The following is a 241,165-nucleotide window of genomic DNA, read 5'->3' on the forward strand; positions in this document are numbered from 1 at the left end:
TATTCATGATAAAAAGAAAAGGATTTAGGCCACCTAAATGGCCTAAAAGACTGATGATTAATATTCCTAGAAGTTAGTCAAGCTTGCCAACTTTATATTACCTCCTTTAAAAGTTTCTCCAGGGGAGTTTTCTTTAATGAGCTGTAGAGTTTGTCCACTATACTGTTGATTTTAAATGTGTAAACTGAGCAAATGGCTGAAGAAAAAAACCCATCAGTGCTTTGGAAAATGTCATAGCCCTAGGCCAGAAGGTCAGCAATGTATATGTTAGCCAGAAATGAGTATCATTAGGCAAAAATAAAACTGATGTCAACCTGTGATTGAAGACTTCCCAATAAAGAAAAATCAAGGTATTACTGTGCTTTTCTTGACATATAAATATTGTCACCTTTTAAGGAACTGGGTTACAAAGAAAATCAATATGTGTTTAGATTTTTGCTCACAGAGGCTGTGAATTTGTCCCTTATCCTGCTGTTGTATGAAAAATATATGTGTAGAGTCAGATGTTTCCTTTAACTTTGGTATATCCTAACACATAGAGAATAGCCCAGTTTCCACACTAGGCTCTATAAATGTTTCAAAGTTTACACAAAAAGTTGCTTATTTTATGGAAGTTAGCTATTATAAGGTGAATCTTAGGTTGCCAAGCTGCTCTCCAGAGGAACCAAACAGAGCTGGCAAGTGACCTGACCTGAGTAGCATCAAATAGCTCCTTTTTCACTATTAGAAGTGTCTGCTGCTCATCTCCTCTAGTAGCAAAAAGTTGTCTCTATCTTTTCTGCCACAAAGGGTAGAAACAAGTCAAGTACAACAGTTCTTTCAGTAGTGTCAGGACCATTGCCTGGCAGTACTTTGTGCGTAATGTTCCTAAGCCAGCAGGAGTTTAGCTTCCAGTTTCACTGTTCCCTCTACTTAAGGAAAAGATGAACTGCTTGCACCAGGAGTCAGCCCACACACAGAGCCCGTCCCAGGAACATGCCTGGCCTCGGCACAAGCTGCACAGAAGACTGACACCATCTCACTAATGCCCCCCCTCTCATTTTCCCTCTCTCTTTGCCTGTAGTTATTTTTAGATTTCACGGTTAAAGCTTGTCCCTTCTGGACACTTACACACACAGGACAGCACACACACACGCCATGGATACAACTCAGATACAGGAGTGAGCCAACTGATCATCTTGTCCCACATCAAGCAACAAATTCCAATTTCTGATGACAAAATATTGTCCTTTAGGAGGATGCAAAACCACATGGAATTTTCTGGCTTGCAAATTTGACTAGAAGGCTTTCAACAGACAGAGAAGACGGTTTGCACAGCGACTTCCTCTTTTCTGAAATTTCCTTCCAGTTTGCAAGATCCTGCTGTCTTTCAGCATTTGCTGTCAGCCTGACTCCCATGCCGACCGCCATAAATGCAGTGGTGGCTCAGCAAACAGCTGCTGGGTCAGTCCCCAGCAGCACTGCTGGCACTACGGAGGGGGCAGGAGGGGGCACAGGGGGAATTTATTCTGCCATTATAAGTCGCAATCAGCCCATTATCCACGTAAAGGAGAAGACATATGAAGAGCTTCACAAGAAGTGCCTCGAGAAAAACATTCTCTATGAAGATCCTGATTTCCCCCCAAATGAGTCATCCCTTTTCTACAGCCAGAAAAGCCCTGTCAAGTTTGAATGGAAAAGACCACGTGTAAGTAACATGTTTGCTGATTGCCTTTTTCTGTAAATTGAAGTATATACCCTGAGCTTACTTTTTGGCAGAAATTGTGTGTTGGAGAGGCAGGTGGAATAAACTGGAAATATATTTCCTTAGAGCTCTCCTGGGCTCTAAGGATAACTAGCTAGGGCTGTGAAAGCTTAGACAATGTCTATACAATGACTAAAATACAATAGAACAGCAGCAACAAAGGAGATGGAATGAAATGTTTAGAAGGAGATATGGGGAATTTCATTTTCTTCTTGCATGGTTTGCCTGGGATTTTCTTGTCTGAAAGTACAAAAGAAAAATTCTCCTCCTTCTGCAACAAGTTACTGGGTTTGCTGAGACTTAATTTTTTTAACACTACTTTGTTTCACTTAAACTTCTATTTTGGTATTCCGCCATTTTTCTCATGTGTGACAATAAAAGGACAGGTTATGTTATCAAACGGGCTCTTAGTTGTTCCCTGCATTGCTTGGCCCACTTACCATTAATGTGGGTATTCTAAGCACTATGGAGACCCACTCTTGGCTACTAATCCCATTCATTTTCCTATTTTGTGGCTATTCCCCAGCCAGCCTACCTATTCTTTTTAATCTTTTTTTCCCCTATCTCTCTCACTGGCAGAGGACTAACACCACAGTTCCCAGTTGATTCTCCCTCCTACTTCAGGAGGAGTCACACATTTTCCCTGTCATATCTGCTGGGCAGTTGCTCCCCTGCAGCAAGGCAGCCCCTGGGACAGTGCCTTGGCCCTTGCCATCCCTGGTCTGATAGTGAGAGCCTTGTTCTCAGGAGCCTCCACAGCTCCATTTCTTTGGCAGGTTTTGGACACCTCTTTTATATTTGCCATACTTCCCCTGTGCCCAAATCTGTGCTTCAGTGGGAAAGTCAGTGGTGATAGATAAAACTGACCTCAGGAGTGTAACTGAATAGCAAAAGATCACGAGGTCTTGTGGGTGGCTCTTACAGAGATGGAGGAAGGCCATGTGCTTCTGTCACAACAACTTGAGCAATGTGGAGGGATCGAAACAAGTCCCCCATCTGCTGTGCCCTGTGCACTTGTCACTTGTGCCCTGTCACTCCTTCATCATCACCATGGCTGCATCAGCCTCTAGAAATGTGTGTGAATGACTTAAATGCAGCCCCAAGTCAGCCGTGTAAAGGGATAGGATTTCCCTTTCGTCTGTTTCCCTGCAGAGGGAAGCAGTACAGCAGTACAGGGGATGAGTGCCAGCATCCTGAAGCAGACAGACTGCAAGTGTCATATTAGAAAGCATCAAAACAAAAGAAATGTACAATGTAACCTCAGACTTGTATGTAACTGTGCAGGCACAGACCAAACCTTTGTTACTGGAAAGGTTCAGACCAGGGTCTTAGTTCCAAAGACATTTCTTTAAGTCACTCATGAAAATGTAACTTTGGACTTACTATTCATGTAGCAGCCACAGGCTGGGGACCATGTAAGACTTAAAATACAAACTTCAAACCCAAAGCTATCTGGGTTTTTTATTTACACAAACAGGAGTAATACTGGGCTAAAGAGTATTTTACTAAGAGGTTAAAGCAATCATTGGAGCACCACATATAGTCCATTGCACAGGCTGTGTTTTGTGATAGTCTGTAAAGGTATGGACAATTTATGTTCCTATTAAATTGCAATCGTTTTCCCACCCCACTCCCACCCAAAGAAAGAAAATACTTTCGCTTATAAAATTTACTCTTAACTTATAAAGTTGTAATATTAATCACTTTGAAATTCAGGTCAATAGTTGAATGAAACTTGATAATGTAGTCTAAAAGAAAAAAAATACCTCACAGTTCAGAATTCCTGAGAGAATGTCCTAATGTGACCAGTCTAGATCATTTCCCTGTGCCATTTTATGTGCCACATACCTCCAGACACAGCAAATAAACAAGTGATCTGTGTGCTCTATGATCCCACTTAAAACAGAGGGCTGGGAAATACACAACGTATTCCTGACTCTCTGGCTTCCTGAATCACCTTAGGCACGTCACCTCATCCATTTGTATCAAAGCCCCTCTACCCAGAGGCCAGGTCCTCCTCTGCCACCTCCCAAAATGCTTGTCCTCTGTGTCAGCGAGGGCAGCAAATGCACGAGGACTGGCCTTGTCCCTTACCCAGGGAAGGACAGGTGCTGTGCAGGGCAGCTGGCAGCCCTAGCATGGGGGCAGAAAAAAGGTATTTGTAATTCTACCCAGCTACTGACTGCCACGCCACGACATGAATGCACAGAGAAGATCTCCTAATACTCAATTCAGACAAAAGCCAAGTGAGAGCCCTGAAAGTTCCCCTGAGAAAGGTCTGCAGGACCCAAGGATCCATTCCTCCAGCGTCTCTGTTCAGAGTATGCAGACCATGGTTTAGATACATAGAGAGAAAATTAAATCCCCCTCAGTTAACGCAAAATATTAAACTATTCGCTCACCCACAGCAGGTAAGAGAAGCCCAGAGAGCTGCTTACACCTACAACAGGTCACATCCAGCTCATTGACTGGCTGTGCCTCTCACAACTATGCTGCCAGTGGGAATTTCTCACAGCTGAGAGCAGGATGAGGCTACTGATCTTTGAGAGCTGAGAAAGTCTGTGTTATAGCATAGCACAGAATATTGAGAGGTCCTGCTGCAGTCCTGTATGGATCTAATGACACCAGGGTATTGATAGGAAGGCTCTACTGTGACACTGTGCTTTCAAATGCACCATTGTATTCTCCTCACTCACAGCCAAGTCACAACATAACGACCACATTCAATGACTTCCCTATGATGATCCTCTCCATAGCCAGAAAATCACCAGGAGGAGCTTTTTTTCATAATGAATACAAATAAAATCAAGTCAACAAACTACTGGATTTTGCTTGGAATGAAAATTAATCAGTCAGATCATCTAGTGCACACATGTGAATCTGTTTGAATTTAGTCATCACAAAATGTCTGCCTGTGCAGGTCATGCCACAAAGCAAAGATGGAAGTTAGTGCCACCAAGGCAGAACTTTCAGAAGAAGATAATCCAACTCAGAAGCTCTAAAAGCAGCTTGGTGTCTGACATTGAGCTGTGCCTTGAAGTGCACAGCACAGACATTTAAAAGCATGGTCTAGACTACAAGAGACCAAGAGACAATGACGCTACAAATTGTCTTAGGCTGAAAAAGATCCTTCCTCTGTTTGATAGGATCAGTTTAGGGAATTTACTTAGAATGTCATAGTTTATTAATGGCAGTTTTTAAAGGAATTAATGCCTTTTGCTGCAGCAGTATAAGCTGGCTGGCAGATTTCTTCCTGATACAGAAGAAAAGCCAATGAAAATGTAACAAAGGTCAAATGCCATTTTTAGTTGCATGCTGCCTCTGCATTTTCCAGGGCTCCCTTCCAACTGACTTGTAAGTAATCTCTTCCCAGAATGCAGCATGCACCACTACAAGGTTTTCCTGGGATTCTTTCTTTTCTTTGCAATGAAGTTACAGTCTGAACTGGATCAACCCAGTGCAACACAAAGCTCCTTTGGGTAGTACCGAGGCAGTCTGAGGCACTTAGATCAGAGGAGACTCTTTTAAAAGATGAATCATTGCTTCAGTGAAGTGCAGCCTGTTGGGATTCTCTGTGATAATTCGACCTAAGAGATGAAGAGCAATCTCTTGCTCAGCCAGGAAGACTGGAAGGACAGACCTGCCACCAGGATCTTGACACCTGGTCATCTCGCTCTGCTGACTGAGTACTTCAGCCTTGGTAAACCTTAATACCCTTTCTCTGTAACTTCAGCTGTACTCAGCAAACTAGTGTAGCTGGAGATGAACTAAGGAAACACAAATTAAAATCATATCCACAGTGTGCTATACATACCTGGACCGCATAAAGAAAGACAAGAAAAGCATTTCTGTCACAGCTAAACCATGCCACATGACAATTGCATGATTCTTTCCTTTGCATTCCTTTACCAAGCATCCTACAAAACAAATGACCCCAAGATGCAATAAATCCCTCTGAGTAACACATCGCTGTACATTTAATATTTGGAAACAACTAGGTGGCACCTGACTACTTTCAACTGAAGCACAGCATGTTGGATTTCAAAGCTAGTTACAATAAGAGCAAGATAGAGTCAAAATACAATAATAGAGTTGGAAAAAACACAAACCAAAAACCTTGCATGTAAGACCTGTTTTCAGCAGACCACCACAGCAATATAAGGAAGAATATGTTCAAAAAGACAAGTGAGTGGAGAAAAGCATGAAGGCATCTCAAACATCTGTTTTGACAGAACTGGACCTCAACAGCTGACCAAGGCCCAAAATAACAGGACAATCCCACCATTCCTTCCCTCAAGGAAAGTAAAGTGCATGCAGGGATTGGTGGTAGAGTGGGTGGCAGAAGCTGATCTCTCTGTCTGGCTATATGACTAATCCAAATGCTTACATCAAAGCAACTCTTCTGGTAACTGTGAAGGAGAAAAGAAGCAAGTTTGAGCCAAGCAAACTGATGATATTAATAAGAAGCTTTTGACTATAGAGGTAGCATCAGCTGCCTGTGTATGCTGCCACACAAGCAATTGTCAATTGTTTGTTCTGTCTCCTTCCCACTCTTGTCCTAACATTTTTCAATAAATTGGGCTCTTGGACTATACTTTGTCTTCTTCCGAATTTGCAGCTGCTCAGGACGGTGCTCCTCAGGTTGCAATATCTTTCTTTCCTTACCCTCATAAGACATGTGTCCAGAAGTTGTTTCTTCTTATTCTTCTCCATACCAAGTATTTGAGTATGACAAATGGGATAAAGCAGGGACATTTTTCACTCTGTAGGACAGGTTATAGCCACTACTTTCCTTGGTTTTCCTCTGTCTGGTTTTCCACAGTCTTTGTTCATTATAGAAAAGGGCTATGTAAGCCTGCAATTGTCCCACCTCACTTGCTGCATTTTGTCTTCCCTCCCTGCAGAAATGTCTTTATCATTTATACATGTATAGCATCTTGTACCCACTCTGTTGTAGTATACATACAGACAAACCCAATACATTGTGCAATGCGCAGAATGAAAGGAGACCTTCCTGTCCTTGGAGACAGAATATATCCAAACACATTTTTGAATGCAGCATTGTCAATTAAATACTAAAACGTGAGGGAAAGAACAAAATCTCTTAACCAGCAACTGATTATTTCTTGTAATTAAACATCTGATCCTCTAATTTTAAGAAGGAGTAATGCTGGGGTTCATTCCCAATGAAACACATTCTTCAACCCTTTCAATGCCCCAACATGCCAGTTACTACAAATTGGACATAAGATAATTTTAAAATAATTTAGTCTGGTCACCTGATGGTTTTTTCATCTACTTTTTCTCCTGCTCCCTCCAATGTTTTGTTTTTTCATAATTGTGCAGAAAAAAATATTTTCCCCAATTCTTCTCCTTTCAGTGTGTTTACACATTTCAGTATAGAGGGAGCACCCCAGGCTCAATATTAGACCCTGTAGGTGCATGGAGAAAGCTCTGACTGGAGTCTGGAACATCCAGAGTCAAAACATTTTCATAGTGAAACTCTGCAGATGACAACTGTGAGAGAGGTTTTGATACCACAAGCTATCCTATAGGAAAATGTTCTAAAACTGACTTTACTTCTGTGCTAAACAGGCGTCATTATGGACACTTTTTGCTCATCCATCTGTTTCTGTTTTGCAGGAAATCTGTGAGAATCCACGGTTTATTATTGGTGGAGCCAACAGAACAGATATCTGCCAAGGAGAATTAGGTATGAAATTCGTACTTCAATTGCACTTTTTAAAGTCTACATCATGGTACAGCTCTCCATTAATTTTCTTTCATTTCTAAGGTGATATCTGAAATTCTCTGTCTCACTGATTCCTTTGCTCTGTAGCAAATTGTTGACATCTGCTTAGTAGCAATCTAGGCAAGAACTTTTAGTGAAAGTTTCACATGCCACAGGGAATTCTTAATGCAGGTATCAGTGTTTATCAGATTTTAAGCTTTTTCCAAAGTACATGGAATATCGTCTATTTAGCCTGTGTGTACCCAGTCATGAACAATGCCCATGAGCATTTCTAGAGCACAAAAAGATAAAGTGCTAAAGTACTGCAAAACACAGACAATCATACTCCACTGAGAATTAACGTCATTTGCAATATCTCAGGTTTTCCTTTTCTAGTTGCTCTCTCACTTCATTTTGTCTGCTGCTTCTGCTCATTCACAGGTAACTGCTGGTTTCTGGCTGCCATTGCTTGCCTGACACTGAATAAAAAACTACTCTGTAGAGTCATTCCTCATGACCAGTCCTTTATACAAAACTATGCTGGAATCTTTCACTTCCAGGTGAGTCGCTCCGTCTAGTGGTGAGCATATGCATTTACCCAAAGCTCAGCTCTTAGCACGCTCTTCTCTCTTTCCCCACCCTTTGGAATCATGAGTGACAGAAGGGAGGAAAAAGGATTGAATTGCCTCACCCCAAACTGTTCCATCAGGGCAGTCACAGCAGGGCCAGCCAATAAAAGCGATTAGGGAGCATTAGCCCAGCAAGGAAGCATTTGCAGATTGCAGTGTCCTGGGTGTAAGGAGTAGCAACAGGAGCCTGCTCCTGCCTCACTGCTCAGATGCAGCGCTGCAGCTAGACGGACACACGGGCACTTGGCAAGAGCAGCTGCTTTTAGGCACACCAGTTCTCGAACAACTTCTTATTCAGAAAAGATTGACTGCTTTCCGCATTTCCTTTGGTTCTCTTAAGGAGCTTTATGCCCAGAGGAATTCAATACAGCTGCCTCCTTCACAGTAGCCGTCAGTTTTGGCCACATTATGAAGTGTATTTCCATATTTCTCCTCTCTCAGCCTGACTTTTCAGCCAAGCTTCCTCTCCCTGCACCAAGTCGATCCAGTTGTTGTTTTTTTCTGTTTGCCTTTGAGCAGTTCTGGCGCTATGGAGACTGGGTGGATGTCGTCATCGATGACTGCTTACCCACCTACAACAACCAGCTGGTCTTTACCAAGTCCTCCCAGCGCAACGAGTTCTGGAGCGCCCTCCTGGAAAAGGCCTATGCAAAGTAAAGCGAGCGGCGGGGCTGTGCCGGGCTCCCCAGCGCCGCTCCCTCTGCTGGGGCGGTGCTTGCGCCACTGCGTACACAGAGAATACACCTGGATATACCAATGCCTTTTCCCGTGCCTTGGAGCTGGAGATGGGTTAAAGTGTATTTTCTAAGAAGTTTTGCTACTCATTCAGAAATCTACATTTGATTTTCAGCATATCTTTCTTTTCTTTTTCCCCTGTGTGTGCAGGTGGCATGTTTTAGAAGTTCTAAATTGTGAGTTACCAGACAGATGGGTTGTGGGGTTTTAGTATGTGTGTTTGCAGAGCTGTAGTTATACACACAAGTTGGATATAAATACATAGGTAGGTATCTATCCCTGTGTAAAATATCTCTTTTTATCTCTTTTCAAGACTCCATGGGTCATATGAAGCTTTGAAGGGAGGCAACACCACTGAAGCCATGGAGGATTTCACTGGAGGAGTCACAGAGTTCTACGAGATAAAGGATGCCCCTAAAGATATCTATAAAATCATGAAACATGCCATTGACAGAGGATCCCTCATGGCCAGTTCCATTGATGTGAGTCCATATGAACTTTGCAGATAAGAAATGACAGAGGAGAGAGACCTCTCCATTCGTAACCAAATATATACCACCTTTGGAACTGCTTGGTTTAGGCCACATAGAAAACATCCATTTCTAGGAGATGGAGTAATCCCCCCTAGAGATCCATTATCAAACAGTGAGTACCAAAAGGGAAATAAACAGAAGTAGAACATGGAGGTGGAAAGAACAGGTACAATCAGCAAAATCAGTACCCCTTCCCCCTCAAGACCCTAAGTCAATGAAATAGGTTAGTATGAGGATGCTGCAACTCTGTTAAGACACAAATCTTCATGTCAAAGATCTTAAGTGTGCCGATTAACATTTTATTGTCCACATGGCTTCAGACTGTCTTCACTTATTGTGGTGAAAAAATTTTAGAAAAAAGAAATTTATAAGTTAAAAAACTAGTACTTTATGGAGTACCATATTTCAGTAAAGGTGGGAGAACCGTGCTATTGATCACTGTAGATAAGTATGGACATAATGAGGGAAAAGAGAAGTAATCTGGGCTATCTTTTACCATTCATCTTCCTCCATGATACTTTTCTCCCATTCTCTGTGCCAGGATGACCTAGGCTTTTCTTATGGATCAGCTCCTCGGAGCAATATTGGGGAACTGATTGCTCGAATGGTGAAGAATCAAGAAAATGCACAGATGACTCAGTCCACTGCAGACTACCAGGGCATCGAGGAGAGGCCAGCCTGGGTATGTCTTCTAAACAGTTGATTTCAGAATGCTTTTATCTACAAACTGTTAGAAAAACATATCACCTATGTTTTTCAATCCTTCTTTGGTTTCACAGAATAACACTAATGAAATGTTCTTATGGATGCTGTTTGATGTGCGTGTTGAAAGACTTGAGTGCTTTCCAGCACAGTGACTGATACCAGGGGGCTTCACGGATACTGAGGCATTAAAGGGCTGTTGGCTTGTGACACAGGCTTATAATTTGCAGAACAAGAAATTTATTAGTGGATTTTATCAAGTCTCTTGCTTGAATAGGGTGGAGAGTATGAAAAAACTAAAATACTAGAATAGAATAAGATCCTTGAGTGTGCATGGAATGTCACAGAAAGAAAAAGCAAGCTCTGCATAGCTCTCGCTCAAGGCAAAAAAATCTCTTGGTGAACTTATTTTGAGACAGAGTCCTCTACCCATTAATAGAGGAGAACCTGCTCTAGGGACACTTTTTTTTTTAATTACTGCAAACAAAGTCCTCATTAAAAATGCCCAAAAACAAGGAAAAGAAAAAGTATTTGGAGTTTTATATGTGTGATGAAATACAAAGTAACTCCAGCATATCCACATAAGTATCTAGCAAAATAGAGGGTTGTTAAAACCCCCTAAGAAAAAATATCCCATACTGGACAACTTAGAAGCTTTCAAATCTGTAGAGGGACACTGCTGCCTTTTCTGTGTCAGGCAGCTGTCATACCTTGCCCTTTAAGGAGCTGCATTTCCATGACAATGAAATTACATCTCTTGTTTTACAGGGGTGTAGGGAAGGGTGGAGAAAAACAAAACAAAACCAAAGAAAAATCGTCCACAATTACATCACTCAAAACTTTTGGTTGTGCAAACTTTCTTCTGCATTTGCAGCTGAAATAGCTGATTTTTTTCTCTTCTGGCATCCATATTTAGCTCTTCCTAAAAGACTGAAATGGTGTCATTCTTTGGGAAAGACCAGTATGACTATCTTGTTTTGCAAGCATGGCTGCCCAAACCTCCCATGACTGGGGGGAGAATTTCCTCCTCAGTGACTGTCTGCTAAAAGAAGATTGCAAAACTCTTTCTACACTTGTTGCTCCAGCAGCTGTTGTGCTGCTGATTATTACATATTCCTGAACCATCACCAGGGAAAAAAATCAGGGCTCTCAATGGAAAGAGGCAGATGAAACACTTCCAAAACCTGGACTTTGAGAAGTTGTCCAGGTCAGCAGAAGTTAATGTTCTTAAATAGAAAGAAGAGAAAAGGGTTCTGACAAGTGATGATGGCAACAACTAGAGAAGAAATTAAGAAAAAAGGAAATAGGTGTGAGGTTATAGTATGAAAACAGAATCAAGGGAAAAGAAACCAAATAGATGCTGAAGTGAAATAATGGAAAACAATTGCAACATCCAGGAAATATTTGGATGAGATCCTCCCTGTGCAAGCTGAGAACATTTCAGGGTCCAGCCCTGCCTTTTTCATGCCATTAGATGTGTCAAGAAGGGGTGGCAGAGTTACTGACAGGACTTTGCAGGCATCTCTCAGCAACAGACATAAAGAAGGAGGAGAAGTTTTGCTCTTGGTCCACGTGCACGTGGCAGGGTCTACCCCTCTTACCAATACTGGAGATCTCTCATATAAGCACAGCAGGCTGTGTGCATCTGCCATCCTGCTGCCAATTCCAGAGCTCACAGATACACAAGTAAAAATCCATCAGACACACTAAAAGCTGATGACTAAGACAGCAAATATATTTACACCTGAGCAACACAGCTATGCCCTTCCTGAAATTTAGATGCAATAAGATAGTATCAGTTAGCCGGCACAGTGTATTAAACACATTGTTTAAATGTCATTGTGATAAGATAGCAGCCATGTGGAAAGATGAAAGTATTCTAGGTGTTGATTTGCTCTGATTTTTAACCAGTTCATGTGTAGTAACCTTACAGAGCCATACAAGAACATACCATCCTAGAAAAGGCTGAACAGTCCTTCTAATACAAAAAACTAATTATTTGATTAAGCATGCTATATCCTGCCATGTTCCAAGTGCAAAAAGCAATAGTCTACACAAAAGGGAAAAAGACACCAGAAAATGTCCTTTCAAATTTATATTACCGACTTTTTCCATTTTTAGTTCATACTTCACTCCTTTCTAACTATCAACATGAATTCTATGGGCGCTTAGCTTGACTGCTTTGACAAACACAAAGAGGAGAACAAGGCAAAAAATCCAGTCAGCCGAACGGTGTTTCCCTCCCTGTGAAAGCCCTGGGTGGCAGCACCTGCCCTCGAGCAAGCAGCTGAGCTTTTTGTGAGTCGCACGGGTGTTTCTCTCTGTCCGACAGACCATAATGCCGATGCAGTACGAGACTCGGATGTCCTGCGGGCTCGTCAAGGGGCACGCCTACTCCGTGACGGCCGTGGAAGAGGTACGTGCCCCGCTCCCCCCTCCAGCTGTGCGCAGCTGCAGCCGCTGCTGGCCTGGCCCTACGCACGGCAGCAAAGCCATGAGAGGCATGAAAAGCGAAACGAATTATGAGCCAAGGAAACAAAACTATATTCAAATAAGTTAAAGTCTTGTGGACAAAGAAACCTGTCCAAGTTTTGGCTCACTTGGGCAACACCCAGTTGGGCAAAGGTGGCCACAGGCAGCCACCTCCTGGTCTTACAGCCTTCCCACAGCCACCCCAAGAAGATCAGGCTGGGGTGTGGCCCAGAAAAGCACCATCACTGAAAGGTGTGGTGACAGGCTGAACATTTCCTTTTGAACCAACTCTCAGTCTATTCTTGTTGCCTTCTTTTTTCAATTAGACAGTATTTAAAGGGGAAAAAATACGTCTGGTAAGGCTGAGAAACCCCTGGGGCCAGGTGGAATGGAATGGAGCCTGGAGTGACAAGTGAGTAAAACAGAGCTTAGCTTCGCATGATTTGAAAAAGAAGTTGCAGCTTTATTTGTGTTTATGCAGCTTTTGCATAATCCTAATATTCAGTGATGAGGTATCTCAATTGTCTTTGAATTTTGAAGTTCATTGAGTGCTTAGCTGAAGCTGTAAATAAGAAAAGAACACCTAATAAGATGTTAAGAGAGGCTTTAATAAATGGAAATTAGGTTATGAAAGAACTGAATGAAGCAAGATGTCAGTGTTTTCCTTAAAGGAATTTCAATAGGTACGCCAGCATTGATAATCTGCAAACACCTTTTTCTTCAAGCTAAGTAAAATTAACACAGTTCAGCAGATGTTTGAGAGCTAATAAGAGGAATTCTAAGAGGAAGGCTGAGAGAAGTAGAACAATTGCTTCTTTTGTTGGGCATATAGAGAAGAGAACAGCATTGAGAACAAGTTGTTACAAGGCTTACAAATTATGTGGAGGTAGCAAGATGACTCTTGATTTTTCACTCTATGAGCCGAAAGTGTAGAAACTATAATGAAAACTGTATTGCAAAGCCTAAGCTAACTTGCTTACTCCTTTGAAGGTCAGAGGTGTGGGACTCTGTTAACGAAGAAGAGAAAATCCGCCTGCAGCACAAGGTTGTGGAGGATGGGGAGTTCTGGTGAGAGCATCAGTTTCTCTAGGAAATATGCAATCATAGCAAAAATGAATGCCACTGCACTACTACCAATCTACTAAAACCATTGCAGTGATCTCTGCTCCCCTTCATATTCCCAATAAGCCCTGCTCTGTGATCCTCTCATTTTCCCACCAGAGATTATTCAGTGCCATCAGCACAGTCTTTGTAATTATGCTACACTTCCACAAGCTCTCCATCACCCTTCCTACTTAGCATCCTGTCAGCTCAGTATCCCTGAGTTTGGAGCTGTACCTGTGGTAACTCACCAACCAGCAGACCAAGAGCATTTGGAAAACATGGCACTCCCATTGCAAACTTGTCCCAGTACTGACAGTGCTATTGGGCACCGTCTTCCACCTCCCCAGGGTCTTTCAGACAACCGCCAACCATGTAAATGCATTTGGGTTCAATTTCCCCTCAATTCCTCCAGGATATCATTTCAAGATTTCATGAGGCACTTCACCAAGCTTGAGATCTGTAACCTCACACCTGATGCTCTGGAAGTGGATAAATTCCAGACCTGGACCGTGTCAGTTAATGAAGGACGCTGGGTGAGAGGCTGCTCAGCTGGAGGCTGCCGCAATTATCCAGGTGAGCAAAGGGTCTTCAGGGATACAGACTCTTGATGGGGACTAGGTTAGGCTAAGTCATACCACAACCTAGTTAGTGCTCAGCCACAGGAAAAGCCTTGCTTTCTCAGTGGACAAGGCATGCAATTGGTTGCTGGTCATCTACTGTCACTATGCTGTAACAGAACATGGTAAGACCAAAAGGCAGCCCTGGCAAAGATAAATCATTGTTCAAGTACTTCACAGTGCCCCAAGTAAAAGGGATGAATTTCACCCTAAAGTTAGATTTCACTTGGGAAATTCACTTTTGTGGATTAGGGATAGCTTTAGGGACTTAGGAGGTTTATCAGATGACAGTTCTCCATATATCCTCTTTTGCAATGCAATTGTTAGAATTAAGTAACAGCCAAAATATGTAAAAAAAACCATGTGTGTCTCAGCCCAATTGCAACCTTTCCCTCAGGAGCCATAGGCAGGGAACTTAAAAGTTCCCTTTGATCATGAGCATCATTAGAAGACTGAAGCTTTACATGTTTTCTTTGGGTTGCTGATGGAATTTCACAGATACGTTTTGGACCAATCCCCAGTATCGCTTGAAGCTTCTGGAGGAAGATGATGATCCTGAGGATGAAGAGGTTATCTGCAGTTTCCTTGTCGCACTCATGCAGAAAAACAGGAGGAAAGAGCGCAAGCTGGGAGCCAACCTGTACACCATTGGCTTTGCCATCTATGAGGTAACAGCTCTAGATTTTGCTCTTTGCACTGTGGTCACAAATCCTGACAGTATGTATTTACCAAGAGAGTCACTGAATCATTCAAGCTGATTACATCAATTGCAATTTTTGCTTTGCAAGGGAGTCAGAAAATCTGAAAGAGAGGAAGGAAATTAAACTCTTCCTAACTCCTCGTACAACAGCAATGTCAGGGTTTACCCATCTATTAAGTAAGATACTTTTTAGGTTTTTATAGTGACCTAATGCCACATTTTAGTATATTCTTTCACATATATTTTTCAATCTCCCTTTTGTCCTTTCTGAAACTAAGCATTTCATTGGCAGAAGACTGTGAAAAAGGAAACAGACATCCAAGGCTCACAAATAGCAATTAACCTCTGTCCCTGCTATTGACTTGATGAAAAAGTCAATTTACTCAGTCCCTTGCACAACATATTTGGTTCGGATTTTAGCTGATTTCATGTAGAAGTCAAGAAACTTAGAAAGGAAGAGGGAAAGTGCTTATCTGACTAAGGGCATTTTAATTACTGTGTGCTCAGATCTTTAGTTGAATACCCTTCTGTGTGACCTATAAACATGCAGTCTCCCTTTGCAGTTCTGACTGTTTCTTCTCTCTGTTTCTCCCTAAGGTGCCCAAAGAGGTATGCGCAGAACGGAGCCAGAGTGACATCTTGGTGTATACCCACAGCTAGTGTTACTGTAGTGCCCGGCAGTAAGTCAGCAGGAGACTGTCCAGTCAAGTTTGTTTTCAGGGATGTAACAGCAGTAGAACTGCTAACCTTTTCGCTTTGAGTGTTTATTAGTAATATTTTGTGAGTAATTTTTAGTTCCTTCTCACTCGCACCCCATTTTCAATTGGACCCTTTCATCAATGCTTCTTTTCTCTTCTGTGGTGGCCTGGCCATCACTTGCACAGTTGGTCAGAGATCCGGGAAGCAGTGCCTGTGAGGGCTTAGCCTCTGCACTCCATGCAGAACCACCCTAAGCCACTTGCATTTCCTCCTAAACGTAATACAAATGGCCTACATTCTGCAGTCACAGAGTTTTCTCTGTAGTCTTTGAATGGTTTAGAAAATTATGGTATTTTCAGACATTGAAGAAAGCTTATCAAAAGTACACAGATTACATTTTTTCTGAGCCTGACAGTAGCTGAATCATCGGCACCAGAAGTTTTTGCTAACAAGCTCATCTGAAGGCTGTTACCTGGAAAACATAAAGATGACAGTCTGAATGTTGTCTTTGCCAACTATCTTACAGGTGGTTATTTCTGCAAAAAATAGCCCGCAAGTGTATTTAGTCCACAATTCTTGGCTTAATTTTCATATTTGAACTAATGCAATGTTTGATTATCACATTTGTTCAGCAGATACAGAACTCATGTTTTGTCTAGACAAGGACATGTTTATGCTGAAAGCACCTTCACTTTACCACTCTGCATGTAGGAGTTTGCTTACACTATTCCTGGCCATGCACCCTCCAAGGAAAGTGGCTGAGCTTTGGTTACACACAACCCAGCATCTAGAAAAAGAGTCAGATGCAAGTGCCTACACAGCAGAAGTCAGCCACACAATCTGCAGGTGGGCACTGGAGCAGCCCTCAGAAGCCAACTAGACACAGTCAGTGGCAACTCAAAGGTGACAGACTCTGTACCTGCCACCAGCTACCACCAGTCCTCAGCTCCCTGCTTGCTAAGCTGCTGCTTCCTATGTTTTCTGTCCCAGCCATGCACCACCCGCATGGCAACCCACCCGGGCAATGGGCAAGACTTCCTTGAAGACAAATGGACTCATTTGTTCTGCAGATGCATGGGACTAAGCACCACTTGCAGAAGGATTTTTTCCTCTACAATGCCTCCAAAGCTAGAAGTAAGACCTACATAAACATGCGAGAAATCTCTGAGCGCTTCCGGTTACCTCCCAGTGAGTATGTCATCATCCCATCGACATATGACCCCCACCAGGAGGGAGAATTCATCCTCAGGGTCTTCTCAGAGAAAAGAAGTCTTTCAGAGTAAGTTGCAGAGCCATTTATTTGGCCATATAGGTGGAGTGACCTCACTAGTCAGCTACAGTCATGTTATCAGTTTGCTACACCCTGCTTTTTATTTTGTTAACCTCATTAGAAACTCCAGGCTGCAAACTAATTTCCACAAGCTTACTTTATAAATTAACAAGAACCTGCTTTGAATTGTCTTTGGAGAAACTTACTGCTTGCAGGATATCCTCTGCAAACTAACCATTAGGCATTTACTAAGGCCAAAGAACTTCTGTTTTACTTCCAGTTCACTGTTATAAAGGCTCTTTACAGGAGTAAGCTAGGTGGCAGCTGTCCTGGAAAAGGTACTTGGAATGTTCAGCTCAAACTGGGAAAAAACTGCTCCTAAAGCCTGCAGCTGTAATGCTGGAAGCCAGCCCACACCACTGGCTGCTTGAAAAGTTTGAGTGGCTGCTTAAAAACCACCTAAAGAAACAAGCAACTTTGGGAACAGTCACTTTCCTGATTTTTTTTATTTTCTGCTTCCTACTTAGGGAGGTTGAAAACATGATTGAGGCAGAACGTCCATTGGTAAGTACTGTCCTGGTCCTCTTTTGTGTATAGGAGTAGAGAGGAGAGGAACATGATACCTAGGGAAACCGACAGCAGGAAATCATTTGCAGCTACATGACAGAACCTTTACCAAATTCTTATCTTTTTTCTCATTAAGATACATCTGTTGACACTTGATTTATATATGCTACTTTCCGAACTTGATTCACACCAAAACGCTTTTGCAAATTTGAAATCTGGTCTTGGCATAGAGAAGCTGGATGCTAAGCATTGTTTTTGTCTCCATCAATGGAGATTATCCATTTACCAAGGGAGGCCTAGCTCCGTGCCCTGACATACTTTCTTTGTGAAATTGGTGTCTCATCTAATAAAGAAAAAACTACCTTATTTTGAAGTACCTGCTTTCTGAAAAGGGATCCTAAGAGCACTCTGATTCAAAATAGCATCCAAGGCAAATTCTAACTCTTCCCTCTGGAGATTTTTACACATCTTTGTGGGAATATACTAGAGCAAACAATACAATAAGTCTTGAAAAAAAAAATCAACGGAAATGCTGTTGCACAGAATTGAGCGCCATCAAAATTTGCTCAGAAATGTTCCCCTTCTGTTTGCTGTCATAGTGAAAAACAACTGTCCAGATGTGAGGGAATTAAATTGTCCCTTCAGATATCGTTGATCTATGGGCATAGAAGTTCAATCTCCCCGACACTAGCAGGTTGGGAAAAAGAAAAGGAATACTCAGAACTAAAGAGATTTTATTCAAGCAGACAAAGCCCCAGATGAGATGAGACACAGTTTTATTATGGTTTCTGCAATGTGTTTCCTTCAGTATGCCATTTCTTGGTGGGTGCATGTTCCCTCATTTTTAGTGATTTGAAAGCTCTATAAATATAGGAAATGGGAAAATTTGTATGAGTATAGGAACTGGAAAAATAAACATGAGAAAGGGGGGAAAAAAAGTTTGCCTTCAGCGCTGCATAATCTGATCAAGCACTTTTTAATTTTGTCTCTTCACACAGAAGAAAAAGGGCAAGGTAGGTACCTGTGCAATGTGCTAAGTGCCAGCAAGGCAAAAAGCATGTGCAATGCATGAGCAGGGACAGAGTTCCCTGCTATTATAATTTTCTCTGTCTGGAAATTGACCTAGTTAATGAAGGGTGCTGGATACGAGGCCATCTGCATGCAACAAAGATTTTGTCTTCCTACTTGAGATTCTAATGAAATAGCATTAGCATCATATACCCCTCTCACTCAAAGGGGTGGTGAAAGGGTAACAAACTATTCAGCTCAGTCCTCTGGGTTGCTCGAACTGTTCCTCCTCCCTGCCCCTCCAGAGGCAACCTGACACCCCTTGCTAGTGAAAAGCACCCCTTCTCCAGACATGTGCCCTCACACTTGCTCTCCACCAGCTAGTGCAGCGGCCACTCCTCTTTCCTGAAGTTTCTGCTCACCAAAGTCTTGTGTTCTGTTTTTGATTTGGCACAACACATTTTGGACCTTGAAAATGTAAGTAGATATTTTAATCCCAAGAGAGGCTGATTGTAATTAATACTCTAGAGTAATACATTCACATCATGTAGCAGTTTTTTCCTTCTTTTAAATGCACCAAAGCAGAACAATTGCAAATGGCTGCTTACTGCTGAGCGCTTCAAGAGTCAGTACAGATAAAGAACATATGCTTCACATAACTAACAAGCTCCTACACAAATAACTCCTTTTCTGGGTACTATGTACATTTGGTTTGTTTTCAGTGCTACTGTCCTTGAGGAGCAAGTTCATCAGTTTGTGTGATGAGAATCTGGGAGGCTTATTTTGCTTACAAACAAGGGGAAGAACCACACACAAAAAAAACCAAAAACAAACAAACAAAAAAACAAAAAACAAAAAACAAAAAAAAAAACCCAAAAAAACAGAAAACAAAACCAAACCCAAAAACCAACTAAAACACCAAAACCAAAACAAAACCACACAAAGAAACACCAAAAAAAACAACAAACCAAACAGATTCAATGACTGTCTTTCAAGAGCAGGAGTTGTTGCTGCATGTATTTCCACAGAATGCTTGTAACCAAATATTTTCCTTTCCACTATTTCTCCTGTAATTTCCACTTCTCTTTTGCTCTCTTCTTCTAGCCTATCATCTTCGTTTCTGACAGAGCAAACAGCAATAAGGAGCTGACAGCAGATGAAAATGCTGGCAAAGATGGTGAAAAAACCCAAGCAGATAAGAAAAAGGTTTCTGCAGCAAGTGGCAGAGGGGGAAATAGGGCTTGGTCTGGCTAGCATGAAAGAGTGGCTGAGGAGAGCACAGGAATGGGGCAAAGAGGTGCCCTGAGATACTAAACAGCTTCTCATCAAATCTTTACATGACTCTCATCTGGTTTGTGTGGATCTAATGAGCACAAGCACAGAGAGACTGTCCCTTCAGGTATTTAACAGCTCTACAGGAGGATTTAGTTGCTTGAAAAATCTCCTGGTTGCTCTCTCACACAAGAATCCTGGTTGTGAGAGATTCCTTTCCCACATTTAGCTCACCCCTGCTCAGCCCCCTGAGGTGGTACCGCTTTAGAAGGGCACATGCACAAACTGCACCCAAGGGGCTGCAGAAGCTCCTGGCAATGACCACAGCCTCTTCTGCTACAAACACACACCTCTGTCCTAGTCCTTGTTGGCCAGAGGATGAAGGACAGGTAAACCCAGGAGCTCCAGCTCCCCTCTCTTCTCCCTCGCTACCAGGGAGGAGGAAAACAGAGTAGCAAATTCAGAATTTATTCCTGCAGGTGGGTGAGACACAACACGTCTAACAGCCAGATCCCACATCCAGGCTTGTGGCATCTGGGGGCATGGCTGGATCATCTGCTTACAGGGAGGGTGCTGCATGACTGCTAGAGCATGCAGGGGGTGAAGTGAAAACCAATCTAAACTTTCCTCTGCATTTAGACAAAGGAAAACAAGAAATAAGCCAAGAAATCCACTTTGTTACCTATAACTTTCATTTCTCTTTTCAGTATCAGCTTCAGAGTTCAGGGTTGCATTTTCCATGTGTCTGAGAAAGCCTCATGTTCCTTGTTTTCCTCTGTCTCATATGCTATTTGTCTTCAGCAAGGGCCCCTCCCCCTCATCGTAAAGAGCTCTCACATGGTCATTTATTGCCTATAGAGCAGCTGTCAGGCAGATGCTGTGTCCTTGCCCGTGGCAGGGGGGCTTGAACAAGATAATCTTTAAGGTCTCTTTCAACCAAAACCATTCTTTGAATCTCTGATAAGCCCCTTCTGCTCCAAACTTCTCTTTGGCAATATTTTGGAACAAAAATTTAGAAGATAACTACCAGTGTTATTTAGGCACCTTCAAATAGAAGAGAAAACAATGGGATGAAGTTAAATACGTGGCAGTTTTAAGGAAGAGAATTAACAAAACCATAGGGAAAGAAGTGGGAGGACAACCCATTCCTCCAAAGGCCTCCAGATTCACTAAGATGATCCCTCACACAAGGGTAAATGAGCCATCCAGGCCCTTTTTCTTTTCCACTGGGCTCAGGATGTATCTCTTCTTTGCTTGTCTTTTTTCAGCGTTCTTCAACAAAAGCTCATGAGGAGAGTGAAGAGCAAAAACAGTTCAGGAATATTTTCCGACAGATTGCAGGGGATGTAAGTATGCAATCAATCCCTGTCTCTGCCCTCAAAGCAGCCTGGCCACAACAGCCCCTAAATCAACTATTCCATAGATTCAAAACATTGAATATCAAAATTTCCTTTGAATTTCCTCCCATCAAATTCTCTTTGTGATTTTGAGATAAGTAAAATCAAATAAAACCCCCATTAAGTACACAGCTATCCTCATATGTATGTATAAACTATTCTCACCGTGTCTGAGGGAGTCTTACTTAAATTCAGCTTTTTTTCTCCTATCTCCTACAAGATGCTGTTTTGCACAGCAAGTATAAACAAGTTAGAAATGAATGCCCTCTGGTATATGCTTAACAAGGGAAGTTAAAGATAAAAACAGATCAAAGAACTGCATAAATCAAGTGGCTGCATATGGGATACAGGAATTTTCTGATTTTACTATTTTACTTATAGACTGGCTTGAAATTACCAGTCATTCTTCTAGTTGTAGTTTAATGAGCACTGTATGGTAACTTCAGGTCTACCTTGTACCTAAGCCTCAGGAAAGGGCTGGACTAATGTTCACATGAAGTAGAATGCCCTCTGGTTTGAAACATGTATATGTCTAATTGGAAAGTGACCAAAGTCTTATAGCATATTCAGCCATAAAATTGTTTTTCATAAAGAATTCTTTAACTAATGATATTCTCACCACATTTCCAACAGGACATGGAGATCAATGCTGAGGAACTTAGGAATGTTCTCAATAATGTCGTAAAAAAACGTGAGTTTGAGCATGTTTTTTACTAACCCTGGACAAAGAAATCTGTGACAGAGCATAACTCCCCTCCCCAAATTTCTAAAAATTATTGATGTTTTCAAACTCAGAAATTTCCTAGTTACATTTCCATGGACAATGCATCTGAGACTTTCACAAGCTGAACTTTTCACAGAGATTATCTCTACAGGTTGTTAGTACTGATAATGTAGAAATGAGCAGATGCATTCATTGGAATTACCACTGGGACAATAATGCAATTCTCACAGTCTGCAAATGCCCTTTAAAAATTTCTAGTGGAGAGGCAAACATTTCTCCCTGTTTAGCAAACTTTAACCAACAGACCCTGGACTTCCTTAGTAATTTAGGAATTAGTTTAGAGTTTTTCAGAGTTTTTTATTGTATGTAACAAATCAAGAAAAGTAAATCTAATTCACAGGCAGTAACATTACTGAGTCTTTTCAGATTTCTCTACCACTCATTTCTTACAGGACAAAGGAAGTAGATTTGGCTTTTACTTTGATTAGAGTTACACTTGAGAGGAAAATCATTTGCTGATTTGCATTATTTGTGTTCACCTGGCATCATTTGTTTCAGATAAGGACCTAAGGTCAGAAGGGTTTGAATTGGAATCCTGCCGCAGCATGATTGCTTTAATGGATGTATCCTTTCCTGGTGAAAAGGGACTGCTTGAAACCACTCGAGTTCACCACTTCTCACCACCATGCCATTTAGTAAGCCAGGGAAACAAAACAGCAAATTGTATTCCGTGGTGAAATAAAAAAGCACTCCTGGTTTGGCACATCTTAATTCCAGCCATCTCAATGTTAATATAATTGGCAGAGAAAGATGTCCCCAAAAAGAAAACTACAGAATAAATCAGTCAGTGTGACATTCTTCTTTAGGTATCAGACACTGGCCACATTAGGTACTAAAGCATGATTTTTTCATTATTATATATTTCAAATAAAGTCAACATAACTATAGATCTTGCCAATAAATTTGCTATATTTATCTCTTTAAGTTTGTAATGTATCACATATTCTACAGTGCTCAGCTTGCAATGCAGGCAGAACTTGTCTGGAACAAGTGCAATAAAACACACTATAAGATGCCATGTGGTTACCTCCGCTACAACCACCCTAGGCTTTCCAGTTTGAGATAACACAATTTTCAGAGAATGTAAGTGCATTCAAATATAACAGAACAAAAGTGTAACTACAACCCACAGCCATAATGGTTGGAGCCTAAACACATTTTTGAAAAGAGCTTTAGTCAACATTTTGCTTATTTCTTAATTCATTTTAAGCAAGGCAGAAAGAGATCCATGCCAGAGTAAAGCTCAGTTGTCTTAAAAAGCATTAGGCGAGCTTCACATTTGGAGGTATTTCAGAGGATCCCACTAAAGCATCCTACTCGTGCACTTTTAGAATAATTCCAGAGGCAAAGCTGTGTCCTGTACCAGAAGTTTGCTTCTACACAAAGTAGAAGTAGTACTTCACACTCCTGAAACACTATGCTATACACAATAACCAAAACGTTTACAAATGTTTTACTGCAAAGGTGAATCAACTCTTTATGCTGAGGAGATCTCCAACCCAGTTTTACATTCATCATTTTACCAGTAATTGCAGACTTAATTAATTTTATCCTAAAAGTATTGTGGGTTTTTTACCTGAATGTTTGCGTCACAGACAGATGGCTCAGGGAAGATAAACTTTGATGAATTTCGACATCTCTGGGACAAGATTAAAAGCTGGCAGGTATTGCTGGTATCTTCACAGCTCCTCTTCATAGCTTCTGCAGTGCAAGTGTTCTACAGAAAAACTAGAACTCTCCACATATGTTCCATCAAGAAGAAAAGCTAAAAAATAATTGTGAATTAGCTTCAAAAATGAAAAGTAATGTCTCTCCTCATCCTACTTCACAGGCTAAGCAAATAGCCTGAATATCCCATGTACAGCCTTCCCCCATGAGAGTAGCACAGAGGCATACAAATTAAAGGAGGAGAATGATGGGAACTAGAATCAGGCCTCAATAATAGCTTAATTAGGGCAATCAAGAGGGAGGATTACCAGCATAAACTCAAGTCAAACAAGGAGAGTCTCAAGGGGAGAGTTTTTTTGGCTTTCCAGAAATTGGATCTAAATTATTTTACTTTGCAACTGAGAGGAAACAGTTATTATATATATTGCTAGCAATGGCAATATAAGGCACATGGCAAAGCCTCCAAGTGCCTGAGGCACATGCCCCACATCCACTCAGTGAGTGCATTCAAGAGCAGTAAAAGTTTTTATTACTGTTTTCTGTGGTTTTTTTCTTTTTCCAGAAAATTTTCAAGCGCTATGACACAGATCATTCAGGAACCATTAACAGCTATGAGATGCGCAACGCAGTCAACGATGCAGGTACTGTCCCTTGTGCAGTGCCCACAGCTGAAGAAACTTGGTTTTGTTTTGGTGCATCACAGGGTGAGATCACTGAACACTGTGCTGCCTTTTAAAGACAGATCGTAGAGAAATGAGAAAATATTTTTTCCCCCAGCAGAGCTTCTCAAATATCCAAATGGCAAGACTTGTATATCTTGCCAGCCAAAAAGATCTCTTCAGCTCCTCTTTAATGCAACGAGTGATGCTTTGCTGCCTTAAGGATGTCCTACTCAGGGTCCTGCTATTCAGGGAGACCAGGGAGTGCTGAAGGCATTTATTCTCATTTAAGCTCTGGATTCTATACATTTGTCTAAGTAAAAACAAAGAACAGTGGAAAACCTTCAACCTAAGTGTACAGGCCCTGAAACTGGGATGGAGCAGGTCTATGTCCAAGTGTGCATTACGGGCAATTGGGTGGGCATTTCTTAAGTCATGTTAATGTTTCTTCCATACTGAGCCACTGTGGGATCAGTCTCTTCTATCTGCACAATGATAAGAAAGTATTTTTGCAAAACTTGCAGTTAATGAAATTCATTCTGATAAGAGGGACTTTGGACTTTTCCTGCTTGTCTCAGACACACCAGTATGCTTCTTCCCCTGGGGAGCAGGCCTCTCCCCACAAAAGGTCTCTAAGGGAGTGAGACAACCACTTTGATCAGAAAATCTGTAGTATCACTATTCAACTAGTTGGGATGATTTCAGTGACACCTTTTTTTCAGTAGTATTTTGGCAGGTCAAGGAACAGAAACAAATGGCTACCTTGTACTTTACAAAACCTCAGTGATTCTGGAGTCCTTTGCTGAAGACAAAATTACACCTGGATTTGGACTCCTGCTGTGGTAGAAATATGGGTCATTTTTATTTTTCAGGTTTCTGTTCTCACCAGGGAAGTTGTCATTGTAAAAAGAGAAAATACTTAAATACCTCCTGCCCTGACTTTAGAACTGAGAACATTTCAGAGCCTTACAGCACATAAGCTGTGCATGACCTTGCATTTAGCCAATAAACAGCTGTACCCAAACCATGACAGACCTTTTCAAGGCACAGCACAGGCTGCAGCATTCAGTGCCAAAGTTCAGTCCTACCACACCAAGAAGTTGCCTCCTTGTCTATTTTCTGACCACTGCTTAATTGTGTTTTTATAGCAACTTCCTCTTGCATTTCTGTCACCAGCTTTAGCTGATTTGCTTTCAGCAGGCCCAGCTGAGTCATCAGGCCTTCTGGGGCTACAGCTCTCCTCTTCACACTTACAGCCTGAGGTAACTCACGTGCTAAGAGCCCTCTCACAGCATTGCTCCTGGCTTGGGAAGGCAGCTGGACACACTGAAGCTCCTTTCAGCTTCACTTGATTTTGTTTAGCAGTTGCAGCAGGACGCTCCAGCCTGGGCCTCAGCTGGGCCAGGGGAGCGCCTGTAGCCCACCCCTCATGGAGCAGTGCCTTCCCCACCCGAGGCCCAGCTGTGCCCGTTTTTGCTTCACTGCAGGGTTTCGGCTGAACAACCAGCTCTACGACATCATCACCATGCGCTACGCCGACAAGAACATGAACATTGATTTTGACAGCTTCATCTGCTGCTTCGTGCGCCTGGACGCCATGTTCCGTGAGTGGCTACTCCGGTCCCAGGGCACTGCCTCCCCTCCTGCCCCCAAACACAGCCCTGGATCCATGGAACGGACTGGGTTGAAAAGGATCTCAAGGATGATCTGGTTCCAACTCCCCTGCTGTGAGCAGGGACACCTTGCACTGGACCAGATTGCTCAGAGCCCCATCATACAGCAAAGTTTGTTCACAGCACTACTGCCTTTATGTAGTGTGTTAATTATTACAGACATGTTCTTAGGGAATCTAAGATGACAAGTTGTCTCACACAAACACAGAAGAAACCACTGTGTTTCTCCTTGAATTGACTAAGGAAAAACACAGGAGAAAGTGACCCCACAAGTGAAGACCTGTACAAGTTGGCATTTCACAATGGGAGCGCTGTTTGATTTCCTGTCTGGGAATCATCTTTACTCACACAGTAACCTAATATACCCCCCATATTTTTGTTTCCTTACTTTAGGGGCATTCCACGCCTTTGACAAAGATGGAGATGGCATCATTAAGCTCAATGTCCTGGAGGTAAACTGCTTTATGAGAGTATGTCTAACACAATGTCACAATACTAAATTTTAATTGTATTAATCATTGCACATGTTTTCAAGGGAGAATTCTATGAATAGAGAATTGCCACCCAATTGGCAAGAAACCCCAAAACCTCCTAAAATTTTGCTACCAATTTTGCATGGAAAACATCCATGATCTGCCAACAACAGTTGCTCTGTAAGACTCCAGTTGGTGCTGAAGGGCATGGCTGCAGTCTCTTCATATCATCTTTAAAGTCCATAAAAAATTTTTGAGATTTTTTTTATGAGGCAATTAAGATCAAACACAGTGATATGGTATTAAATGATAATGGGCTTAGCATAGTTCTTTACCTTTAAAAAAATCTTGTTAAGAAGAATTAGAAAGTTTCAACTTCACGTCCTCTGTTAGGGAGGACATTAAAAACACCCATCACTTTTTGCAATGGAAGGAGAAATAGGAGTAGGAGCAAGAGACTCAAGAAAATTCCCTACTGCCACTCCATGCTAAGTGACAGCAAGCAGCTGCCTTCCAGCTAGAGATGGTGGTGTCTTCACACAATTTGTGGGAGGACACCAACAACTCATCCATCCTTTAACTCTTCTTTCAGTGGCTGCAGCTCACACTGTATGCGTAACACCAGAGCCAGTGGCCACCTCTCAAGATCACACTGAAGATTTCAAGGACTAGCACCATTCATCCCAAGGGCAATTCCTAATAATGTCATTCACTCCTCAAGATGAACAGCACATGGGAAGAAGCCCTTGGAAAAAGAGACAACCACACTGTAGTGGACAGCACAGTACGCATATTTCCTAACTACTTTTATAGCATCCTGACATTTTTCCTTTGGGCAACAAAGATTAATTTATTAATGACTGAATTAAGCTTTGTCTGCATGGTGAAGACATGGAGAATACAAAATTGTTCTGCTTGTGCTGACAACTGGAAAGATCTTCCCTCAAGTGAGGTGAAACTGGGACTGTATCTAACTATGAAAGTCAAAGGTGTTTACTACTACCTTGTAATTGGTCATTAACTCTTTGTCCTGCTCTTGGTATTATCCTTTCATCTCTTTGTAATGTTTACTGAATAATTCACATGAGATTGTGCTAATTGCATTAATATTATGCAACCCAATGACTCAGTTACAGATTTGGCTGTGCAGGTTGGATCTCTGCTATGTAGAAATGGGAGAGTAGGGCACAGCAGACTGCAATACCAGAGTACAGCTTGATGTAATGCCTCAGCAGAAGTACCAGAACTGAGCAATTGGCTCTCATTATTAGTACTTATCCTGATTACAGATGTGGACATTGTAAATGTTTTTCATTGTAACTGCATTCCCCATAATATTGAGAAACTTATTTGCCATTTGAGGCAGACAACCTCTTATACATACAAATTTATATATCTACACACATGTATTTCCCCTACTGCAGGTCCTATTTCCCAACACTAGCATGCATGTCTTTATTGCAAGAGGTGACTTGTAGGAGAATCTATGTCAGCATGACCACTTTGGGAATATTATTCCAATTGGCAAGTACAATTAGTTTAATGGAATCAAAAATAAAACCAACTGGATTTTGGCCTAGGCTTTTTGGTCTTATTCTGAAAGAACAGATGAAGATGAAATATTGAGCACTCTTCCATCATTTTCCTGAATATAGAGCAGCTTTTGGAGTTTATGGCAAGTGTGAAATTAGCTTAATATCTCAAATATTTGCCTGTTTATTCCTTGAATACATTAAAAAAGGAAAAAAAAAAGGCACTTGAGAGGTTCCCTTGCTACCAGCTTAAAGGATAACATGTACAATATAAAAAATGGAAGGGCAAACAAAACATGCAAGGAAGACCAGACTTTGCCAGGAGAACCTTTTACTTAGTTGTCTACTGGCAAAAAGTAGCAAAGCAATCCACTAATGTAAAGTAAAAATTAAAAAACAAATTCTAGCATGCACTGAAAGTTATTCCAGTGAGTAGTACATTTAACTGAAAGGTCACTAAGTAGCAGAAAACCTTTTGACTATAAAGTTCTTAGTGTTGTCTTGCACTGTAACTTACTCTGAGAGAGGAAGAAAATCCTATAATTTATCTAAAGAAAAGTTATTCTCCTTCTTAATTCGACTGGTTTTTAACCCAAATAAATTTTAGAATGACTGGAACACCTGGAGCCCTGGCTTCCAGCCATGCCTTACCTCCACAAAGCTATTATTTTCCACACAAGTAGTGCAGAGATGCTCTTGGCTGGGATCTTCAGAGACAAAACAAAATCTATCAGTCAAAAGACCAAAATCAGGATTTTTAATTGGCAACTCAAAACTGGTCCTTATAGTACTGATGACTGAACTACCAACAAGCTCTAGAGAACTTCCCTTGCAATGGGCCATGAAGCAAGACAGGCAGTGCATCAGCTTGGAGGCATCAGTTGGATGGACAGGTTCATTTCTTTGCCAAACAACTGGGTCTGAGGTTTTCTGCACACTTGTAACATTCCTGCCAGTGCTGGAGCTTCAAAGTGGCCTGTCTGACTTTATCCAGCACTCACAGAACAGGAATAAATCCAGAACTAAGTCAAGTTCTACCAAATCGTATGAAAATCATTCTATTTAAAACAAAGGAGAAACAGACAAACTGTAACAATATAAAGAAGTTTATTTTTTTTTATTTCTTCTTTTGTCATGTAAAGATTTCATTATTACACTCACAGCTTTGTATCAAACTGAGAGAAGAAAACAATGATCAGTCTGTGCACATGTTCTACACAGCTTAAATTACTAAATATTCAATCAAGTTATTTTATTCCACTTCCATTCTTTCAAAAGACTGTTTAACATTACAGCAAAATGAAATCTGAGAAGCTGGCAGGCACATAGAATATATACCTACACAGTTTGCTCCTTGATGATTAATAATTTTACAAACACTAGCTGAAACAATTTCCTTATCCTTCCTCACATATTCTGCAACTCTGGACAACTTAGACTGCTTGAATTATAGTACCATACAAACCTGAAAACAAAGATTCACCTGTACCTGTGTTTTAATTCAGCTGAAGGGAAAAATATTTTTCCAACAACAACATTTCCCCTGCCATTTATTGCAGCCTGCAGTTATCATTTACCTTGATCCAGCTGATTGTACTGTTTGAAAATGTGCATTAAGAACTGCACTACTTCAAACACTCCACACAGCCAAGCTCCGGCTATTTTGCAGAAGCCAGCTTATGTGGTGATAATATGTTTAAAGTCTGTAATTTCCATATAAGTGACACAATGTAAGCAGAAGCCTGGATATTTAATGCATCTTTGTACCCAGAGATGCAGAAGTTTTCCCTCCATCCCCTTCCACATACAGAAGCAGCAGCAGCAGCATTAGGCCAGAGTGTTTAGCACTGCCAGATATCTGTTATTTTTCTCTGAAATTTGAAGGAGAAAGGAGAAACTAAGCTAGACCAATCCCAAAAGGGCTGCCATATGTAATTAGCCATACAGCAAGTGCAGAACTTGTTTTTAAACACCTGACTAATAAAAAAATCCACAGCTAACCACAAAATAAATCCTCACTCTACTCACTCTTCCACTCACAACTTTTTACTTGCATAAAAAACCAAACCAAAATCAAAAATAAATAGTCTTGAAAGTGGCTTCAGATGTGCAGTACTGCTTTTCATGCAAATATTACTGTGTTAAATGTAACAAACAGCCCACCTTCCCAAAGCTACTACATTCTTCAACTAGAAGTATATCAGGAGTCAAAACCTAATTGCAAGACCATAGAGGATCTTTAATGAATACCAACAAACAAACATTAGTTTGGCATCTGCAATTGCCTCCAGAAGAAGTAAATGGCCAGTTGTGAAATCTGCACCAAATTCCAGCTGAACAAATAGGAGACCTCTCCACAGAACTCCAGAGAAGCTGGGGGATTTCCATAACTGCACAACTTTATAGCAATTCCTTTTAAGATATCCTCGTGACAAAATAGTACAGCATTTTTCTCTGAACCTCTGAGGATTTAAAAAAAATGTTTCTGATTTATGAAGCAAAATTTTTCACTCATGCAGCTCTATTTTCCCACCTCTTTCCCATTTTAGGATTCTTACATTGTATCTGAAATGACCAACAAAGTAGCAAAAGAAACCACTGCCAAAGCTGGACTTCAGAAGCCCAGACTTTTCAGGAGGACTGTTTTCAAGACAGTTAAGGAAATATCATGGACCACATACAAAAAAAAAAAAAAAGACTGCTTCCACCAACTAGAAAAGATAAACCCAACAAGCAAATGGGAATGCAAATAAAGTGTAATAACTCTGTTGCACCATCTAGGGAAAAAGATATTTATATGTTCCTGAAAACAGCTGAAAGAATCACAAGAGAGAAGTAACAAAATCTATTCTCACACACATTTTTCAGAATGCCACTATTGCCCCACGGGCTTGTCCTCCAGACACTGCTCCACACCTTCACTTGCAGCACAGCCCATGAAGGATACACCTTAGGACACCCACCCTGTTTATGCCACACTTACATGCTCCCTCATTGTGGTTCAAAATACTCCCAGAAGAACTCCTGAATATCAACATCTTTGGAAATGGTTTAAGTATTATGCAGTCTTCTGCTTTTAGGTCATGAAAAAACCCAAACAAATGCTCTCAGACTTCAGAGCAGTACACTGTCCCTCATAAAACATCTACACCACTTAAAGACTTCCCCAAACTTGATTCTCTATTGAATTGCTTCATCCACAGCCCATAGAAAGAAAGATTAAAAGAGCCCAACACCAAAACCACAAACACACATCCCCCAAAAACTAAAACAACACCATCCTCAGAACAGCCTGAGGTCTGGGCCACATATTGGGGCTTTTTGCTATGCACAAACAGCTTAATAAAAAGTAAACAAAAAAAAATCAATCACCACAAAAGCACTGGGATCTCAGAGATTCCCATGTCTTTGACGGAAGATGCTATTGCATCTCATTCATATTTTACTCCTGTCTCACAAAAAATATTCATCAGTGTAAGAGCAATTCTGCTTGTCTGGTAAGCTAATACAAAACAGTGTGCTCCAGAGAAGGCCTTGAAGTTCCTTGATTTGATGGCAGTCAAACATCCATGGGATTTCCTGAATCATTCACTTTCTTGGCCTAAAAAGGCTTCTTTACAGTCAAAGAATGAGGCTATAAAATTTACTTGGTCTGTGGTTGACAAGTCTCAAAGTAGTTGTGAAAAAGATACCCACTAAAATTCTACTCAAGTTTTTTGAAAAACTGGCACTGGATTCGTGTATAAGCAACTCAGTTTCACCTTCACTTACAGCTTAGGAAAATCTCTGCTTATTTTATCCTGAGCAGCAAGCTAGGCAAAAGTGAACGCAAAGATCCTTGCTAGATTAGTCTCAATGTTAAGAGGGTCCTTTGCTAAATTAGTGTCATTAAGGGAGAGAGGATGGCTAGTGCCAGAAGGGCATTGCACTGGACTTCACAAGGTGAAGCCATCCCACTTGAGGGAACACTTGCAGGGGAACCCTGACAAGCTGAAACAGTCTTCCCTTCTGCACTGGCCTCTCTGTGGTACTTTCTGTGCATTAGGAGAAATAAGACTTTTACATGTGATATGCATTTCATATCCTCAGCTTCTGCTTTAGAAATTTAGGCTTTAAAATCCTGCTCCATTCTTTCCAGTTGAGTTTTTGTGAACTTTTTATAGCCCAAGCCAATTAAGGCAGTTCACAACAGAAACAAAACACTACCAAAGTGGACACACTCAGACACACAGTGGCTTTGCATTTCTCTTGCTTTGCTATGCCTAGAGAGTATGGGACTGCAAAGCTCAGTCACTAAGATTACATAAAATCAGCAATCCAATTATGGTGTTTTATCAAGACAGCAGTAGTGGTTACGCTGCTCTTTAACTTAAAGAAAAACAGATACCACTTACTTCTTTCCCATACATTAGGATCTATACTGAAAAAGACTAAGATTGCAAAGCCTGTGAGTAGAGCCACTGTTCTGGCTGTTTTGCTGCTACTGGCATCTCTCTCAAGAAATAATCACTTTCCTCAAAATAAACAAAATATCTCAAGAGGCATGGTATATCTATCACTGTATATATTGTGCCAGTTATAGCAACTTTTACACAAGGAATAAAAAATAAGTTACAATTAACATTAAAAAATTAGTTTATTCCAGTCCCCATAAAATAACTTTTCTTTATATGAAGAAAGTAAAAATGTACACTGGATATTCAGGTTACATTGTTAGAATTTGTGATATTCTGGTTTGCAGAATTTTATTAAAATCAGCTATAAAACTGGATACAACAAAACCAGACATGTCTTAGACACATAACAGGATTCCAGCTGAGTTTGCAAACAGCAGCACCTATTGTAATCTAAGTTTTCAACACCCCTTTAGGCTTCCCAAAGACTATGCTTCTTAAAAAAACAAATAAAACCACCTGAAAAAAGACAAACGACAAAGAAACAAGGCAGACAAGAGGAAGGAATATTCTTGTCCACCAATTAATTAAAAACTTGCAAGAACTTGGGCTAAGTCTTAATTACCAGCCTTATTTCTGCAGACTGCAACACAACCTGTAGTCTCCACAGCAATGAATTTCAGCCCCACTCAGTTTTTGCATTCCAAGTGGGAAAAGAAAAAGGAAAGACTGGAGTAAGAAACTGATGTTATTTGGAATAATTCTGACATACAAAATTACTTCCCAATGTGGGAGGTGAAAAGCTTCATGAGTCAATCCTGCTGTCATCCTCAGCATGTCTTTCAATGTGTCCTACAGCATCCTAGAAAAGAACCAGAGAAGTCAATTTAAAAAAAATCATTATGATCATCACAAAAAAAAAGCACTAAAACCTGCAAAATATTCCAGAAGTGTCAGTGAAAGTGACATTCTAGATAACATACATTTGTTTGGCTTAAAGCTTCTAAATATTATCATTGTCAAGCTATTAAATCACATATATAAAGTGTTTCACATAGCACAGCATTAAAGGCAAATAAAAAACAGTTTTCTTTTTGATTAGAAGAGCAAATTACACAAACATATCATATCCAAAGCAGCACTTAAGGAGAAATAAAGGATTCTACTGTTCATTAATTCTTGAAGAAACCTCCATCCTTCCCATATGTTGGAAAGCATTCAAAGGAAGGCAGTTTATATTGCCAAGGGCTAAAATGTAGATTTTACCAGTCAGTCTATAGGTAACTGCCCTCCTTACACCCATCCCCCAATCCTTTCCACATTACTTCATCCAATGCCTTCTTCATTTTTTCCCCTTTCTGTGGTAACTTTTATCCAGAAGTTTATGCACTACTTATTTAAAGATTGTTTGTAAAACCAATTTCATGTGAAAAATAAACAGTGAAAGAGATAGCAATGGATAAAAATTAAAAGGATAAAAACCTGTTTCCAAGGCAGATGTTTGTTCATCTTATAAATACATTTTTCCTTCAAAAATGTCCCAATATCTTGAGTAGAATTTCTTTAATATTTTAAGAATTGTACCATTTCCATGTGATAGTTTAGGATCAAACTGTTTTAAATTGACCATATGTCAATTTACCATAGCTGCACTGTTCATCTGCCACAGGCTGAACTGAACCCTGTTAGCCTTGGATGACTGTAACCACATGCAGTTAAGCCTGCCAAGGCCAGAAAAATTTAACCCTTTTTAAGAGAAATAGGATCAAGTCCCACCATTGTGGTGATATAAAGTACTTTATATTACCAAATACAATCATGTTATTTCAACCACATACCTGCTTGGAACCTTTCCTGGAGGTAAAGAAAGCATCACAGTTCTTCCAACGACATTTCAGGGTCTGAAAATTTGGATTTGTGTGGTCAGTTAACAGGTGTTGTTTCAGATGGTCCACAACTCCAAAGATCAGTGAACATCCATGCCACTGGGAGAAAAAACAAAATACCAGAATAAGCCAGGAAAATACAATTTTTGCTAATGCTTTTCTTCGTACAATTTCACAATATTCTGCCTAGACTGTAAACACGCCTGTCAACTCCTGTAAGTTTTTTGTCTTATTACATTTCCATTTTCCATGGTCTCTATTCTTTTAATTACAGCTTTACAGAAATTTTTCCTGCCATTAGCCAAGCCTAGACCATCACCAGGGATGGCCGGAGGAAGAGAGGAAATAAGCCTTTACAAGATTTAAGCTTACCTGTGACAAAGTCATTTGGAATTTAATTAAACTTATTTAGTACAGTAAATCAGCTTTTCTATGTCACTCATCCAAAGTTTTAGGTGTTAAACAGTTACACATCTAAAAACAGCCAGAAAGAACAGCAATTCACACTAATGACTTGCCCCAAAGCACATATACACATACATACATATATACATACATAGATACATATATATACACACACACATACACACAGCAAAGACAATTAAAAAATGAAACTAGTGATCAATACCTAAGTGATATATATTTTAATACACATACATACATATTTAAAAAAAAATACACATTTTTTTAAAAAAATCATGAATAATCTAAGTCAACCTACCCAAGACTAAGTGACTAGAGACCACCCCCAGAAAATTCAATAATGAAGGCTAAATACAATTTGCTAGTTACCCAGCATCGATAATTTTGCATCAGATTAAGCCTCACAGCTCTGACACTGCCATCATAGCATCCGGTGTAGATCTGTAAAAAAACATTTATGGATAAACAAGCTGGGAATAAAAGAAAAAAAAATGTAAAATTTTGAAAGAGACTTCAGTGTAGGTAAAAGCAATGAAATATCAGCATGCAAGGCTTCTATATCTAAAAATAGGTATAACCAAACTCTTTTAGTATTTGCATTCATAGTTCACAAAAACCTACACATGAATAAGAAATGCTTCCATAACCCCTATTGTTGATAGTGTCATGTGTGTAACAGTTCAGAAATGTTTAAATTACAGTGCTATCCACTAAAGTTAAAAAATATGTAGGTGTAAATGTCAAGTTGAAATTATTTCCAGGACCTAACCAGTTCTATGTATATCAAAAAAGGATGGAGAGGAAGTGTGTGAAAAAACATGAGAATTTCAGAAAGACTAATGCAAATCCTTTCACTCATCACTAAACTTCTCATCTAAACCCTTTGATTTGAGAATGTCCACGACAGACACTGCTGGGGCACAGCTCAAGCCTCAGGCTGGACTCACATGAGATGTGATGCTTGGGCAGAAAGTATTCCAATTAGTAGGAAATCTGTTCCTTTGGATTTAACTTTTCTGTTATTACAGATCACTACAATACCTTTCATTTTACAGTCTCAAAGTAACTTTGCAAACAAATTCCTAGACATGCAGACAAATAAGTGCTTTTAAAGACTATTTTAAGAAATATTTATCCAGAGCTGCTTCTGAAACTTATCTTGCAGGGCAGATGCATGAAGAAACCTGTACATCTGAATCAACTGCACAGCTTTGTTTATGTTCTGTCAAAGGTTACTAGAGGTTTGGCTGTGGGTGAAGTTTTTCTCCAGTGAGATTCCCTTCAGTAAAAGTCAAACAGGACTGACATTTGAAAATGCAGAAGTATTTTACTATTTCTAGTGTCTTCACAGTCATCATAACTGCAAAAAGAACTATTGTTTTAAGACTGCAGTAAGCTGAACAGTGATTTTTCCCCAGATAGTAATATTACATAAAGCTGTTATAGCCACTTGATTTTTTGACTGAGAACAACTTGGAAATGCAGCCAAGCAGCAGGCTGATTTCTTAATCTGAAGAAATTTAACTGTCTTGTATGCACCTGTGGCAATTACAACCTTCTCTTTAAGAACAGTGAAAAGAAGGGAGTTACCATGCTCTTATGGATGGTCATACACATGATCATATCTGAGTGGCCTCCATAGACTTGCAAGCGGTCATGTGACTTGAAAGAAATAGAAACAGACATTTGTTAGCACAACATTTTTTAAGAGCCATTTTCCATAGACACGTAAATGATAATACTTTCAAGAGAAGTTTCCTTGGTACCAACTCAACTGATATGGTGGATTCCAAACTTTATAGCCACCTTGAAAAGCTCACTTTTGCTTACATTGCTTCTGGGAGTCTTTTTGCCCAACTAAACTCTTGTTCTTTCAGCAGACAAAACTAACATTTCCCCACTTTTCTGAGCTGTCATTGTCTTGGAATAACCCAGGTTCTAAAAAATGTTTCAGGTTATATTCTTTAAAACCCATGTATTTTGACTGGTGAGACAACTACATATTCAGAGTGATGGGAAAAAGAGAGATGGGCTAGAGACCAGAAAGGACAAAGATGACTTCTATTTGACTTCAAAATCACTAATTAACACATATTAGATAAATGTCATTAGTAACCACCTATTTTCTTACCTGTAGTTCATAAACACGAACAAATTTATCCAGACATGCTGTCACCATGACTTTCCCAAGAATGTTCACAACCGTTACTGCATGGTTATGGCCCTTATAGATCCGTACCAGCTCTCCGGTCTGCATCAAGAAGAAGCAATGGTAAAAAAGGTGTTGGGTTTGTTTTTTCTTAAATAAAAGTACAAGATGGTTTTACCTAACCTGTATAGGGTAGCTAGCTTCAATGCTCACTACTCAAAAACAGAAACACCTGTTATTAGAATTCCATTCCCTGTGAAGGCACTTCCAGATTATGATCAAATACTACTTATCCTTTTGTTTGCCCATACTAACACAAAGCCATCTCAGTACAATAGAAATGCATGGGTCTGTGTAAAGTTCTCTTTCTTCTCTTCTGTTTCTGAACATGAGCCACCAGTGTGCCCAGGTGGCCAAAAAGCCAATGGTATCCTGGCCTGTCCCAGGAATAGCGTGGCCAGCAAGACCAGAGAAGTGATTCCTTCCCTGCACTCAGTACTGGTGAGGCCACATCTCGAGTGCCGTGTGCAGTTTTGGGCCCCTCAGTTCAGGAAGGCCATTGAGGTGCTGGAGTGAGTCCAAAGAAGGGAAAGAAGCTGGTGAAGGGTGCTGGAGCACAAGTGTAATGAGAAGCAGCTGAAGGAGCTGGGTTTGTTTAACCTGGAGAGGAGGAGGCTCAGGGGGACCTTATCACTCTCTACAACTCCCTGAAAGGAGAATGTGGTCAGAGAGGAGTCAGCTCCTTCTCCAATGCAACCAGAAACAGGACAAGAGGAAATGGCCTCAAGCTGCACCAGGAAGGTTGGACACTAGGAAGAAACTTTTTACAATTGAATTTTGAATGGGCTGCCCTGGGAGGTGTTGGAGTCACTGCCCTAGAAGCCTTTAGGGAAAGATTGGATGCTGAAAATTCCATGGTATAGCTGATATGGTGGTGTTTGGTCACAGGCTGTTCTCTATGATCTCAGAGGTCTTTTCAAACCTAATTGATTCTGTTTCCATCATTAGTTACATATTCCCACCCATCCTGAAACTAGTACCATGCTATTAGTATTAGTAGTATTTATGCAACCACAGGGATCAGTTAGCAAAACACACAGAAATATACTAAATATATATACAGCTAAACATACAGAAATAAACTCTTTTTGTATCAACTAAAATTTCCCTTTGATAAGTTTCTTAATCTAACTTATTGCATAGCTGCATGAATACTTCTGCTAGGACTAAGGGAAGATGGTGTAAAAGAGGGAGAGACAAAGCATTCATGATGCTTTTGAACAATCTAGCTTGGAGCACAGTGTTCCTCAAGTTCTTCCACTAATAAAGAAACTTTTTCTCCACCAGACTATCTCACATGGCTTTTCTTTGAACCCTTTCCATATGATCAGCATGTTTGTAGTTATATTTGCAAAAGCAAGATGTCCAGATAAAAAGGCATTGCGTATCATGTGACAAGAATCAGCAGGTTTATGTAGCCTCTTCATGCCTCCAGAGTTACCTATAGTGCATAGTCATATTCACAAAATCATGAGACTTCCTTTGCTGGAAGCAATCAGTCCTACCAGTCAGTCAAGTATTCTGGAAATGCTGACTTTATAGCATAGGAATTCAGTGTCTTGGTAGCAAAAAGTCATTCCATCATTTTATATGAGACTTACATGAATGTTGTGGGCATGGACAGACTGATCACTGGATCCACTGAATACCAGATCATTCACAACCTTACAAAAAAAAAAGTTTTATATTTTGTAACAGATATGGAAATGAGCAAGCAAAATATTAAGCCACTATTCAGTTTAAAATTATACTCTAATATTTCCTAAATTTGAGAGCCTTAAAACCAATCAAGAGTATGAAAGAAAAGGCAAGCACATGCACAGTAAAGCCCAATGTCTCTTGGAAATTTTGGACATGCTGCATATTTATATGCTGCTTATGTAAGAAAAATTATGCTCCTGACCCCTAAAAAGTGACAAGACAAGAGGAAACAGCCTCAACTTGCACCAGGGGAAGTTTAGAATGGGTATTAGGAAAAGTTTCTTCACTGAAAGGATGATCAGGCATTTGAAAAGGCTGCCTAAGGAAGTGATGGAATCACAAATTCTGAAATGTTCAAAACACAGACATACATGTGGCAGCTGGGGACATGAGATACGGCAGGCAAACAGAGAATTTCCCTACCAAATTACTCAGTTTTTATAATTTAAAATAGAGAAATCCTCCATTTCCTATCACAATCTGCTCATCATTTTAAGCATTCTTTGTCCAAAATGTATTTTCAGAGACACTTGCCTTCATGCAGAGAATAGTCTTGCTGTGACCTTCCAGGGTTCTGAGGAGCAGCCCATTCCGCGCGTCTCGCACGCTGATGGTGCAGTCATAGGAGCCCACTACCAACAACTTGCGTGCTCCCTCCTGAGCTGTGGCTAAACAGCTCACTGCTCTAGGGCCATGGCATTCAAAGGTATCAACCTGTTTATTATTCTGGTGGGGGAAGAAAGAAATGGAAAGAATTAAAATTTTGCTATGACACTGATTAGACCACTGAGTCCTTTTTGTGTTATGCTTGTTATGGCATCTGATTTCAGCTTAGTAACACACAAAACAGCAGTCATAAGAATTGCATCTTAAAAATTAAGTTTCCAAATCAAAGAGAAAGCTCCTTATGTTATGTAGACCAGGAGGCACCTTAAGGAAAAATGCAACAATACAGCACCTAAAAGAAAGGTAAACAAAGAGACAGGCAGATAGGACAGCTTCATGCATGGACAAAATAAACATCCAAAAGGGGTCAACAGCGACCATTTATACCCAAATATGTTTATTACAAATACATTTACTACTGTAGATAAAGAATAGAAAGAAACACAGAGGAAAAAACCAGAATCACAACAGGCATTCAGGTGCCAATAGTTAAACTTACCTTTATGCTGAAAGTAACCACTGTGCCATTTGCAAGACCTGCATAAAGGATCCGCCATCTACTGTGTAAACAGAGCACTCGATCTTCCAATTTAAACTGTTCCATGCACTCTTTGGTCTAGCAATGGAAAAAAGTACTTAAAGATTTTTATTAACTGAAAACCATTCAAGAAAAAAAATCTGAAATGAATGATGATTTTCACTTTTTAAACCAACAGAACTGGAGAAAAACATCTGAGAGTCTGGTGTCACATGGCAGTTTGAGCCTCATTTTAATCAGGACCATCTGTAAGGCTTGACTGTAGTTCAGCAACCAGTTATAACCCTAAAGACTTTGTTCTAGTCACAGCCTTTAATGTGTATAGAAATTTAGACTACTGACTATATATATATACACACACACATATGAAAAGAATCTGTTACATGGTCGACAATTCCCTATTAAGTTTCCCATAGGGAACTTAAGGGTTTAAAATCTCTGGCAGTTTGCTTTCTGAAGCAGATATTTGCTTTCTAGTCCTTCAAGTAACAGGTTGGGTAAGTCTTTTTACCATTTAGTCTCAAGTATCCAGCTTCAGGAAGCCTTAGGTCTGCTCTTTCACGTACCCTCAGCATAACAGATACCTGCTCTCTCTAAAGATACAGCAGAGAGCAGTGCCTTCCATAAACAATGAAGTTAAAAATACAGGAAGAAAAGTAAGATTCATGTCCAAACAGCTATCCTGCACTTTGGTGTTCCCAACATTTGGGACTATGCCACGCTGTTCCAGCAAAAACTCTACTGACAAGCTAGTCAAAAGATTAGGGTAGTAAATCCATTAATGGTTTGCTGTTTTATTTGTGAGGGTTTTTTTCCTGCTCTGCTCTAAAGAGGTATGAACTGCTGCTTGTGTCCAGATCATATAGGTTTAAAAGGCTTTTAAAATATATATTTGTAAAGAAACACTTGTATAAAATGCAGCATATGTAAATAAATCAACACAGAGTTTGAGTACCTTGATATTGTAACAGTTGATAGTGTGGTCGCTTGAGCCAGTGTAGAGGGCAGCATTCTTGCCATTTGTCTGAGTGACCAGAAGGCAGTTCACTTTAGAAGTATGTCCTTCAAAGATGGCCACACACTTCCTGCTCTAAAAAGGAAAGCACAGAGTCTGTCAGCATAAAGGCCTATAATACCTCTTGGAATAGGCACCTAACAGAACAGGGTAGGACTGTTAAAAAAATCAGGATACATGCAGCAATCTATCTCCCCTTGTCTCTCTCACAGGAAGAAGGGGTTGGAGAGGTGGAGAAGAGAGGTTTGAAGAAAAGAATAGTATAAAAAAAATTAGGGGCTTGAAAAAGCAGCTGCTTCCTTTACTACATAGCAAGGCATTACAAAAGACAACCTTGTGATTGCAATTAATGTATCACTACTCCCACAACCTTACTTACAACGAGATTGTAGGCACAAACTGTTTTGTCTGCTGAGCAGGTGTACAACAAATTCCCAAAAATCTGAATAGCATTCACTGCAGCCAAGTGTCCCTCAAAAGTTCCCTCAGTAGGTTCTTCATCCTCACCTGGCTCCGAAGACACTTCTGTAGGACAGAGACACACTTTTGACTATGGGAACACAGTCAAGAAAACACACTGCTGTGGTTTGTACTGCCAATCAGCAGAACTATTTCATGGGTTCAGCACCTTTAAATCAAATTTCATTGTGGATTCCAGCAGGACTGTGAATGTGACAGAGGGCAATATAAAGTGCTAAAAAGACCTTCATATGACTAAGTTCAGAACTATCTTTAGAATTAAAAAGAGAGTGTATTATTGTTTGTCCTAGAGCTCTACAGAGACTGTGGAACAATAGCATTCATGTGGGAGGGGAAGGAGGATGTGGAGGAGTCAAGACACAAAGCATTCATTGCAAGACGATGTGAGTATGTGTCACTTCCCACTTTAGTTGTGAGTGCAAGCTTTTATCTTCAGGGTAAAGCTCTCCTATGGAAGCAGGTGGATCAAGAATTAACTCAAAGTCCTGCAAGACACTACATACAAAGCATTGGAAAGAAAGCTTAAAAGATATACCTGAGGAGTTCTTTGATCCTCTTAGGAATGATATGGAAGTCTGTGTCTCAGCCACACTGCAAGACAAAAATAAACAGTAGTGAAATTGGACTTGGCAAGTTCATTTTCAGACAAAATACTGAGGTAAGTAATATTCCAAAACACAAGATTCTGGACTTAGAAAATATGCTGTGACAGGTAAGCTTAAAACCAAACAGGGCAGCCCAGTTCTATGAAGTGAAATTAGTAGGTAACAAGACACATTCACTTGTTGACCAAAAAAGACAAGTCCGTTTTTATTTTCCCTTTTATTTCACTCCTGAAGTCACTAATGCAAGACTTTGTGAATTAAAAAAAAAAAAAGGAAAAGGAAAAAAGGAGAGGTCTCTTATGAATACTATGTAATATTAATAATTTTACTTGACAGAGGTCTACAATAATCTCACCTTTTTTTCCCATCATTCCTATGATTTGTGTCAATCTCACTGGTGGAGCTCACTTCATCATACGCAGAACAAGATGCGTCTAGCACTGCTTGATCCACAGAGTTGCATGACTCCCTCTTTGATGGACTGTCTAGTTTCTCATCTCCTGACGCTGATGAACCAACATCAACCACCTCACACTGAGGTGCTGGAACTTCCACTAGTTCCAGAGAAGCATCGCTGTCATTCTCATCTTTGTTTCTTGCTGCTTCAGCAGTAACTCCACCCTCCTCTCTTGGAGGAGTAACTTTTTCTCCTTTAGGAATCTTTCCGCCCTTAACTTTCCGGACAGGTTTGAAGTCAATCATATCCTGCTCCGTATCGCTGTTGTCTGGCACATGGGCTGCCCTCAGCGTTTTCTTCTTCCTTAACTTTCGCCTCCTTCTATTCCCTTTCTCTGCTGGGACTGCAGCCATTGTCAAGTGTTGCTCAGATGGTTCTGCTGACAATTTGGGAGTTTTATCCATTGGCACTTCGAGAAGGACCGAATGCTTTGAAAGAGAAGTGCTACACTGATCCACTAAAAGTCTTTCAGCAGCTGGATCATTTGCTTCTCTCTTGCTGAAAACAGACACTGAAGGAGGAGAAGAGTTCTCAGGAAGTCCAGACTGTCCCTCGTCTGCAGCAGGCTCGTGGACATCTTGATCAGTGTGTTGGAAACAAGCTGCCAGCCCTGCTAGAGATATGGTTGCAGTGATAACTGGATACACTGAAGTTTTCTGGTTGGTCTCTTCTAAAGAAAACAGCATAGTGTTATATTCAATCTGTACAGCAGTAGTTATTTATGCAAAGTGTCCCTCCCTGTATTTTCTGTTTACACTTAATTGTGCATGCAAAGTACATATTCCTACATGTTGAAAACCATGTGCACATGTACATCTGCTATTCAGTCAGCTATTCACAGCCTTTAAAAAACATAACTGAGGAATAAAATGTTCATCCATGCACATCGAAATAAAGGAATGGGGCAATCATTCAAGCTGCTGGCAGGCTATTTGCTATATGCTTTTAAAGTTCTGACAATCTTTGGTGAATCCTACATTGTTGACTTCAGATGCTACCATCCCTCTCTGCACACTCCCTTACCAGCTGTCATGATTTCTGTAGAAATTATATTAATCAATGCATGCCAAGTATGACTCAGCTGTTCAGTGACAGTTTGAAAATCGTGTGTTCAACCCATCTGAATTATTACACCTGATATATAGAGTTATTTCTACCAAGTTACTTGGACCTAATTCAAGGTAGACAGTTATGCACAACCCACTCTGCAGCACTGTACCCTTATCCTGGGAACAGCAGCACTGTAAGCTATGAGGGTAGGCTTTATTTAGTTACTTTAGTTTAGTTAGCTCATCTGTGGTGGACTACGCAATGGGGTCAACACACTCTCCCTATCATTTGTGACTAATTAATATGAACAAAATGATCCAACCTCTCAGCTGAGACAGACCAAGGGCAGCATCTCACAGCTGTTTCCCACACTCTAAAATTGCCTAGTTACACTTGCAATAACTGCAATCCAGAACAGGATATTTCAAGCTCACTGCATTTCTGGGGCAGGATCATGCAACGCAAATGGGAAGTTGGCAGTATCTGAAACACTCCCCTCTTCCAGCCTCTCAGAAGCCAGCAACTTAAACCTACACTAATGCTTGGCCAAAAGTACATTACACATCACAGGACAAATTTGATGCTTTGGAATTACACATCCAACTAGAAACAGCTAAAATGAGAACATCTCTCACCCACACCTTCCTCAGATGGGGAATTCCAAGATAAAACTAGAATTTGCTGACAGCATAGGATATGTTGCATTTAAAGTAAATCAATGGAGATAGGTTTTTCCCTGGACATGTAACTGCCATGCACAACTGCAAAACCTGACAGAAAAACCTCTGTATAGAAAAAATTAATAATTAGATGAAGTTTGAATGAGTTACTGTGTTCAATTATACAGGGAAGAAGGCACACAAAACTTTAAATTCTGAATACGCCTCTAATATCATGTGTCACTCATTTCTCACTGGAAAGGGGAAGGAAGTAACTTGGTCTCTTTATAACAGGAAAACAATAGCAACCAGCCACTTAAACTGAAACTTCTAAATCCAAAAGTCTTTAATTCTCAGCATTTGGAGTGCTGTGGGTATTAGAAAAAGAAGTAAGAAACCACCATGGCAATGAAAGAAAACTGAATCACTCAGTACCATAGGTGGGACACACTGCTGGCATTTGGGGGAAAACAAATGCAATCAGCTCCCTCAAAGCAAGGCTGAGCTAACCTCAATGGGCAGCTGACAAGCTAAACATCCAATCCCAAAAAGTAAACAGTCTGTCCCAGAGTGAATTCTTCTTCCTCAAATTACAGAATTTACCTCAAGACAAATGATTATTTCCCCCCAAATTACAAAACTGATCTGAAGGCAAACTCGTTTTAAATGTAGCACATACAGAAGTTCATCAATACCAAAACTACGGTAACTTGACAAATGAACATAAAAAGAAGATTCTTGCTTTTAATACACCAAAATTAAATTTGTAGGAAATGGAAAAATAATGTGATTGAGAGTTTCTGAAGTAATTAGTCAAGTAACAAACGTATACACTGAAGGTTCATCTTCATAAGAAAAAAATAAAAAACCTCTTTCAACTTCTCTGTTGTGAAGTTTCAAGATTCTGCAAGCAAGACACTTCATGCCACTGCAGCTAGTGATCACTAAATCTTTCCTTAGAGTTGGAAAACTGAGAATAAAATTAGCACTGATACAAAAACATCATTGATTTTTAAGCATAACAGTATGGCACATGCCAATAAAAACAGGAAAGCAAAGGTAGTGGCTTCCTAAAAGTTGAGTCTTAACAATGAAAACAAACAAAAAAGCTGATTCTTCCCCTTCCCCAAGTTTACTTTAGTGAATACCTCCAGAGCTTCACATCCCTTGTCAAATCCTCCAAAGAGAGATGAAGCAAAACTCAAAATACTGCATTAATGTATTTCAACAGAATGTAATACTGGAAATGCAATAGTGACTAAAAAAACCCACCACTTATATAAAATTCTACAGCTGAAGCAAACTAAAAATAGTAAAAAAAAACAATTTTTTTTTTATTAAAGAGGTGTAAACTTCAATTCAGCCAACATTCATCTTGTGCTTGAGGGAAAAAAAAATGCTTAGAAAGGTGGAACATGAGGGGAAAAAAATTGTATTGGCTATCTTGAACTAGGATCAATCTTATGAATGTTTTTCTCAAATTACCTAGGTTCAAGGTCTGAGTAAGTGACATTAGAGTCACCCTGCTTCACTTCACAGACTCTTAAGAAAGTATGGGATGAGCTTTTAATCTTCAGTTTTTACCTTCAGTCACAGTAGCAAATTGCAGAGTAAACTACCAATAGTATCAAAGCCTTTGACCACAGTGCACAAGTTTGATGGGGTTTTAACTGTCTAAATAAAGAGCTGGCTATTTCAGCTGTAGTCATTAACATCTCACTTTGCTGAGGCAAGAGCTCTCCCATTAGCAGTTCAATTAATTCAGCAGTTTCTCCTCCAGATAAAAGTAAACCCCTATCTTCGTTGCTCCCATGCCCCTCACATGAATGAATAGTGCCTAACGGCCAATTAGTAGAAGATGGACTGTTACTTCCAATATTACAAATTATACATTTTGTGCTTATCTAGCAGAACCCAAGAAGAACACAAAATAATCTCAATGTAGCTGTTCATAACTTTTTACAAAATGTTTTCAGGCACATTTTTTTCCTTTGTAGGCAGACTTTCTGCTACCAGTGCTCATTAAATGATACAGAGTAGAAGACAAAAATTACAGAGGAGGTTCTCAGGTTTGTTGGGTTGTGTCCGTTTTAGATTTTGTTAGTTAACTAAATTATTATAAGAGGATGTAACCTTCAAATTCATGCTTCTTCTATTTTCAAAGCAGAACTAGAAAGTCCTACACAAGTTAATGAGAGTTCACCCCTGCCTGACAGACTGCAGGTTGAGGCACGATTTAAATTCTTTTGGGGAAAAAAATAATTTCCTTATTTTCTTCAAGCTAATTATCTCAAAGCAAAACTACAATTACCATCATTCTGTTGCACCTCTTCTGTTTGTGGAGAACATGGAGAGCTCTGGAGTACAGAATTCACATTTAGTTCTGTGCCTTTTGGAGACACAGGTTCTCGTTTAACTTGCACTGAGGAGTCAGGAGTATTGGAAGGTGTACTGCCAGAAGACTGGAATGGTGATGGCACGGTTATGGGAACAGCAGCTCCTCGAGGGGGTACAGAGGAAGACAAAGTGTCCAAAACAGGCAGGAGAGAGCTTGAAGGAATTGAGTCAGCTGCCATCTGAGATTTGCTGTTTCGTCTCTCAGTTAGGGCACTGCAGGAAAGTTGCTCTGAGAGTTCAGGAGGTTCATATGTTTCTAATGGCAAAAGAAGTGATACATTAAAGAAACAAACAAACAAATAAATAACAGAACAAAAATATTTCTATTTTACAATAAAATTTAGTGGTGCCAGGAGCTCATTTCTTGTAGACACAGAGTCAAGGAAAAGAAAAATTTGAAAAAAAAAGACACTAGAGGGAACTAACAAAACTGACAGTTCACACTTGACGATAAAGGCCTCATTTTGAAAGTCTACAATTTTTCGTAGCTTCAATGAGCAGATTCAAGTTAAACACAGTTTTAAAAAGATTCTGAGTTCAAAGAATATAAGAGTAAGCATTGCACTGTTGTAGCTCTATGGTATCCTGTACCTTGTAGCCCCTGCAAGATCTGGATTCTCTGACTTCTCAGTGTACTCATTTCCATGGTTATCTGCAAAACAGTTGTGGCTTATATCAGTCCCACTGATTTAACAGGCAGTTCTTCATGCTGCTAAGCTCAAGCTCAGAGAGTTTCCAAAGCCCACTGTTACCTGTTGCTTTAACACAAGGAACCGTTGAACCTCAACATAGGCAGCCCTCAGGGCAGCCCTTGCCTGCAAGAGGCTGCTGTCCACATTCTGCAGAGACCTGCTTAACTCTTCTTCCCTCAGAGAAATAGCCAACAACTGGTCTACCTGAGAACGTTCTGAAAAAGAAATAAAATGTGGAGTCTAATAGCACTGAACCATACATTAAGATACCTTACTTGTGATATCACAACAAATAGCACCGCCTCAGAATGCAAAAATCTCATAAATTAGGTCAAGCATTCAAGCATGGATAATTATACAAACTAAAAAGGAGTATTTATGGACAGGACTAGCCACATCCACGTGGATAAACTGCAAAGTCAAGTATTCTTCTTTAAGGAATCTCAACCTTGACTCTAGTAATTAATTCCATCACAGCTTTGCCAGCACTGATTTAGTTAAATAAATGAAGTAATTATCTTCCACAAAGACCTTTTCTTGAAGAACATGTGTGCAAGACGTCCAAATACACACCTGCCACTAATGTAATCAAAAAGGAAAAGGCAAATTTAAGCTAAACAAGATTTAAATTATTCCGTGAATGCAAAAGCCAAGGAAAAGCTGTTTAGGAGAAAAGGAACCCAATGATTGAAAAAGAGTTGACTACTCAAGATGATTTTGGGCCATGAGACTGGTGTTTGCCATCTCTTGAGAAAGAGTTTCTGACCACTGTACTCAGTAAAAGATCCCCCTTTACTCCCAGAGACTTCTGGCATTACAGAGATTGTCCAAACAAACTTCCATCTGGGCACTGCTTAACTGCGCTCAGGTTATAGTTTCCTTCAGCAAATTTACTACAATAACAATCACATTAAAACAAAGCAATGGGAAAGAAATTTTACAAAGTAGAATGCATTATTAGTCTCTATAACAGACACTGGTCATTGGAGAAAGAGGCTGATTAAACCCCCACCTTTTCAAGTAGTCAAATATTCATTGCCACAGAAGAGTCATATTATTGCCCTATATTATAAACAACTGTTAATATAAATAAATAATGGGGGAAAAAAAAGTGATACAAAAGCCATCTTCAGAGCTCAAAGCTCCAGGCAACGGTTTAGTTATCAAAGAAAATATTCTGCCTAAAACACGATGGTTGGATGATTCATTTTGAGACATGGTGATGAGGATGTTTTAGGCATGTTTGAGAAATATCTGTCTAATGCCAGAATAAGAGTTTTCTTTGGTCAGGAGCATGAAGGAGAGAGGCATTTCACACTCATTTCCACTAAGGACATTAAAAAAGTAAAAAGCATTGTCAGAGATATCAAAAACAGAACAGAGACCAAATTAAACAGAGTACAATTTTTCTGGTGAGACCACCCAGAAATAGAAAGGGAAAGCTGCATGGCAAATTTGAAGGAAATTAAGTGTTGACCTCTCCCTTAAGAACTTCCATCCAAAGAGGCAACAAACCTCACCACCCTGTAGAGGGGGAAAGCAAAAGTCCCATCTGTAGAATCAGGAATATGAACTGCAGGCAGAAAGGCTGCACATACCCTTCTCTTAGAAATAACTTATGACAAATTAAGATATAGGTGTTCAGAGAAGAATGTGTTGCACATTAGTAGTTCGTAGTCCACACTACAAACTTCAGTAAAAGCCCAAGAAGCAGCCTAGTAACATTAAGGAACTACTACCTCAGCCAAGTCAAAATACTATTGGATCTTTATAGCCTCTACACCACATGCACACATGTATGATATTCACCCACCTTTTTTACCTTTGATTTTTCTTCTTTTATTCTTTCTTTCTAGACTAGGGATTTCAGGAGAAGATCCCTCCTGCAAGTAAAATCATCTATTAAAAAGTAACAAGAATAATTTTGCCCAAATCAAGAAGTTGAGCATCCTTCATCTTTTCAATCATTATTGTAGGCACAGAGAAGAATCCATCATTTGCTTGCACATCCTTGCATAACTCATCATTTGCTCAGCTCTCAAAAGAGGGAGGACAACAGAGTGCCATGTTTTCATCTCAGCTGAGAAGAAATATTAAATATGACAACAGCCTGCTTCCTGCTCAGATGTTTAAGATTGCACTTGAATTACAGTTTCTGCTCTACAGTTTTAGTTGAAGGTGTAGAGGATGAAACAGTGAGGAATTAGAATTATTGCTTTCTGCAAAACCATTCTGTGAAACTGATCAACAAGATTTTTTTGAACCTTTGGATAAGCCTAAAACCAGACTCTGAAACAAATTCAGATTTAAGAATATAATTTTAGGTGCGTAATTTTTTCAAAATGTTTTTATTTCCTTGCTTTACCATAAAACCAGAAACATCTAAGGGAAACAAATTTCTGCTACAGGCTACCTTCCAATTAAATTGTGCTGTGAAGCACCAAGATTCTTGCTAAAACCCTAGTACTTCCACAGAAATTTTTAACAGCTCTTGTTTATCAACAGAGTATGCCAGGTATCAAATCAAAAAAAGAGCATTTGTCATTCCTACTAGTTACAAAAAACTATCAAAAGTCCTACACTATGAAAGCAGAAATTTAAAGAAAATCAAGTCAAACAAAAAATGAACTTGATATTATCAATGTACAAGACTATCAGATGGGGAAAGTCCTGCCAGCATAGATCATTCCAAAGCTGAATAACCACTGACAGAGAAAGAACCTTTTCAGCAGATCAAAGCTGGACAGAAATGCACACTTACTCCAGTTGCTCTTCGCTTCTTTCCAATTCCTTGGCTGTCATTCTGTTCAGTTCCAGATGTGCAGCTACTGTCTGTAGCTGCATCTATGTTATTAGACATTGCAAAAAGTGAAGCACTATTTGAAGTTGGACAATTTTCTTCCGAGACCTCTAATTCATTTTGTTTTTCAAGAAGAGATGTTCTCTTCTCTGAGCTCTCCTGGTCTTGTTCTGTGTGGCCTGGGATCTCAGAGGTGGCCTGTAGGCTGTAACTTCTGCTGGCCTCAGTTCTTTCAGACATAAAGGGTGACAAAGCAAGGGATGGTGTCCCCTCTTTCTGATCAGCCTCAATGTCAGTGCTTGCCTCATATCCAGATGTTATATGATGTGGGTGGCTGGCTGCAATTACTTGCCTTTGCCCACTTTCTTTAATTTTGGCTTGTTCACTGAAAAAGCTATAAGCAGAAGGATTTCTGTCTGCTATGACACTGCTTTCAGAAAAGCTACGTTTTCTGGCTGAGCCAGACACTAAGGAAATCCCTTCCCACTGGAATCCTTCTAGAGCAGTTGGATCAGATTCTTCACTGAGTTCTAGACCTTCTTGCTCATTTTGAACAAGAGGCACCATTTCTATGCCAAACCTTTAACAAGATAAAAAGAAAAATAAACAAACCAGTTATAAGCCTGCTGCACATAGAGAAAAGCCTCCTCCTTCCCCAAATGTAGATTACTGCTTTAAGCAGTAAGTTTAATCCCATTACAGTGGTATTCTGTGCTCATCTGACAATGAAACATCTCCTGTGTATCACATAACCAGACTTAGTGGCTAAGAACTGGCAGCATGATTTTCAAGTCAGAAATCATGTTATTATAAATTATTCCCAAGCAAGGTTGGAATAATCAAATGTGACATTTGTTCAAGACATTTCAAATTATTCAGGTTTAAAGCAAGTTTCAAAAATGCAGTATTATAGAATTGCTTCCTTAAATGCAAAGGCAAACTGTGCACCAGAATAAAAGATTAACAAATGAAGAGTGAGCATTTACACTGCTTGCAGCACTACAAGCATTTCTTGTAGTCCTAAAAAAATGAGGAAATAGGGAACTGTCATAGCATTGTTCCCATCCTGATTGCATTTTTACATTCTTCCATTACTAGAACTGCAAAAGAAAAGACAGAAACTACATTGTTACCATCCACATTCAGATATTAAAGCAACCATTATGAATGGATCAGAATATTTTCTGAGCAGATTACTTTTACTTATCTATGGACAGAAATTCATTCATAGCATCAATCAATAAAAACTCTGTATTATTTGCAAAAAAATTGCATTTTCAAAAAACTCTGCCAAAGATCGTGGCATAGCAAGCTTCATTATAAGCTCTTACTTTAGGGATTCTGGAATTCATTTCACATATGGGAAAAAATAACCCTCCTCCCTCAGCATGCCCTGAGAGACATGGTTAGATCTGAAAGGTACCAACCTTGGTAAACCTTTGCCAAGTTCCTGTTTCTTCTTGGTTACCTGCTGGATGACCTGATCCCAGTTAACATTTCGCCGGGAAGCACTAAGAATCTGCCTGAGGGTAGGTTTAAGCCCCGACTCCTTCTCTGTCTCACTTCTCCGAAGGCAATTCACATTCCGAATGCGACGTGCATTATTGAGATTGGGCTCTGGGAGATGTGTCCCGACTTTGCTCTTCAGACTGATATGCCGTGTCAGATCTCTTTGCAGAGAAGCAGGCAGGCCAAGTTTGCTTAAATCTGGAAGAAGGAGGCCTCCTGACTGGCTTCCTCCTTTTTGAAGCTCATTATCTGAAGGATTTTCAAAACTTTCAATTTCAAATTGATCACGTGACTTGACACACTCTTCATTCCCTTCCTTGTCCTGTGAGCTTTTCAAATCCACATGCAAATGGTCCTGACTGCTTGACGAAGAAACTTTGGGTTCTATACGAAATGTAAAATTTTTTAGCTCAGCAGAAGCAATACTTGAAGCAGATGGCTTTTTATCATCTTCCCTTTCAGAGGTGGTAGTTTTAGCTTCAGGGGTGTCACAGGGTAAAGAAGAATCCAACTTTTCAACTTTTGCTTCTGACTTCTCACTTCCCATTAAATCATCACCACTTACATCTAATGAATCTAGTCTGAACTCCTTCTCTGGCAATGCCTTCCCAGTTTCTTCCCTATTCTGGTCACTTGTATCTTTGCAAGAGCTTAAGGGAGCATTTTGCAAGGAATGGTTGCACTGGATACCTTTGGGATTTTGTTCTGCTTCACTTAAGTTATTAATACGCTCTCTGAGATTACCAGCAAGCACATCTTTGTTGTCTTGTAAGTTACCAACACAAGCAGCATGCAGTTTTGATGAATAAGAGGAGAAACTGTTTGTTTCCAAGTTCACCGCATTCAAATGATTCTGCTCTTCACCACTAGCTGAGGATAACAGAAGCCTGACATTTTTTAAGAGACTGTTCGTGTCTTGCTTTATCAAGGATAATTTCATATCTGTGATATTGAGAAGGGGGGATTTTAGTGATGGCATCCTACTACTTCTGCCATCATCTCTGTCAGGCTTTTCGCCACTGGAAGGGTCTTCCATAACCTTGCAAGAATCAAGGTGATCAGAGGTTCCATTAGAAGGGGAAGATGCTTCATCGTTTTTAAGTTTTGAAAGTTTAACATTGGCTTCACAAGTTTCTCCTTTCATTGATGAATCACTAAGAGGTGTAAGTACAGAACCCATTTTCTCTGAAGGTTTTGAAACATTATCTTCAGAGCGTGGTTGCTGCTCTGCAGTTTTCTGGGATGGGTAGGGACTCCAGCGATATGTTTTATCTCTGGAAGGACTGACACTTTTTCCACTGGCTCTTGAAGTTTTGCTTTCTGGTTGTTTCAATGTACTAAATTCTAACACTCCCTCAGCAGCAAGCTCATCACTAGTAAAATCCAGACGGTCACCCCTATTTCTTCGATTTCTATGTGGCAGAACATTGCCTTTCTCTGGCCACTGCCATGCAGACCTTTCTTGATTGTATATATTTGGCTCTGATGAATACGAATCTCCTGAGCTTCCAAAATTCCAGCCATTTGCACCATGAGGACTTGGCTTCCAGTTTCCTCCATAACTCTTGGAATTCCAGCTAGAAAAATGACCCGTTTCTTCTGAGTGCCAAGTAGAATTTCTTTCCCTGGCACCATGATGCCAATTTGACGCTCCTCCTCTCCGCCCACTCAGATGCCAAGCGTTTCCAGAATTCCCATAATTATGTCGATTCAAAGGGTTTCCTGAAACATTCTGGTGCCACGCAGAGCGCCCCTTTGCACTACCTGAATGTCTGTTTATATTAAGATTCCTCTGAGAGTGTGAAAATTTGCCTTGTCTAGGACTAACATAATCATCCTTTTCCCATTTCCAGTCCCTTTGTGATGCATTATGATGATGCCACGACAACTGATCATAAGCTTCTCTTTCTTTGTAAGCAGCTCTTTCTTCTCGCCTTCTCTGTGATCTCCTATCATCACATTCTAATTCTTGGCTTGCACAACTTGGTTCAGTTGGCCTACAAAAGAATTGAGAAAAACCTAAATTCTGATGCTATTATACTAAAATCCAACAGTCCACAAGCTTCATGAATTTTATTTGCACTGAGAAGAAAATTTTTAAAAAATTCTTTATTGTAGAAAGAAACAGATACTTTTTAGCAGCTTTGCTTTTCAAGCTTCACTAATGTTTGACTTTCAAACATTGTACCTTTACTTACACGTGATAATTTCAAAATTTCTCTCACATGAACAAAAGATTTGGCATAGGGACAGGTTAATAGACTGATTCTCAAATACTTTTCTCTAACTTGAAAGACAATATTCCTTTATATTTACTATTGGACTAATAAGAAACTAATAAAGTTTCTTAATGTTATAGAATCTTTGTAATTTGATCTATCTTAGTAGACAGAAAACTCAATAGTGAGATTATTTTTTCTGAAGACTATTCTGCTGGTGGAACTAGAGTGAACTGATAGAAAACAGAGGAAAGTTAGGCTGAAAACTCCATTATTATCCTTACTGGAGGGAACAAATGACATGACAGCTCCATTTATAAAGGTTAAGTTAAAACACAGATGTAAAATATCCACAGAAGATGCACCTCAGATACGAAAGTAATTTGTCTTCTTTTAATCAAGAGACTGGAACAGTCCACAGCATGCAATCCTGAGTCTGTATGAGCCTCCCAACAGCACTATCGACTGCACTTTGGATAGCAGTTGTGCTTGGCAACTTATCACAGACACGTGGCAAACTATCACATGTACATTTAAAGATAAATGCTCCCTTAACAGCTACAGCTATTCCCAGGGTCAGCAATCTATCCCACCAAATGAGGAGTTTTCATTAAAAGTTTTTTCCAGGAACTGATCACAGAAATACATCCATTCTAAATCCCTGGACAAGAAAGACAGTAAATTTTCACACTACTACTCAAAAACAATTGATTTGAGTAAACCGAACATTCATATTGTATCACCCTTTACGTTTTTGATACATTCCAGTTCTGCTAAAAGATTCGCTAATAGCTACTCTCTAATGGAAAACAGTCTACTGTGCAAAATAATCTGAGCTCTAAAATGAGAATTCAAAACAACAATATCTAAGTGATACAGCAATTTCTAAGAGCTGATTGTGATCAACTAGATCGTGATCTAATGGAAATAATTTTGCTGAATTAGTAACTTAAACCTTCTGGTTTTCTGCCTCTCCAAACCAGCACCCAGCAGACAGAGATTTTCTACAGTTTTAGTTGCCTCAGAACAACACTGCACTGATAGTATTACTCCTTTTCCATAAAACAAAAAGGAAAAGTAACAATTTTGCTACCTACATTAACCAGTATGAAAACATTACCATTGTGCAGTGCAGAGACACACTAGTACAACAGAGTGATGCCAAAACCTACCTAACAGTCGTCACATATTTTAACATCTGGAAACACTAATTTAAATTTCTAGCCACAGAACACAAGAGCTTCTTTTAAAAATTATATGCCCCTTTAGTACCATCACCATGCCATAAATCTATTCAAATAATATACTCCCAACTGGAACATCACACAAGCAATGCACATGTGCAGATTTTCACGTAAAATAAAAGGCAATATTTGTTACCTTCTGCAGCCCTCTATTTCATAGTGAGCCACTGGAACTATGTTTAGCTAATGGTAAGCAGCAAGATACAACAGGTAAGAAATTTCATTCAAGGACTAGGGGATTTCACTTGACATTTACAGAATAATCCAATTGGTTTTATAAAAAAAACATGTTCAGCAGCAGTTTCTTAAAGGCCAGGTTCCTACAGACAACCTCCACCATAAACAGTATTAGCACTACTGTCCATTTATTAAGCCTTCAGTTAAAAAGGTATCAAATATTAAAATAAAAACATTAGGGTTCTCAAAACTCAAGAGTGTTTTTACCCATAATAGAGAATGATTGTATTTCCACACTAGTAGTAGAGGAACAGGACAAAAACATTCAGCAAAGTCACATTTACATGTTGAAACTATGATATCCACACAGGTCTCTTGGATTGCTCTCACAAGTATGCTGGCTACAGGAAATTTACATTTTGTGAGCACCTAAGTCTCAGGAGTGCATGCTAATTGTGTTAAAAGCAATTCTATGATCTAAGCGGAGAAAGGAAAACTCACCGGTTCCGTTCCTTCTTTTGCTTGATTAGTTGAGTGAGTTCTTTGTCAAGGTCGTCCTCTTCTGCCACTTCTTTCTCTTCCTCTTTTCTGTCATGGGCATTAACGTTGTCTTTGTGCAGCTGACTGGAGATGTGCTTGGCATATGCTGACAAACCCACCAGCGTCACCCTGCACACCCGGCATTCATGGCTGCTATCCCTAGGAAGAGAGGCAGAGGGTGGGCTTTCAACTCTGCCAACTGGCATGGCAGGTAGTTCTGGTCTTACTTTGTTTCCTCTGAATGTGCCTGAGTTCAAGGCAACTGGGCTTTGCTCAGTATACTTATTTGAATTCTCTGGCTTTTTCTTTCAAGGTTTTGTTTTTTGATGGTGATTTTTGATCACAAGATTTTTTTCCAACAATCAAGAGGTAAAAGACTTGGTAATAAAGCTACATTAAGTGGGAGGAGGAATTCTTCTTGAATTGTTGTACTCAAAATCTATTCAGAGGAAACATAGTGAGCGAGGAGGCAGAATGAAAGGCTTCCAGAGCTAGCCGGAGCTCTGAAACCCATCCATGCTGCCAACTGCACTGGGGAAGCCTGGTGACAGCTTCTACATTTAATCCTTGCCTTGAGCCTTCCCCCAGTGAAATTTAGAAAAGGGAGGAGGCAGTACATGGATACAGCCAATCCTGATACAACATAACCTAAACTGGGACAGCTGAGACTGCTGCCTGGAATCCAAAGACTCCACAGCACAGTGAGTGATGGGAGGGTGTCTTCAGTTTCCTGTACTTTATTTGGTTCAAGTGTGCATGAGGTCTGCTTTCTACTTTAGAGGACTTGTCTCAAAAAACATAGAAATAATTTCAGCCGGAGAAAGTTGACAGCTGTATCAGACAAATGGCTTTACTCATATTACTGGATTAAGACTGCAAAACTTGAACTTTTTTTTTTTTCTTTTTAAGAAATTCAGATTTTTAAAACCACAACATTTGTTCTTCCGACAATGCCTTCCAATAATTCAGAGTTAAAGAAGTACATTATTAACTTCCTAAAAAGGAAAATATGTTCACCAGATTAAAAATAAAACCACACAGATAAAAATTATTTAAAGCATAGTCCAGTGCAAATAACACAGCAGGACCAAGACAGGATTCACTGACTGCCTCCACAGTGCTTCTTTCATTTCTGCCAGTTAATTCATAAAAGCAGATATGTATGTCCCCATGGAGCACCTGACACAAAGGTCTTAGAACAGAAGCATCATAATACAACACACAGTTCATTACTAGTGTCAAGAAAATGGGATCCATAAAAGAAAAAGACAAACACGAATCCTCATTTTTAGTGAACGGTTAAAAAAAAAGAGAAAAATCAAAAGATGTGCATTCACTCAAGGTATTAAGGCAATGTCCTCATCAGAGTGGTTAATCAAGTGTCAGCAGCTATGTTTTATTTATCCTGGATATCCGTGGTTTTCCCTACTAACATACTTCAGATATTTTATCACTGTAGTCATTCAGACACACCTAGAGACAGCTTTATTTTAAACAGCCTAAGTATTGAAAATGAGAATTTTTTTTTGTTTAATTATTCTGTATGTTGCAGCCTAATTAATTTCAGATTAAACATTAAGATAAATTTCATTTATTATGTCAGTAGCTTCCAAATTTACCCTGTGTTTTCGAGAACTAAGTGTACTTAATTTCATAAATTTCACATTGGCTAATAAATATTCAAAGCCCATATCCTATATATTTTGCACTTCAGGCTATCTTAATGCAATAAAGATAACTAAACCAGTGGATTTTACTAATGTCGTTGGGAAAATCCTGTTCACACAAATAAATGGCACAGCTGTGCATAGCTAATAAGACTTATTTTTAACTTAGGTCATCACACAAGGCAAGCTGCAAATAGAAAGTTGGCTTCTCACTGTAAAAGATGTTCTTTTTACATAACGTTCCACTTCACCCATACGGACTCTCAATGAGAAGCACACTCCAGTGGTTCTAATGTGGTAGTAATAAGGTTTTAAAGAACAATCCACATCCTTCATAAGACCCATGTTTCAATTATTGCATAAAACTTTTACCATCCTCATTTATAGACTGATTAACTAAATGCAAAGTTTTATTTATTTTGAACAAAGCCAGTGAGTTAACAGCTGGACTGAGGACAAAGAACTTGTTTCTATCACTTCTAACTTGCAAGTTACTAATTACAAAGCTGTGGTTCTTGTACCAACTGACAGGCTGAAAAGGCAAGACTTCTTTGACCTGCTGTTAATCTATATGAGCCTAAAGAAAAACACAACACTTTTTTTTCTTTATGAACAACTGCTTTAATTGAAGATAAACCGGCTAGGAGTTCCGATAGCTACCCTTAGGGGAATTTATATTTCCTTCAGTTCTATACTTTTCTTACACCCATTAAAGCTATCCAGAACTAGCACATTCTGTGGCACACACTGATCATGTCTACACATTCCCCTGCCATACAGGAATACCACACAATCTTAGCTGTTAAACAAGGCGGCCAAAAGAAGTTTGAGGTAAACACAACAAAAGTACTCTCAGTATGAAAGCACTCAAGAGCTTTATTTACTGCGTGTATACTTCAGACTGTAGTCTCAATGTCCCATGTAACAAGAGCACCATTTCACTTTCAACTAAAAACAAGCAAAACCCAAATATGCTACAGCTTTGTACTTGGCATCCAATTCTCCTTATACATCACACGGAATAAGACTTCAAGGAAAGGAGAAGAGTCTTAAGACATTCCAGAAAATTATTCTAGCCCTTGAGAAAACTAAGCTAACTTTAAATGGAAAAAAAAAAGGATGAATCAATGTGTGCATTTCCTTTACCTCTTGCATACAGAAAGTCTGAAAAGTGACTTCTAGTCAGATACTAAGTTTCAAGGTAGTAAGATGTTGATACTCCACATACTTTAATGGTACTATCATCTGTTACACAATTCAGCCACACTCATGAGGCTGCTGCTTGTGCTTCACATTTTCTTCTTGAAGTACATGGCTGTAAAAGACTCCTAAAAACCTTCTAATTAAATTAAAATGGAAGAAGGGGCACAAGATAGAGAACAAGGCTGCTGTTGCACAGTGAAAAATTAAGTTCATTATTTTGAGAACAAGCATCTTCCGTGCATTCTTCTAAAAGAGTAATGAAGACAGATAGTTACATTAGTAATAAAAAGTGTAATGATGATGAAAGAAATTTAACTTAATGTCAGTCCTATGAAGTGGAAAACCAAAAATTGTCCAATCATTTGCAAGCCACTGCAGACACAATATATAACTTCTAGAAATTAGTGTTTCAGAGCCATAACTAAACTAAAAAAAAACCAAAAAAAAAGTAGAAGGCCCAAAATAAGATGTCAAAATAAGTGAAATTTCAGAATCACTGTCAGAAGACAACAGTCCAGAACAGAAGTGCTCAGCAAGTTAGCTGACCAGAAGCCAAAAGCCAGTTTCTAGGGCAGAGAGCATTCTGGTTTTTTTCCTTGGGTATGAGACAGATGTCTACACAAAATGAATCCCCCACACCTCAAAGAGTGGAAAGACGGTTACTTTTAGTTCTTTAAGAGGTGTTGAAAACAGATTTATATTTTTTTACAGTTTTTGCTGCAAGATAATTAAAAATTAATTTGTACATTAAATATTCAAGTGTTTGACAGTATGTGATCTCTGTGGCTACCTCAAAATCCATACACCTGAAATCACTTTAAAGTGTAGTCTGGTTGGAACCTAACTCCCTATTATTAGGATCACGTTTGAATACCCTTAACTCCCCCCTTCTACTTTCCAAATGTTTCAAATAAAACAAGGAAACCTTAAAGGAAACAACAGCCAGCATGGTTAGATCTCCTAATCAAGCGATTGTGCTTTAAAAGATCAACAATTGTTTTTACATTATTGAAAACTTACAAAAACCCCCAAAAAACTTTAAAATAAAAACACCACTGTTCATAATTCTAATTTCTGATTATTCTGTAAAAGGCAGAAATCTAGTGCTTGAAAAATACCCCCCACAAACATGAAACTGCCAAGAATGAAGTAACTTTATTTCACTGCAGTCAAAGCAATGCAGGTGAGCTTTCTTCCACATCATTGTTTGCCTCCTGGGTTTCTGACATCATGAAAATATGTTCATTGCCAGCTGTGTATAACAAGGCACGCTACTAATGTGAAGCGTAAAAATAAATTGTGCAATTCAGCTTGTATGGGAAATAGGTCAGGAGTCCTTCCAAAAAGTGACATACAAAATGGCACAGGGAGGAATGATGGAAGATTGGTCTCATACCTTCCCTTCAGGTTTTCCAGTTCTCTGTGGTGAAGCATGCTTCTCTTGTGTTCTTCCATCTCCTTCAACATGTAGAAAAAAAAAATTGGTCAAAACAAAACAAAATGCTGTATCATATCTGAAAAGCTCATTTTTGTGAATTCTCCTGCCTTGCACAAGGGTGTACTCTACTTCTGCAGGGCTGTAGTAGTTGCCATTCCTGTTTCTGTGACTATGAAAGCACAAGTAGGCACACCTGCAGGAAGTTATGTTACCTTTCCCAAGAAGAACACACGAGTCATTAAAATTCAACACAATGGAAGAAGAATTTCAGAAGAAAATCAAATAACAGTCTATGTAGCAAAGTTTATTAGACTGATTTTTGACAAAACACTGTTGAGAATCATGTTAATTAAAAGTCTCATTAATACCATTCTTCAGAATCACAGTACTTAAAACAGTTTCCCTGTGCAATCTGAGCAGTTTCTCTGCAATTCTATTGTAAGACAGCTGTAAATTCACTATCATATACTATCTTACTTGGCTAGACACTTCAGAAACTGAGATGTCCATGTCAGTTTGTTGTTTACAGCAACCCTGATCTATGAACTACAGTACTGTTATAATTATTTACTTTTGAAAGGGAGCTGCCAGAAGAGAAAAAACATTCATCACTCAGCAAAAGGAAGCAGTCCAGATGATTTAACTTTCCTTTGGTGTTTGAGCCAAAGTGTTCAGAAATCTTCAAAGACCAGATACTAATCACAATCCTCTCTAGCCCTTGAAATCCTATCTGCAAAGGGAAGGGAACATCTTCCACCTTGAAGAGTTGTGTGAATTAAAACATATGGCACATCTCCACATGCCAGGTAGCTAAAAAGTACATGAAGGTCCATTAAGAAACTCCCAGATTGAATGCAGATTTTGCATAAATACACAGCACACAGAAGATGGACACCAACCTGACACACTAATGAAAACACATGCTGTGTTATGTGGAAAACACAATTCCATTTGGTTCTTCCATATGGAAGCACAGACCTTCCAAAAGGAATCTATAAAATCGTGTATTACAGTATTCTTCCCATATCACAATTTAAGTCAAATATGTGAGTGCTTTTCACTTTAGTACCTTTATAAAATAATATAAAAAACCTCAAAGACCTCACTATTTTTAACATTCAGAATCAGGCATACTGCACAGCTCACTTCAAGAAAGATACTCCAAAGCACACAGAAATATATTCTTTGATTTGAGATAGACTTAGGGCAATATATTCCTGGTAAAGGGAAATTGCACTTGGCACAATTTTAAAATTAAAGCCTTTCTCATTCACATTTCATATTAATATCTACTGATGCATGTCAAGCAATAATTATTTACCTTTTTTGAGTTGTACACAATGTGACATAATGCACATTTTCGTTGCTGAACCATGCTTATTACTCTGGAAATATCTTATCCCATACCTGCAAATAAAAAAAAATTTTAAAATAACCAACATTCAGGATTACTTGTTTCATTAATCTATCTTACTAAATAAAGTAAGCAAAGTTACTGTTCATGAAAACTATTGTGCTGAGCTTAAGAGAATACATGCCTCTCATGAATAGTCAATACTCTTAAAAAAAAAACATAAGGTAGTTTGAACAGTCATCTAAAACATCTATCATAAAAAGTAGCTTTACCTTTCTTTCATTTTGGTCCTGGTCATCCAAGACATGGTACTCATTCAACAGTCAGAGATCTGTACAAATCCTCTTAGCTACTCAAATCAGATTAACAAAACACTTTTCAACTAGGATGATGACAGGGAGATAAGGAATTAGGAAAACCAAGCAGGGCAAACTCAGATCTTTATTTTAGTGCACAGGGCCACTCAAGGAACATATTTAAGGCCCTAGGAAAATGAAACAGAGGCCATTTATGATATCAAAGACCACTAGTCTTCAAGTTTTATTGATCCATTTACTCACCATAAAATAAAACCTGAAGTAATTTAAATTCAGTATTTGTCTCATTAGCCTTTGCAAGAAATGCACATATCCATATACTTAAATACTCAATTTAGACAGCATTTTAACACTAATCTACTGAAGACTTGCATATATGCAAAAAAAGCAGCAGCAGGTCATAAGATGTCATATGTATTTTACCATAATGTTTAACTCATAAGGAGTGCACTGAAATGAGAGTCTAGGTTATAATGCAAAAACAGATATGTCTGTTTAAATAACAGGGTACAATCTTTGCACTTTTCTTTCTCTTAAAATACACTAAAATGCACAATGATTGAGCATTACTGTAATTTTTTATTGATTTGGCAGAGGCAGTTCCTCGCCCTAAATTTAAAACAAATGTATTTTTTCAATACTCAGCATTTTTATATCTGCACAGAAAAATACAAATCCTTTCAAGTTTTGCTATCTTACATTAGGCAACTTCAGAGCTAACTTGGCTAATAGCATCAAAATTAACCTGCAAGAACCTTCTCCAAGAACTCTACTTCACAACTGACCCTATAAAGTTAATTCTAGTTATTCAACATCAACCTTACCAGCGGCATCAAAATCTCTAAATCTGGTACTGACTAGGAGCTGTGAACAAAGGGCAGGAACAGGATTTTTACCAAATCCAGATTACCTAGAGTTAAAGCAGCTCTGATATTCAGTGGTTCTGTCCAACTGAAAACAAAAATGAGCAAGCAAAAGCACGATCCCTTAAAGTCCAAAACGTAGTTCTTTGACAAGTAACTCTTTCCCTACAGATTTCCACATCCATTTACACACAAGGTACCAGCATCTGTCGGGGTTAAAGGGGAGGAAACTGAGAGCTGCAGTAGCACTTCCACCATTAGACAAGAGAGAAACAGTTTTGCAACTAAAAAAATCCACATCATCATACTAAAACAAACACATTTAAAACACAACAGGAGATTCAGTCATCTTGTGTTCCCTAACCACCATTCTTGATCTCCCTGAGATACCTGATAGTGTTTAAATATGCATTTTCTAGCTTGATCACATGGGCACCTAATATATTTGAACCATTAGTAGCAGCTGTTTATTTTGACACATAAGCCCCAACAGAGGTTTAAGATTATCCAAAACTTTGCACCAGCCTGCATATAAATTCATATGGTATCAGCAATGTCCATGCAAAAGTACCTGCCTTCATGGAAGGTCAGGATTCAGAAACACTATCTTTCACAACAAATTATTTTGAAAGCATTTATAAAGATCATAACTTGTTTTAAAACCTATTTCAACTGAGACAGCAGTTAAGGAAAGTTTAAGCTAATACAAGTAGAGACAGAAAATGAGATATGCAGACTCCTGATTCTCTAGTGAGTTATTAGGTGAGTGCAGTAGCACATCATCAATCTACTGTTTATACACAGATCTGTGCAGCTACAACAGATCTAAAGGAATTATTAATGATCATACACAAGTGACAAATGTTTAGATGCCTATCCAACATAGTACAGCTGGTTTAATGCAATTAATATGGAAGTACTCATGGAAAGCGAGGCTGCTAATCCTTGCACCAATTTCAGACACTTCCTTTTGCATTAAAATATTCTGTACACCCCCAACATTCTTTGTTGGCACTACTTTGTAGTTCAGCGGACTAATACCCTACATGTGCTCAAGATCACCCAAGTATTTACAGAATTCGTTCTGCACTGGGCTTAAAGCAGCACAGGACTTAAATCAGGAGAAGCAGGCCAGTTAGCACGGAACATTAAAAAGCTTTCACCAGCAGAGCTAACATTACACCTGTTTTGGCTAATTAAAACATATAGTAACTATACACGATTACAGGAAGAGTTTTCGGCAAACTGCCCAATCAGCTGGGCATTACTTATGACAGAGTACTAAAAATACTGATAGAATTCAAATACTATTGGATGTCACTACGAAAAGGGAAACTTTCTCAGTGGCATGGACTCAGAAATAAAGAGACTCAGTAGATGTTACAGGGACTGGGAGAACACAGACACACATTCTATTTCCAGATCACCTCTTGACTTACTGTCTTACATAGATATAAACCACTTCCCATCATCCTTAGCTTTCTCCCAAATGCTGCTAAACCCATAAACACTGGGGTTCATTTTAATTAAGTACTTCAATTTTACTGTAAAAGAACTGCTATGAAGTATTTTGAGTAACATAATAAATCAAAGGCATTTCCTCAGTCACTATGTAAAATCAGCAAGAATCAGACAGCTTTTGAGCCATGTAGACACTGCATTTCATCTCATCATATACTGGTCTGTTCAATCTCAAAACTTCCATTCTTCATGAAGAAACTTCAGAAACAGAGCCCTCTCTAGATAAATGCAGGCACATTTGAATTCTTGAAAAAAAATCCACATACTTTAAACTTCAACAACCTTCAAGCTTTTATCAGCTTTAACACCTTGTGCTTTTGAAATCCTCAGCTTGCTGTATAACATAGAAAATTACTTTTTGTGGGACTTGAGCAGGAAGATGAGCTACTCTGAAAAATGAGCGAACTGCAAGCAAAGATAAGGTTTTGCCAAAAAAAACCCACCATCATATAAAAAGAACGTTACATGTTACAGAAGAAGACGTTAAGAGCAGAATGCAAAGCCTTTGAAACAAAGGAGAAATTACAACAACTTTCTATTTTGAGGGCATGTAACTGTTCAATGGGTCATTTATTATTTGTTTGTTTTGCTTTACAACTCGGTGATGTAAACACAACTTGCCAATAGTCTGCACCTGTATAGAGCTTAGAAATACCACAGAGCTTTAATTAAATTAAGAAAGCCTGCTACTGAGACTTTAGAGAGCCCTTCTCACAAATAAAAATAGTCTACAAAGAAAATTAGGCATTAGACTACTTCCTGGTACAACACCCATTTGTCCACAGTTATTCAACCTTACCGGATAACATACATTAAAAATGTACATCAAGATTAAATCTGCTACAGATTAGTGGCTGAACACTCTGACTATATAAAGCCACAAGTGCCATGGAGTGGGGTGTGCAGCCCGGCATTCCAGCTGCCTAGAAATCCTCAGGAGGCTTCAAGAGATCAGCAGCGCTGGCCTGCCTAAAGGCCTGCCTAAGTGCTGCATGTCCCTACAGAGAGCAATGGAAACTCAACACTTGAGAAGAACAGGAGGCTACAAATTCACTGTGCAGAATGTTCTGCAGCAACATGCTCAGCACATGCTCAGCTCCTTGCAGAGATGTCATTCCTAGTGCCTCAGTGACTTCTGTCCTGCAGCAACCAGCTGCACACACACCAGCTGAACTGTAGAATAGTAATAATAATACTGAGCCCTGTGCTCCAATTTCATCACCTCCAGCAGAATTTACATGGAATAAAGCACTATCGTTCACAGACTGTCTTCTCTTCCAAGATTCATTGCCCCTCAAGCATCTGAATTTACCACACATCCCCGCTAGACAATAACTTCTATTAATTACCTTAACTCTCCTTCTGGGCACACATGTGAGGCACAAACTTTCCTTCTGAGATGTTGATCTGTGCATCCTAACACAGGCAACAAACAAAAACTTAAGGACTTACTAAAGTTAAGTCATGACTAACAGCATGATTCTCCCCCAGCACACTGTCAGCTGCTAACTACTTTGTAGTTGGTTTCTTATTTTTACAGGGCAAAGGAGAAAACTATATTACACTCCAGAAGTTCAAATGCTTATAACAGAAGTAAAGCTTTTAAGGTAAATTTCTCCCTGCTTTCCAGATTTAATTTTATCCATGTGACAATCTAAGGGGTAGTGTGGACCCCTGAGCACTGAAGCAGCACCACTAGATAGCAAATGGTATAATTGGGCAGACAAGTGCTTAACTGTTTTGACATTAAGCCAGGAAAGAAAAGTTATTTCACAGATCAAAGTTCTTTAAGCTCCTGTTTAAAGCAATAAAATTTACTTCACTATCTGGCCTAGAAAACATCTAGCAGAAACAGAGTGCTATCTCATAAGTATGACTGGGATTTTTACAACATACAGGGAAAGTCTGCTGGAGATAACGACACCACAGAGAAATATCTTAAACAGACCGGCACAGAACACCTGGCAGGAACACAGAGTTTTCACTGACTTCTGTTTTTATTTCATGTAAGTCTAAGAACAGGGCACAGACCAGAAGACCATATACACTTTAACCCGCAACCAAATTGCATCTTTCCAACTCCTATACATAAGCAATGGTAATAATCTCTTAATAGACAAAGTAAGTTTTCCTTGCTGTAAATCAAGGTGATCATTTCTCTCTAGTGAAACTAAATGCCTTATTTCTTTCTTATTCATGAGAGCTTTTCACACACCTGAAGATTCAGGAATATATTCTTTCCAAACTGGAATGAAGAACTGTTCAGCATTATTACTGTATGCTGTCACTTAGAACACCTAAAATCCACATACCTGGAAATTCCACAAGCTGGAAAGCTTCTGTTTTCTCCCATACTCCCTACTTGGTTTAAGGTATATGCAAGTTTTGTTTTCTTCAGATGTTTTCCTCAAACATCACATTTCCTGGGCTTATTAAAATAGCCATTTCCCTTTCCAAGCTGCCCAAAGCACTCTAAAAGGATTGTTCAAAACCGGATGCAGTACTTTGGCTAACACCCCTATTAGCACCCTTAGGAGAAGGGAGTTGTCTGTGTATCCCTACTACTGTTACAGCCTCAAACACAATTGATAATGACCTAGACAAAGTCTTACTAAAATGCAACATAGCGATCCACAAGATGTGGGCAAAACAACTCAATTAAATTTTAGGTTTAAATATCTAAAAATTTAAATATTACTGTGACTCTCAAAAGAATTCACATCAGCTTATTCTGGTGACCTTGAGTCACTTTATAAAGGGTCTTCACTTTACAGACCCTTATAAGAATGATAGAAATATCCAACACTTAATTTTACACTTATTTCTGTAACATTAAGTTGTATCTTTTTTTCCCCCTTCCTAGGCTATTTAATCTCATTGTATCCTTCCCAGGTATTCATATGCCATCTCTTTCACTGATAAGTTAAGGACAAGGACTCAAAAGCCACACCAAAACAGATTACTCTATACATCCTATCTATTGCAGTTCCACAGAAACAGGTATCTGACCTTGTCAAAATAACTCAGACTCCCTAAGAAAGATCTGTATAGACACAAGAGAACAAACAGGGAGAGCATTCAGCAAGTAATTGGGCTTCTTCTATTTATAGTGTCATTACAGAGTATGAAGAATCACTGGAGGGTGATTTGAAGCATTCAAACCAAGATACTCAAGTCACTATTCAATATAAAGAGCTTTCATACCAAGAAAAAAATCAAGTTAAGGATCGCAAACATTAAGATAGTAGTAATTAATGACCAGGTAATAGAAATACAGAGCTCTGCCTAAATTGTCATATCTCTGTAGTTTGTCCCAGGGCTGAACACAAGCCGCTCTACCACAATAGGATCCAAATGTAAAATAGTCTAGGACTTGATGAAAGAAACTCAAAACCCTTACATTACAAATATAAAACACAGTTTTATAAAAACAAAACAAGCTATTTGTAAGATATAGTATCCACTTACTTTGCTATCAGGTTGAGTCAGATAACACCTCAAATCTTATGACACCATCTGGTGGCAGAGTTCACAAAAGATGATTACCAGATGTTAAAAGGAGTTTTAACAATTTAAATTTTATTCTGAAAAATTTTAAACTTTATTCTGGATATCTTACAATTTTTTTCTTTACAAGATAAGGTAAAAAGAATATGGATAGAAAAATACTTTCATTTTACCTAGATACTTCAAGTTGTATCTCTGTACACAATTTAGGTACGCATGTAGAGGATAGTGACTGCTGTTGCCCTGTACTGGATTCACAATCCTGCAGGAATTAAGGTCTTTAGTTCAAATATGTGACATTTTTGAACCTAGGGAATAGAAGCTACATGAAGTTTGGTCACAGTGACCAAACAGACTTAGGTAAAATGCAGACATACTTTGGGTAAAATCAACTGAAAATGCCAGAGTGTAGCACCTCTTTAGCTAACTTTGCATACAAAAATCAGTCATTAGTGGAACACACAAAGTAGTGCAAGTGCAGCTGCCTTTTACTGCCAGTTCAGCTGAAGTCAAGCAAGGACTTAAAAAAAAAAAAAAAAACAACATAATTCAGTTGCTTTTAATAGGAGAGACTTCAGGATAGAAATCTATTTTCCAATGTAAAAAGTTACAGAGATACATTTCGTTGGTCCTTAGAGCCTGCAGTTGTAATCCCAAACACTGCAGTACTAATGGGAATAAGCTTCTAAACTTCTGCAAAGCTGTTAATCAAATTTTTGGAAGGCTTAATTGTTTGGGGTTTTTTTTTAGACTAGGATCTGTCAGTTCAGCAAAACAGCCAATTTGCTAAATACAGTAATTGAGGTTTAACTGAAAGAAGTAGCAAATACCTGAAGAACAGCAATAAGCAACAGAGATATACGACATGCAAGCTTGGAAACTCATGTTGAAAACAAAGTCCACAAATTCTCAATTATCTTCTCTCTCAGGACACACCACCTCAAAACCTATCTGTTCTTTAAAGCTGCACTTCCTCAGGTGCAGAAGGGAAGGTGAAAAGGTTTATACTTGCATGAGAAGACTGTTACCAAACCTCCATCAACAAAGTATACTGAAGCAGGAACTTTAATGCTTCATCAGTGCTACTTGTATCCAATGTTTCATAAACTTTTACGAATTGACATTCACATGCACCCCCGAGCAGTTCTTAAGATAAGTTTGGATTTCAACTACCCTGCGTGCAATGATGAATGATTGCTTTCAAATACCTCATATTTCATCATACTATTATGACTTGTTTCACGCTGTCAGTCCCACTCCTTTTAAGTTAGCAGATATTTATCACTAAACTCATGCATGCTTTCACTACAACACATTTTTAGATATTGACTTATGAGGAAGGCAACTAAGCAACTCTGCACTCAGTTACACTTCATCCCCGGAAACACTCCTGGCAAGCACGAAGAGGCAGCAGGGCAGCTGTACACCTGGGACAGAGAGTCCTCCACCCTAAGCTGTCCTCCAGCAGGGCATCAAAGTGCAGGGATCCCTACAGCAATCGGGGATGCTCACAAGACAAAGCAAAGCGCATGCCCGCCCCAAGGCGAGGAGCCCGCAGCCGCAGCCCCCCTCGGCCGGGCTCGCCCTGCTGCCCTCCACAGGCCGCCCACTCCGCCAGAGCCGGAGCAGCCCCCATCGCCCCCGGCCGCCACCGCTCTCCCAAAGCCCTCTGCTCCGTAGAGCCCCGGTACTCACGGATCGCACCCCTGCCCAGGCCAGCGGCCCGGCAGCCCATTCCCCTGTGGGACCGAGGAGGCCCGGCCAGCACCGCCCCGGGTCCGGCCGCCCGCACGGCGCCCGCACCGGGCCCACCCCGCAAGAGCGCGCGCGGTTTGGCGGGGGCACAGCGCAGCCCACCAATGGGCCGGCGGGAGGGCGGCCGCGCTGCACGCTGGACGGCACGCCTGCGTGCCTGCGGGGGCTGCTGGGAAATGCAGTCCTGGCGGCGGCGGGACGATCGTGGACAGCCGACCGGCGAACGAACTTCATGGCGAGGGCACCAGCACCGGCCAGCTGGGGGCATTTACCAACAGATAATGATAATGGACGTTATTGTAGTTAAATGTAAACACAGCGCTTTAAACACGCATAGTGCTACGTGTTACCCTTCTACAAATCAGAAGCTCCAGACGGCGGGTACCTCAGCAGCGAGATGCCGTGGACATCACGCCTGCCAGGGTGGCCGTGACTGGGAAATTGCTCCAGGGGCGATTTTTAAGGCAGGAGGAGAAGGGCGCGGGTTGTGCAGTGTGCAATAAGCCTTACTGACCGGGACCTTTCACGAGGACAAAGTCCACAGGGACTTGGAGCATCCCGAGATGCTGAGAGGCGGGGGAAACCAAGACCCAGCTCTGAGATCGCAGCAGCAGTTCCACTGGACGAGGGGCTTTAGATGTAGGACCTGATGCTGTGAAAGCTACCGGCTGTGCTTTCAGTGCTTACAGCCCGACAGCAGCCTCAGGGAAGAACTTATCCACACCCGAGAAGGAATATACCTCAGGAAAGGCTGCGCGGTCCAGCTGCAAAGGATAAGGTCAGTAATAGCGAGGAGCAGCTTTCCCTTTCTGCCCTCCTCTCCGCCGGTGGCAGAAGGGCGCTGACACTCATCGTCCTCGTAGAGAGTAAACTGGAGAAAAACCCCACCGATACAAATAGGGCCACTTCTGTACTGCGTTGTTTGCTGCCGCAGCTCCGGTAAGCACGGCGGGACCGCGGGCGACCACATGCACACCCACACCCGGCACTGAGACCCTCACACTTCAAGGGGGAGGGAAGGAGGCGCAGCACCCTCGCGGGGCGCCATGCCGGCTGTACACAGGCCGGTGTTCCGGCCGGATCGAGGGCGCCGGGGGCGGTTCCTTCCCGCCGCCACATTGGGAGTGGCGGAGGAGCGGGGCGGGCACGCCCCCGCTTCCGGGGGCGGCGGTGACGCGCGAGGGCCGGGGCTCGGCAGTGGGGACGGGCGGGACATGGGAGCCTAAAGGGACGGCCCGGCGTAAGGGAGCGGCGGCGGCTGTGGCGGTGCCGGTAGGTGTGTGACAGGCTGGGCTTTGGCAGCTCGCAGCGGCCCCGGTGAGGCGGCAGGCTGTCTGATCCGGTCCGCGTCCTCCTCCGTGCCGCGTAGCGCCCTGTGCGGGGCGGGCTGTGGCTGCCGGGGGCCTCAGTGGGGCCAGGCGGGCCTGGCCCGCCGCGGTTGCCGTCCTGTGTCGGCTGCGCGGGGCACTGGGCCCGGGTCCTCCGCGCCCCCGCCGCAGCCCTGGGCTGCGCCCGCCCCCGTGTGCTCGCCCCTAGCGGGGGCGGCAATGCCATGTCCAGGTGGTTTTTATTTGCTTGGTGAGAGCCCGTGAATTGCGCTGTTAGTAGGGCCCAGGAGAAAACCCGCCTCTTGTTGCTTCTTATTAAGCTTATGTATTGTGTCCTGCTGCCTTTAGACTAATCTGTAAAATGCTGTAGTATTTATGTAGTGAACAATAAGAATCGAAGTGCTTCTTGTGCTTCTTTCACTTGTACATTTCGATGCCCTTGGTGCTTCTGGGAAGCTACTAATGAGTCACCTTTATTTTTCGCTTTTTTCACTTTTTTCTCTTTCTGTTTCACTTAATGTGAAGTCAGCACATGACACTCTAAGTAAACGATCTAAGGGAACTTGGGAAATTTTTTTATGCAACCTCTCTAACTATTTGCCTTACTTTTTGTTTTATTCTCTGAAAAAGGTTACTAGATGCTCAGTCTTTAGAACTAAGGGTGTTATTTTACTTCCCCTTCATAAACAAACGTGATTCTGTACTGTAGAGGGAACAGCTATGTAGGAAGGTGTTTAGGGACAAAGGCAAAGCCACTTGTGATATCAACTGCTTGATGCAATTGAGCATTTTATTGCTTACTGGCAGTCTAGTAGCCAGTCTATATGCCTGACCTCCTCTGCTCCGCAGTTTTTGAAGTAGGGGCACAATTATATAGCACAGTTTGTGTCTTTAGGAGAAATGGAGTCTGTACCTCAGTAAATGATCAAAGTTGGACTGTGAATTTGTATGGGCCAGTATGTGATTTGGAGGAGGTTTCATGAGGCTTTTTCAGGGGCAAAAATGAATTGCTGAGGTGAGAGTAGAACTGAGCGCAGTGCACAGAGGAGGTGGCATTGGTAGCGCCTATTCTTTGAGCTATCGCCTCTGTGCAGTGTGTTCAGGAAGCTGATAAGGGAAAGCAGGAAGCAGGCAGAGTAGTGTCTTGGTCCTGGGCCCTGGCCTCTTCCTCCAGGGCCACAGATGCTTTATTCATTTATCTTGTAGACATAATAATTTCTGGAGGAGTGCATTCTGGTGCTGATGCCTTGTACCACCCTGTACTAGCTGGGCTGAATTTCAGCTAACTAGCAAGTAGGATAGCTGTTTGTGTTAAGGAAGGGTTTTAAAAACCCAACTTTTCTGTATTAGTGATATGAAGAATTTGAGAGAACAAAAAAACCTCCATCACTAAACACAAAGGTGTCTAATTTTGAGCTTTGTGAGTATGCACAGGAAATTCATACTTAACATTCACATATCTAAGAATATTGTTTCATTAATTTTTCCATCTTTTGGGGAAGGCAACAGCTCCCTTAATAAGAGAAGGAACTGAGAGCATCTGCAATCACCTGAGGCTGCACTAATTCACTGACAGCTAAAAATACATCTCATGAGATACTGGCTTCCAGTCAGTTGCTGCAACAGCTGGGTTGTATCAGCAGCTAGTTCCTATCTTTGTGGTAAGAAGGCATAAGCTGTATTTCTCAATTATACTTGTAGATGCACCGGATAGGCTATTTCCTTCTCCCCCCCAGTTTACAAGTTATCAGTGAAAGAGGAAGGCAAGTTTGTGATATTGATTAAAAGCATAACTTCACAGGAAAAGGGGTATGTGCAAATAGAGGACCTTCAGATACTGAGTAAGGAAGTAGTTTGATATGTAGCAAATGTAATGGATATATCCATTTCTGAATTGCATTCAAAATTCTGAAAGGAATTCAGCCTATCAGAGGTACAAAACTGCTTCTTGCCAGCCAGAGATGCAGAACAAAAATCTTATTCAGGGTGGGTTTGTAAAAGTGCCCGCAATCAAACAATATTGATCTGGTGCAAGTAGAGCTGTCTGGCTGCAGGAAACTTGTCGCTTTTGTCAGCCTCTCCCTGTCCAGATGTGGACAGTGTAATTGGAGTTGAACAAGCACTTTATCAGCATTGCGGCACCCTGCAATTAATTTAAATTCATAAAGATCAGTAAGGGTTTTGAGTATTTTGGACAGCACAGCCTTAATGTGTTGTGGTGGTCATAAAGCAAGGAATTAAGTTTTCGTTTTTCCTAGAGACAATGACAATAAGCATTAGAATTGCTTCTCAGCTAAGTGCTGAAGAAGAGCATATTTAAATAATGTAACTTGCCTACTATAGCTTTCATTACTATGGAAGTGTCTTATAAATCCCAGAAGATTATTGGTATTGAAAAAAAAAAACCTTAAAAATGCTGTGCAAAGTCACTGTTGTAATGGCTTCTGAAACTTGTCTGCATTGGAAGCTGAGTGTTTTGGTATAAAGAACTGACTTCCAGTTGGCAAGTAATTCTGAATGAAAATGAAAATACTTGCAAGGAAAACCCTTAGTGGTGCAGTGGTGTATTTTAGGCCCATGAGAGAGACAACAAAAAAAAATTTATGTTAATTTTTTACCGTGTGCTCAGGGAAGGTGGGTGGCAGAGGTGATTATGTTGTTGCTGGCTGCATACAGCAATGCTTTAAGTCTTGAGGGTCTTTCCATTCAAATGCTTTATTACCTCCCCACCAAAGTTTTTAATGTGCCTATTGTCAGGAAAGCAGCCAGTGAACTGCTGTTGGATGAAGTGATGCTTCCGTAGCTTTCTGATCGCAAGCGGGTACTTAAACCTGGGGACGTGGTCAGACAGGTCACCAAGGGGGTTCCTAACACTGAATTTGCTCCTCTCACACTATGGAAGTTCTGCCTTGGCAGATGTTAGCTCCCAGTTCAGTAGCTGGGGACAGAACCCAGTGCTTGGGACTGATCCACCGCAAATGGGGCAGTGCCAGCAGTGCTTTTCCCAAAGAAAAATTTGCACTGTGGTCTCCCGGGATCACCCTCCTGCTAATAGAGACCAAGCCATAGCTCACATCAGTTTGTCACCTTCCAGCTTTCTCAAGTTAGACAAAGAACCCACTAAAGTGCTTCCACTGCTCTATGAGTGTTGATTAACAAAATTAAGATCTCTAAACCAGTGATGCTTTGAATGGACAATGATAAAATCACCCCAAAAGTGCTTCTTGTGTCCCTCATTATTTTGCAATAACTTTGTTTTGTCTTTCAGTCCTCTCCAACCTAAGAACTTCACATAGGAGAGTGAATTGAAAGTTTTTCAGGGTTTTCGGAGCCATGACTAAATGGATAGTGAGTGGAAAAAAGGCTGTGCAGACATAAGTTTGTTTCCTCTTGTCCAGGAGATAGAAGTAACTTAAGCTTAATCCATCCTCAACTGGCTTGGGCAGCAATGTTGTAGTTATGATATGTATTATAGTGGTGAACTTACAGGATGGCTTAGCCCAACATGAGTAGTCTTGTGAAGAGATCTAAAGCTTTAGGTTGGAATTGGAATTTCAAAGAACTCTTTCTATCTTGTGCAATCTCCCAAATAAAGCATAGCTGTAAAAATTTGATGGCCATGTGTTTATTTCCTTGCTGCTCTGGTTTCTCAATCTTCCTTTTTATAAGGCTGTCATAGTTAAGGTAATGAATGTGTTGTAATTTGTTTCCTAGTAGAAACATTTAATGAGCCCAGTTATCTTAAGAAAATACATTTTTGTAGCAAGTTTAGTTTTGCATACTCTGCAAGGACCAGGCCTTACTCTGAAAGGGGCAGAAGGGGAGTTGTACTGAAATGTGTTTAACTGAGCAAATACTGCAGAAAACTGATAAAAGAAAGTAAACAAAGCTGACATCACATCCTTCCTTAAAGGAGTACTGCTTTGTCTTAAGGTACTTTAGATTCTTGTTTAAAGTTTGCCCATCTAGAAAGAAAATTAAAAAGAGCAGAATATTGATATAATTATGAAAAATCTTTGTAGGCTCCTGTCTTTTTTTTACTTTGCTTATTTTGTGGCTAGGATTTTGTAAATGTTAGGGGAAGGAAGGTGAAGAAAATAGACATTGAGTATCAGTGTTAAAATAAATGCTTGCCTTAGCAAATATTATCATAACAAATGTTATCTTAACCATATCAAGTTTTTTCTCTCTGTATATTTTGTCTTTATTGAGTAATCTTAATGCCTTATAAATTTTGTCCTATACCATTAACATTGGAGTAAGATACCTCCAAGGATGTTTTTTGATTCCTAGGCAGAAAGATGGGTAAATGAGTGTCCTTTCTGTATGTATGTATATTGTGTTCTGTTGGAACAGCTGAGTTACTTCAATGCAAATGGCCTCATCTTGGCTGTTAAAATTTCTTTTGAGAGGTATCTTGCATGAAGGGCACCTGCTTTGTTCAGCTATTCCACTTAGGCCTGTAGCTATTGAGTCTGTATTCACGTCTTTGGAAACAGCCTATTTTGGAAATGTTTTGTTTGTTTTAAATTAGTGTTGTGTGCTTTTTAAAATATTTTTAACTGCTATGTTGTGAGAAGTTTTATTGCCTAGAGAATGTGTTTTTCTGTTCTGCCTTATGGCACTAATTGCCTCTGCAGAGCTACCATGTAGGTTGTGCCTGTGCTTGCAAAAGCAATGCTGCAAACTAACAGGAATAAAACTATGGGTTTTTGGAGTCTAATGCATTTGGCTTGGATATTCAACTTTAAACAGACATTATAATCATACTAATTCAAAGAGCATGCTTTCTTATACCTGTCTTAGCAAGGAAATCTTAATATGTCTTGTTTTGTATACTCTAATGGTAATGTCTGAAAAGTGAAGGCAGATAAGCTTGCCAGGAAGTTGAAAGAAAAAAATGTTCTGTTACTTCAGTGACATAAGACCTCAAGAAATTATCAGAAAAGTTCAGCAAATAGCTGGACCTTTTATCTATGATAAAGGTTGTCAGAACATTTCTCTTAACCAAGTCTTCTGAATGGTTTTACTTAGCTTACTCACACAGGTCATACCCTCACGATTATATGAGCCATCACTTTAAATTATGGTTTCATGTCACAAGAGGCAAAGCACTGCAGGTGTCTGAATATGAGCATCAGAAGATAAGCACATGCATAACTCAGCTTTGAAAAATCCTGGAAGTAACTTTTTTTCCCCTCTGTGTCTGCTGTGTTGGAAGGGTTTTTTCTCCACATCTTGAAGCTGGATTTCTTGATTGTTTGGTCAATTTATAAACAGTGTCAAGACTAAATACTATTAATTTAGGGCAAAAGTGAGTGGAATGCTGTGCATTTCTATAGAACTTCTTGCTGGCTGCCACTGGAGCTACTCATAAAGATGTGAGCAAGCTAGGTGAACACAAAGCCTGTCTGTCAGCTGTTAGAACTGGTTTGCTGATGACGCAAAGCTGGGAGGAGTGGCTGATACCCCAGAGGGCTGTGCAGCCCTTGAGAAGGACCTCAGCAGGCTGGAGAGATGGGCAGGGAAGAACTGTCAGAAATCCAACAAAGGCAAGTGCAGGGTCCTGCACCTGGGAAGAATAACCCCAGGCACCAGCACAGGCTGGGGCTGACCTGCTGGAGAGTAGCTCTGCCAGGAGGAACCTGGGGGTTCAGGTGGACAACAACTGAGCCAGCAGTGCCTTTGTGGCCAGGAAGGCCAGTGGGAACCTGGAGTTCATTAGGAAGATCACTGCCAGCAGGTCAGAGGTGATCCTGCCCCTCTGCTCAGCCCTGGTGAGGGCATATCTGGAGTGCTGTGTCCAGTTCTGGGCTCCTCAGTACAAGAGAGACATGGAGCTCCTGGAGTGGGTTCAGCAAAGGGCTAGGAGGATAATTAAGAGACTGGAGCATCTCTCCTACCAGGAAAGGCTGAGGAAGCTGGGCCTGCTCAGCCTTGAGAAGAAACAATGGAGAGGGGACCTCATCAATGTCTATCAGTGTCTCAAGGGAGGGTGCCCGAGGATGGAGCCAGGCTCTGCAGTGGTGTCAAGCAACAGGACAAGAGGCAAAGGGAAGAAACTGATGCACAGGAAGTTCCACCTGAATATGAGGAAAAGTTTTTTCATGGTGCAGATGACTGAGCACTGGAACAGGTTGCTCAGAGATGTTGCTTAATCTTATTCAGTGAAAATAGGTACTTTCCTCCCTGTCTCAGGTTTACTGGTCCTTAGGTGTGCAAATCAGCTTGAAGAGTGTTCTCAAATTCAAGGCTGGGACTGCCTCAGATAAACCTTATGAAAGGAGCTTAAGCCTGTGAATGAAAAGATAATTTACTGATTATACACTGAAATTGGACTACTGAAAACAGAGTTAGAGGCCTTGTATGAGAATATCTTGATTTTTTTTTTTTATTTAATGATAGCAAAAACTAACATACACTGACATCTACTTTACAGAAATCTCCTAGAGCCATAGTCTCAGGCTATGCTTGGTGCTGAAGACCAAACCTGCTGAAATGTTCTTTAAATCTTTTAAGTACTTCAACTGTAAGGGATTTAGGTGTCTTGATTTCAGTTTACCATCAGAGTAATGCACACTTCTTCTGAGGAGCTGTGGGGTAACAGCTGGGCAAATCTGCATAAATTTAACTTCCTAGGAGCAATTACTTTTGTTAGATATTCTAAAATACTGATCTTGTAGGAGAAAATTAGTCAAGTCAAGCAGGATGTTTGGAATTATATCCATGAGTACCATGAACTTATTTGCAACCTACTCATGTGAAAGATCAAGGAGTAATTTAAAATTAAGGGGGAAAATTTGGGGGGGAAATATCCTCTTATTTCTCTGCTTATGTGCTATCTCATTAAATTCTTGTATAGCTTGTGAGCTCTGTTTTCCCATTGCTAGGAGTGATGGTTTTATTACCATTCCTCCAACAAAAATGCAGATTCTTAACTCTGAAAAACCTGTCTCTGATAGGAATACACTTATTGATGGGATTGCTAATTCATCTTGTCTTTTAGGCAAAATATATATCTTCTGTTTTTAGCAAAAGGTAGATCATGGTGTCTTGGGACCTCAGTTATGACCCTGTGCTTATTATGAGAAAGATAGATCAGAAAACCTTTGCTACAGTTTCAGACATACCAGTTAAAACCTTTGTGGATCCTTTTGCATTTGAGGAATTCACCATACAATAACAACAACCATTTCTAGAGTCTTACTTGGGATCATTTTAGGTGGTGTTTCATCTGTGAAAATGTTTCTCCTTTTTCGGATATTTAAATTCTTCAATGGAAATGGAAAGACCTTATTCCTGTTTTTTACCTTACTAACCATAGTATTTTTTCAAAAATGTTTAGGAAGCCAAATCTTGGAAAAAAACGTTCTTCATATACTGATTGTTCCCATATTTCTTTTAGCTCCTCAGTTAGGTCGTATCAGCTGTATAATTATTTTAGTGTCTTCTAGTCCTAATGGTATGTTTTACTATGCAGAATGAAATGTATAGGCTCTCGTTCTTTGAACTATCTTCTACTTTCAACTCAAAATACTGATGAAATGATAATTCTAATGCTTACTTGGTATCTGTTGTTACAGGGGGGAGGTTCTCTTTAACGTGATTCCTTACAAGTAGTATTTCCTCATCATGGATGAGCTATCACCTGAAGAAATTCAGCTGAGGGCCAACCAGGTCACTGATGAGGTAAATATTATAGGAAGACATCTGGGATTACAGTATTTGCCTAACAAGATCAGAATATCTTTTAAAAACAAATACGATATGGACCAGGATAATGATTCTGCAAGGTTATAGCTGAATGTTTTAAGTTTTCTCCTTAGTTGGTGAATACTGGAGTGAAGACTACTAAAAATAAGAATGAGTTATAACTGCTGAATTTTGAAGTCACTTGCTTTACTGAGTACTGATCAACCAGTTGTGATTACTGATATGATAGAATTTGGTCACCTACAGCATTGTTAATTGTATTGATACTTCATGGCTTTCTTATTTAACTAAAATTCATTTGAATATGTAATCTTTTTTAAGACTTTCCAATGGGATAAGAAAAATAATAGCAAGGACTAAAAACAAAGAAAAACTAATGTGCTGCCAATATGTTGTAGCATGTATTAAATATAGACAAGGTGATGAACTATTGGTGTACAAGGTGTATACTATTGCCTTACTACAATGAACTGACAGAGAAGAATTTCAGATACTAATGTGTGTATAAGTAATTAATGCACTCATTTTAAAATTCTCTTTCTAGTCTTTGGAAAGCACAAGGAGGATTCTTGGCTTGGCAATTGAGGTAAGAAAAAGCTTTTGAATTCTCTGGATTTATGAAGTATAAAAAGTATCATGGTAACTGTAATTTTAAACAGTTTTTTGTCTTTCTCAAGACACACACACTTCATCATTAGAAGTTGCTGCCTTAATTGAGTAGTAGCATTAGAATGACATGACCTGCATGATTTTCACATTCTGTTAGATTACAGAAGAATCAATATCCTTTTTACCTGTTTTAAGCAAAAGGATCTGATCTCCAAATGTTACAGATTAGTTGTAAAAAGTCTTCTGATGGTCAGTTATGTCTTTGGCTGCTGCAAAATTTGCTTTTCATAACATCTTTCGTCTGTATTTTAGTTCACTTTGTCTGTGAACAGTTTAGAAATGTTTCACTACTGAGGACAGTAGGGGTCAGCTGGGGGGGGGTGGTAGAGTATGACTGCTCTTGGTTCAAACGAGTAATTCTACATACATCTTACAATCTGTTCATCAGTTTTAACTGATAAAGAAACTCTTAACGCCCTTTTACATTATTTGAAACAAATCTGTATTTGGGTTTATCAAAGTGAAGTTGTATGAGGAATCTACTTTGCACAGTTCTGGTTGCTGAAGATGCAGCTGTTAGCAGTAAGGCATTTGATCACTGTAGCCTGATAAATCCTTCACACACAAGCATTAAGTAAATGTCATGAGCCAACATAATTTCTCTTGGCATCGTAGTTTCCTGATTCATTCTATGCTGCCAGTTTACAGTAAAGCATGGGTGCAACTTGCATGCTAGATCCAGGACACTGAGCCAGCAAAGAGCTCTGCTGTAGTATATTCCTCACTGCTAAATTCTTAGAAATTATTTTGCAGGCTTTGTTTTGCTTGCTTTCATTCTGGCTCCTAGCACTAAAGACCTTGTAAGCCCTTTGGAAGGATGTAGAGATGAATGAACCAAATGCTGGCTCTCAAAATGAAGCACAGCTAGGTTTGCTTTTCTAGCCAGATGATGTCACAGTTCTGAGTATTACAATAAATTTTATCCTCTTTTGTAATGTAAGAAAAACCTCACAAAAATACCATAAAAGCCCCACTAATTGAGATAGGCTGATAAGCACCTTACCTGTTACACTAACATAGCTGGTAATTTGAGACTTCTAATAGCTTTACTACAGAAATTATTTTAAGTACTGTGTTGTATTATAATCTTGGATGGATGATCAAATTTACTATCCAGACCTTCTGATTTTGCATTGCAGTCTCATTTTATATGTGCAACTAAATTTCTTTCTGCAGTCCCAGGATGTTGGCATCAAAACTATTACCATGCTGGATGAGCAAGGAGGTAAGTTCTTCCCTAACACTAAAAATCAACATTAGAATGTAACAAATGTAAGAAAAGAACTATCGTAGAAGAGTTGTTGCTGAAACTAAAGGCTTATTATTAAAGACTATTTAGGTGAAAATGAGATTTCCTAGTTGATTATTCCTAGGTATTTGTAGTATTTAAAATATGTTTTAAAGTAGTTGAGAGGTAATGATAGTTACAGTGTAACACAGCTCTGCTACAGAAGCTGCTTTCTTTCACTATGGCATGAATGTAACTAGCTGCATTTATTCTAAAAGTAGCAATAGAAATGCTGCTCTAAGGATGGGGAAGATATTTGCAAAGTAGTAACCAAAACCTCTCATTGAATATCTTTCTTAAAAATTAAAAAAAAAATCCTAAAAGGCAGGAAAGAAAAAAGTCAATAGTCTTCATATAAAGATAGAACTGAAACTTCTTCCTGCTATAAAGAAATGTTAATTTTGCCCACTTCTCCCAGTCCATGTTTAGTCAGGTTACTTGTTTCTCTTCTAGAGCAACTAAATCGTATAGAAGAAGGCATGGACCAGATAAACAAGGACATGAGAGAAGCTGAGAAGACACTGACAGAGCTCAACAAATGCTGTGGGCTCTGTGTCTGTCCTTGCAACAGGTCAGTTATACTGGTACTTGCGCCTGGAGTTCCAGGATATTCCCAATATTAACTAATTAAAGAGCTAATTAAAAATGCTGAATCTCAAAAATGGATTGTTTTGATAAGTAGAGCTGCATCCTTTTAAAATTGTATGAGAGTAACTAAAGCTAACTTGTATCTAACCAAATATTGTGCCCCTTTTACTGTAAATATAGCTGCTATATAGCATCCTGCACAGTTCTGGCCTAATCTATTTAAGGCTTCTATTTAGCAGAAGATAATTAATATCCATGCAGATGAGGCCAAATTGAACTGCAAATTGTATAAAGCTATATGTAAGTGCCTGTCTCTTAGAAATTTGCTTCCAAAAATAATTTTTTCACAAAATACTTTTGTACTAATTTAAAAGCAAGATAACTTATTCATGCTTTAGGGAGAGTGAGACTAGGAGAACAGAGCAGACACTGCTTTAATCTTTTCACTAGTGACTATGTAAATTCTTGCAGACCTGCTTCACATTGCTTTTATAACATCAGTGTTATGGCTGCCATATCTACATCAGTTGAGTAATCTAATCTTTAGTATGACACTTGATTTGTACTTTTAAACAAGTAAACAGCCTGAGCAATGTCAGAATTATTTTTGATGGTGTCCTAGCTTCAAGTAGTAAAGTACTAAACTGTTTGTGTTAATTGGATGTGATCATAACCCTTCCAAATGAAGGAGGCATAAATTGAGTGACTGAAGTGAATAGTGTGTGCATTTGTTGGTTTTTGCTCTTTAGCATGAGCAAAATCAATTATCATTCAATGGAGAAGTAGCAGAAGTTTAGGTAAATATTCCTTGGAGTAGCTAAGTCTGTTTAACCAAGAGAATAGCACTTAGATGGTCATTTAGGATAGATGTGAATGTGACTTCTAAGGCTGAAAATCTAAGTGCTTTAGTCCCTTGAAAATGCAGATGTCCTGACTTCTGGATAGATGTGCTTACAGCTATATATTAGCTGGCTCATGCTGGTGGACTTTGAGCATTTTGACACACTCAGTCTTTGTTTTCTGTAGTTGATAGTCTTATTTCACTGAAGCTAAGCAGCTTATTGGCACTAAACAAGCTCAGAATTTGTGAACTCTTGTGGCATTCCAAGTACACAGATAACAAGAACAGAAGTGTTGTGTACCAAACTGGACAGTAATGTATAGGAAAAAAATGGGTAAGTAGAGGGCAGCAAAGAGTGAGTGTCTTTCATATATCTACTGGTACACCAACCCTTTCTCAATGTTAGATTTATTTGTCAGTTACCTCCACAGCTTTTCATATTTTTCATAAAAGCATAAAGCTATATAAGCTAAATCAGAACACTTGCTGAGTTACTGTTTTTTTTTAATTTCTCCTAGGTTTAGATTATTTAGAAAAGCTTTGTGAAAACAAAAAATACTGTTATACAATCTATGTACTATTAACAATTTATATTTTTGTTGATCTGTACTACTTTCTTCTCCATTCTTTCCTAACACTGATGCTTGCTTTCTAAAAATGAAGACTAGGATAAGAAGCTGTATTCACTTAAACTGGTGAAAGTCGATTTTAGGACAAGGTCAGTGTTAGTAGTGCAGATGCATATTTAACCAGCTGTCTGAAGTGATGTTCTATTGCATTTGTGCTTGCATGTGCATGATGTCTGTCCGCATGTGGTTCTCCTTGTGATTGTGATATTTTGTAATACTGACATGAATAGAGAATGTCCATTATTACAGAGGGTATTATTAGCTGTGGAAATGGTGAGCAGCTGCTTGAGCCATTGCTGGTTTGACAGGTTGTGTAAATTGCCTTAGTTTTGCAAAAATGAAACTTGAGAAATGTGAATGTGTAGTAATTTGAAAAACAGCTCTTAAAATCAGGTGATGAGAAGTTTTCTTCTTAACTGTGCTTATTTTGAACAGTAATTCTTTTTCTGGCTGTCTACTTCACAGGTGCAACTAGTCCTCAGGTCACTTATTTTTTGTTAATGAAGTCCTCACATTTGCCTCTGGCATCTAAGACTTTGCTCCTCCAGAAGCAAATCATACAAAGATCTCTTCCATTTATGGCTTTAGTATAAATGAGATTAAAATACAATGCTCAATCTAGTTGCAGTAAACTTAGACATCTTTAGGCCTGTGTATGTACAAGGAGCTAGAATTGACTGGTTTAGGTTTCTTCAGGGTTTTGTTGGGTGCAATATTTCCACTATTAACAGCGAAATTATTCTATTTTTTCCCCTCAATATGTTCATTTTAGATTACTTCTTGTAGGATCTGACCTATTTCCCATATTGAATACATAAACACCCATAGATAAGTTTATTTTGCTAGGTTTTCTTCTCCTCATGCTTTTGTGGTTCTGTGATTCTTGAGACTGCTTTGTGTCAGTGTGCTTTCTTTATTTTTTTTCCACCTATGATTTACATAGAAAAAGTATAATGCCAAGTTGGCTTATTGATTTAATGGAGTTAGTACAATTGAATTGCAGAATGAGAGAACTACTTAAACATGATTACTGTTAGTTCATAATCAAAGTTAACATGAAAAACATTAACTTCTTCTGTTGCCAAGTAATTTTTTAATGTTTGATTTAAAAAAATTATAGCAATTAATGGTTTTCTTGCATAATATAGGTATTTATTTGAGTGAGTTTTTGCATTCATTCTTATTTCTTCCTGAAAGGTAACTAATCTTGTCTCTAGATTAATTCCAGTTATAAGTGCAATTCTATTTTATGACAGGGTAAGCTTTCTTGTGACTGTCATAAGCTTCTGTCCTCTGTTAAAATATTGCTTTAAGCAAATTACTGTTCTTTTATTAAAGCTTAAGACCAAAGTAATCACTGTCCTTAGAGTAACTCAGTTGTGTTTGTACTATCAAGATACAAGAACTTGTATTATATAGACAAAGTTTTATCTCTACAAAATTTCATCTCTTTTGGGCACAAGACAAATGTTTATGAAAATTCTAGATTAATACTGAATTTCAGTCAGGAAGCTATATTTCTGATGTAGTGGTTCAGATTTTTTATTTTTATGGAGTAGGACAAAGAACTTTGAGGCCAGCAAAGCATACAGAGCAACCTGGGGAGATGGAACAGAGAACTCAGCAGACCATGTGATATCCATGCAACCAAGAAGTATAAATCAGCGGCAGCCTCAGACTTCTGGAGGACCAAGTGGCGGATATATTACAAGGTTTGCTAGCTCATATTCCTCAATCTCAAATGCACAAATCCTGTTACTAGTTGTCAGCTTCTTTCACAGATGCATTTTAGGTCAGGTTGCTAAATCGAAAATTTTAGTATTGTTTGGAGGAATTGTTGTGTCTTGGAGAGGTGATGGCAGACACCTACACCTTCAGTATTGTAGTGCTCATCCTGCACTTTTTTTTTTACATAGTGGTGGTATGGTCAGTCTGTTTCTGGATGTGAGAACTGTAAGGCTTAGTACTCAGTTATTGAGGGGACTGTTAAAAATATCAAGGTCTATTACTGTCATAAAGTATATTTGAGAGAAACTCACGTCTTAAACTTCAGGTAATTATTTTAATTTTTAAAGCTATTTTTGTAGTAGTGGCTAGCTCAGCACTCTTTTTTTTGGTGAATGCTTGCTTGAAGTACAGGGAGTTTTAAAAGGGGGAAAAACATACCTTGGTTTGAATGCATAATGCAACAAACAGTCAAGTTTTACTAGACTAAATCTATGCTAGACAAAAGCAAGTTCTTTATTCTTGAAACATTGTCTTAATTATTTGAACAGGATAACCAATGATGCCAGAGAAGATGAAATGGATGAAAATCTTGCTCAAGTTGGAAACATTCTTGGGAATTTGAAAAACATGGCTTTGGATATGGGCAATGAGATTGATGCCCAGAATAAGCAAATAGACCGGATAAATATAAAGGTAAATGTCAAAGGTGTTCTCTGCTCTCAATTCAGAGGTTGTAACTCAGAGGTTATTAGGAATGTGCTCACTGTATTTGCAGCAAATGCGTGATAAGTTTATGGTATCCTCGAGGTTGCAGTGATTTGAACAAGAGATACACCTTGATACATACAGGGTATATAGCTTAAATTTCAAATGCTTGAGTGCCAGGAAACCTAAATATACAGCACAGATGACTACTTACTCTGAAAACTAATAAACTTCATGGAATCAAAAGTACAAACATTTACTGGAGGTATACATGGTGGATTGTTACTTGCAGGAATTTTTTTTTTCTTGTGATAGGGAATAGGTATTTTTAACAATACCAAGGCCCTTCAAAATTCCTAGGAAGTCACTATAATGAATGTAAAGTAAAACACAAGTTATTCATTGCCCTAATTCTTGTGGATGAATTAATATTGGACCTGGGGAGACTGTGGAATAATGGAGTTTGTAGGTGCATGGGGGAATGGTCTGCACATTAAGTTAATTATAGTAACTTTCTTTTATATATATATAATTTAGTTATTTAAGTGTTAGCTTCTCCAAACAGATTAACCGTATATGAATATATTTTGGGAGGTTTCTTTCAAATGGAAGCTTAATGAGAATGCTAAGTCTATTTTAGAAATGTCTGTATTCTGAAATGAGTAGAAGTTGTTTTATAGGCATCCTGGTTGAGAAAGGAAGAAAAACCTTTAATGAATAGTGTGTATTAGGGACTTCAAAAAGTAGAAGCAAACACTGATTACTGTGAAATTATAGTATTAAGACAAAATGGGATTTAAAAAATCTCACTGAAATGTTGCAGTAGACTTAAAGAAAGAAAGAGGAATGGAATTCCTCTGATGTGACAAAAATGCCAGTTGCATGTGTGTCAACAGTTCAGTTTTGTCTAGTAATTTAGTATTGATAAGTCAAATCAACATGATTATATGGAGGATGCATTAACTGTTCCCTGAAACTGCACATCTGATTACCGTGTTAAAAAAGTCAGACACTTGGAAGTACACTAGAAAATTTCTTTGAATTTAAAATGAGGTGTGAAATTCTTATAACTTATAAAGCAGACTGAAAACTGCCTGGTCAAATAAACTGCTAGTGGGAATTACTGTTTTTAGTTATAGTGTTTTAGTAGATTCAAGCATCTCTTTTTGGCCTGATGCTCCTTTGGTTTAGTGATTTGAATAAATCTTGCTGATCAAGTCTTACTAATAATTAAAATGGGATGTATACAAGTTAGAATTGCTTTGCAGACCAGAATAAAAATGAAAGTGCAATTCCTGGCTTTGAGACTGGCAACTTGTCTCAGGATATTTAAATTAATCCTATGTTGATAACTTCTTAAATGTAGTGAACAGCATGGAAACCAAACCAAATGTTGTCTGTAAATTTCCAAACAACAGTATCATGTAAAGAAACAGAATTTAACTTCAGAATATAATTGATACTTCTGTTTTTTAAAGAATTCTGATTCACCTTGGAAATAGGCTTGACTGGGTGACTTTGGGTAGTATTATGCAAGTCTCGTGGTCTGAAGAAACCCATAATGAAACTTACATTACTGGATTTTTCTTAGAAGAAGATCTAGTAACTAGATTAGTATTTCCAAAGTGTTGTTAACAGATTAGAGTCTCCCTTTTCCATAGTAGGTTTTTGTCCCTCCCCTTGCCTTGACCCAAAAGGCAGGAAGGAGGGAATGGGAGGGAGGGACTTGAACTGCAAGTGTGCTCTGCCCAGCCCATTTCAAGACAAAGGTGTGAAATGGCTAATACTTGGCACATAAACCTGTGCTAATACTTGGCACAGGTTGAGCTTCTTAGGGCTTTCACTCATGGTGAGGGCAGAGGCTGATTTTGTGCGTATTACACTTCCTGCACATTCCCCACAAGACACTGCATAATTGGGGAATTACTTACAAACTCCTTATCATACCTTTCAGTAAAACTGTATTTTCACACTTGTTCAACCGAGATACTGTGACCTGACTTTTGATGCTTTAAAAAATAATAAAATCTAAAGCTTGTTCTTAAAATACCATATTGTTACAGCACTAGTACATTGGAGGGGATGTGAATGAAAATTATGGATTTGCACTAAACAAAATAAATCTGACTTCATGCCCATAGGCTCAGTTTTCACTATTACTTCTAGTTCAGAGCAACCTTTTTTCTCTGTAGAGGTTCATAAGATGTCTAAACACTGGGAGAGAATTTTTATTCCCTTGTTTTGTTAACATGCTTCCTTACCAGCTGAGGAAAGCTGATGTGTTTTGAAAGTCAGCTAAAGAGTAAAACCTTTTTCTCTTTGTTGTTTCTACCAAAATTGACACCATATGCTCTCTAGGGAAAAAAAAATTACTTCCAGCATACAGAAGTTGCTCCCCTTCTCTGTACCACAATGATGATACCTTGCAATTCAGAAGTTCATGTCAGTTTGAATTTTTAAATTGTTTTGCATTGAGTCTGCAAATGACCTATGAATTTCTCTTTTTCAGGCCGATACAAACAGGGAACGCATTGAGCAAGCAAACATCAGAGCCAAGAAACTAATTGAAAATTAAAGCCTGCTGTCATTGTTCAATGACAGCCTCTCCAGCTGCAAGCCACCATATTCATGAATCTGTGAAACTTCTATTCTGAAATAAGAGAGGCTGGGACAAATGAAGCAGTACCCCTTCTGTAGGGATTAGTTATCTTTTATTGCTTCATGTAAACATGGTCTTGACTCCAAGAAAGCAGCCAACTTCCTTCTACTCATCTGCCTTCACTTTCTTTAAACTGCTCAGGGCTAAAAGTGTTAGGGCTTTGAGAATCTTCTTGCATGTTTGATTCCTCTTCCCAGTTTCTTTTTTTTTTTTTTTCCCTGCACCTGAAATTCAGTCCTTTATTTAAGTTGAACAAGCAGGGTAACCTGAATTCACAGCTGTGGAAAGTTGGAGAGGGCACTTTGCACTGTTTGAAATACCTCATAAGTTGAGTGTCTTCACTAAAACAGGGACTAGGTGAATGTTGTCTGATTTGTATCTCTAGCATCTAACCATAGTTTTACAATCCAAACCACAAGATTGGTTTGGAGTTGAATTTGTGGATCACAGAATTGAAGAGGCCCATTACTTACAACTTGTGGGTTGAGGGCTTTAAAACACTTCCTAACCACATGAACTTTAAGGTAATGGTAGCCAGAGGGATATACAGGTTTCCATTTCTTTACTGTAAATTGACATCAGTTTGGAGGCCATGACTAATCATGCTGCACTGTTCTGATAATATTTGTTGTGTGTATATACATATCTGATCTAAGCCCCATGCACACAAGTAGAAGAAGATAAAACTATCTCCCTAAGGTATTTATTTGATGGAAAATTTTACACCTCTCATCTAAAAGCTAACTTTGAAGTGTTTGAATGAGGCATCTGAACTGGAAGAAACTGAGTAGAAAAGCATGCAGCTTGCTTGCATCCCATATCTTACTCTCTTTTAGCCACTTTTCACTGGAGTTCAGTTTATGCCTTTCTCCAGTGCAAAATAATGATTGAGATCTGGTGCAGAGTTTGCTCTCAGCAGTGACTTTGGGGGTGCTTCTAAAACCTACCAAAACCAGAGAAGCTTATTGTGAAACTTCTTTGTCACAAGTCTGGAGGAAGCAGTAGCTACTTATGAACTGTATGCTAGTTCTAAATAAACTAGTTCTAAATAGATTCCTGACTGGTTTATTATTGAAGACATTGGGACTGGCAATTGGAAATATTACATGTCCAAGTTGCTTGCAAATAAAATGCTCTTACAGGTGAGGTAAACCACTCTCCTGTGAAGAAAAATAGTCTGGTTTTACTGTAATATAAAAAGATTTTCTTGAAATCTTAATAATAATTAAATTCTAAGTGACTTAGATTATTTTAACTCCACCCAGCAGTATATTATCCTGTTTTAAAGTTGAAAATTTTGTTTTGGACTAACCTGTGATACTCAGTGTTGGATGGCAAAAATCTTCAAACCAAATTGATCGAACAAATAATTAAAACTTAATAGCATTATGGGGTGCTTTTTTGAAGGACAGTCCACAAATGCCCTGTGGCTACTAATATTGAATCCCAGAGTCAGAGATGACACTAATCCACCAAAATGCAGGACAGTGTTTAAGTGTTCTATTTTCTTTTTAGTAGAAATAACAGTCAGTGTTACCAGTATATTTTCAGTTGGGTCCCAGTACAACTTGATATTTAAAGAAAAAAGAACCAAAACCAACAACCACACGCACAAAACCCACAACCCCCCACCAAACAAAAACCCAACCAAACAAAAAAACCCCAAACAACTGACCAAAGGATGGGGCAGCTGCATGTAAAAATAGGCCAGTGGTCGTTTGCCTTATGTGAATAAGGTAAAGTCATTTTTAGGGGAATAGATACTTGAGTAGTGTGGGTTGGCTCCTCTCTAGCTTCCGGTAATTGTTGGAATGCTACCGAATTTCAAAATCTCACTAGCTACCCACTCAGTAAATTAAGATAATGTGCTTAAAAATGCAAGTAGCAAAGAAGTACTTTTAAGAACATTGCATAATAAACTTCGAACAGCCACCTGCATAGAGACTTTGTATGTCTTTTTTTCCTTCTTAAAAACTTCAGAGTATCTTAATGAATATTTGCTGCTAGTTGTGAAAGCAAAAGTATACGTTATTTAATTATGATTGTCTCCTGCAACAGAAGACTGAAGTGGTTACCTTATTCTGCTTACACAGTGCAAGCCTGCTCTTTAGCATTTGGACATTCCAAACATCGGAATGTTTTTCTCCCTTACCATTGTTCTTGTCCTTGACTTGCCTAATCTCTACCAATAAATGAGCATGCTGGCTGATAAAATGCTGTGATTGGTATATCAAAACTGTAATATTGTAGTGAATACCACACAAAATAATTTCTGAGACTCTTGAGTATTATCTGAGTATCAATACTATTTTCTGACGCAGCAAGAGCCAAATCTGTGAGGGAGTTGGTGCCTTTATATTAGTCAAAAACAGTCTGCTTCTTGGATGTCTTACTGTTGTCTATAGACTAGATGCTTAATTTACATATCTATGGTATGAAATCAACACTTGTACGTCTTTGTATGTCTAAATGCTATTAAGAATGAAGGTTTACAGTTTCTGCTTTTGATTGTTACACTATATATTGTGCACAAAAATACATACTTTTATAACTGAATGTGTTTTAAAACTATTTTCTCTAGAAATGTCTTTGTTTAGTTTCCTGTCCTTGAAAAACTTGGCAGAACTAGTTGCTATTATGCAACTAGGAAGTTCTCATCTATTTTTATTTCACAGAAATCCCGGTGTTAAAAAAAGAATAGGTGTGGTTGGGAGGAGAGGAATATTGTGGTCTTTAACACTCTGGTTTTGATTCCTGCATAATCATCTCCTAAATGCAGACTATGAACTGTGTCCATCTCTTCTTTGAAAGACTGTGACATACATGGGAGTGTACTTGAAGATGATAAAGGAACAAAGTAAAATAACTTAAAACTTTCTAGTTAAGTATTGCTAACAGATACATAGTAAATAACTAGTCCAGTAGATTAAATGAAGAGATTTAGCCTACTGCAAAAGCAATTTTATTTGTGAGACAATTTAAATTGTATTTTCTCTAGTACCACAGCCTCAGATTCCCAAAACACTCTTAACAGGGAGGAGCTATGGGGGGAAGTAGAGACTTTTGTGACTTGCAACAGTTCCTGACCTGCAAGACAGACTAGCATACCTGGAAAGAGCTTGAAAGAGGTACTTCTAAAATACTATCTAATATCTACCAGTAACCAGGAAAATAAAGAAGGGACAGCCTGCTTACATAACTATTATGAGGAGGCAGCACATGTCCCATGGGTGTCAGGTTGGTTTTTTTTTCCCTGCAATTTCAATTCTTCTCTTTCTCTTCTGTGTCTTTGTTTCCCTTTCATTCCTGATTTTAGGGATTTCAAAGGGAATAATTTTCACTACTTTTGGTCTATTTCCCTATACCCAATTTCATCTTGGTACAATTGGTTGTAGTCACTCCATTTAAAATTTTCTGGATTTTTCGATTTCAGTTTCAATTGACCATATCCCCTTTCTGGAGTGTTTGTTCAGCTCTGTCCTCTGATTTCAAAATTTCATTCCGTTTCCACACTTTAAAGACAATAATTGGTAAATTCAAGCTAGTCTACTCCTTGATGAAAGACAGCTTTTTAGCAGAGCAGTAACTGTATTATGACCTGCAGGACATGCTGCTTGTGCAGCTACTTGCAGAACTAACGTCTGTGAATGCTCTATGGTGAAACAACTTGCTGTTCACCCCATACAATGACCTGCAGTTGCTAATTCATCTTTGCTGCGTTCAAAGCAATGCAGTGTCTAAATGCTGGTGGAATAGATGGATGAAATGTGTGTCTTACTGCAGTAGAAAATGAGAGAGCAAGGGATGTAGGTCTGAAACAAAATACACAAATTGTTTATATTGTTAACTAGGGTAATGTTCTACCTCAGTAATTCCAAAATTAAAAAGCTGCAAGCGAAATTGTGCACAGAAATAAAATTGGTTTATAGCTTCGTTTGTTGCAGGGTGGGGGTGATGAGAAGGGAAAACACAAAGTCCCAATATAAAACTACTAATAGGTTAGAGTGCTGAAATGCCTAAAACAGCATTCTACTATGTGACTCAGTCACAGTACATTGCTGCGAGTTAAAACAGGCAAGGCATCAGCCAGTTAATTTTTCCTTGTAACAGAAATATGTCTTCTTCTGTTCTGGAACAAGTTTAGTTAATTAGGACTAACTTGGTTCCAATCAGTATTTTATGTGGCGCTTTCTCCATTTTGCTCTAAAAAAGCTTTGATAGCTGTCACAACTCCAAGGCAGCAAAGGAGACTAACAATGAGCAATTGAAAGGTTTCTAAATGTACTAGTGATCACAAAAAAGAAATAATGATTTAGTGAAATTCTTCCCACAATTGTAAGATTTTTTTTTATAGCAATCCTAACTCCGTAATTTTCAATGGTTCTGTTCTAGCATCTCTTCTTGCACATTGTTGCTGAATAGAAAAGAAGACCCCTGATAAACACATGTTAAATGAGAGAAGCAGCATCTCTGAGCACAGATGCTTTCAGTTAAAAAATTGTTAAACCAAAATGCCACTGCAGCACAGTGCTGCCAAGTTTGTACATACTGATGGTAGACCACTTCTTTGGTGAATGCAAAGGGGGAATCTGCTAACTGCTAATTTGTTCTGTTGATGTCTCAGCAAAACTCTAGAAAGAAAAAACCTAAATGGGATTTAGGTATCAAGTAGAAGGAGCTAAAATTTAGAACGTGTGTGAAGGCTTTATTCACTATTCAATTTTCATGTCCTAATCTGTGGAATCTTAGTATGAAGTTGAATAGATTTCTAACTATACAGGATCTTGCATCATGGTAAGACATAAGTGTTCTTAAAGCACTTCCCTAGTTATGCCTCCCAAAACAAAGTAGTCTCATAAGCATGGTCAGCTGTCAGCTACTTCTGTCAAGAAGCTAGTAGGTTTTTTTTACTATGGAATAGCTGGAATGGGGAATCTTAGTACAGCTGGTTCCCTGTTAAATGATGAATCATATCCATCCTTTGAATAAGGAGCTGATGTCCCCTAAAACACTCTTCTTCTACACTACATATTGCTATGTAAGAACTGAAATAAAATGGCAACAGGGTCAGGGAAATAAATGCTTCTCTGTGCATCTCACACAAGAAACACTTATTGCTAATCATAATTATGGGTGTAATGTTGAAGTGTAGCTGTTACCAACAACTGACAGACTCAAGTAGCTAAGTGAGGGCTTTCAGTGACATCTTAGTACTACCAAATAAAATGACAACAGTTACAGCAAAAAAATTTGAACTGATTTTTTGAAAATAATTTACTAAAATATACAAGTACATTTTCCTTTTCAGTATAAGTTACATAATTGCATACATTTTTAGCTCTTCCTAGGTGCTTTTGGTAATAAGGCAGCAGCAGTGGGCTGATGACTAAAACCTTCAGCATTGCTCTGTACACAAGGAGTCAGTGCAAGGATATATTTTCTAGCAATATACATATTTACTGAATACACTGAAGATGAACCTAATTTTTATTTGATACAGCTCAAGCAAAAGTGGACTGTAGTGCAATTCTTGCTTATGGGAAAAGAAAGCCTGTATAGTAAAATATAAATTAAGGATGCTCAAACCACAATTTGTTTACTGGAAGCTGTTAATGAAACATTTAACTTAACCACAACTATTTGTGCTTCATTAAAAAAAAACAAACAAGTTATAAACTAAAACCTTATTTGTAAAAGTTCTCTGCAGAACAGTGCTTACTGCAAGACATACAGTGCTTTGGTGGTAGAGCTTCCATGTGCTATCATGGAAAAATGTTTCTAGAAGAAATAATTCTCTTACAAATCAACAGCTTCCTGACAAAAGGGAACTGGCAACTTTGAAATGCTTGTTCCCTTTCTCTGTGAAAGAACAAGCCCTGACAAAGGAAAACATGTACTGTGTTAAAAGCTATTGTGGCACAAAAGTCAAAACTGGCCCCTGGGCAGGTTCATCAGTTCAATACCTATATTGTCTAGTTCAAGTTTATTCAATGTGGTCTTAACAGGCTGTTTCAGATTACTAGAAGAGGAGTACTCTGATCATTTCCTTCATCGGTCTTGGTTCAAGTCAGTGAAGCAGATGCTTCTAGCCTAAGTCTTCTTATTAGTAGTAAAAGGATCAGAATAATGATCATGCAAACTTCTTCTTTGTAGCAGTAAACCGTTCCATGTACTACAAACAAAAAAAAAATCTATTATTTTTTTCAGAAATTAATAGAGGATTCAAACTACTAAAAGCAGCTGAGCTTCTGCTCTCAGACTCAAAAACAGTCTGCATTAAAGCACGTTATTAGAGCTTTAATTTCAAACAAAGACACCCCCAAAACATTTCTGGCATTTGCTGCAATTCAGATTAATGGTCAGATCTCCAGTGTTAAGGATGAACTAATATTAAATACTTAATGAATGCTGTATAATTCAAAGCATCCTTTATTTTTAGTCACATCTAAGTGAAGATACGCTTGTCATTATTAGCTACCCTTCAAAAGATGCTGATGAAAGAACACTGACCCTGAATCCTACAAGGAAATTACCTTTGAAGAACTCCTGGAGACGTTTTCAGAGGTTAGTTATGAATCCAGTAGCAGTGACACCACCAACAGACTATTTGGTGCTTTTATTCACCAGCATAAATGCTTAGTATTCTGAGTAAGGACTTCACCAGAAGTTTCTTAAAAGAAGACAAAATAACCCAAAACAAAACAAAACACAAACCTTGTCATAACCTTCCAGTTCTCTGAGTTTCTTGATTTCAAAAAGGTTGCCTTCTACTGCAAGCAGTGAGATCTGGGAATCACTGAGGATACTCTGAGGCAGCATGCTGAGTTCTAGACAATTTTCTTCTAAACGCAAGACTTTGAGGCGTGGACAGTGGGAGATCTGCATCGAGATCTGGGAAATCTTGTGAAATAAAAAGAAAAGAGAAACGGGATTAAAATGGTAGTGATCAATAATTATTAAGTGATCTGTTTCCCACTTACACAGAACAACTACCATATTGTAAATATAAGGTACATTAACAGCAAGTACTTAAAAGCAATGCATAAGTAACAAATTATCAAAAATCAAAATAACTTTTTTTATTCCATGATGACAAGCAACCTACACATATCTTTATCACATTCCTACTCAAGAACTGTTCAAATCTTTTTCTGCGTGACTAAATTCAGGATTTTTTTGTTCATCAAATCAGGCAGTTGATATATTGGTACAGAAAATCTAGTTATGATTCCTCATTTCAGTTGTGTCCAGGAGATGTCTTTTAACTGTAAAGTTTTGATGGTCTCATCTTATGTTCCATGGCTGTACTAAGTCCTAAATCTACATTCCCACAACATCTCAGTTACCAGACCTGATTCTGATTCAAATTGAGTTCAATAGCCTGCAGTTCTCCCACAGTGTCAGGGACATTTTGGATCTGGTTTTTTGAAAGATCTACCACATCCAAATGGCGAAGACCAGAGAGTTGTGTGGGCACAGTCCGAAGCTGGTTTCCAGAAAGGCTCAGGGTTTTGAGAGCTGAAAGTTGTCCAAATGCAGCCGGTAGCTGCCTCAAGTGATTGCCATTCAAGTGTAGTGTTTCCAGTTTTTTCAGTTTACACAGCTCCTCAGGTAAAGCAGCTAGAGAAAAATGACAGAAAAACGTATCACCTCAAGAGCAGTAAACATTCATACCCATTTAATTCAAATGAGCTTCTGCAGGGAGAACAGTGCTGTATTAAGCAATTTCTCACTACTGAATTCCTCCCCAATTTCCAGTAAAGGCACAGATCCCTGCATAGAAACTTAAGCCCACAGACAACATGTGCTTTTTAAACCATCATCCATAAATGTATCAAAAATAATCTGCAGACAAGGCAGACCTTCAAATCACAGTGTGAAATCACTTCAGTTCTGAATATTTTAGCCTGTCAGTTACAGCCTTAACTAACTTAAGGACTAAAGTTAGTCCTTACTTCTGTCAATGCATTCTATGACACTTGAAATACCACAAAATTTACACATTTGCCCTTTAAAGGTATTACTCAACTTATAGAAGTAAGTTAGGAGATTATTCATACTGTGTCATACCAAACACCACCAGGTAAGGTCTGCTGGCATCCATTCATCTCTCTTTACACCTACACATGTGCATAACCTCTAACACTCCTGAGCTGCACTATAGAGTCAATCAGGTTTGTAAATTATCTTTGTTCTTTCAAAAAGCCAGATAATACATAATTAATGCATAAAACCCCTAGTTTCCTCATTGTGGTTTTTCCATAATGATGGATGCTTGTTTAACAGAAACAGTAATAACAGCTGAATGGCCAGCAACAGTGTCTACACGTCATCTTCATTACCTGTTCTCTAGGCAAGTACTAAACCATCTGGCACTGTTAAATCCTCAAGTCAGATTAAGTCACAGCACAAAACCTCTATGGGTTTAAGTACTCATGTGTCATTGTAAAATTGATAATACACTAAGCAGCAATATTCTAGTTTTGTAGAATTTAAGATTGAGAGTTTTTCATCCTGTACAAAAATTCCAAAGATTTCAGTTCAGGTGACTAAACTCCCCATTTACATCTTGTGAGAGTTAAATAATTAAATTTAGTTTTGGATAGAGAAAATAAGTTATTATTTTAAAAATCAGTGGAGATATTAATTAGCAGGCATACTCAGTTTGTTGTTGTTTAGAGCAAGGCTCTTCAAAAAGGAAAATTTTCCAATGAGAGGTGGCAAGAGCTCTATTTTGTTGTTTGACAAGTCTATTGTCCTTAAGTTGCTTGTTAGCTTCTGCAGATCTTCAGGAAACTATTGGGGGGAAAAAGATACAGCATTTAAAGAGTTAATACAAATTTGAATGTTCAAGTCATACAGATAAAATTTTAATTGTCTCACTGTTGCATACTGTCATATGTATCACAATGTCCAAGCACCACAGTGTGATTAGCAAATTTGTTTATCACATATTTTTTAAAATATTTTTTCATCTGGAGAGGGGAAAGGGAAAAGAAAACACTAACATCTAGAAGAGCAGTTTTTCATCCAAATAAGTAAAATTTAAAACATTACATTTTCATCCTCTTATGTGTTTCTTTAAACATGCCTATCCTTTAAAATACTCTATAGCCAGTTAATAACTCTATATTTTAGCAGAGTAGATATGAGAATTTTTCTCCTGCTTTCCTTTTTAAATAACTATGTATACCATTTCCCTTATTCTTATTTACATCCTGTACCATTTTGGTACTGAGTCTTGGCCCTCAGGTGAATAAAGAAAACCTGACAATCACCATCAAGGAGTCCTGGTGAATAAGCCAGTGGTTTTGATCCTCCTTTGGCTTGACAGAGAAAAAAAAAGTGAGGAGGTAGGACAGTGGAAGAAGATATATTAGAAAAGGCTTGGAAAGTTACTGTAATATAGAGTTATTTTTGGCTATCCTGTGAATTGTTGCTTGACTTATGTTTCCACGACATTCTGGCTTTTTCTGCAGTTGTGTCTAAGTTAAGATAATTTCCAATATAATAAACTTTCAGGATGCTTGCTGCCAGCCCAATGAACAGCCTGTACAGACTATTCATATAGCTATAACTAAATATAGCATAAGCACCTAAATGTGACAAATTGTGGAGTATCTTTCTAAGTTATAAAATGGTTATAAAATTCATATTTTCCCCCTCGAGTTTACAGCCATTTTCTAAAAGCACAACATCATAGCTAGTATCTTTTGAGCATATGTGCACTGTAAAGCATACGCTGATACAAGTGCCCTGACAGATAAATCCTCAATCAGAAGACAAGGCAAGCAAAAATGGGAAAAGCAAAAACAAACTTGAAATATTTTTCATGACTGCTTATAGGAAATACATGTATGCAAGTGCATTACAACCACAGGTGTGAATTTCTCTCTGAAAGTGTCAATCATACACACAAACAGCCATGTTTCCCCTCCCAGTACATTACCTCAGTAAGTCCCTTTCCCGTTAGCTGAAATACACCAGTTTTCTGTGCTGTCTCCAGGTGGGCTTTTAGTGCACTATTTCCCATCCTAACAGTTCTCTGTCAAGCACACGGAGTTCAAGTGATGGTGTCAGCCAGTTTTACTCTGTGCTAGAGAACTGCAATCCAAAGTCTCTGTGATAAAGCAAATTAAAAAGTCATTTTTTGTAGTGCACTGTCCCCAGCACTACAAGCATTCTGACACAATGAAGCATTTTTTCACTGCTTTGTTTTCATCTCCCTCATAACTAAAACCTGGAAGTATAAAGGTTTACCTAGGTTTACCTAGATTAAGGTGTATTCCTTACAGCAGTTTGATTACTGAAACTATGCAATAAGCACAGTCAAAACTAAGAGAAAACTGCACATTTCTGTATTTTCCCTCTTTCGAGGCCCCGCGCCTAAGGAGATTCTCCACGGAGACGGGTTGTGATTTCTTTGGCATCTACCAGCGCTGGCCTGCCGACACAGCTATTGTTTTATTTGGGCTTTTTTGAGACCTTTACCCTATTTAGAGAGCGGACTCCTCTGCCGTGCATATCAGCAGAGACACGACGCCCACCTCCGTAACCCCAGCGGGGTTTAATCCCAGGGCGCACGGGTCACAGGCCCGGGATTAGTGCCGGGTTCGCACCGGGCGGTGGGCAATGAAACCTGGGGGACAGCACGGAAGCAGCGGCGATCGGAGACGCGGGCCCCCCGGCAAGCGGCGAGGCCAGCCCTGGCCCGCAGCAGGCCGCGCTCCCCCCGCCCCAACCCCGCCCGGCTGCTCCGGCCCCGATCCCCGCAGGGCCGGGAGCCGCCGGGCCCGGCCCGGCCAGGCCCAACGCACCTGTCCGGGCGCCGCTGGCAGACGCTCCGCGGCGGCGGAGCCCCGGCCCGTCCCCAGCGCTCCGCCCTTCCAGAACCGCCGCTCCCGCAGCGCCCGCCCGGAACCGGACGCGTGTCAGCACCGTTCCTGCCACGCCCGCCATGGCGGCCTTCAAGCCCCCTATGCTCCTGCGGGTCGCCGGGCGTTCGTCCGTGGCCGCCGCCAGGCTCAGGCACAGCCTCCGCCCCCTGCCCTGCGGGGCGGGCAAGCCCGAGCTCAGCTCCGATTCCGAGCTGGATGGCGATGGCGATGCCGAGCTGGAACTGGAGCTGGAGTGTCTCAGCGAGGAGAGCGATGAGGAGCAGGGCGCCGGCGCGCCCCGGCCCTCGCAGCGCTCGGCGGTGGCCGCGCTGCTGGAGCGGTGCGTGGCGGCGGGCGCCGTGAGCCAGGTACCGCCGGCACAGCGCCGCGGGTAGCGCTGCTCTCCTGAGCTGGGCCGTATTGCCGAGCGCGGCGGAGAAACAGCTTTAAACTACTACAAGTCACTCTGGAGCATTTGCCCGGTGCGTTCGTGCTGCTGATTGCATTCTTCCTGTTGTCTTACTTTCAAAGGAAACCTTGGATTTAACTTGCAGAAGAATGCCATGCTTTGCAAAATTCGCGGAGATGGAAGAAATGGTAAACATGGAAGCTGAAATTAATGAGGTACAGCCTTTACTATTGTCAGTGTACACTCAACACTTCAATACCTGGAGGTAATAGAGGGCCCTGATGAAATATCAGACTGCCACATGGCATGTTGTTTCATGTTATGAGGGATTTGTTAACAGTTCAGCTGTTTAACAGTTGGCATTTTTTCTTCCCAGTGGACTGAGTTGTCATAAAGAAAATAAAACTATGAAACAAAATTTTAGGTTGTAAGTAGAAGGATTCAGTAGGCTGCACCTTTGACTAAGGTGTTACCTGAATTTTTTTCAAGAAACTGAACAATAAAGGATAATTTGTAGTTTACTTCACTACTCAAAAATGTGTCTCTTTGTAGGCAATTTTGTTGGTTAGCAGACAGTAACCTCAGACATTTCGTACTGCTTTAAGCGAGGCTGATTTTAGGCTGTTGCCTTGTACTTTGTAATGTTAGTTTAGACACTACATAGACTATGAAACTGCTTTGTAAGAGATATAAGTAGGAGAGACATGTGTTCGAAGGGTAGACTATTCAGTGATTAAGGAATTGGCAGGAGAAGAGCACTGGGCACAGCAGAAGGATGGGATGCCATCCAGAGGGACTGGGCAAGCTTGAGAAATAGGCTCCAAAAACCTCATGAGGCTCAACAAGACTAAATGTGGGATCCTGCCCCTGGGTCAGGGCAATCCCAGACATGAGTACAGGCTGGGAGATGAGCTCATTGGGAGCAGCACTGTGCAGAAAGGAGTTGGGGTTTCTTGTGGATGAAAAGTAGGATCTGACCTGGCAATGTGCCCTCACAGCCCAGAAAGCCAACCACATCCTAGGCTGCATCAAAAGCAGTGTGGCCAACAGGGCCAGGGAGAGGATTCTCCTCTTCTGCCCTTGTGAGACCCCACTTGAAGTGCTGTGTCCAGGTCTGGGATCCTCAGAGCAGGAGAGAAGTGAACCTGTTGGAGCAGTTCCAGAGGAGAGCCATAAAGATTATGCAAGGGCTGGAACACCTCTCCTACAAAAACAGATTCAGAGAGCAGGGATTCTTCATCAGCCATCTGATACTTAAAGGGGGCTTAAGAAAAGCGGGAGAGTGACTTTTTCCACAAGCAGAAAATGCTAGGACAGGGAGCAATGGGTTTAAACTAAAATAAAAGAAATTAGATTAGATTAGATTTTAGGAAAAAAATCTTTACTGTGATGGTGGTGATACGCTGGGACGGGTTGCCTAGAGAAGCTGTGGATTCCCCATCCCTGAAAGTGTTCAAGGCCAGGTTAGAGGGGTCTGAGCAACTTAGTCTGGTGGGTGATATCCCTACCCATTGGCAGGGGCTTGAAACTAGATGATTTTTAGGGCCCTTTCAATCCAAGCCATTCTATCATAAGTTCTGCAGTTTAGGAATGAGTTAAAGGATCTGTCTTTTCCACCACACATCTCCAAATTATTTAGGTTTGTCTTTTTAAACAGCCTTTTTTTTTATTGACCAAAAATGTCCCACCCAGCAGTAGAAATTCTCCAGAGAGCAGGGCAACATGTTCCTGTGCTGATGCTCACCCTCTTTCACACACATGCTCTCCCTATGCTGCCGCTTTCTCCTCCACCCCAGGAGAGTCAACAGTGTCTGGATAAGTATGTTAAAAATGCGTTTTCATTTGATGTTATTGCTGTTGTAGATAAAACTGAAAACTGAAATGCTGCAGTTGGAGAATGAGACAGCAGACATTACTCACCATTTTTACTTAGGTAAGTGCAGTTGTACCTTAGAAAAACCAAGAGTCTTAAATTAGCAGCAGAATAATGTTTTATCTGACTACATGACACTTCCAGAAGTTATTGCAGCAGTCATCTCTGAATAACTTGTTAGAGTTGGTAGGTGTTTTATTAAGACCTAAAGCATGTTTCCATACTAGTTGAGCTTGCACTCTGCTGTCTCATAGAAGGTCCATGTGTAACTCATTCTCCAAAAAGGTGTGGGAGGTGTGGTCAGCTCCCCAGGGTCAGTGCATCATCAGTTCTGAGATCATCAGTAACCATTGACCTGCATGTGCTACTCTGCTTCTTTTCCAGAAACTCAGTGTATGGCTGTTGCATCTCTATCCTCCCAAACTTGCTACATTTTTAATTTAGCAATTGGGGAGCACGTGCATTGATTTCTCTGTTATTGCACATTTTGTCCACTACAATTTTATGTGTACTTAAAAATATTCCAGCTTGCTACTGTTGTGCTAGACTAATGAAATCTGTCATGATACTTCACAGTGCTATGGTATAGTTGACTTTATCTCACAGAGAATTTACTTAGAGCTATAGATAATGTAAAGCAATTATATCAATCTCTAAAAAGTAGGTATTGTGACTTTGAGTCACAAATGCTGGTACTAAAATCATACATGCTCCAAGAAAAGCCATTCTGATTAATGTCCCTTGAACGTCCACTGCAATAGGTCAGTATTTTCCTTTCTGTCTTCAGGAGAAATCTTTCTCTTGTTTTAGCAGGACAATAGGTTCAACTTTGCAATTTTATTTTATAGGGAAAAAGTGCGAGATTTTGCAAGATATGAACAGACACCTGGAAGCCGTACTGAAAGAGAAGAGGGATCTCAGAAAGAGGTTGCTCAAACACAGATGTCAAGAAAGCCTGCCTATTGAGGCTACTTATCGCAGGTAGGTACACAGAAAATCCTTTTTCTTGTTTGCAGGAGGCCCAGTTAATTTGAACTAACAGACAGTAAAAATCATATGTTTTCAATAATTTTCCACTGGTAGACTTTAAAAATGGTAGCAAAACCTCATCTAAAAGTGGGTAGTTTACTCATTGGTAAATTCACAGAAAGGAAGTGATACATATTTTATGAATATTTACTGAGGTTATTGGTCTTGTCTTTAGAAGTCTACAGAACAAGTTGTGATGTATTGTTTTAAACAAATGTGCTACATGCTGGGTTTGTTATGCTTCTCCCAAGCAGGAGTTGTTACTTTAGCATTGGGTGTCTTTGTTCCACTGTTGCTTGCTTGGAACTAAACATGACTAATTCCCAGACATGCATAGTGCATGTTATAAAAGTATAGTCCTTATTCTTACAGTCTAAAAATCTAGCCCAGGTACTGAAGGAGTTTACTTCTGTAATTCTTGCCCTGCTTGTTGCTAAGAGTCATACAAGAAGTGTGATTGCAGAAAAGTTAATTAGATGTTTAGGTACTTGCATAAAGCTGTAAAAGGGGATTAAGAAAAGCAGGGCAATGAAAAAGAACTTTTAAGTATTAAATTTTTGTTGTTTAGCACAACTTTTGAGCTCATTTTTGGTTACAGGTCTGTAGTAGAGTTGTTGAATGAGGCTGTGACTTTCATTGAGAAGCTTGAAAGCCATTTGCAGTCTGTGAGAAGCATCCCTCAGGTACCACATATGATGAACAACATGGTGAGTAGTAAAAGAATTGAGCTAGCTGTCTTCTCCAGCATGAAAAATGCAGTGCTGTTTGGTTGTTTAGGTTACTTCTATGTGCTGACAAGATGTATAGAGACTAAATCCACCTCTTTTCTGTTTCAGGACACCACTTTGTCAAAAACAGAGGTGCTCATGATAGAATTGAGGGAGCTGACAGAGCAAATACTGAAATGGGAAGAACTGCAGAAAGAAGTGTATTCTAACAATGTATGCAATACTGCTGACTTGGACTTTGGCTTATCTTTAATCTAACGAATCCTTTTCCTCAACTTGGATGACTACTCAAAGAACTACATTCTTAGACTCTTCTGTGAAAACTGAAACATAAGTCTCTTTTAATCCAACAGAGTCTTTGTAGGTAGTTATATTTCTGTTATTAAGTAACAGTTCTCCAACTATTTACTAAAAAAAAGGGCAATGCTCATAGGAAGATAGGCTAATGAGAAACCTGTTAAAGAGTTCCTTTCTGGAATAGTTTGATAGGGGTCCCTTGGAGCCTATATCTTCAATGGAAAATTGTTTCAGTTTTTTTTTGCACTTGCTATAGTATCTCAATTCATTTTTGTAAGCATCTTGATAAAACACTGTATTTTGTATGTTGCCATAAAACTTTAATAAAAGTGCTAGATTTCAAAAGGTCAGTTTCTTCAGCTTTTAATTTTGTTACAAAATCCTATAATTAAAATTACGGAGCAAAGTCTTAGGTCCAAGCTTATGCTTCTATAGGAGTTCCAATCAAGAAATTAAATAAGTTTTAAATTACAGTTTATTATGACTGATGTGGTTTTGTGGGAAAGCAGGAAATGGACTTGCTAATATATGACAGATCTACTGATTTGGAAACCATGCTTCAATGGTAACGATAAATATATTCTTCAGATTCTCTTTTTCTGTTGTTTGCCCGATTTTCAGTGTCCCACTTGGAATAAAACTCTTGTTCCATGAGTACGATTGACAGTTTATCAAAACCATTGATTGTCCCAATTTGTAGCCCTCATGAAGAGATGGGTTGGTACACTGTCACCGGCAGGACATCTATAATCCAGCATAGCTGGTTGTCTTTGGAGGGTGCCCGGTTTTGTATTCAGGATGTGAAATAGACACAGAAGTGGTGCAGATGTATTCCTTTCTATTGTTGTATCATTTGTTATGTGAACATCTACCTGTTGATTCCTGCTGCTGAAATAAGAACATTTTGCTTTCTCAAAGTAACCACTGGGTGGCTCAGTAGCACAAAGTTCACAAGTTTATCTGATTATTGCATATAAACTTAAAGTAGAATTAATGAAGAACTCTTTGGCTCTTTGTTGAGCACACTCTATTAAAACTTACTTGTATTTGGTCTATTTTATATTTAAACTTTTCTGAGAATCTCATTTTAATCTTCGCAACCATTCTGCAGAGTGTGAATGCAAGTTAACAATTTAACAATTCTCTAGCATACTGTGTAAGCTATACAGTACAGCTGTTGAGGAACATCAGCTGGTGCTCCTCTGCTGCTGCTGAGAAAAGTTAAGAGGATAGAAACAATTTGAATTAGGTTTAAGCAGAATGTCACTAGATAGAATCTAAGAATATAAACTGGTGTTTGAGTCCCACAAGCATTAATGGGATCTTTGTGTCAACACTTGCTATACATTGTTACAGGATTTGAGTCCAAAGTCCCATGTCACTGTTTTTTTCAGATGTGGAAATCAAGGTGTTCTTCCACACAACTGCAGAGAACCTGACATTTTTAATAAAAATGCCTTGCACATTCTGTGACATGGGAGAAAACAGAACAATAGATGATCATAGGTTGGACTCAATGAGCTGAGTCTTTTCCAAACTAGTTGATTCTGTGATGTTTGTCAATCAATGTCCTCTATACATATTCTAGGCTTAGACTCTCACTCTCCGTGTCTTACAGTGATGATTTAGATCAGGCACATTAAAGCTGTTGAAATTTAATAATTTTAAAGCACAATTTAATAATTTTAGAACACAAAGAGTTACAATGAACAAACTGACTACAAAACATTGTAGTCAGTTTGTTCATTGTAACTCTTTGCCATTTCCCAAAGAGTTGAGCATATTTTCTTCTTTTACTGTATCTACTTTTGAAGAGTTGACTGGAGTTGGTAGAGTTTGCTAATTTAGCTAATTGCCATTTGCCAGTGATGTGTCAATTAATTCTTTAGTGCGATTTAAAGGGACAAATCGAAGTATACAGTGATTCACAGCTTGTAGGTATTCATTTTAGCATCTCTGTGGTGAATGGAGTATTGGGACCCAAGGATTTATGGCATTCTTCACTTGGGAAAACTTCTGAAATGTGGTACCTTTTTCCTTTAGATATAACATTTCTGGACTTTAAGACAAACTGTTTCATGAAAATAACTATACATAAAGTACAAAAAAGTAGTTAAAACAGAAGCTGTTTAAATATAAAAACAACATAGGACTCTAAAACTCTCATATATGATATTCAGATATGGCACAGTTTATCATATTTTGAAATGCAAAACCAGAAGTCCATTTAAAAATTTGCATTGGCAAATGGAATTGTCAAAATCAAACAGGACTTGCCTATTGAGCCTGACATCTTCTTTATGCCAATGCTATTTGCTCTTGCATCTTCCTGTAACATCAGTAGCTGACAGAGACAGTATTCTAAAATAAATTTTTTTAAAACTTTCCGTGACTTTTATATTACTCCAAGTACAAAACTTCAATCAATGCAACAACTATATCTTGATTGCAATTAAAATTCTTTGGAAGTTTCAAAATTTTCTTTTAGATCCTAAGTACGACCTACATGAAGATTGGATGTTTCCAAAGGAATCTAAAACACTTGAGACCTTTCCTTTAGCACTAATAAGGAAGGGATATTTGCCTTCCCTAAATTCCTGTCTAATTAATGTGGAGGGCTTACAGTGCTCGTCCCTAGTGATGCTTTAAGGGCATCACCCTTAATCGGGCTGGTTTTGCCCATTAACTCTTGGGTGAAACCCGCGCTGTTTTGCTGCTGCAAAGAGAATTTGAGGAGGAGCGCGGAACCGCCGTCTCTTTCTCCGGGGGTGCCGCTGTCCCGGGCAGACCTGTCCCAGGCGGAAAAGCGCGGTTTGGATGCTGGAGAGGCTGCGCACGGCTGCTCCGGGCAGGCTTTCCCCGAAACGCCTGCTCTCTGTCCGGGAAAGTGTCTGTGCATTCCCTCCGCGGGCGCTGCCTGGGCCGGGCTCTCTCCTGCCCTGCCCTCCCCGGCGGGGCGGGACGGGCCGGGACGGACGGACGGACGGGCGGCTCCGCTCCGCTCCTCCCGCTCCTCCCCGCTCCGCCCGGGATGCGGGGCCGGGGCGCGGGCGGCCGCAGCCGCTGGGCGTGAGCCGAGCCATGGCCAACGTCAAGGTAGCCGTGCGGGTCCGGCCTCTGAGCAAAAGGTGCGGAGCGACGCGGAGGGGCACGGGAGGCTCGGGGGCCGCGGCAGCGGGGGTGAGCGGGCGCCGCGGGTCCTGTCCGGGCGCCGCGGGTCCTGTCCGGGTGTCGCCGGTCCTGTCAGCCGGGACGGGATCAGCCGCGGCTGAGGGAGGCACGGCAGGAGGGGCGGCAGCCTCTCGCCGCCTCGCTAAGTAGCTTGGAAAATTTGCTTCGAAAAATCACCAGTGGAGCTGTTAGGCTGACTTCCCTCTTCCTGAGCTCCCCGAAACAGGCCAATTGTTATACAGGGTCCAGGAGTCTTCCCTTCCCCTTCTGTTGTTGCTGTTTTTTCCACGGGAGGCAGAGCCGGATATTCCCATTGTCGCTCAGCTCCGCTCCCTCCCCGGTTTACTTGGCTCCAATGGAAATCCCAAAAGTTACATGTTACAGCTGGAAGACAACTCCCACAAACAAGAAGATGCCATAGCACAATGCTCTGGTGTTATTTGTAAATAATACGTGCTTAAAACCTTCCAGACTTGGAAATTCGGAGCAGAAAAGAAAGAGAAAAAGCCAGCAGCCCAAATGTCAGCGGCTGGTGATTTACTCCTCCTGTTAAAGCAATCCTATAGCACTCCAAACAGGAATGGTTTGAAAAGTGGTACAAGCTCTGAGGGCCAGTCTTTGATTTGATGCTGCCTTTCTTTTTGGTACGAGTTCCTCATGTTGTCTTCTGACTGCACAGACTTTTGTGATAAATAACTCTTTCATGCGGTAGAGAAAATGATTCTTGAAGAGTTGCCCAGCCAGAAAACTAGCCTAGTCATTTAGCCAGCAGTACACTAGCGTATTTTGGAGTCTTTTGTTCTTATTTGGCTATGGATTTTTATTTTATTTTCAAGAAAAGACACCAGAGAGTTTTGAATAAAATTTAAAATCCCACCCAAAACAAGCCTGCAAGTATTAATAGAAAAGAGAAATGTGCAAACTAATTTGCATGTTTTCAATACACTTTGCCTTTAAGTCAAAGCTAACTGACTGTAAAAATACTCTGTCCATAATTTTAGTTAAAATCATGCTTGGGTTGTATAGCTCTGATTTGTTGTTCAGTGGTGAACAGAACAGATTTTAATAGATACTGGTCTATTTTGAGAAGAGCTGCAGCATTGAAGTAAGCTAAGTTTAACCTTTTATTGCTTGGTGTTGCTTTAGCCATGGATATATTAGTTGATTTTTATCATGACCTTCCCTCTCACTAGATCCTCCTTGGTGAGGAATGTTGTAGCACATCTGTCTTCATGTTTTTCTGGGATGGGTTTAAATAGCACATAATATTGAATATGTCATTATAGCAACAAACAGCACCTGTAACTGTCAGATAAGGTGAGATAAACAGGAAAACCTTTGGTGTAGTCAGTGTGGGCCAGCTGTTTGGAGAGGAGGGCAGGATCAGAGAGGTGGGCAGCTTTCTGCACATGGGAGGAATTAATCTGAGGCTGAAACAGAAATGTTTGTATGAAGGTGAGAGCGGAAACTCAGGGGGTAATGGAGAGAGAAGCTGTTAAGTAATTCCATATATTCATCTCGTGGGGGTGTAACAGATGGGATGGAAAGGGAGGCAGAGAACAGTCTCACGGTGTTTGACCCCAAAGGCAATAGGCCAGTTGATCCTTCTACTGTGCTGCCTCAGATGAGGTCAGCAAAGGCATTTTAAGATGGATTTTTATATTTTATAAATGGGAAAAGGAAGTGGTTGTATATCCTCTGTGAATAGGAGAATTTGCTTTCTAGCTTTGAACAACAGGGTTCAAATGTAATGACTTAGAGACAAATACCAAATATATGAATGCTTTGAGTAACCTTGATAGACATGGAAAAAAAATTCTCAGCGGGCTTAAAAGTCTGCTCTCTTCCATCTTATACTGTTTCCATACTGTCCTCACACAAACCTCCTGCTACCTTTGTACACACCCTCTGCAATTGCCCTAACAGGGTACCCATATTGCCACAGCTTCTATGACCTTTTAGGTGTTTTAAAAAAGGAGATTTCCCACAGTAAAAATTTCAGTTCAACTGGATTGAAGTACTGTACTCTATCTGTTTGTACGTTTTCTGTTACAGCCAAAAAATACTAAACCTGGCTTTTAAGAGTATCAGAAATTAGAAAGCTTCAGGCAAAGTCTAGAACTCATGGGTCCGTTGGTTTTTTCAAGACTACCACGCAGACTTCCTCATTGCTGCTCTTTGTTTAATTTACAATGGCAGATGAACGTTGGTTTTGCATCTGAAAAATTACTTCAAATTCAGACATTAAAAAAAAATTAATGCAGGAGCTGTCAAAATTTTTGTTATTTAGCACAAGGCAAAGAGTGGTCTTTTTGCTCTGCATCTGTATGGCACTCTATCACAGTCCATTCTTGGACGGACAACTCCTATGGCCAAATAATCCATCACAGATATAAAACAAACATGGTTACACAAAATGCAGGTTTTTCATTGCCTGAAGTTAAAACAGCCCATAGCCAGTGTTCTTCATAATGCTATCAGTCATTCTGTAACAGACTAAATGAGTTTTTTATCACCAAAATATAGTGTTGGGTGTAAATTCAGTCAAATAATTTCCCCAGAGTAACATTTTAAAATCTTTATTACACATTTACTATTCTACATACTAAAAAAGATTTGTTACTTTGTGGTTACATGGATACTTGCTCTGTGTAAATATGTTTCCCCATTGGAATGAAATATGGAAGCTTTAATGGGTACATTAAGTTGTCTATAGCCATAGGTAACAATCAGGTATTAAATAGGAGCTGGGAACTGATGAAATCTCTTTATGGTTTATTTCTGGACATCCTAATGCTTGATCTATTGGATATCAGACTTTTGTAAGGAAAGTGTAATGTTATTTTGGCTGTCAGTCAGAAGCTGTGGATGGAAACACTCTGAATGCTAGCTTGTAACTAGGTGAAAGTGGAATGTTGTTCCTCTTTCTGTTTTGATTGCTCTGTGGAGGATGCCAACACTGCAATCTGCAGTGTGGTGCTGTGATAGGACACCTTACCCTCCAGACTTGGAAACAATGTGACTTGCTGAGAAAGTATTCAAGTATTTCAGTACTGTGTCCAGGGCTCTCCTTGTGCTTGAGTAGCTCACTTAATACGTGTTGGGTGTTTGTATGCTACAGAAACCCCTGCAGTATTCAGCAATAGTACCCTGAAGTTTGGGAGTTACTTGTGCAGGACCAAGCAAAACATAAAACATATTCTGCTGTTGAAAATATCATCTCCACTTTTCAGCTGCTTCTCTGGCCCAAAAAGGAGAGAGCTCTCATTTGAGAGAGTCTTTTCTGGTGTCTTTACTGACTCACAAATGAACTTTCCCATCCACTATGACCCTCAGAGGCATGTCACCTGAAAGAGTTGCTAAACATCGATCCAAAAGCTGCCCTTTGTCTTTTTTCTGCTTTGTGTTGCTTCTGAGATGTAACTTGAAGCCTCCTGGCCAGTTATGTATTCCCTAGTCCTCTCAGGAGTTCTTGGCCTTGTCCTCCACACTCTGGCAAATGAAAGCATCAAAGAAATGTCTGGGCAGTCCCAGGTAGCAAAGCTGAACCACACTTCCAGCTGTGCAGGTGTTTACTGTCACAGTCTGAGCTGCAACAGTTGTTTTCCTTGTTACTGCTGCTCTGCACGACATATTCCTCTAATTGCCTTCCTGGAATGCAGCAGTTAATGAGGCTTGAGGAGAGGTTGGGATGGAGGAGTTAAGTTTGAGGCCCTAGGAGCTCAGGTGAGCTAGCCCATGCCTGGGAGGGAATTTTAGGGAAGGTTTCTCACTCAGAATTTCCAGAAAATGGCTTGGTGTGGGAGGCTGACATTGCTGACCATAGCTTCACTAAATAGCAGAGAAAGGAGCTCAATTCATGGGTGCATCATGATGTGAGTATTTTAAATCCATTTATATTTAAAAGGAAACATATGTGGAAAATTAAGATTAATTTCAGGTTATTTTTGAAATGATACAAAGTAAATCACTTGGTTTTTACTTTATTAGCTAGTCTCTGCTGTGTTCTATCTCCTTTGTTCTTTATAATTCTATTATAGTAAACAAAGAAAGCATTATTTTGCAAGGAAGACTTATGGCTGTTTTATAGACTGTGTTATCAGCTGTTTTTCATGTTCATGTGTAACCACAAGAACTTGGTGGCAATGTGGTTTACTGCTGACAAGAGTGATAACTTGTAAATTTTGAAGAAAACATTCCTTGAATCTTATGCATAACAGATGTTAAATGTTTTATCAAAATAAAATTAAAGCAATAGCAGATTGCAGCTTGTTGTTCTCCTTCTTATATATTTTCATATATATATTCCTTGTGACTTTGGTGCTGTTGCCCTCTCACACATAGAGAAATGGCAGACTTTTATCTACTTTTATATGTTGTGGTAGTTGAGTAAGTGTTGTTCCTCTCTCTCCCTCTGTTAAACATGAGTTTTGGAATTGGTACCTGATGGTGGGAGAGAGTTGTCTCCGGCCTCCAAGACTCTTTTGCTGTTTGAAAATCTCTATGAACTGCATTAGTTATGCATTGCTAAGGATTTCAAGTTTCTTTTCCACAGTAGAGCTAGGACTTTAAAAGAAAAGTTGAGATTTTAATTTTGGTTTTATAAAGGAAATCCCTCTCCAAACAAGTGTATTTAACATTTGCATATCCTGTTAAGGTTATATTGACATACTTTCCTCCCTCTCTTAAATTATTTTCTTTACTTAGTCCATTATTAAAATTTTCATGTAAGCTATCATTGAGGTGGCTGCCCTTTTCTCTTAGCATCTGTACTTGGCATTAGCAGGTGGTTTCCATAAGCCACATCTGTTACTTAATAAAGGGTACAGCGTCAGCAACTTTTCCCAGATGTATTTTTCTTGAAGTTGCATGAACCAGGTTTTCAGAGTTTGATAAAGGGCAGACTTTCTAGCTTCCTAAAAGAGCAGAACTCTGCATGACCCTGAGATGAGATCAGCTGGTCAGAGCATGGTGCTGATAGCACTGGGCTTGTAGGTTTGATCCCTATACGGGCCATTCACTTAATAGTTGGTTTCAAGAAATGAAAACTGACTTCTGCATCCACATTCTGGTTTGCATGGAAAACATGGCATTTTACAGGATTCCTTTGATGCAAAAGTCTGAATTATGCTATGTCATTTTCAGTAAACAGCTGTGAAATCAAGGGTAGATGAAATTGCACTGACTGGAATGTAGCCTTGTTTTACATCCTCCTTATTTCATGCTTTTTTTAATGCTGGTGGTATGACAGATGAAAAAGACTTTTTCCCCTTCCCTCCTCCTGTCCATGTCTCTGCATGAAAAGAAAACATCACTATTCCACAATTCAAAGCACTGCTGTATCAGCAGGAGTACTTCTGACTTGGATTTATCCGGGAAGATGCCTCGTGTTTATATCTGCACAAAATGTTCATAATTTTTTTTTTGCTATATAGTATTTGCAAAGGAGAATGAGGAAAAGCACACAAGAATAACACTAATCACTAAGACTGGTGATTTTTGACTTTCAGATTTGTTAGGCATTATGAGAGGCAATGAAAGCTCCATGCTGCTGGGAGGAGCCTCAAAAAATTACTAGAGCAGCCTGTCTCATATAGCAGCGTACTGTCTTGGTGAACTCTGTGTACTTGGCTTCAGTAGAGAGTTTGGAATTATTTATAAACATCTGTTCTGAATTTGGTAGGAGGATTGCTGACCAGCTGTGCACTCCCATTTGCAAGACGCAGTGAAACAGTTTTGACTTTAAAGAGAAATATCCAAAATGGTATTGGGTAATGAGAATAATGAGAAACACTGAAAATGAGTCTTAGATTATTGATACTTATTTTAAAAAATCCTGCATTGATCAAAGTGAGGATGTTCATACTATTAACACTTCAACTTTGATGGGTTACAGCAGCAGGTATAAAGGATACACATTAGCTGAATGCTGTGTTTGGGAAGTTGTGGCTGGAGGTACCTTGACTTGTCAGTAGAGTACAGAAGCTCTAATGGCTGAAAACTTTGACATTTTTTATCATTTTTGATGGAGCAGCATGGAGTCTCAACAGGTATATCCTCAACCCATTTTCCTGTGATAGTGTTCTCTGGAGACTAACAAAGATGATAATAAGCCATGCATAGTTCCTCTGGTATTTTTGTTGGTCAATCACTCCAGAAGTGCGAAGATGGCAGCTTCTCAAAGATACTTCTGCCAAGGCTGCCAATAAACAAGAGTGAGGGACAGTGTACAACATACTGTTAATGGAAGGAAAAGAGAAATCTGACTAACTAAAGTTTTCCCCATAAAATCTTTAGATTTCATGACCAAGGCAAGAGTTGGGCTTGACTTCTTTCAGGATTATACACAAGCTGCAGGCATGGTGCTTGCATAGGTGTGCCATTAGATGGCACAAAGTGTCCCCAGGTGCAAGTGGTAAATGTCCATCATACTTGTAGGCTGTCATAGATGTGGGTGATGTCCTGGGAAGTGACAGTCCAAGAGCCATCAGGAGTAACTGCTGGTACACATCCTGCCACAGAAGGCTACTTTTTTTTCTGGAAGAGCCTCTGCAAGAGGGGAGGGATTGATATTCCTGACATTACTTTTGAGGGACTGTTTCAGTACAGATTGAGATTTGGTTTGGAATTAGCTTGAGTGGTGGGAACTGGCAGGAAAGCATTATGTACTTGCAGTGATTACCTTGCAGAGTTATTTTTGAAGCTTCTTTAAAAAACCATTTAAGACTGTTCTTGTACTTGAGTTATATATATTGGCTTTGGTATATTTGATTACTTTGGTGAGTACTTTGCTGGTCTGTATTGTAGAAGCTGTTTTGTTGCATGACATGTCTACTCCTAATGACTACAGTATTTTTGCCTTATCACATGTACATGTTCCTAAAACAAACAGGCAACTTTTAAAAAGTCAGCTTCCTTTGTTCTCCAAGTGCCTGTTATTTGAGAGGGCGGAGGAGAAGTGTGGCAAATTTTAGGATGTATAAAAAAACCAACTTCCCTCTTTCTTTCCACCCACTGCTTCCTCCAGCTCTGCATACCTCCTTGCACTTCTGTGTCTGAACTCATCTCACTGAGATTCAGCAAGCTGTGGAAGTGTCCCTCTAGAGGGTCTTGATCCTTCCATCATTCTTTCCCACCACTCATTCTTGCAGTGTCTTTGTCCCTGGGGGTTGCATTAGCTTTACATCCTGTCGGCAAAAGTGATTTTTTCATAGCAACAGCAAACGATATGAGATTCCCTTTGGGCTGCCTGTATTTTCTGGACTGTTGTAGCAGCTTTTTTTCTGCCAGGTCTCCCTTGTAGCTCCCCATTACAGCCCTGCCACTCTATTCTGTATTTATGTCAATGTTCTGTTGCTGGGTCTGCAATTCTGTAAAGCTTTGTATGACTGAGAAGATGCAGGTCTTTCCTGGGTCAAGCACCATTAAATGGTGTTTCTACAGATTTATCTTGGTACAGCTAATTTGTTTTAGTGGAAAATAATTTAGGAGAGGTATTTCCCAAACACAGCATGCATTTTTCAAGAAGTGGGGGAGAGGAAAAGATGGGGAAAATAAATGTTAGGGCCATAGTGACTTCTGAGCAGCAGAAGTGAAATGTGTCACTAGAGAAGTGTAGTTTGAAGTTGATTTTATTGGTACAAAAAGTACAGTTTTCATACCTGTGGAGCAGAGCATCCATTCCTAAGGATGATGGGTTGCTTTATCATTCAAATGCAAGCTGTTGCACTTGTGTGTAAAACTGTACCAACAAACACAGGTTTTGCTGAGAGAGCTTTTGTACTGTTTGCAATTTGGAGTTAAGGTCAAAATATCTAGAACAGCTATGAGTCTGTTTTTCCTCCTGGGCTTTGTTTCCCCAAGTTCTCTGTTTTGTACCTAAATGGAGCATGATATAAATGTGTGTTTACAGAGAGCTCAAATGCAGAGTCCGTAGGGTTGGTAGCTACCCCAGGCAAGGCTGCTTGCTTTGTGCCCCTGGGTCTCTGGCTGTGAGCTGCAGCAGAGGGGAAGGGTCTCCATTCCCACCACCACCTGTTCCTGCCCTGTCTCTTGCTTTGGCTCAGCAGGTTGTGTGACTGCTGGGTTCAGTGCTCTGAAGGGCTTGAGAGGCCTGTGACACATTGATTATTTATTTTGGTGTGAGGGTTGTTTTCCTGATCACAGCTGATCTGAGTCATTGCATGGGTGTGTGATTGCTAGAAAGTAGAAACACATGTGGGAGGCTGGAGCAGCAAAGAGGAATTGCATCTTTTAGCAACAGTCTGGAGTTAAGATAAAAGTCTGGATGCTGTAAATATGCAGAGCTAGGGGAGGTTTTAGTTCTGTCCCTGTTTTCTGGTGGCTGTCTTGTTTTGTGAGACTCAAACAAGGGTACTTGATTGCTGCATCAAGCTTTATGGCTGCATAGTGTGGAAGCTTTGATACTATCTGGTGAAAGGCAGCAATTTCATTTTATGTTATTTATATTTTACTGGTTTATGTTTATTTTAATATAAGTATATATGTAAATATGAGTATAATTTTTTTAAAATCCATTTTATTTGTATCTCAAAGATTTTATGTTTGGAATTTCTTCTTTAATCTTTAGTGATGACTGTAGCCTGTGAAAGCATCAGTCTATAAGGACTCACAGAGTAAAGTCACTTTTCCATAGGGTTATGTGTAACTCATGTGGACTGAGGGGAATGAGTTTCATGTAATTATTACAGCTTGAGTTGAAACCACTGTTGTTGAGGTTGCCTTACTTCTCCAACTAGAGTATCCTGGCATTTAAAATGATTAAAATCTTTTCCAGATTTCACCCCTTTGAGCACAAATGCTCTATTCATTAATGCCTGTTTCAGACTTAAGGTTGCTTAAGATTATTTTTAAGCTTCACCCAGAACAGTTCAGCTGCTGCAGGAGATAAGGCTATGGGGGAATTTTGTTCTAAAACATATAAAAGCTACATAAGGGGACCTTTTATTTGAATTCCCCAATTTATTTTAAAATTTGAAATCTGATGTGATTCCCATCTCAATCCACCCATTTCTGCCCAAGTTCTAAATAATTAAAACTCTTTACTATGCTCAGTGAAGACTTGTAATAGTGTAGCAGGTAAAAATTTTAAGGGATCTGCTTTCTCTCAGCTGGAATTCTTCAGTGTTGACCAAATAATGCTTGCATCATCCCCTAAAGTAAAAATAACACATTGTTTGAGCATTATTTCAATAAGTTGAGCTCAGTGTTGTACAAGTCGCAATTGAAGCCCAGAAATGGGACCTGAGAACAAGATCTTCTCTCTGATTTATTCTCAGTAATCTGTTTGCTGACCTCAGCACGTGTCCAGGAAGAAACACTGGTTTACTTGTGGAGTATAAAAGTAAACTTGGGTTAGACACTGGAAGAACTGACAAGAAGAGCAGGATTATGAATCTTTGGAGCAGGGACATCAGCCTCTATGACTAGCTACAATGCAGCAGGAGAAGGGACACAAGACATGCAGAGCAGTTGAAGACTGCCCTGGCCAAGATGGACATGATGTCACTGAGAACACATAGAGCACACCTGTAGGGAATGATGTGTGTGTGTAGGAGGAGAAGGATAGGAACTCAGTGAACTATTTAGGCTGGTAAGAATGGAGCATTAAGGACTGAAAATTAGGGATGCTTATGGGATTGGGAAGCAGGATAGGGCCAATGTCATGCTTGGGCAGTGAAGGAAAGGGTATATGTAACCAAAGCAAGCTCTCTTCTAAACAATCACTCTGGTTTTCTCTGTCTGCTGCTGCTGCTCTTAAGAAATTGTGAAATTCTGTTAAAATGTCCCATTGCCTCTTAAATCAGATCTGCTGTATAGGGTAAATGCCACCTTTGTCCATTAGCTCACCTGGCAGAGATTTGTGCATGGATATCAAGTCCCCTAAATAACTTACAGTGGAAAGAATTTGCTTGTCAAAACATTTATAAAGTTACACATGTCCAGGATGCCAAATGCATCAGTTGCCCGTTTCTAGCTTAGGTACTCCCTGCCTGTATCCTTAGGCACTGTTCCTTGTTCATTTGTTCTTTAGGGAGCCTTATGAGACCTTGGTTCTGTGCTCAGCTGTACATAATGCAGCATTTGGTACCCAGCTGTACATAAGGCGTTTCCCTTTCTCTTGGGGTCTGACTGGGGCTCTGGTGACTGATGTGTTGAACAGCTGAGCACTCATAGTTTAACCAAAATCTCTGGGAGCTGTCCTTGTATTGTCTATGTGAGGAGTCACGTGTACATTTGTGCTACAGGAAATACCAAGTTCAGTCTGTCTCAAGGAGGGTACCTCAAAAGTCTCTTGTGAAGCAAGAGACTTCAGGGTAAAGCACTATTTCTGTCTGCAAAATGGGAACAGCTATGCTCAGAAATGTGCTTAAAACCTCTTTATGCTTGGTAAGCTCAAATGCCACAGTGATTGTCTTCATGGAAGCCTTAAGTGTCCTAAGGCAGTGTTTTGAATCTTGTTTTGAATCAGAAAGCATGGGGTAAAAACTGAGAAGGGGAGAGACCCAAAGGCAGGGGATGATGTGCTTTTGGCCACCTGAAGTCAGAGCCCACAGTGCAGGCAGATTTTAATTGATGGGGGACTAAATACTTCTGCACACATAGAAGGGAATCTGTTAAAAGTCTGGGGCCAGGAGTGAGCAGCTGTCAGCTGGGCTTCAATTTTCTAATTCTTGTTTCATCTGACCTCATGATACTGATCCAGGTGATTATCAGGAGATGTATATACATCTAACCCCAAATGACAGTGTGTCTTCATCTTGATTTTAATAAAATTTGACAAAAGTGCACTAAGGAAAAAATTGTTTTTATTTCTAAACCAATTTCTTATACCTTTACAATGATATTAGGCTTCAACAAAACCTCATCAGAAAGTGTACCACAAATATAAAAATATAGAGGAAATATAAATCATCTTTGTCTTGCTCTTAGTTTCTTAAAGTTTGAGAAATAGGACATTGACCTCTTCTTCCTCTGTTCTATCCTACTATTTATTAAAAAATCCATTATAATTATTGAGAGGGATAAGTAAGAGATAAGAGCATCCTTATCTTCAGGTAGCTATCCTGCTGTCAGCCCAGAAATAAAATGAATTTGGTTTGGGGGGGGTTTTTGTTTGGTTGGTTTGGTTTTTTTGTTTTGGGATGTTTGTTTGTTTGGTTAGTTTTGTTTTGCTTTTTCCACATCCTTTTCTCATTCTTTTCTAAAGTGACCCATTTGGATGTGGAAGTTTTCTGTAGTAGTCAGTCACAGCTGATTCCAGTGACAGATTTAGACAGTTTATATGAGTGCATGGTCCTTTGCACTTGAGGAACAGTCCTGTTCATTTTTATTTCATGACAGTTCTTTGGTTTTATTGCTTGTTTGGCACTTTTTTCCCCTAAAGAGTACTTTTTGAGGACTACAACAAACACTTGGGATTAAGTGGGGAAAAATGTGGCATCTCTTGTGGCTCACAAGTCTGTGGCAGGGATCCCTACCCCACCAAGCACAGCCACTCTGCCAGTGCTCCACTCTACCTTTTTGTAAAAGCAACAACTCTTAAATAGAAATAAAATCCCAACAATGTATTTAGGAAAAACACTTCAAAGCTCTTTAATCCCCACCTTATTGGGGTTTTTTTTAGCCCCCTGTTTTTGGGATACCTGAATGCAGACCTGCAAATGTTATTTTATGTCACAGCGTCTCATCTACGTATATCTGAAGTTTCTGTTTCATAGCTCTGATTTGCAATTTACTAAAGTAAACATAAGTTTATGAAGTTTAGAAATTTGAAATTCACCTTTCTGTTTCTTTGTATTTTAAATGGATTTTAAAATGTGTTCTGTTTCCAGAGAGAGAGCAGAAGGAGGAAGAGTGATTGTAGAAGTTGATGACAAAGTGGCAAAAGTCAGAAATATAAAGGTATGCTTTTTGTTGTCTCCTCTTTCCCATACAAGAATCCTGATATCCTGATAATTTTCTCTGTTTGCTTGCCTATTGGATCATTCTAACAGAAATATTAAGGGAGAAATTTAAACTGGCACAGCCCTAGAATTATTGCAGCGAAAGTGTGGGGAAGGATTGTTTTGGTTTGGGGTTAGTTTGTGTGTTTTGGGGGAAGAAATTGAGAAGGGACATAACAGGCAGCTATCTTGTCTGTATGTTATATTTATCAAAGCCTCTGCAATGCTGTTGCATGCCATCATTCAAAGCTGTTGGTAAATTGTTTAGGAATTTTTGCATATCTTGCTGTTACTAACATCTGGATAATTTCTTTCCCTGTATCTCCTCCTTTCATATTTCCCCTCAGCGTGCAACTGATTTACATGAAATAGAGCAAGTTGTGTAAAGCTGCACTTCAGGCCTTGGTAAAAGACCAAGAGCTACAAGAATAAACTGAGTGTAACCATCATCTTCCTTGAGAGCTCTGGAGCCTGCATGCTTTTTTTCTGCTGAAGTTAGTGTGGATCTTGAGGTTCTAACAAAGTTATGAATTAGATCAAGACTACATGTATATGGTGTTAATTTTGTATCATGTTTTGACTCGTTACTCTCCTCCTTTGAGTGTTCATAAGCTTATCTGTTTTATTACCAATCACTTGGGCAAAATTATATGGAAAGATTTATACAATTCCTTTAATTTCAATAATTGTTGACTGCTGTGCTAGAAAGGCTTCTCTGTCATTGTTAGCAGCTCATAAAGGTTGAGTTTGGATTGTGCAGTCCCAGTGACAGAAGCATTAGCTTGCAACCGTGACAAAGCAAAGGGGGAAACTGGGGAAGAGATCTGCATATTTAACTATGCAGTGGTAAAATTGTTTTCTTCTTATCACTTGGGGCCTCATTTCTCTCATGTGGTTCTCTGTGAAACAGAAGAATTTCAGAGAAATATCAAAGGGTTTATAAAGCTTTCCTGCTAATACACAGAATTTATGAAGAATTTATTTAGCTGAATTATGCCTATTGTATGTGTCTTGGGGAACCTTAGCTGTAGTAAATGAACCCTTCAGTAAAAATGCTCTAGCAGGTTTGTCATGGGTTTATCCACCTCACTCTAAGCACCAAAGAAAATTAATTGAATAAAGAGGTTTAACTCTATGCCATTCCTTTTCCACAAGATGGATCCTAGATAAACTTCCCATTAAGTTGGAAAATGTATTTTTGGGCTCAGCTTCAGAGTGACTTGGTCTTTCTGTGTTTTTTCTTTCATTGTCAGGTTGACAGTAGACTTGATAGCAGTTGGGACTCTAGAGAAAAAACTGTGGCCTTCAGCTTTGACTACTGCTACTGGTCAGTTGATCCTGAGGATCCAAAGTATGCGTCTCAGGAAATGGTGAGCGATGCTTCATGTCCACATTCCCATCCCATTTTGTCCTTCATAACCATGTCTTCGGGAAGATACTGAGAATAGATAACATGAGAGATCTCCTTTTCTTCTCTGCCCCCATCTTTTTCTAATTTTGTTTGCAATACCACAGTGTTCAGGCCTCTGTGTGAGCAGGTGCAGTAGGAATGCAATACCCTTGTTTGTCAGCCAATGCACACTTTCCTTAGATATGTTACGTTTGGCAGTGATCATTAATGGTGATGATCTGAGGACTCTAGCTTGGAAATGAGATTTTTTTCAGGAGCAGGTGTCATGATCTAGTGGGAGAAAGCTCTGAAAGAAAGTAAGAGTGATTCTCTGAGAATCAACAGTGAAGTAATCACATCTTTAATGGTAGAAAACTTTACTTACACCATATTGTTCAGAGATATTTTCCTTGATAAACCCTCAGAAATCTCTTGTAACTAATGGAGAGTCCTTCTGTCTTCAGAACCAAGCTTTGGTTAATTAATAAAAAAAGAAGATTTAAGGATTTGGAATTGAAATATGATGTTATTACAACTCTGTTAATAAACAGGAAATTATTAAATCTACAAATAAATACAGCGCACAGCAAAGCTATCCAAATATGTCATTATATAAGCAAACATATTTTGGCATTAAAATCAGGTTTTACTGCTGTTTCGTCTCCCAAATTATGCAAATTTCATTTCTGTCTGTTGTGAGTACGGCTGTCCCTGAAATTTTGACCTGTATAATTGTGTTGTTTTTCACAGAAATTATGATTTAAGACTGACTTAGTCCTGTAAAATTTGTATTTCTGGTAGTGATGAGCACAGGACTGTTTTTACTTTTGGGAGTCAATTTTTGAAAAACTATCACATTTGGAAATTACCATAACTGTAGGTGAAGTTCTTGACTGTGCTTCATTTTCTTCCTGCTACAGTAGTGTGGAAGATGCTTTGTGAGCTTGGGAAGTATTTTAGTGTTTAAAAAATAAAATGGTCTTTCTGAAGTACTTGGCACTAGATAAACTTCTATTTTAGGGATTGCAAAAACCAAACATTTAAATGTTGATCTATTTGGGTTCCCCCAGCCCCTTTTATATTTTCTTGTTTGTTTTGATTTTGTGTTCATTATGAGTTTGTCACATAATACAAGTAGAAGCTTGCTTCTTAAAACTGTTAACAATATGGTGGCTTTCTAGCTGGAATGGTTTAGCAAATGAAATGCTGATAAGTCCTGCTTGCCAAGTCAGTTTTAGCCCTACTCTGTGAGAGAAATTATCAGAACTGCCAAATGGAAAATACAAATATTGGCTACAAATGTAGGTTTTTGTTCTTGTTGTTATTAAATACAAGTGTGACTGAAGAGGAATGCAAAATGCAATATAAACAGTGCAGCTTCCTTGCTGGGTTTGAGTAGCTGTTTCAGACGCTGTGGAAAACTCTGTATTATCATGCAGTACAGTTTTATCTGACAAAAACAGTGTGGGGGAAGGAACCATGAACTCCTGGGCCATAGAAAATTGAGAAATGGGCAGTAGTTTCTTTACTTGTGCCTGATGCTGACTGAAAGGACATCCAAGGCTGCTGTGTGGAACTGCTGGGTTGCTGAGACAGATGCCTTGTGTGAGATAAGGAAAGTCAAAAGATGGACCGGTGTTTTGAAAGGCCTGGAGCCATGAGGGAATTACTTGGGCTTTTTGCCTGTCTTTGTGATTGTGGAACCAGTAAAATGTACTTCAAATGTCCTTGAGAAGAGGCTGCTGGGATACTGCAATCTTACCATGCTTTTGGGCATTTTCTGCCCTCTTACACTGCATGAAGGAATTTATTGTACCAATGCCGTGTTTGGAATCGTTGCTTCAGTGCTGAGCTGACAACAATGATGTTATCAGCAGCCAAAGGAGGTTCAATACCACTGTCATCCTGTAAAAGCTTTCTTTCACAAGCTGACCTTGGATTACTTTTCTCTTGAAGATGTCCTGCCAATTGTTATCATATGTGATTGGTGTATTGGTTGAGGATGAAAAGTAGATAAAAGTATCTGTCTTCAGATTTGTTTTTGTAGAATGCTGTCTTTTAGTAAACTATTATTTTTTTCCTCTTGTAGATGGATGTATAAAAATCAATCCTAACAGTCCCTTCAGTTAAGGACTCTGTGACAGTGTAACAATAGTGTGAGGACTGCAAACCCTTGTGCTTTAAGTAGGATTTTAAAGATACAACTCTGCTTCTCTGAATACTTCTTACAGTTTCTTCCAGATATTAACATTGTACACTTCAGGTTCCTGTATCCTGCATTTCAGAGATGTGTGCACACAATGCATTTTATTCCCTATATACTTTGATCAAATACTTCAAAGGCACTTGTAAGAGTCTTAAGCCACATGTGTGTAAGTACTTTCAAATGTTTGGAAAATGAGTTTGGTTTCATTCTTCTGTTTATAAAGACTGTTCTTTCCCTGCCTCCTGTACTTTATTTGTATTTTCCAAAAGGGGACTACATGTTGCCCATCTTGTATGTTTTTCCCAATGTTAGTATTTTTTTGAAGTAGGGAAAGTGTTTTTTCATTTTAATTTGGGAAAGGCAGACTTTGCAATACAGTAAACTGAGGAGGAACTGGACCAATGTAGTAAAATCTATAATGTTCATGTGACAGATTACATGCCTTTACTTTTATTTTTTTAATAGCACTGAAAGAAGTCCTATTAAACAGAACAAACAAAAACAACAACAAAAAACCCTACAAAAAAGTGTAATCATTCTTGAGACAGAGTGTAGATTTCCTCTGTCACAGGTTGATACAGAATTAGTTCAGTCTCACAGGGGAAAATGCTGATTGTCTGCATCTGGGCTTTACCACTTGCAAACAATGAAGTAGTTTCATCGTGTCTCCCCATATCCTTGTACTAAGGGTTTTTTGGGAAGTGATTTTGATTTGGTACAAAATCTTCTTTAGTAGAGGGGGGCATTTTGTGTGATTATTGCTTCCTTCCCACTCCCTTCCTCCCCAGATGTCTTCAGATACCTGTGTGTAGCTCAGGATTGTTTTCCAAAGACAATGTTGGAAATCCATCACTCTTTGGCCATTATATAATTATGGGACTATTCTTTCCTAGAGATTCATGACATATTTTCATTTTGCAGTAAAAATACTGTGTGATAATGTTATTTTAGTGCTATTTAGGGTTATAATTTTTATTCTTACAGGTGGAATCAGCAAGCCTGAGTCTTTCTGCTGGTTGAATGTGATAGTTATTATATAAGTGCTGTGAGATATTTATAGCTGTCTCAGAAACAAACAGCTAAGTTTAGACTTAGTAAAATTTTTGTCTGGCATAGAACAGTGTGTTTCAATCTTTTGAGCTTCCCTTGTAAAACCTAATATAGCTCTTAGTGAATGTTTCCCCAAATCTGTTGTAGCTCCACTAAACAGAGGAGAAGATTTTAAAATGTTGTGAAACTTACATAACTGCTCATTTAAATCCTACTGATTAAAAAATGTATTTCAGCTTGGGGAAAAAAATATGTTTCAGCAAGCACAATTAAGCAAAATCATAAGGGCAATTTGCAGAAGAGCAAGAAACACAGGAGCACACGCAAGCATTAAGTATTCCTGCAGCTTCAGCCCCCAGCTTCCCTGCAGGCCCGCGTCCCATCCGGGCACGGTGTGCGCTCAGTGCCCACGGCGGGCAGAGCCACACAGGCTGTGCCAGCAGGTGTGTGCACACAGAGCTGGTGGGGGGCAACCTGCTCCTTTTGAGAACAGCACTATGTTCCATGACTAACAGGCTTTGAATGGTAGGTGTAATGAAATCCAGAGAAGTTGAAGTTCCCAGCCAGCACTGACTTCAGTGGGATCCAAAACTCTGACTGGGTTTATTGAAGTGCTTTCTTCAGCTTAGTTTTTTGTACCTTAGCGCAGCAGTTTGATGGAGATGATAGTGTTTATAAGGGAAATAATAATTTAGACTTTAGAATTTTTTCCTCAGGCTTCCTAAAGAATTAAACAAATTATATTCATATTGGCCAAAGAATTTTACACTTCTGGGCTTGACCTGATAAGTGTATTATTTTGGTTTGACACAGTATATTTGGTTTATGCTGGTGTGAATATTCCTTCAGTGTTCTTCTGAATGTTATCGTTCTCAGTAATACTGTGACTCTCAATGGCCCTTCTAAGATATATCCATAAAAGCCCTTGACCAAAAAGGCTGTGACCAAACAGAGAGATAACTGTCTTTGAGGTAAATCTAAGAAACATAAGAGTGCACAGAGGCTAAATAGCTGAGTGATTACAAGAGTGATACTCTTGCATATTTTTCCCTGAAGGAATGCGTTGTCTTGTTCGAAGAGAAGCATCTGCCTATCAAAGAAAAAAAATCAAAACTATTGTTTTCAAGATTTTGTTATAGATTTCCCTGTATGTAGGGATTCCATGTGAAGAGTATTACCTTAAAAAATCAGGATGGTTTATAGTAAGAAAGCAGTAAGAGTATGAAAACAAATCTTATTGCAAATCTAGTAACTGCTCATAACTTCTTGACCTTCTCACCCTACACCTTCCTATTCTTCAGCAGTTGTTTACTAATGTAAGTGAAAGAATAACTTTGATCCTTTTTTTGGGTGCACTTCCACTGTGCATTTGAACCACTGAGAATTTTACAAGATTGTTCAAAAGACAGACCTGTTCAATTAAAGGCTGTTTATTTCTAAACTTTATATAGCAAGTAATACAGGCTCTGTGCCTGTCTGTCCATTCCACATTTGTAGCTAAGAAGAGCTCCTTTATCTTCAAATATGTTATGTAATTATTCCTGTCTTTATAAGTACTTTAATTACTTATAAATTACTCTTTGCTCTGAAGGCAGAAATGGGGATTACTGATGGCTCATGTGATAGAATGAGTCCTGTGAAGAGTTTTTCATTTCTTGTTTGTTTAAAAAGTATCCTAAGTGCTTTCCATCATGTCTGCCTTCGCAGCATAACTGGGTTTTATACCATTTCCAGGTACAAAAAGTAGCTGGGGAAAGGGGCTGACAGGCCCTTTTTCTTAATTGCTTGTCAAAGCGTAGCTGGAAAGTGAATAAAGAAACAGATGTTTAGGATGCAAGGTTTCCAATATGGCACTAGGCTTTTGGCTTTTTTTCCCCCCCAAGGGATTTGTTTACTTGTTTTGCATGTTCAACTGCAAAAGCTTAGAAAAGTTACACAACAGTATTGTTCAGAAGGAAAATATTGCAACATACTTTCCAACTCTTCATCAAACTAAGTCACTGTATTCCTTCCTTTTTTTCCTAAAGTGCAAACAAAGTCATGTGCTGAACAACTTTACCTGAGAGACCATTCCTCACTAAGCTGAGTTTGTGACACCTCCGTGCCTCTGTGCATTCCCTGCAAGATTAAAATTTTAAATTATCTTGTAAATGATCAGGACAAAATCAAAATCTGTTATCTGTCATATGAGACTAATTATAAAAAATACAATACAATTAACTTTTAATTTAGATACCTTGAAAAATTATTCCAGTTTTTTCTCTCTCTGTCCTGTTCCCTTCCTTGTCTTGTAAAAGAAGGGAGAAAGAGAAGGCAGCAGCAGCTGTGGGTGTAAAATGGCATTTTTGCACGAAATATTTGAAAAGCAGTGAGCATTCCATCCACAAGATTTTTTTTTTCTTCAATCCAGAGTGAGAGAGAAGTGAAAAGGAGAATGTGCTATAAGAAAAAGGCTTTTTGTGCAATAATTGGATCCGTACATAGCAGATTATGATGGAGGCAGGGAAGCGCCATGAGTGCTTGTTATAGATCTTCTGCCAGCAGCACAGCTGCTGTGTTCAGTTTGTGATCAAATAAGGTCATTCTTTCTGACTATACCAAGACTTCTTTGCTGAAAAGTTCTCTGGGAACTATTGGGAATAATTGCAAACTTCAAAGCGTGCTTTGTTGGAAGACAAAAAGAATGAAGTTGATTTTCAATTTATTGAGGCATTGAATTAATTGATAGAAATAGTTGTATAGCTGTATACATTCACAGGCAACTGTGGCCTAATGCAGATACAGTTCAAATATGAAGCCAAAACAAGAGTACACAAGAAAGGATTAAGCTGAGGGAAAACAGTAAACTATTTAACAAACAATGAAATGAGACATTTCTAATGCTCATGCTCAGTGATTGTTTCCCTGTTAGGCACTGACCATTGCTTACTAGATACACAGAGCACATTCTTTACAGTAGGCACTCAGTATAGCTCACAAAATACTATTGAAAGGATCTGTGCCTTCAACAACTTAAAAGAAAAAAAGAATCAAGTTCTTTGGGAGGTCAGGTGTTGTGCATGTTTGCAGTGAGCCTGCACATGAGCAGTCTGAATTACTTCTACAAATCTTGTGATTCTTGCGTGTTTAGAAGTAAAACCAAGAACTTGTATAATGATTTGCAAACTTTCTGAAGTCACCAGTAAAGTATGCTTATTTAGATGGATGATATTTTTTATCTTTTTAAATTAAGTGGTTAAGATGTGAGATACAGATATTTTTAAGAAAAAAATCTTCTATATAGATAAGCTGTATGTGGATGTTGATTGTTCTTACTTGCAGATGGGCATTCACAGTTTAAATTCCTCTATGTAATCAGACCACAGTTTGTCTTCCATGTTCATAAAATAGTGGCTTTTTTTCCTCCTTATTTTAATCTAAGGACTATTCTATACTCTTTCTGTTTTGCAAGGAGGTTCCCTTGTTCGTATGTAAGAATTTCCACACCATGGCTACTCACAGAAGGGAAGGTCATATTCATGGTACTTCCAAGGCTGCAGATTGATCCTAGATTAGTCTTTAACTTGGAGTGGTTTTTCTCCAGTCTTATCAATGCTCTGTGAATAACTTTGGTTAGACTTGTTTTTTGGGAGCTGAAATTACTGAAAAATTAGTCTGAACTTCAGCTAACTCTCCAAGATCATGTAGGTCTGTGAGTTCTGTAGTCAGTGGATAGAAGGATGTTGATAGACTTTTGCAGGGAGACTGGTCCAGGTTTGGAGATTTTTATTCTCTGGGTGTGAGGTTTTATTTTCTTTTAGTGAGCAGCCGCCTTCTGAAAGATTTTGTTGGACAGAACTGTGCTAGCATTGGATAGTGAGATATATTATTGCAACACCTGTGATTGAGTTCCACACAGCCTATTTGTTTATCTCTGAAAATGAGCCATGTTTCTGACATGTTGGAGGCATGAGACTGGACTTGCATGCATAAGTAGCTGAAGTCTGATAAACCTAAACAATATGCATGTGTCCAGTGTCACTGTTTATTAAAGTGTCTGGTATGATCAGCAGTAGTTTCTTTATATTATAGCAAAAAGCATCTCTTCCCTTTTGTGTAAATTTGTGCTCACTTTATCTAGCTTCAATTGTAGCTGACTTTTACATTTTTCTATTAACTAAGATGATATGCATCAGGGAGATATGTGTGTGTGGCCTTGAACACAAACTGAATGAATCATCATTTTGGCTGTATCTGAGCACCTGCATGTTGACTCCCTATTCAGCTTCATTTTTAATTTTTAATCACCAAAAAAGCATGCCCTTGAGAACTTCTATGTGAAAAGCAAAATTAACAGCTCCATTCACTTGTGGCTTTTCTGACAAATTTCTTACTTTGTGAATGGCAGTTCCTTTATGTTGTGTAAGACAGAGTGAAGATGAATAAAATGAATTCAGTCTAGAAATGCTTACCAGTAGCCCCAGCACATCAAACTCGAAATTCTGAGTGTCAGTTTGGGTTTCCTCATCCTCAGATGTACACACCAGTATGGGTAAGTTCTCACTCTTTATAACTTCAGTGTTACAATGTTAGGACATTCTCATCTGAAGGAGGGGAGATGATGTTCTATATTTTAGAGTCGCAATTGTATTTTGAGGGATGTCTACCAAATTACATCACTGTCACATTAAATAGTTGATTAATAAGTTTTGGAGTGGACCATTTCAATCAGTTCTTGCTGGATAGGTCTTATTCCTGAGATGCTGAATGGTAACAAATATTTTCCTCAATTGATTGGTGGTTTCTTTATGCGTACCCATAAGGATTGATTGCTTTCAAAATTACACCTAATAATGTTAAAATAGATCTCAGCTTCTGTTCTACTGTTATGGCAAGTGTTTTCCATTTTCAGCCATCCCCTTCGTGCACACACACATGTGCCTAAGAGTGTGTACATGGATTGTACCATCAGTAGTTAGTGCTTTTATGGTGTTGCTGGCAGGTTTTCTAGTGAAGAGTCAAGTCTCTCTAAAGAGTATGCACCTCATCCCACCCCATGTAACAGACCAACAAATAAAACACCAGGTCTGAACAATTAATCTAACAAAGTGTGAGGATCCAGACCAGAATTAATTAACAAGGTCAATATTTTTGTATTTATGGATTTTTATTTTTTTAGGATTTCATAGATAAAGGTGGATAAGGGAAGCCTTCTCTAGTTAGCATTGGAGAACTGGAAAGAGAAAATGGTAGGGAATTTTTTTATTTGATGTAAAGTAGGCATATTTCAGGGAAGTTTATATTTGTCAGTTTCACATGTAATTTTGAAGAGCTGTCTGCATCTCTGGACTTTGTTTCATTTGGAATATGACTAGGTGGGAGAGCCCAAATGACCAAATTTCTTATAGCTGTTTTGAAGTAGGAGAAAAGATTGAATCATGTTAAAGATCTAGAGACAGAGTTGATAAGAATTTATCATTGAAGTAATGGTGGTTTTTTTCTATTCTATCACATTCAAATTCCAATCAAATGAAAGGGTTTGTGGAGCCAGTTATAATTTTGAAGTCTAAATTAATCTAATTTCTGTAATGATTGCGAAATGCTTTAGTCCACAACTTGAGGCTGTCACTTGTTATTGTTTGGGGGTTTTTTGACAGCTAACACTGCTGTATCTCTTTGTTATTTTTAATGTGTCTCATAGCTCTAAACTTGGAAATTGAAACTGAATTTCCAATTCATATTCAGAAAATTAGCAACTGTTTTGATTTTTGAGTGGAAAATAAGATAATTTAAAGCCCGGGCTCAGGTAGCTTTTATATTTTTAACTTAAACTCAAATTCAGCAGAAACTCCAAAGAACTGTTAATGTCTTGAAGATACATTTAGTCCAAAAACAAAAATTTTGGAGGATTGAAGAAACTTGCTTTCAGCTATTCATGTTTTTCTTTACATCATTTCTGTGTGTTTGACTGTGCTCAGTACACCACAATGCTTTTATTGTCTCGCTTCCTACTGCTTGTCATTTGCATAAATTTGTTGCTTATTACAATATATGGAATGTAATCTTTTTCTATTCCATTTATTATGAATGCAAGAGGCTTTTTGCAACTGAATTTCATTGGCATGTTGAGTTGAAAGAGGAACCAAAAGAGATAAGAAGTTCATTTGATTAGAAGGTCATCTTTTGCCCCTGATTTTATCATCTAAGGGTTGATTTTAGTTTTTTTTCCTTATAGCAAACTGCAGCTGTGTGTGTACAGGCCCTCCTTGAGGCCAGGGAATATTCCATGAGCACTGCAGCTGGGTCACCCATGGCGCTAAACTGTGAGCGTGGCTCCTGGCGCTGCTTGCCCTGGGACAGCTGCTACTGCTTGCAATGGTTTGGAGGCACAGCCCAGGAACTGGCAGGGACCAGAGGTTTTCCTGTGGCCACCCTGCCTTGCAGGCTGAGAGCTCTTGATAGCCTGAGCATGGGCTGTCCTGTGCCACATGGGCTGGGCATGTTTAAATTGCTGCTGATGGGAGCTGGCTGCAGAGTTGTGAGTTGTGAGTTAGGGGTGGAGGGTTAACTATGGGGGCTGAAGTTTGCTGCATGCAGTTTGGCACCTTTTTTGCATAGCTATGCTTCATAGTGAGTATCAAGAATTTTATTTTCTTTTTTAAATATGTGGTCCACAAGATAACTAGCAGCATGTACTTTGTAATGTTTTTCTGGGGCTGATACAGTTGGGAAAGAATCTCAGAGCCTGCCTTTCTTGCAGTCAGACTCTGGTTAACAGATTAATTTCTAAAAATGAGAAAAAGGACTTGGGGAGAGAAATTATTTGATAACAGAAATAGAAGAAACAATCTTACACATAGAATAATATTATAAAAGTATGCTTTTCAAGTCAGGGTTTGACTTTTTCAAAGTGATTGAGGGACTAATAAAAAAGGGAATGTTAGAAGTGAAATGTTTTAAATTGCTGTACTGTGTGCTATTTTGACCTGTTTGGGCAGCTTTGATCAAAGCAGGCAGCCATTTTTAAAGAATTTGCAGATGCTGTGTCCTTCTTTTGCTGTGAGAGCAGAGCATACAGATCCTGAATGTAAGAAATACCCAATGCTTCTGCTGAAGTCATTACACTGAAAAGAGAGAGTCTGCACCCAATTCCCAGGGAGATGCATGGTCATCTTAAACAGCACAGCTGTTTGGAAATCACCTATTGACTTCAACACAGAGTCATTGTATTCTATAGTCTTTTGAAACAGTAACAATATTCTCTAGTATCTGAATCTCTAGCTGAATCAATGATGTGACTGTTCTCTACCTAAAAGAGAAAGTAGTGCAAGTAGAAATATAGATTAATAGGTTGGCATATTTGAGACCATCCTGAGGTTTTATGTGAATCTTTTTCTGAATCGTTTATTGTAATAAGACACTTGTATTAAAAAGGAGTTGAGACATGTAATTAAAATTTATTGATTTAACATATACTCAATACAATAAATTGTATGTTGGGGTAGAACTGACAATCAAGTTGCAACCAAAAGTGACAAAATTTATACCTCATTACAGAATATTGTATCAATAAGCTGAAAAGAATATGAAGAAGAAATCTTCAGCTAGCTAAATCCTGCAAATGCATTAATTTCCCACATTTCATTCCTTTGTAAATATGTTTTCTGAACATCCATCTGGCTCTGCTTATTGCTTGTTCATTTCTTACCCATTTAAGTGTGCTGCATAGCATAAAATCCTAATCTGTAAAGGAACAATAATGCATCTTCAAGAGCTTTCAATGCTGATGAATTTCTTCATTCTGTGTCATTTTTCTGTATCACAACTTTTCATGTATTTTATTAGTTATGGAGAAAAAATTCTGGTTTTCTTATACAATCAGATATGTTCCTCTATTTTAAAAGTTTGGGGTATTTTTTTACCCCAGAAAACATCATGTCTGAGAGGGAAAAACCAGTATTTTCTTCACAGGCAGTGCCTTGCCGTTATACTATGAATTGTTTTCTTTTTGACAGCTTGCCAAAGGGTCTTTGTTTATCTTGGTAATACCAATGATTTGGTTATTACTAGGCTTGTAATGACACACAAATATGTGACCTTAATTGAGACATGGAGATTCCCTGGTTCTGATGCCTGGGGTTTTTACTGATTTTTTTAGAAGGTCTGCATCTTTTAATTTTTGAAAATATACAGTGTTAACTTTTGCCCTGGGGGAGTATTGGGATAGTTGGGTTCTTCTAAATTTTACAAACGCTTTTTAGAAGTTTTACAGATGATATGAACCATCTTGCTTTTTTGCATTATGATAGCTAAACAAAGTATAGTATGAACTACTGAACCATCTTCATAGTGTGCCTTGCCCAGTTTTGAGGCTGGTGTGGAATGAAGTGAGCAGGGAAGAGAATGACAGTATGAAACAGAAGCTCTGTCCAACCTGAGTAATTTCCGCCCCTAGGAGAGCTGAAATAAAAGAAACTGATACTCTGCACCTTTTTTTTAGTGTAACATTTCTAGTTAGGTGAGCTGTGGCTGCTCATGGCAGCTTTGGCAGTTAATATGCAGTCCTTGTAAATTGGAAGTGAACGGAGCTCCAATGACCTTGAAAAAGAGCAGAAATAACCATTTACTGAACCACTAGCCCTGTCAAACTTCATTCTTAAGATGTTGTTGAGAATAGGATGCCAAAACCTCTCTGTGAATTCATGAATCACCTTAAATTACCTCCATTATTTGGATTCTCCTGGAAACTGCTAAAAACCATACAAATTTAGAAAGGACTTTTTTTCCATAGGATTTTGTACAGCTCCAAACCATTTTTTATTTTATTTCTTTTTCAAGTTGTGGAACATACTATGGAAAATATTCTCTTTTTTTTTTTTTTTTTTTTGCACTAGAAGAAACCAAACATAAGTCTTTAATATTGTAAGAATATTTGAAGAGCTGAATCACAGTCAAGAAATTTGTTTTTGGGGATTTTACTGGTGATTCTTGATCTTCTCAATATACATTGAAGTCATATCTGAATTCATAAAATGTGTAGATTTTTCCTTCCCACCCTTTTTGTGGACACCAGCTGCACTTTTAGTTCAGACCTGTCAGGCAGGTGTTTCAAGAGACAAGCATAAAATTAGTCGATTTCCCGTGAGCTTCCTTTTCTCCAGGCTAAACAACTTCAGCTTCCCCAGCCACTGATAACAAGGCACAAACTCCAGACCCTTCTCCAGCTCCTTTGCCCTTCTCTGGACCCACTCCAGCACCTCAATATCCGTATTGTAGTGAGGTGCCCAAAACCAGGCACAGGGTTTGAGGTGTGGCCTCACCAGGGCCGAGTGCAGGGGAACAATCTGCCCTGCTCCTGCTGGCCATGCTATTGCTGACACAGGCCAGGATGCCTTTGGTCTTTTTGGCCACCTGGGCACACACACTGGCTCATGTTCAGCCAGCGCCATTCAGCACCCCCAGGTCCTTTCCTGATGAGCAGCTTTCCAGCCACTCTTCCCAAGCCTGCAGTGCTGGCTGGGTTGGTTGTACAGGATCTGGAAATTCACTCTGTTGAACCTCGTATGATTGGCCCAGTCTATTGATCCAGCGTGTCCAGATCCCTGTGCAGAGCCTTCCTGCCCTCCAGCAGACCAACACTCCCACCCAAATCAGCATCATCTGTGAACTGGCTGAGTGTGCACTCAGTCCCCTCATCCAGGTCATTGAAGATATTAAAGAGGACTGGCCCCAGTACTGAGCCCTGGAAAACCCTGCTGGATGTAACTCCATTGACCACCACTCTCTTGGGCTAGCCATCCTGCCAGTTTTCTACCCAATTTATAGTGCACCTGTGTTGTCATTACATTGCAAAGGTTTCACTGTTGTCTCCTTAGTGCAAGAGTTTCATGCCTCCCTGATGTTTCTCATAGGCAGCTCCTCTAAGCACTGACTCTTCCTTCTTCTCACAACAGCCAGCTGACTCCAGTTCCCCCCAACCAACAAATCCACTCTTTTATAACACTCTTCTTCTTATTGGCTACAGCTGTGGCCTGCTCCCAATCTTTAATAATTACCCCAGCTGCAACTCCTTAGCAGGTAAGATTACTGTCTATACTATCTTTATTTACTTATATTCTATCCCCCTACACACCTGTAAGCCTGGCAAATATTCTAAGAACTGTCCATTTTATGTCTTTATTTTAAGTAAGCAAGCAACAGAAATAAAAATGTCTCTAGTGATTAAAACAGATGTAGTCCTAAGTCTGTTGCCTGAAACTAGGAGGGTTTTTTTTCTTCCTGTGAAATAGAAGTAGAGACAACTGCTGTGTTTTGTAACAAGCATCCTTCTCATCTCCCTAGTTATGGAGGCATGATTTCTTTTAAACAAGAAACTGTTGCAGTAAAGTGCCAATGCTTCTAGTTTGTGCAGTAACAGCATAATTTTTTTAATAGATAATTAGCATTGCTTTATTAACAAAATATACTGCTACATCTTGTTTAACAACACAATTTACAAATGTCTATGTTGTAGTGTAGATTCAGCTTATAGGTTTGTTCCAACAGTCTCATCATTGCAATTGTGAAAAACTGAAACCTGAGGTGAAGTTAAGAACAAGCACCAGTGAGTTCCATGAGCACTTGCAAGGTTACCCCAGATTAAATAATGCCAAATGCAGAAAATTTAGTTCTAGAAGCATGATGTGAAGCATATTGGGTTTGAGTACCGTTGAAATGCATCCATTGCTGATAGTTTTATAAACAGAATATGCCTTGTAGAATTTCTGCTGGCATTTTAAAAGAATTATTGGTAAAAATAACTATTTCCAATGTCTTGTCATCTCTTTTGTATAATTTTTACTTTCTTTTGGTCTCTTGCATGAAAGTTAAAAATAGAGATGATGACTAGGAAAGTACATTTTATAGGCTTGGAAAGTGCATTTTATAGGCTTAAGAATTGTTTTCCAGTACTGTAATTTTAAGAGTTAGTGATCTAATAGCAAAAATATCAAATTGAGTTAGATGACATATGAAAAGAGAGTACCCATTCCCAGCTGAAGGGAAAAAAAAGCAGAAATCTGTCTTGATAGTGTCATTGTGCTGTTGTCTAAGTATTTCAAACAGTTGTTAGCCCTTACTGAATTACTGAAAAAATTAAATCACTACCTTTTCCTTCTACCTCCTGGTAATAAAGTCAAGGAACAATATTTTTTCCATCTGCATCCTCAGTCTTCTCACAAAATTAAGGGGCAGTTATTTTTAGAGACACAGATGGGTATTTATCTCTGCTGTCTTGTACAAAAAAAATTGGTAATTTCATGTTGTTTTTCTTTACTTTCCTTTCACATGGAATCACAGACATCCACTAATGACCTGGGATCTTAGCCAAGAGCTAGAGGCAGTGGGAGAAAATGCAGGATATTTATAACTTCATTATAATCCATCATTTATTCCTTGCTGTCTTCATTGTAAGAGGGGTATCATTCAGTATAAAAAAACCACTTAACTCTCACAGTATTTATTTTGCTTATTTTAAGAGTATCAATAAAATTAACTGCTCAATTTTTTTTTAATCCTTATTTCTTTTCAGTGGTCATTCAGGCACAGATAACAATGGTATCACAACATTTAAAGTGACAGCTTACATTATTTTTCTGGCATGAAGTAATATCAGGGGCAGGGGAATGAGATGTCTAAAACATCTGGCCATGGAGTAAAACAGGTGTAACTGTAGATAATATTGTGTTGCTTCTCCCAGCTGTGACATTAACCTTTGCTAGACCTTTTGAAAAGCTGAAGATTTTACCTTCCCTCGCGGTTCCATTATTGAATGGTCTGGTCCAGAACTCACTCAGGAAAAATTTTTCTTCCTGGGGTATTGCTGGCACTGGTCTGAGTCCCAGTGTTACTGTTCTGCTGTGGAAGATGCACAGCACAGAAATTAAATCTCTACCTCTAATATCCAACCCAGCACTCAAACCTGTAGTCTCAGGTTCTTGGGACAGAGAAATGAACCCACTTCATTTCTCATCTACTCATTAAGTGGTTTGTAGAAACTGTTGCAAGTTGTGCGTAGCTAGAAATTTATTTCCAATCTTCTTCCTCTCCCTAAGGATGTTTATGGAAGTTTTAATCTATTTTAAAGACCCCAAAACTACAAAATGCTATGTGTTAATCTTAAAGTATTCATTAATAAAGCCAAAAATTGTCTGGTGTTTTTCAGTGTAGAAAGCTTTATTATGACAAATATAGCTGGGCTAAGCTAAATCAATATTGATGCAGTGTCAAATGCTGTAGAGTTTGGATTATGTGGCTATTACATTAAAATTCCTCTTCTATAAATCAGTGATAACACAATAAGAATCCCTGTTGGAAAGGAAAAGAGATGAGTGGTATATCCTTTTGTACAGGTAGATGAGAATACACACACACAATTTATAAATTGGGCTGATGTGGTAAGCAGAGATTTTTTCCTTTTTTCAAAAGGTGAGGTTTTTTTTTTAATGAGTGAATAAGATGTGTTTTCATGAATGCACCCTATTCATGGTGCTTATTGCTGAATTTTATTTTATTCAGCAATAAAATGGCAGGAATGTAAAGCTACCACTCATCCTAATCAGAATCCAATATTCTCCCTCCTGCTCCCCCCAGAAAAACAATAGATTTGTCAAATGTTCTCTGTGTCTTTCCCTAGTGTTTTTATTCTATGGCTTCCCCTAAATACCTTAAGCTTGAACTTTCATGCTGTTAAATTTAGTGTGTGTCTGTACATGACAACACAGAGCAGACAGTTTTTCCACTGGAAAGAAAATTACACCTGATAAGAAGAACAAAGAGACCATTGTTGTGTCTCACAGGGAGAATTAAAGCACAAAGGGATTTCGGGACACACAGGAAGCCTGTTGGCAGAGCCAAGAGCAGAACTGTCTCTTAGGTTCTGCTGCGAACGCCTCTGCCAGGGGCCAAGCTGCTTGAGCTGGAGAGAAGCCGTCCCTTTCACAGCCCTGCTTCCGGTCGGACTGGGAAAAAGGAACTGAAAAGGCAGGGCAGAGAGAAGGAAAAGAAATAATCCTGGTTGTGAAGCTCTGGCCTCTTGTTATGAGAGAAAAAGCGTTCCCAAACTAACCGAGCGATCCTTCCCCCCTTCCGCTCTGTCCCATTCAAAGCAATGAGTAATGTTGCTGAAGTAATCCAAATGTCACAGTGGAGGGTTCTGTGCAACTGATCAGCATAATGTGCTTCCCTGTGCTTGTGCCTTCCCTGCCCGTGTACAGAAAGCCCTTCGGCTGACATTTGTGTAATATTTGTTAAGACAAAACACGTGCAGAAAAAGCCTTGCATTATTGCAACAACCTCCTAGATTTGTTTTTACATATTCCTTTCTTGCGTTCTCTTTCTGCCTTTTTATTTTAATTAATCTTGAGGATTTTGTAAAGATTGTGGGACAAAGGCTTTCATTATTTTGGCGGGAATTGCTTAGTCCTGTATAATTCTATTTAATGAAATATTTTTTCACCTTAAATCTGAGTCTTGGCAGCTACATTTGAGATGTAGCAGCAATTTAACTAAACATGATTTAGTTGTAACCCCAACAGCAACAGCTTGAGGTGAGCAAGACTCTGGAAGGAAAACACACAAAATATGAGATACAGCATGTCTGTAATTCATACTAGAGACTGTGGCAAACAGATACTGCAGGACTGAGCCTCTCAGACTTCATACAGTTACTCAAACTGCCCTGACATATTGGCTGAGTGGGATTTTGTGAGTGTAGTAAATAAGAGCACCTCTTTAATACTTAATTCACTTTGTAGCTGTGTCTGCTGCAGTTATATTGATACTCTGAAGCTTTCTATCTACTGATGCCAGGTTTTCTGTTATCTTGCTTGCATGGCAAATCTTTAATGGAAACCAGGCTGTTGAGTTTTTTCAACCTTTGTAAAATCACTTGTTGGTTCTATGGCCAAAAGTAGCTTTTGGCTGTGTGTCTTGCTTCAGTTGAGTCTTTTCCACTTTCATTAAACTGGGGTGTTTTAAAGGAAATTTTAAAATTGTGCTGTGAAAGAAGATAATTTTTTTTTATATTGGTCCTGGTTATTAGCTGTGGGAATTTATTTTAGTATTCTAACTTTAGCCTAATGTTTTTCAGTAAAACTGGATTGCTTGTGGTGAGTTGTCAATGTTGATACTTGTGGGCTATGCCAGTAATAAGTAGCAATTTTATTTATTCCGAAATCCTTTTATATTCCTTTTTTTGCCTTTATCAAATAAACTCTCTTGAAATTTCTGAGATTTCCAAGTTGGGTTTCATGTCCTAATGTTACTATCACACATTGACCATTTCAGACACTGGCAAATAAGAAAATACATGCTGTCCAAATAAGACTCAATAAACTATTCTATTAACTTGTTGCTCCTAAAAGTTGTAGCTTCCTCCTTCTGCTTTCTCCTCCCCTTTCCTCTGCTTCAGTCAAAGTTGGTCCTTGTTTGTTCATTGTTCTCAAAGCAAAATGCAAGTCTTATTTTCCAGAAGTTACTTAGGGGAAAAAAGCCCTGAGTGCCAGAAAATGCTTATTTATCAATATTGATCCCTTACATTTGCAAACTTGGCATTACATGCTGTACCTGAAAGTTTACTGGATTTTTTTTTTATGTGACTCTGAGACTTGGCTTGAGTGATTTGGACAAAAATTCAATTTCCCAAATTATTAAACCCCAAAGCATAACAGTCAATTTACTGTCATTTAAAACTATTGATTTAATTTTTTTTTTTTTCTGCTTGCAATCCAGGTTCTGGTTGGAATGAGAAAGAAAAGCTTTATGCTCAGGAAATTTATATTGCCAAACCTTAATTTCTGATAGAATGACCCCATTTCTGATAGAATGACCCCATTATCTTCAAAATTAAAGCATTTATTAGTCTAAGAGGAATACTCTCATATAATAGAGAGCCTCTTCCACTTACAATGTAAAATATCTATTTGTTGTCATCAGCTGTGCTAGGTGTGTATCTATTCAATGCATTCTAATTCAAAGAAAAGTCAAAGGTACTGACTTTAACTGAGCCTTGTGTTACAAAGTCAGTAGCATTAGTTTGAGCCTCATGCATTAGAGAACAGTTTGTCTCCAACCTTTTGGAAGAACAAAAGAAAAACTGACAGTCAACACACTTGTGGCTGTCTTAGTGTGTGTCACAGAGAGGTTATAGACTGAAGGGATTATCCACAGGCCGTTGGTTTGATAATAACTAAGGAGTCAAAGAATATAAAAGAAGAAAAGTCTTTATTATATACACAAGCAGTTGGGAGAAATAGAACATGCTTAAACTTTTTTTTCAAAAATAAATAGGCCTTTTTAAAAAGAAGAATTTGAAAACAAAAGGCTTTACACTTTTAATATCTGAGAAAAAATTCAGTGTAAACTAAAGTCCCAAATCATTACTGTTAATAAAAGAAATCTGAAAACTCTTTCACTTTTGTTGAGTAACTCCATGCCATATTTTACTTCTTAGCAGTAGAAAAAAGTATATTTCAGAAAAAAATAGTCATCTGTCTGCTAATGCAAACTTATAGACAGACATGTAGGTCTAGTGTGATAAATTGTGATACAATCTTAGGCTAATAAATAAGGTATTTTTCAGTGTCTTGAAAATTCATTATTTAAGAAAGACACAAAAAACCCATTATAAATTCTGGCACTTAAGCAAGCAAAGGAGAGCTGAGAGAAGATTTCTGATTCTGCTGTCCGAATGGGAAAGAATCAGAACAGATTATTGCTCTTATAAATCTCCTGGTAGTGAAAAATATTGTTATGCTTATTACTCACAAATCTAATTGTAAAACATGTTTGCAATTTCTAAAAAGGAAGAGTTTTACTACTTTAGTATTATGAAACTCACTTTATAAAAGTTCATGCAAAGTGGAGAAGAAATGTCTTTTGTCACTTGGTCGTCACTGTTTCTTAGGACAGGTGGTATCCTTCTTTCAATCTCCCAGACTCCTTCAATTTTCTAATCTTTTGGTAAGACAAGGTGCATTTCCAATTTATAGTCCTCATATATAATTTTAAAAATGGACTTTGTGGAAATGTTAAAATACTGAGGCATTCTTGAAGAAGCAACCCAAAACCATATCGCAGTTTGTTCCACCAATTTTTACTTAGTTTTAATTGAGTCGATGTTCTTATCAGGAGTGACCTGATATAAACTGCAGGTTTTTGGAGTGGATTTACTTTGTTGTCCATGCTGAATTCAGTTTATACTTCATAACTTTTGTTTTCCAAAACAATTTCAGAGATTTTTTGCAGAGTGGCACATTCATTTAACCTCTAATACATTTCTATTTCAAAAGAAATAAATAGTCAGTCTTTTTAGTCTTCAGTTTTAAATAGGATTAACTCAACGGTGAAAATTCAAGACTTTTCTTAATACCTTCTCTTAACTTTTTCAGAAAGACAGGGGTTTTTTCCACTGTTAGGACTGTTGACAAGTGATAAACTGTAGAATACTTCACGGATCACCACGGGATATGGACCACATACAGCTGGGCAAGTGCAGGGAGCAGACATGCAAGGGCAGTCGGGGCTTTGTTGAAGGGCTCGTTCTTGCCTGGAACAAAGTGAGCAGTGCCAGTCACGCAGAGCAGCCATGCAGGGAAGACAGAGCTGTCTCAGCCAGCTGAGTGTACTCTCTGCAGGAAACCATATCCAACTCATGTTCCTTGAAAAGCCTCATCTTCCTGCAGTTTCATTTCAAATGTCAGACTTGGAAGGCTCCCAGAAAATTCTTCTTTTCCCTGCCATCCCTACCTCATGATCAGCAAAATCTGTGATTCAATCTATTGTATCATGAAATATGTTAGTATATATGCCCAGAAATTAATTAGAGGATTTTTTTGTATAAACTGCAGCTGTTATTGCTGATGGGTATTTGGACTAATGCCTCTGATATTAGAAAAAGCTTTGATTTCAATTACTCTCCTCCCTTTTTATATGTAATGAAGTAATAAATTCATTGCTGTGCTTCACTTCTCCATTTTTTCTGCAGTACACCAAAACAAAGAGGCTTTTCTAAATAAATTGAGGCTTTATTCAATTAAATTAGTTGTAATTTATCCTCACAGAAGGAGAGAGAGTAATTTACTAGAAAAAAACAAAAACAGTACAAATCAGCTTTTACTAGAAGTTCAGCAAATAATTTTTTTGAAATTATGATGCGTCACCATCCTAGGGTTATGTCACTGTTTTTAGAATATCCAGTTTTGCTTGTACTAGATGTCTTCTCTCAAGGCCTAATTAAGAAAGGTCTGATTTGAAACACATTTGAATTAAAGCATCTGAGTAACCATTTGCGTTTAATACAGAGTAAATGTAACAGCTTGATCTGAGGCTGTGGAGTTAGAGGCTCTTCTTTCAGAGTATCCAAGGTACTCCTGCAGAGTGGGCATGCCCAATAGTTTGCACAGTTGCCATGGATGTTCTAGAATCTCAAGGAGTGTTATGAACACTAGTGAGAACATTCCACAATTTTCTACTAATGGACAGCATTATTCCTACTTTATCTATAGGAAAACTGAACCATGAAAATGTTGAATGAGTTGCACAACATCATACAAAACAGAGTAAGAAATAAAATGCTGTTGTTCTAAAACACTAGCTTCATTGTCCAGATGGCATTGATTAGTGTTGCTATCCTGAAAGATAGCCACCTGAGAAGATTTCATTTTATTATACTTAGATCAGTTACTAACCCTCAAAGATCCATTGTGAACCTTCAGAAAGTAGGACAGCACTTAATGAGGAGACTATCACAGAATCAAGATACTTCTCTAGGCTGCATTTATCCCTGTTGTAAGAGGTTCTACCATGTGAAGTGTGGTTTCTGAATTGATATGGAGTCCAGCTGCTTTTAGTACAAAGAGCCATGCAAAATTCCTGAATTTATTCAATGTTGATACTCTGAAATGCGCACAGTATTGCCTTGCTCCCCTTACCTCAAGGTAATTCATCCTGTAATTTCTTAGTCCTTTATGCTGCTTGACGTCAATCCTCTGTCAATCTTCAGAACTAGCTCTTGCCATCTTCAGCTTAGATCAGATTCTTTCCTCCTGCCCCTTATATTCACATTCCCAGCTACTGATTTCTTTGAGGTGCTCACATAGGAGGGACTTTGTCCTTTGAACTCGAGTGTCCTATCTTAGAGATGTCCTGCAAGTTTTATGTGCTAACCAGGTAGAGAAGAGATCCTAGTGGCGCTTCTACCGAGGGAAAGTTCAGTGTTCACTGGAGAATTGACATGAGAATAGCTTTCCCTGGACCCTGAGCCCTTTTAGGCTCTCTGCAGGGCTCGTACTTGCCTGATAGCCCAATTTGCTGCCCACAAGAAAATGTGTGTGTGTTCAGAAGCATCCCTGCTCTGAATTCCTTGACCATCAGCTTAGAATCTACTGCTAATTAATATTCCTAACCTTAATATTCCTCACCTTAAACATTCCTTGGTGAGTTTTACACAGCCCTGTAGATGCCACTCAAATATCCCAAATTCTCCTGTTTATTTTTTTTCCCTCCAGATTGCTGGCTGTGAAGTCCAGGTTGGCCCCCTCCAAAGCTCTGCTTAATTTTCTTAATGGCCTCCAGTAGCAACTGGAGAGTTTGTCTCTGTATTGTTTTAATCCTTTGTCTACAACATTTGTATCCCTGTGTTTTGTTCATGGCTTTCTCTGTATGCTTTGAATGGAAAAGTTTCTGGAGCTGATAATCCTAGTGAAGCAGATGCTCTGACATGCCACATACCTTTACAAATGCAAGCAGGGGTAGTCAAATTTTGCCAAATAAGAATGTTATTGATTCTTCAGCTGGAAATTAGCATCTTGTTTGAGTTTAAATATGATCTAGTTTGAGTTTAAATATGGTCTGAGAACTGAAGTCTCAGGAGAGGATTTTCAATCTGCTTTCTGGATAGTTTAGGTAAAGTAGTGATATCTATGATTTTTTTTCTGTTGATTTTTGTATCGGTTTTAGTGCATTTATCTGTCCATTGGAGAAGCAAATTACTTGGCAGTGGATGAGATTTCACAGCATGAAACACTGAAACCCTATATATCTCTCAATAGATACTAACCACCTTTCTATGTTAACAGCAAAACCATTAATGCTTGTAACATCTCTTTTTCAAGGCCAAAGTGTGCAGAGGGGTTGGCAGCCTGCCTGCTGGAACCTTTTGATCCACAGTGCACTTCCTGGCAAACCTTACTAGAGGTCCTATCAGCTGGTCTAGGGCAAGGCTTTGCTGTCCTGAGAACGTGATCACAATGTGAGTCACCTGAGGATCAAAAACAAGAAAAAAAAAAAAGTAGCAGGGAAAGTAGGAGGACAAACTGGTCAGAACTTCCTGTATGGGGAGTTTGGCAGTGTTGGCCCAACTTCAGCAGCAACAGCAGGACCAGTGCAAGCTTTGGAAGTCCTGAGAGGCTGGCAAGGATTTGGTGGTAACAGGTCCTGACTCTGTAATACAATGAGCAGAAAAAGACACATCACTGTGTGTTTGGTGGGAAGAGAAGATAAAAGCGTGTGACCTCTGGTGGTGTCACTTACTGACCAAATGGGCCAGGTAGAATTATTTCTTGGCTGAAATCTGCATGCAGGTTTGACTTTGCTTTACTTCTGTTCTGTAATTCTGATGCTGAGTTTATCTAATTGCATAAAAGAACCTTGATCATGTCTTTCAGTCACATTTGTGATGACAACTGTAAATGCTCAGGGTCGGAAAGATCCTCAAGAATTCACATAGTCTGAATATAAAATAAGAGATAGCAGAGAGGGAAGCACTTAAACACTATTGCTCCTTGTCAGCAGTGTGCTTGGCATACCAGTGTCTTAAGGATGATCTAACAAGTGGATGCTGGACATGCAACATTGAGTCTGATAACATAGAAAGACAAATGTGTGAAGATTCTTGTTCCCATGGAGTTATTAAAGGGGCAAGATCTGCAATTAATGAAGACTGTTTGCAGGGAGACAAATTGTTCATGCACTGTTTCATTTCTCTTGGTCTTTTCAGGTGTTCCAGGACCTTGGCACTTCTGTGTTGTCTGGTGCTTTTAGAGGATACAACATCTGCCTCTTGGCATATGGACAGACAGGTTCAGGAAAAACTTACACAATGATGGGAACACCTGTGAGTTATACCATTCATTTTAAACTTGGGGTTGAGGGCAGGATGTCTAGCAGAAACATTGCTTCATTTTAAACAGTGGTTGTGGCGCTTGATGAGCAGAATGCTTACACATGTTTTATCCGGTTTTAAACTTTTGAAATATGAGCCTTTGTATTTAGGTAAAAAATAGAGTATCAGGTAAAAATATTAGAAAGTGTGGTGTAGTTTAAATTTTTATTACTTGATAATCTTCTTCTTACTACATATGAATCTTGTCACAGAGTTAGATGACAAAAAAAATCATCTCAATACTTAGGAATAGTTCTGGATTTTAGAAACGGTAACCCGAGATAATACAAAGTATTCATTTCCATGTGATATTTTGGCAAACTGGCCTATGCTGAGATTAAATTGCTTTCACAAATAAAATTAGATACAATTCACGGTAATGGTTTTGTAACAGGCTTGATTATTACTTGTAATATTGACCTGTGGAAAGTAATACTTCACTTCCAGTTTTGACACTCATTTGAATGGAATTTACAGAAGCTGTTACATTCTGAGTTTGTCTACCAGGCACCACCTAAAGTGCGTTTTAATCTTGCTACTCAGATTGATGGAGCCAGTTGATGATTTCCTGTGTTTTGTCACAACAGAAGGCAGTTTGATTTTTATTCATGAATATTCTTAGCTGTTGGTCAAACATACTGCTAAAAAGAAAAAAAAAATAATAGTTTGCATAAGTGGACCAGTATTTTCTACATCCATGGGAATCAAATTTTAAGGTGAAGTAAGGGCAAAATGTGTTTAAATTTTAAAGATAGGAGGCCTGTTCTAACATAGTTTGTTCTTTTGATGAGAGTTTGGATTTTTAAAATTTAATTTTCTCAATAGACATCAGCAATAGGATTTAGTTACATTATTACCAGATTTTTTCAAGGAAATTTCTGGATCTTGTGCTTCTAAGAGATTTCTTGCTTTAAAACTAATTTCTTTCTCCAATGCAATACTGCTTTGGGCTGTTCTCTAATGACAAGTATTCACTGTGAAACAATGTTCCAGTGTTTGGTGTAAACAGAACTTTGTCCATAGTGGTCCGCTTGGTGAACCTGGACTTTCTTCTTTCAAAGAACACAGTTTCAAGTGTGCCTTCTTTCAAGGCTTTCAAAAAAACCTTTCATGCCATTCAGCAAGCAGAATCCACCTAAGCCCTGGTGTCTTTCCCAGGGTGTGCAGGCACTGCTAAAGTGTGAGCAATCATATCATAAGGAGAGTTCATCACACAAAACCACACTGTTACCTCAGTGCTGTGTAGACTGGGCAAAATTTACATCACCTAGTCTGGGTGTTGTTAGCAGCTCCATATCCTGTTCTCTCTGAGACACAAGATTTATAAATCTAGAATATAAAGATGTTCTAAGGCTCCTCAGTGATGCCATGGCATGAAGAAATAAAACCAGGATAAGGAAAACCCAAAAATATTAATGAGCAATCTAGCTAGCTTCAGTGTTGGCCTGCCTGGCTTCATCTCGTCTGCAACACCTCTGACATAGACATGTCCAATATCATTACATCAAACAGCTTTTGGATTTAACCCAAGCCCCTAAACTTCTCATCAATGCTGTGTACATTGCTCTAAAATTACTTTTGGTATAATTAGTGATGATGTTCTGAACTACGTTGCATGGCTGTTTGTGTTGTAATCCACCATAGTCATTACTGCACTATGATTCTGTCCTTTTCTTAAAACTTGGCTTTTGTTAAAAAATAGATTTTGCATGAGTGTTAGGAAATATATTATTTAAATTTTTTTCTGTTTATTATTTGAAGGCATCCATTGGGCTGACACCTCGTATATGTGAGGTATTTTTTTTTCTTCATTTGAATTTGTTTAAGCAGTAAGATTTTCTTAATGTATTTTAAATTGACATAAACTTCTCATTTGTGAAGGGCCTCTTTTCTAGGAAGGATGATTACTCAGACCAAATGGCATCATGCAGGGTAAAGGTCAGGTAAGTGTGTTACTGTTTTGGACAACAATATGAAGGCTTTTAACAGCATACTCTTGTGACTGAACAAAGTAAAGACTATTTTGTTTCTGTTTTCTTAGATTATATTAGTTTTGGAATGAGGGGGAAAACACAGAGGAATGACGAGGAAGTATTTGGTTTAGTTTTCCATCTAAGTATTGTTCTTTGGATGTTGTCTGTTCACTTTTGTATAAACAGCTGAAATAGGAATGCAGTGAAAATTTACTTGCTCTGTTTAACTCCTAAATTGAGCCATAATCCTACATTCTGGTCTTATTCATCATTCCCTTGGACCTTATAAAGCATTGTATTTGGAAATCTGGGGATTTGAGCCCACCAGTGCAAAAAATCTATGTAAGAGTCAGTTACATGGTCTAAATATACAGTTGCTCCTTTTGTTTTGTTTTGAGCTGAGTGAATTTAGCTTTCCTTTTTCTTTTCAGTTTTCTTGAAATCTATAATGAGCGTGTCCGAGACTTGTTAAAGCAGTCAGACCAAAAGAAGCCTTACACCCTTCGAGTTCGAGAGCACCCTGAAACAGGACCATATGTCCAAGGTGAGAGTGGCCTTCTCAGTCAGCAGCACAACTGCAGGTGGACGTGTCCTAGGCGTGTTTGTGTCTTTGCATGTATTCCTACAGTGGTCATAATTGCCTCTGCCCTTCAAGGGTTACTTTTCTCAAATGTTTTTCTTGTTGTATGATCACTGAAAGCTTTGCCTCTGTTATCCTACTGGTTGGATACCCTGCACTGTCTGCCTTTCCAGTCGTATTATTTTTCTTCCTTTTATTTTAAAGAAATATTAACTTAACCAAGAAGTCCACCAACATTAGCTCTAAATGTGTTCTCCAGGCCAGCCTAAGGTCCCTTCAGACCTGTTTCATACCTTGGCAGCAGAATATACATTGAAAAAAAAAAAAAGTAGATAAATTTAACTGTTTGATGTTGCAGGGCAGGCCGTGAGAAGCCATGAAAATCTCACCCAAGTGAAAACCTAATAAGCTTGATTTTCAATTGTCAGCTTTTTCAGTTGTCTGACTTTAGTTCTTGCCTTCTCTCTATTTTTTTTTTCTACTTCCATTTTATTTTCAGTTTTGATTGATGCTTTTACCTCAAGGTCTCATACAGCTTTAAATTGCAGTTTGGCCTTTGGTATTTCATGAATTGATTTGATCCTGGTATAAAGTTTGCCAGCTACATTTCCGTGTATCTGACCAACAGCTGACAAAAATCACATCTCAAAACCAGTGCAAAATCATACAAAGATTTACAGTGGACATCAGAAGGAAGAGTGTTTTCCAAGCTGGGGGTTTGTTTAGAAAGTAAATGCATACATTTCCTTTTCTTCATGCCTTATATCCAGTGGGTGGAATTCCAGAGTAGCCTCTGGTATCACTGCCTCTGCAACTGCTTGGCTTGCCATCAGGTGAGCAGTAATACCTAGGGTAGTACACAAAATGCATATCACATAGGATGTTATGGATCCTGTCACATCAGAGCAAATACTGATTGGTCCTGGCTTCTAAATAGAGTCCTTGTCTCTGTTTAGTGGATTTCTCTTGCTCTCCCTGACTGATTTTTCTCCCTGTTTTTCTTTATTATGGCCATTACTCATCATATGGTTATCCTTCCTTCAGAGATTTAGGGAAGATGTGACAATAGATAGAGCGACCTGACTGTGTGATTGGATGGAGCCTGATTGAATGGAGCCCAGCTCTGATTCCTTGCACACCTGCTCTATTGGTCATAGTGCATCTAACAGGCCATGGTTATTACCAATTCCTGCTCTCAAAATTTGAAATCAGCACTCGCAAAGTGTTGAACTCACCTGGTCCTGTACACAAGGGTCTATCAGACATTCTGGTTGTTTCAGCTGTGCTTTCCCAGCACATCAGCCTCCTGTTTTAATGAGACTTGGAAATTAATAGATTAATTGATGGTCTCATTAGTATGGCAAACATAATTCTTTGAAAAGTAAATTCATAGACATTTGGCTTTTATTTAGGGCTTTCCAAGATTCTCTTTCTACCTGCTTGTAATTGAAGAACTTCATTGTTGATGGAGTCCAAAGACTAAGTATTTTCTTTTAGCAGCTGCTCATTCAGCACGCAAGAAAGGGTCTTTAAACTGCTTCCTTCCTTGGCAATTTCCATCTCTTTTCTCAGGCCTTATATCTCCAGTGACTCCTTGGCTGCATATAATGGAGTTTCCCTGTTTTAAAAGAAAACAAAGTTATAACTTCTGCCAATGGGCTGGCTTGACTTTGGTCACTGTTTTGTCTTCATCTGGAATCTTTCAGGCCAATTCTGTCACTTCTTTTTAAATTCTATTGTGGCTTTTGTTGTTGTTGTGGGGTTCATTTGGGGGGTTGGTTGTATGTTTCTATTGTGCTTTTTTGTTTACCCATTTTGAATAAGGATTTTATTCTTGTATTCCAAATTTTTTTGACTGGAAAAAATTTATGCTAGAGTTCTGAAATATGCCAATAAATTTCACAGTTGATTAGATTTTGTTAACTAAGAGAAGAGATAAGGGCAAAATATTAGTCTAAATTATATTTGCCGCTTTTGACTACAGTTGTAAATTTATTTTAGATTATTCACTCTCTCTGTATATTACGACAGCCTCAAAAAATAATTGTATTAATGCCTGTAAGAAAAAAAAATATTTTCAATGGTAATTGTGATTAATGTTTTTTAAAAAAACTGATCACATGCATGAAAAGTGAAATAATTTCTCTGCTGAAGACAGCATGGGGTGCAATTGGATGCTGTTTTGAGGCCATGTGACCTGAAGTAATTTCAGCCTGATGAGTCAGTGGCAACAGAGTTCTTTTATTTTAGATATGTGTATACAATATATATTAATAAATTTGCCTATGCAGTTTATGCAGTTGAGAACTGTGACAGTTTGCTTTACTTGAGACCGCCCTAGTGTCTGTTGAGGAGAGGGACTAATAAAATGTAGTGGAACTACATTCATTAGCTCATATCAAAAATAAGCTGCAGTAACTTAAATGCAAGTTTGAAGTATAGGTAGCTTGATTTCAATAAGATTGAATTCAAGAAAGCCTCTTGTGAAGAGGTTCACAACACTGGTACAAAATTCCCTTCTCAAGTGCCCTAATGTATTGCTGCAATCAAAAATTGGTGAGCTTTGCAAGGAGGGTTTTCTATGTGCTGAAGCAGACTTTGATGATTTTATATGTAGTCTCTCTGTCCAGGATCAGAGTGCAAGAATAATATTTCCAACAGCTAAGATGAAAATTATCAGCAAATTTACTAGGAGAGCTTGATTTGTGCTTCACTTCCAGGCGATTTACTGTATGGAAGAAATTAAATTGGTGAGCATCAACAAAGCTCAGAAATTTTCCATTGTTTTCCATACACCAACAAGTTAAGGACTAGCATCTGTATTTGCATTGTACTTCTTGCAAGCAATCAGCAATTTTAAGGTTTGCCGACTCTTAGGAGGAACTCCTCAGTGTGCATTAGTTTTAGTTGTGTGTTTGCTGTCAATGGCATCCAGAGTACAGTTAGCTGTGGATGAAGAGTACAGAGAGAGGGGAAAATCAGAAAACTTTTTCCCTTTAAGGACACTTAGATGCCCTGGGCAATGCATTTTCCATTTTCAAGTCCAGTCAGAAAGTCCCAGCTCTGAGCATTAAGTATTTTAAATGTTTTCCAGCCCATTGTTTTTTCACGTAAAGGCGGAGAGATTGTAGCCTTTAAAATGCTGAAAGTGTTTCAGTGCTTTGGATTGGAATCGTTTCAAACTTCTCCCTCACAGATGGTTGCACTGTTAAGGAATCAGCCCCTCTTAAATCAGGAAATGATGCAATCTATTTTATTACTCTGAGACAGATTTCTGGGGGAGATCCTTTCTTACTCCAAGGCAGATTTCTAGACAAGAAAGTGGTTTTGATCTTTCTATGGGGCTTGAAAATGACCTTTCTCTTTCTGGCAGCCAACAGAACACTTCATCATTTCTTTTCAAGCAGCATTTAAAATATTTCATTAACCTTATTAAAAAACTAATTGTTTTAAACTCTCAGCAAGATTCACAATTACAGTGCTTAGGGAAATGTAGACAGGTAAGAATTTCTTCCATGCCTCTTTTTTATAACAGTATTTTTATTCAGTTAAATAAGACTCTAAAAATGGGTCTGGGAAAACAATGTATGATAGTTTCCATATTCTGAGCTTTGAAGATCCCAGTGAGGCTGGAAAAATAATGGGCCTTTTTCTCCAATGGAAAATATGATGACTTCTGGAATTAATGTGTTGTAAAGAGACACTAGAGAGCAGAAGAAATACTTTTGTTTGAAAATCATCCTATACTGTTTGTGCATGCAATTGTTCATGCACGCACACTGCAGTTATGGGTTTTTTATAGGTGTGGGTGATCCAAAAATCTTTTTTTTTCCCTTTATATGTATCAATTATTAAAGGACTAAAGTTAAATCTCTTCTTTGTCTTAGGTTTTACTTTCATTTAGAATAAAGCAAGCTGTTATCATGAAAGGATAGACTCAAACAATATCAAAAGTACCTATTTCAGTCTGGTTGAATTTCATATTAATCTTGACTTACATTTTAACAGTAGACAAATAAATCAATATTTTCTGCAATACTTTCCCTTCACCCACACTTTTGTGGTCTGTAGTAAAACAAATCTAAATCTGTGGAGGGGGAGGGAGTTGCCCTGGATTCCATCTGTGAGATAAAACATTCTGCACAGGCATGTCTTTTCTAGCGGTGGTATGACACAGACTTGCTTCACAGCTCAGGTGTTTTTTAAGGAGTCACTGCAGTACTAATGACAAATAATCCTTGGAGACACATTGGAGGCATATTAAGCTGTATTTGTGGCGAATCCGAGCCCGCTGGGGATGGTTCCGCGGGTGCGCAGGAATTCCCGCTCTGCCGGGAGCGCCGTGCCGCGGCCCAGCCGCGCTCCGCCCCCCGCCGGGCCCCTCGGGCCGTGCCCGCCCCTCCGCGCCGCCGGCTCGCCGTGAGGGGGCCTTACCGCCGTGTCCCCGCTTAAAAATAGAACCAGAGTTAAAAACAAACACGTAAAAACCAACCGAAAACAAACAGAAAGGAGAAGACAAGAAAAGGCCAGATGATTCATGTCGTTATTCAGGGAGATCCTTCAAAATGCCCTCTGAGGGGAAAAGTGCATGAAGATCCCAAGTGCAAGCTAAAGCCTATTTATTGAAGTGATGAATATTCACAGGGGTTGGTTCCTGGTTCAGTTAGTTGCATGAGCAGAGCCATCATCCTGAGCAATGGCCAAAATCTTTTTTACAGGATCTGTACCCAAACAGAAGCAGTGACATAGCTGAAAATTTATTATGGATTTATACTATTTCTTAAGTACCATTGTTGTGCAGATGGAAAAGTTCTGATCTGTGAAGGTATGAGGCATTTTTTTTATACTAATGTCACTGCATCAGAAAGATGAACTAGAATTTTTTACATAATTTTTAAAAAATTAAATAGTTGTGGTTTTTTGTAAAATTAACTCTAGTCCAGAGACTACTTGTATAACAGACTGCCATCTCAGCAGAACATTCTTATTCTCCTGATGTTGGGTAAATTGTTGGATGAACTGAATGAAACTTTCTGAGAAAGCTAAGTATTTAACTCTTCTTGAATCCTTGGCAGGTTTGACTCAGCATTTAGTTACAGACTACAAGCAAGTCGTAAAACTTCTAGAAGAAGGAATAGCTAAAAGGTATTTTACATAACAAACCAGTTCTATCTGTATTTAACTCTTCTTTCTCTGTATGTTTATTTCACCGATGTTTATTTTACCGACTGGGTTGGCAGTGCTTTGTGATGACAGGATGTCACATTTGGTGGTCTGGTGATATGAGACACACATGAGACCTTACCTATCATCATATTGTCCAGAGCAAGAGCTACAAGCACTCATGAAGATCTTTCTTCAACACTGACCCTGTGCTGACTTGCTCACAAAATTCCACCATCTGTCAGTGACAAAAAATGCAAGCCAAGAAAACATTTTGCTGTAAACAGACATCTGTTTTCCCCCTTCACTTGCTCATGATACTTTAGACTGGATAGCTTTCAACTCCCTTTGTTGTATAATTCAGTGATTTAAAAATGCTGATAATATAATGCATACTTATTTATTTTCTAAAACTACTATGTTTACAATTATTTTGTTTTATTTCTATAAGTTCTTAGTCCAAATTGTGTGTTTGCTGCCAGTTAACTGTGGGGTTTGGAACACTGGTGAAGCCAGTGATTTTGGCTCTCATTAGTTAGACACTTTTTGACAAGAAACCTTGAATATCTTTACAGGTGCCATTGCAGTAATGGACAATAGTTACATTGGAAAGAATTGCCCAAATCCTAATCACAGTTCCAAAATTAATATTAAGTCTTATCATAAGAGTAGTCAACATTTTAGAATAACAGTGATGCTGGGAAGTGAATAAAAACTAAGCTGCATTATCACAAAAACTCCCATAGAATATACATAAGGAATAAGTTTTGCTGTTTCTGCTTGAAGCAATTAATAGATGCAGCTTTATGGTAAAACAAAGACTAAGTATAACAAAATTCCAGGTGAATGCATGGGTTACATGTGTTGTGAGTAATCGAGATGTGAATTTGCTCTGTAACTACCTTGTGTATTGTTGGAGGTGAGGAGTACTAACACTTCCTCCTCCAAATCTTGGAGCACCATCTTTTTCTCTTTTACTTTATTAACTTTGGTGCTGTGCCCTTACATTCTCTGCCCACTGTAGGGCTGTTTTCTGTCTTCTGCCCTTTACCTAATTGTTTGTCCCCCTCCAGCATCTGGAGCCCAGTTCACGTTCTCCTGCTTTGGCTTGCTTATAATCACGTTGTGCTCAGCTGCCCTTAGCTTTTGGCAGCGGCCACTCAGGACAGTGGAGGAGGTGGAGGAAGCAGAGAACAACAGGGAGGAGAGTCCTGGCTTTGCCCTGGTGCCCTGGGCACTCAGCAGCACACACACAGCTGCAGTTCTCTGCTCTCTGGTGCAACTGCTCTCTGCTGGTAGCAAAAGCATGGTACCACAGTCCTTTTCTGCCCTGCTAAAGTTACCCACTGTCGTGGAGGGCAGGCTCAGCAAAACTGATGATAAAGGCTGCACCTATAGCTGATACTCGAGGCAAGCTGATACTCAAAGGCAAGCCCTGGACAAAATGCTAATTTCTTCGGGTTTTCCTACTTAAAACAACAATAAAGAAAGTAGAATTTCCAAAAGTTTGCACTACAGAGGCAGAGGCAGTGAGAGAATTCTACTGCTCCTTCTGTGAGCAGTTCCTGCTTGCCAGAGTGCCCTGGGTCAGATCACAAGAGCCATCTGTCCATGTCGGAGTCACCAAGTGCCACACAGGGAATTACAGTACTCATTTAGCACTCACATGGGTGGACTGCTTAGTCTCATTGGGCTCCTCTGGCAGTGTAAAAGAGCTATACCTGAGTAAAGGAACCCCAGAAGTTGTCTAGGAAGATTTTTGAACCCTTTGGAAATGCCAAGGGATAAAAATGGAGACAAATGGAGAAGGTGTGCTGGCTTGTGCACTCTTGCATTGGGGATGAGCTGTTTGATGTTGTTGCTGGCTGTACTTCTCTGCTGTGCTCCCTGCTTATGCCACACCTTCCATCTGTGCTGTGAGGCTGCTTTAAGATATCTTCTCAGAATGCTGCTGGTGGAAAAAAAACCCACCTCTAATTGGTCCTCGCTTTACACCTTTCCATGTTCTCTGCCAAATGCTCAGGGATCAGATCCAAGAATGCAGCCTGCCATATTCTCCAAGTTTCACATTTTTTCATTTATCTGCTGTATTTGTTGATTTTGATTTCCCCCAATACAGGGAAGTAACCCTTTGTAATTGAATGGTTTGTTCTTCTTTCTAGAATCACAGCAGCTACACATATTCACAATGCCAGCAGCAGATCCCATGCTATCTTCACCATCCACTACACTCAGGTTAGCTAAAAATAACCCAACTTCCTCACTTCCAAAAGCATTGCTCACTGTGTTGTGCATTGTTTACTTGTCACTGTTTTGTGCTGTTTGTAGTAATGGTGGAAGCTGTTACTTATTTCCTTTGGATCACACTGCAGATGTGTTGAGTGTTTGTTGAAGCATTCTGTTCCTTTGTGCAAGCTTATACTCAGAAGTGATGCCAAAACCTCACTTTTAAAAGAAATGTTTTCAGTTTCAATCTGCCCTTTGAAATGCAACAACCCCTCAGATGATGTGAAAATTACATGTGAATATGTTTGAGGTTATGTTTTATCACGCTTGTTTAGGATTCTTAATTGAAGTACATCATTAGTTTATAACAAAATTTTGTATCTGTCCAGCTTTTTAGATGTGCTCATCTTTTTAGCATTTGGCATCCAGTACTCTCCTGAGACAATGCAGCCTTTCTCTGGAGGAATTACATCCTGCCCTGGCAGGGAAGTCGTTCAGTGATCCAATAGACCTTTTCTATCTCACACTCTTAACATCCTGTAATCACAGAACATTTTGGGGTATTTTTCCTTAGTTTCACAAAAGACCTTTGGAATACATTAGTGGAAAATAACTCTGCAAGGTCTACAAGAAAGCCTTTTACAGTCTCTAGGCAGTAAAGGTTTTTTGAGAGGAAATTGGCATGAGAGGGTAGTTTCTCTCTGGGGTGAGAAAGCTGTTGAGTTAGTGGTTTGAACATAGTCTGAGGGTTAAGGTCACAAACAAAGGCAGAGAGACAGTCATATGTACAACTCAGCTTTAAACAAAAGAGCACATCAATTTTATTTTCATTAATTAATTAAGGGGAATAATCTTCCTTATTGATTTTTTTTTTCCAGGCTATATTGGAGAACAATCTTCCCTCTGAAATTGCAAGCAAGATCAACTTAGTGGATCTTGCAGGCAGGTAATAATATACTGAAGGGCAGAGAGGTAATTTTCTCTGAAGATGCTGGCAATATTGTCTTAAAAGATGAAGTTTAATATTTTAAAATTTCATTGAACTAACAGAAAGCCTGACTTTCTTATAAAGTAACAGGGAATATTAAGCTAATGTTGTCTTTGTCAATAGTTCTTCCGTATTGGATATTGGTTTTCACTGGGGAAGAGAATTCCTGGGTTCTCAAAACCAATAGTGTGTTTTTGCAAATATTTAAGGTAATTCCATTCAGCTCTATATTCTTATTAAGTTGCTTTTCCAGTAAGTGTTGTTGGAATTACTAAATCTGTCCTTGAAAAGAGAGGGGCAAAAAGGAATGCGTTCCTCATGACTGCCTAGCACTGCCCAGCATGGGCAGGAGAAAATAGTTATATCTCACTGTCTATGTTGTTTATACTCCTAAAGTTCCTAAGCCTCTGATCTTGTGCGTTTTTGTGAGGTACATGTGGTTGTGCTGGATGTGACAGAAAACAGAAAGATGGAAGTTGTGCTGAAGAATTATAGAACAGTTAGAGAAAAGGACTTTTGTTTTCTCAAGAACATAAATTACCATGCGCGTACGGTCAGAGAAAGTGGCATTGAGGGAATATACAGACTTTTGTACTGAGCCAGGCTACCGTTGTGGAGATGTGAAATGTATGTTGTTCTTTTAAATTCAGAAACACTCTGATTGGGTTGCCCAGTTCAGCCTTGAGTTTATGTTTTGGTGAGTCTTTAACAGTACATTGCACCAACAGCCTTTGTTCATGGTTGTTTGAATTTTCTGAAATAGAGGGCAATACGAAATATTTTAAGAATATGGGTTTTTTTAATTGCAAAGCTCATAATTTGTTTTCTTGTATTGCTTGAAAATACATAATGTTTTCATATTGACTGTGTATTAATAATTAAGCATTTTTGTTTATTTTCAATTGTCTTTTTCACACTTGCTTGCTACAGCGAAAGAGCTGATCCCAGTTACTGTAAAGATAGAATTACCGAAGGTGCCAATATTAACAAGTCATTAGTTACACTTGGAATTGTCATATCCACTTTAGGTAAGCACATTAGTTCTTTATATTGAAGTGTAGCAATAAAAGCATACAACTCACTCGCTGTGTGTTGAGTGTAATTGTTATTTGCATTTACATCAAAAAGCTCAACAGAACAGCTGTGTGTTGTCTTTATAAACTGTAATGGCATCTTAAGAAAATTAAGTAGCCATGACAGAAGAAAATAACTCCTTTCCTGAGCTCTGTGGTACTTCTCCCTCAGCACAAAATTCTCAGGTGTTCAGCAGCTGCCAGAGCATTAACACCCTCACCAGTGAAGGGGAGAGCAGCCATGTGGAGAGCCCTCCCTCGGGCGGCAGCGGGAGCAGACGGCCGGCTTACATCCCCTACCGCGACTCCATCCTCACCTGGCTGCTGAAGGACAGCCTGGGGGGCAACTCCAAGACCATTATGATTGCCAGTGAGTTTGGTTCCTATGAACTGTTTAACATTTGGCAACACATTGTGCCTTTAATAAGAACCTCTACTGCAGTGAGAAGACAGCTCTAACACTTAGAGTCTGTCCTTGTAAAGATTTTCATAAATACTTCACAGAATACTCAAGGAAATGAAAATGCATGCTGATTGTGCATGAAATTATGTTTAAGAGTCTTACCAAGGTGATAGCTTCAATTTTAGGTGATTCATTCTGTTATAATTACAGTCTGGAGAAGACATTCTCTGTGAGCTGAATGAAATAATCCTAGAGTTATTTTTTTAAATCCTTTAAAGGAGCAAGATTGAAAAAAAAAACCTTTTTGAAAAATGGTGGGTTAAGCTGAATATTTTTTAAAATTGTGTAATTTGTTTTCTTTCTAGCTATCTCACCTGCCAGCTCCAGCTACAACGAGACCATGAGTACCTTGAGATATGCTGCAAATGCCAAAAATATTATTAACAAGCCCAGAGTAAATGAGGTGAGGCCTTGAGTTCTGCCCAAGTAGCCTCTGCAGTCACAATTTGTCTTCCTCTCAGTACACAAAATAATGAACGCCTTCAATACATGGGAATAATTTTGGCCACAGAATCCGAGCTTCATTCATTGCCTGTTCTAGGAATGAGCTCTGACTTTATGACAGATTGATTTGTTTGTGTAGAGGTCCTTCACAGGCTGCACAAGTTAAAAGATGGCAGAGTATTAAGGAGAGAGTCAGGTGCTGCATTGGAGGCCTGAATTCTATTGCTGCCCCTACTATCCCATTCTGGTTCAATCCTAGATGTTCAGATGCTTAAGGCAAATTTTCAGTTGTGCTTTTTTCTCATTTCCCATCCTTACATTCAGTCCACATTTATCAAATGTGAAAAACATAAACTCTCAATCAAAGACATAGTGTTAGAACAGATTGGATGTTTTAGATACTATATTCATAAGAACCAGCATTAAAAATAATTCACAGAGAAGTGCATAATTCTGTCTTTACAGCAAAATTCAAGCAGCACATACTGATCCAGATCTACAATCACATATGCTAGAAATATAAAACTCAAGAATTGCTGTTCTGTAACTGACCATTCTTGACCTGAAATTCTGCAGGAGGCCCCCTTTACACATGATTGCATGACTTAAGGACTGAATTATAGTGCATCCATTTAAGGAATATTCAGTGAATTTAGGTTTCAAAAATAGTCTTGATTCCAGCCATTTCCTAATATTTAATCCATTGACTCTACAGCTTTAGTAGTGAGTAGCTCTTTTGTGATTTGACATGAGTGTATCAAGGTTTTATATTGTAGATGTAAGGATAGAATCTTAGAGTTGTACTTCACTATTTGCTTTCCTAACAATACTATGTTAAATTTGGGCAGAAGGAAACCCTTCTAATCCTAGATTTCCCAAATTTAATTTGCATTTTGATTAGCAGTGCCTTTAAGCTGTTTTCAGACATCAATAGTAGCAGCAATTGTGTGCTTGGTTTTGCCAGCAGCATTTCTCAGCTCTGTGACAGGCTAAAGTCACATAAACACTCCTGGGTAAGTCACACACAGCCCCTCAGCCTCCCAGCTTGTGTACCCATCACTCTCCTGCACAGCCCATGGTAGACCCTTGACCCCAGCCCTTCAGTCTTCTTCCCCTCACTGCAAATTGACCTGGCAGCCCAGAGAAAGCTGATTCTTCACTCAAGAGTTTGTCTGAAATGTCTGTAAAAGCTGTTTTCCAGAAACTGCCAGTACAGAAACACTGAATCTCTGAATCTCTGAAAGTGAGATAAATGCCTGACACCAAGCAGATAGGAAATTCTTTATGTATCAGCTTTATATATGTATCTTTATGTGTGTATGTAAAGGCTTTTAATACCCTCCTGGATGACACTCTGGCTTTGTCTCCTCCAATCGGATTTTATGTACCAGCTTTAAGTTACAGCATCTTTCTGATGTAATGTAGCTATTTTGAAGGTAAATCCTTAGAAGCAGTGATATATCCCTCTGGTCATGATGGGAACAAATGCTATGGTAGGTCTGTGTTCAGAAGAGAAATGGAAAAAATTTTATGGTGAAAGAGAATAGGTCAGAGAGCCAGCTGTCCCTAGACAGTACATTCAAGCAGAGTGAAGCAAGGGCTACTGCTGTGTTTGCCTTTTCTCTCTCTTCTTGGCTGTTGGAAAATCTCCACATTGACTTCTCATACTACAGTTTAAGACTGATTTTTCCAACAGTCTGTGTCTCAATGTTTCAGGATGCAAATGTGAAACTGATCAGAGAACTGAGAGAAGAAATTGATAGGTTGAAAACTATGCTGATGAGCTTTGAACTGGTATGTAGCAACATTTCTCTACTGGAACTTTTGTGTTACTTTAGGTAGTTTACTTTCATCTCACCTGTTTTTCTTTCCAAACTGTTCTCTGGGTGATTTTGTAATTATTATAAGGTTAACTGCTTTTCTGTAATTTCTCCTCTTTCTGTCACTGTACTGATGAACCTGAATTATAAGTAGTCATGTAATGATTCAAAAGGATTTCCTTGCCTGTCTTTCATAGAGTTGGATTGTTTACCTGTCCAGAAATACCATAAAATAGGATATTTTATTTTTAAGGGTATGGAAGCTTCAAGAGATTAATTGATGTTTAACACTTCCTGCATGCTGTCTCCTCACAAAGGAGTTGTGAACATCTGGGAGCCCTCACAATACAGCTGACATCCCGGTGTTTTTCCCTGTTGGAATAATAATACTGATTTGGTTTTCCAAGCCATGGAGAGAATGTTTTGCTGGGAGAGACAGAACTTACACTTCAGAATGTATTTACACAGAACTATCTGTCAGTTAATGCTTTTCTACCAGTTCTTTACACCCAAAAATTGCATGCAATAGCTAGGGAGATGTAGGCTAGATGCATGTGTTTTGTCTTTCCTTCTCTTGATTTCATCTCCTTGAAATGCTGGAGAGTGAAAGAACATGCCTGCCAGCTGAGCATAAGAAAACTAACCTGCAGATCTTGGTGGCTGTTGTTTGTACAGAGAAATTCCAGTCCCTCTTGGAGTGATGACAAGGATGGCAATCTGACAGAGCTGGTCCTTCAGAATGAAATGAAGGTGTGTATGATTTCATTTACTTGGTGCTGTAACTACCTCTCTCTCTAGGCATGGGGGATAGCATTGCTGTAGTTGTGAAACTACAGTGAAAACTGTTTTGTCTTAATCCTTTCCTTTTTGCTCTGCAGATGCAGGAAACTGCTGTCCTTCATTCATATTGAGTGTGCTCCACCAGTTTGTGACAAAAGTCTCATGTCCTTAATGGGACACAGTCCATTGTGCATCACTAAGCCCACACAATCTGCCTCTTGTTTGAAAGCTGTCTCAATATATCACAGCAATCCATTATACACAGTCTTTCCCTTCTAACATAAATTCCAATGTAGTCAAATGAAATTATTGTACACTTACCAAAATTACTGAGAGGATTTGATCACTGCTAACCTGGAAAGGTTTTGCAGACTTTAGGTTTTGCCCAAAGACAGGCAAAATAATTTGTTAGCATAATCAAAAAAGAAAAATTAGCCTGCTTAGTAATGAAACAGTTCTCTCTTCTATTCTTTAAGATTGAGCAATTGACCAAAGACTGGACAAATAAGTGGACAGACAGAAAAGCCATCATGGAGGAATACAGTGTGGACATCAACAAAGAAAAAGCTGGAGTAACAATAGATTCTAATTTACCTCATCTAATGGCCATGGATGATGATATCCTCAGCACAGGAGTGGTGCTATACCATCTCAGGGTGAGATATGGTCACTTGTCTTATTTTGCCCTTTAATTTGAAAATATTTGTTTTCTTTGGAAATGGGGAGTGGTGTGGGTGACATTACAACAACAGCTATCAAAATATGAAGGTTGCAGATCACAAGACATAATGGAGGAGAAAAGCAGAAAATAATTGGAAATGGAGAAGAATTCATATATGAATATAATTTGACCCCTTATGAATGCATGTGCAAAGTATCTGAATTATATTACAAGCAAAGCAAAATATTTAAATTAGTCCACAAAGCATGAGGGCAGTTATGTCTCTGTATATGTGGAAACATAAAGGATGATGCTTAAAGTATTCCAGACACACTGGTCCAAATTTTATTATGCATTTGTACACTTAAGACTGGAATATTTGTATATGTATAGATAAAAGTAAGGTTTAAGAAACAAAAGCTCACTTTGGCAATGACTATATGTTGCTTTTAACCCTATGAGCGATCTGCCAGGTAGATACCAGACATGTAGCATGAAGGTTAATTACTTGTGATACTGCTGGAGTGGCTATTTTTGAAGATCATGTAGAAATCCTGGCCTCATAGATACTGTTGTGTTTTGTAGCTGCTAATTTAAGGCAAGTTTTTTGCTAAGATACTTTTATACCATTGTATGTACGTTATTGAACATTATGGCATAAGATATGTATGGCTGGCTCTGATGGTTTTAGGGATTTTTTGGTTTTTGATACGGCCAGTGCTAGGCCAGACTTCAACATTTTTAATGTTGTTTAAATGAATGGAAATTAATGAAATATTGATGCTGCTTAATGTGAAAGGCGTGTTGGATGAGTACTCTTACAGGCACGCACTCATTGTCAAAACATATGTAAAATACAGTTTAAAATCATGTATCTGTCTACTAATAAAAAAATCTTTATCTAGATTTTATGGTAATTAACAATTTAAGGACACAGGACTTTTTTATTCCTCTTATAAATGATAGCAAATAGTTAAAACAGAAATCTTGTTGTTCTTCTATCATGTTGAAAGAGAAACTTAACTAATTTTTCTCATGCCAACACAAAGAAATTGCACTAGGTAATTATTAGGGACCAAGTATTTTTGTCCAGTGCTGATCAACATGCAACTTCAACTACTCAACCCTACATTAGCAATAAATATTTATTGAAAGCAACTGCTACTACTTAAATATTTTTCCTATTATGTGCCATTGGGGAAAGAGGAAATACTTTCCCACACTAATTTTGATAACACCTAATTTAAATACATTCATTTTAATGGCATAACATGGTTTGAAGGATCACCTTCTGAAGTCATTCATGACTCTGTCACACTAACATATCTTTGTCCCTTCTTTCTTTGCTTCTAGATGCTGCCTTTTCTTTTCTTTGTGCTTTACACCTTTTAGTCTCTGGTGTCTGTTACCTTCATCTGAACAGCAAGAAGGTAAAATGTTAGCGGTTCCTTACAAACTAAGTCTTCACCATCTAACAACTCTTTACATTGTACTTCTAGAGAGGGGTCACAGCAGCATTTTCCAGATCATGCAAAATAAATAGTGTGTTACTCTTTTACTCCCCTGATATTTCATAGCATTAATTGCACTAACTGATGCTGTGCCTATGCCTAATTTCTGGCTTCCATTAATAAAGGATGTATGTTTTCCTGTGATTTAGCTGACCTTTTTTGCATAGCCTAAAAATATGCCGTTTGTTTATTGTTTCAGTAAAAGATGTACTTCATAACCTTTTCTAAAAGTTGGAGTGTTCCAGAAGTGATGGGGCAAAGCAATCTTACTTTTTATAGTTCTGTAATGTACCTTAGGAATTCTAACCCTAGTGATGAGAAACAGCCAGAAGAGGTAACAATGTAAAAACACTTCTAGGGGTGTGAAGATGCACTATGGTGTGCTCGGGTCAGGTTGTGCAGTTGTTTCATCTGAAACACCTTTCCCTTTTTCAGGTGGAATACTCAATATTAAGAAAGAGTATAAATATTATAATTATTAGCTCAATAATAGCATTTAAAAAATGAAATCAGCATGGTCCTGGGATATGGTTATTTCTTTGTTTTCTCAGGTTGAGTTGGTTTGCTTGTATCATATCTGTACCCTTGGTCTCACCTGTAATTTTTAGTTGGACTTAAACTTACCCAGAATCACCCCACTGACTGGGATACTGTTGTGAATTTCCTGAGCCAATACTGCTGTAATACACTTTTCTTAATTAAATTGAATTACCAGAGAGTTAGTTCAGCAACTTGGAAAAAGTTTCTTTTGGAATTACAAAAATTATTTCATTGCCAAAGAAGAACATAATTGACAGTGAAGAAGATAATTGATAAAGAGAACTTTTAGGGGTTGGTTTACTTCTCTCTGTATAAAATACATGTTGCTAATTCACTTGATTGAGTGACATGAGTCAAAGGCCATGTGGACCACAAGTTTTCTAGGAGTTACAGCCAACCCAGGTGGATATTTTGAGTCTGCTGATCATTAAGCTGACCTGTAACTTGGTAATTGCTTCAGAGCAGAGGCACAGCCCAGCCTTCAGCCTCTCCAGCAAATGAAGTCTCAGCAGGGCTCACGCCTGGGGGTCTGTTGGTTGGTTCAGACAGCTGAGCTCTGTGAGGAGCTTTGTGGTAACCATTCCCTTTCTGCCCAGTGCACAAACCCACTGTGATTTACCCATAATTACCCAGGACTGGGGCACCTTGAAGTAGTGCACAGCTTCTGTTTTCCCAGTCTTCAGGCTTCCAATTACTACTTTGTGCTTGATCTTTGAATTCAAGCTTTACGATACACTTGGAGCAGAGAATATATTTAATTTGTTCTAATTTGAATGCAAAATCATGTTGTTTACTGTCCATAATTAATTTTAATAAAACTGAAAGGCTTGCCACTAAAGTAATTTTAGAGTGCATTTACCAATCACTTTACCATAACCAAATACAGTATCTCTTTAAAATTGGGAAATTATCCTAAGGAAAAACATAGAACTGGTAATGGAAACTAATTGACTGATGGTAAATTAATTTAATTATTTGCCTTTTTTGGCATTTTTTCCCCTTGTGTTATTGTTCAAACTCTTTTTTATTGGTATTTGCAGGCAACCATAAATATACTGTCTCGCTTCCATCCCTGACCCATAATATAGTTCAAATCTTCTTGTTCTGGAGGCTTTGGTTTCTAGGCAGTTCTTTTTTTGAAGTTACTGAATCTTCAGGTTTGGAAATTTTCCCATATACCATGAGCACCAGGAAGACTTCATAAATGTAATTTAAATTTCAGAAAAAAGTTCTTCTTTAGTAGTTAGATTGGAGAGTTCATAATCTATGACAAAGTGCCCTTACAAATTAGGCATTCTGTTACTTTTAAATTTGAAAAGCCTGGTTAATTGAATCATCCTTTTGCAGCTTCTTTCTTTCTGCATGGGTATTTATTAAAATAATGATCTCATATCTGTAAACACCAAGTCTCACTGTGAAAGTGCAAAGGATCAGGATACATATTCATATCCAAAATACTTGTCTCAAGCACAGTCCAAACATCATCCACTGAGGGTTACTTTATCTGCTGGAGTCATAGAAGCTGACATAGCTGCAGGATGAAGAGTAATTGCAATGCTAAGGGGGACAGTGGGCTGAAATATTACCAGTACACAGCATTCAGTTCTAACAGTGCAGTCATTCAGAGGCAATTTATTTTAAGTGTTTGCTAAAATGATGCACCAAAGCTTTTTTAAAGTAGTATATATAGTATTTTTTACCTGCAACCAACTTTTAAATTAGTTCTTTTCTTCTTTTAGGAAGGAACAACCAAAATTGGAAGAAGTGACTCAGACCAAGATCAAGACATTGGTAAGAGAATGATATTGCAATTTACTTTGTCATATGCTCAGGTCAGACCAAGAGGTGTACATCTGTCGCGTGTAACAGCTAATGTAGTGTTTCTTCTCGTCAGCTTTCTTTATTGAAGAAGTTAAGTAGAAGAGACTCATTATTGATGTTTGCTAAAATATGTGATTATTTTTTGTTTAAGAGGCCAAAAAGTCATTGGATTTGACCAAATTGAGATCTCTTCAGAATTTTCTTCCCACTTGTGAAATGCTACACTAGAGTTTAAAATTATCTACATCTTACATCCAAATTCTCAGATGTTCTGTTCTAAACTAGGGGCACAAGTGATCATGAGACATTGAAAATGCTTTTCAACTCTACTTGCACAGAATAGTTTAGATAAAGTGCAAATTATTTAGAATATATCTTACTTAATTTAATTTCTTCTTTTAATTTTCTCAGTCAATTTCAGGAGATAGATACTGAGATAGAGAACCGAAACTTTCTACTGAAATTGGAAAATTTGCGGGTTCCCAGCTTTGGTTAAGTTATGCTAAGCTTGGTTATGTTTGATTATTTTCTGCCAAAAGATTAGTAAATTATAAACAACAAATGCCATAATGGCATTAAGAAAATTCAACATAACAGACGAATTTGCACATCAGCTCACAGACCAGAAAGTGGTATGTAATTTTCCAGTACCAGAAATAAAGAAACAATCTCGCTAGTTTCAATAGTGAGTTTCACTAGTAAGTTTTTTCTGTGATTAGGTATTTACTAGCAGTATTTAATCTCCTTGTCCTGCACATGGTATGTTTGTCTGGGGTGTGGAGCATGCACAGTGTCAAACAGTTTGTGGTGGTCTGAGGACAGCAGGGCCACCCCAAGCCCTTCCCCAGGTGAGATGGTGTCTGTGTTGCAGTTTTGCAGGGGCAGTGGATTGAAAGGAATCACTGTTTGATAGAGAACCAGGGCGGCGTCGTGACGCTGCGGCCGGGCCCCGGCGCACGCTGCTCCGTCAATGGCTGCGAGGTGGCCGGGTCCTGCCGTCTGTCACAAGGCAAGATTTGCGCTTCCCGGGGAAAAGGAACCCTGCAGTATGGTCACCTCATCCCTGCAGTTTAGATCTACAATTTACGGACCTTGAGCAGATCAAAGAAAGATGTCTCTCAGTCTGCTGCCAGCTCCACAAGTTTTGATGCATGGCTAAATAAATTAGGTACCCCACAGAAGTAAAATTAAAACATTGGTGACAATATTCTGTCTCCTTTTGGCAACAGTAGTTTGTTGGTTTCTGAAAAGGGAAGCCATGTAGTCAGAGACTTTATTGTGGAAAATAGTGGAGACTGACTGTAAGCCTGCTGGCCACTGAAAGGGTTTTTTGGCAATTATATAATATGGTTGAAACAACCTTCAGCTTTTTCACTGTGTATTGAGGTGGAAGCTGGTAGCCACTAAGTCATAGGCTATGATGAATGAATTCAGATTAAATGGATCAGGCTTCCACACTTTCAGGTTTCTTAAAGTAACAGTCCAGCTCCTGGGAACTTGCAGTGTTCTCAAAGATATTGTGTAAGGAGTCTTAAAGATGCAGTGTAAAAACAAGTTTTCAGCAGTGGGTTGGTTATGAGTTTGGCAGGAAGACATGCTGGCTTTTAATATGAAAGGGGAATTTACAGTTATGTTTACTCTGCAGACATCTCCAAGATTAGTTTGCTTGAGTGCTGTCATTACAGATTGATAACTCTGCCATTCCATAGTGACAAATTTTAAAAATAGTTCTCTGTTCTGTGATTTACAGAAAGCAGTTGGTCAGATTTTTTTAAACCTACTATTCTATAGTAGTTTGATGAATTATGTCTCTGTAAATGTCCAATTATGTTGTTTTCACAGGGGCCCTTGTTGTCCTTGGCAAATCTCATAAATTTAGATTCAATCACCCAGCAGAAGCTGCTATCTTAAGACTAAGAAGATCAGTAAGTTCTAAAACTGTTTTTCTCTACTATATTTTTCCTCTTTTTTTCCTATTTTTTTTCTTCTTAAAAGCCAGCCTGATAAAGATTATATTTCATCTCATCATCATATTCACTTGCTTCATTTCCTCCATCTAATGGCCTGTAATGACACTAAACCTCTTGTGGGAGGACACCATCACTTCCTTCAGATGTGCTTAGCAAAAGATGATGCTGATCCCTTGAATAATTTAGTGTTTCCTATTTCTAGTCATGACTACAGTAGGATTGAAACAAAACGGCAGAATGCTGCAGTGAAAAGACCAGTTAAGAATCTTTCCACATTTGAAAATTTTCTGAGTTAGCTTCCTTTTTTGTCATTTCACTGTCTTGAATGAAATATACTAGAAGAAATGGAAAATTTATGGGATTAAGTATTTAAGTGTTGTTGACTCTGGAAGCAGTTAATTGTTACATACATCAGAAATAGACAGAATATTTCTTGGTATGTTAAACTCAGGAAAAAAAAATACTATAAGTTATTATTTGGTTTGCTAGTTCAATAATGTTTAAGAAATGAGGTAATTCTTAAAATGACTGACAAATGTAACCAAAAACCTAACTTAAAAAATATAAGTTTTCTCATTTAGGAATTAACCATATTATCAACTGCTATTGGCAAGAGTCTACCTTTTAAAATGGATTTTCATTTATTAATATTTTCTACTTTCCACTCTCCAATCCTTCTGTACTCACTCCGAGATAAGGAGCTTAACTTCTGTTTGTTTTCATTCTTAATTCCTTGATTAATGAAACATGCTGCACATTCAAACAGAGCTGCAAAAAGAGATGTACTCAGTAACAAACACTTAGCAATTTTGCTTATTATCAAAGACTAAGCAAAAGTGTGAGATTATAAACTCACATGGGAGGTACTATGCAGCCTTGCATACAATAGGTAACAATGACAGTACTAATGATGCCTTGGAACTTCCTGGGTTGCTGTGATTTTTTTTTTTAATTCCTGTCCTATGTGGTGTGCTTTCTGTAGATTAGTGAAACCCCACCCACTAAGAGTTATGGAGCTTTGGACTGGCTCAATTTGGATGGAAGTTGCATCAATTCTCCACACTATATCCTTTCTTCTCTCTACAAGTAAGTTTAAAACTGAGAAAAAAGCAACTGAACAAGCAATTTCTCTTTTGGGATGATGTATGAAATAAGGGACTTGGTTCAGACAAAAGAAAGCTGTATACAGAGTAAGTCCTACCTTGTTTTTAAGTAAGTAGTCAAAAAGAATTGTCAGAGAAAATACATTGGCCCGCTGACAAATATAGAGCATTAAGGTATACAAGCAACAAACCTGCAAAATCATTTATTGATGCTCAATTAAGAAAGTACCTCAGATGAGACTGCCAGCCTTAATTCAGTTCACTTGGACATCTGCTTTACAGCTAATCTATAATTTTTACAATATTATTACTTCAATGCACAGAATGGCCTTTTCAGGATATGATTTAGCCAAGGCAATTATTACCTATTGACTTTCCCTGCTAATTTGTTGAGGAAATCAGAAGGTTTGTTCATAAATTCCCTTTAGTTCAAGTCCTCATTGAGCCCTTCATCTCAGAAAGCCAATGCTATTGCTTGCTTGTTTTTTTTAACTGAGCAGTAAATAAGGCATATACTGCTTTCAAAGTGTAGAAGAGCTGCTTATGCTCCGTGTTTAGTGTATGCTTTTGTAGCAGAGATTTCACGAAATGGAAAGAATTGGTGTGATGAAGACAGTGATTAATATGTATCAGGAAAATGAATTATGTTCTGTGTTTCAGTTCATAACATTGAAAACAGAATATTACTAAATTAAATAAAACTGTGTTCTTTTTCTTTTTTAACTCCTCTCAGCCTCGCCCATTCAATTAACCTGTTAAAGGCAAGAAACAGCCATCTTCTCATTCACATCTGCTGGTGGTTCTACTTCTTGCTAGAGTGTTTTTGGTGTGGTAACATACTGGGAATCTTTTATCTCTTTCTATAGGAAGTATTTAATCTCATTTTTATGAGCATAAAATGTTATCTCTGTTTTAAATATTCTTCATGCTTCTAATCAAGTGGCTTGCTTTTCAACTTAGATAGTGTGTTTTTATATGTTCTCTTTAAGGTATCTAATCTCTGCATTTGCTTTTCATTTGCTGCAGTGATACCTGCCTATACAAAACATAACTTCATTTTGTTTCTTTACTGAAGAACATCTTACACATCATTGCTATTCTTTTCTTAGGAAAAATTAGAAATAATTTCAAAATTAATGGTTTGTCTAATGACCTTCAAATGTACACAACAAGGTGCTCTTTATGTTGCTAAAAACATTAGTTGTGAAGCTCTTGTCACAAGTTTTTTTGATGAATCTAGAAAAAAACTGAAGAAATCCAGAAGCATTTTGAACAGTTTATCACAAATTTATCCTTGATTTTCCCTTTTTAGCCTGACAAAACTGCAGAACATTTCTGATTGATTTTTTCTTCCCAACCATGTTCAGATAGAAGACTTGTTTGTGTTGAACAATTTTTCAATCCCTTGAACAGGATATTACAAGCATATTACATTGCTTAAAGTTACCCTCATGCTTACCTAGATAGATTTCAGATGGTTACTTCAGTAAAGATGAAAAACGTTATGGTATTGATTTTCTTAGGTTTTATCAATGTCCATCTCTTATAGGACTGATCTGTAAACTATGTCTTATAATAGCTGATTTTTCACCTTAAGTAATCCAGTGGTCCTACTGTCCCTTTGAATAGTTATTTGCCTATTAGGTAAACTGAATTGATCCACTCAGCCTTGCCTTGCAGTAACCTGTGAGCCTGTTTCTGTACAGACAAGAAGTTTTGCTCATGGAGGGGGTTATTGTTGAGACATCTAGCCTAAGACTGATATAAGAATAAATGTCAAGTACTAAAAGGTGTGTGTGACCAAACCATAATACAAGACTAAGTGGACTACGGGGAGTGTGTGTTTGATCACCAGTAGAGAAGTCCACCCTTATGCAGGGCCTTGTCTCTGTCAGTAAGAGATGCTTAGAGCAAAGCAGAAGACCAGGTAAAGCTGTGTGTGTGTTTTGTTCTCTGTCCCACTCTCACTTGAAAGTTCTTGGTGCTCTCTCAGCTGCTAGAAATCTGCATCTTCCTCTACTGAAAATGACAGTAACATTGTGTGCAATAGGCTTCAGTGAAGTTTTCTTGCCTTTTTTCCCCAAATATTTATGGTTTTCTATTTTTATTTTTGCAGTCAAAAATGTAGAAACTGTGAAGAAAACAAATGTTCTCTTGAACCAAGGTAAGACTATTAATGTGTCTAAATCATGCTGAAATTTTTGGCACCTTCAGCTTTGCCTTTCTCCTGTGCTACACTGATTTCCCCCAGAAGGGATGGAAGCTAACACTTTAAGCTTTAATTCAAACTATTTTATCATATTGGAACAAGAATCTGTACATGAAGCTGAATTACAGGCAAGGCTCTGCAGCTATGTTCTTTACTCACATGAGATCTTGTGCAAATGGTGTGCATCTTTGTTGCATGTGTAGAATGCATTTAAAAACCATTAATAGAGTGAGGCTTACTCTGAAGTTGCCACCAATTTCCAGCATATATGAACCCTAAATGTATTAGATTTTGTGCCAATAGTAGGTACTGGGAATACTCATTAGTATTTTGAAAATTGCTGGGATAAACTGGGTTCTCTTCTGGTGAGAATAAAATCGCTTTAGGGAAAAGTAAAAAAAGAGAAATAATTCCTGGCATAGAATGTGGTTCATTCATGCAAAGGAGCACAGCAGCTGCAAAAATAAGTAATTCAGAAATTGTTGAGTTTCCATGGGTTTAAGAACCTTTTTCATCAGGACCTGATGGTACTTTGCTTTCTTCTGGATTTTTTATTTCAGTCATGTCAATATATGTATTACAGTAATGATTATTAATGATAGGAGTCTTACCTCCCATGCTGTTAGTATGGTGACATTTTTCTCATCTGCCTTTTATGAATTACAATATTTAATGTACAATTAAAGTTCAACCTTTAATTGTACATTAAATATTTTGAGGAATGAGAGGAAAAACTATTTTCTACCACTGCACACAAATATTAAAACTTCAGGCATTGTGAGTCATTATACTCTAATTTGGTTGCTTGTTCATACACCCTGCTCATAATAGCCCCGGCACTGAAAATTTCTGGTGTTTGCTGTCAGCCAACAAACACAGAAGGCTTGTGAATGGCACCAGTCATATTACAGCATCACCACAAATAAGTAGATAATAAAGATCTTTCTCCTGCCATTGCTTTAATGCCATACAGCATACAAATAAAAACTCTGATTTTATTGTCTTGCTGGTTTCAGAAAAAAACCCATAGGAGTTTTTCCATTAGAGTTCAGTGGTATAGCAGTACACTGAATTATTTAGGTGCTTGGAACATGCTTAAACTTCCTTTCCTTGAAAATGCCAAAATTGTTAAACTGGGAGGGGGAGAAGGAATTCGATACAGCATAACAAACATATTCTAATGTGGCATAGTTCACTTGTCCAACTACCATCTGTAAAATATTCTGACTTCTCACTAACAGCTTTCATTTGAGAATTTCAAAATGGTCTACCAAAAAACCCAAAAAGGTTAAAGAAAACTTTTTCATCTCTTAAAAGATACCTCAAATATTCTGTTTCACAGAGAAATGCACTGTGTCAGTTACAGCAACTCTATGATTTACAGCAGAATTCTGTGAAGGGCATTAGCAGGGTAGCTAACTAATTCTATAGATAACTGACAATGTGAAGTTAGCTGAACTGTGTTAGCTGAACTAGAGTTTAAAGAAGCAACATTGGCCTTTATTGGAGAATGTGCTGTGTCTTGTGCCAGTGACTCTTGGCCAAAAAGAGATCTGGTTTAGAGATATATTTAAAGGGGTGCCTTAAATAAGTCGTTGCTTTACTTTTATTTTGGGGGCTTTGGCAAAGAAAAAGAGGTTTTGCATAGAAAAGCTAAAAAAACCACATATGAAACAGAACAGTGTGATTATTCTCTAAGCAAACCAGTTAATCAGAAATCTAAATTATACTCATTTGATGGTAACTTCTGTGAAGGGGATTACTATGTGTGTGGGTTTCCAAAGATCCCTTATTTCTAAAGGTTTCTGACTCTGCTGGCCATTTTGACTGATTTCTAGCTCCCATCTCCTGCCCACCACTCCCCAGATTTTGGGTTGAATTCTGTGAGTGGCATTCCTTCAGGAGGCTGAAGGAGGTGACAACATAAGGTCTTTGTATCTCCTTTGTTGCTCTTCCCTTTGCTTTAGGGAACAGGAGGGAGAGGTTTGGCCCCTGTGTGAGACAGCAGCAGAAGTAGAGCCTGTGCTTGGTGCTGCTGCTGCTGCTCTGAGCCCCTGCGGGAAGGGCCCCGGATTGGACACGGCAGGAGGGGGAGGATGGAGCTGGAGAAGGTGGGAGCAGTGGTGGAGATGTGCATTAGTGGATAGGCTTGTAGCTCTGACTTGTGACTGCTCTCAGTGTGGGGTTTGCAAGGGCACAAAATGCCTTGCCAACATCTTTTTTTTCTGCTTTATTTTTAACTCCTTTTCCCTTGGGAAAAATAATTTGTAAATGGCAAATAGGACTTGAACACTAGGCAGTCAAAAAGATGGGGATGCTAACTTGACTGATGTTTTCTTTGAGAAAATGGAGAATTTCAGCTTTTACCACAAGTCATTATTTTTCACTGTAGTGTCTCTATTTGAGCCTTAGGATTTTGTTGCAGCACGTATTCAGAGCTATTGCTGCCATAGTTACTGGAAGCTGCATTATGCTGTAGCAGCCGCCAGCCTCTGCATCAGCAGCAGAAGTGTTTGGGGAAGAGGGGAGGAGAATTGCACAATAGGATCCCAGAGAGCTGACAACAAAACCGGCTGGAAAAAAATGTGGATTAACAGAGGGTTCGTTTAGCATGCATCGTGCAAACTTTGGAGAGAAAAATGAGATGGAAAAGCAACGCAGCAGAATCGGTATCATAATTATGCTTTCTCAGTAATTTGTGATTATCTTTAGTTTAGGGTTGGGTGTCTTTTTGTCGTCATTTTACTTGCAGCTTTTAATGGTTTACTTGGAGGAGGGGGTAACTGTTGACACTTCTTGCTGCATTTGATACACCCAGAAATCTGCATGCTTTTATGAAATTCTATGCAGAATTGCTTTTTTTAGTATGCTGTATGCTAGAGTATGCTGATCCTCTGAAACCAAGACTTCATGTATGTCTTGATACCTACAGAAATGAAGCTGTTTCTCTTATGTTTCTCCTGAGGCTATTTTAATTCCTGCTAGAACTGTACTGAGTGCAGATTGCTTGTGTGGAAAAGCAGGCACGTGAGCAACAGCATGCTGGGCTTTTTTCCTGTATCTCATAGCATTCCACTGTTTCATGTCTAAATTTACCAGTATATATGATTTAAGATCTTTTAGATAAAAAAAAATTAGTGATCTCTCCTATGTATTACAAAATCTAGCTAAATTCCTATGTTAACTGGATTGATACTTTGTTTAGTTTAGTCATTCAAACTTATATGACACAAACTGTGACTGTTCTTTGAATTACTTATTAGATTATTTAGCCATGAAGTGTGTGTGAATCTGTTATTTTCTTTCTGGGCCATTGTCATGTCATTTTTTAGTTTAGTTTATCATGCTATTTCCACAAACCAGAAGTGTGCTGACATGACATAGCATGTTCAAAGACAGAAAGGGAGCATCCTGACTTCATGTTCTTGGTTTCAGCAGTTTCTGTTAGAGACAGATCTGTATCCCAAACTAGCCAGTAATTCTGCTCTCACAGCCAGTATTTCACAGCCAGAGGGAAAACATCCTCTAGCATTTTTGTATTATGTAAGTGGCTCTGCATGGATTTTCATTATCTTTTTGTTCCACTCCAGAAAGCTGTCTGTGAGAAGCAGCTTCATAAAAGCTGTTTAATGTTCAGTCTCTGTATTCAGACCTGGCTTTACTGCTCTGCCTGATTTTTGCTTTGTACTACTAGAAATTAGGAAATGAAGCAGAGACACTGAAATAACAACAGAACTTGTATATGTACCTGGAACAACAGTATTTTGTTACAGAGACTTTAACCTTACAGAGGGAGAGTTGTACCAACTAGCTACATCACCTGAACAAAAGCAGAAAGAATGCTGCAGTAGTTGCTGTGCTGTGTTAGGTTTTCCAAGGGTTAAAGTGGAGTATGTCTGTTCCTCTGGACTCTGCCTTTCTGGTGTGTAGTCATAATATGGAGCTGTGATTAATACCATCAGTTTGGCCTGCCTCGTGTTCTGCTCTGAGTGCAAACACACAGGGCTGCTGGAAAGGATCTCACAATTTCATGTTGGTTCAGCAAAAAGCCATTACTACACACGTGAGGGAATATGCTAGTGCTGCTGAGAGCAAACAGCTCTCTGCCACGTGCATTGTTTGTATTGCTAATTCTCTGTTCCTTTATAATGTGGGGGTGGGGTGTGGTTTCAGCAAGGTTGGGAAGTACAGGAGAAGCTTGTGACCCTCTCACAAGTGTAAGCTGATGTTACCTAACCACCCCTGTGGGCATTGTTATGTCTTTCGATTGAAACACAGCTCTGAGTTGTATCATTTACTTAAATGTTCTGGGTTTCAGTTTGTAAGCACATTGAAATCTAATAAGTCAATTTTATGGGAAGATTGGCTGAGAGCTAAAAGTCATGGTTAGGAAGAATGAGAGACATTTTATCAGAGGAATTTTATCTAGTTTTAGTAAACAATTGCAGAACAAAAGTTCTTTCACTACTGTTTTAGTATCATGCTTCTTTTCAGCCTGCTGGCAATGACTTACTCCATTTCCTTAGATACATGCAGAATGATGCTAACAAAGATAAATTAATAGAAATCAGCTCTTCTGATATTTGATTTTCTGATGTTTGATAATGCTAATGGATCCCCATCACTGTCTTGGATGAATCTACTTTGCTTCTTACACACGTGTCTCAAACTAAGCAACTTGCCCAAAGTCATGTGAGACCAGTGACAAATTTAGATTCACATTTTTCAACTTTCATACCACCAGAGGAACCAGAGCTTTCATGTGTCTGTTAGCAGAACAGGTTAAAGACTATCTCATCACCAGATTCTGCAGAGAGGCTGTTAAGTTTTGGTGCATAAGCATCCAGAGGCACTCCTCATCCTGAGGACCTTGTGCAGGCCAAGGATGTGAAAGCACAGAGGTTCATGTAACTGCTCCAAAATCAGAAGTGTTTTGGCCCAGATCAGTACTTGAATCTCCAGGTTACATGGTTGCTCCATTAGAAAATATGGAAGGCAACCTCAAAGCTGTGCTTAGGGCAAGCCTCCCTGAGAGCTACCACTGAAACCTTGGGAGCTTTGCCTAGCAAGAAACTTCAGATTCAATACTGTGTTTGGAAAGTGGTTCTTCTTTAGTGAACCAGTCTCTCTTTAGCCTCTGAGTTTGTGCCCCCGTGGCTGGTGGTGTTACAAACACCTGAACACTGGAGGTTTGTAATTGCCATAGGAGCGTTTTGGTGCTGCAGGGAGGGTTCAATTCAAACCTACTTCAGCTGAATGGGAAATGAGGCATCCCACTTCTATTTCCTGGGGATCAATTAAAGTTTATCTGAGAGGAAAAAAATTACAAATTACAGGGTACTGGCATCTTTGGAGATGAGCCAAGGACAAAGAGATCTTGGACCTGGATATTCTCACAATTTGTTTGTGTGGGTGACAAATAGACACAAACCACTTAGCAGATGGCAGCAGCAAAGTTTGTGCTGTTTGCACCATGACAGACGACTGAACAGAAGATATTCTCTCTCAGTTACTCTAAGCATTACATTTACATAAACATTAAAACAGAATTCTGTTTCTCTCATGGCAGCAAGATTCATAATAATATTATAAATTACTGAAAATCTTAAAGCTTTTTTGTACTGAGACCTTCCTACTACTTCTTATGAAGTGCAGTGCATGTATCACGTGAATGTACTCCAGGAGATTTCTAGATTTTCACTGCTCAATTATTTCATCTGTTCTTTCTGCTAAGCTATCACACAAAATCAAGTTTTTGCTGTAGAAATGGTTGCTTTGAACATATGCTTATAGTTCTAAATTGAGATGTTAAATTATTCCTGTGTAGCAAAGGTTAAACACTCTTTTCATACAGATGACCTTGTATTGGTAGTGGTTTTACAAACTACAGGATAATTCCAAAGATTTCCTTTGAAATTATATTTTTTGAGGTTTTTTAACCTTTAGGGACTCTTTAGAATTTTGGTGTCTTTTATTGCTTTAGAAGTACAATGAATACATTATTTAATTTCTTATTAAAATGTAATTAAAACAAATTTTCAAGACTCAAAGGTTTAATTTTCTGAGGTTATATATACTAATGCAGTGTTTAGCAGGCAAAGATCATATACCACCTTTAGATATAATCTAAATGTTAATAATTTCTTGATGGTAGCATGTGGAGAAGCAGAATATATATTCCTTTCAGAGGGCTAAGATATCCTGAGTATTATAATGCCTTATGGTAAGAAGAGATACCTCTGATTGTTGTTCTGTTGTTGTTCTAATACCTCTGAGATACTTTTGATTGTTGTTCTGTGTGTGTAAAATTTTGGCACACAGTCAGAAGCCAAACATCCTAGAGAAGATTATAAAGCAGTTTTTCACAGGCTATTGACTTTTCTGATCCCAGTTCTGCTCCAAATATAGAAGCAGTAACCTCATATAGTTCTTACATCCAACAGACATTTGGGTGATCAAGGTCTTTTGTTGGCACTGCCAGAGACTGTGTGTGTAATCTTGACAATGCCTGTAAATATTTCTAGGTTGGAGTTTTTGGTCTGAAAACAAAGAATGTTGGTCATTTCTGTGAAGCACTTCGAAGCACTTAGATGACAAGTATCTTAAATAGTGGTAATAAAATTTTATCATTTGAAAACAACCCCCTCCCCAGTTTCATCTATGGAAGAATACAGCAGAATAAATACTTTTAAAAATTCTTTTTGCTGTTATCTTTCTGGCAATGGAATTACCTGCTTCACTGCTAGAGCTTTCATGTTTTCTGGCATTTTTGACACACACAGGGTTGCAGCCTGCTGTGACATGCATATACACAACTATGAGTTTTTGTCATAATGCACCCTTATTGAACTAAACAATGTTTTGAATGTTGTCTGTCTTTCTTTAGTAAGATGATTGCTTTTATTACAAATAATATTTGTTTCTGGTTTAAATTCACTGACAACATTTCTAACAGCAGAGAAATAGATGCTGTGCATGAAGAGTACAAGCAGAAACTGAGAGACCAGGAAGCTTTCCACAGAAAACAAATTCAACGACAGCAGCTCTATGTTGAGGATTTAAAGCAGCAGATTCTGAGAGGACAGATCAAAGCAGAGCGGGAACTAGAAAATGACCAAGCACTCATCAACCAGCAAATCCAAGAACGTGAGTACCTGCCTCTTCCCCTGCTTCAACTCCCTTCCATTACTGCATACTTTCATCCTCTCAACATTTTTTGTGCTAGTGATGCTTTTTTTAATGAGTGGAACTTTTATTATGGCTAATTACTGGATTTCTCCTCCAATTGTCTTTCCCTTGAGAACAGTTACTGAGCTTTGATTAACAGAGCTATAGGGCCTCCTTCACAGTGCGCCAGCAGCACTGTTTAATTAGCACTGCAGGTCATTAGCACTGCTGGGAGGGACAGCACCAGCTACTCCCCTGTGGCCCTGAGCCTCCTCTCTCAGCCTGATCCCAATCCTGCCTCCCTACAGCCATGGTTATGATGTTCTCTAGCTTGTCTTCTAATCTATTTCATCTAAGTTTCTTGATAAGCAAAGGGTGCCTGTAAAAAGGCGTCATTCCCGCCTGGCAAAATCTGCTGTTTGAGCCTGGAAGAAGAAAACTGTGAATTTTTGGCAAGGTCTCAGACCAAAACTTATGCAGCCAGCTAACTGTTAATTTTGCCAGCCACAATGAAGAGATTAAAATGAAATTGTTTTAATGGGATAGAGCAGAAGAATATGTAGATAGCACAGAAAATCCAGAGAGTTTCCCCAAAATATCTTTATTTTGTGGCTCTGTAGACTTGTTCTCTGCCTCCCTCTAGTTCTGCTATTTTCACTGTGTTCATGCAAAGCTCAGCCAGGCAGGTAGTTTTTGCCAGCCAAATACAATTCTTTACTTGGCAATCCACCAAAGTTCTTCACCTTTTCTGTGCCCTCTGTGGCTCAGCTCCTGACAGAGGCAAGTTTTTGAGTAGAGATTAATTAGAATCTTAAGCTTGCAGCTCTCTTGCAGGAAGACTGATCTACCAAATATTCTGCTTGCTGAAATCATGCTAAAGAGAACACATCCAGAAACAAAGCTGAGAAAAAAAGCTTTGTATGTCAAAACTAAAAATGTTATTAAGAAAAATTAACTAACATAATAACAAAAATGCTTCCCTTTTATCTATGAAGTTACTATAGAGTTAGAATTCCTACATCTGTGCATGTGCTTTCTGCAGAGCTGCCAATATAAGCAGGACAGGAGACTCATTGTGGTGGGGATCACTAATGAAGTGTGTTTAACAAGATCAGTATTCATCAAGCAAGTGATACCTACAATGTCTCTGCACTAATGGTCTCTTGAACTAGGAAAAATTCCAGACCCCCAAATTCCTCTCTTGCAGCTCAGCTGTGCAGAGCTGCAGGAAGCCCTCATTCATCACATCAAACTTAAATACCTCTTAATTCCTACATCCCTGAATAAGCAATGAAACATTGCTTATTTAGTAAAGGACTGCACATTGAAAGTAAGCTCAGCCAAGAAAAATTGCTGCTAGTAAGAGAGCAGTGCTTTGGGAAACTTGGGTTCTTTGAGAGTGCTCCACTTGTAAAGGAACCTGGCCTGAAATTTTTATGTTGCTTGTTCAGCAATGGAGATTTTTTTTTTGTTTGCTTTGAGCACTGAATATGTATATTTTTATGGCAGCATAAAATATCTTCTTCATTAAGAGAACAGGTTCAAGCCATACAAGCTTGTCACGGTGATCTCAATAATGTCTTCTTTTGTTACAGTTCATCATAGCTCAGACTGAAGCTGGTGTGCTCTGAAAAACCTCTAAGCACATCCAGCCCTTGCATGGGATAAAAGTATTCTTGCATCTAGGGTTTAAAACAAATCAGCCTGGTTCTGTTCTCTACTGCATCCTCGCTGACTGCAAAGATCAGGCTCTGAATAATTAGAGAAGACTTAGTGTGTAAGCAGAGGTACCATATTTTGTTATCAAATTTGGTTAATCACTTGTTGTATGAACGTATTTGGCATTTATGAACTGTAGGGGTCATTAATGGAAGCAGAGAATCTAATTCTTTTTGTGGAGTAGAGTGGTAATTCTGTGAAAAATACACTTTGACTGGTGGTATGAGCTTGTGTTTTTTGAACTGTTTTTCTTAATAGCTAAAGGTTGTGTTGGCTTCACCTGCATCTTTGCCATGACAGTATTTGTTTTATTTGGTGCACATTTAACCAGTTGATCTTAAAGGGCCTTTCCAGCCCAAACTATTTAATGATTCTTTAATATTATGATTACAAGCTTATATTCTGCAGTTGCTACCTGAATCCTTAACCCAATGAAGAGGCTTTTAGTCATCAATGAAGTACAGCAACAGTACATTTTTCTTTAAATAGTTTGTTGAGTCTCTACTCTACATGCACAGAAATTCTGTTCTCAAATGACCTCTAAAGGCTAATTAAATTAAGAAACAAGATAGTAACAAGTAATGGTTTTCCTGTGATTTTTACTTTCTCTCAATCATTGTTTTGTTTACAGACCAGCAGTGGCTTATAAATGAGAATAAACGTCTGGCTGCCCTTCAGCAGCAGCAGCAGAGGGAGTTTGCAGTGCAAACAGAGCCAGCACTGTGTGCAGAGGCTGAGGTGCAGAGCACCACTGGGCTGGACACCTGCCTTTCCCTGCTGCAGCAGAACAAGAAGAGACTGGTGCAGCTGGAGCTCTTGCAAAGGTACTCCTTAAAAAAGGCCGAAAGAAACATAAGGCGGAAGAAGGTCAAGTTCCGGCTGGAAAGGATAGTCAAGAAGCAGAAGCTGTTGGAAGCCAAGCAAAACCTGGAGCAGCTGGAAGCTAGCTGCTGGCTCAGTGAAGAGTGTGTGAAACCATCCCAAGGCCTAAGTGATAATATTGCTGTACAGTCCTCTTTGGATCACCACTTGCAAAAGAGACAGAAATTGCTGGGTTTGAGGCACAGGCATTTGTTCTGTGACTCGTACCTGCCCCAGGTACCCAGGTAAGCTGACATCTGCTAAATCCTCTGCACTTTCAAAAGTAACATAAATTCAAGGTATTTTCAGGCCACCTATCCTGAATGCCTTTCAATGTATTGAAGAAAATCCCCAAATCTGCAATATCAGTGAGCCCACTATATTGTACATCACGCTGGAGCTGTTTGTCCTTTTCCTTTGGGTCTGTACAGTATATTCCCTCCTTATCTGTCTGATGTGGTCTTTCTCACTTTTTTACATTTCTCTCTCAAGACTTTCTGCACTTTTTACCTCTTTGAGAAGGCTTTTTAGAAGTGGCTTAGCTTTTGTTGTTGCCTTGTTCAGACTGTTGGTAAATACTAATTACTGCACAATTTTATCTTATCATCAAACTCTTCTTCAGAATATTGGTATCTTTGGGGTGATTATGGAAAGGACTTTTATACTGGTCAGCCTTTCTCAAGCTGAATAAACATCTCCATGCAAAGCTAAAATGTTGGGATGCTACAGTGTCTATTACAGCATGGTCCTTAGCTATTTCCACAGCAGGAAATAGCTAAACTCTGCTCAGTGGATTTCTGTGACTTAGAACTATCTTTTATTTTTCATTAACATTTACAGCTACTTGAGTCTACAGAGATTCAATATGAAGCTATACCTCATAGCATTGAGCTATTTCTTTGTGTGCAGGGCATCTTTCCAGATAGCAAGGGGATTTTATAATTAGTCACAGAATTTTATTTTTTTATTCCCTGCTAGAATTGAATTTTGAGAGGCATTAAGATTGTTGCTCCATGAATTGTTATTCTTATTTGCAAGACATTACTGTGGTGAAAATGTCAACTACATTATTCAAGCAAGGATTGAACTTGATTTCTTCTTTATTTCCACAGCTGTTTTTTGAAGAGGGAGTCTGTCTCCAAGATATCTACCTCACCAAATATTGATCAATACTGTAAAGGTAGTAGAACAGAGAGGTTGTCACCTGTAGAATACCTTTACAAAAGTGATAAAGACATTTCTGGAAGTGATGACCTTAATGATGGAAAGGGGATCTCCTTTTCAGTCCAGAGGCAGCTAACTGAAAAACAAAAAACATCTTCAATTGAAAATAAAAAAGGAGGAGAGAAGTACTCTAATGATTCAGCTATCATGGCTTATATCAATAAAAATTATAAAAAAATGGAAAAGTTGGATGACAGTCCAGGGCAAGGTGGATCTCAAAACCAGACCTCTAAAGGCTCCTCTCCTGATCTTTTTAAGGAGAAAGATGAGCCTAAAACCTTTATTACAGGGAGAAGAATGACAAAATCAAAGGTGCTAGGAGATTTAAGTCAGCCTGCCAACAGCAATGTAGCACAAAATAAACCTCAGGTATCCAATAAAAAGATTAGAATGGATATCAATGGAAAAGGCCATAGGTCTTCTCCAGAAAACTTTCCTAAACAAATGAAGAAAACAGTGTATGGAAACCCACCATCAGTGCATCTAAACCAAACAGTCAAGAACTGGAGGAGAGAGGCAAATTCAGCCTTGCCAAGTCATGAGAAATCATCAGCAGAAGAGAAAGAATTTCTGATGGCAGCGACATCAGTAGGAAATCTCACTAAGATGAACTCACAGACACCACTCTCTTATGTTGAAAAAAAGTGGCACAGTGCTGAGATGCTAAGTGCTGGAGTGCCCAAGACAGCCACAGATATGCTGGAGAACTGGCAAGAGGATGATGAAAATGAGATTTCTGATACTGACAGTTCCTATTCTGTTGATTCACTCTCCTGTGCTTATGCAAAAGCTGTCCCAGAGAAACTGAAACTGGAAGATTTTGACAGAAATAAATGTCTTGCCAACCCAGAAGATTCTGAGAGTGATGACAGTCAAATGTCACAAGACTCTCTGATAGAAAAGGAAAATAAAGCCAAAAAGCAAAATACAAGCCAATTTCACAAGTTAAAGGCCCATCATGAGCCAGCTAAGCTTTACAAAAGCAGAACTGAGAACCATATTTCATCTTTGGTGACATCATATGCATCTCGTAGGAGACTGGGAAAGGCTGAAAGAAGCTTTTCTCTGGATAGCTTAGCTGATGGAGAAGAGATGCCAGCAGAAGATCTGGTAGAAGAATCCAAATCTGACTCATCTGATGAAATGCCAGCAGAGATTTTCTGGAAGTTACAAACTCCTAAATTACCAGCTATACAGATTGAGGAAAACCATGAATCCAAGACCTGCAACAGAGATACAGAAGGGGCAAATTATGATCAGATGCTGAGCAGTTCCTTTTATTTGAACACCAAGCCACACACTGCTTCCAGTAATGCTTGCAAACAGTTGCTGAAGGGAACAAAAGTCTCCTTTGCAGAGCAAGAAAGGTCTCCTGAAAGAAGACTGTATAATGCAAGTGGTCATCCTTTGCTTAATAATGATGCCCAGTCTTCCTGTGACTCAAAGGTTGACATCAGCAGCCCCAGAATAACAACATCTTCTTCCCATGAAAACTTGGAATTTCAAGATGCTCATCTGTGCTCTTTGAGCAAACCAGAACTTTGGCTAAAGAAAGATGATCTAAAGCAGTCAGCTGCTGAGGTTTCTTTTGTGTCTGGCTCTAAGCAGATTCACAGCATTACTCACAGTCCACATCATGTAATCCAAAGAAATTCAGTTTTGTCCTCTGACGCATTGGAAGTACCTTTACCTGAAACAACAACTGCAAGCAGGACTTCTGAGAGTGGATCATTAAATAAGATTTTAAAGGGATGGACAAACTCTAATGAAAATTCTTCCTTGGAATCTGCAAATGTAAAGTCCTCGTTTGCTAGCTCAGTAGGACCAAGTTCCTCTTTTGTTCCTACTTCAGCAGAGCATGATTATTCTGAACATTCAAGGTCACACCATCCTGAACAAGAACAACTGGGTGAATTGTCTACTTGCAGGTCTGCTACTGAACGTGCACAAACCTTCAGCTGTTTGGAAAGCACCTCCACTGCAGGCTGTTTGTCACTGGTATCTAAGAAAGAGGAGTATTCTGTCACCGTGTTGCCTGTGCAAATTGTGGAGCAGACGAATGGCGGTGTAGATACAGGTTTAGAAGATGGCTTATTCCAAACTTTTTCAAAAGATGGGCTTGACAATGACTACAATAACTTGATGTCAGAGTCAAGTGTGGCAGATTCACACAGTGGAAATGCACCTGTCAGTGAACCTGCTGCTGAGTGTTCTATGGGACTTGCTCATAATATGACCTCAACACAGAACTCTGCAATAAAACACATCCAGTTTGGAAACTGTGGGCATCTTTTTCCAGTACAAAAAATACCAACATGTTGTGATGAAGGTTTCTTCCTCAGTGACTTAACAAACAAGAGCTGCTCTCTAGTGAGCAGTTACAAGCTTCAGATGCTGGCTGGACAAGGAGCAGAGTCAGCTGATAGAGAAGAACCCCCCAGATCTGGGGAGAGTAATCTGGAAACCATGCAAGAAACAGATCATGAGCAAATACCTGCAGAAGTAACTGCAGAGACAGATTTTTCCTCACAGAAGATAACATATCAATGTCACCCTTCAGTTGTTGCTGCCAGCACAAGCTATGACCAGTCTGCAACACCAATAGAGATGTCTCAAAAAGAGACAATCTGTATGGAAATGAGCACAGATAGCTTGGCAGACATTGTGCCAGAGGTGCCATCATTCAGAGATCATGACGAATACATATCAAAGGATGAAGACTTGTCTTCACTAAATCATTATGAATTCAAACATAAACCTGATTCAAAGGATTATTCCCCTGAATGTGCCCTAGCAGACAGTCAGGTGAGTCGCTTATCCCAGCAAATTTCAGAAAATTCTACATTATGCACTGATAACATAAGAGAAGAAAGCAGTGAAAGCAAAGAACACAATGTACTGAATTCTCAGGCTGTAGTTCAGAAAGAATTTTCATCCAAATATGAAAACCTAGTGGTAAATGAAGGAAGTTATTTCCTACTGAATGTAAATGGGAAAAACACCAAGTCCTTTCCTGCTGCTATTTGTGAGAATACAAATTATTTTCTCCCAGAATCTAATTCAAGCCTATTTTACAAAATTTCAACAAAAGCTAATCTTTTTCAAAGTGCATGTGAGACCAAAAATTATGATAAACTATTGGAGCATGTCACAATCGTGAAAGGAAATTGTGATGCTACATCTAATCTTACCGTGGAAGTCGGTGTCACAAAAAGTTGTTCTGATGTACATTCTGGCTGCCTCTGCCCAACATGCTCCTCAGCGTCTACAGGACAGAAGAACACTACACAGAAGACAACTGACATTTCTGCAGAATTTGGTGCCTCTGTTCTCTCAGAAACAGAAACACAGAACAAATCTTTACTTGAATCTAGAGGAGAGGAAGAAGCATTTTTTGAAAGTGATTGCCCAGTGGACTTTCATGCTGAGTACAATGCAAATTCAGAGCTGGGAAAGGTTTTTGAATGCAACACAAATGCATCAGCTGCCATTTCTCAAGAGGAGAGTTCTTGCAGAAATAAAGAATACAAAATTTTCAGAGACATAGAAATGGATACAGAAGAAGCCATGGCTCCTTATCAGAATACCGGGACAGCCACAGATGAGGAAATAACAACATCAATTAATAATGCAAGCAACTTAGAAAAAAGTGTGTTGGAAATTAAATCCAGACGCACTGAAAGTTTACCTGACAGACCAGCAGCCCAAGTCCAAAGTATAACTGAAGACAGTAAAAAGGATTTTAAAGACATTGGTCTAACTCAGAACCCAAAGAAATCTACTGATATCACAGCTTGTGAAATTCACTGTGAGTTTAATACAAATCTGTGCCTGACACATGAAGAGGTGCACAAAGATGAACTGCAGGAAGCCAGCACAGGGGCAGAATGCACTCAGGAATCAAAAGCGCTTGTGCATTCTGGCAGCCAACCTGAAACAAGCAGCTTTTGCAAAAAAGAAATAAGTGAGAAAACAGAAATAGGTATTTATTCAACAGACCTTTCTGTTGCTCCCAAAACCATTCCTTCATCTGTGTGTTCCTACACAATAGATGTTATTCAGAATACTTTGGGATTCCTTGATACTTGCAAAGGGCTTTTACAGATGAATGGAACAACAGAGAATGTAGCTGAAACAGTACTAATCCCAAGGAGGCAAGGAAATATTTCAGCAAAACTTGAAAATGAAGGACAAATAAATTCTAACAATATAATTGAACTTTGTGTACCAAACTCTTCGCCCCAGGAAGACAAGGTTAATGAATGTGAAGTGACTGGGAGTGAAGAACAAATTACCATGACAAACACTGAGGAGCTGGTTAGTATGGGGCAAAAAGAGTTATGCACAGATGAAAATGTTTACTTTAATGAACAGTCTCCAGCTCTGCGTCAAGTGTACTGTGACAGAGGTGACACAGAAGAAATTTTAGATCAATTTAAGATCCCTGAAAGGTACCTGATGGCTTCTGAAGCAGAATCAAAAATACTATTAGGGGACGATTCAAGATACCAAGACCCTACTGAAATGAGTGAGGATGGTGATTCAGTGGACTCTGCTACAGAGATAGGAAATGTAGTTGATGCATATGAATATTCAGTTGAAGATAGCGCTGTTATTGACCAATACAGAACTAAACAAAAATTTACAAGTCTTGACAGACATACGTGTATGAGTTTCTCTGTGGGATCTCCTGACCATGGCACTTCAGAAAACTTGAACGAAGATATTGTTAGAAAAAGTTTTGACATTTGTGAATTGGATCAAGTAGGCTTCAGAGCTGAGGAGGAGACAGTGCAATTGATGAAGCTAGTAGAAATGGCCAAAGCAGACAGAAAAAAGCAGATATATGTAGCAAACACAGAGGAGGTAGAACTGATCTTTTTACAAAACCTGGATGAACTCTTCCCTGAAAACAAAGGCAGTTACCAAATGACACATGGTGACAGCAGATTAAATGAAATATTAAGAGAAAGCCAGTGGGTGTCTACCAGCTTTTCTGGAAATAATGAAGACGTTAGCAAGCAACAAAATCCACCAGCATCACAGAAGTGTACAGAAAAAACCCAAGAGCTTCAAGAATCCCCATGCCAGTCTGTAAATCAGCCTTTATATCTTGGAGGAAGTGATGATTCCCATCTTGTTCAAGATGTTCCCACTGCACTGAGAGGATGTACAAAACCATCTAACAGCAGTCTTGGAACTGGAGCTGTGCTGCCTTACTATGAAACGTTAATGGAGAGTGAGATCAGTGTTGGTACATCTGTTGCAGCCAACAAAACGGGAGAAACAAACAAACATCTTCCAGCTAAAACACCAAGTAAGAGTGTACCTCTTCTGCAAACCAGCACCATGCAGCAGAGGCAGGAGGAAGAATCCTTTGTATTTAAAAATGGACCTGATTATGCCATACCTGCACAACCTGTCAATGAGAACAGCTCTTTCACTCCCTACAGTGCAGGTGGCCTTGAGTGTGGAACTGTTGTACTTCAGCAAAGGGCCAAAGGAAGCTCATTTTTCTTGGAAAAATTAGATTCTTCTGAAGATATCATACAGGATATTAATAATGTTTGTGAAGAACACGGTATGGATTTCATGGTTAATGAATTATTAAAAGACTGTCCTAATTCCATAGAAGATACAGCTCAAGAGGTAAAGGATACCATTGTGCCTGATTCACTAACGTTGGATACTTCAAATCTGCTGTCTTCCTCAGAGAAAGAAGTGATGGAAGATGTAGGGGTGGGAAAACCCCACTCTTTACTAGAAAGCTCCACCCAAAAAATATTTCAAAATATTAATACAACTCAAATAGTACCTCACTTGGGGGCTTCATCAGTGCATGATGAGAAGACATTTTTAAGTGCAAGCCATCCAACAGCAAACAGTAAATGTGAAAATGCCGAGTTTCCCAGTGTAGCAGGTTATCAGCACAAGCCCACAGAAAACCAGGAACGTGAAGCTTCTGAAGAGTGCTGTGTAGACCAATCAGGCAATGCTGTTTCTGAGAAGTCTTCAGCCCTTTCAGAAGGCCTGAACAAGTCTCCAAAGGAACATCCACATTATAGTAAAGACTTTCTAAATTATAATAGGAACTTGGACACTTTTGAATGTTCTCCCGGTCTTCTGAATTGTCCAGCATCATCTGCAGATAGTTTAATTGTCAGCAGTGGAGACAAAGGTATAAATAATAATGTTCTCTCTGAAGAAACAAAGTACTTTGAAAGTGAATCAACAGATTTGAGTGTATCTGTAACTTTTCCTGGTGTTTCTCAAAAAGGAGACGAAAAGGAAAATAATTCTGCAGTTGCAGAGACCACATATGCTCAGAGTAATAAACTCCCCGGAAAAGTTGTGGAAACAGAGAAAAAGGAGGAAATTGTTCAAGGTTATTTCCAGAACTGTGGTGACATAAAAGAAGATAAAATTCATGAGTTCTCAGAACACTGCAGTAACACTAACAGAATTACTGTACCAGAATCGGGTCTTCTCACTTTCCAGAGCCAAGGACAAACTGGCTGTAATGAATCAAAGTCTCTGCCATCACACTCTGCAGAAGAAACTCCCCCTGAGACACCATTTCAAAGCTCCAAGAACTTCAGTGCTTTTACCACATCTTCTTTACTTGGGGATTCAAAATCTCTAGTATTTAATCAGCTTGAGGACTCATTTCAGGACAGCTGTTCGACTGAGAAAGTGTCCTGCAATTCTGCAGATGTGTGCTCTGTAAAAGGAGATTTTCCCCTATCATTAGCAAGAGTCGATTACCCAGCCTTAACAGCATTTTCAGAATTTCCTTCAACTGCAGATATAGGTCATGGTGAAACTAGCACATATGATACTTCACATTCAAATATATTGAAACAATCTCCATTTGGTGTTTCGCAAATACAAGACACGCAGTCAGATAAAGCTGTGGTATTTGATGAGCCAATATGTGCTTCAGGAAGTATTTTACTTTCTCTTGCAAAAGAAAACAGGCATTTTCCAGTCTCAGACATAGACTGTACTTCATATGAAAATTCTGCTATAGATGGGGAACTTGCATACAGAAGTAATAATAAAAAACCTGGCAGTGATACAGAAATTGATCAGCCTTATTGGGATAAAGTTCCACCACAAGAAGCTTGCAACAAACACATAGAGAAAATACCAAGTGATAATTCTCTTTTACTACCATCATTACCTTTTTGGGATACTAGCAGGGCAATTCTTATTAAAGAGGGACAAATGAGAAATACACTTAACAAAAGTAAGGAAGAACTGCATTCAAATATTGAAGCTGAACATTTTGCAGTAAAGACAGAGCAGAGAAAAATGTTAAGTGGAGAAACTGCTGAAAAGCAAACTAGTGTATCCTCAAATTCTCCAAATGAATTAACAGGCTCAGAAGTTACAGTGTTGGAAAATCTGTATCCAAGAGATGTTCAAGTGGATCCTGAATACACCTGCAATTCATTTGGTCAAGCATATCCCACATATGGAAGCCCTGATCCCAGGCAACCATATCACACTGCCTTGGGTTTTGAAAGAAACCCTGCAGATCTGCAAGATAACTGTCAGTATGTGCCTGCAGGTGAACATATAGAACAGGTGCCAGACAGAACAAATGCAGACGGTAGAAAAGAGATTTTACTTTCCAAAAATAATACATGTTCAAGCATTGATAGCACTGATGCTGATGCTGAGGCAAACACTTGTTCAACAATGGGAGACACTACAATGAGGAATAATACCCTGAAATTAGAAAGACTCAATTTTCCTGTAAAAAATAATGAAACAACCTCCATAAAGTTTTTGCCAGAAAACCATGATTTAACTCTTCAAGAATCCAAATTGGTGCAATTCAGGAGCAAAAGATCATATTCTACCACACAGAGTACAAAGGGCTGTAAACAGAGTGAACTGAGACCTTATTTACGAAGTCACAGACTATCAGCTCCAGCTATTGCTGTTTTCTCTGACACAGAATGTACTTTAGAAGCTTCATCTAAGGCAGATCCTTTGTTGTATTCTGCATTTAAATCACTGCAAGATTTGAATATGAGTGTAGAGCCTCCGTCACCAACTGAAGATGATCTTTATGGAATTGAAAGATTTTCAAAGCAGGAATCGAAGAACTTATTACAAGTTAAATCTAAACCAAGATTTCAGCCAAAAATGGCGCAAATGAAAAAGCTTGCAAACTGTGATCCCAAAAACTTACAAAATTTAGCAGCAAGAAGCCAAAGTAGCCAGTCTTTGAAAGATTGTACTAGTCAATCTCCATCATCCTTACTGCCCACAGCTTGCAGTTCTGTGTGTGCAGAAGAAAATGTCCATTCAAAGAGCAATTCTGTAGCTCAGTGTAGTGAAGGGGAAGGAGAAGAAGCTGGATACCAGCCAGAAACAAATTTATTTTTGCAAGATAATAAAGATGCAATGCATTTTAGATCAAGTGATATCAACCCATATATTCACCCATGGCAACAAGATGGAGCCTGCAAGATTGGCTGGAAACAGTATGCTTTTGGAAGTGCAAGTGATGTCTCTTGCAATCAAATTCCTTTGAATATGGAAAATCGTAAAGTTATGAGATGTTCCAGTGTAGACAATGGATTGAACTCTCAAAATTCTCCTTTTCGTTCTCATCTAAGTTCATATGCTACAGCAAAAGTTTTGTCAAGCACTTTGAGTAGCATTGAAGGTCTTCAAGAATGGGACAGTGCCAGACAAGACTTTAAATCAGCGTACTCAAGTGACAGTACCAAACAGTACAGCGACATATCCAGCGAAACATTGGAGACTAACTCAGAAAACAACACTGCTGAACTTGAGAATCCTTCCACACAACCTGGTAACTCTTCAATGCAGGTTGATGAAATTGTATTATTGTATCCTTCAGAGTCTGAAAAACCTTCCAATAAACTTCCAGGGATTACATGTGAGCAAGGAACACAAACTGCAACTACAGGAAGGTATAAAAGGCAGAGAAGACATCAGAGAAGCTATACAGATGTTTCTGCAAAAAAGGAGGAAACAAACAGAGATTTATTTTATCAACCTTCTTCTTGGACAAGCATGCAAAACCTGTCCATGCATCTGTCACAGCTACTTCAGAACACTTCTGAGTTGTTGGGAAACCTTTCCCAACAGAGTATTATAGACAGTGAGCAGAATGCCAAAATCAACCAAAAAAGAACTGAAGGTGCTGTTAGGTCTGATAGCTATACTCAGACTACAGCAGATGTCGGCACTCAGACTGAGATTTTGGAAAAACCTCAAAGCAAACATGAAGAAAAACAAGTGGAGGCAAAAATGGGAAAGGAATTGAGGGCAGCTCAGGCAGTAAATGTTGATTGGGAAAAAATTGGTGCAGAAATAGTAGGAGAGATTCCCAAAAGGAAAGAGGAAACACTCACTCTTGAAGAAAGTACACAAGTACAAACAGGGATGAAACGCCTGGGCAATTCTGACTTCCATGACAGTCTTGACAGCATTTTGGAAGACTCCTTTATGCATCTGCCTTCTTTACCCAAAAATTCCACCCCTATCTTACATTTTCAAAAAACATCACTAAATGCACAGCAGAATATTGCTTTTGCTAGCACCAGAGTTTCACCTCTCACACCATCTTTGCCAAGTTCAGGGCAAGATGGTTCTTCATGCACTGTAGTTAACAGCCCTACTAATAGCACCTCTCAATCTCCAACGTCTTACACTCAGGATAAACAAAGTGTCAATGAAGCAGAGACTCCAGCTGAAAGAAAATTTTGGTACAAAAATACCCTGCTAGTCGACAGGGCCTCTTCCCCTATTCTTACTCTTAGTGCTAGTCCCAGCAGCCAGACTGCTTTTAGCAAGTCTGTCTGCCCTACTAAAGAACCTCTTGGATATTCCAGTGTTGCTTCAAGTCCCTTTCACACCAAGAGAAAGCTGAGGGCAGGTCCACAGTTCAGCATGCAACATCATGTGGACAATTTTTCACAGACAGAAACAGACAGTGAATCAAGCATCTCTAGAGAACACAAGAGCATAAGAAAGAAATCTGGAACTTTCTCTGATAAGAAAGCAGGCAAAGACCTTTTAGGGCAGGATGGTTCAAAAGACTTGGAACAGCAACATAGACTGAGGGTTGACACCCACACTACCATTTGTGCAGAGCGGCTGTATCACTCCAGCAGTATGCTGGAGGTGTCAGGCCACAGTGAAGTGGTAACAGGTGATGTCAGAGACCAGGGCTCAGTGGCACATTCCCTTCATTGTATGTATGTTACAAGGGGTGGAAGAGCTCCTTCAGGTGGAATCGGGCACGAAAAGTACTCTGGAAATTCTGATACTGCTTTGATTCATAACTACCCTTCTCCAAATGTTGACTTACTTTTTAATCAAAAAATTAGTGCCACTTGTTCAAGTAAGACAAATGCTGGCACAGCCTCAGAACCTCTGGTAAAAGCATCTTCTGTACAATTTCATGATTTCTTCTGGAAGAGTGAGGAAAGCTGGCCTCCTCCACTTTCTGATGTGAGCGACGTGCAGACGTCCTTCCAAGATGACAGTACAGAATCTGTCACTGGGAGTGAATGTGACACTGAATTCCCTCTCAGCAAGAACTCTGCTTCTGCCAAGCCCTGCAGGCCTCGGAGCTACAGCCTCCGTGACTTACCCATACACAACAAATTCAGCAACTGGTGTGGTGTAAAGAGCAGCACTCCTCCTGTTCTCCTCGGCTTGAGTGGCAGCGTGACCAATTTAAGGGGTCAGGCAGACAAGAAGCCTGGAAGCACACAATCAACAGAAGTGGAAGGGAATTACCAGTCTTGTGACAGCAGGAGCAGAGAGATCAAGAGACTTCAGAGAGAGCGTGCCCAGATCATGTCCAGCATCCACCTGGATCTGCATCAGCATCCCCTCACAGTGGAACTGACTGAAGCAAAGCTCAATTATGGCATTGGAGAAACAGATGCCCTGCTGAAGGTCCTTCAGAGAGGAGCTGCAGATGAGCCAGGGACAATTCCAGTGAAGCAGCAACTTTATGAAAGGTAAATTACTTTATGTACTGTTGTTTAAAGTATTTTTAATACACTTCATGCAGCTTAAATAGCATTTAATAATGAGCCAATCACTTAGTCACACTGAATGTGAAGAGATACACTATCAAGCTTATTTTAAAAACTGTTAAGCAATGCATTTAGGACAACATTTTGGGGGTTACTCCAAGAACACAAGGAAAAGTGATTTGGTGCAATTCAAATCTAGTGTTACCTCACTCTTAAAATTTCTAGCAGCCACAAGAGCTATCCTGTGTACCTGGTGATGTGGGAATATATTTAATTGATTTATTGCGATGTAAAAATTATTGATACATCGTATTTATGGAAATATCCCATTCATGCTTCTGCGAATAAATGCTGCTGTATGAATAAACAAAAATAATTTTAACCTCCCCATAAATATACAAAATAATTTTTTTAAAAAACAAGATTGATTCTTGTGATTGTAGAACATTTTAAAAAAGCAACTTGATTCTTGTGATTGTAGAACATTTGGGAAAATGTTGCAACAAAAATTTTGAAGCAGCTACATCAGTCTTCATTCACAATTTTCCTCTCAGTTGTTACCAGCAGTAATCACAACCCTCTCTTGCATTTCCTGCTGTCAGAAAAGCAGTGGCATTTTAGAATTTCTACATCATCTCTCAGCATGTAGACAAAGAGGTATTAGATTCCTAGAAAATTTTACATTAAAAATCTACCTAATACTTAAGTCCTTAAAAAAATCAGAAAATGTAACTTTGCAGGGTGATTTGTCACTCTAATCACGTTTCTCTAACAGACACATGAGAACTATTGAAACTCTGAGGAAGGAAAGAGTAAAAAGGCTCCAAAGATACCAAAGAAGCCGAAGCCTGAGCCCCCTGAAGCATTTGAGTCTGTCCCAGACTCTGGATGCAAGTCAGAGGGATCCAGATCTCCCCAGCAGACGCCGAGAATATCTGCAACAGCTGAGAAGAGATGTGGTGGAAAACACCAGGTGGGGCATTGGAAACCTCCCTTTAGTCCTGCTGCTCATGAACAGTGTTCACAATGGGTGCACATTTATGGTTCCTGCTGACATCCGAGACTTCAGGGGCAGAATTCTTCTCAGTGTGGGTGCATTCACCTTTGGGCTAGAAAATGCTTTCAGGAAAAACACATGCCTGATTTTGGAAAACATTCATTAAAATATTGGATCTAGTTTTATTTCTGTCCATAACAAGTGTCTAATTTATTATATGTGTATGATGGATGGGGACAGCCACGTATTCTCTCTGGACTGATTAGAGACCAAACTTGCTGTGATTTAGTACTAAATTGGTATTCTTCAATTTAGTACTTCTGCTAAAATCAGTGCTGCTTCCCCTTCCCCTCCAGCTGGAGGTAGGAAAGGTAAAGATCATGGGTTGAGATAAGAACAATTTACTGGAAACACCAATGCGATAAAAAAAAGAGCAGTAACAGCAACAGCATTAATAACAAAATATATGAGAAAAGAAATTACTCAAACTGAAAGCCCCCTGGCAATAGACAATATGGGGTGGCTCCCTCTGCCACATCTCAGCTGGAAGGAACCCCTTCTGCCAGAAGAGTGCCTTTCCCCTACCACAGCAATGATGTGAGGTGGTACAGAATAACCTCTGTGTCCTGGCCATGCCTCCTCCCAGCAAAATTAGCCCTGGCAGGAACCAGAACACTCCTTCACTAACTTAGAAGCCACAAAGTTCAGTTTAATTTTAAATATGAGAAAAACTCTGCAACACTTCACTTTTTAAAATTTCAGTTTCTCGTTTCCCACAATATTCCCTAAATGTTTTGCTTCCTTTGTGGTCAGGAGACAGTTATTTTCCCAACACAATAATCTTGTATGTGATATGCCAAAGCCATAACCTTATATCATATGGAGAGCTGGTTAGGAAACCACTGTAGTAATCTCAGTAGTAATTGGACTTGCAATCTGAGTAATTTTCCAAGGCTTATGTCTACTTAGCCTTCAGTGAGCAAAGAAAAGCTTTTGGGAGGCTAATGTGGTGGGGTTTAATTGCTTTTCTGGCAGGTTTTCCTGTTCTGAATTGAAATATGATTTTCTCATGGTATTTCAAGTAATTATGTGTGTTTCCTATTACTTGTCCATCCTTACAGAGTTCAAGAACCAAAAAGAAGAAGCATTCAGCACCCTTCAGACATTGAACTGCTGCTCCGAGACTATCAGAGGGCACGAGAGGAAACCAAAACTGAAATTGCAAGAGCTAGGGACAAACTGAGGGAAAGAGCAGAGCAAGAAAAAAGGCGGATACGGGAACAAATACTTTCTCAGTTACAGAAGGTGAGCATTATATTGAAAGTATACATAGTTTTGAAGTTCTCAGGATTTTCTTTGTATGTAATTTTTACTTGGTCTTCTAGCATTGAGTAGCTGCACTGGTAAAGTAAAATCTTCAGTCTTTAACAACTGTATTTGATCAGCAAGTTAAGTCAGGGGCTTGAGAAGTAGACAAAGAGCAACAAATGGGACTGAAAAGATATCTTTCTATAAACCTTCTTCCTCTTAAAAGCATCCTAGCATTATTTGATAGTCTGAACTCTTATATGTGAAGAAAACAGCAAAAGCAGCATTTTCCCAGACTGCCAAGTTCTACAGGATCATTCACTCTATGGTTTATGTGATCCTAGGCTTTCAAACAAACCTGCTTATTTAATGCTTTCTGTATGGCAAGTTTGTGTCAACACTTCTTGGAAGACACTGGATTTCTTTAGATTCCTCTTTCAACTTTCAGTGCTGGGGGTTTTTGGTGCTGTTTTGTTTTGTTTGCAATACAGTGATTCCTATTACAGGAAGAAGCAAGACTGAAGACTCTTGCAAGTACGAGCACTTTATGTACAGACTCCAGCCTCAGCCTGTCCTCTGGCCCAACATCTGGTTACAACAGCAGTAATACTGCCACATATACTGCAAGTAACTTCAGCAGCCAGGAAGGGCAGGTGAGAAACCACTGCTGGGTGAGACTGATGTCCCCTGGTGCTTCAAGCACAGAGGCATAGTGTAGGAACAGAGATGGTTTTCGACATTATTTGAATTCTGTCACAGCTATGAAGTAGGACAAGTTTGCAGTACCAGTACACAGAGGAGTGACATGGGGTGAGGGAGCACTTTGTAATGTAATTGCAAAGGTCAGTGACACTTATTTTGCGGGGAGTTTTATTTGTAATTCATGGATGAAAAATCAGATAGTTACTACTGCCTATGTAACTGTCAGAAATCTGTCAAATGTTTTAGAAATAGCAGGCCTTTTCTTGTGATAAATATGATGGCATCTGATATTCTGAGTGACTCCCTCAGTGATACATGCATTGACTTGAGTTTCCATGTGTGAGAATGGACTTTCCTGAAGTCACTTTTGCAGTATGCACCCATGTTAGTTCCTTACACTTGTTTTGCTAAATTTCCCAAGTTAAAGTATCATTTCATAACAAGGGGAAAGGCAAAGGGGTTACCTCACGATAAAGAGAAGCTTCCAGCCTTGTAAGGCAGATTTGCTACTAATATTCCATTGCCCATGTAACACAAATTATTTTTCCTACTTCAAATGAACACTCCCACTTTTGCACTTTCTTAAATCAGGTTTCTTCTGGAAATACTTTGGTTACAAGGGATACACGAGGTCGCTCAGCTGTTAGAAATAGTCAGCTTTATACATTAGAGCAATTGCATAAGGATTCAACATTTGGTAAGTAAAAGATACATTTGCTTCATTTCAGTTGCATCCCAGAGCCTAATGAGATTTATCATTTATGCAAATCAATTTGAATCTCGATATTGCAAGGACGTCCCTACCTTTACATGAATTCAGAAAAATATCACCAACCACTAGCCAGAGCTTGCTTAGAATTTCTTTAAATATTAAATGGTGATTTGCTTCCTCTGAAGCTGGTCTTTTGATGTGATAACATCAAAGTACAGCTTTCAGATAACATGAGGATATTTTGAATGAAGGAAGGAAGCAAGGGGTGTGGGGCCCAAATCTGTAATGAGTATAGAATTGTAAAAGCAAATTCTTATTTTGAGCCTCAACAGTTAAGCTATTTTTCCTTATTTTATTTTCTTATATGTGGCAATAACTGTTTAAACTGACAGATATAACTGTAGTGTAATTACCAACACACAGAATGTCGAGGCAAAGGATGTTATCACTCCTTCATTAGGATCAGATGGATTGGGGCTTCCACTGGAGAGTTTAAGTCCCTACAATTTAAGAAGAGTGTTGGGGTTACATTTTAATTTTTTTATTACCTCTCTGGCTTTTTTTTTTCCTGCAGAAGCCAGCAGAATTCAGCCACCTCTTCCTTCAAGTGGCACCAGCTGTAGGTTCACTCATGGATTAACTATTTCTGTCAACTCCTATTCAACAAAAGGATACCAAGATTTATCCAAACATATCTTGGCTAATGCTACCACTGAGGTAAGTAAAAACACTTATTCCTTCTGGAAGTTGTAGCAAAAATGGGTGGGACAATTCTTGTCCTACATCACAAACAGTTACCTATTTGTCAGGTACCGACACACACTCTGAACAATTTTGAAGGATGGGTGAAAGTGAGCCAGGCTGTAGCCATGGGGTGCAGAAGAGGGCGTGGGGTGTTAGCTGGAATGTTTGAGTGAAGCTGGTGTCATTTGTCATTGTTTTCTAAGGTAATGGCAGCATGCTCTCAGAACCTGAGGAACCTCTACACGTGCCAAGCAGCAGCTGGGTGGAAGTAAGTTTATGGCAGGTCTGTGTCAGGGGAGGCCTTTCTCTGCACCTGGCCCTCTTGAGGGCAAATACCTTTTGTTTGCCTTTGACAGATATCAGTGTACAGAAAAAGAGGTGCAGGTGTACTACAAAGCCTTCCCTTCAGCAACAAGGCATGGATTTCTGGGAGCAGGAGTGATAGAAAGGCCTCTTCCCTTTGTGTGGGGACTGGTGAGAGATCCTGGCAAGAGGCATCTCTACGACAGCTCTATCAATACAGCTCGAATACACAAGAAGGTAACCAGCCACATCCACCTGGGTGAGTATCCTCACATGTAGCACATGACAACCACCAGCACCATCCTGGCTGGATGCAGGCAGCCAGGAAGAAAGTTAAAGGCTTCTTGTTCCATTTCTTCAGGTGTAAATAATTTCATTATTTAATATGGGAGCTTCAGCTCTGCAAGACTTTTCCAAAGTTGATATTAAACACATCTTGCTGTGGAGTGCAGGTAGAAACAGTGGTTTGAAAGTAAAGATAAACCTGAAGTAGCTTGAAAAAGCATTTTAAATATGTATTATAGCATATGAACTAGAGCTCTGCTCCCAGGAAGCAAGTCAAAATAAAATATGTATCTCCATGTAAGGTGTGGGGAAAATTGTGACAAGTTGAAGTCATCAAAGTCTAATTCCCCTTCCTTTTTTTTTTTCCCAGTATATATAGTGACTGATACCTCCCTGTGTTACCTAAAGCAGCCCCGGGATTTCTGCTGCATTACTGCAGAAGCCAAAGAGGTAAAGTGAACATTCTGTCTGCAACACAGAGTTGTTCTGATATCCTGGTTAAAAGAAAAAGGAGAGAAAGAAGTCAGTCTTCATATCTGCAGGAGTGCCAGTGTAGCAGGAAGAAAAGACATGCCAGCATCACACAAGTGAATTATGTGTAAAACCCTTGTGAATGATAATTGCCAACCAAGGCCCATCAGAGAGTAACACAAGTGTCACACAGTATATTCTGGTTGCAAACACACAGGATTTTGACAAAAGCATTTAATAGATAAGAGAGTAGTAATTTTTCATGTTAAGTAAGCAATGTGAGAAATATGCCTCGTGGCAAACAAAGAAAACATTGCTATATTTTTCAAATTGACATCTTTACACCTTGTCATGTGCAGGAGAACTTGTCTGTCCTGGCTTTTCAGTCTGTCTATGATGCATCCATGCCTCAGCCTTGTAAAGAAGCAGTGAGAGGGGAGGTTTTGCCAAGTGCTTGGATACTGGAACCTGACATAGTGAATGGAAGAGAGATCACCAGAGTTATTTACATGGCACAGGTAAGGATTTTTCTTTACGTCCAACTTTGAATGCAAAAAGCTCTTACACAGCAGAACACTTAGAAGCTGGTAAGCAACAAAAAACACAATCATCATGGTATGCTCCATGAACCTTATGAAGTGACCACAAAGTCACCTCTTTCACACTTCTCAATGCAGAGACTCTTACTAGGATTGTGTTTAAGAGCACATTCCCAAGCTTTTACAGCATTCAACGCTGCTTCCTTGGATATCAAGCTCTTCTGCAAAGGTTTATTAGCAATTTTAGTATATGCTGTGCTCATGTGGAGAGCCAATATGGGGAGTCTCGATTGCATTTTCACCTTGCTGTGGACACAGGAAGTCCACCTTGGGTTATGCTATTTTCAAAATCCCTGAAAATATTTGGTGCATTTTTCTAACCAAAGTCTTTAATTCTTCACACTTAATAGACACAAAAGAGAAGTCAAGATTAGGATTCCAGTTTAAAATAAGAAAATTATAATCTTATCATCTATTTTTTAGACTTATTTGAAAAGTAGGCTCACTTCGAGGCAGGGGTACTAAGTATTTAAAAATGTCCAGAAGAGCATGTTTTAATGTATAAAATTTATTTAAATGCTTATGTAGCAATACATTCCATTAGTCCTTTAAACTCGCCTATTTAAAACTTAAGAAACATTTTTTTTAAATATCATTAATTACCACATGGATTTTATAATGCATAGGTGAAATTTATATATGCATTTAAAAGTTTTATATGCATTTTATGCATATATGCACATACATTGCCTTTTGGTGTATGCACACACATTTTCAGCAACATTGTGTGTTTCAAACTAGTAAATTTTAATCCAAGCTCAAACTCAAAAGCAATGTGGGTCATACCTGCTAGAAGCAACATGGAATAGCAAAGTTTTGAAAGTCTGTGGAGCATTGAGAAGAAAAAGACACAAACCACACAGCAATAATGGCATTTGGCTGTTAACTACTTTTGTGCCCAACACATCCTCATTAAATCAGAGCTGTTCCAGACTGGAGAAGTGCTCTGCTTAAAGCAGGCACAGACTCCACCCTGCAGCCTTTCCTCTAATCCCTGCAGGTGGACCTTGGTGCCCCGGCCATCCCCGCCAGGCTCCTGAGCTCTGTGGCGAAGCGGCAGCCCCTGGTGATCGCTCAGCTGGCTCATCTACTCACTGCTTAGTGCTGCTGCACCTGCGGGCACTGAAGAGCTCCTGACAGCTCACAGGGACACACGAGTGCCAGAAAGTGCCATGGAAAATGCTGCCTCCTGAGGCAGCCACCACCAAGCCTCACTTCAGGAGCCTGGTTGCTACTGCTGGACTCTATGGAAGTGCAGTTAGAGAAAAGGATCATTTGTTTTAGCCAACACCACTTATAAGAAATGCAGCAAGTTTAGTGGGGAACATCTTCTCCTGGAAACAGCAGTTTCCTGGAAAACCTCCATGGAAGACAAGAAAGGTGTACTGCTCTATAAAGAGCAGAGGAAGATACCTTGCTTTACAATAGCCAGAATCATACAGCATATTACTTAACTCCTGTTTCCAAGCAGCTTCAGAGATCAACTTCTTTAAGTAAGTTTAGCCTGGAAGCAGTATCTGTATGGCTTGAGACCTTTTACAAGCTCTTAAGCAGAGCTGCAAAGCCTCTTTCTAATGATAAGTACCAAATGCAGAATTCCTGACTGTGTAGCTAAATCATTTATCTTAGCTGGCTGCCTGCTCCCTTCCCTTTGAAGAGGGAAGTCAAAGCAGCGCAATATGCACTAGTCATCCTACACCCTGGATAAATTTTTCATGAATTTTCTGACTGCTTGCAGCCAGTGTAAGGTGTTTCAGATTGCCACTACACTATGCAGCATCAGTAGACACCATCATACCTCAGGACACAGTTTTACTGTACTGCAGAATCAGGTGCTTTCAAACAAAGAAACCAAACCGTTCTACACAGTGACACTGTCACAGATAGGTTAGTACTCAGTAATCAGCTTGTTCCTAGAATTTAAGTCCTGCAAGTAAGAGTAGCTCCAACATTTTTCCATAATGGCTTTTCCCATCAGCCCTTCTACACTTGCAACCAAATGCATTAGGATCTGAAAATATAGCCTGGTCACACTTTGTTCATAATGTGACCAGCTGTCTCACTGTAGCAAATACAGACTCTTCCCATTCAATTACCTCATGGGACTTCTGTGGCACTTAGTCCAACAATGCTGCTGTCAGGCTTTACATGTTTGTTCAACACAATTCCCTAGCTGGTTCACATGTTCCTAAATCTAAGCTAAACCACAACCACCTCAAATATTCAAATACCTTCATTTAATTCTTCAGCACAACAGTACAGAATCACTTTAGATATATCTAAGCAATAAAAGCTGCTGTGTTATGCTTTCATTAGCTCAAAAAGCCCACATTGTTCAAGAAGGTCTTGCACTTTGAATTTGTCAAGTGAGAAATGTGTACTCAAGCATCCACCCCACTGCAGCCAGTGCCTGCTACTTTCACACCATTACTTTCAATATAAGGTGAGTTTTCCCAGCACATGGTGAAGTTAGCTGCACTTCCCACCTTTGAGTTCAAGAGCCAAGATCTACTTTTACTCTATTTTTGCACAGGTGTAATTTTGGCTCTCAGATTCTGTGTTACTTCCTGTTACTAATACAGTGAGTTTTAAATGAAAAGACCATAGCTATTTTGAATTGATACTTAAAAATATAGCAGTTTTGATACATACCTGCCCAAGGCTTCCTCCTCTAACTAGATCAGGGAGGGTGACAAAAGTTTTCACTTACATATTTGCTTTGTTTCATCTTTGGCTAGTCATGGCTACAATCTTAACACCAATATATTAGTGTTCTTTTTTTGGTGAGGTGCAGCCTTTTGCTAAAAGCCTGAGTCACAGCATGGTTCACTTTGAGCATCACACATCTTACAGCCCCTCAAGCAAGAATGGGTAAGCTGTCAGAGTTTTCTGCAACTGAGCAAAATGACAAATTTCCAGATTTGTAACGTGTCAATGTCCTCCCTTCAGTGGAAACCCAGAAGGAAGAGCAGACAAGGCAGAACAGTAAAGCCCCAGGAAAAATGAGCAGAACCAGCAGCATGGGATATTGGCTGTCGCCCCAGTGCTGCTCCTGTAGCTTTCCAGAGGAGCTAGGGGAGGTCTTCATACAACCCACAACAGATTTGCTCAGCGCTTTGCTTTTTTTCCCTTTTATTTTGGACATGGCACTAGTGATAAAGCAGGTTTTGTAGGAAAAACATCTCGGGGGACTCCTGTTGATCAATGATGCCAGTGCCTATGAAGGATAGTGTCTTATTGTACAGTGCATCAGATGTTTATTTTTATATATACTTAAAATTTTTTTTCTACGTTTACAAATTAAGTTATTTATATATGCTTGGTTTGAAGCGTTTTTATATGCTATCAAAGCTAAGTTTTATTTTTATCAGTATTGTAACTTTTTTTTAATACAGTCTTCAATTGATACTAAAAAGCCTATTTATATGAATGTTTTCTTTTGCAAATACAACATTTCTTGGTACTTGCTAATGTATGGCATCGGTTTGCTTGGAAGAAAGAAACAAAGGCCCAGCAGATATCAAATTTGTTTCTCTACAACAGGCAAAAACCAATTTCCTGTAAGTTACTGCTGAGCAGCAGATGATCAAACCAATTATATTGTACCACCTAGGGTTGCATCTCTGCTCCTAAATCAAGGTTGCTATTTTCATATCCACAATAAATGGTATTTTCTACACAAGAAAATGTGCCTCACCTTATTTTGCTCCAGCTAAGATACCCATCTATGGAACTATGCTGGATAGAAAATCAACACAAAGGCAAGTTTGAGATAACAGATGTAGGTCTCCTACTTACCTGCTGAGGAATGAGCATGGAATATGAACTTTTGCCACAGGAATCAAGAAGCCAGTCACTGCTTAAATTGGGGTTCTGTGACAGTGCTTTCTCCAAGCAAAGGGGGTTTTGTTTGGTTATTAAAAAAAAAAAAATGTTGGGTGAAGCTTCTTCCTGAGTCCTGTTACACAACTCCCCAGAGCAGCACATTCAGAAGGAAGTTAATATAACATCATTTTTCCTAATTTTCTTTTGAGACCTTTGAGTTTGCAATAGGAAAGACTGGCAGAAGAAAGGCCAACCCTCAGAGCAGGCTTTCAGTGAGCTCCTGCTCTCCTGCCTGCAGCACTCTGGCACCAGCAGCAGTGCCCAGAATAGAGGGACAGCGCCCGAGGGACTCACACCGAGAGAAAGCCGCCAGCCCGGGGGCAGCAGGGCCGTGTCCTCACACATGGTCCCACAGCCAGGTGTCCACAGGCAGAAAACCTGTGCTGCACCCTGCCCCTGGGCCTTGGATACAGAGTGAGGCATCTGGTTTTACACAGCAAATGTGCCTGGGGCTGTGGATGCCCAAGAACCAGCATCACTGCATTAAGTCATAAGAACACAGAAACAGGAGCATTTCTCTTACCTGCTGGGTCCCACTGCACAAGTGTCTCCAGCCCCATAGGGCACAACTGTGTTCTCTGGTTGCTGGAAAGTGCTCCTGGGGCTTGGTCACCTTTTAAATAAAGAGAAGGATAATTCCAGTATGCTGAGTTCATGAAGATGGCTGTGACCATAGTAGCTATGCAAGCAGTTCCATAACACCCAAAAAAAATCCATGCCAGAATCAAGAGCACGTTTTTTAAACTCTTATGGATTCCAGTTTCTCCCCCTTTCACCACCCTGCCCTCCCTTACATAGCAAAGTAGATTTCTATTTCAGCACAAGTTCAACAGGCCAGACAGGAGGTCTGTGCTGCACTTTGTCTGCCCCATGCTTTGTGGCAAGGTTCCCATTTTGTTATTCAGCCTAATACCAAGAGGTTCTATACTGACACCTTGAACACAAGACAAGACATTTAATAATGTTTATTATGGCAACAATTTCAAATGAAATCTGCAGCAAAACATCACATAATACTCAGCCTCAGGGAGCAGGTATGGCATGATATGGTGTACTTGCTCTTCAATTTGCATTGAATTGTTCCATTTGTATTTGTATTGCAGCATGCCTACTTTTGGGAACTCTTTTCATTCAGAAAGCCCCTAAAAAGAGGAATGCAGGTGGAACCTGCCAAATCTTTCAATACAGTGCTTAGTGAACAAGACAAGAAAAATTACAATATAGGTCAGACACTAATGTGCCCCTGTGATTTCTCTTTCTGTATCACATATTTTAACAGAAGCCACAATTCTACCTAATCAGTCCTGTCTGTAGTTTTGTTTCAAAAACTAACTCCAAGATGTTACCTTTTCTCACCTTGTACAGGGAAGAGGTTAGTTAATTAGCAAGCTAAACAGCTCTGGGCTTCACCTTGTCCAGAGACTGTTCTTAAGTAACACAGAACTCACTTTCTGGAAAAACCTACAGAAATAGGACACTCCTAGACAAAAGGAAATAATGTCCTCACTGCTTTGGGGCAGGGGGAGGCAATCCCATGAGACAGCTGATGAGCACCTAAATATATTCTGCTACTCACCAGCAGTCCCTGTCCCAAATCTCAGGTCAAGGAAATACTTGGGAAGAAGGAAATGAACAGGAGGTCACACTCTTGGTGTGACCATCTGTCTGTAAGGGCAGAAAATGCCCACTGTCCTCCAAAAAATGGGCCCCTTTCAAAACCCACTCTCCAGAGAACATCACAGTGCTTCTTCACTTTGTCTGCTTTTCCAGGCTGTTGCTCTCTTGCTGCAGCACTTCCTGACTGATAAAACCCAAACTCAAGGCAAGAAAAATTATAAAAAACCAGTGAATAGCAGCCAGATTTCATGTTCACAACTATAAAAGTGTCTTAAAAATATGTCTTCAGTAAAAAATATAAACAGATATTTTATTCCTTATTTCTATGAAAAACCCTGGGAATTGCAAGTTCTGTTTCCAATAAGAGATGGAAAAATACTTAAGCATCCTTTAGGAATAATGCCATCAATGGTCTAGGGGATTTATCTAATATGGTTTAACTTTTAAAATCAGTCTTAAAAAATTACAATCAAACCTTCAACACTGAGCTTACAATGAAAAATAAATATAGGCACATCTCTGTGTCATATAGGTTCACCTCTTCCTTCCTCTGACTGTAGAGGCTTTGTTAAAAGACAGCATGAGAAGTCACACTGAGTTAAGATACAGCCACCAAGAAATCATCTCTCTGATCACAAAGTAACTTGAGTTGATTCCTGGGTCTGGTCACAGCTGTTGCTGCACAAATACAAAAAGTGTCTCTGAGTCCAAAGAACAGCTGCTCTGAGATGCAATCAAGGTGCTTAAAAGACTTTTGACTTGGAGATCCGTTTGCTGATGCGAATCCTTCAGCAGAGTCACCATGGCAGAAAGCCCAATGCAGGTTTTGCACTAAGTGGCCGCTTAGCTTCAGTATGCTCCCAGCAAAGAGCTCCCAGTCCTTTCAGAAACACTGACAATTCCATGTGCATCTTCACTAGTAATTTTTGTCCACAGAGTCCACCTCTGCTAACTTTGTGTGGTCATAGTAGCTAGAGATTGTCTGGTCAGCTCACAAGGGTTAGTCCTGTGCTCCTCCATCTGATGTTCTGATACAAATACTTGGGACAGCCTTTTCAGGTCTTTTACAAAATCCTGCAACAAACAGACACAAACCAGAGAACCCTTAGTAATGGAAACAAAAGAGACTGACTTAATTTTTCCATAAAGAAAAATTTATGTTTAACAAGGTTAAACATGTTGATGGTTGTCCAGTGCAAAAACCTAGAGGAACTACAGAATTGGCTGCAATGATGAATGCCTGCAGACATTCCCAGTCTCCCCTCTGATGCCCACACCCCTTCTCAGACAAGATCACTGCCACAATTTAAATGGTTAAAACTGCTCCAACCTGCAAATGCTCAGCCTTGGAATACTGTCCATTTTTAGCAAGGCATTTGGGTTGATTCCTACATTTTGATTGTGGCCAGAATAGTGAGGTTCCTCTAGAACATTCCAACTGCTCTCACACTCTGGTGGTAGGAGGCACAGGGATATAAGTGCAAGACTGGTCAGTTAAGACACTCCCCAACACATTATTCTCAGCTGGAAAGCAGCAAGCACACTCAGGCTAGAACTGAGAACTGGTTAACTGAGCCAGCTGGTCTCCAAACTGGTTTGCAATTCTGGAAATGCTTCCACTGCATGGGCAATGGTGGATTCACACAAGTACAGCTTTCAGCCAAACACTAGCAACAGAGACAAGCTTGTTGGAAACCAGTCCTTCCTTGGCATTAAGCAGGAACAACAGATGGGAAGGTTATGGGCCTTAGCCATATTAAATAGAAATACAAGGATATTCTGTTTACATAGCTTTACTTTTTATTTTATTTATTGTCTGTGCATATCTAATACTTACTGAGGGCCAAGGGAGCTCTTCAAGGATATGCAGGCAACTCTGGATTTCACTAGTTCTCATTAGTTCATGTTCTATAAGACCATGAAGCAGGAAAAGGAACAAATCCCACTGCACAAGAGAAGAAAATACCAACAAGTCAAAAAGAAATGGATTGTGTGCTTATTTCTTTATCCATGTATAATTCACACTTTTCTTTTTGCATCAGAACATGGGAAAAAGGAGCAAGCATGTTATCTATCTGCGTGTGACAATGAGGGCAAGAGCAATGTCCACAATGAATGAACACAATTCCTTCAGTTCTTACATTGATTTTCTTCTGCCATAAAATAAGTATATGGTATTATAAATTCTCCATCTATAAACACACCAAGAATTTAATTTCTGCCTGATCAAGAACAGTGTGAAAAATTATTTCTTTGATTCCTGAAATAAGCTGGGTTTAGCCTGCAATTAAATAGGGTGATTTTCAGCTTTTGTTGGAGTGTTTGTCACGCCAATACACATGCAGAAATGCAAGCTGATAAAAGGCATAAGGATGCAACCAAAGACAGGCACGTGTCCCGCCCTTGCAATATCCCAGGCCAAATGGGCCATTTTGCCATTGGCTCCTAACCAAAACTGTGCCTTCCTGAGAGCCCCCCAAGGCAGGCACCAACCCCTGACAAGCTGTCCACATCCCTCTCTTTCACTGCCCCACAGAAACAAGGCCAACCCGCTGGCCAAACCTTGCTGGCCTCAGTCACACGAGCCCCAGTGAGCACTGTGGGCTGGCAGAATTCCTGCACAAATCCCTGCCTGCCCCACACATCAGAACAAGCTTTACCTCTGGCTGCTTGGCTTCTGCAAGATAACCCATGTTCTTCTTGCTGAAGATCAGCTGCACGGGCACAGATGTCCCAAAGTCCTCCTTCCAGATGGAGAACAGCAGCTTTAGGAGGCCATAGGTGGGACTGTTCTTTACAGGCAGCCTCTCAGGGCTCTTCTCTGGGGATTTGATCCCAAGACTCAGAGGAACATGATCTGAAACTAAGAGGAGGAGGAAAAATGAACTCCTATAGCTGCATTATTTCCTTTTCTAGTGATCATCTTGGTTCAGCAGCACAATTAGGGAGAAGAAACCAGTGAACTAAGAGGAATGGAGTTTGGAAATATTAGGTCAATATTTCAAAATTATGACCTTTGAACCTACACAGACAGTATGACATAGTTAGAGATTTCTATTCCTCAAACAAAGAACACCAATTTGCTGGAATATAGCCCAAGTCCTGAAAATCAGCCTAATATTTAGTCAAAGAGAACCTAGGTGTTACTGCAAAGGAGAGAAGAGTAGCACAAACATTTAAGTCTACAGACAGACTGAACAGTTGTCCATAGTTTAGACTCTGGGCAGAGTTACGTGACTTCACACAAGTGAAAGCAAATCTGAACAGTGCTTAACTGCATATGAACATAAACAGAAGGAAGATACCAGTTCTTCCTTGGTACAGTCTAATGGAATGGGACAGGTTGACACTGCTGCTCCCAGAATAAATTTCACAATATTCAGATGTGAACTGCCTTCTGGAAAGACAAATTATGTATAAAACTTCTAAAGCTGATTCTAAACCCACAAAATTAGAAGGCTGCCCGTGAAGAACACATCTGTGTTGAGATCACAAGCTCCTGCTCAGAGAAAAATTGTGTTTACATATCAGAGCAAGAGAAAAAAACAGACTGAAAATGTTCACAGGAGTCATAATACAAAAAAAAATTACTTCCATTATTTTCCTAAAAAAAGTCATAAAAACATAATTTAATGGAAAAGGCCCTTACTTTTAGTCAAAAAAGCCCAAACTCCACCACAATTTTTCAGAGGCAGAAATACTGGAAAACATATCCCATATTTAACTGACGGTGTCAATAAATAAAAAACAACAGATGTGAAACAGATCAGAGGGATGGTTAGTCACTGAACAACTCTGTTTTGCAGAATGTAAATGGGAATAAGAGTAACCACCCAAATTGACAGAAAAAAAATCTTCAAACTCAGTGGCACCAAAGAGAATTAAATATCCATGAGCTCTTAACACTTATATCTCTGACCTCAAGGATCTAAGAGAACTCTAATAACAGATTTCAGTCTTAAATAGCTTATCATAACTTACTTACCCAGCAAAGATGCCAACTCAACCGTGCACTTGGCCAGCTGCTGTTCCGATGTGGGACATACAAACTGGAAAACACAAAAAAAAGTTGTATTTTTTTCCCCATAGAGCAGACTGGACAAAACAGGGCTCCACAAGGGATAAAAAATATCCAAGAAGAGCAGGCAATTTACATCAAGAAGCACAGAGCTATAATGAGGAGGCCACTAAAGACTGAAAGACAAAATAGTCATATATGAAAAGGGGATTCACAAAGGCAAACTGAAGTAACAAGCAGATCTACACAGTATAAAAAAATACAGTGCAACATTGCCACATTTGAGCTCAAATAAAAACCTCTCAACTGAACTCAACTGTGAGGCAAAGAAATTAAATTTTTACAGGTATCAAGACAGCCCAAAGTGATTCAAAGGGAGTTTATGCTGCTTTTTTACATCTTTTACCTTTCTGCATCGAAGTGTCTGACTCAACCTTCCCAGCAAGCACTCCAGCCACACGCAGTCAACCACTTCACCCTCCTCCCGTGGGCCCACAGCAACACAGAGAACATCCTTGATGAGAAAGACAACAGTTAACACACACATTAGTATCCTGCTCTTCCACACACAGATCCTTAGACTTGTGACAGAGCAGTTCATAAATAGTTCTTCATAAAACCAGAACCTAAGTTAGTATACATACATTTCATAAGACAGAGTAAAGCTGATTTTCTACAACCTTACCAAGATCTCATTTTCTAGCACATTTCTCACTAATGTTACGAAGTAAAACTCAATGATGGCAACAAATTCATATTTCTTAAAAGTACTAGCACTGAAAGCTCTAAATAAATTTCTCAGCACAGCAAGCAGCGCAGGGTAGAAGAGCTACAGAAATTCCGACCCCTCTTACATTGTCATGGAAGCTTCAGTGCCAACCCAGAGGTTTCCTCATACAAATTGCCTTCCTTTTTTTAGCACAAGCAAGAAAGCATTAAAGGATGTGAACTCATTTTCACACAACTGCTGGGAAAGCAATGACAGTGATAACCAGCATTACTTGTCTGTCAAGCAGACAAACAGCTGCAAAAAACACAGTCAGAACATGCAACAGTAAAAGGCAAGGTGTTCAGAATTCTTTTCCTTATGGGGTGCATACGTTTAATGAATGTGAAATTGCACACAATACAATGGGGTCTGCACTGTGGTTTCCATCCTACACATGCCAAAAAGGCCACACTGCTATACTACCAGAAATCCTGTATCTGAGACAGCACTCCTAGCAGGGAACTCTGATATAGACACAGCAAGCAGGGGTTGGAAAAAAACCTGAGAACTTTTCATCATGCTTCCTAAGCACTCCCCACAGCCAGCTCCTCAGAACCAGAACATTCTCTTAAAAAACCCACCAAACAATCAAAGAAAACCCTACAAAACAGCAACAAAAATAAACCACGTACCTTAATCTCATTGATGATCTGGGAGGGAAATGGAGCACAGTGCTGACAGCCTGGAGGACAGTCCCTTCTCAACTCAAGAGCATCCTCGCCTGGCAAGGGAAATCCTGGGACTTTCAGCATTCTGTTGAAGGTTGCCTTCACTTCCCTTTTGATGAGTGCTATAGAGAACAGAGAACAAATCCTGTCTGCTTCAGTTTCTGTCTCCACTGAAGCAGAGAATCATTTCCAAACACTCTTAGCCTTTCATTCCAAGGGCCACAGCGTACATTTTCAACTCCCTCTCTCTGACCTCCTACTATATTTAATGTGCAGAGGCAAATCTGGAGAGGGTATACTAATCCACAGCTGTAGAAGACAGACACCCATCACTGCCAGGTACAACTGGCAACTCATCTCACTTCCCATAAAAATATTTCCATGGGTTTAACACAGTACCTAAGCCAGAAGGCAATGCCAAAGTAGAAAGCTGATTCAGTGTGATCATGCTAGTTCAACCACTGTGCCCATAAAAACCTTATGTCTTCTACCAAAATACATTTTGATCAGCATCCAAAACACTAAATTCCTGTGGCTGCAAATGGTACATGGACATTCCTCCCCAGGCTTTTGGCCCAACCTGTTGAAAAAATGGGTTTTCAGAGATTCTGAAGAGTTGCCAGTGCAGTATTACAGAATGAAAAGACTACATTTGCCTTCAGCCTGCAGAAAATGCACCCAGTCCAAGAAGTGTTTGTTTTACAGGAGATTTCAGAAGCGCTCTGTACATGTGACCATAAGAGCTTTTGAGAGAGCAGTTGTCTGTACACACTGGAAGTGCTAAGACAACTTCAGCCTAGATGACATTTCCAGAAGCATTTCCACAGCATTTACTCTCATCATCGTACAAGACTCCATAACTAAAAATCACTACCATGGGCCAAGTCCAAAAGATCCCCAATGAAGGTTCTTAGAGCTAGAAATAATTATAATTCCTCCTAAACAAGGAGGAACAGAGCAACGGCATACTTTACACTAAAAAGAAAACAAAAAAAACCAAATAGAACCAAATACTTTATAACACTGTCTGTCCCTTGATCTCAGAAAAAAAGAGCACAATGCACAGGTTAGAAGCTCCAGCTCAAGGTAAAAACACTCACCTGCAATGTTGGCAGAGAGCCAGCCACAGGCTCTCTCGGTAGCCAGCTCCACTGCAATGTTTTCTGCACTACTTAAAACCTTTACAGGGAGGATAACAAATCACTGGAGATTTACTATCAGCCACAGCACTGCAGTCAGTGAAAATTCAGAAGGAAGTCTAGAGGAAAAAGCTTAATTCTGGCATGCAACAATTAAACTGAACACCACCTCCTCTATGGAAACAGCTGGTTTGAGCAATACAACTGAGGCATTTTGATTTTCCAAAACCCTCATCAACTTTTTGTGGAAGTTGATGCTAAAACCAATGCATTATCATTGCAAGATAAATGCAATCTCTATAGCATTCTAGCCTCATTAGTCAGCTATGAGCTGGAGTATCATTTTACCCACAATATGCAAGGCAGCCCAGTAGAGGTGACTCTTGTTAGCTATCACTCAGTCCTCCCACGAGGGCATCAATAGATTTTCTTTACCTGAGCTATTAAGGGATAAGTGAAGCAGCAATGGAAAAATGGTAATGATCCAGACTTAAAGTCAAGGCTTTTAATAAGTTTTAGGGAAAATACATACTGCTGCAGATGTCTCTTCTGGCAACAACACTCTTACTGCCTCAGGACCTTTTTTTTTGCAAAATCTACAAGAAAAGGAAGAAAGTGTGCCATGGGGTTAGTCTAGGTTCTTGGACAACATTCAGAGGTTCATTATGTAGCAATGCAATAAATCAGACTAAAAGAACAAGACAAGGAAAGGGTAATTACAAGCAACTAAGCTGCAATATCAATTTTCCAAAGAGGAGAAATACAATAGCTGCAGCGGATGTCTGTTTGGAGCAGAGAGACACACAGCACCTTTATTCCTTTCTACAAACACAGTATTAACTGGCTGGAGCACAGCAGACACTCACCATAAGAAGAGCAGAGGGCATGGTTTATAATTACCAGAACCTGAGCATGACAGGTCAAGCTAAATTAGGCTTATAGATTCTGCAGTAAGAAGAGATAGGAAGGCACATGTTTAAATAACTTTTCCTCCTTACTCTCTGCCTTTGATGAGTGCCTGGGCCCCTTCCTCATACAGATGAGTGCACACCTCTTCAAGCAGTTTGTCATTATTAACAACCTCCTCCTTCACTTTATCTTGCAACATGGCTTCAGCCCTTTGAACTAGCTCTGCTACCAGTGTTGCCCTGCAACAAAACAAAGAACAATCAGGCAGATTGAAATCAATACAAGAAACAGTGCACACTAAGTGCCCCATCTCTTCTCCCCAGGTTAGGGGGATACCCATGTCAAATGCTGTAAGTCACTCTGCTAAAAGCAAATCAATCATGCTGTATCATCTATATCATCTCCTTGTTCTGTGTGTATGGAAGACAACAGCAATGAAGTCCTGCACAGCCTTGGTGTTCTGCTACGCAGCACACCCCCATGGAAGCTTCTTTCCCCCATACACACAAGTTTAAAGGATCAACTCTTTGTCTAATTATAATGTAAAGTTACTTTTTAAGTCACAGAACAGGTGACCAGCACTTACTTGATGTGCTTCACACAGTTGGATCCCACCCTCTCTGCCACAAATTCCACTGTCCTCCGTAGGGAAGGAGGCTGGTTGTGGAAGAAAGCCTGTTCCAAATCTACCTGTTCAAAAGAAAGCACTACAATTGATTAGAGCACTTCACCCTCCTCTAACCAGCACAGGAATGGACAGAACTACCTTCTGGAGATCTACTAAAAGACAGTTTGCCTCCACTAGAACTTTCTGCTACTGTAGCATTCATCATCCCAGAATAGTACTCCCTATTCCCTTCTAATCACTTAAAGCTTATTATCAGGGTTTCTGAAGCTACAAAAGACCTGTAAAGGGGAAAGGGAGAGTTCTGACAGTGTCTACTAGTAGTGAGTCACCACACAGAGCTTGTTTTGGGAAGAACAAGCCCTTTTAATTAGAGGCTGATAATCCTCTAGGCTCCTACGCATGTCCTTCTCTCAGCGGAAAGCATGGCTACAATCTAACCAAAACAAAGTATGAGAAACGTACCAACATTTTATGTTAAAGAAGAGGGAAATAGATAAATAAGACTAGTTGTTCCAACTGCAAGAATGTTTACTGACGTTATCTGGATTTCAGCACCCACACCATATCCCAGCCACATGACTGTAACAGAAAAACAGGGAGTGAAGATACCTGACTGTTAAACACAATGTTCCCTGGCATTAAGAGACCACTGTATACCCTGCACTCACACAAGCAAATTTCTCCTGCCCCTTTCCCCCTTGTGACTCCCTAATTTCGTTACCTGCAGCTTCCGCTGCGTGACAGAAGCCTTGGGTGCTAAGGACTCTGCAGCTGTGGGAGTGATTTTCCTCATAAAACCACCATTCTTGCCTCCACTACCAGCCACAAAAGAGGCAAGTAGTTTACGCAGCTCACCTGTACAGGAACACATGCAAAAGCAATCATCAACCCCATAAGAAAGGAGAAAAACTAATCCCAAAACTCAAGAAAGAAACTTTCACTTCTCCAGTCCTGTTCCCAGAGCAGATTCTCTCAGCTTCTACAAAAGCAGAAGCTTCATTGAAGCAGAGGGGGCATCCCACACATATAACTGGCAGGGCACAGCAAGGCTCTGAAGAGGAAACTTCGGAAAGGCCCCCTAGCAGATGGGACTTGTTCAGAAGGATGAGGGAGCAGTTATTTTTGTGCATTCCTTTTTAGCGTGGCACGCAAGAACTGTAAAGTCTACAAGGACAACAAGGGGAGCAGTTAAACAAAATTCCAAGAGACAGGAGCAAATCCTGGCAGAAAAGCTGGACAACTTATTGGCCCCTAGAAGATTTTGTGAGACAAGTTTAACATACAGTTTGTGATAGAGGTTTAACATACAGTTTCCCTACTAAGCCTCAGGAAGAAGAGCACCATCTCCCCATCTGAGACTCTATTGTCTACAGAGAGGAATTTTACCATTGGCAGACAGATCCCATGAAAAAGCTATCTCAAACAAACTGACAAAACACCAGGGCACAAAAGGATTTTTCCCCTCTGCCTGGCAGCAGAAATCTGCTCAAGGATCAAGACATTTCTTGCAGCACAAACTCCTCTTCCTACACCTAGGATAGAAAAGCTGTGTTGGTGTAATGCTTCCTCACAGCTTGTGAGGGGTGGCTTCCCCTGTCCCTCTGGATTCAGACTCTGTGGATCAACTATCGTGACTAGGTAACCTCCCTCCCTCAGCTTTAGCAGATACTATCCACAGCTGCAGGAGCTTCTGAAATACAGCTTCTTATCAAGGTTCTTGCATATACAACTGGGACCTTGCGTTGTGAAGAGGAGTAAGAAAGATGATCCAAGGACTCAGTACCAAACAACAAATATAAACAACTGACTAAATAAAAATAAATACATACTAATATACTTTATGTATATAGTAAAAATAAGTAAAATACTCACCAAGATAGGGACAGCAGGTATAAAGTAACTGCTGATCCACCAAGGGTACAAAGTCCTGGTGAGAAAATGAAGGAAATGCTGAAAGGATACAGTACAAAATAAACAGTCTTCAAGTCAGAAATCCTATACATGCAGTCACAGGCAGGTTTCAGGGCAACCTTTCCATGAAAACAATAGCTGGATTCCAAACACACAGCAAAATAATGAACTTTGCAGCCCAAGTGTTCAGTCCCCGTAACACAGAATGAGCTGCTCTTCATTTATTAGCCTAGCTCAGCCTTTGCCCCTGATCACTACCAAAGCCCAGCTGAAAGCTGCATTAAAGAAGGGAACCAGGACTGCTGCCACAGCCTCTACTCATAAGGGAGAAACCTCTCCATGGAGGAAAATAAATGAGGCACATCTGCTATGCATTACACCTCCACAAGTGCCTTCACCCATGGAACACCATGCCAGGGAGAAATGTCACTTCAGTATTAACACAGCACATGCAGGGCCATGGAAGGAACAGGAATTTCAGATCCCATCCACCAAGGAAATGTATCTTAGCATCCACACCACTTTTCCATGGAATACTATATATCCCCTTGCGTGTCTAGGAATTATCTGAAACATCACACATGCCATACCCTCCCCTCCTTTCCTGCTTGCTCATACCATTTTCAGTTCAGTCTGAACCCTTTATCATGACACTGGAAAACAGGTGATCTCACAAACAGCAACCCTGCTCTACAGTCCCATCATTCTATTTCTGTTCACCATTACTTTTGCTTATTTCTGGGAACAGCTACAGTTTTGTCAACTCACCTTGCAGGAAAATAGCATCTCATCCTCCAGCATAACTTGGCACCTGTTCTGCAAATTATTGCAGCAGATGAGATGGCTCCTGCCTGACAGAAAACCCAGAGCTGCAACACAGAGTTCACAACCCATATCACAGATGCAATTGAGGCACTTGGCCAAACTGGGCACCACATCCATTGGCCTCCATATGCTCAGTGCAGCTGCCCTGAAGGCAAGTTCCTGATCAAATCTTACAGCTCCTGAGGAAGTGGTAGGTCCATCTTCCCTCACTGATTCAGAAGACATGCTGCTGCACTAACTCACCAGAGCCTGAGCAGATGTCACAGCGTCCACCACAAATCTCTCCTGCATGTTGTCAGCAGTAAAAAACAATTCTTCAGGAACTGATGGAACCTGAAAGAGAAAACCCAGCAGCTGCAACCCAAAATGAAGACAGTAACTTCCACTATTTCTGATAACAGGACAGTAAAATCTCACCACCCTGCCACCCACAAAAAATGACCCTACTAAAAATCTTCTTGCCCTGAGAACTTTCCATAAAATTAAAGACTTCTTTTAATCACAGTAACAAAAGCCACCTTTCTTATTCTCCCCATACAGCATCTTCCACATTTCCAACAGGTTCCTGCTAAGAAATTACCTTGCTTCCAACTGGAGGCACAAAAGAATTTTAAAAGTTCATCATACACCATCCCTCTATCCAATAAATTCCTCAGTAATTCAAGGCTGACAGCTAGCACACCATCTTTGTGACAAGAGCTTCCAGGTCTAACAGCAATCAGCTGTCAATTTGCTTGCAAGGTTGCAGATTAGTAAATACAGAATGTATTTCAGATGCAATTACAATTCCTATTGGGAAAAAATTGTTGCTTCACACAATTCCACTAAAGGAAAATAATTCTCCACTAAAATACAGTTATTCTTTAAACCCCACAACAGGGTAAAAAATCCATGATAAAACAACAAACTACTGTATTGAATTGTTTTAATTCATTTCAGTGCTATTTTGTATTGAGTTCTGTGCCCTGCTTTTTCTTCAGAGAAGAGTTACATGCACAGAGGAGACTCTACCTGAAAAAGCCAACCCAGAACTGCAAGGATCAGCAGCTTGTTCAGGAAACTCATCTCCTTGTCTTCAGAAAGGACCATTAACCTGCCATGCAGCAGAAGTAGCAAGACAAGAGTGTCAGTTTTCAGCAGCTCAATTTTCATTAAGGAAAACATTCCCAAACCATTCACTTACCAATTACACTATGTATATACCATGAACACATTCCTTGCATGTCTGCCTTTTTTGTGTGTACCTGCATAACACCCTGTCTTAAGTTTACACTAGACAAGCCATTCTCTTGAATGTGCTTCAAATTTTCCTCATGTATATAGGAAAGAAAACTAGAAAATTATTTAGGCATTGGAAACCTTGTAGGTTTAAGGTCAAAATTCAAGCTCCAGCTTGAAGGTCAATCACAGCTGCAGATGTAGAGTGATCAAGTGGGATTTAAAGATTTTGTTTACTTAATAAAAAACACAAATTTGAATCAAGTATTAATCCACAAGTTTAGGCTGTGTTCTCTTTGCAGCTTTATGTAAGATAAACAGTATGCATGATTTGCACCCCAAAAAAAAAAAAAAACCCCCAAAAAAACCAAAAAAACAAAAAAAACCCCAAAAAACTAACAAACATTCACTGAAAAGTTCTTTACAGATATATTTTCCCAAGCTCTTACCTGTATACCTGCAGCAAGAGACTAAACACTTTCCTGTAATAATCAAGGAAAGGAGCAACATGATCCACAAGGGAAAGGTACTCCACAATCCAAGGAATAGTGAGGATAGAACGTTGATCCCGAATAGATTGTCTCAGAAGCTTTAATATATCCAGTACAGGCAGGGTCTTAAAGGATAAGAGAAGTTAAACCAGCAGCTTGAAGTTATCTTCTGCTACTTATAGAAAACTTTTGTCTATATCTTGACTTTTCTTTCTAGGATTTCATCTTCTGTACTGGTGACTTCTGGCTAATGAAAACACTTCTTTTCACATGACCAGAGGTAAAAACCAAACTATGACTGCAACCAAAGATCCCACTGGAAATTTTGAAAGCAAGGCTAAAAGCCTGACTACGTACAAAATGGAGTCAAGGTCTATTGCTTCCATTCGGTGGCACACTGCTGGGAGATGTGTGCAAAACTAACACAATCAATTCTGGTAGCTGGATTTTACACTATCCATACAAGTTGTCTTAGCTAGGTGAAATTTCTGGTATGACAGACCCAGATTAGCAGAAATAACAGAAGACTGACTACCTTACCACTGGTGCATTACGCCCTCTTTTCGAGATTACAGAAATTCTTTTTCCTTTGTTCCCAACCCCAGAATATGCAGCAGGGACACAGGACCACACAACATCATCCCAGGAACACTGGCTCACTTTGAAAGAGCATGACCACCCACAATGCTCCCTAAGCTAGAAGAAGTGCCTGTCCAGCAAAAGGCAGTGCCCTTCCTTACTTGGTTTCTAAGCGCCAGCGCGGAATCTTGCAGGTCTCTGGTTGGCTGCTCCGCAGTGCGATAGGGCAGGAAAACAAGGAAACCCAGGAACTTGGCGAGGAGTCGGAGACTCAACAGGGCCACAGTGAAACGCTTCTTTTCATCCTAAAATGAAGAAAAGGGAGCTGAAGCTATGCTAGCCCACACTGGCAAAGCAAATGTCTATGCTAAACCTCCATTCCTGTCATCTAAAAGGGCCATATAGCTTCATCTCTGCTTTTTATAAAGGTAAGTTTCCAAAATACATATTTATCAAGTATTTTAAATTGCTTCTGTCTCCATTGCTTCACCTCTTCACAAGAGGGAATTATTCAGGAGCTTTCTAAGACAAGCAGCTGCTCAATCGTATCTATGCATTAAGAACTTTGGAGTCAATGAGAGACAGAGCTGATCTCACATTGCCTCCTTTATAGCACTACTACTCTGCAAGTCTCCATCAACCTTTGGCTGCTACTTTGCTAAAGACTATAAGCTGTGATACCTCTGATATGCAGACCTGAGTGAAGAAACACCTGTACACCTATTAACAGATATATCTACAAATTCAATGTGACTAAAATCTTTCTATATGGAAAAGTAACAAGGAACTTATTGCTATGGGGTGCCACAACTGGATGTGGTTATTTCGTTGATCTAACACAGGTTATAACAACCTAAAGAGGAGGTTTTCACTTTCACACTATTCTGCACTTATGACAGTTCTATGAAGCACCCTGAAGCATGCAGGTAAGGGGTTCAGACAAATAAGCAAATTGCAGAGTTATGACAAAACCAAATGACAAAGCTCTTGTCCTGTAAAAACTGTGGTGGAAGCTCCAAGCAATTTACAATCAAGCCAGTAATTGTTTGACTACTGGAACAGCTCAGAGAAATTCCTGACAGATGTGTTTGCACAAAGCAAACCTACCTGTTCCTCCATATCTGCTTCCCCATCACTGTGCTCGTGCTCCACCAGAGTAAGACCATTCAGTTCAAGTATCTTCAGGCACAGACTATCCATCAGGTGCTGATTGAACTGGTAACTTCAGCAAAAGATGATGATGAGTCAGACTGAGCTGAAAACAGCAGTAAAACCTCAACTAACACACGGCAGAATTTTGAGCTTGTCTTGTGAGTTGTAACAATCAGCAGACATACAACATAACACGACAGACAAGAATGCAAGAGAGAAGACTTAGGACTGGCTGACCACCTTCATTTCCACTCTTCTTTTGTACTTTTTAAGAGATGCTATGTAACAAGTCTCAGCATAAGGATAATAAAAATCAATCTGCCAAATGAGGAATCTATAAAATAACTGAATTTAAGATAAAAATTTCACATAAATTATAATTCCCCCGTGCTGTGAATTGTGAAAAACGTATTAAACAAAACAACCTGGTTTCATTCTGTACACTTTAGCTTCATGCACTATCACACAAGAAGCATTTGTCCAGTCCAGTGTCCTTGCTAGGTAGCACTGCATGCCTTGGCACTGGGAAATGCTGACACCTCCAAAAAAATACTGTGGGTTTATACCAGAAAAATCATTACCATATCATCTAGTCCCAAACTTTCTGGATAACTCTCTGCTGCAAGAGAAACATGCTGGTGCTTCCACTGTCCACACATTCCAGAGGGAACAGCAAGCCCAGGCTACTCACCTTCCAGCACTGAGGATGAAGTCCCTGAAGAATTGTTGGCACCCTGGGAATGAAGGGGGTGGACAAGGCCCTCTGATGCTCTGAGAAACAATAAATCTCTCCTGCAGCCTCTTCAGACGGCTCAGATTATCAGAGCCCAGCATATTAAGGACATCCTGGTCTGGGGTGTCTCCCCAGCTTGCACCACCACCGACAGGACCTTTGCACATCTTCAGGAGACAGAAAGAGTAGCGAGGTGGATTATTTGTAACAAGGCATCATTTCACTCCATCTCTCACCCAGCACATTATCACTTCTTCACAAGACTGCTTTTGCAGTAATCCATGCATGGTCTTTCCTGGTGCCCAGGAACATCCAGAACAACTCTTCCCCATGCCAAAACATGCTACCCACCTTGGCCACACACAGCCTAGAGGTCTTGTGAGATGGAATTCCAATCTTACATGTCTAACTAGGGCATACCTAGCAGACTACACGTGGATATGTGGAGAGAATGCTTATCACTCTCACAATCTTAATGAACCACTCAGCAGGATCTTTAGCTCAGCCTCCAAGGATCATGATGCTGCACTACATGTTCCCAGAGCAGGTTTTCCTGAACTTCCACAGAGTTCAATAACATTTAAAAATTAATGCCCCACTGCCCCAAACTCACAGATACAACTCAAGACTCAAAAAATTACAGAACTGCAGAACTGTTAAGAAGGGGTCTCTTGGATCATCTAATCCAACCCTCTTGTTCAGTCAGGGTCACCTCCTGACCTGTCAGTGAATACTACTGAGAAAAATTTCACTCTCTCTTCTTCATTCCCTCCCAGCAGGTATCTATAACAGCACCAAGGCAACCTGGAGCCTTCTCTTCTCCAGGCTGAATATTCCCAGGTCTCAGCATTTTTTCTCATACAAAAAATGCTTGGTGCCTTAATCATTTACAAAGCCCTGAGCTGGACTTGCTCTAGTAAGTCTGTATCTTTCTTTCCTTGTGCTGGTGAGCCCAAGACTGGACACAGCACATCAGACATAACCTAGCAAATACCCAGCAACAGGAAAAGCTGACTGCATATCCCTACATCTAAGTCGTGATAGTTTTAATGAGAGAGAGTATAATAATAAGAAGCAACATTTAAGAATGTCTATCAAGTGAGCAAGTACTAGGTCCATTTATTCCAAACAGAGCCCATGTTCTGGGGGCACGTCCCCAAGGGAACATATTGCTACACTTCTCTACCTTTAAATTTTCAGGCCTTGACAAGTCCTCAGTCTCGGTTCATTTCTGCAAGAGCATCATAATCCACACAAGAGTCTGCAATCATTTCCCAGACAGACACATTGGATCCATTGAAGACACCAGTTTAGATCCACTTAGATTTTTGGCTACCCTTGTGAAATCCTGCAGTCTTCATTAAGAAGGCACAGATACAAAGGAGAAATACAGCACCTATGACTAATTAAACCCTACTGATGCAACAAGGTTAATCTTACCTCTTTCCCACAATTTCCATTAACACACCCATACAATCACACAGGTCACTGATGCAAACTCAGACTTGACATTAAAGGAATTTACAACATTCCAACAGCATGCAACTTCCTGGCAATGGGTGTGAACTAACACTCAAGGTGAGGCTCTCTGGCTGTTTTGCTCTCCAAAAGGAGCCCACCAATAAGCCACAAGTCTACAGAGAATACAGCAAATCTTCTTCTTCATTTATCTACTTACAATGAAGTCAGATGATGCTTGAAATTGGCCAACCCCCCACCCTTCACCAAATTACAACAGCAATACTGTACCAAAAACCAGCCTGTTGACTGTTACACAGATTTTCTGCACTCATGCTGCTAACAAACACAACTAGGAACCTCTGCACTTGACAAATGCCAAAATACATCCCTAAAATTTCCAGAAACTATAACTGTACTAAAATTAGAAGGACAAAGTAATTAACCATGAAGAATGAATGCTTACAGCTCATTATGTTCTCAGTGTGCCTTTTTCCTCATTTAAAGAAACTTCATTGGTAATTTATCACTGATTATTTCTGAAGAAGGAAAGAAATTCCCATTCTGAAAACTTGTCTCTCCCACAAAATGTTTCAATAGGAAAATCTCAAAGAAGCTCACAAGACATGGCTTGTTTTCTCAGGCTAAGGAAGGATCAAACCCACTTTGATGTATACAGTCATTAAACAACCCAAGTAATTTACCTGGATAAGCTGTTTCTGAAAGAGCCTGGCAAAATGGCTGTGGTTGCAGGTTGCAGACAGGTGAGCCATCATGGCCCTGTGAAGGAAAACATGATCAGATACTGACTGGAACTTTGTGGTACAAAAAACAGTGTTCTAACCTCAAACTATACCAAAAGCATTAAAAACCCTACTTTTAAGAAAGCAATCTCCAAAGGTCATTGAAAAAAAGCAATATTTTTATAACCCATTTTCCCAGGCACTGAGCCCCACCTGCTGCTGACATGGAAACAAAAATTCTCCCTGAGCACCTGCAGAGCAAACACAGCTCTAGAGATAAAAAGAATCTCTTCCTTTTCTTCAATAATGTTGTTATTTAGAAAAAAAGAATAAACTCATTCAGTTCCCACTCTTCCCTGCCCAAAACAGTAAGTTGAGATTTCACATATATGAATTAAGGAAACCGCAGTAGTGCTACTTCTGATGCCCAAAATTTCTCAGTTTAAGCCTCAGCCTTGTTTTGCTCTTGTGGTGAAATGCCACCTACATACACATTACTTAAGAAGGCTGGTGGTTGAGATTAACACAGAAACCCACAAGGCAATTGCTTTCAATGCTATAATAGTTTCTTTATATATACTGCATTTTGATAAAGCAATAAATGAATATAACAGTCTGCTCTCTACAGAAAGACACACAGTTGTCTTGTTTTCAGAGCCAATGCACTAGACCCCCTGAAATAATTAGAAGAGTGAACAGCTGCTGAACATATAATACACTTCTCCTCACTGAAGAGGAGCCTGACATGGAAAACATTATATGCACACACAAGTGTATATAATAACAATGTTCAGACAATACACTGGTTTTGAGAGTAAACCAGCGTATTGTCTGAACATTTCTGTGATTATGAAAGGGAAAGATCAACATCAGGATTGAACAAATTAGGCCTCTGCCACTTATGGCTTGTTTCTTTAAGGTAAAGGTTGATGCCTTTCAATTCAGAAGCAAGTGTACATGGGCAGCTTTTTCCAAGCAGCCCACAGCACCCTGCAGAGTAGTGCAGAAGATCAGGCAGGACATGGAACTAAGGATGCCAAGTGCAGCATGATTCACCAGCAATTCAGCTACATTAAAGAGATAGCTGAAGTTGCTTAAGACTCCTACCTGATCTTGTTGCCCAGAACTCTTTCAAAGTCCCAGCCAGTTTTCTCATTGTTATCCTCCCATTCACGCAGAAGTTCATAAAATATATCCCTGTGAACCAAGATATTTAAGGGAATGAATTCCCACTCTTCAAAGTTTGAAGCAACAACAGAGCATTAATTGTTCCAAAGCTTCCCAGCAAGAATCTACCTCAGATTAAGTAACTCCAGCCTCCAATCATTCAGATACCTTTGAAAAACTCATAAATGTTAGCAGTACTTCAGTGAGTTTCCATTTTCCATGTCTTTGACAGCAAGTGCTTAAGCTTGTTATGCCCAATCTATGATGGAATGACCAAAACAGCCATTACCAGACAGACATAGTGAAGACTGAGAGGCAGCAAAGAATAAGCCACATGTAGTAATACCTATGAGAAAAAGAAAAGGACCAAGACAACTTGTCATTCTGCCCTCACCCTGTCGCTGCAAGCATGGAGGGAGGCAGCAGGAAGAATAAAAGCATACCAGATATATATGCAGAAGCAATCCAGTAGGGTGACACACTGTACTGGCATTATCAGAAGTCTCAATAACTCCTGAAGAATTAGGTTGTTCTTCTCTAAAGACATTAACCATTTAGTTCCTGCAGTCAATACGGACAAAGACTTTTTTTCATTTAATTAGAGAAAAAAATTCAATATTTTTTTCTACAGCATGTAGCATACATGAGACATTCTTAACATCTTTTAGTCACAATCATGCAAAGGTTATACCCTTGAGCATTCAGGAACAGTAGAAGAAACTTACCTTTGTTTCTTAAATATGTGAAATGCTCTGTCACTGGGAAAGTTCGAGCGATTATCAGTTTCTGGCTGAAAAGAAACAGACTGTACAGAGCATGGCAGCAGGAGAGACACCTGTTAAAAATATAAAGGCAGTCATTAAGCTAATGGAAGTCTCTAAATGATCTGAGACCAAGAAAAACAGCAGGGAAGAGGCAGGTTAGGAAACAAGTATCACTAGCTGAGTTGTTACTACACCTTACTTCCCAATTGCTAATTACTAGCAAACACCAACTTTTACAATCTACACTAGGCTACAGAGGCAGAATCACTCAACATTAAGAGAGAAAGTATCTGGTCCCCTTAAATCTCTGCTGACTAGATTGCAACCAGTATTGATACAGTACCCACAAACAGTTGAAATATACCTTCAATATAGGGCTTGAGAAAATTCAGGATCCTGGCTGGCAATTTCTGTTACCTTACTCTTTCTCCTTACTGTTCTTCAAGTAACAAGACCTTTATTTAAACTTTAACAACTTTAAAGCTCAGCTACTGACAAGTCCCAATCTCAGTACACTGTCCTTTCTTTGATAACAGTAATTTCCATTTTTAAAAGATGGATGAAATGAGATACAAAATACATTTCTACCATGCAATTCCCACCAACCAAACTGGTTCCCTAACCCAGTTGATTACACGAGGGAACCATTTTTCCCAGTCTGGATTGTCTCCTGTGAAATGCTGTTTGCCTAAAGAGTCCACACGTATGAAAAAAATCCAAATCTTTGAAACTACCTTCTGATATTGCACCTAACTAATCATTCTCCTGGGATCCATGTTTATTAGGTGAGAATTTCAAAAGCAAAATTTGACCCTGTCAAAGTCCCTGGCTGAGGTCAGGGCCTGGAGCACAACAGGCTAGCCAGCAGTGATTCACAGCCAACAATCACTGGACCCAGCAACTCACTCACCCACTGACAAGGAAAAAAGTACTTTTAGGCAGTTTCTAAAGACAACACAAGAAGATGAAATAGAAAGAATGAGATTTAACATCAAAGCCATTGCAAATAAAGGAACAACAACACAAAGGCTTGAAGCAATGTCACTTGGGGTCTGCCAAATTTTACCTTAGCTGTGCTGCTTTCATAAGCCTGCCTGAGCCTCTTGTGCAAGGTGGGAGAAAACGATGCAATCCGCTCATTTTCGGCCAAAAGCTTCAGCATGCCCTTTTCTAAATGGGAAATAATTCTGCCAAGATAATGGGGATAAAGCTCAGAGAGACAGACAGACATAAAAACACATGAGCAGTTCTAAAGAAATGCTTATGTTAACATTTTATGATGCTGCCAAGAAAAGAGTTCTAAAGGACATGTACCAGCAGGAAATCCTACTGGTATCTGTATTTGTTATATTCTCATCTCACGACTCTCCAGTTCTTGCACAATTACAACAAAGTTCAGTGGACACATCAATGCAAGGAAACCCACAGCCATCCAAATCCAGGTCAAGCTGTATGTTTTAAAAAATTAACAACTCTGTGCCTTTAACTGGTAAAGTTCTACAACCCAAGCACATTTGCTTAATCCCACACACAACTGCAGACACAAGCAGATGAAAAAAGAATTCAACTCACTCATATTGATAATCCAAGACTTGAACAGCAAAATAAACACAGTTGTGCACACTTTCAAAATGCTGTCTCCCTGACACATCTGAGAGGAAAAAAGAAACATAAGACAACAGTACCTTTTACCATTTACAACTAAAGGATTAGCTTTTAAGGAAAGTATGAACTGACATATCCAAAACTAATCTCCCAGACTCGTATTCAATTTTCAGAAGTTCCCATTCCCTATCCCTCCTATACTAAAGGCAATTGAAGTGTTTAATGCTGTATGAGAAAGAAAAGACTCTTTCTCACTGTTCTGAACAACAATAAGGAGATACAGGACAAGAAAAGTAGAACAACTAAAAACAATTATAAAATGGTGTTCCCATAGCTGAAGATTTTATGTTCCTAATCTCAGCCCTAAGAAATAAAGAGTAGCAAAACAAAGGTCAATCAAATTGAGGCATGTGGGGTGGAGGAGGGTGTGGTGGGTCTCATCCTAAAGCCACTCTTTTGGTTGTACTATCCATATCAAAGTACTAATTGCATCAAGCTTAAGGCTGAATTTGCCAAAAACCAAATGCAACAATACAGCTGGATCCTATGCACTCAGATCCAAACCTGAAGCTTAATAAACACATAGCAGGTCAACAGCACATTTGAGTTGTACGATCAATAGAGAAGCAACTCAAGCACATTTGTCCTTCCCTCTAAAAGTCAGTGATAGAAGTAGCTACAGCAAATCTAGCACAATAACAGAAAACTAGATTCAAACTAGCTAGCAACCCCACTCTATCATACTGTGGAAGCACTTCCCATACATGCATGACTTTTGTCAGCATCTCAGATGAGTCCCACAGTGGTAATAAGGCATTTTTATGCAATTTAAGAATAACTGTCCAAGCTAGTCTACAACACTTTCTCATTCTATGGAAGCAGGATTCTTTCCCTTCATTACTACTGCTTACCTCTATTTCTTTCACTGATTTCAGGGTCACTATCCCCATCTTCTGCAGTAGAAGTGCCTTTAGATGTCAACAGTTGCAGAACGAAAAACAGTTCCAGAAAAATATTTGGTACCAGGTTTTCTAGGAGAGAGTAATTGAGATGTTAAAGGTGGATTACTCAATACTGTCCTGCTTTAATAAACAAAGGTAAAAAGGTAGATTCCTGCTCTGTGGTAGTCAGCAAAGAATTGTCTCCCCACAACATGATACTGTGATACAGTGTAGATCAGCATGGGAAAGATGTGTTAGGGAACAGTCTGGCTTCATATGGGACATACAACTTCAGTCTACTGCAGCTCAGAGTACTGCATCAGGCTCACCTACTTCCCCACACTTTTGCCAAGTATTCATTTATTTAAATAACAGTATTGGCTTACTTTCTTTTTCCAGATGTCATTTGTTTGTACACTATACCTATCCCACAGCCTCCACTTCCCATCTATCTCCCTCTCACAACACACATGCAAGTTCAAAGCTCAAAGAAAGGTCCGTTTCACATTTTCTGTGTCCTCACCTGCTATACAGGATGAATAGAGCTGTGCCAGACACTCCAACTGTTTCTTGCAGGAAACCTTAGCAGGATTTGCACAGGTCACCCAATGGCTTTCAGCAGGAAGGCTGGCACTGCGAGTGTAGCTAGGCTTAGTTGGAGTACAAGGATCAAAAGATATCCCTGCAGGAGAAGATGCCTGGTAGAGCAATTTGCATCTGAAATTCAAGAGCAGCAACATAACCATGTGACTGAAGATGATCTAGAGCAGCCATGCAGCCAGAAGAGGTCCTTCTCTTCCAGTGTAGCATGAAGGAAATCCTGCAATAACTAAACCATGTCATTTACACTGTCTAAAGCAGCTTTTAGCATGACAGTAATTTAAGTCATCTTTATCTAACAGAGAATAGATCTTGAGGTTAGCAAGCAAAAGACTAAAGAATCCCATCCAAATTGCAACTCTGTTAAAATAGTGTAGCACTTTGACCAAATTAACCAACTAACATATGTTATTACTTCTCTCATCTGAACTGCTACCTGTTAAGGATGGGGAATCTGTTAGAGACCAGGTCCTAAAAATCTTCCTTTCATGTACCATTTCTGACAGGTAGATATTTTAAAACATCTATGAAAATAAGGCTCACATCCATCCCTTTGGTATAGATGTAAAGTAATGACACTCTGAGAAGATCCAATACCAATGAGTGGAAAGGCAATGCAACAGCTGAAGAAATCCCAGACTGGCAACGTAAACAACAGAAGGAACAAACCACTTTGACTGCTGGATTCTAAATCAAAAATGATCACTTAGTTAAAATACACAGACATTGTACAAAACTATATCTAGAGAGATCATCTAAAATGCAACACCAGGGTAGCATATGTAACACACCTGAGAAACAGGACACCAGGCAGTAACAGCAATATCAAATGATTGTCAAAGATTCCAATGGAACATTTCCACTTGGAACATCACACTACCTCTTGCCACACTGTATCAAAAGTGAAAGATTTAAGTCACTTTAAGGGCTTTGGGAAGTCAGAAACATTTTCACCTCCAACAAAGAACCTTTTCAATTGGCTTATTTCTAGCAGAACTGCTGTGATGAAGAACAACTGGTCCCAAAATGGAAGTAGAAAGATTTCCAGCATCTTCCTTGCAATGAACATAATCAACTAACGGAAGAAAATTATTGAGTAATAGATAGAACTGAAGAAAATTATTCATTAAGTACTTTGTGATCGCACCCAAGGGATGAGCCCATATCAAGTACTTTGTGACCTTACCCATGGCAAGTTTCCAATAATGCAGTTAGACTGTGCTTCACTTCTGCCCCAGTGCTGTCATCTACCTCAGGATGAAATTCACCTTTTGCCCCTGCTCAAAGGGATCTAGCTGGCTGAAGACTGCCTTACTTCTGTATTTCACCACAACTGAGGACACAGCAGCAACTCCCAGCTTTCAAGTATAATGGGTCAGATGAGAATATCACTGCATGGGCAAGATCCAACCAACCACATACTGCTATTTAACTGACTTCAGTTTGTGAGATCTCAGCACCTCAGGATGGAGGTGCAGAGAGGCCGAGACCACCCTTGGGGGGCTCGGGAGTCCTGGAATGTTGCCAGAAGTGTCTGGTGGCTGGACTTTGATCTGACACAGGAGACGAGACCTGTATGAGGACTGAGAAGGTTTTACTGGGTGAATGGTGAAGGGATAAGTTAGTTAAAGTGTAAAACACAGAGTTTAGGATTTTGGTACAGGAGAGTCTAAAGAAGTAAGATAGAAGAATTGGGGCGTGTCCTGTTCTTCTTCTTCTTCTTCTTGGCCTCCATCTTCTGTAGTGGTGGTGGCACTTTAAGATTAGTCATTACTAAAAGTGCACCAGTTAATAAGAGTAGAAAGTATTGAAGAGAAATGATAAATATTGTACACGTAACTTAGAGTATAAAGATAAGTGACCGCCCCGGGGGCTCGCAGTGTGCCCATAGCTAACTTGCTGTGCAGACCTCTGTCGAGCTGAAAGAAAATCTTTTAGATAAACAATTAATAAACACCAAAACCGAGACAAGATCAGAAGTCTCTCCTCGTCCTTTGAAGCGCCGGGCTCTTCAAGGCCATCCCTGGGCCTTTCCAGGCCACCTAAACAGCACCGAAAAACCAAACAAGTGGCGTTCGCTGCGTGGGCACCCCCCACCAACCCTTTCGGGGGGGGATCAGCCCTGAAGAGCTGAAGAGCTGAAGAGCTGAAGAGCCGAGAGGGCAGCTCCTGAGGAGAGAAGCCTGAAGAAAAAAGGAAAAGAAGAAAGAAGAAAAGAAAAAAACGGCCAGAAGAGTCTGCAAAAAAACAGCAGTCACTGAGAATTCCATCTCTCAGCTTCTGCCGAAGACAGTTCGTAGCAGAGCAGCCCGGATCAGAACCGGAAGGCGCCTCTAGATCCTTCTCCTGTGACCTGCTGGGCAGAGATCAGGAGCCTCCGGACAGCTCTGATGACAGATTCAGTGAGAAGATCAAAAAATAAGAATATGGGGGGTACACTGTCCCAAGAGCAAAAAGAAATTTTGTCCGCCTTACAAGGCGTGGCTCAAGCATATACAAAAAGGATCCCAAGAAAAGAATTAAAACAGCTGTTGTTGTAGGCAAAGCTTAATTACCCACTGGCCGAAACATGCCTACTATTCGAAGTGGGGTTTTGGCAAGAAATTAATAGGCACTTATATTTTTTAGCAACAAAGAAAGACGAGACAGCATTAAAGCTGCTCTCGCTGGCAAAAATAATGCTAGAAAGCATATCGGAACAGTCGAAAAGACTGGGAGAGCAACGAAAAGTTACAGCACCCTCAGAAGGAGGGGGAGGAGCAAGGCTCCGAGAAAAAATTAGCTCTGGCCCCAAGAAGCCAGGAGAAAAGGCTCTCGAGAAAAGAGAGCAAGAAATACTATTAAAGCCCCCAGTCCCAAAACCCAGAAACCCCAAGAAGCTCCTAAAGCGTCCTGAAACTCCGGAGAGTACAAGAGAGTCAAGATCAGAAAGAGAGGTGCAGGGGAGAGAAAAGAAATCGAGAAGGGAGGCGCTTCCTCGCGGGGGGCACGGCGCAGCAGCGACAGAGCCGGCGGGGAGCAGGGGTGAAGAGACAGAGAAAGGAGACATAAGTGCAGACATGGCTTTTGTCAGCACAGCGCCGGAGGTAGCGGCCGGCCCGGCCGGCAAAAATAGCGGAGACGCGCGCGGCGGGCAAAACTCGCAACAACCCGGGAGCAAAGTCAAGTCAAATTGCGGAGTGGGCCCGAGTGCCGGCGGGGGTCAGGCTGTACACACACCGGCGGGGAGAATAGACACAACGTCAGAGGAGGAGGAGACAGAGTCAAAGACAGACCGAGGGGGGAAGCCTCAGAAGTAGAGCAAGGGGGAGAGAGTGACGTCAACTCGGGAGAGACAGAGAGCGGCTCAGAGAGCACCCATGCACAGAGAGTAGAGCGCGGGCGGGGGCGGGCCAAGTCCCCTGTGACGTCTCGAGCGAGGAGGGGCTGTGCTCAAAATCCTATGTCCCAGCAGCTCCACACCCTCTTCAGACTCAGTACCTCTAGATGAAACCCTCAGAGTCCCAGTCCCTTCCCTTCAAGGGAGACGTTCTAGTATTCAAGCTCCATTTCCAGCTAAATTAAAAGCCAGGCAGACACAGTCTCAAGTGAGATCACGAACACGGCAGTCGACAAGACAGGGGCAGTCGAGCTCATGCTGTCATCCGAGCTGGGGAGGCCGGTGACAGCGCCACCTAGTGGGGGGCAAGGCTTTCGCTTGTATCTCCACAGATCGAAGTCTGACGTGGGTGTCAGCACAGCACGTGAAACCATTTCGAGTGCGAGAACATGAAAACGCAGATCCCAAAAACAAAGATCCAAAAAACAAAGAGACGAGTACTCAAACAAGAGTCGAGACTCAGATTGCCAAGACGACTCAGAAGAGAAATAAAAAAAAACTAAAGACTTTAAGAGAATTCTCTGTTAAAGTCCTAAATGAAAAGCAAAGCAATGATGTCACACAGAAGTGAAGCCATGAGTTTCATGATGCTTATGTGCATCATTCTTTCATTCGTTACAGTAAACAATGGGGGTAATTTACCTATTACTCAACCAAAGCAAAATGTATGACAGACTTTAGCTCAAGCAGCAAATTTAGATAGTATTTGCCTGACACATTCGAAGCCAAGAAAACCATTTTCAGCATGCATAGTTAGATTGCCAGTAGACGAATAGCCAGTTCCAAAGCACTCCGCAGTTAACATTTCGCAGATCATTAAAGATCCTGTGAAAGAGTGGTGTGCTTAAACACGTCTACTTCCTGTAGCTTCTACAGAACCTCAAGAATTAGAGATTTTTAAGTCCATGACAATGGAACTCTGCATGCAGTTTGAGACTCCAAATGTCACAAAAGCGAAAACTGTCGATTTGACTCCCATTCATGAATTCTATAAGAATGCGTCAACATAGTGTAAATATATAGAGAAAACTACCAAAAGATCAGTCCAAGTCCCAGTGCAATTGCCACAGAATTTGTTCTTAATTTGTAGAGACAGAATTTAGCACAGCATTCCTGCTAATGCCACGGGAGGTCCATGCAACATTGAAGAAATTTCAATACTATCGCCTGATTTGAACATGTTAAAAGAGAAAAAACGCAAAAAAAAAAAGATCAATAGAACAATATGCGGCAGATTGCAATGATAAAATGTTTTCTTGAGACAAGAAAGCGAGTATTGCTACCGCAATTTTCTCACCTCAAACAGCATCAGAAGTAGCCTTAACTCAAATCGACCGCATGAGTTGTTAGCTGAGCAAACATGCACAGTCTGTATCTGTCGCATTAGATGACATGTTAAAAAACATCAGTAGTATAAAGAAAGCGACTCTTCAAAACAGAGCGGCGATCGATTATCTATTGCTCGCTCATAGACATGGGTGTGAAGAGTTTGAAGAAATGTGCTGCATGAATCTCTCAGATCATTCAAAATCAATTCATGAAAGTATCAAAAATATAAAAGACAGCATAAATAAACTTAGCGAGATCACAAGATCATAGATCGATCAGCTAGTAAACTTCTTTGACATCTCTCCCATTTAGAGAAGAATTTTAAGAGTAAAGTTCTATGTTTTAATAGTTCTCCTAGTCCTCATACTTGTCGTCCCATGCATATTTGCATGTTTAAAACACGCTATGAATCAGATAGCAAAAGAAGTCTTCCTAGTGCAAACAGAAGGGGGAAATGTGGGATCTCAGCACCTCAGGATGGAGGTGCAGAGAGGCCGAGACCACCCTTGGGGGGCTCGGGAGTCCTGGAATGTTGCCAGAAGTGTCTGGTGGCTGGACTTTGATCCGACACAGGAGACGACGCCTGTATGAGGACTGAGAAGGTTTCACTGGGTGAATGGTGAAGGGATAAGTTAGTTAAAGTGTAAAACACAGAGTTTAGGATTTTGGTACAGGAGAGTCTAAAGAAGTAAGATAGAAGAATTGGGGCGTGTCCTGTTCTTCTTCTTCTTCTTCTTGGCCTCCATCTTCTGTAGTGGTGGTGGCACTTTAAGATTAGTCATTACTAAAAGTGCACCAGTTAATAAGAGTAGAAAGTATTGAAGAGAAATGATAAATATTGTACACGTAACTTAGAGTATAAAGATAAGTGACCGCCCCGGGGGCTCAAAGTGTGCCCATAGCTAACTTGCTGTGCAGACCTCTGTCGAGCTGAAAGAAAATCTTTTAGATAAACAATTAATAAACACCAAAACCGAGACAAGATCAGAAGTCTCTCCTCATCCTTTGAAGCGCCGAGCTCTTCAAGGCCATCCCTGGGCCTTTCCAGGCCACCTAAACAACACCGAAAACCTTACACAGTTGATACACATTACTGGGACATTTCAGGTAGAATTCAGACTGGAATAGGTGCTAGACTTAAGCGCAGAGTGGCAGGTTTGAATCCTGAGCATTTCTGCTGCAGGTTCAGTACAAGCAGTAATTCATTAGACTCTACAGGATATGTTTCAGCCAGTTCTGGTCACACTGAAGTGAACTGCAAAACTTAGCAGGAAAAGAATTACACCCATGTGTCCTGAGGAGTTTCCCCAAGAACAAAATCTACAAAGAACAGCAACAGTTCTCTCAGCAATTATAAACAATAAACAATAGTGCAAACTACTGCAGTTTGGTTTTTTTCCAAGTATCAATCTTCACAGACTACCAGTGATACCACTTTACAAGCAATGAAAGTCACACACTAACCAAACAGCAGAGACAAAATTAGAAGATTCACTTCATCTGACAGCAATTTTCAACACATAACTGCAGTAGTAATCTTTAAAACAGAATCTCAAGTGCCCATATTCTGTTTTCTCTGACTGCAAGCTTCTGTTAGCCTACCTACCTTGCAAGACCATTAACACTTTCTACACATTTGCATCACTAACTCATTTTTTCCAAACCAATGTGTTTTGGTGCAATCTTCAAACACAGTCTAATTACACCCAATTGCTTTGCCTGTGCAATCTAAGGAAAGATGCATAGGAGATAGCCACACATTCATTTCCATGAAGGGAAAAATCTCATAAAAGCAGTGAGAACTGACTACACTTTTGAAGTGAGGGTCATTGTTCCAGAGTCAGCATACCTCTAAAACGGCAAACATGAGCTAGGCGCATTAATATCCTAGTCTGATACCACAGACACATTTGGCTTTGGCAAATTATAATTTAAGGTTACCAATATCTGGTTTGGATATTCTTCTGTCATTTTCACTTTGTCCTGGCCATGCCCTCTCCTGGCTACTGAAAAATGAACCCTGTCCTGTCTGGAACCAGGACACAAGGGAATTAAGAATCAGCCCCCTGCTCAGACTGTACCGTTCTTTCTTCAGCATCTCCCTCTCCTCTTGAAGGCTGTTGCTCATCACAGATGAGAGGTGTCCTTCCTGGACAGCAGCAAAGGCCTCGAGGCTCGAGGCTGGAGACCAGCTGACAGGTGTAGAAGTGAAACAGGTCTTTGGTTTCGAGAGGGGCCGCTCAGCACTCACAGGAGTTGGGTTGATTCGCCTCGATGGTTTGCTTTTGCTGAAAAGAACAGAAGCAATCCCACTAAAATCAAGCTAAACAATAACAAAAATTTCGGTCTGAAGACAGATGTGCAATCAACTCTTCCAGAGGAATCTAATGTTAAAACAAAATGGATGTTGAGCTGGGTTATTGAATTTCTAAACTGTACCTGTAATTATTAATTTTATTCTATCACTGAAAAAAAAAAAAGTCATGGAGCTATAGCCTGCTACAAGCAACCTGCTAAACCTGCAGCAAAATTAATTATCAAATAGCAAGTCATCTAACAGGTACCACAGGGCCACACAACCCTTCCAAAGGTTTCTAATTTGCAGGACAGGATATGCCCCATTTTAGTAAGAAACTGCTGGTGAATTCATTTCAGACATGATCAGGAGGAAAAAAACCCACCAAAATCAATCAAGTTGCCATTGTCTATCAGTGGGAGTCCAGGCTGTTTTAAGTTCAGGGAAACTCATCCTTCCTGCATAAAATACTTGATGTGTCCTTCAGGAATAGGCTTGGTAAAGTAGCAAAAAAAGCATTAAAAAAATGGAAATGGATACAGAAACATAAAGCACCACAGAAATGCTGGTTGCTACATATTAACTGCTAAGGTGTTCTCAAAATCGCTGTAACATTGATTTCCAAAGACCTGTAGTCTCTTTCCTACTTCCTTTTCCTAGCTGAGCATCAATGCAATTGAGGAAGAGAGACTTGCTGGCTGTGCTGGAAACACATCTTATCTCCCTTGGCCAAAGTAGCGTCTAGAGCAGGACCCAACCCCTGCATTTGGATTTGCTGAACACTCACTCATGTTATAATTTTTAGCTGAAATTTTGCATGTCCAACTAGAAAGTCCCACTTTCAGAGACCAGTGACTGATATACAGAGCAAACAGGCTGACACAAAGGCTTTCTATTTGGTAATGAGGATTTTAAAGAATGCAAAGACAAAGATGAAAGGACTGAGGCAACCACAACACAAACAGCTGCCCCAAAGCTTAGCTGAAGTCACCAAGGAGACCAGGGCTTGCTGCAGACCAAGAACACAGCCTGCTATTTTGTCCACAATTACACAGCACAAATGAAGCTGCAGGCTAACATCTGCTACCAGAAGCCACAGAAGATCAATCCAAAAGCTTTTTTGCTAGCATCAGTAAAGCTGGAGAGCCTTCCAGGATAGCTCTTCCTTACCAATTGATATTCTGTTAAATGAGAAACGTGAGGAGCCAAGATAACGCTGACTCATTAGAACACACAAGGACAAAGAGCTCAGCTTTGTATCAGCTGGGCCGTGCACTGGCCAGCTGCAGGCAGCATCACAAGTGAGAGGCAAAAGAGGTGTCTTGGATGAGCCCTCGGAGAGGAAACCTGACTCCCTGTCAAGGCAATACTCCCCTCCCTACTCAATGACCAGAACAAAGCAGTTCTGACCATGTTTCCCAGAAGCCAGCTATTGTGTATTACAGCCTCTTCTGCATCTGGACACCCACAACTGCTGGTCAAGGAGCTGCAACCTGCAGCAATCCCAGTGACACAACGAGGCGGACTCGCTCTTACTTTGTCCAGCCAGAGGCAGCACCCATGGGTGGAAACTCCTCCAGGTTGTTAAGGTTTAGCTGGCTGGGCGGGGATCTGGCAGAAACAAGAAGCACTTCACTCCGCTTCCTTCTCCCTCCACTCCACGATCCACCATCACTCTTTCCATCCTCCTCTTCAGCAAGGGAACGGCCCAGATCGCGAGCCGCCTGCCGGCCAGAGGCGCCGGCCGAGCTGCTGCCTTTCCTGCGGCCCCGTCTCACGGGCAGCGCCTCCGGCGTGGCTGCCAGGAAGCTCCCCAGGCTGGCCTTCTGAGAGGAACGCCTCTCACCGTGGTGCAGCACAGGGCTGTGCCCAAAGCTCGGGCTGCTGCTGGAGACCACGCTGGGGAAATCACCGTAAGGGCTAGACAGGTTCGACCCAGAAAAGGAAGAGGAACCACTGGATGCTGCATCAGGAGAAAAGCTGGTATCTGTGGTGCAGGTGGTCACTGAAGTCCTTTGAGAAAAGAGCTGCACTCGGCTGCTGGTTGCATGGCCTGCCCTCCTTTCTGATCCTGTCCTTTGGCTCCCATGAGCCTTGGAATTAGGAGTTTTAGCAGGAGTAGGGGGTCCATTAGTCAGGATCTGGCTGGTCTGCTCCCTTAAAAAATTCAGCAGAAAAGGCACAAAATCTTTCTGAAGCAAGCTAAGAGATACCAGCTTGTCATGAATGTGATTCTCCTACAAGAGAAGTAGACAAAAAATTAATATAAAGATGCTACCTGATTCTTTCTGTCCAAGTACCCAGACACATTTAAGTAGTAAATATGGGATTTCAATACACAATAAAAACCAACATGACTTGTCAAAGTACATCACTGAAATTCAATAGTGCTCGTCACAGACCCTAAAAACAGCCTACACACAAGCCATTTTGGCACAAGTTTTCAGATGGAGTCATTCACTTTGGTCTCTGATTTGAAAAAAACTGAAACTGTTCCATGGAAACATCAGTAATACTCTCTGCAGCTATGACCAGGGAGGACTTGGAGCAACTGACGCCCCCAAGTTCAACATTTTGAAAACATCAATACTGAAAGCATCTAATTCTAACAGAAAAATCTACAGTCTGCAAGGTCTCTGCACCCTGTTTTTCTGTGAATGCCGCCTGCTCCCACAGAGGGGTGCTGTAACACCAACCGCTGCAGCACCCGGAGCCCTGCAGCGCCAAATACACAACCAAAGCTGCTCTTCCATTTCAGTTAAATAATTTTGCTCGAGAACTCACAGAAGTCTAAATAGAGACTGTGCAATTTTAAGGTATGTGAAGTTTATACTTGAGAAACTTAAACAAAAACCCCACCACTGACCCAACACATTTGAAATCTAACAGGTGGCATTGATCTTACAAGGGTAAATCTAGACAAAAATGACTTCACGCTACATGCGCAGTTTGAAGTTTTGTACCCTGGGTAAAAATTCTTTTGTTCCTAACACTCCATCAGGTTTCTGTTTCCTCTCAGAGGGATGCAGCAAAATTTGCAACAACAGAAGAAGTTCTCAAAACCTTTTCCTCACTAATACTGAAAGCATTGCATACAAACTCCTGTAAAGTTGTATTCACAACCCTAACGAGATGAAAAGTCAAAAAAGCAAACACTATTTCTGAAGGCGGTTTCTGCAAGAAAGAAAGAAGTGAAAGTAAAATTAACATGCCTGTCTGTAACTGGACTCACACAATCTTCAACACCTATACTTAAATTCATATTTTAAAGTGTGAGACCAATTCAGCTCCTTGGAGAAGTGTGAAATTCTGACACAGCCCAGATAACAAGCCAAGCAGGCAACAATCGGTGAAAAAGCACAGCTCAGAATACAACCCCCATGAGGTGTCAGAAGACCATGTCCAGCCCAAAACTGCCATGAGAGCTAGAGCAAGACATGGCCTAGCATTTCCTTCCCCTGGAATTAGCACAGGGGCACAAAGATGATTACAGTCTATGCTATGCATACGGTTGGGCAGTTTCACCAACTTTTCAGAGCACAACTTATTTTCACTCGTCTTTCTCTGTCCAAGTTAACGGAGGTTTGTTTCCTCCACAACTGGGTAACAGCAACCTGTCAGCTGCCAGCTGCAAACCTCTCACTTGCTTTCTCATGCTGAAGTAACTGCACTGCTCCCAACAGCAAAAGGCAGCAAGAAATTCCATTGCAAAGGCAAACTTTTTGACCTCCCCACCCCTCACCCACACAGCACTAGCTGAGCTGCCAGGATCTCAAACTTCATAATGTCCACAGGTTTGCTTCTGCAAGTCACAGCTGAAGAAATACCACACAACATAAAAGTGCTGGTCCATTCTTCCCATACATTTAGGATGATGGCAATACCCAACTAACTCATGGGGGTGACACCATTGAGTTTTGATTATAATTCTAGGTAGCACTATGCAAGGGGATCAGGTAGAAGATGCTTTAAATACCAATTGTTTCTCTGTGTCATTCTCTATGGGAAACATAAGCACTCCTAGTCTATCTACAGTTACAAAAGTTTTTATTTCCACAAGAAGCCAAATCATTCGTTACAAAACTCAGCCAATAAACACCCTCTCCCAGCCCGCAAAGATCCTCCTCAAGGTCCAGGCGGGAGGAACATCCAGCCGGGAGGCGCGCTGGCGCCTGCAGAGAGCCACCACCAAGCCCCGGGTGCTGACAGCCTCGTCCCGCTTTCACCGCTGCCTTCCCCTACAGAGATGCGGGAAGTGTCACCGCGTTCCCTCAGGACACCAGCTGTGCTGTGTTGTGCTGTGCCGCGCCGTGCTGCGCTGCCCACCCCCGGTCCCGCCGGCTCTGCGCTAGCACACGGCGCCCCAGGCTCCCGGCGCTTCCCGTGCCCGCGGGGCCTCCCCGCCTCCCGCCCCGGAGCCACCGCCCGCCCGAGACCGCCCGGCGCCGGCGGCGCTGAGCTCCGGCGGGCTCACGCCGCGCATTCCAGCGGGTTTCACACGCCCGCCAGGCAGCTCCCGGCGCAGCTCCCGCCGGCGGCCTCGCCTTCCCGCCGCCGTGCCCGGAGCCCGCCCGCGCCGGGGGCGGTGCCGCTGGCGGCTCGACAGACGCTCGGCCGCGAACGGCACCTGACGGGGCCCCGGGCTGACCCACGCGGGCTTCACCCCTCACAGCAGCGCGGGGCGGAAAAACTTTCCCGCACGGCCCCGGCCCGCGGCAGCGGAGGGTGCTGGGGGAGCGGCGCGGCTGCGGGCCCGGTCCCGCCGGAGCCAGGGCGCTGCGGGCGGACGACCTAGCGCGCGTTACCTCAGCCGTGCGGTGGCCGGGGCCGTGCCGGAGCCACCGCACCACGGCGCTGACCGGCACCTCCTCCTGCAACAGCAGCTCCAAAACCGCCGCCATTCCCGGCCCCGCTCCCGCCGAGCACGCGCACAACCCGCGCCGGGGGTGGGCCCGCCGTGTTCCCCCTTCCCGCGGGGGCGGCGCCGAGCGGGGATTCCCGCCGGGGAGGCGGGCGGGGGCCGCGCCCCCTCCCCATGTCAACACGCGGGGCACGGGGCGCCTGCGCCGGTCCGTGCGCGTCTTTTCCTCTCATGCGCGGTATTTCCTTCCCCAGCAGGGCTCGGGGCCCGGCCTAGCGGCGGCGGCACCCGCGGGTCGGGGCGCAGGGAAGAGCAGTGGCGACCGCCCCTCCCCGCGGTTCCTCGTCCGCCTGCCCGCGCGCCGACACCCCCGGCGGAGGATGGCCGAGGACTCCCCCAAACGGCGCAAGGCGAACTTCAACGAGGCGGAGACGGAGGTGCTGATCGAGCAGGTGCTGAAGCACGAGCAGTTGCTGTTCGCGGCGGGACCCGGCCGCGCCTCCGCGGGCCAGAAGCGGAAGGTGTGGGAGCTGATCCGGCACAAGGTGAACCCGGTAGCCGCCTGCCCCCGCGACGTGGAGGACCTGAAGAAGCGCTGGCGGGACCTGAAGCGCCGCGACCGCAGCAAGCTGTGCCGCCTTTCGCAGGGCTGCGGGCCGCCGGCGCCCCCCGCCCTCGGCCTCTTCCTGGCCCCGGAGGAGCTGCCGCCCGCCGCCGCGCCGCCCGCCCGCCGCCAGCGCCGCCCCTACGGCTCCCTGCTGCCCGCCGAGGCCGTGCCCATCGTGGGCGGCATCGACACGCTGGAGCTGCCCGGCGCCGTCGTGGGGGACATGGGTGAGTGCGGGAGCGACCCCCGCGGCGCCGCCACGGACCCTCCGCCCGCCCGGCGTCCCCCAGCGCAGCCGCGGGAGCCCCGGTGCGCGGGGAGCGGCGCTGCCCGACCGCTGCGTGCGCGCAGGGGCCGCGGGCACCGACCCCGCAGGAAAGCGCTGGTTCGGATCCTTGGAAAGGCAAAACGTATACGCGCGCACACAGAACTGTGAGGCTTCGTGCTCTAGGTCACAGAAGTGTCTAAGAACAGCACCAAGAATAAAAACAGCGATTCGTAGGAGATGCTGCCCATCCACGAGGCGATAGACTCGGCCACCGATCTTCGCTATTGCCGTTATTATTCTTGCAAATGGCAGCACGCAGGTCCAGCCAGTACAAAGTGCTGCGAGCACATAACTTCATACATGCCAGCGATATTGTCCTAGCATGCTGGAATATCAAGGGATTCTTGCAATCCAGTGTTTCAGCAATGCTGAGCTCTGAGCAATGCTAACTGTTTACTGCGTGCACGATATGGCATGAAATGAGCTTGCAGTGAACTTTGTCTCTGGCATCCTAAAGCTTGGCTTCTGTGGTGGTAAGGGAGCTGTAGTATGCAGATACATGGTTAACTGGTGAATGTGTATTTGTGGTTTTTTTACCACCTCTCGAAGTAATTTGTATTCTAAAACCATCGATAGCATATTTTGAGAGTCTTGTTTCAAGGACTGATGTTAGTGCTTAGTGGACGTGAAAATATGTCACCACTGAGGTTATGAAGTTTCTTATGGGCTTTCCTTTGCTTTTCTTCCCTCCACCTCTTCTAGGGTTTAATGGCAGTCCTGGCCCATCTCATCAATCCAGTCTTGAGCAGATGAACCTCAAAGAAGAAATAGTAGTGAAGGTGGTGGAGCCAGAAGAAAGCTCTGGGGACATGGTAGTGGTTCCACCTAGTCAAGAACAACTGCCTTTTCTGGGGACATCAGGTGGTGGTTCCTCTGGGAAAGTAAAAGCCAAAACAAAAGGCAGGTGCCAGGCAGACCAAAATGAAATGACTGAAGAGGACCTACTGCAGATTCAGCAGACCCAAATACAGGTGATCCAGTCTGGCTTTGACAGTGTCAACCACAATCTTCGGCTGCTGCAGCAAGGCATGCAAGATCTGAGTAACAGCATCAGCATCATGGCACATACACTTGTTGCTATCAAGAACGTCTATGTGAAAAACAACACTGGCCCAACCACACATGCCACTGCATCTACTCAGACCACAGCTGGGTACCTGAGCCCAGGATCCCCCCAGCTCTCCCCTGCTAAGGACAGAGCTAGAGCACAGGTGGCTGGAAGCAGCAGCAGAAGCAGCAGCTGCAGCTCCAGCTCCATGTCACAAGAACCAGGTCCTTCTGAGTTTCCTAGGCCCCCCCTGAGAACCATTAAGAAAGAGCATCCAAATGGCTGCTACTATTTCTGCTTTGCAGATGTGTAAAAACTTGAATAGATGTAAAATGACTGTGTTCTTGGGTGCTGATGTATGTTCTGCTCCGGCCTGTGACTTCAAAGGAGTGAAGTGGACTTGCCTCCCATGTTTTTCCCAGTGGGAAACATTTTACTATAGGTGGCATTAAACACTAATTACCAGCCTCCAGTTAACTCTGTTGCAGTTGACTAATAAATTTCTTCTCTTTTCTTTATCCTCTTATTCTCTTAAAAAAAAAAAAAAAAAAAAAAAAAAAACATTTATTTTGAGTAAGACTTTTGTCTGTATCATCCTTTGTTTAATGTCACCTTGTGAAAAATAAAAGGCATGAGAGTGGGGTAAAAAAGTAACATTATGGTTACTACCACCAGGAGCTAACTTACAGAAGTTACTTGGTTCTTGGATTAAACAAGCCTCAGAAGCAGCTGGCTTTTTAAGTACTTCTCTTTTCTAATAGTTATGTTGGGGGTGTTTGCTTGGTTGTTGTTGTTGTTGAGGTTTTAGAAGTCTGAGCTGTGCAAGGCATCACAGAAGGAGTTTAAGATACCTGCTTATTCTAGAAATGGTTTAGCACTGAGCATTCACTGGCATTCATTAGTGTCCTCCTCAGAAGTCATACAGCATTGTTCCACTTGGCTGTTGTTCATTCCTGGCTTGTCAAATGCACCCTCTCTTCAGAGACATTGTGTTTCACTGCACTAGCAGGGTAGTCTCTTTTTTTAACCAGTCACATGTTTAAAATAGAGAAATACAGAAAAATGAGTAATGGATGAGTGATGCCTGTTTCTGACATATAGGTTATATGTAGGCTGTATCTTCATCTGATTTTTTAAGAAATTGAATCAATACCACAGTGTTTGAAATACAGAGAACAAAAAGCTTTGTATTTTTTTACATGAAATGGAAGTCAGATTTGCTGTTAAATTACAGGAGGCAGGGGCTCACTTCGTTCTAGGCAAATGCTCCTGCATAGTTTAGAAAGCTTGGATTATCATTTCCTTTCTCATAACTAAGTAGCCAAGGAAGAAGAAAGATGAGGACAAGTTGGAGCAAAATGTAACTTGGTGTCAACTCTGAAACAAGCAAAAATCATTTTATCTTCATGCCAAAAAGAAAAATTGCCATTTCGTATTTAGATAGGGAAAACTATTGTCACTGGCACTATTTTGTGTTTCAGGCTTACATATTCAAGCCACTCTACTTTGCACAATTCAGAAGTAGCAGAGGTGCAATGTTCTTGTATCTGGCAGTTGTACCAGAGGTCAAACAAAAACACTCACCTGAAATGTTGTCCAATGGAAAGTCATTCAGGTGCTCTTCTTAAGCATTTATCACCAACATTTAAAAAGGTTCTGCAGATAAATTTGGCCTATAGCAATGACTGGCTGCTTGTAGTGTTACAGTCAGTTTGCACAAGCATTCCTGCTGCAGAAATTTAGCAAATACAAATAACATAGAGAATCACAATGAAACTGCCCCTCTCCTAGAAGCATAAGAATATGTAATCATAGCATAAGGTATGCCACTTTTGCAGTCAGCTTTGACTGAACACCACCGTATGAAAATGTTCATGTCCACCATTTTGGTGTACTGAATTAACTCATCTGCACTTCAGAAACCAGCCACTGCTGCCTACTAAAATGTGAAAGGGTAATCAGTTAGCAAGTGTTTCCCTTCAGAATCACAGATGGAGTAAAATGTGAAAAAATCTCACAAAAATAAAATGTATATGTGTACAGCACAATGTTCTTTGGGATTAATGCCTTGAAGAAGAGAAAGTTCTTTTTTCCAGGTTTCCCTTAACAAAAGAAGATAGTGTGGGTGACAGGTATTAAGAAATTGCTGAGTTTAAGAATGGCAAAGAATCCTTCTATGGATTTTTGTTTTTATGTTGTTAAAAGCTTTTCAAATTAACTTATTGGAAGCATTATTTCTCCTCCATCAGTACAGATGGGCTCTCTTGAGCAGGATTTTCTGTATTTTGTTTTCATGGACACAGAAGGTAATTCATGCTACCATGGTATTCCAGGTAGATTTGGAAATGCGATCTACCTGGTCCTTCTGGGCAGCAGTTTGAGCTTGTCCAGGTTGCAACTGGCAGTTCTAACCTTTCTCTTGATGTTTCAATTCTTTTTGCAACTGTTAATTCTTGAATTTCACCTACTTCCTGGGAGAGGTGATTTGTGTCCGCTTTCTCGTGTTCCAGTACTGATTTACGTGAGAGGCAGCTACAACGCAAGTAGAGAAGTGCAGCAAGATCCTGGGAGCAGAAGGGGCAGATTGGATCTCCTGTATGAATGAAGACGAGCCAGGCAATGCTTGTGTGACACTGTGATGGTCAGAGAACAACCAGACCTCACATCAATGTTTGTTCTGATCTTGCTTCTTTCCCTGTGTTTCAGTTGTACTGCTAAAATATACTGGAGCCAGATCAAAGTCACTCTTCCACTTCTGACACATTCTAGATTTACATCTTTTAAATAGAGAAGGAAACTGAGCTACCTCTCATCACTACTGAGTGGGCAAAATTGTTATTCTCATCTTCAAATTAATACAGTTGGTTGCTATTTCTTTACACACCCTTTCTGTGATCACATGTACCATCCAGAAGCCATGCCATTAAGTTTCTGGCTGCTCTTAACAGAAGGTGAAATAATTTTCTTGAACTGTTACTGAGTAAATGAATTCCCAATTTGTTTCCTGTGAAGCTATTTATGTAAATGACAAGAGCTAATGACCTGGTCATGAAGCTTAATGAAAATATTGCCAATTATTTGAACAAAGGCAGAGCTGGCTTTAAATTTTCCCAAATGCATGGCATAACAGTGGTAATACTGAGAAAGAAATCCAGGGAATTTTCTCAAATTCTTCTGGACTTCCCTAAAAAACTTGTCCTGCTGTGCAAAGTGCAGACTGTTTTCTGGTAGCATAGGACTAAGACATTCAGGCACAAACCACAAATATAAATTGTGATGATTTTGCACTCTACTTATGCTTAATGTTACTAGAAAGATAAAAGGGTCTTGGAGGAAGCTAGAGCAACTGGTAGCTTAACACTGCATTTCCCCCATAGCACTCAGATTCGGTAACAACTTCCATTCATTCATTTCTCTGCTATCTGCTGCTAAAGTTTATTATACAGAGGGAGACAAGTCCCCTCAA

At 39.9% G+C, this 241,165-nt stretch overlaps 8 protein-coding genes across 12 annotated transcripts; 5 read left to right on the forward strand and 3 right to left on the reverse strand.

Moving 5' to 3' along the window:
* Positions 1 to 1,111: 1,111 nt before the first annotated feature.
* Positions 1,112 to 28,016, forward strand: CAPN3 (calpain 3). 3 transcript variants are annotated; one of them, XM_059473958.1, is made up of 24 exons: positions 1,112 to 1,687; positions 7,388 to 7,457; positions 7,917 to 8,035; positions 8,624 to 8,757; positions 9,153 to 9,321; positions 9,914 to 10,054; positions 12,407 to 12,490; positions 12,873 to 12,958; positions 13,537 to 13,614; positions 14,063 to 14,223; positions 14,766 to 14,935; positions 15,565 to 15,576; positions 16,737 to 16,945; positions 17,464 to 17,500; positions 18,502 to 18,516; positions 19,616 to 19,717; positions 21,052 to 21,129; positions 21,814 to 21,871; positions 22,463 to 22,527; positions 23,560 to 23,628; positions 24,195 to 24,273; positions 25,779 to 25,895; positions 26,358 to 26,416; positions 27,030 to 28,016. In XM_059473958.1, the coding sequence occupies exons 1-24, from the start codon at positions 1,397 to 1,399 to the stop codon at positions 27,054 to 27,056; spliced, it is 2,430 nt and encodes an 809-aa protein (XP_059329941.1). In that variant the 5' UTR covers positions 1,112 to 1,396; the 3' UTR covers positions 27,057 to 28,016. The 3 variants fall into 3 exon arrangements, with proteins under 3 accessions (XP_059329941.1, XP_059329940.1, XP_059329939.1); XM_059473957.1 differs by lacking the exons at positions 1,112 to 1,687; positions 7,388 to 7,457; positions 7,917 to 8,035; ... (6 more) ...; positions 14,063 to 14,223; positions 18,502 to 18,516 and having other exon boundaries at positions 14,859 to 14,935; positions 15,565 to 15,647; positions 17,464 to 17,515; XM_059473956.1 differs by lacking the exons at positions 1,112 to 1,687; positions 7,388 to 7,457; positions 7,917 to 8,035; ... (8 more) ...; positions 15,565 to 15,576; positions 18,502 to 18,516 and having other exon boundaries at positions 16,664 to 16,945; positions 17,464 to 17,515.
* A 1,043-nt stretch (positions 28,017 to 29,059) lies between these two features.
* Positions 29,060 to 69,254, reverse strand: ZNF106 (zinc finger protein 106). Its single transcript, XM_059473955.1, has 23 exons — positions 69,196 to 69,254; positions 67,462 to 67,509; positions 61,260 to 61,345; positions 59,897 to 59,958; positions 55,592 to 55,789; positions 51,369 to 53,447; positions 49,903 to 50,521; positions 48,955 to 49,024; positions 47,202 to 47,356; positions 47,041 to 47,101; positions 46,364 to 46,705; positions 42,242 to 43,013; positions 41,817 to 41,872; positions 41,181 to 41,326; positions 40,742 to 40,876; positions 39,748 to 39,864; positions 39,117 to 39,308; positions 38,483 to 38,545; positions 36,804 to 36,923; positions 36,263 to 36,334; positions 35,042 to 35,113; positions 34,202 to 34,348; positions 29,060 to 33,225 (listed from the first exon to the last, which is right to left on the reverse strand). Exons 3-23 carry the CDS (start codon positions 61,311 to 61,313, stop codon positions 33,169 to 33,171), a joined length of 5,589 nt encoding a protein of 1,862 aa, XP_059329938.1. The 5' UTR covers positions 61,314 to 61,345; positions 67,462 to 67,509; positions 69,196 to 69,254; the 3' UTR covers positions 29,060 to 33,168.
* A 1,202-nt stretch (positions 69,255 to 70,456) lies between these two features.
* Positions 70,457 to 89,959, forward strand: SNAP23 (synaptosome associated protein 23). 3 transcript variants are annotated; one of them, XM_059473843.1, is made up of 8 exons: positions 70,457 to 70,527; positions 78,167 to 78,272; positions 78,841 to 78,882; positions 80,142 to 80,190; positions 80,707 to 80,824; positions 83,871 to 84,023; positions 84,588 to 84,732; positions 87,254 to 89,959. In XM_059473843.1, exons 2-8 carry the CDS (start codon positions 78,216 to 78,218, stop codon positions 87,317 to 87,319), a joined length of 630 nt encoding a protein of 209 aa, XP_059329826.1. In that variant the 5' UTR covers positions 70,457 to 70,527; positions 78,167 to 78,215; the 3' UTR covers positions 87,320 to 89,959. The 3 variants fall into 3 exon arrangements, with proteins under 3 accessions (XP_059329826.1, XP_059329828.1, XP_059329827.1); XM_059473845.1 differs by having other exon boundaries at positions 70,472 to 70,527; positions 80,105 to 80,190; XM_059473844.1 differs by lacking the exon at positions 70,457 to 70,527 and adding an exon at positions 70,553 to 70,572.
* Positions 89,960 to 92,652: 2,693 nt separating this feature from the next.
* On the reverse strand, positions 92,653 to 98,322 carry LRRC57 (leucine rich repeat containing 57). The gene is made up of 6 exons (XM_059475258.1): positions 98,221 to 98,322; positions 97,353 to 97,523; positions 96,064 to 96,199; positions 94,755 to 95,023; positions 94,118 to 94,303; positions 92,653 to 93,575 (listed from the first exon to the last, which is right to left on the reverse strand). The coding sequence occupies exons 2-6, from the start codon at positions 97,434 to 97,436 to the stop codon at positions 93,534 to 93,536; spliced, it is 717 nt and encodes a 238-aa protein (XP_059331241.1). The 5' UTR covers positions 97,437 to 97,523; positions 98,221 to 98,322; the 3' UTR covers positions 92,653 to 93,533.
* A 36-nt stretch (positions 98,323 to 98,358) lies between these two features.
* HAUS2 (HAUS augmin like complex subunit 2) lies at positions 98,359 to 102,961 on the forward strand. The gene is made up of 6 exons (XM_059474249.1): positions 98,359 to 98,648; positions 98,812 to 98,904; positions 100,553 to 100,622; positions 101,411 to 101,543; positions 102,190 to 102,298; positions 102,428 to 102,961. The coding sequence occupies exons 1-6, from the start codon at positions 98,361 to 98,363 to the stop codon at positions 102,575 to 102,577; spliced, it is 843 nt and encodes a 280-aa protein (XP_059330232.1). The 5' UTR covers positions 98,359 to 98,360; the 3' UTR covers positions 102,578 to 102,961.
* A 2,736-nt stretch (positions 102,962 to 105,697) lies between these two features.
* STARD9 (StAR related lipid transfer domain containing 9) lies at positions 105,698 to 199,718 on the forward strand. Its single transcript, XM_059474891.1, has 34 exons — positions 105,698 to 105,744; positions 117,643 to 117,712; positions 119,007 to 119,123; positions 142,414 to 142,530; positions 144,340 to 144,372; positions 144,460 to 144,521; positions 144,983 to 145,095; positions 150,207 to 150,276; positions 152,457 to 152,529; positions 153,399 to 153,466; positions 154,439 to 154,536; positions 154,754 to 154,951; positions 155,350 to 155,447; positions 157,205 to 157,282; positions 157,984 to 158,058; positions 158,565 to 158,744; positions 162,540 to 162,591; positions 163,493 to 163,630; positions 164,464 to 164,546; positions 165,574 to 165,677; positions 167,811 to 167,858; positions 174,859 to 175,049; positions 177,421 to 177,895; positions 178,763 to 189,892; positions 190,686 to 190,883; positions 192,029 to 192,212; positions 192,722 to 192,868; positions 193,509 to 193,614; positions 194,204 to 194,346; positions 194,577 to 194,641; positions 194,730 to 194,935; positions 195,332 to 195,411; positions 195,792 to 195,950; positions 197,032 to 199,718. The coding sequence occupies exons 1-34, from the start codon at positions 105,698 to 105,700 to the stop codon at positions 197,131 to 197,133; spliced, it is 15,108 nt and encodes a 5,035-aa protein (XP_059330874.1). The 3' UTR covers positions 197,134 to 199,718.
* Positions 199,719 to 200,864: 1,146 nt separating this feature from the next.
* On the reverse strand, positions 200,865 to 234,927 carry CDAN1 (codanin 1). The gene is made up of 28 exons (XM_059474892.1): positions 234,832 to 234,927; positions 232,392 to 233,092; positions 230,641 to 230,847; positions 223,775 to 223,968; positions 223,222 to 223,341; positions 222,278 to 222,356; positions 221,772 to 221,892; positions 220,667 to 220,776; positions 219,882 to 219,971; positions 218,736 to 218,811; positions 216,532 to 216,740; positions 215,796 to 215,910; positions 214,850 to 214,993; positions 214,068 to 214,234; positions 213,412 to 213,493; positions 212,644 to 212,733; positions 211,537 to 211,591; positions 210,386 to 210,519; positions 209,623 to 209,726; positions 209,126 to 209,275; positions 208,660 to 208,723; positions 208,089 to 208,167; positions 206,953 to 207,110; positions 205,958 to 206,065; positions 205,519 to 205,582; positions 204,194 to 204,396; positions 203,371 to 203,478; positions 200,865 to 202,607 (listed from the first exon to the last, which is right to left on the reverse strand). The coding sequence occupies exons 1-28, from the start codon at positions 234,925 to 234,927 to the stop codon at positions 202,482 to 202,484; spliced, it is 3,954 nt and encodes a 1,317-aa protein (XP_059330875.1). The 3' UTR covers positions 200,865 to 202,481.
* Positions 234,928 to 235,790: 863 nt separating this feature from the next.
* On the forward strand, positions 235,791 to 239,685 carry LOC132074059 (uncharacterized). The gene is made up of 2 exons (XM_059473478.1): positions 235,791 to 236,550; positions 237,354 to 239,685. Exons 1-2 carry the CDS (start codon positions 236,097 to 236,099, stop codon positions 238,010 to 238,012), a joined length of 1,113 nt encoding a protein of 370 aa, XP_059329461.1. The 5' UTR covers positions 235,791 to 236,096; the 3' UTR covers positions 238,013 to 239,685.
* Positions 239,686 to 241,165: the final 1,480 nt, after the last annotated feature.

This window comes from Ammospiza nelsoni, chromosome 6, assembly GCF_027579445.1.
Source record: "Ammospiza nelsoni isolate bAmmNel1 chromosome 6, bAmmNel1.pri, whole genome shotgun sequence".
Taxonomy (NCBI): domain Eukaryota; kingdom Metazoa; phylum Chordata; class Aves; order Passeriformes; family Passerellidae; genus Ammospiza; species Ammospiza nelsoni.

Excerpts from the sequence above, each read along its gene's own strand:
- CAPN3 (XM_059473958.1), top strand. The coding sequence starts at position 1,397 with ATGCCGACCGCCATAAATGCAGTGGTGGCTCAGCAAACAGCTGCTGGG. Across the intron at positions 8,036-8,623 it reads CTGGAATCTTTCACTTCCAG|TTCTGGCGCTATGGAGACTG; the intron begins GTGAGTCGCTCC and ends GCCTTTGAGCAG. Across the intron at positions 9,322-9,913 it reads TCATGGCCAGTTCCATTGAT|GATGACCTAGGCTTTTCTTA; the intron begins GTGAGTCCATAT and ends TCTCTGTGCCAG.
- ZNF106 (XM_059473955.1), bottom strand. The coding sequence starts at position 61,313 with ATGGTTCAGCAACGAAAATGTGCATTATGTCACATTGTGTACAACTCA. Across the intron at positions 49,025-49,902 it reads AGAAGCGAAGAGCAACTGGA|GAGGGATCTTCTCCTGAAAT; the intron begins GTAAGTGTGCAT and ends TTTTACTTGCAG. Across the intron at positions 34,349-35,041 it reads TGCAAAATTATCGATGCTGG|TGGCATGGATGTTCACTGAT; the intron begins GTAACTAGCAAA and ends TTTTTCTCCCAG.
- SNAP23 (XM_059473843.1), top strand. The coding sequence starts at position 78,216 with ATGGATGAGCTATCACCTGAAGAAATTCAGCTGAGGGCCAACCAGGTC. Across the intron at positions 78,273-78,840 it reads CCAACCAGGTCACTGATGAG|TCTTTGGAAAGCACAAGGAG; the intron begins GTAAATATTATA and ends TTCTCTTTCTAG. Across the intron at positions 78,883-80,141 it reads TTCTTGGCTTGGCAATTGAG|TCCCAGGATGTTGGCATCAA; the intron begins GTAAGAAAAAGC and ends TTCTTTCTGCAG.
- LRRC57 (XM_059475258.1), bottom strand. The coding sequence starts at position 97,436 with ATGGGAAATAGTGCACTAAAAGCCCACCTGGAGACAGCACAGAAAACT. Across the intron at positions 96,200-97,352 it reads CGGGAAAGGGACTTACTGAG|TTTCCTGAAGATCTGCAGAA; the intron begins GTAATGTACTGG and ends TCCCCCCAATAG. Across the intron at positions 94,304-94,754 it reads TCAATTTGAATCAGAATCAG|ATTTCCCAGATCTCGATGCA; the intron begins GTCTGGTAACTG and ends TTATTTCACAAG.
- HAUS2 (XM_059474249.1), top strand. The coding sequence starts at position 98,361 with ATGGCGGCCTTCAAGCCCCCTATGCTCCTGCGGGTCGCCGGGCGTTCG. Across the intron at positions 98,905-100,552 it reads TGGAAGCTGAAATTAATGAG|ATAAAACTGAAAACTGAAAT; the intron begins GTACAGCCTTTA and ends TTGCTGTTGTAG. Across the intron at positions 102,299-102,427 it reads CACATATGATGAACAACATG|GACACCACTTTGTCAAAAAC; the intron begins GTGAGTAGTAAA and ends TTTCTGTTTCAG.
- STARD9 (XM_059474891.1), top strand. The coding sequence starts at position 105,698 with ATGGCCAACGTCAAGGTAGCCGTGCGGGTCCGGCCTCTGAGCAAAAG. Across the intron at positions 144,373-144,459 it reads TGACACCTCGTATATGTGAG|GGCCTCTTTTCTAGGAAGGA; the intron begins GTATTTTTTTTT and ends TCATTTGTGAAG. Across the intron at positions 193,615-194,203 it reads GCATAAGGATTCAACATTTG|AAGCCAGCAGAATTCAGCCA; the intron begins GTAAGTAAAAGA and ends TTTTTCCTGCAG.
- CDAN1 (XM_059474892.1), bottom strand. The coding sequence starts at position 234,927 with ATGATTTGGCTTCTTGTGGAAATAAAAACTTTTGTAACTGTAGATAGA. Across the intron at positions 220,777-221,771 it reads ATGAAAGCAGCACAGCTAAG|GTGTCTCTCCTGCTGCCATG; the intron begins GTAAAATTTGGC and ends TATTTTTAACAG. Across the intron at positions 205,583-205,957 it reads AGACACTTCGATGCAGAAAG|TTTGTATGTCCCACATCGGA; the intron begins GTAAAAGATGTA and ends TGTGTTTTCCAG.
- LOC132074059 (XM_059473478.1), top strand. The coding sequence starts at position 236,097 with ATGGCCGAGGACTCCCCCAAACGGCGCAAGGCGAACTTCAACGAGGCG. Across the intron at positions 236,551-237,353 it reads CGCCGTCGTGGGGGACATGG|GGTTTAATGGCAGTCCTGGC; the intron begins GTGAGTGCGGGA and ends CACCTCTTCTAG.